The sequence below is a fragment of the Cryptomeria japonica genome, chromosome 3 (assembly GCF_030272615.1).
Source record: "Cryptomeria japonica chromosome 3, Sugi_1.0, whole genome shotgun sequence".
NCBI classification, from domain to species: Eukaryota; Viridiplantae; Streptophyta; class Pinopsida; order Cupressales; family Cupressaceae; genus Cryptomeria; species Cryptomeria japonica.
The window spans coordinates 861792911-862081268 of record NC_081407.1 but is presented as its reverse complement, the minus strand read 5'-3'; the positions used below and the strand labels follow the sequence as shown (position 1 = coordinate 862081268).

General features: G+C 37.5%; 2 protein-coding genes across 2 annotated transcripts; both read left to right on the top strand.

Moving 5' to 3' along the window:
- Positions 1 to 49070: 49070 nt before the first annotated feature.
- On the top strand, positions 49071 to 53504 carry LOC131066688 (putative pentatricopeptide repeat-containing protein At3g13770, mitochondrial). Its single transcript, XM_058001520.2, has one exon. The coding sequence runs from the start codon at positions 49323 to 49325 to the stop codon at positions 52518 to 52520; it is 3198 nt and encodes a 1065-aa protein (XP_057857503.2). The 5' UTR covers positions 49071 to 49322; the 3' UTR covers positions 52521 to 53504.
- A 78964-nt stretch (positions 53505 to 132468) lies between these two features.
- LOC131066687 (S-adenosylmethionine carrier 1, chloroplastic/mitochondrial) lies at positions 132469 to 278285 on the top strand. The gene is made up of 12 exons (XM_058001519.1): positions 132469 to 132668; positions 164579 to 164686; positions 164860 to 164942; positions 182274 to 182350; positions 190088 to 190178; positions 226704 to 226757; positions 226878 to 226973; positions 227270 to 227359; positions 249808 to 249859; positions 277302 to 277363; positions 277463 to 277543; positions 277717 to 278285. Exons 1-12 carry the CDS (start codon positions 132614 to 132616, stop codon positions 277837 to 277839), a joined length of 972 nt encoding a protein of 323 aa, XP_057857502.1. The 5' UTR covers positions 132469 to 132613; the 3' UTR covers positions 277840 to 278285.
- Positions 278286 to 288358: the final 10073 nt, after the last annotated feature.

The following is a 288358-nucleotide window of genomic DNA, read 5'->3' as shown; positions in this document are numbered from 1 at the left end:
ATGTCCTTTACATGTAAGGCTATAATGGTCTCCTTCTTTGTTGTATTAACAAATCAAAGATCCCTATTGCCCTTGAGGAAGCACATTTAGGTGCTTGTTGGGGCATTTTGGTGGTAAATCTTTGGACCAAAAGTTGCTTCAAATGGGATACTATTGGCAAACTATGGAGAAAGATTCATTTGCTTTTCTCAAAAAGTGTCATCAGTGTCAACAACATAACAAATAGATTCATGCTTTTGCCAATGAACTTAGAGCAGGTTACTCATTGCCCATTTTCCTTAGGGGTTTTGAATCTTATAGGCAAAATTTCTCTTCCTTCTTCTCAAGGACATACTTTAATCATCACAAATGCATATTACTATACAAAATGGGTTGAAGTCATTCCTCTTCTATCCACAACCATAGAAGTAATTTGTTGTTTCATTTTAGATAACATCATTTATCAATTTGGTATACCTTCCACTTTGATTTCCAACAACGGTACTTCATTTAAGAATGAAGATGTGAAGAAGTTTCTTGAGAAATGTCACATTCAATATTGTTTTTCTCCACTTTACCATCTTGAATCAAATGTTCAAACCAAAGCTTCTAATAAGATAATTGAGCAAATCCTTCATAAGTTGTTAATGAACATGGTAAGGATTGGCATACTCAATTATCTTATGCTTTGTGGGCTTATCAAACTATTATTCGTACAACTATAGGTACTAATCCTTATATCTCGTTTACGGCGTCGATGTGATTATGCCTTTAGAGTTAGAGATTCCTTCATTGTGAATTTCTCTCAAGGGCATCCTTGATGATAATACTTATAAATAACATCTTCAACAACTTGAAATTCTCGATGAATAGTGTATAAATGCTCTTGAACATATTCAAGCTTACCAAAAGGCTATGCGGAGAAGCTATAATGGCAAAGCTATTCAAAAGTATTGTTTTGTTGGTGACTTGGTGCTTTATGAGAATCAATGCAATGCAAATGCTCTACCAAAGAAAAAGGAAAGTTCAGTTTGAATTCACGGGGACCATACATCATCACTAAACTCTATGGATCGAGTGCTTATAAAATAGCAAATGTGGAAAGTACGCCTCTTAAGGATCCCATTAATGTTATGCACCTATGAAGATATTACTTGTAATTCCCTCCTCTCTTTTTCTTTTACTGAATGGTATGCTAGCATTTTCATCTTTAAAGCTTTTTATATTAGATAGTTAGATTATCTTGCTAATCAGTGATCTTTAAACCACCTGAAGCATAAGCATGGAACCAAAATGCAAAAACACAAAATAACCAACAACAAAATCGTAACACTAGGATTTTTAAGTGGAAACCCAAATGGGAAAAACCACGATGGGATTTGAACCCATAATATTATTCCACTATGGCTACAACTCATTTGCAATAGGGGCTACAATCCTAGAAGGCTCACTGCCTCACTGATTAATTACAATGATGAATTACAACAAAGAACTCCAAAATAGCATCTACAATGTCTGGATGATTCCGGTTAAGTGCCAAATATACTGACTGTATCATCTATGTTGTTCTGCTATGTTCTCTGCCTTAGTCAACTACCAGATCAAGAATGCACACGTGAAACTTTGCTACAAAGGATTCTCGATCACCATTTGCTCGCATACAATCATACCCTACTCCAAAAAGATCATCTACACTGGTCTTATATATCTGCAATCACAAAATAGATCATTCACCAGGCTAGCCTGCTAATGTAACGTGTAGTCTTATGTCGGCTTGACCGAATCACCAAATTGATGATAAAATGTTGTCTCTATGTTAGCCCAGTCATCCTATACACGATTCATGAGACCGCAATCACAGGAAAGCTTCCGATCCAAACTGCTCTGTTCAACCTGAAATACCAGTTAACTGGCTATCGGTTGACGTTCGCTTCCAGATATCAAGATTCGTGATTACCAGATAGGAATCTCATTAAGAGTTGCCATCAATGACAACCCTAAACCATTAATCAAGCATCAGAAGCCACCGAATGAGTGTCAATTGCCAACAATTTATTGTTCTTACAAATTACATTTCCTTATGGTAGCATATAGTCCAGTATTCCATGTGCCATGTTAGTTAGATCATGATGGGTTTAGTTAAAAAATATTCTAGCTAGATCACATAGACATTTAGCTTAACATGAGAACATATATTAGATTGCTTAATTAAATCCCACATGTATCAACTTAATCATTATAGCATTAAGTAAAATAATTTACATTAGTTGTTTAGTTAATCACATTTGTATTGAATTGGACATACACGTTCATTATCATATAAATGTTACTTTTGATCAAAGCAATATAACACATTGTTTTGCATTAAAGGGTCAAGTATGTGAAACATCATCATGTGCATATATAACTTTTGACATACAACAAAAATCACCACAAATACAAAATGTGGTATCCAATCATACATCTCATCTTCCTACGAATAATGGCTAGCAAAACCCTTCAATCCTGGTTATGGTGGTGGTTGTGGAATGGAAGAACATCTATGGGATGTCATCGATTATGAGTGAGACATAAATGAGCTCCTCTACTCCATACCCTCAACAACACCTCTAAGTCTCGATGTCTCTGACCTAGCCTCCACAAGCTCATATTATAGCCGCTCACTCTCATGTCGATAAATCTTTGGCTCTACTCTCTCAAAATAAAAGATATCCTCATGCCTCCCCGCATTGTGTTGTGATCTAAGAATGGTTAATGATGATCGTGGGATGTGTATGAATGTGACCATATCTCTAAGAACGTGAACCACAAAGTCAAACCACCCTGTGTACCAATTACAAGAAAGTAGAGAAATCAATATTAGATTACATCATCATGTATATCGAAATAAAACATCTAAACATCAAATATATAAGCAGCACATCTTCTTACCTGGATCTCCCTTTGGCTACTTAGAATCAACTGAAGCAATAGTACTAGATACCATAGTTTGCACTACAATTGGGAGCATAGTCCTGTTACTCTCGCTATATTCATGTTGACTCGGTATCTCAGTGCAAGGGGCTAGTGGTGAGGATATACATGTCTAGGAAGTAGGTCTCTGAAATGGTACATCATCACCATCACTATTTGTTTCTCCCTTCCCTCTACCCTTTGAAAATGGTGGGTCAAGATCCTGTCTCAAATAATCATCATGATACGAGGTGTCATCCTCTCCCTACGCTCGGTCCATATTTGTATCATGCTTCTACTCTTCGTTCGTCTCCTCATTTCTTGGTCTAACCCATGGCCTTCAGTTTCAAGTGTAGGATGATCCTAGGGAAATATTGGGGCAAGGTGGGAAACACACCAATACCTATTGTAAGCTCACTAAATGTCAACCATATCAACATTTGACTCATGTGGTGCATCTCGCTTCTCATCACCTGAATCACTAAGTGCAAAATCTAGTGATGTCAGCCTAGGCTGAGCTCAAAGCCCCACACCACTTCAAGATGATCACATGTGCATTGGTACTATGGTGTGAACACCCTATACCTGGCCAAACTATTGCATCACTCAATCATAATAAAATGGAATAATGTAGTTGTGACAACCCTAAAAAAAGTGGTCCCGTTACATCCTCGCCAACTGTCTAGTCATTCTCAGCCACCACATCATACACCTATAGGGTCTCCATGTGATGTCTATGGGCTTTAGATGATCAAATATAAAAAATATCCACTTTGTCATGGTCTCCAACATGGATATGCATGTGCTTGTGGCTCGTGAAGTGAAATCTCAATAGGAAATCCCACTAGCGTAGTGAATGCTATATGCTCAAATATACATACCTTGAGGAGAGTGAACATCATCAAGTTCTTTCCCTCATAATACACATATCTACCAAGGTCATGATAAAGGTGTGCTAGCATACTCCATTCTCATGTGTAGATGGTTCGACTCTCCTCCATCTCTCGTATATTTCAAACAAGGCCTCTGGGGAGGTGAGTGCCTCGTCCATCTAGTGCAACAACTAGAGCCATGGTCATGATGAGTATCTTTCGAATAAGAGTTATGTCTCTTATAGTATGCAACAACAATTGTATAAAGATCTGACCACTGGTGTTTTTGGGTGTGGCTCGACCTATGCAGTTGTAGCCTCGTAAATTGTACACCTTCATTAGTGTGTCCAATTTCACGCTCTCATAACACCTATTGTAGTATTTTCCTTTCCTCTATGCATTATGGGACCTTTATTGATTTAAAATGATATCATGGGTCTTATTCCACTTTATTACATCATCACTCTCTTACTTGGGCGCTTAATTCTAGGTGTGCCCTTTATTTCTTCAATATCCTGATTTGTCCTTAATTCTACCCTAATTTTAACTTCCAAGACACATTTTGCATATCTATCCATTATGGTTTGACCCACTAAGCTGGAATTGGCATTAGAACCTCGTTATCTTGCATTCCTTAAATTTCAAAAAAATGTTGTCAGGACTAGGTCGCGCTACTGGTCTCACACTTTTTTCCTCAAATTGTGTGATGATAATAAGACGGTCATATCCTATCCAAATCTAGCTCTGTGCGAAAATATATCAAATCTAAGTCAACCTAAAGGTGAATTCAATTATGAAATCCATATGTAAGGCATCCCTCTCAAGTCATTTTCATAATCATATCATATGCTAGTATTATCATCCAATTCAAGAGAAATTATTCTTCCTCAAGAGTAGATCTAATTCAAGGAGAAACAAACTACATTAAGACATCTTTCATTTTTGTTTTATCTATGATTCCGAGATGGATTTTATGTGATTTATCATGTTATTGCATCAACACATGAAGGACTTATCCTAAGAATATTGCATCATCGATTGAAGGTATAATCATCTGCATTCAAGCATTTCAATTCCTTGCCCTCTAAAGGCAAGCTTTCGAATTCAATTAAAGTTCAATTTTTATTTCAATTAGGCTTAATTTCAAACCCGAAGTTTGACCTAAGTGAAACCCCTATCCACAACACCCTTTCTTTCCTCTTGTGTGCAACTATAAGTACCTGACGAAGTTAGAATACCTTGAACAACATTAGGAACCTGCTACATACTATTCCTAGAATTTGAACCTGATTTTCTAGGACTAGGGCACTAGGACTCCCCTATCCCAAGACTAGGGCGCTAATTCATCCAGGTCCTCAAGATTCTGCATCAAATTTCATAGGTGGATTCTATATTTTTCTATTAGCAGCTCAAAAGACCAAGGTGCTAGGCACCCTAGTCCTACCATATCATTATAAGATTTTAGTCGCAGGTGCACAATCGGATTCCCTACCCATTCCGATGTCTGTTACAACATTTTTTATTATTTGTTAGTCATTTACAACTTAAGTGTTTACTTTCTTCATTCCTTATCCATAGTTTGCATCACTTCAACGTATCTCCATAGTTCATTGACTTTCCATAGCAACAACGGAATATAAACCCTAGAAGTATCATTTGACTCTCTTTTACAAGAGTTGGTCAAATACAATCACTCCTCTAGGTGATTTCATATTCCATTGTTAGTATGATGGTATTATATCCTACCCGAATCTATTTTCATATTACACACCAATATATTTGGATCTTGATTATAATGGTCATGGTTCATAGTCCCACCTATCTCATGATCCCTCCTCATACTGGAAGTCACAGAATATGATATACATCCTCCAGTGTGACATTCATCTCTCTTGTCAGAAGATGGAACTTAGAGATGTCTACATCTCACTGCTCCATCAAAGTCATGAGCATCACATCATTGTATTGCACAATAGGCATGTGATACATCCAACCAAGTCCTACATCCAAGAGCAATATATGTGCATCATAAAGAAGATCCCTAGCCTAATCTCAAAGATAGGTATAAATGTGGTTGCTCGTATGCTATCACATCCCAGGAAGAGCCTACAAACACACCAAAATCAAGACTTTCATTAACATCTTCGACATCACATTCAATCATCTTTTTCGTCAAACTCTATGTTGTATCCCCCTGTGGGTTTCATCATGCCCAGATGTGTCCATGACACCTAGTTGGGACCATGGCGTCTATATGGGACCATGGTTCCCATCTAGGTCCATCAATCCTAGTTGGGTCCTATAGCATCATAAATTGCATCCCTTTACAATTTCTTGCTCAACTAGGTCATATTTTGGTATGTATGGCCTCCTGCATTTTGTTTCGCTCATCACAACCCAATTCAGCATATCATTCAGGTATCTCCTCATTTAGGACCTCAGGTTCCAATTTGGGTTTTCTTTGGAGGAAGCATGGTACCTAGGGTTCCCCGCTCCCCTTAGTTTAGCCCCAAATTGAAATCACACAACAATTGGGTGGATTTAGCGGGAAATATTTTCCTATGTCAGCCCGCTTCATGTTTTGCACCCCAAAATGCTTGGTAGAGGTATAGAGGCAAGGTATCCTCCCTCATTTTGGGTAAAATGAACATACAAAGGATAAGGCATTCAAGTATTCAAGCATTTAGCATTCAAGTAATTTCATCCTATCATATTCTTCATTGTGGCAACTTTCATGCAAGCATGTCTTTTATAATTTCCTTTTAGGTCTTTTATGTGTTGTCATGTTATTGCATCAACATTCATGATCATCTTCAAAGAAGCATTTGCATCATCCAGGTATAAGATACTTCCATTTTTAGATCTAGCCTCTGCTACCTATTTTAAATAAATGTTTAAATAAAATAAAATAATTTGAAAAGGCAAGGAAAGGGCTTCATGCAGATTTCAAAAGGAGAGTGTTTTTTTGAGACTATTTTTGACTACTCATGCATCAGTCAAACTTATACTCACATATCCTTTAAGTCAGGAGGGCTATTTTTGTCATCATATGCTAAATTTGGCAAAGTTTTGCATGCCTTTTGCATTCTTTTTCAGGCAAATTTGACCAAGGCATTCTTCATGCAGATTTAAAAAAAATAGCTCAGCTATCTTTAGCCTTATTTTCTCTCAAGGGCTATCTTCTATATATTATTCTCTCTTCATTATTTTGGGTAGTTCTTTCTTTCCTCAGCATGATTGTAGACAAATTTTGGTCTCTTTCATGCTCAAGGACATTATTGTAGCTCACTTTTATTAGAATGTAACAACAACACTCCTTTATTTTCAATAAAATAGCAGTGTTTTCCTTTTCAATATTTCTTTCATTGTGTTATTAAGTAGATGATGCGATGAAGTTTCCTGTGATTAATCTTCAAATCCTTTGATTTTTGTCTCATTCAATTAAAATTTGATGTTAAAATATACATGCTAGGTGAAAGACCTAGATTGTGTTAACTGATTTTAATGGTTTGTAGTTGTGAAAACCAATCGGTTTTGCTTTGATTTGGTTCATGATTTCTCTTCAATGACCAGTGACATGCCATGATCTGTTAATGATCATTTGGTCCTTGTTATGAGATGCTAAACTGCTTTAGGGTTGTGGTCTTTGTATGCTTTTGACAGGAATAGTTGATTCATGTTGCTATCTTGATTTGGAATCATTTACTTAAGAGTTTGCACAGATTGTTAATATCTACCATGATTGACCCACTTAATTAGGTCATGAAGGCTACTATATAATGATTGTGAATGTGTTTCGACCCCTTGAAGTTTGCACCTTAGATTATGGCATTTATCATTGTTATGCATGCTTCTGGGTCTGTCTTTTATGTGTTGCTCATAGCATCTTATGGTATGTTGCTCGAAGTTTCTCCTTTAGGTTGAGGACTGTGAGTTGATAGATTTTAACTGCTCCTTACTGTGAAAATTTTAGATCTCCATGTGAATAACCCTCTTATCTGTGTTTTAAACAGATTTTCCTTAGCTATTTGTTGAAGCTTTTGTGAGAAAAAGCAGGTTGCAGGCCTCAGATAGATATTTGGTGCATCACCTCGTAGGATAGGTTCAGTTTCAGTATCCCTTCTATCCTTTTTCTCAACAGAAAGTTATTTGCAGGAGATTCATCATACAAGAAGTTGGCCTATAATCCAGAGATTCACCTTCACTTTGAGCAACCCACAGGCTTGAAGGTGTTTCCATGTTTCACAAGATTGTTGGGTTTCACACTTAGCTTCACAGGTACAATCCTTTGTGACAACGCTACCTAACAACACGCTTTCCTTTCAAGTTCATTTTAATTATATTTCAAAGTTAATTCCAAAATAAGGGTTTGACTTAAGTGAACCCGTTTCTCCCCAATAATTTTGTCTCTTTTATGTGTACAGGAACAAGTGGCAAAGCTATGAAAACAGGTATAGACTAATCAGGCAACGATCTACAGTTTGTAATTTGTCAAAGCCAAAACTTACGAGAGTGGGCTAAGCTAGGCGACTGAGTTCCTACACGTTTGCCTCAAATCTGGATTATAGGTCCGTTACAATCTTCCATACTGTCTCCTTTCTCAAAATCGGGTTCTTAGTTTGTCATAGTCTAGTACATGCTAAAAAGGTCATCTCCTCACTCTTCCCACAATTTACATAGTCACTTTCAACTCATAGTGAAGGATCATTGAATTCACCTTGCGCCCAAGGATCTTGAGCCAAGTGGATCATCTTCCCATGTAAAAGTGAATAGGGCTAAGATTCTTAGTTTGCATGCAAAAAGGAGTGAGTCCTATTTCACCATATTACAGATCCATGGCGCCTAGGCGGGTAAATTGTGTCGAGTCTGGGGGGCCATTGGCCAAATTATTACTACATGCAAAAATAGAAAGTCAAACTCAAACAAATAGCACAATTGGATGTCCTACCTCATCTGTCTAGTTGCCCTCCTCGACAACTTGCCTTGTTGGGGTTTAAGGTAGATTGGAGTAATAAACAATATTAAATATAATGCAAAATAAGAGACAAAAATAACAAATTACAATAACACAAAGAAAAACATGGTTCACCCAATGTGGGCTACATCTACCAAAGAAATAGTCACCCACTTCTTTTCTATTATCCAACGAAGATAAAATTATAATATGATATCCATTCATAATGCAATGCCCTCCTAAAATAGGTGCCTCTTAGGGAAAATAAAATAACAATAAATAACCCCCCTTTGCAACCCCCCACACTCATGTATTAACACTAACTGATATAGGGAGAAAACACAACTAAAAAAAGTCACCAAAATTTAGGCCTAGTAGCATGACCAATTGCCACATACCAACATGCCTCAGGACCTCCATCCTTGTTGGTTGAAGTTCTTGTCTCCTTGTTATTCTAACCATTGTGGATCCCTTTTGCACTTGAGACAAACAAATTAACAAGAGAAGTAAATAGTGGAGTTTTCATTATTTAAAGGTATGCTTCTCTAGAAACCCTAATTTTGTATAAGTCATTATTCCATCCATATCTTGAGTTAGATAACTTCGATTCACATGTTTTTTGTCATGTTGGAAACGTGATTCAGTTCTCTTTCTTTTGAAATGCTCCTTGAATAGTTTTGATTTTGTTTAGAACCTCATTAAAAGGATTTTTCATCACCTTCCTTACATAGTTTTATGCAATGAACATGATACCTTTTTTCTACCTCCTAATGAGAAAGAAAAAATAGGGGGCATATAGCTACCCTCTAATTTCATCACTCTTGGTAAGAATTCTAGGTGGTTTTGATTTGACTAACAAAGTGGTTTTGTAGAATGTGGTTCCTAATGGTGTATTGCAGGTATTTCTACACTAGGGGCTTCATTTGATACCTATAGGAATATCCTTTTTATTTTACATAAATATTCACTTTTATGTACTTTAACTTGCATATGCACGTAGTATCATATGACCGCTAAAGTGGGGGCTATCGTATATTATACACCTTTAATTAGGGTGTCCATTTTGACACTCTCCTAGCACTCATTTTAGTGTGTTTCATTATTCTATGTATTATAGGACCTTGTTTGACATTTAATTAGTGCTTAATTTAAAAGCATGAGTCCTTTCTTAATTCAAATCTCATCACACTCTTATTTGGGGCCTCAATTCTAGGTGTGCCCTTTATGTTTTATTATTTTAATTCATTATAAGTCCTACCCTATTTAAAATTTCAAATCAAAATTTTCCCCACTTAAATATCTAAACTTTTGATATAAAATATAGTTTGGAATCAAGATCCTATTATCTCGCGACCTTAAAAATTTGGGCCCATTTTGTCGGGATGGTAGCAATCAGTGAATAGTGTCTAATACTTTTTGGTCGAAATTTTGGGAGGACAATATGTTAGTCTTGCAATTTTTGAAAACTATCTTCAATGCGAAAAATAATAAATCTAAGTCAGTCTTTTATCAATTTAAAGTTAGGATTTCATATAAAAGCAAGTTTTCTTCCTCACTTGTGATATCAATTAATCAATCTAGCGTCAATTTAAGATGCAACTCTATGATATCCTTATCATAAGAACACTATGCCTTATGTGAAGTTCAAGATTTGCAAATCCAAGGACAAATCAGCAAATATCAAGTCTTCATTAACACTTGTTCACCATGATAGAAGCTTCAAGAGATGTTGGAGGATGATAGGGAATCAACGACTGATGATTGGCTTGTACCTCTCCCTAAGGGGTTGGGCATGTTTTAATGTTGTTCTCATATTTCTACAATTAATCTTCATATCCAATTTTTTTATGATTCAAGTTATGTGACTTATCCATTCTTGAGTTAGTTTGTATTCTACATTCATTCATTTTATTTAGAGTTTACTCTAATACACTTGAGTAGGACTCTAGTTTACTTTTATGCATTTTCACTCATAGAAATCTTAGACACACTTAAGATTCAGGGGCACACACATTATTCTAGTTCCAATATCAACTATTTGTGAAGGTGGAAATCACCAAAATAGGATACGAAGTTTTTTGCAGATTTAGCTGCAGGTCTTCGACAAAGATAGGATACGAAAAATTTCTCAAGACCCAGATATAAAGAATCTCTCCAAATTTTATCAGAAATTATTTGGGCAAGGGTACCTAGTTTCTTTGCCCACTAGGACAAGGGTGCCTAGCATCCTTATCCTCCCAGTTTAGACTCAAATTTGACAAGAAACAGGCACAAGATTTCAAAGTTTCAGATCTAGTTCAATACTCAGAGATTCACCAATTAGACAAGGATGCCTAGCATAATTGTCCACCCAATTTCAACTTAGTTTTTAGGCACATGTGCACTTTTGAATCTCAATTTTACTTTTGTACTTGCTCTACAACTTCAGTTTCTATATTAGACAGTCTAATTAGTATTATGTTCATTCATGCATGTTTAGATCTTAGTTATTTCACATTTTCAATCAACCAAATCACTTTCAAAGTAGTAAAGGAATAGAACCTTAAGGCATTGATTGACTCTCTTTGATAAGAGCTAGTCAAGCATGTTTCTCCCTTTAGTGGTTTGTATTCCAATGTTTAGCTGAAGGAGGGTTTGGTCCTAGTTGAGTTGATACCTAGTTCAATCCATCCCCTTTTCAACCCTAAACATTTTGGTGAATCTAACATCCTTGCATTATTTTATCATTTTTATGTTTGTTTCCTTTTCATTCAAAAACAATAAAAAAATTAAAAAATCTTCTTTTCCATGCATTGTGCATGTTTAGATTACATTTAAATTTTACATGTTTTATTACATTACATTATTTCATTTCATTACAATAGTTAGAACAAGTGTTTATTTTCATAAATTAGAAAAAAACAAAAGCAATCCCTCTCTTGGAGAAAGTGATTCAACTATGTTGAATCTCTTTTTACAAGACTTTCATGCCTTTGATGAGTTGTTCAATAGTGATGATTTTGATATGTTGGATGAAGCTCTTGATGACTTCATCTCTATTGAGTCTTCCTCTACTACTTCTAAACCATCCTTTTGCCAAAAAATGATCAACATGATGCATGTGAATGGTTATAAACATGAACTTGAGAAGCCTAAAATTGTTGTCTATCTTTATCCTGATGTTCCTCAAACTCCAAACAAACTAGTGATTGTTATTAAAGGTGGTAGTAGTTCCAAAAATCCCTTAGATTATGCAAAAAAAAATCACCCAACAAAGTTACAATGTAGTTGCCCACACATACAACACAAGAAACAATAGACAACCTAATGCTATGCCAATTATTTCTTCTACTCTTCCTATTTCTCAACCAATGCTTCCTCCTACACCTTGTCTTCCTCAACATATTCGAAAGGAATATGATCTCATTGAACAAATTCATGCTACTCCTACCAAGATATCCCTTTGGGAGCTAATTCAAACTTCATCTACATACCATTGAATGCTACAAGAAGGTTCAAAGAAGATAGTTATACAACCTTTTGCAAGACCTAATGATGTGACTTCTTTATTGGAATGTATGCATGCAACTAAAGTTGATATTGTGTTCTCTCAAAATGAATTGCCCTTGTAGAAGTTCAAAATCAATTTGATCCTCTTATGATTATTGCCCTTATTAATGGTAATACTATAAGGCATACTTTAGTGGACAATGGGTCTGGTGTTGATGCTTGTAGCTTTGACTTTTTGCATAAAATCAAGGTTGATACTTCTCTTATTCATCCTAATTCTCTCTATTTGTGTCTTTGATAACGTTGTTAGAGAATCTCTAGGTACTATAGCCTTTCCTATTAAGGTAGGTCTTGTTATTTTACCTACACCCGTAGACACCTAAAATTGTCTTGTCTAATTAAATAAATATTTTTATTTATTTAATTATTTTATCCTAAGTCTTCTATTAATTAAATAAGTTCTTATTTATTTAATTAATTCATTAATCCTATAATAAAGCCTTTCCTCATTTAAATAAATACTTTTATTTATTTAAGTTGTCATTTTCGTAAATTAAATAAATATTTTATTTATTTAATTGATCCCACTTCATCTATTAATTAAATAAATCTTTATTTATTTAATTAATTGATTAGCCTTTTCTACCCATGACACATGTCATTAATCTCTTAATTCGTCTCTTACCTACCCTTTAATCCTAGTCGACCATTTATCTTTACACCTCTTAATCTTATCCCTCCATTTCTTACAATGTCTTCTATATAAGAGGATACTCTCCTTCATTATTGACCCTAATCACCTAATTGTCTAATCGTCAAATCGATCTTATGCAATCAATCCTTCTTGCAATCAAGCTATCAACCACATTTTCGTTCTTTGTTGAGCTCTTGTGCACACATAAAACCTGAGAGCAAATATATCAAACAAGATCAATGGAGATAGGAAGAAATGGAGATTGAAACCCTACATGACATGTGACTGGTATATTTGGTTTATTTCATTTATTTTCATGGTCTTAGGTATCTTCATTTGTGTATGGTGGATTGCTTTCATTGTTAGGATAGGGTTTTGTGGTTGGATCTTTGTTAGTCTTTCAATATTGTTGTTTTCACTATCCATTTTCACCGTATACATTTTGGCACACCCGATGGGACTCTTGTCCCTTTTATTTTGACATCTTGTTTGCAAATTTTGTGTTTTTAGAGTTGCAGGTTCAACATTAAGATGATTCCACGTTTTTCTACGTCTACGACAGATCATTTCGCGTCCGTGTTCTGTTTCCGCACCTGTGTTTTGTTTCCGTGTCTGCAACTGCTAATTCTGTGTTTTGTTTTTTTTGTTGTTTTTTGTAGATCTATCATTCTAAAGTTACGTCTGTGTAGCTTCTTATCACGTTTTTGTTTTCTTTTCACGTCTACATTGCATATTGTTGTGTTTTTGTTTTTTTGCAGGGTTTTTGCTCAGTTTGCAATTTCAGGTCTCTGGAATCGCATCTGTGAGCTGTTGTGTTGCATCTGTGTCCAGATATTGCATCTATGCAGGTTTCTGTCATGTCTACGTTTTATTGTTTGTTTTGAAGGCCTCAAATCTGGGAAACTACGTTTGGGTTTCATCATTCTGTGTCTGTGATCTGTTTATGCATCTACGTCTAGTATAGTTGCGTTTGTGTTTTCAGTTTTCTATTTTTGGTTCATTTAGGGTTTTCAGATTTGGTTTTTAGGGCTAACCTTTTTTAATCCAACTAATGAAGTGGTGCAGCTATTTAAAAAGGAGAAAAAAACGTCTTGTCAAAGGCCCCTATTTCACAAAGTCTTTTGGATCTAAAATTTACCTAACTTGTGTGCTTGCAGGAGGAATATCATTTCAAAACTACTAACAAGTTTGGTGCAGGACCTTTAGCAAAGATTTGATTTTAAAATTGTTTGCTTTGTCTTCTTTAGTCTAGCAAAACACTTCATATTGGTGCTCTAAAATTAACAAGTGTCTTTTGTGTCTTGAGCAATAGGCTCTTTGTGTTTTATCTTTTAGAGGGTCTGCCTCCCGAGTAGCCCATAAGGCCAAGTGAGAGGGAACAACCCAAGTGGTAACGGGCTAAAGTCAATCTCTTCCAAGCCACTATAAATAAAAGTGTTTGTAATTAAATTTGCAACCAACGAGTGTTACATGCTGCTATAACGATGTTATGACTCCCCATAAACCCTATAGAGAACAACCTTTATAGGTTGGGAGGCCTTCCATTTAGCAGAGCGTAACACGCTGCTAATTATAGCCACCTGAATGGATTCCCTTACTAGACAACATTTTGTGTTAGAAGCCAAAAACCTTCTAGTTGTTGGCGCAAGAGGTTGGACCTCTGAAGTGGCTCACATTCTTACAGTTCTTAGTAGAGATACAAAGTTCGCCATAGGGAGTTTTCGTGGGGACTGGTGCTTGGCTGCCCTGGAGAAGTGAATGTTGAGGGTGGACCTAGTGGGGTCAAACATCTAAGTATCTGCTCTAAATTGTGTAGCCTCGAGGTAAACCCCCAAGTGAGATTCAACAACTATTGTCCCGACCAGCCCCAATATTTGTGCTTGCATGATCAAAATACTCAAACATTTTCAAGTAAAACAAAGAAACATTTTATCTACCGTGTTTTCAAGTGTATGCCAAACATTTCACACTATATTTCACATTTGAAAAAAAAACTATCCTTTAGACAAAATACTTTCATCGAGTCTTCACTGTTGTTGTGTTCTCTTGCCATGAAAAGAGTCAAAACATTGAGATTTGGTCACATTAAACAACTTCAAAATCAGACAGAATTGTACAAAATATTAAAAAATGCGTATGTGACTGATAAAACCACATCCATGTCAAGAAAACACGTCTGTGCAGTACAGAATTGCATATGTGTCCTACAACAGATCATCAACAAAAAATTGTCACATTTTCAGAAATTGCATCTCTGTCAGTTAAAACCATGTATGTGTTGAGAAATCACGTCTGTGCAGAGCAGAATTGTGTTTTTGACTTTCAGGTTAAAATTATCATTATCACCAGAAAACCACGTCTGTGTCTACTAAAACTACGTATGTGATCAGAAGTCACGTCTGGTTTGGTTAAAACTGCGTCTGCATTCATAGTTGAAAGATTACAAAAAATTCTTGAGAACAAAAAGGGCTCAAGTTTTCATATTCAAAGAGCTTCTAAGGCTGCTTCCTATAGGGCTTCGTTTTTCAGTCAATCTATCTTGGTCACACATAGTCCATATTTTTTCCTTCATTTTCATTGCCCTCATACATACTTTCTAAATTTGAGTCAAAAGGTTACTTGCTTGTCCTCATCACACTTTACAAACATACTACAACACAACACTAGGTGATTCCCGCATCAAGATCTGTCATATTAGGGTCTCATTTGGTCTTTGTGAGTCAAGGTCAACTTACCTCATCAAGAGATCCATCATCTCTTTGGAAGCCACACCTTACACTCACACATACATACTTTGGTCTTACAGTCTTGGACATTGCAAGTTTACCCTAGATTCATCTACACTTCATATACCTCTTGGTCTTCCATAGTCTTTGCATTTTCATCATATCCTTTTTAATTTTGGTCAAGACTTCAGTCTATGGTTGAAACCCCTTCCCAAAGGTCTAGAAGGGATGTTGAAGAAGTTTTAAGGTCTTTAAACATGATTACCTATGAGTTTGATGGAGACGAATTTTACAATCCATTTGACAATCATAGGAATATGCCAGACCATGACAATGACAATGACAACAACAATGGAAATGATAATAACAATGACAATGCATCTATAGATTCTGTAGAAGGTGAGGAAACTATCATGGATCCCCGTTTTAACAAATTGGTTCAAGAAATCATGAAGAAGGATGGACAATATTTTCTATAAGTCATGGCACAAAGTGGAACAAGACTACCCCGTGATTTTGACATGTCACAAATTTTGTAAGATGATACAAACCAAATAAATCAAGTTAATACGAGACAAAGGAGGTCCAATTGTGGTTGTAAGAAAGAGCGTCTCATGCTTGAGTCATCTTCATCCTTATTTCAAAAACCTGATATTCCAAACATTTACACTAATTCTCATGCTAGTTATGATAGAACCTCTCATGAACAACCCCACAGTCATCCTTTCACATGGAGAATAACTACCACCACACATGCTCATGATGATACCCAAGATCATACCAATGCATACAATTACACTCAAGTGAATATTCAAAATCATGATACAAGGAGACCCCACGTCAGATTTGGGGGCAATACTCAAGACCACTCTTATGATACCTCCTATCCTCATGGTCATGACATGTATCGACCTAGACCTAGTGCTCCTCATTACAACACCATACCAAGTGGTCCATATACAAGTTATAACTATGTCCCTCCTCCATATGAACATATCTATGACCATTACCATCCATACATGCATTAAATCCCTCCTCCTCCGTCCGGTGGCTCATGCATGGGACTAGCTCAAAGAGAAAAGACTCCACCCAAGAATGACTTGCAACAACAAATTAAGGATTTGAAAAAGCAAATGGCAGACATGAATACACCAAAACAACAGTACACAATGAAAGATGTATTTCCTTATTCATTTGATAGACTCATTCCAATGCCTTCATTCCCTCCACATTTTGTGACACCAAAATTTGATAAGTACAAAGGCAAAGGGGATCCTAAGGCACACATAAGACAATTATTCATAACTTGCATTGAGGTAGCTGGAGAAGAAACATATTTGATGAGATTGTATCCACAAATCTTAGGTGAACAAGCAATGGAATGGTTCTCCCAACTTCCACCTAGAATTAAATCATGGAGTTACCTAGCAGAGCCTTTCATACAACATTGAAACAGATGTGTTAGTAGCTACCTTGTGCAATACTAGGCAAAAAAATGGGGAATCCTTCTCTTCATTTTTACAGTGATGGAAAGGTCTTTCTAGTCGATTCTCTTGTGATGTCTCACAAAAAAAATGGTGGAAATTTTCACATAAAACATCAACAAGGATATTGGATATGAGCTAAGAAAATCTTGTTTGTCTACCTTCAAAGAGGTTATTGAGAAAGGAATGGCGATAGAAAAAGTCCTTTTTGAATAAGATGTCACTAGGACATTGAAAGAGAACAAAGAGGAATCAAATGGGAAAGACAAACCCCACTTTTGGAACAAGAATAAGAACACAATCAATGATGGGGTAGTAGATGCAAATTTTGTGAAACCTAAGATGACTTTCCCCGGTGCAAGCTCATCCAATATGAATGATCAAGTGAACAATCAAAGGCAAACAAAACCTCGAAGAAAATGCACTCAGTTGGGAGAACCGATTGAAACAACATTCAAGAATTTGGTTGCAAACAAGCTAATAATTCTACTAGTTAATCCACCATATGAGCCAAAAGTAAAACCAAATTGGGGGAATGATGATGAATATTGTGAATATCACAAGAGCAAAGGGCATCTCACAAGTAATTGTCATAAATTGAAGAATACCATACAAGATCTCATTGACAGAGGCGACATAGAGGTTGATAGTCATGCCTCCAATGAAGAGCATGCGATGTTTAAGGACCCATTTCCTAAACATGACAAGGGAAAAGCAAAAATTACAGATAATCAAGCTAATTATACCAAGACGCCCTATGATTATGACTCTATTGTTAACCACATTTCAATGGATAATCATGTGTCTACCATTATCATAAAGGAAAAAACTCCCAAAGGATCTACCCAAAGGAGTAAAGTTGTTTTAAAAGGCATTGGACCATCTTCCTCATCTTCTAAACACAAAACCTCTAAATGAAATGTCACAACACGTCGAGGTAAAGTCACCTTGCAAGGCGTTTCATCTAAGACCACAACCTCTTCATCCACCAAGAATGAGTATGACCTTGTAGAGCAATTAGGGAAAACACCCACCCTCATTTCTATCCTTGAGTTTTTACGCATATTCACTGCACATAAAGCCATCCTTGATAAGACTTTGAGAGAAACTTTTATGCCCACTGATATGAACATAGACCAGTTGCAAACCATGGTGGGATACCTTTCCATTTTGCATACCCTCACATTCATAGAAGTCGATGATGCATTTGTCACCCAACCTCATTATGCACCTCTACATATTGAATCCTTTCTCCATAAAAACCGTATCAAACGAGTCTTGATAGATGGAGGAGCAGGCCTGAACATTTGTACATTGAACATTATTAGGCAATTGGGATATTTTGAAAAGGTTGTGAATTATACACATGCAATCACTATTAAAGCATATGATGACGAAGAGCGCTCATCCAAGGGAACAATCACCTTACCTCTTAGAGTTGGGCCAGTTAAGAAGGATGTGTTATGTCAAGTCCTTGATTTAGAGCTCACACACAATATACTCTTGGGATGCCCATGGATCCATGGAATGCGAGTTGTTTCTTCTACATATCATCAATGTATCAAGTTTCCACACAATGGGGTTGAAGTGACCGTTAATGGTGATCTGAATCCGTTCATATATTGCAATAACCTGCAATTAAAAGGAAACAATAATACCAATCAATACAGTAGCAACTCCACCATTCGCATATGTTGATCCCGAGTCACTAAAACCTTCAACATCAAAACAAGGTGAGCTTAAAGGGAAATATCAGGATAAAGGCATGGGTGAGTACACTCTAAATCAAACTATATACCTAAGCCAAGTAATGGATTCTCCAAAAGAATATGGATGACCACATCCTTCTAAAAGGGTATCTATCATTACACTAAAATGGGATCCTACTATATTCCAAAAGTGGGGTGAGATGGAAGAATAAAACTTATACAAAATTCTTTATAAAGAATCTGAAGAGGATACACAAGATCATATCAATATATTATGTGGAAAGTATGGCAAAGGATTCAAGATCTTGCAAAAATTTGGATATGATGGTAAGAGCCCTCTTGGCTTAAGAAAAGAAGGTATCATTCAACCTTTGCAACCAGAATTGACTTTCAAAAATCAACGCTCTAAAGGACTTGGTTTCATACCTTTCAGGTTAAGTACATACAAATCTAAAGAAGCATTGCAAATCATAAACTCTAATGATCAACAAGAGAAATGTTACTCCATTGATTCCAATGAGTGGGAAGGGGTTCAAACAAATCATCTAGGGATTATGAGCTCACTGAAACATTCAGAGAACCAGGTGAACCCATAGAGGAAGAAGAGTTCAATAGAAAATTCAGGGTTGGTCAAAATACTCTAGAGTCTACAGCTCAAAAAGAGTATAATAAAGGAAAGATTCCTGAGGATCCCAAACAGTCTCCCTTTCTAGGTTAAAGGTTGAAATCATGAAGAGTGAGGACTCCCATTGTTGAATGCGCCTTCAGTGATGTCAATTTGGATTCATTCCCGATCAAGACAGATGAGGAGAGTTCTAGCGATGACCTCGACAATTACCTTGATATACTTGAAGACAATTACGTCTTTACCCTTACTCCCACTGACTTTGAAAACATTGATGACCTTACCCTCATTCACCCACAACTCATTGATTGGGACCACGAGGGACCTTTATAACTAGACACATTTCAAAACAATGATACTTTCATAGACTACTTGGGCATACGAGATGATCTTCTGCTTGGAGACCATAAAGCGAGGTACACTATAGAACTCAATAGCATGGCATACTTCAAAGAGGGTGTTGGGATTTCTAGTCGCAAAAATATAAAAATAAAAACAAATCATGGGTCTTATGGTGAAAACCACATTGTGGCGCTATCTGACTCTAAAAAAGTAAAAAGAAAGGACGTATCTAAGGGTGAAAACCTCTCTGAGGCACCCAAAGATGGAAGGCTCTACATCCTCTCGATGGCTTCATATGAGGAGAAATTATCCATGTTGGTGGAGGAAACTATCAAAACAAACATTGGCACAGAAGAAATTCCACACAGCATATTCTTAGCACAATCCCTTACAGAAAAAGAAAGACCGAAGTTCATAAGTTTCTTCACAAAATGATAAATCCATTTTGCATGGTCATATGCAGATATGCCTGGACTAGACCCTAATCTAGTAATGCACCATTTGACAGTTACACTAGGAGAAAAGACAATGAAACATAAATTAAGGAAAATGCATCCATAAGTGGCACTATTAGTAAAGGTAGAACTTGAGAAATTGTTGGATGTTGGATTCATAAGACCTATTGATTACCCCGAGTGGATCTCTAACTTAGTACCTATTAGCAAGCCAGATCGTAGCATCAGAATATGTACAGATTTCAGAGACATCAACAAATCTTGTACTAAAGATGACTTTCCGCTGCCAAATATTGACTTGATAGTGGATCTTACAGTTGGTCATGCAATGTTATCCTTGATGGATGGATTTTTTGGGCTACAACTTGATAAAAATCACACCTGAAGATCAACACAAAATAACATTTACTTGTCCCTGGGGAACTTTTTGTTGGAATGTCATGCCCTTTGGACTAAAGAACGCAAGTGCCACATACCAAAGAGCTATAACTACCATTTTCCATGATCTTATGCATGTTACCATGGAATATTATGTTGACGACCTCTTGGGTAAATCATTAGAAAGAGAAACACATTTGGACATCCTTTCAGTGGTCTTCGATCGGCTAGAGAAATACAAATTAAGATTAAATCCTAAGAAGTGTGTCTTTGGAGTAACCTCTAGGAAACACCTTGGATACATTGTCTCAAAGAGAAGAATTGAAGATGATCCAACAAAAGTCAGAGCTATATTAGAAATGCCACTGCCAAAGAACATCAGTCAACTTCGGTCTCTACAGGGAAGACTCCAGTCTATATGAAGATTCATAGCTCAACTTGCAGATAAATGTTATCCCTTTCAACATCTACTCCAAAAAAACATTACATTCAAGTGGGATAATAAATGTCATCAGGATTTTTAGATACTCAAAGATTATCTCCTAAATCCACTTGTCTTGATGCCGCCAATTTCAAGACAATCCCTGTTACTATACATATCAGCTACACAAACAGTACTAGGGGCACTCTTGGCACAACAGGACAATGAAGGCAAAGAAAGAGCATTATATTAAATTAGTCACACTTTTGTTGGCTATGAGCTTATCTACACACCGATTGAGCATGTATGTCTTGCTGTGGTTTTTGCCTCATAGAAATTACGACATTTCATGTTAACTCATAAAACCAAGCTCGTTGCAAGGATAGTTCCACCAAAATATCTTCTCAATAAGGCAACACTCATTGGCAGGTTAGCTAAATGGGTTATGATCCTAAGTGAATTCGACATTGAATATGTGGATAGAAAATAAATCAAAGGACAAGCTATTGCAAATCAATTGGTAGATGCACCCATGGTCGATGATACTCCTATGACTTCAGAGTTTCCAAATGAATCCATTCTGATGGTGACACACACAAAGCCTTGGCAATTATACTTTGATGGTTCATAGACACAGCACGACGCAGGAGCTAGCATTCTCTTTAGCACACCTCAAGGCAATTCCATTCCTAAATCCTATCGGTTGTCATTTCCTTGCACCAATAGCATAGCAGAATATGAGGCATTAACAAGAGGTTTACGAATTATGGTTCAGTGGAAGATCCAAGAACTTCATGTTTTTTGGGACTCTCAACTTGTAATTCGTTAAGCAAATGATGACTACCAAACAAAAGATGAAAAATTATTGCCTTATAAGAAAATGATAGATTATTTCAAACAATACTTCATAGAGATAATCTTTGAGCAGATTCCAAGGGAAAACAATCGATCTGCAGATGTCATGGCTACTATCTCATTAGTGATTGATATATCATAGAATGAAACTCGCTATGATTTCTTAGTGGACAACCTTTTGGTCCCTTCATATGACATCACTCCAGTCAAGATGATATGTGTTGTTGGTCCCGATTCCCCTTGGTACGGTGCCATTTTTACATACTTACGCAATAATACCCTTCCCCTGACCTATCCAACAATCAACGCCGCACTTTAATTTGGCAATCTTCTCACTATGTCATTTTAGCCGATAACCTTTACCGTCGAAGTCTAGATGACACTCTTCTTAGATGTTTAGAAAGTGACGAAGCTCAGATTGTGTTATGAGAGGTTCATGAAGGTATATGTGGTGCCCACTCTAGTGGTCCGATCTTAGCCAAGAAACTTATTAGGGCTGGATACTACTGGCCCACTATGGAAAAAGAGTCATATCAATTTGTCAAGAAATGTAAGCAATGTCAGATTCATGGAGACCTCATTCATGCGCAAACTCAAGAACTTCAACCGATCACGACTCCTTGGCCCTTTTGTCAGTGGGGACTCGATCTCATAGGATAGATTCACCCTCCTTCCTCTAATGGCCATAAATTCATTATCACTGCCACATAATATTTCACAAAATGGATTGAATTCGTTCCTCTCACCCAAGTCACTAGAAAACAGATTGCTACATTCATCCTTAACTATATTATTTGTTTCTTTGGTGTTCCCCTTTCCATTATCACAGATAACGAACGTCCTTTCAAGAACCAGGATGTTCGTGAACTTTGTGATCACTTCCATATTAACCATCGCTTCTCCACTCCATACTACCCCCAAGGTAATGGTTAAGCTGAGGTGTCTAATAAAACCATTCTCAGAGTCCTCAAAAAGACAGTCGATGATGTTGGCCGAAATTGGCACATTCAACTTAACCCCGCACTTTGGGCTTATTGTACAAGTATCCGCACACCTACTGGAGCTACCCCTTATTCACTTTTCTATAGTGTCGAAGCTATCTTTCCTATTGAGGTCGAGTTACCATCCTTACGAGTCTCTTTGTGTGATATAATTAGTGATGAAGACTACAGGGTCTCTCAATTACATGAACTAGAACTATTGGATGAGCAGCCGCAGACTGCTTTTAATCATCTTAAGGCTTATCAATAGAGAATGAGTCGCAACTACAATCATAAGGTAAAGCCTTGCACATTTGAGGTGGTTGAATTAGTATTGAGAGAGAATCTTAAGAACAAACAGGACTGAGAAAAGAAAGGAAAATTCGAGCCCAATTGGCTTGGTCCTTATGTCATCACAACAATTTATGGATCAGGTGCATATCAACTATCAACACTAGATGGAGAACCTTTGGAAGATCCTATCAACAACATGCACCTTCGTCGGTTTTACACATAGCTTTTCAGAATATCCTAATATCAAAAACACAAAAAAATATCAAAAATACAAAAAAATAAAATAAAAAATCAGAAATACAAAAAAAATTCATAAAAATAGAAAAAATCATTACTTGGTGAAAACCTAGCAAGAGGCGCCTTGTGACACAAAAAATTGGAAAATCAAAAAAATTAAAGAGAAATAAATTCGTCTAACGGTGAAAAGCACCTCAGTGGTGCCCTGGGCAAGTACCATGGTGAAAATCGGGTTACAGGCGCCATGTGTAGAGACATTGCTCCTCCATCCTTCAAGATTCAATCCCTTTTCCACTTCACTTTGCACACATTCACAACCTACGCCTCCATAATAAATATACCCAACCCCATCATGGCTTGTTATTGATATACCTAAGATTGGTTAGCAATTCATAATAAACTCCCTTTTCACCCTTTCCTTCCATAATAAATCAGGTTCAATCTATAATTGGGGCAAAATCCAAATCTAGTGATTGAAGTGGTACCCTGAGCATCACATGTTTTGAGGAGCATCGTCTTTTCATTCCTCATTCTTTCCGCACACAATTCACAATAAAAGATCACTTGCACCGCCAATCCGCAATAAAGTTTCGTTCTTCTTCATAATAAAGTATCATTTTCATGGATTCAGTCAGTTTCAAATGAGACACAAGCAACCGTGAGATTTCAACAAATCAAATCTTTCAGCAGACTTTGGCAGCAACATTGTTTTCAACATAATCTATCCTTTATCAACATAACAACATTGTGACCAAATCAAACATGTTAACATATGTGGCAAGAAACACAAATACCTTGAGGATTTTATTGTATGTTGGCATCAAGTCTTGGTTTTCTTTTGATTTCATCTTTTTGGTGACATGTCTTTTAGCTTTTCTGGGACGTCTTTGACTAGAGATTATATCTCCAAGATACTAGAAAGGAGGGGATGGGATATGTTCACCTATTGTTTTGTTGTTTGTGGATTGTCTCTTAGTAATGCTATGTCTTGCCCAAGGATATGAGGACACTATGAGTCTAGTGTGAACTGGGGCATTCCTTGTTTGCGACTGTCTGATCTCCATACAAATGGGTACAATGCCTTTCTGGGTCGGACCTATACCTCGATTGTCATAACCTATTTCCCATAATAAATCTCAATGATGATAATAGCACAAGAATCTCTTTTCACTTCCGTATCTTCTACCTTCCATCCCCCTTTCTTGATTGACCTCCATCATCCTTCCCGAGTCCATGTAGACCGCTATCACATGACTGAGTATAATGACACACCAAAAATATTTGCATTTTAGTCGCCTGCATCACCATATATTAGTAATTTTCATTATATGCATACATATAGATATCATAATTGCATCACATCCTGCAGACACCACTGATTAGTATATCATATACACATCATGCATTCTCATCATGTAAATGATCATATCATTGTCATATATCCATCTGCATTTAATAAATTCACATCTACATGGTATATAAAACTATAAAAGAATAAAAAATATTGCATATCATCATGTACATATTTTGTATCCATATCACAAGCATCATAGAATCATTATAAGAATGTGCATACATAGACAACATCATCATATAAAATCACAAACACATAGTGCACATGCATATAACTTCCACAAGGAATGAGTCATCTCATATATATATCAAAAAATAGTGTGTCATGCTACAATGTTGTCAAAATATCAAATGGCTACAAGATCAACCGAAGGTGTCTACATCATTGTATAAAAATTGATACAAAATGGGATCCAAGAGAGCTATGACGAAGACCCTCTCTCAGAGCCAGCTGGCCTTGAAGGAATCTGAGCTCTCAAAGTTCCTACTCCAGGATCACCCCCTTTGTCTCCTCCTCCAAGTGGTGTGGGTGGACCCATAACTCCACCACTAGCTACCTATCGTTTGTCCCCTCCCCCTATGGTATTAGTCATGTAGGCTCTCTTCAAACTCCTAGCCCTCAGCTCTAGAGGAACAACTGCATAATACAGATCTCTCTAGTAGGCTATCTCCTCTCCTGCCTGCAGGACATATGCATATCCAGCCCTTGTGTCCTCCACTTCTCTCCTATCTGCCCTCAGTGCCTCCTCAACCTCAGTGTATCACTTGATGGTCTGATCCCCCTCCCTCTGCATGCCTGCTAACTATCACCTCAATCGAGTCACATCTCTCTCGAGATCCTCGATCTCATCGGCCTATCCTGCTGCAATCTCTCGCAGTGGTAGCAACTCATCCTCCTCCTCATCTCCACCCTAAGCACCCTCCTCCTCCCTACCCTATCCCTGTACCTGTCCTGGTACATCTCTCCCTAGTACATGTCCCTGTACCTGTCCACCAATCTGTAACACTTGTCCTCCTCTACCACTCAGTGGTCTCGGTGGCCTCCCTCCCTGTGGATCATTTCTCCCCTCAGCCCTCTCTCCAACATCCCTCTATCCACCCCTACCCCTCACCACCCTCCTCACTGCTCCTCTCCTCTACCTCCTCCATCTCCCACCACCCCTGTCATCATCATCCTCATCATCACCATCCTCTGCTTCCACAAGCTCATCTGGATCTGTCAACCTGGGTACTGTATGTGCTACAAAATAAGCATCATACTTTGCATCTGTACCTCTGTCAACAACATCTCTCAATAGATCCCAAGGCATCGGAACCATCTGCTTAAACTATGTCACTGCACCATCATAAGACAAAATCGGTCCCCAGTGAGCTTGCTCCTGCACTGTCTGTGCAAACTCTCTAGAACCCTGAGGCATCCTCTGCTTCCGTCCAAACTACCTGCATACCCTATCAATGAGATGTATGTCTAGTATATAAGGCGTCCACCTGATCAAGTACCTGCTCCTGAAAACATAAGGTAGCTATGTGGCATCCTCCTCCTAGTCCTCGCAGTCTAGATAAGGTCTCCATATGACACTATCTATGTCATCTATCACCTGTCTCCAATAGTCCACCTTCCCAATCTGTGGTTGGGAAGTGATCATACTATACAAATATGCAAAGGACTGTCCATGTCCTCTCCCTCTGAAGTGCACTGGTCTCCTCACTGCAATGTGCTCATATGACCACACCTGTAGTAGAGTCACCCCGCATCCTAACCCGTAGCCACCAAGATACACAAACTGGTAAAGCTCATGATATAAATGTGCCAATGCAGACAAACCCCATGCATAACTCATGTGTTGTGTCACCAATGTCTCTAGAGTCCTCCCCCAGCCAACAACCATGTTGCAAGGTTTGCACCCTTGGTCTCCTTGTGTTGTATAGCGGCTTGGGTTTGTGACATGGATTAACTGCCTCCTGTGGATAAGTCTAGAGGTTGTATCGGGAATTAATAGGTCGATCTTTTGGTGCAATGGCAACCACACTTGTAACAAGTGGTATCAGAGATTGGTCACAAGTTCAAACCCCTCACTTGGGCTGGGGGGGATTGTTGCAAGGTGTGCGCCCTTGGTCTCCTTGTGTTGTGTAGAGCAACGCTCGAGTTTGTGAAATGACTTAACCGCCTCCTTTGGATTCTATAAGTCTAGAGGTTGTATCAGGAATTAACAGGTCAAACTTTTGGTGCAATGGAAACCACAGTTGTAACAAGTGGCGACTCTGCATAATTGTTGGCATAACTAATGAAGACAATAATGGAGATATTATTGGCATATGGAGATGATGATGAGATGAGAAGATAACCGGTAAAGTTGGTAAAGTTGATGGAGATTGTTGGCTAGATGATGTAGATATAATTGTAAGTTGTTTGATGACTTTATTTATGTTGCCATTGATGGCAACCATGTTTGTTGAGTCATCTAAGTCATCTAGGCCTACCGGTAAAGCCTAATCGGTAGTGGAACCGGTTTACAGCAAGGTAAGCAGGAACAAAGCGATGATCAAGACACCAGTATGGACGATTGGTGAGGAGTTAGATGTTGCAGTTTTACAGGACTGTTGAAAACATGAACATGCATCTATTTTCCACACCGCATCAGTAAATTCAGTATATTGAGTGAGTTATGATTGATTGTCATAAACTTTGTGAAGAAGAATGTATATCGGTAATGATTTATGGTTTGGCAGTGAATCTTATCATGTTCATAAGTTAGTGATGACGTGTCAGAAACCGTGTGTAATGATAAGATTGTGTTTAAGTGCGTACAAGGATTGGATTTCTTGGGAAATAACAAAGTGCTCAGTATAATGTGACAAGGGTTTCATTGCTTATCAAATCAATATGCGGTGATGAGCAGTGATCATTCAATGTTAGAAATTGTCTTGAAATGTGTTGTAATGATTTGTAATTTATTTTGGTAGATTGTTTTGCCGCACTTATTGTAAATTCATTGTATTTTGAATGTAGTTAGGGTTATGTAATCGACCCAGTTGAAAAGTGTATTTAGGTCAAGTTTGAGAAGAGATTTTGTGTCGGTGATTTGAAAAGAAGAGTGTGTCGAACCAGATTGAAGAGTCTGCATGTGTGTAGCAGAGATTGAGTTGAAAAGGATCTGTACTAGCAAGCAAGGAAGTGTTGTTGATCATTTGCCCTGTTGTTCCCTAATAGTTACAACAATTGAAATCCCTTAACCGGGTAGATCCTAGCATGTCTTATTTGTAAATCCCTTCACTAGGTGGCTCATTAACTTGAGTTTAAAATCCTCTAGCAAGGTTATTCCTAACATGGCTAAGGTAAAATCCCTTCACCGGGTGACTCCTAACAGGGTTTTCTCTTAACCGGGCATATTGTAAAGCTCCTAACCGGGCTCATTTTGAAAGAGTGCAAATATTTTGTGGGTGCTAATTCCCACCATGGTTTTTCCCATTTGGGTTTCCATGTGAAAAATCTTTATGTTCATGTGGTGATGCATTGTTGATGTGTGGATTTGATATCATTACTTTATTTGCATGTTGATGAACACTTAAGTGAATGGTTTGATAAATCGGTTTAAAGAATTGTTTGAGTATTTATCGGTATTGGTTTTTGAAGTGTTTTTAAAGTATTGCAGATTTGTTTAACTACTGATTCACCCCCCCTCTTAGTAGTTACCGGATCCTCATAATAACAATTGGTATCAGAGCCCTAGGTCCTCTTTTTGCAGAAGCTTAACCGCTTGAGGTAAAGATCTGAGATGATGAAGAAGGAGGGTCTTAAGTTCACAAAGGATAACTACAAAATTTGGAGCAACAGAATGAAGATCTACATCAAAGGAATGGGGCAATAGTTCTGGGAGCATGTTGTTAATCAGTACACACCTTCTACTGGTACTCTGATTGCAGATCATCTTAAGGAACAACAGGAGAATATTCAAGCATTGGAAGCCATTGTAAGTGCACTTTATGATTCTGAGTATATTGATGTCCATGGTCTTGAAACAACTTATGAAGTTTGGGAAAAGTTGAAGTTGATTTATGGTAGAGATGAGCATGTGCAAAAATCTAAAGAAGAAAACCTAAGAGGCAAGTTTGATGACATGAAGATGATCGAAGGTGAGAACATCACCCAGTATGGACAAATAATAAAAGTAGTTGGAGGAATCAAAAGTGTTAGTGGAACCATAATAGAAGGCACACTGGTAAGTAAAATGCTAAGAACCTTATTGCCTGCTTATGCTATTAGAGTATTTGCTATCCAAGAATTGAGTTCAGTCAACAAAGATAAAGTTACAGTTGATTGTTTGATAGGCAAGCTTATTTATTTTGAGTTGAATAGCTTTGAAAATAGTGTACCTAAAGTAGAATCTGCTTTAAAAGCATCAATATCTAATGCACCGGTAAGAAAAGGAAAGGATGTCTATAGGTCAAGTCATCATGGTGGTGGTAATGAAGAAGTGGATGGTGAAGATAACTTAATGGAAATTGAGGCTTTATTGACAAAGAAACTTCCTAGAGGCACTGGTAAGTACAAAGGAAAGCTTCCTCTTCAATGTTTCTCATGTAACAAGATAGGACATATTACTGCAAATTGTCCTAACAGTGATCAGAAGGAAAAGTTTAGAAGGTTTAAGGGAAAAGGTAAGAAACAATGCTATGTTGCAGTTGATGAAGGTGTTACCGATGAGGAATCTGAGGATGAAGATAATGAGGAAATTGTTTTTGTAGCAATTAAGGAAGATCTCTCTGACAAGAAAGCTTTAGTGTCTCATATTGACAATAGTGATGAGTGGGTCATTGATAGTGGTTGCTCACATCACATGACCCGTGACAAGAACAAGTTTATTTCACTTGAAGAATTTGATGGTGGAGTAGTGAGATTTGGAAACAATTCACCATGTATGGTAAAAGGTAAAGGTTCTATTTCTTTAAATGGAAAAAGTAATGTTGATGATGTATATTGAGTTGAAGGACTAAAGCATAACTTGTTGAGTGTTGGTCAGCTCAATGATAAAGGCTATCATCTTGAGTTTAAGAATGGAGAGTGTTTGGATTTTAGGAAGCAAAGGAGAACTGATTGCTACTGGTAAACAGACAAAAGGTAACTTATTCCATCTGAATACTAATGTTAATAGTTGTTTAGTTGCAAAAATTGAGGACAGATGATTATGGCATAAAAGATTTTGTCATGTGAATTTTGATAATTTGGTTAAGGTCAGCAAGTCAAGTATGGTTAGATGTATGCCACAACTAGTCAAACTAGACAATGTGATTTGTAAAGAGTGTCAGTTGGGTAAGATGACTACTTCCTCTTTCAAGAGAAAATCATTTTCTTCTGAAAGTATTTTAGATTTGGTGCACATTGATTTATGTTGTCCTATGAGGACTAGGAATTTTAATGGTGATAAATTTTTCATGATATTTACTGATGATCATTCAAGAATGTTGTGGGTTACATTTTTTAAGGAGATGTCTGATGCTTTCAACAAGTTTAAGGCATTCAAAGCCTTAGTGGAGAAAGAAACTGGTAAGAAACTAAAGTGCCTGAGATCTGACCGGGGTGGATAATTCACATTAGCTGAATTTGTGAAATATTGTGATGAGAATGGAATCAAGAGACAACTATCTGCACCAAGGATACCATAGTAGAATGGGATTGCGGAAAGGAGGAACTGGACCATAGTTGAAGCAACTAGAACAATGTTGATACAAGGAAATGTACCTAAAATATTTTAGAGAGAAGCAGTTAGCACTGCAGTATACACAATGAGCCAAGTATTAGTCAAGAAAGGCAATGACAAAACTCCCTGTGAATTATGGTATGGTTGTACTCCTAATGTTAGTTATTTCAAAGTCTTTGGCAGCATGCCTTACATAAAGAGAGATGAGTATACCGGAAAGTTTGATCCCAAGAGTGATGAAGGAACTTTCCTTGGTTATTCAACTAAGAGCAAAGCATTCAAGTGCTTTAACAAAAGAACCAAGAAGATTGTGGAAAGTGTTAATGTGAAAGTTGATGAGTATTCTGATAAATCTAATGATACCGACAAGTCTGATGCAGTTGAGGAACAAAAGATAGGAATTATTGAACCAGAAGTTCAAAATGATGTAGAGCAGAACAATGTGGAGGATACTACTCAACCGGTAGATGAAGAAGATGAAGATGAAGAACAAGAAGAGACTTCTACACTGGAACCAATTATACCTAGATATGTAAAGTTGAATCACTCAACAGATCAGATAATTGGAGACAAGAATGTTGGAGTACAAACAATAAGAAAGATCAGAGAAAGTGCTTGTCTAATTTCCACAATTGAACTGAAGAAAATGAGAGAAGCTCTCAAGGATGATGATTTGATAAAGGCTATGAATGAAGAGATTGATCAAATAGAGAAGAACAACACTTGGTCACTTGTCCCCAGACCAACTAATAAAAATGTGATTGGTACTAAGTGGGTGTTTAGAAACAAATTGAATGAAGATGGTGAAGTGATTAGGAACAAGGCTAGACTAGTTTGCAAAGGATATGCACAAGAAGAAGGTGAGGATAATGGAGAAACCTTTGCACCAGATGCTAGACTTGAAGGAGTTAGAATGCTACTTGCATTTGCTGCATTCAAGGGATTCAAGGTTTACCAAATGGATGTAAAGAATGCATTTTTGAATGGAATTATAGAATAAGTTTACATAAAACAACCAGATGGGTTTGCATTGACTGAAGACAAGGACATGGTGTGCACACTGCATAAAACTTTGTATGGATTAAAACAAGCTCTGAGGGCATGGTTTGAGAGACTCCATTCACACCTGATAAAGATTGGATTTTAAAGAACCAGTGAGGACAACAACATTTACTTGAAGACAAAAGGAGATAAGTTATTGATTGCAAAAGTACTTGTAGATGACATAATATTTGGAGGAGATGATGACATGAGTTTATCTTTTGCAAAAGAGATGAAAAAATAATTTTTAATGTCTTTGATAGGAGAAATCAAATTTTTCATTGGTTTGCAGGTCCAACAGATGAAAGGAGGCATCCTTATCAATCAGTCCAAGTATGTGAAGGAGGTATTGAAAACCTTTGGAATGGAAGATTGTAAACCAGTTGGAACCCCTATGATTACAGGTTGTAGATTATCAAAGGAGGATGATTCAGAGCTAGTGAATGAATCTGAGTATAGATCTATGATTGGGAAACTACACTATGTTGATCATAGCAGACTGTATATTGCTCATGCAGTTGGTATAGTGGCTAGATTTCAGAAAAGGCCTAAAGAGACTCATATGGTGGCAGTAAAGAGAAGTTTTAGGTATCTTAGAGGAACTATTGATTATGGATTATGGTATCCATACAAAGGCAACTTCTCTTTGACGGTATTCAAAGATGTTGATTGGGCAAGTAATGTAGATAACTGGAAGAGCACAATCGGTGGCGTATTATTTCTTGGACGAAGACTGGTATCCTGGACCAGTAAGAAACAAAGTTGTATTTCTCAGTCTACAGCAAAAGAAAAGTATGTGGTTGCATCCAGGAACTGTACTCAAGCAATATGGATGAGACATGTATTGGAAGGATTCAAGGAGACTATGATAGAACTAGTGATCATATATTGTAATAATACAAGTGCAATAAGTATTTCAAAAAACCTGGTATTGTATGCTAGAACAAAGAATATTGAACTGAGGTATCATTTTCTAAGAGAGAGAGTGCAAGAAAAGACAGTTAGGATGGAGCATGTGTCAAGTAAGGAGCAGTTAGCAGACATATTCACTAAGTCATTGCCTAAGGCTACCTTTAAATATCTCAGAAGAAAGCTATGGGTTATACCCCTACTGAAGTTCAACTAAGATGTTGTTGAGGCATCAATCCAGTGGACTAATTGAAGATCTTTCACTATGGATTGATGAGAAGTGGGCTACTTCTCAAGGGGAGCAGCTGAGATGAAGAAAACATAGTAGCAGAAGATGAATTTGACACTTTGCACCTTTGGCATTGTTGTCAAAGGGGGAGAAGAACAATGATAGGGGGAGAAGTAAAGCAAAGAAGGAGAAGAGTAGAGAAGATCAAGTGAAGCAGTCATAACTGGAACTCTAATAGTTATGTATGGTGAGCATTTAGTTTTGCATGATGAGCTTTTGATGAGATTTTGGTATTGCCATTTTGGTGTTTCCATCAATGCCAAAGGGGGAGAAGAACAATGATAGGGGAAGAAGTAAAGAAAAGAAGGAGAAGAGCAGAGAAGATCAAGGGAAGCAGTCATAACTGGAACTCTAACAGTTATGTATGGTGAGCGTTTAGTTTTGCATGATGAGATTTTGATAAGATTTTGGTATTGCCATTTTGGTGTTTCCATCAATGCTAAAGGGGGAGATTGTTGGCATAATTGATGAAGACAATAATGGAGAGATTATTGGCATATGGAGATGATGATGAGATGAGAAGATGACCAGTAAAGTTGGTAAAGCTGATGGAGATCGTTGGCTAGATGATGATGATATAGTTGTAAGTTGTTTGATGACTTTATTTGTGTTGTCATTGATAGAAACCATGTTTGTTGAGTCATTTAGGCCTACCGGTAAAGCCTAAGCGGTAGTGGAACTGATTTATAGCAAGGTAAGCAGGAACAGAGTGATGATCAAGACACCGATATGGACGATTGGTGAGGAGTTAGATTTTGCGGTTTTACAGGACTGTTGAAGACAGGAACATGCATCTATTTTCCACAACACATCAACAAATTCAGTATATTGAGTGAGTTATGATTGATTGTAATAAACTCTGTGAAGAAGAATGTATATCGGTAACATATCTTTTGACCGATAATGATTCATAATTTAGTGATGATGTGTCAGGAACCGTGTGTAATGATAAGATGGTGTTTAAGTATGTACAAGGATCAGATTTCTTGGGAAACAACAAAGTGCTTAGCAGAATGTGACAAGGGTTTGATTGCTTATCAAATCGATGTGCGGTGATGAGCGGTGATCATTCAACGATAGAAATTGTCTTGAAATTTGTTGTAATGATCTGTAATATATTTTGGCAAATTGTTTTGCCGCGCTTATTGTAAATTCATTGTATTTTGAATGTAGTTAGGGTTATGTAACCGACCTAGTTGAAAAGTGTATTTAGGTCGAGTTTGAGAAGAGATTTTGTGTCGGTGATTTGAGAAGAAGAGTGTGTCAAACCAGATTGAAGAGTCTGCATGTTTGTAGCAGAGATTGAGTTGAAAAGAATCTGTACTAGCAAGCAAGGAAGTTATGATCAGATCATTTGGCCTATTGTTCCCTAACAATTACAACAGTTGAAATCCCTTAACCGGGTCCATCCTAACAGGTCTTATTTGTAAATCCCTTCATCGGGTGGCTCATTAACTTGAGTTTAAAATCATCTAGCAAGGTTACTCCTAACAGGGTAGAGCTCCTAACAGGGCTAAGGTAAAATCCCTTCACCAGGTGACTCCTAACAGGGTTTGCTCTTAACCGGGCATATTGTAAAGCTCCTAACTGGGCTAGGCCTTTAACCAGGCGCATTCTGAAAGAGTACAAATATTTTGTGGGTGCTAATTCCCACCATGGTTTTCCCCATTTGGGTTTCCATGTGAAAAATATTTGTGTTCATGTGGTGATACATTGTTGATGTGTGGATTTGATATCATTACTTTATTTGCATGTTGGTGAACACTTAAGTGAATGGTTTGATAAATCAACTTAAAGAACTGTTTGAGTAGTTACCGGGTGAACCCACAATATTGGGTTACACTTTTTTGCCAATTTTGACACTTCAATTTTCTTTTTTAGAAAAAACCTCACATTCAGACACTTATTACTGCTAAACCATAAGGAATTTTCAGATGATGTGAATAAGTGATTTGTGACATTTTGTGTGTAGATTCTAAATATTTTTTTTTTGAATCAATTTTTTTTCATTTTTTTATCTCCCTCGAAAACTAGTTTTTTTCACAAAAAACAACATTTTTAAAGAGTGATACTCATTTGGTATGGCATAACTTTTTTTCTAAAATAGATATGAATGTGATTCTTTCGAATTTAGTTTTGTGACATCCATATCTAATGTTTCCAATTGGTTTCATAACATTATCTTCAATATTTCATATTTTATTAAGTTTTGAAGTCACGTTAACTGTAATTTTGACATATGTTCATTTGGTTGATCATAACTTGTTGTGTATGTATCCAAATTCAATTTTTTTTTTTTTATTGGAAAGAGGACTTCAATACCTAGTGCACATATATTTTCAAAAAAAAAATTCTCTTGTTTACTATTTTTACATAACCATTGAACTTGGAAGTTGATGTTTGGTATGTGTAAAGCGGAAAATCGCGATCGAACCCTAGTTGCTCTCCCCTCTTCCAACTCCAAGGAGAGAGAAGGGAGATTCACTAGGGTTGATGGTTTTCACTTAGGGGAGAGACTTTACATTCAAAAGAGGGGTTGAAACCCACAAGATCCAATCCCACACAATGCAAGATTGGATGCTAAATGTGTTTCAAGGGTTAAGAAAGCAAGGCTACCCTCTTTTGTAAAGAATGTTGATAGAAGAATTAAGCTAGGAATGCATAGAAAGTGACAAAGATTCACTTATAAACTGAGATAGGGATATAGGATGAAGCTGCGGACCTGGAATTAGCAGTAAAATGTCGATACGACGTTGTCCTGCAAATTTGAGCAAAAGTTGTCAGGACGATAGCGCCCGAGCGCCACGGTCCTCCGAAAAATCCGCGAAACGAAGGGGGATCTGTTCGTCTCTGCACAAGGATTCCAGATCTTCAATTTCAGCCGCGTACCTGCAACCTACACACAGAAAAGCGAAGACGATTGGGGGGTTAGGGATTAGGGGTTTGCCTTTAGGTCAAACCTCGGTTTTGGAATTAACCAAGAAATGAGCAATGCTGTAAATGTAAATGTCTGTAATGTAAAACAAGTACTAATACCTTGTTGTAAGGATGTTTGTATCCTTATGTGCGAAGGTATAGATGTTGTATGTTGTATGTTGTAGTAGTATGTAGTAAGTGATCTCCTCTTCAATGGTTGAATCCTTGTCTTGAATGCAACACTTAGCCTTGAATGGAGACTTGAAATGATCAATTGCTTGAAGGAATGCTTGAATGCTTGAATGCTTGAGTATAATTTCCACGCTTTTTCCATCATATCGAATGAAAGAGGAATATGTAGTTTATATACTTGTCATTTAGGGCTGATAGACTGATTTTCCCGACCTTAGGCCGACCAGGAAAGATAATTTCCAATTTGCAAACAAAAAGACCCGAAGTCCAAAAGAGACCGGGCCCAAAATAGGACCCAGGGACCAGGGTGCTGGGCGCCATGGTCCTGGGGACCAGGGCACTGGGCGCCCTAGCCGTGAAGGACCAGGGCGCTGGGCGCTCTGGTCCCACCTCCTAGGACAGCAGGGTGCAAAGGAGGTTCAGGCCAGGGTGCAAGAAAATGCAGTTTTAAGTGTCATAATCAGGTTTCGGGGTCTCCATTCAAGTTGCGCGTTGCGTCGCCATCGTGAAGACCGAAATGCAGTCGAAATTGCAAGTGTCACAATTTTAGGACGCTACAGTATGAAACCTATGTTTAGTTAATCTAAAAAAAAATCATAATAAACTCTTTATATATTAAAATAATAGTCATTAGAAAGCTTTCTTTGAGTACTACTATCTTGTATTTGGGTTTGTCAAAATTTGTCCATTTGAGCCCCCAACTTAAGCTTCGAAGGCCAAAAATCTGCACAAACCATGAGAGGCGTGGGGGGAGTCCAAAACCAAGCACGTTCAATAGAACATATGTTCTATCGAAGGGGTTTCAATCGAACCCCCTAATGCAAAATTTGTATTTTATGCTTTTTTGGGGTTCGATCGAAAGTGGGTTTTGATCAAATGTGTTTTTTGCATTCGATCGAAAGGGGGTTTCGATAGAACATGGCTAAAATCAAGTTCTGGACATAAGAGTCAAATTTTTTCATCCAAAAAAAGTGTATCCCACTATTGTGGGTTCACCCTACCGGTACTGGTTTTTGAAGTGTTTTTATAGTATTGTAGATTTGTTTAACTACTGATTCACCCCCCCCCTCTCTCAGTAGTTACCGGATCCTCATAATAACAAGTCATACCTCGTGTCGCCCTATCTGGACATAGATAACCACTAATCACCCATCTGACTACTACTGGTAGTCTGTGTCTAGTAGATAGCATGACATCCCAACTGATATGACCCGATATCATCTCCATCCCTGGGTCTCCAAAGACTCATCTCAGTGCATCCCTGTCTCCCTCTCTGTCATATGGCACCAACTCGTCATGGATCGGTATCCTTAGAATCTTGTAAACATCCTCTAATGTGACTGACATCTCGCCAATCACCAAATGAAACGAACAAGTCTCAAAGTGCCATCTCTCTACTAGAGCAGACAGTAATCCTTTGCTCACCCGACTCTCAGGCAGATACATGATGTGTCTCAATCCCATACCCTTGGAAGTTTCCCGCTCCTTAAAGGTTAACTTTGGTCACAACCTCTATGTCATAGGGAATCGCTCTCTAGACTCTATCTGGGGCAAGTACTCCTACATCCAACCAAACCAATCATCTCAATCCTAGTGGTACTCATGTCTATCACATAGTGCTACTTCTATCCTAGTGCTTATGTCTATCACATGGCATTGTATCTTGGTGTATATGTTCATCACATTGCACTTGATCCTATTTAGAGGCCCTTCTTGAATGTATCTTCTCAGCAACTTATCCAATTGACAACGTATGTTCATCACAGAATTGTCAATTCTAGCCTATCTCTCAGTTTGTCTTCTCTAGGGTACTTGCTTGAGTGTATCCTCTCAACACTTTATCCAATCGACAACATATGTTCATTACAGAACTGTCGACTTGTGCCCACTTAGACACAAACGTGTTTTTACAACACAGACGTAGTTTTTATCAACCTAAATGTGTTTTCCTGCACTAGACACGCATAAACATCACAGACGCCCCACTATCCTACACAAACGCATCTTTGTGACATAGACGTGATTACATTCATAAACGCGACTATACTTGACCTAAATGTGACCGTCTATCCTAGACGTGCCTAGCATAGACCTAGATGCATTTTTAGTGCAAGACACCGATTTTGTGTTTTTGTTAATCTACCCTAAAATGCATTAATGACAGCAATAAATGCAAAAACGTACAAAGTGGCTTCGAGGTACTTACTATCTCACCCATGTCGCCTGGTCTCTGATATCGCCAAACTCAATCAAACCTGTGAACTCTATCCATCGTCACTGACTGCTTTGACTGCTCTAAGCTCTCTCTCTCTGCACTCTAATCTCTTAGGTGTGTGGATGCAAGTGAGGATGTTTCCTTGTGGCCTTATCTTATAGGCTACTTAACCCTAGTTTTCCGTGTCAGTCTCTTCTTCCTGAGTGACCTTGTCACCCTATCTTGTCAGTCCTTTCTAGCCAGTCTTTCTTATCGAGAGATTGTCTGCGATCTTTTCAAACATTTTCATCCAATCTCTCAAGGGGGCATATCATTCCCATCTTGGGGCAACTTTGTATCGATTTATCTTATCGTCTTTGAGCCAACATGACAAGTTGCATTGTCTCAAAGAGGGGAAAAATGTAGACACTTGAAATTGTCTTGTCTAATTAAATAAATATTTTTGTTTATTTAATTATTTTATCCTAAGTCTTCTATTAATTAAATAAATTCTAATTTATTTAATTAATTCATTATTCCTTTTCTAAGCCTTTCCTCATTTAAATAAATACTTTTATTTATATAAATTGTCCTTTTCCTAAATTAAATAAATATTTTATTTATTTAATTGATCCCACTTCCTCTACTAATTAAATAAATCTTTATTTATTTAATTAATTCATTAGCCTTTTCTACCCATCAAACATGGCATTAATCTCTCAATTCTTCTCTTACCTACCCCTTTATCATTTAATTATTTCCTATACCTACCCTTTAATCCTTGCCGACCATTTATCTTTACATCTCTTAATCTTATCTCTCCATTTCTTACAATGTGTTCTATATAAGAGGATACTCTCCTTCATTATTGTGAGATTTTGCCAAGATCTAGGGTTCAATGAAAAATACAATGGAGAGACAAAATATTGATAGGAATAAATTGTATTCTATCAAGATGAAAATACTGATCAATTGGATCATCAAGCGTTACATACAATGAATATGAGCCTACTTATATAGGCAAGGCTATATGGATATGTGAGCACACAAACATGACATGTGGCTCAATAAGAAACAAGGGTAGGTAGGAAATAGGTGTGGGTAGGTAGGAGAAACAATATAATATTCCACATGAGGTGGATCACCCACTAAATGTGGAATGTAACAACAAGATCAACACCATAAAAGGTGGAAATTCTCCTACACACAGTATCCCAATGTGGCACAAACACCCAAGTGTCTCATACCCAAACTACCATGTAATGCATTTCCTAAGTAAACTTAAGTAAGGTGTAATAATATCCAACATGAATAATTATTTACACCAACACCCCCCTTAAGTGCAACTTAGGGGAATGCACTTAAATCTACAATGCAACTAAGTAATGCAAGATGGGTCCCGGCTACGAGGCCATGTTAGGTACCCATGTACAAATGCAAATGCATGCAAACCAATGCAATGAAATCTCTCACAAAGCAGGGAAAGGGAGAAAAACCCAATGGGAAAAAACCCTCCCCCAAAAGAGAGATGAAAACTAGATACAAAGAACTCTCATAGAAGTATGTGAAGGACAAAACCCCATGTGAGGAAAAAGTCCCCCCCATATGAGAGAAGAAGAAGAAGAGAGAGAGACTAGGAAGCCCCCCCTCAATGTGGAATCTGCACCAATGATAGAAGCTTGAAGATGAATGAAGAAACTGCTCCACGAATGTTGAACCACGTTCCTCCCCTTAGGAAGAAACAAAACCAAAGGTGTATCCAAAAAGTCTCCCCAACCATGAAGGGAAGATGAAGCAAAAATACTCATGATGAAAGGAATCTTTGAAAACTACTCAAGTGTCCCCATGTCGATGCTAAAAGGTACCCCCTCCAGAGGTGGTAAACTGTGCCACACTGCTGAAAAAGGCACTCCAAGATCTAGTGGAGATGAATGTAGAACAATGTCCAAAGACTCACATGTCTCCTCAAAAGCTAAAGAGACCTCCTCCAAGTGTTGTACAAAAGTATCCACAATCATGTCAACCTCTAAAGATTGATCATGTAGAGAATGCACAAGAGGGCCAGAGTGATCCCTCACAACAATCGAAGAAGAATCATCTTCATCAAAGAGAAGATGAATGTCATCAATGATGTCTCCCAAATCTGTAATGCAAGACTCCACAAACAAACCTGCAATGTCTGTCAAGTAGGCATCCCAATCAACTGAAGTTGGAAGACATAAAATATCCTGCTACACTGAATCATAAGAAGGCAAAATTGTCGCACTAGCTGCATCATCAGGTGCAATAGGTGGTGTGATACCAATAGGAGGATATGAAATGCAAGGCTCAACAATGGGGTCACATGTGAAAACCCCCAAGTTCAAATGCCCAAAGTTCTCCTCAAAATCTGAATCATCAATATAGGTAGAATCAGCCTCATCAATAGGACCAAAATCTGAAAAAGAGTACAACCAAGATGAATGATCAACCACCCCAGTCACAATGATAGCTCCACTCTCCAAGTCTCTAATGATAACTAAATCAGGTGTAAACTCCACAGTTTTCCTAGTTGCCCCATGTGTGATTTGATAGATGGAAAGAAGATTATTTGTCAAGTGGGGTACACACAACACATCATTGAAGGAGTTATCCCCAATGGCAATAGATCCTTTCCCAATCACATCCATGTATGTATGATTGCCCATCAAATTCTGTGGCATGTGGCAAGGCTCGAATGTAGAAAACATAGATTGTGAAGATGCCATATGATGAGAAGCCCCTGAATCCAGAAGCCATCTCCTTGAATTAGGACTTGTAGTAGCACAAAGAGCTTGTCCCTTTCCTTTATCTGTCCCAAAAGAGGGATCCTTTCCTTTATCCTTGGAAGAAGAAGCCGATGTAGACATTCTAGAAGGTAGGTTGATTCTATTCTTCTCAAGAAGATTCTTCAACTCATCAATATCCTTCTTATAATAATGATGTTCATCATGTCCTGACTTCTTGCAATATCCACAAAAAAGATTGTCCTTATATGATTTTCTCTTAGGTGAGAATGGTGAATCACCTTGTTGTGGAGAGGAAGATTATGCTCCATCTTTTTGTGGTTTTGACTTAGGTTGCTTTTGATTCTTGCTTTTTCCTTGAATACTTTGATTCCCTTTGTTAGCCACCAAAGCTTGTGACTTTGAAGATTTGAGAATCCCCATTGTGGTCAACTTAGATTGCTCAAGTATCAACATCTCCGTGAATGAATCAAATGAGGAACCTTGAGCTAACCTATGGGTGTGAAAGCTAAATACAAAGGTTGCATACTCTGAAGGAAGCTTGTCCAAGCAGTTATAAACCAATTGAGCATCCTTTCTGTCAATTCCACAATCCTTTAGCTTTGCTCTTAGCTCAATTGCTTTTGTGACATAATCTTGGATTGTATCAAAATCCTTGGGATCCAAAGTTGTGAGTTCACTATCAAGCTTGTAGCCCTTAATCACATCAACTTGACCATACAATTTTTGAAAAATATCCCAAGCCTCTTTAATTGTTGTACACTTATCAATGTGAAAAATGAGGTCATCTGATACATACTTTCTAAGAGTTCCAAGTGCCATAGCATTCTTAGTAATCCATTCAATTTGAGCATTAGGATTAGCCTTAGGATCAAGTGGTGTTGTTATAGTTTTATTTACATAATGAATGAGTCCTTTTTGCATTAGTTTACTCCATGCCTTAATCTTCCATGATGCATAATTATGAGGAGTTAAAAGTGGAAATTTAGGAGAACCCATAGTACCAAAATGAAAAAAACACAAGATAGAGAGAGGCACAATCACACAAGACACCCCCCCCCAAAAAAATGGTGATTTTGGCACTCTATACTTAGTGCATATACAATGGGCCACTTGCAAAACAAGCCAAAGTGGACTTCTGATTTCAATTTATAACTTCTCAAAATGAGATCTAAGAGACTTCAACAAATACTGCTAGTGATCTAAACTAAGATCCAAGCGAAATGCAAGTACCAAATACGCCAAAAATGGCCAAATACTGAAAGTACAATTTATACTCAAAATCACTACAAACAAATGGCAGATTATGAAAGTAGATGAAAAAATATGTACTTTCAAAAAAAATGACACATGAAAAGGAGGTCGTATGACCCCAAACGAAGCCTCTAAAGTTGCAAAATTGGGGATTAGACAGGTACAGTCATGAAAATCTACAAATTCTGAAAACTTCATCCATCAAAATCAAAAAATTCTTTCATCACTGCGAAGAGCACAAAATTCTAGCCCATTTCAAAACACATTGCACCAAAAAAGGAGCAAAAATGAGCAAGATATGGCCATTTGAAGTTGGACTGCAAAATCAAAAAGCTCAATGAGAGGGGCCTGCAAAAAATTTTCAAAATATTGCTGACGTGGCGCTGACATCAGCAAATGATGGGCTTAAATTTGACAGTCGTCTTCCCATCAACAAAACTTCATCTCCCCCCTGCGTGGCGCCCGTATCGTATGGACATGGTGACGTGGCAAAAAATAGGTGACGTGGTGGTCTGATGTGTTGAGCTAACGTGGCTTGTCCATGTGGCGGATGCGGACTGAGCACTTTTCGCATGGAGGGGGGTCCGGGCTTCCGACAGGTGTTGCGTGGCCGGAGGAAGACTGTCGTCGGTGGGAGCTTAAGATGTTGTCGGTGGAGATCAACGGCGAGGGCCAGCAGCGGTTGTGCGAAGGAGACGGCGCGGTGGTAGCGCTCGTGCGGAGGAGACGGCGCGAAGGCCAGGAAAAATACAGCGCTGGCAGGCTCTACGAGAAGGACAATGGCAACGACAGTGGGTAGGTCACTGTCAAGTCGTCAGCGACAGGAGTTGGCAAGGCGCAGGGGCAGTTGGTGGTGAGATCCATCGGCAAGGTGAATTGGAGCAGCACGGGTCGATAGACGACGATTGCAGCAGTGGTAAGGAAGATGAGGTACAAACGGCAGTGGCACGATCGACGAGGGTAGCCAATGGTGTACAGCCTGCAGAGACCAGAGGTCACGGGGGGGGGGGGGGGTCTGCGGACCCCCCAAAAACAAGGATTTTTTTTTTTAATTTTCCAAATTATTTTTTCGAAATTTTTTTTTTCTCAGAAAATACTTTTTTTTTTCTAAAAATACTAAAAAAAATTCGAAATCCGTACAATAATAGCCAAAATGGGCAAAAAAAATTTATCACCAAAATAGCCCAACTTTATAGGCAAAATTCATGGAAACGGTCTCCCGGATTCAACTATTATGTCCAAATCGCTGTATGATGCCCCCAAAAAATGAAGATCCCCAAATCCGAAAAATTGAAGTGGCCAAAATGTCTCCAAAAGACTAATCAATGAAGCCCTATAGGATCTGATACCATGTGATATTTTGCCAAGATCTAGGGCTCAATGAAAAATACAATGGAGAGACAAAATATTGATAGGAATAAACTGTATTCTATCAAGATGAAAATATTGATCAATTGGATCATGAAGTGTTACATATAATGAATATGAGTCTGCTTATATAGGCAAGGCTATATGGATATGTGAGCACAAAAACATGACATGTGGCTCAATAAGAAACAAGGTAGGTAGGAAATAGGTGTGGGTAGGTAGGAGAAACAATATAATATTCCACATGAGGTGGATCGCCCACTGAATGTGGAATGTAACAACAAGATCAACACCATAAAAGGTGGAAATTCTCCTACACACACTATCCCAATATGGCACAAACACCGAAGTGTCACATACCCAAATTACTATGTAATGCATTTCCTAAGTAAACTTAAGTAAGGAGTAATAATATCCAACATGAATAATTATTTACACCAACAATTATCGACCCTAATCACCTAATCATCTAATTGTCAAATTGATCTTATGCAATCAATCTATCAACCACATTTTCGTTCTTTATTGAGCTCTTGTCCACACATTAAATCTGAGAGCAAATATATCAAACAAGATCAATGGAGATAGGAAGAAATGGATATTGAAACCCTACTTGACATGTGAATGGTATATTTGGTTTATTTCATTTATTTGCATGGTCTTAGGTATCTTCATTTGTGTATGGTGGATTGCTTTCATTGTTAGGCTAGGTTTTGGTGGTTGGATCTTTGTTAGTCTTTCAATATTGTTGTTTTCACTATCCATTTTCACCATATACAACACCTATTCATGTCATGTCTGATACTCTTACTTATAACCTTCTTCTAGAAAGACCTTCAATTCATTCTATGCAAGCATTTCCTTCAACTCTTCATCATAAAATTAGGTTTATTTATGAAAATGATATGTATACTTTGGAAGTCAATAGGAACTTACAAAGTTGCCTACAAATTGAACTAGTATCTCAATCCCCTTTAAATTCTTCAATTCAAAGAAAAACACCATCTCTTCCTAAACATACCCCTTCACCTGAAGAGGTACTCTTAGAAGATGATTCATGGTCATTGGATTTTACACCTTCCTTTGTGGGAGAATATGAAATTCCTAAAATATAAACTAAGACAAAAGAGGATGACATGGTGATACCTAATACTAATTTTGTGGTTGCTTCTACTTCAACTAATACTCCTACTTCATCAAATATTTCTTCTACTTCATCTACTTATGACATTGAGACCTATAAGGCCTCACCATCTCTTTTCAAAATGGCATCTCTTTATGGTCGTGGTTTCCACATCTTAGCTAAGAGTGGATATAGAAGCAATGGTTGTGGTGCAAACAAACAAGGGATTAAGGTTCCTTTAAAAAGCTATTCACGAGAGGATTTGTTTGGACTTGGATATAATCCTTCAAAGCCTACCGAAGCATCCCATAGAGCATAGATCCCAATGTGAATGCCATCTTTTCTTCTAAATATCTTTCTCTTGTCAATCCTCACTTAATTGATGTTGATTTCACTTCTAATACACCTTAATTTGACATCTTTTCTACAAAGGATTCCTTAGTTGAGTTTCTAGGGGTTTATGATAATCTTCCTCGATATCATCACAATCATAGATTTCTCTATTATCTAAATGTTGAAGCATACATTGGGAAAGACACTAAATTACCAAATGGTATCATAGAGATGAATCAAGAATTCCATTAGCCAATGGATGTTCCTCAACAAAACAATCTCCATATAGGAGATACTATTGATGTCAAAATGGATCCTCATAATTATGAAAAGGTTATAAAATTAGAAAATTCCTAGAAGTTAATGAACAACATAATCATATTTTTCTTTCAATTTTTTTAGAGGAAGCTCTTGGGAAAATTTCATAATGGGGAGTTCACTTTGAGGACCAATACAAGGACTAGGCTCTATGTTGATAGAAAATATGTCCATAAGGATAACATATTCCTTGCTTGATTAAGAGTCATCCATTTCGATAGGATTCCCATCCATAGTATCAAACCTTCTTCATATGGGATACTCATTCTTTGAGGGGAGACATTTAACATTTTCTTTTTTATTCATATTAATATATAATCAACATCAAAGGACACAATTCAAATAGCTAAAGGTCTATTAATGTTCTTGAGAAATTCTAGCCAATGTCTTCTTTGATGTCCATTTGTTTTGCATAGAAAATAGGCGTTTGACCCTCTTATCAATTCCATATCAGAGTGAATTTCATATTTACCCATTTGAAAGAAGATAATATCTAGGATACATACATGAAGTTGAAGGGAGTTCAAAACCTACTATTAAAGTGAGGAAGACTAGACCTTGTTTCTTTAATATGTAGCACATTACTTAGTGACTTGAGGACCCAAGGAATGAAAGACCACATCTAAGGGGGATATTTTTCATTTATAGTCATTTAATGCCCAAATTAGCTAATATTTGACACATGGGGTGGAGGAGATTGTCCTAAATATTGACTTGCCCATATACCTTTCTTAATCATTCTATAGAAGGATATCTAGATGCACATTTTTTCCCCACACTTAACAATGTTGGAGAATTTCTTCAACAAAAGAGAATCATATCGAAATAGGCAAAGGAAAATAATATTTTTTAAACCTCTCTTCTTCCTCCATAGACGCTCCAATCATATCTAGGTTTGCACTAGTGCAAAGTATTTTTTGAAAATGGAGACACCTTACAATTTTTCCTCCATAAGGTTCTTTTGTTTTGAGGTGTTAGTCATTTCCTTTGCCATCTTGGTCATTAATATCAAACACAATATTCTCTAGTACCACCATTATTTCATTGACCTTAAAGGTTTCCTTCTATGAATTTCTATAACTTTGATGTCATTTCCATTTCCATTGTCTATCATTACCAATTTTTGGCCTTCATTTTATCACATCCTCCATAATTGTACCCGTGACAAAGCATGACACCTAGAGTAAAAACCATAACCAAATTACATTTGCATGGACAAAAAGGGTTAAGTAAGGGATTCTATATATGAGGCAACCACTTAACACCAATGCCTAGAGTAAAAACCATAACCAAATTACCTTTGCATGGAAAAAAGGGTTAAGTAAGGGATTCTATATATGAGACAACCACTTAACACCATTGAAAAGATAGAGAAAAGAGCAAATATATGACTATGTAATGCTTAGATACCATACACCAATAAAATTGAAAAAATATATAATTAAAGATGTGAATTCAACTAGAATTAATAACACAACACCCAAAAAGAGAAAAAAAAATCCACACCAATAAACTACAAGTTGGGTATGTTAGAGATGGTAGCAAATAGAGAAAGCATAACCAAGAATGAAAAAAAATCTAGTTAGTAGTTCAAACTCTTCGGAATCCCCCTATAGGTGTTTATATTTCCCAAATCTCTCTCATTCAACTATTGCATCTTGCAAGACAAGTTTATCTTATTCCTTCCAAAATGAGTTTGGTCGGGCTTAATAAGATTCTAAGTTCTCCATGCTAACACAATTAATCCATTTTAAAATAATAATAAATGTAACAAATATAAATAAAGTAACATACATAAAAATTACACTTGAATGGTTATACTCAGTCACAAAGAACTAAGAATATTTTCTAATCATGTACAAATTCAATAGATGTTGAAATCATCAATGTATGCTATTTCTTTTAAAATATTGTGTAAGGGAATTCATTTTAGTGTTGTCATTGTTTATAATGTTGGTATCTATTGTACACAAAAACAAGTGTAAACAAAATTGATGAAGATAATTCTGGGTTTTGTTAGGAAGTTGTTCAATCATAGAAACATCAATTTTTTTGTTTGAAGAATGTGAGAGATTGTTTATTTATCAACTAAATTTTGACACAATCTAATAATAATTTCTTAATTACTAATCATAATCTTTTTTTAACCAATCATAATCTTGATAAGTTGATAAGTTTAATCGACTGTTCTAATTTTTATTATTCTATATAGAAATTGTCAAGAATTTTTTTTATTTTTTAAAAATAAATTTAATCCATATTTTCGAAAGTTGGGAATTACATATTCACATTGCTACAAATGAGAACTAAAGGGCAAACTAATATTCCTTAACAATTAATAGATGAGGTTCCTATTAAAAATGAAAACATGAATTTGTACCCATTATATATAATAACTTAATATTAACTACTAATGGTTGGGAGAAACATGTTTTGCCCATACTTTTTTTTAAAATAAAAAGTTTTAAAAGATTTTATTTAGTGTACTATAAATTAATCTAGGTAGTTAGTGTGTGGTTTGCATTCTTCAAATAATTTTCTGCAACAAGAAATGCATGACAACCAAACAAGATTATTTTTGTTAAGGAGAAAATCTTACCCTATACAATATAGGGGAGATGGCTCAGTAGTTGTGCACCCTAATTTCGTGCTTCTCAAAATCTTATGTAGAAATTTCAAATCACTCCCAATTTCTTATAGCAACTTACTTGACAAGTCCCCTACTTATAACTACCGTTTTAGGTCAAATTATCAAATACGATGCCACATCAACATGTTTTTTGCCAAGATGTCAAAAACAACAACAAAAAAAAGGTGAGACCAATAGTCGTGCAAAAGAGGCTTCCATACTTGTACAACTGATGTGGCATCACATGATTGATTATTTTTTACAACTAAGGGTACATTTCATTCAATTATGAGTAGTCATCATAGCAATAACAACTTTAATAACTTTAAAATCACAACTATTGATATAATATTATCAATAAAATTAGACATTGTATACACATAAAATTTGAGCAATAAAATAAATATTTTATATTTATTTAATGATTATTCTTCTATTAAATAATTAATTTGAAAAGATTAATTTATTTAATTCATTAGTATTTAATACTCTTCTATTAATTAATTGAATTGAAACATTTAATTAATTAACTCATTATCCCTCTTTCTTCTAAGTCAAATAATTAAATATTTAATATTTAACTATCATTCTTTATCATATTTGTGCACTATTCACTATCCTATAATTCCATTATTAAATATTTTCATAATTATTTAATTACTATTTTTCATAAAATGTGTACCTGCACATAATCTTTGAAACCTCCCTATTTTTGGTTCAACACTCCTATATTCTTGGAGGAGGTTTTGTCCACCTCCACTTGTCCCGCCATCCCTAAATATTTTCCAACCAATCTTAGATTCTCTCAGTCTTCCCCTCAGTCAAGGTGAGATGAGTGACACTTATTTTTTCCTTCCCCCTTTTTCTCAACCTTCGACTTCTTGCTCATTGCCATCAAAAAAGCAAGATTTAATCATGACCGTTGATCTCTGTCACCTAAGCTTATGCACTCAAAAATCTATAAATAGAAGTCTTCTAAACCATTACCATTTTTGAAACTAATAGCTAATCTCATAGTTAATTAGGAGTCTAAATCTTTGCATCCGTGAGTTCATTTGTTTAACCATTTTAGAGTTTTTGAACAAATTAGCATAAATCATTTTGAGTTCTTGTAGCTTTTATATTTTCATGATGAACTAATGATGAACTAACAAGTTACAGTCAACTTCTCAAATGAAAACTTCAATTAATAGAGACATTAAATCAACAAATATAAATATTAAAACAACCATATTACTGAATCCTCTCCCCCACCACCATTCTCTTCCAAGAGGTTTCCGCGACACTGTAGTGCTTAAACCATCACTTGTATGTTATCTAGCACGATGCGTTCCCCAATGCTTCATTCAAGCTCTTAACAGCCAAGAGATTTGCACCATAGTTAGAACCCTGGTCTCACCTACAGATTAATTGTTTGTTCTCCCTATTTTCGTCTGTAATAGAATTCAGGAGATAGTCATCTAGTTCATTAAATCCCAGTTGTTAATTATGAAATGCTTAAAACTCGCACATTTGGGTATGGGTTTCAAAGCTTTTCTCAGCTACACCTATTTGTTCCGTGTCGTAGATGTTCTCGTTTCGGTGCTGCTACTCTGGCCTATGCACTTACAGAGCACTCACCAGATAATAACTTGATTGTGAAAAATGAAAATGCTAAATCTAGACCAAGTACCTCATTAGCAGACGAAGGAATGTTCAAGGATGGATTTGGCATATTGTATATCATGACCAAACGGGGAACCCCTGCAGATTTTAATACTAACGCAGGCCTTTTGGGGGGATGCATCCGCGTTAAGTCCTTGAAATATGGTAGACAGGTACATGCTCACATGGTTCAATCTGGGTTCGAAACAAATGTTTTCCTGGAACAGCATCTTTTGAACATGTATGCAAAATGTGGGAAAATTAAGGATGCGTGCCAACTGTTTGAAAGAATGTATGAACGGAATTTAGCTTCATGGCATTCAATTATTGTTACATACGTTCACAACGGGCGCAATGAAGAAGTCTGGACTCTATTTTGCCAGATGCTTCGTGATGGGTTCGTACCTAATCAGGTTATTTTGATCAATGTTATCAAGGCGGGTGCAGGATCGGTATCGCTGGAACGGTGCAGACAAATCCATACCCATGTTTTTCTTGCCGGTTACCATTCCGATCTATATTTGGCGAGTGCCCTTGTTAACATGTATGCAAAATGCGGCAGCATTGTCGATGCGCGCCAAGTGTTCGACAAAATGTCTCAACGAGATGTAGTTTCATGGATCGCTATAATAGCAGGATGTGCCCAGAATGGATGTGGAGAAGAAGCTCTGAAACTTTTTCATGAAATGCATTGCCAAGCTACCAAAATGAACCATTTTATTGTATCCAGTGTTCTGAGTGCATGTGCAAACCTATTAGCTATGGAACAAGGGGAGCAGGTCTATGCTTATGCTATAAAAGCTGGATTTGATTCAGAAACTTCTGTGGGAAATGCACTTGTTACAATGTTTGCAAAATGTGGAATCTTGGACAAGGCACAAAGATTGTTTAATAGAATGCATAAACGAGATGCCATCTCATGGAATGCAGTTATTTCGGGATATGCCCGGTATGGGAATGGCAGTGCAGCCCTCCAACATTTTGCTCAAATGCACACGTTGGGCATTAAAGCTACCTATGCTACGTTTGGCAGTGTTTTAAGTGCTGCTGGTGATGTAAATGCCCCGGAGGAAGGTAAACAGGTTCACGCAGATGCCATTAAAACTGGGCATTTTAATGATGTACTTGTTGCAGGTGCTATTGTTGACATGTATGGTAAATGTGGAAATATAAAAGATGCTCATCTGGCTTTTAAGAAAACATCTAAAAACAATGATGTCTTATGGAATATAATGCTTGTAGGATACACACGATGTGGAAATTGGGAGGAATGCTTTAGATTCTTTCGCCAAATGCAGTGGGCAGGGATGAAGCTAAATCAATTCTCCTTATCCAGTTTCTTAAGTATATGTGCTAGCTTAGAAGCTCTTGAACAGGGTGAGCAGATCCATACGCACGTCATTAAGTGCGGTTTTGACTCTAGTATATTTGTAGGTAGTGTCCTTGTTGACATGTATGGAAAATGTGGCAGTGTTGAAAATGCACGCTTAATTCTTGATACAATGCCCGAAAGAAACACGATATCATGGACTGCAATGATTGCAGGCTATGCTCAGCATGAGCATGGCCAAGAAGCCCTTGAACTTTTTCAGTATATGCAATCGACAGGCATGAAGCAGGACCATTTAACTTTTGCTAGTGTCCTCAGTGCTTGTGCCAGTCTAGTAGCATTGGAAAATGGTAGGCAGATCCATGCACACATGGTTAAAACTGGATTTGATTCTAATGTCTCTGTAGGGAACTCACTGGTGACCATGTACGCCAAATGTGCCAGTATAGGAGATGCATCCAGAATATTTAACAAAATGTCGGAACGCAATTTGATCTCATGGAATGCAATGATTGCAGGATATGCCCGGGGTGGGCTTGGCGAGGAGACATTGCAACTCTTTAATCAAATACAACGGTCTGGGTTGAAGGCTGACCTATTTACATTTCCTTCTACAGTAAGTGCATGTGCTGGTCTTGCAAATTTAGAAGAGGGAAAACAGGTACACGCCCAGATAATAAAAACTGGTTTTGATGCAGATGTCTCCATGCAAAATGCCATTGTTACCCTGTATGCTAAATGTGGGAGCATAGTAGATGCACTCAAAGAGTTCAACAACATATCAGAGAGGAATGTGATTTCATGGAATGCAATGATAGCAGGATATGCTCAGCATGGGTATGGGAAGGAAGCCCTCCAACTTTTTGATCAAATGCACCAGGAAGATATAATAGCAAACCACATCACCTTTGTCGGTGTTCTTTCTGCTTGTAGCCATGTAGGCCTAGTGGATGAAGGTCGTAATTACTTTTACTCAATGGAATGTGAATACAACATGTTGCCAAGATTTGAGCATTATGCATGTATGGTTGATCTTCTTGGTCGGGCTGGACAGTTGAATGAGGCAGAAGAATTTATCAATCAAATGCCATTTGAACCTGATGCTCTGGTGTGGAGGACATTGCTTGGTGCCTGTAAGGTACATGGCAATTTGTTATTAGGAGAACGTGCAGCTCAAGCTCTTATTGAGATAGAGCCACAAGACTCTGCAACTTACGTGCTTTTATCAAATATATACGCCAAAGCAGGACGAACAAATGATGCAGAAAAGGTACGCAAAGTTATGAAAGACAGGGGGGTTAAGAAGGAACCTGGTCGTAGCTGGATTCAGATCAAGAGCAAGGTCCATGCATTTTTCGCAGGAGACAGATCACATCTGCAGTCAGAAGAGATTTATGCTCTGTTGGAGAGATTAACCCAAGAAATGCAGGCTGCAGGGCATATACCTGAGAACATTTTTTTTTTATACGACACAGATAAAGAAGAAAAGGATCCTGCTATCAATTATCATAGTGAAAAGCTAGCTATTGCATTTGGCCTTATTAGCACAACCCCAGGGACAACAATTCGGGTGATGAAAAATCTGCGTATGTGTGGTGACTGCCACGTTGCCACTAAATTCATTTCTAAATTCGTGAGCCGTGAAATTGTTGTAAGGGATGCCAACCGTTTCCATCATTTTAGGGATGGCATGTGTTCTTGTGGAGATTATTGGTGATTGTGAAACAGAAGTATGAACCTTGGATTGTATGACTCTGCTAGCCCTTCCATTCAAGTTTGTTCATTTGGCTTCAATCGTTTAGTATATTGATTTTATGGTAAAGAGGTTAAGCTGAAACTTTATGGAAGATGACCAAGTCTATGGGTTAAGGCAGTACCAAGAATATTACTTTCCTGACTCTTTTTATTTGGTCAATTGACTCTCTCAGTGTGATATCTTAGTGAGGGTCGAGCATTTATCCGTGCAATCCCTGTGAATCTCAGATTGGATCCTTACGAATTTCCAGCTTCTTGGGTTGTTAAACCTTCCAGGTCCGTTAATTTATTTCAGTGGTCAAACTACAGAGCAGATGGTAAGATTTGGTGAGGAAGGAAGATAAGCATTTTCTTGTAACTATCCTCCATCAAAAGTAATTGTGAATTGAGACGATTGTACTTATGGATTATCTCTTGTTCAATCAGCAAAAGGATCATAAAACTGCAAAATTAATCCAGCGAGTTACTCAAAGGATTCAACTCTATCGTAGTTCATGTAGCAGTTGGTACAAAACCAAATTGTACTGTAGAGGTCACATTGCTTTAGCAGCACAGTCCGTTTCTTTGCAATACTATATTTGTTAAATATTGAATCAAATAAACAGACTGATCATTTACGACACCAAATGAGGAGCATATAGTCGGGTGATAATCCAGATACCCCACCCCCAACAAGTTTAAAATCATAGCACAATTACTGTAAAAGAAACTACAAGGAATATGTGGCCTCCTGATTTCAGATGGAAACAAGGGTTGCAAAAGAATTTAGACGTGTCACCCTGCTAGAGCAAACTGGATAAGCGTTGAAGATAAAAGTCCAATTTAAAAATCTGGATTGCCTATCTATCTTGAAATTTTTTCGAGTGGAAACATTGTTAAACCAAAAATGCAGCGGATTACAACCGCAACTTGGAATATGGATTGTTACCGTTTGTGTCAATATTTTGTTGGGTGTCTCTGGCATGGTTAAAAATTTCAACTTTATGGATGAATGAATTTTTAATGATGTTCACAAGATTAAACAGTCTATGGATCATGATAAAAGTCTTTAATTTATCTTCAGAGTCTTTTTGATATCAGATCTACTACTATTAATTTTGACTAGGAGGCTGGTTGTCTTAATTAATCATATCTTCCTCAAATAACTGGTGCATGTTGTCAAACTTCAAACCTTTTTCGTGCTAAGTAAAGACATCTTCATAAGTTGTACATTCCATGATAAAGTGTCATTCTATTTCCACTGCCTCCTTATTGCAAAATATGCAAGCCCTTTTCCCCCAAGTTTCTTTGGGTATCTTCCACCTAACGGTCTTACACCTAAGATGATGTAACCCTGTTCTCAATTGTGCAACTAACAACCTTACTTTCCTTTAACAACTATCCCTAAATATATTTTGTAACCATGTTTGTTTGCTAGGTTAAACTCTTTGATGTAGTTTGCTTTTTTCCGTCAATCTGTTTTGTCCACATGGCAGTTTGAAATTTTTCAATCACATAACTTTTTATTTTACCATTGGTGATAGGACATTCATGCAAATTGATGCCCCACTTGTTCATCCAGTTATTATTTTGCTTCATCCAAGTTTTCTTCCTACGGTCTAGCATCTCCTCCACAACCATCTTAGGCCAACGATGGTTGTCCATATTTTCAACCTTCTTTAAATAACTTATCAATCGAGGTAACACCAATACTTCCAATGGAAAAGTTCTTGCTTCAGCTAAAATAATTTCATATGGGAATGTGGTTTTAACTTTGAATATTTATGGATTCATTCTAGTTGATTTATGGATTCATTCTAGTTGTCTTCAACTGCAGTTTGACATGTTGCCCCCCACACTTTACAGCCATAGAGGACAACCGATGTGACCATAAAACCAAAAAAGGTTTTCTTGGTTTTCCAATCCTAAAATTAAGCATTTTTGCACCTATTTTGAAGTAAGTATGAGACTTTTCAACCTTTTAGTTCTACAAGTCTCCCAACTGAGCTTATAGTGAAAGTCAATCCTAAGATACTTGTATTCTTTTACTATTTCTAGCGGGTTGCTTTCAAAAAGAAAGGTAATCTGCTTATCATTCTATTTAATGAAAAAGTCATGATTTTGGTCTTGGTAATGTTCACTTGCATCCCAACCTTCTAACAAAAGTGTTCTAAGGTCTTCCGATGTTCTCTTAACCATGGAGGGGGGCTTCCTAAAACAATTCAGACAGTGTTGTTGAGATTTTTAAGGATTATTTTAATGCAAGGGGTCCCATGAATTTTGTAATGTAGTTCACGTTTAAAAGTGTAAGCTCAAGAAGTTGGTGGTCTCATTCCTTCTTGTTATTTAGCATATTGAATTCACATGAGTAAATAAATATTAAAAAAAAAAAAAAAATTGATTAAAATTGAAAAATTGCAAAAGCTTGACAAGTGGTAGGAAAAAAAGTCTAAGCTAGTGAGGCAATTTCTAGCACCCCCGCCTTTCCCACCCGCTCGAATCTACAACCCTAAAAAGTAAGGGTTGCTAGCTTTTAGTGATAGATTCCAATTAATCTCTTAGCAACAAAAAAAATGACTTCATGGGACCTCCCACCCCTTAAAAATAGATCTTGAAGCCCCCCTCATGGGACCCCACCCTAAATCTCCACAAATCCCATTGGCCTTTTAGTCCATGTCTTGAAATGAGGTAAGCTTTAGATAGTTTTTTTGTTTGTTATGTAGAAGATCTGAACTCAACACCATCTAGGTGCCTACAACAAGGACTTTGTCATTAAACCAAATGCCTTTTGGCTAGTTTTGGATAGTTGCATTTCAATGAAACTGTTTTCTTAGTTGAAAGCCCGACAAACTACTTCGAGGAAGCTGATTTGGTATGATCAGTCCTTTAGTCATGGTCTCAACTTTGCTACTTCATCCATTTGGTGTAATCGGTTAATTCAACAAGGGGAAATACCATTAGGCCTTATTAGGAGCTTTAAAGGTAAATATCTTTTTAAAAAGGGAATTCAACTTTTTTGAGACTTGTGGGATCTTACCACCTTTAATTGGAAGTCTTGAAAACAACTTAGATCCTAGTTTAATCTAACATCCTTTGCCAAAAAACCTTTGAGCCTAATCCAACAGCTGGTTCCTCTTGAGCTCTCTTGTCTCTTATCCTCCCATTGCGATATTGAATTTTTGAAAAATTGGAGATGGCCCAATTACCGTAGCATCCACTTCTTTCCACTAAAAACTATTTATAAGTAGATTCCCCATACTATCTTGATCTCACCACACCTAAATGCTAAATGGAATTGTAGTTTTAGTAGGTCAAAATGGAACAAGCTTAGCCTTCAAATCTGAAAGTCCAAAGCAAATGCCCAGTCTCAACTTTTAGCCTGGAAAATCCTTCATGTCAATCTGTCCATTGGAAATTGCCTCAAATTCCTTCATCCTTCATTGTCTTGTCCTTATTATGCTAAATCAAAATCCATAAAACATACCTTTTGGTTCTACTCTCATGCCCCTTATATTTGGATTCCCTTTTCTCCTCTCTTCTTGCACTTTCCCAACATGTTTGGGCATGGAGAACTATGCTACTTGGTATATCCTTTACACAATATTCTCACACAATCTAGCACACAAGTTATCCTCAAGCTTATTTGGAAGTTTCATTGTTTTGTTGTCTTTAATGGCACCTTTTTGCTGCTTCAAATTGAAGTTCAAACAATCTGTTGGAATCTTTCCCTTCAAACGTCATGTATATTAACAAATCTTCATGATTGAACTTAAAGATACTATTTGCTAGCTTCAAGAACAAGTCTAGGTGGTTGAAAGGAAGATTGTTTCTTACAGTTGTTTGTGCACTATCTAAGGCCAATTGTTAACCAAGCTAATCATTGTTGTGTTCTTTATTAACTATTAAAAAGGTGTCATTCATGATTGTTGGATAATTGATATTGATGATTGCATTGTTACTTTTAAGTGATGAGTGCTACTTTTTGTGACATCAATTGTTGTTATTGGAGGAGTGATGAAGTTGTTATTATTGATGGCCATCTTGCTGGAAATTTCTTATGGGTTTGTTACTAGTGCAAACATGTGTCAAAAAACTACACAAATATATTATTTATTTCCATGTTTGTAACAAGTTACGTCTGTTGTACAATGAATTTACTCTCCACTTTTTGACATTATTGTTGTTGATTTAGTTCATTGCAGCAATATTGTTTTTGCTACTAGTGTGTTGTTGTAATATGTTGTAAGTCATATCAGTTACTGAACTATGTAATATTATTTTTCTTTTTCCAATAATTTATTTTATTTTATTTTGGTCTCGCATGAACTAAACGAAGCTACAAATGAGGACTTCATCTTTAGCATTAATATTGTGCTTTAATGTAATGGTTCAAACCTGCGAGTTCAATGGTTCAATAGGGATTAAAAGCTAGCAAGTACAATGGTCCAATGAGAGCCTGAATCTAGAATGATGAACAATTTAAACCCATAAGGGCAATGGTCCATCAAGGATTTAAAACCCATGAACTTAATTGTCAAACAAAGGCTTGAACCTTAGTGACAAGGATAGTAATGCCACAACATAATCATCATATGGTGCCATAAATGACTATTCCAATGGAATTGTTGACCAAATGATTCTAGCTACTTTTTTTTGTACATTTTGACAGTTGTCTCATCAATATCTATCCTAGGTTGTATTAATTTTCCATTAGTGCTATAAGTTTACATGGAACTAGAGATGGCTATAAATCTATGCTCCCCCAGTTTCTAACACGAGGGTGGCAAGGACGAAATAATGTGTTTTTAGTTCATGGCTTTTTGGCCCTTTTTTAAGGGATGATAGGAAACTTTTTTTTTTTAAAGGGAAATTTTTTTTAAAAATATAAAGAAATTTCAATTATTTGTATAATAACATTGATAAAGCTTCATCATAGACATTATAGAACCTTAATACATAACAATATATATGAATTGATATTTCGCATGAGAATTAATAAACAAATTAACAAAATATAAATGTTTTCATTGTCAATGTGCATATTATACAAGAATACAACAAACTACTCAAAGGTTGCAAGTTTGAATTACAAATGACAAAAACATAAAAAATATAATCAATATCTGCATTTGGTAAGTCTATATTAAAATCAGAGTTCAAGTATGGGTGACTGCCACTATAAGGGGTCGCTTGAAATAATGGAATCCTAACCAATCCCTCATGTGTATCCACCCCATCAATTTGTATAACAACTTTGGTATCAACATCACAATGTGACACTAGAGTTTGGCAATACGTAAGAGGTTTGTCAATCTTGTAGTTGAAAGGTGCTATCTACATTTTTAATCTGCATTCCTCCTTTACTCTACTCTCTTCCTTCACATTTATATGGATCTTACTGAAAGTGGATTTTGCTCACCCCCTACTTGTCAAGTTCAAAAGAAAAGCCAGATCCAAGTTTTGGAACTAAATGATTGACTATAAAGGACTTGCCTTTAAGTGTAGGCATTATGCTAAATGGTGTAAAACAAAGGAATGTTCAAAATTTTATCCTTCAACAAATATTGTTGAATCATGGAAGAGGGCTACTTCGTGGATTGATCTTAATCTAAGTCATGAAAACATTTATTCTCTCACATAGAAGTGTGTTGATGTCAAATCTCTAGTAAATTTTGATTTATCTAACAAGTTGGTGTCATGAGAAAAGCTAGCAAAAAAATCACCATGGTGGTAAATAATGAAGCCTCGACATCATACAAAGCATGGTGTCTTGTCCAAGCAATAAATTCAAAATTGAGGAGTCTATAGAAGAAATAACTCAATCTACCATTGACGAAGCGTTTCAAGATCATAGATTTACTAAACTTCTTAAAGAGGTGGTTAAACGTGATCCACAAGCATACTTCAAAGCCCTTGTTGATTGAGGGAATTAAGCTGCCACTTGATTTTGACATATCATTGCTCACAGTTAAGGACAAACCGAGAGCTAGTGAATCTAAACCTAGAAGGAAAAACAATTAGGAGAGGATAAAAGATCACAGACCTTTCTACTTGCAACCAGGATACAAGAGATCTACAAAAATGTCGAAACCTATACTACCAATGATCTCATTTTGAATGAATTAAGAGCATTGAGACAAGAACTAAATACTCTCAAGAATAAAAAGGCATCATCACACAAGTTTTCCATTGAGGACATATGTCCCTATCCTTTTGATCCGAGCATTCCAATGCCACCTTTTTGTATTCATTGGGAGATTCCAAAACTAGATAAGTATAGAGGAAAAGGGGAGCCTAAAGATCACTTGCGAGAATTTTGCGCTACTGCCTTAGAATTTGTAGTGGATGAAACATACCTTATGAGATTATTTTCTCACAATCTTGGAGGAAGTGCTATGGAATGGTTCTCCCGATTATCTCCGACTATCAAATCTTTCCAGGAATTGGCTGATAAGTTTGTCTCACACTATGCTTACAACTACGAACATGAGGTGACCATGATGGAACTCTTCAATACAAAACAAAACCAAGGAGAATCCTTCGTATCATTTTTGCAAAGATGGAGACATTTGACAAAAAGAGCATTTTGTTGCAATTTAAACAAGGAAATTGGAAGATAACTTCACCTCAAGTGTTTGGAGACATTTATGCCTACTTAAATGATAATACCTTACCACCTAACATATCTAATAAAGCCCAAAAAATCTTTATTCATCAAACCTACTGTCATGCCATTTTAGTCGATACCCTATATCGGTAGGGTCTTGATGGTACCTTACTTAGATGTCTTGAGCATGAGGAAGCCAACACTACTTGCGAGAGGTGCACGGAGGTATATGTGGGGCACATTCAAGCATCCAACCCTAGCTAAGAAACTCTTGCATACTAGTTACTACTGGCCAACCATGGAGAAAGCCACTTATCAGTTTTTTAATAAATGCAAGCAATGTCAAATACATGGAGACTTGATACATGCATCCGCACAGGAATTGCAACCAATTATCACATCTTGGCCCTTATGTCAATGGAAACTCGACCTCACGGGAAAAATCCATCCACCCTCATCCAATGGCCACAAATTTATCATCACTGCTACTGAGCATTTCACAAAATGGATTGAAGTCATTCCCCTTACCCATTTCACTAGAAAACAAATTGCCACATTTATCCTAACTACATCATATGCCGGTATGGTGTCCCCCTTTCCATCATTACTAATAACAGTCATCCCTTCAAAAAACTAGATGTCTATGAGCTTTGCGATAAATTCCATATCAAACATCGTTTCTCTACACCATACTATCCTCAAGGTAATGGCCAAGCGAAGGCCCCTAATAAAAATATCCTCAGAATCCTAAAAAAGATGGTCAATGAAGTTGGTTGTGATTGGCATATCCAATTGAACCCCGCCTTATAGGCTTACCACACGAGTGTCCGCACTCCCACAGGCATTACTCCATACTCCCTTGTTTATGGTGGTGAAGCTATATTGCACATTGAGGTCGAGATACCTTCCCTATGGGTCTCTTTGCACAACCTAATCAGTGATGAAGAGTATAGTCTCTCGCTTGCATGACTTAGAATTGTTGGATGAAAGAAGACAAACTACTTTTGATCACCTCAGAGCATATCAGCAACACATGTGCATAAGTTACAACTATAGAGTCAAATCTCGCACATTTGAAGTTGGTGATCTTGTCCTCAGAGAAAACCCAAAGAATCAACAAGACCAAGAGAAAAGGGCAAGTTTGAACCTAACTGGCTAGGTCCATATATTATCATTGCTACCTATGGATTAGGAGCATACCAGTTGGCCACTCCTAAGGGTGAACCATTTGAAGATCCAATCAATAGCATTCACCTTCACAAGTTCTATGTCTGAGTATTTCAAAGAATTTCTTTAAAAGATCTTGAAAAAATACAAAAAAATGAGAAAAAGAGCTGAAAAAAATCATCACTTTGGTGAAAACCTAGCAAACAGGTGCCTTGTGACACACACAAAAAAAAAAAGGAGAAAAAGACCTAAAAAGAAAACGTCACTTTGGTGAAAACCTAGCAAACAAGCGCCTTGTGACACAAAAAAGTAAAAAAAAAATCGTCCAATGGAGAAAACCACTTCTTGTGGCACCTTGGGCAAGTACCATGGTGAAAATCGAGCAACTAGTGCCATGCGTAGAGATTTCTCTTCTCTTTCCTTTAATACTCTACTTGATCATGCCCTATCCATATCTATCCTCCCATTCCATAATAGCCTTCCCACTCCCATCATAGCTTGTGGATTGTTTTGCATACCCCATGCACAATGTTGCTCTTGCATACTAAGCTAGTCTTATCCCTCACTAGGGCATCTCCTTAACTTTATAAGTGGGTCGGAATATTTGGGCATCTCCTTAACTTTATAAAATTTCGTGAAAAAATCATAAAAATCATAAAAAATCCTTAAAAAACCTTGAAAATTAAAACATTTATAAAACCCTAAAAATCATAAAAAAAAAACCAAAGACATGTAATAAATGTTGCAAAGACACAAACACTTCAGATGAGCATGCAACTTTGCACTTCAACAAAATCATGACGTGACGAGATTACGATTGAGCAGACATAACAACACACTATCGATATATCCAATTAACATGATAACTGAACGAGAATCATTGTGGCATAAAACATATTGTTTGTTTGTTTGATTATGTCTTCTGATTGTTTTGATTTTATCTTTGGTGACATGTCTTTTAGCTTTTTCGGGATGTTTCTAACTAGAGATTTTATCACCAAGATGTCTTTGACTAGAAAGGTGAGGATGGGGCAGGTTCACATGTTTGTTGCTTGTGGACTGTTCCTTAGTAATACGATGACTCGTTTTAGGACATTATCATCTAAGATCATCGAGGACATAATGATATGATGCAAACTGAGGCAATCCTTTCTTGTCTGATGTGTTTTCTTTCACACACTTGGTATGATGATTCATTTCGGTCTTATTCATCTCGATGAGTTTTATCCCTTTTCTATAATAAGCTCGATGATGATATAAGCACCTAAAACAACACAAGAATTCTTATCATTTTTCATATCCTCTTTCTCATCATTCTTCTTATCATCACTTTTCTCTTTGCATCACCCCTTTCATCTCTCTTTGATCATCTTCTTCATTCTTCTCATTGCAGCGTGCTCAATCAAATGCTTTATCCAACTTATGCATGTCTCTGACTCTTTAATCGCTTTATCAAATCAACCAACTTGCTTCTTGTAGTCTCAATACCCCCTGGATCAATTAATCAATCAATCATTGGATCACCTTATCTTGTGCTAGCATCAATCCCAATCAGCTTAATCAACTTATCAACTTGGCTATACTGATCATTTCCATCAATTGCTCGGTTACGCCTCATCAACTATGCATTCCCATCAAATGTACATCTCCACTTAATCACTTGTGCAATATCAATTATCCAATCTTCTCTCTCGTAATCTATCAAGAGATCATTCTACATCAATCTGTTTGATCAATCTCTCAAGGGGGCATAACCAATCAATCATCACACTTACCAGGATATCTCTGGGGCATGTATCAGTTGATCACCTTCTTTGAAACAACGTGACGGGCTGTATTGTCTCAAAGAGGGACAAAATGGAGACACCTAAAATTGTCCAGCTTAATTATTTTATCCTAAGTGTTCTATTAATTAAATAAATAAATAATTACTTAATTCATTCATTTATCCTTTTTCTAGATTTTCCCTATTTAATCAAATTTTTTTTTATTTAAATTATTCTTTCCCTAAATTAAATAAATATTTTATTTATTTAATGAGTCCCACTTCCTCTATTAATTAAATAATTATTTATTTATTTTATTAATTCATTAGCTTTTTCACTCTATGACACGTGTCATTTATCTCTTAATTTTCCTCTACCTACCCTTTCATTATTTTATTATTTTTCCTAACTAGCCTCTTATTATTTTATCATTTTCTATACCTACCATTTAATCCTAGCCAACCATTTATTTTGTCACCTCTTAATCTTATCACTCCATTTTCTAAGGTATTCTTTATATAAGAGGACTCTTTCATCTTTATGAATCCTAATAGGCAGTCTCGCAATCTGGCAATCTAGCATTGAAGTGTACTTTTTGCATTCTACCATTCTAATTTTGCATCTATCATATTTCAAATCTTCATTCACCATAGCTTCTTGTGTGTGTGCTTCTAAGAGCATCATTTTTTAACACAAGATCTTGGCTGATAAAGGTGCAATGGAGTAGTTTATAGCATGCATGTGTGTTTTAATTAGTTTATTTAGCCTTGCATTTGTGTGTGTTTTGCAGGTATTTCATTGTTGGATATTGGAAATGCCTGGATCTTAATCCATAAGATTAAAGGCAGATTTTTATTTCATCTATCTACACAAACAACTTTACTTAGGCCAAACAAAGAAAGAAGACCACCAACAAAAAAGGTTGGTAAGCATCTCTTCATTCTTACAATAAGATGGGTGCAAGCAATCTTCAAGCAAAAGAATCCTAGTAATAGGTAGATCTCAATATGATTCTTTATTTTTGGGATTTTTTAATGTATTTTACTCTTGTTTATGGGTTTGATGCATCTTTTATTTTTGGTTTACTACTTAACAAGAGTAACTCTCATGGTCATTGTTTACCTATAATAACAAAAAGAAGAGAGGATCTGATATTATTAAATCATGTTCGTAAATATTGATTGAAATTAATGGAAGAGATCATAGTACTTAGCTCAAAGTTTAATGTAGAATATTTTGTAACAAATGATATTTTTTTATTTATCTTGATTTTAAGTGTATGTATCTAGTTTTGGTTCAAATTTGTGCACACGAAAATGAGCTTAGTTCATGGATTTGTCCAAACTCAATCCCATGCTGTCAAATTTTGCTTGAGTTCAGGATCTTTCATTTTTGTGTGTCATAAACGTATCTGACTTATAATTAATAATTGATCTAAGAAAGTGTTTTCGTGTCTAAAATCATTAGGGAAATCAAGCCAAATAGGGTATAAGGAAATCACGAATCCTTAACTATTAAAGCAATCCTAAACATAAATCAATGAAAGTATTAGCCTAATAAGAGATTTTAATAGGATGAATCTAATTAAAACTCCCTATTATCCATGTTGCTTCCATTGTCCTTCTCTTCCTTGAGTAATGGTGGCTCTCATATATCGCATTGGTTACCCACATATGGCACAAAGATTCAAAGTTTGTGATTGTTGAAAATGGAGAATTGGTGTTGTTTTTATAGGTTTTTGGGGAAGATTGGGTGAGAAATGGGACCCAAGTGTTGATTGATAGTTAAACTGATTCGATTGATCAGTTAACTCCTTTGATTGATATGTTATGTGGATAGATTGAATAGTTGACTAGATAGATTGAATCGTTGACTAATAAGATTGGCTAGTTAACTAAGTTAACTAGTTAGATGATTGATTTGATTGATTTGTTAGAATAAGGTGATTGGGAGTTAGAAATGGAGATTGGAGAGTTAACTAAGTTAACTGATTTGATTCATCAGTCGTGATTTTCAACATTTGTTGTAGGACTTTTGAATTGAAATTTATTTTCATTTTTATTTGAATTTGAATTTTGATTTTCGAATGACTAAATTGAAATGCACACTTACTTGAAATTTGATGAAAGTGGAATTTGGTGAAATTCGAATTTAGGAGAAATTGGGATTGGTTGAAATTAGAATTTGGGGATTTGGATAATTTAATTAATTAATTTTAACTAAATAAAATTATTTAATCATTAGAATTGGAATTAATTAAATAATAAAGATTATTTAATTAAAGAATTAAATCATAATTAATTAAATAATTAATATTTGAGGAAGGGTATTAAAATACTGCGTAACAAATAAAATAAATGTGCAATTCTATAAAAAGGAAAAAAACTTTGCTCTGAAATTAGCGAAAAAATGCAAAATTATAAAAACATTATCTCGGCAGGCCCACCGAATAAGGATATTTGAAGGGTGCTTGCTAGGACACGGATCGATGTGTCAAAGGGGTTTTGTAAATCAATTTCTCCCCCTCAACATGTTCCAACACCTTATTGGCAAGAAAAACATTCATAGGATGATACCGAGCACAAAAATAATCCAAAATCACAAGCAGAACATAGACCCCATTGGGTCTTCGAGAATGGAACCTGGGTATAAATATAGAAAGGAACTAGCACAAAGGACCTTTCCTGATATAACTAATGCCACTCCTTGGCCTTTATCTAATGAATGGCATATATTTAAGTCTAAAAGAACCAAAAAGATAGAAAGGCAGAAGAATTATATTCAAAAACAAGCATTTAATCACTCACAGACGAAAGGTTTCTCTCAACTAGGTCCATGATTCGTTGGCCATAGGTTTAACCCAGCAGCAAATAAAGGTGTTGGCCCTAAAATATTTCACACATCCTTTCAAAAGTGAGAGTAATTTAAAGCAAATAGCAACTCTTTTCCGTCGGCTCAACAAATTGATGGTAAATCAAGCAACAATAACCCCCGAGATGGAATGAAGGTTCACCTAAACCCTAATCCTAATATTCCAAAATAGGAAAATACCGTTAGGATCAAAAAGGAAATTACACGACATTCATAATTCATGACAAAATTATGGAGGCTTGATGGGAACAATGTCGTAAACTCGGATTATTTGCAAAATGGAGGGGTTTGGGTCAATGAAGTCGAAATATTGTGAATTGGTGGAATAGCGCATTCCCCAACCATGTAAGTATCTCTACCCTACCAAAAGATTTTCTTTATATCACTTACAAAAATGAGGAATTAAAAGCAAATATTTTGTCTAGGTATCCAATCATCTTTAATGGCTACAACTTTCAGTTTTTTGATTGGGAAAAAAAACGATCTCAAATCTATCAAATTTAAAAACATTCCTAGATGGATTAAAATCTCTTAATCTTCTGGTAGAATTCTTATATTTTGGCACTCTTGTAGAAATTGTTAATGCTCTAGGTTAGTTTATAGGCATAGAAGGGAACTATCTTAACTCTACAGAAGTTAAGATCTTGGTGGATTTTGATAGCAATATGAAATCTCTAGAACCCCTAGAGCTAATAACTTCTCATGAGATTTATCTGAATAGGGTTGAATTGCATAATGGAATAGTATCAGATAATGTAATTACACATTTATAATTAGGTAGCAATGCCACTAACCCTAGTAGTAAACAGGTTGAAGGTATAGATATTATTCTTAATCAGGAAATAGGGGGTTTCCAAATTTAAAATGTTAACCCTGGAATTAACCATGACCACAATGATTAGGATATAGAGAAGGAGAACATGGATATGAATAAGTAGATTGAGGTTTGAGGATAAAATAATGATGAGGCTAAGTTGAATGCTAATCCCCAACCTAATTCAAAAGGCACTAACATAAATGGCTCAGTAGAAGTAACTCACATCCCCAACCTAGAGACGGGTGGAATTGGGAATGGGTAGGAAGAGTTAATTCCCATGGAGTTGGAGGTAGCATACAATCTGATGGGATTGGATCATTATACAAATATAGGGTCAGACTCAGAAGATGAGGATAGCATTGAAGTTTCTCAGGAAAAACAAAGGTTGATTACAGCAATTTTGAGGTTAGAGGATGTAGAAAAGGAGGAGTCAGGTGATGTTGAACCTCTTGATCAAGAGGAGGAGATTTCTAATGGAACTAAGTTGGGCCTTGATTTAGATTTCCCAAATAAAGAAACCCCGGATTGTGGAAATTCAGCCAATTGAAGGGGAAGGAAATCTCTTAATGATCTCAGGAAAATGGTTGGGGTTGTAGAAGATCAGACTAAGATCACTGCTATGTTCCAAGCTGGGAAGAGGAAGTGCCTTACCAAGGGGAAATGAGGGTCGCATCATGGAATGTTAGGGGCCTAAATGCCCCTAACAAACAATGTTTGATTAAACGTTGTATGACCACTTTTGAATCGGAAATAATACTGCTGCAGGAAATTAAGTTAAGGACAAAAGATTGGAATATGTTAGGAAAAAGTTTGGAACTTGGCAAAGTTCCTTTACAAAAACTTTCGAAGGAGCGGGTGGTTTAGCCATCTTATGAGATCCTAGAAAGGTTAGTTTTGAATAAATTATACTAAAAGATAATTGGCAAAGGGGCTGGGTTAGGAGTATTAGAAATTCTTTAAGATTTTTTGTTATTAACATCTATGGCCCTATTAGCACGTTAGGGAAAAAAGTTGTGTGGGCAGAAGTGGAAGCATTCATGGCTCGGGATGCTACAAATAATTACATTTTAGGAGGAGACTTTAATATTATTATGAATCAATCAAAAAAGGAAGGGGTTAATCAGTCTGAAACCACAGCCCAAAAGGAATTCAAAATGTGGGTTCAGAATAATAGTCTATTGGACATCAGTATGACTAATGGGAAATTTACATGGAATAACAGAAGGATTGGAATCAATTTCATAGCAGAAAAATTATACAAGTTCTTTTTTAAAGGGGACCTTACTGAATTAAATAGATCTCTAAGCTCGAGAATTCTCACTATAGTAGGCTCTGATCATTTTCCAATATCATTAATCATAGAGGAAGAAAGTCATCCTAGGAATTGCCCCTTCAAATTTGAAAGGGTGTGGTTTCGGGACCAAAAGTTTGTGGGGTTAGTAGAGAAATGGTGGAAGGAAGAACAAATTATAGGTTCCAAAATGTACTTCTTTATTATCAAACTGAAGAAACTAAAATAGAAAATACTAAAATGGAACAAGGAACATTTTAAGAATATATTTACAGAAAAGGAAGTAATTGAGGCTGAGTTGGACAAGCTTAATGAAGTAGTCATTAAAGATGGGATGGATAATGAAGAATATTTAAAAGAAAAAGAGCTATTCAAAAGTATGAAGATATATTAACGAAAGAAGAGATTTTTTGGATGCAAAAATCTAGAGAAAACTGGTTAACTGATGGAGACAAAAAAACTATTTTTTTCACAACGGCATTAAGAAAAGAAGGATCACAAACAAAATACTTAGAATTAAAGGTAATAATGGAAATTTGGCTGAGGATCCAAGAGAAATATCCCTAGAGTTATTCTCTTTCTTTAAAACCATCTTAAATAATTGGGATAGTTCAGACTTGAGCTCTCAGCAACAATTGCTAGCCAATATACCTAAGGTTATTTCAGAAGAGGATAATAAAATGTTGAATGAGAGATTCTCATTAGAGGAGGTTAAAGAAGCAGTTTTTCAGCTTCATCGTGATAAGACCCCAGGACCAGATGGGTATCCTGCAGGCTTCTTTCAGAAATGTTGGTCTGTTATTGGGGTGGAATTATGGGAAGCAGTAGAAAATATGAGGAATTCAGGTAGGCTTCTCAAGGAAATAAACAACACCTTCATCACATTGATCCCCAAGAAAGAAAAATTAGAAGAGATGGATGATTTTAGACCTATCTCTCTATGTAATACAATTTATAAAGTTTTTTCTAAAGCTTTAGCAAATAGGATTAAAACAATCTTGCCTTCAATCATCTCAGAAGAACAGATAGGCTTTGTGCCCGATAGATCTATCTTAGAAGGGGTTATAATAGAACAAGAAGCTATTCATTATGTTCAGAAGAAAATGGAACCCAGTATGCTGATAAAATTAGATATTAAAAAAGATTATGGTAAGGTGGATCGGAGGTTTTCTTTTTAAATGCATGGTAGCATTTGGCTTTGCTAGCCAGTATATAAATCTAATATTCAGCTGTATATCCAGCCCTAAAATTTCTTTGTTAATAAATGGATCCCCGGAAGGCTACTTTGACATTTCTAGGGGTCTAAGATAAGGGGATCCCCTATCCCCGTTCTTGTTTAAATTTATGGTACAAGCCTTTGGTATGGCAGTTAGTAGGGCTCATCTTCAAGGCAAAGTTAAAGGAATCAAAATAACTGAAAGGATTGAAAACGTTACTCATCAACAGTTCGTAGATGACACGATGCTTTTTGGAGTGGTTAATAAATCGAAAGAAAAGGAATTCAGACTACTAGTTAACAGATACACTAAAGCTTCAGGACAAGTTGTCAATGCAACCAGGTCAGAAATATTCTTTTTGAATACCAATGAATGGATAGAACTTGATATTTGTAATATTTTAGGATATAAAAAATAAAATTTCCCTTATAAATATCTAGGACTTCCATTGGATAAAGGAAACAGAGGTAAAAAAGTATGGGATTTTATTCTGAAAAAAATAGATAATAGGATAGACTCGTGGAAAGGAAAATGGTTGTCTAAGGTTGGGCGAGCCTTGATGCTTAAATCAGTCCTAACATCTATCCCTACGTATCAAATGTCATGTGTACCATTATCTCAAGTTGCAAAGGCAAAATTTGAGAAAAGATTGAGAAGGTTTTTCTGGTGAGGGGCTTCTGAGGAGAAGAAATTAGCTTTAATAAAATGGGATAAGATCTGCAGACCTCAGGATGTAGGAGGCATTGGAATTAAGACCCTTAGCTAGAAGAGTGGGGATCTAGGGGCAAAATTAGTATGGAAAATGTACAAGGAGCCAGATAGAAAGTGGGTTAAGATTCTAAGAAAGAAATATTTGACAGGCTCGGATCCTTGCAATATTTTTAGAACAGCAAATCCACCTAGAGGTTCTAGGGTTAGGAACTTCATTTTAGATTGTAAGAAACTAATTTCAGATAATATTACTTGGGATATTGCAAATGGCAATAAAGTCAAATTTTGGGGTGACTCGTGAGGGGGTCATGCAACCTTAGATAGCATCATTACTAGACCTAATATAAAAGAAACTTTATGTCATCTATGGGAGGGTTACCTGAAAGATTACATCGAGATCCCTAATGGAGACCCAAATTTAGGTTGGAAATGGAATTCATTAGACCATACCTCCCTTTCCGATGCAGAAAAGTCTGAGTTCAGAAATATCTTAGCAGGTAGGAATATTACTATTAAGGATGGAGTAGATAGGATAGTGTGGACAGGATCAAAATCAAGTGATTATAGGGTAAAAGAAGGCTATGAGGAGTTGATTAAAGAATAGTTGTTGGTATTTTCAGACATCCCTTATCATCTTTGTTGGGATAGAGTATGTCTACCGAAAGCTGGTATGTTCCTATGGGTAGCATTGCAAAAGCAAATTCTAATGGCAGAATGGTTCAAGGAAATAGGATTTGTTGGACCCTCTAGATGTGTTCTATGCGAATCAGAAGAGGAAACTGTGAATCATCTCCTTCTGGGGTGTCCTTATACATCAAAATGTTGGGAATGGCTACATAGGAAGCTATAATGGAAATCAACCATGTCAAATGATTTAATGACCTGTATGAATAGTTGGTCAGTTATTCAGAAGAACAACTTATACAAAGACATCTGGAAGATTGTGCCCTCTATCTTAGTATGGGAAATTTGGAAGGAAAGGAACAAGAGGAATTTTCAAAGCAAGGAAAAGGAAATACATAATCTTTGCAATAAGATAGAAGATTCAATAGTAGAAACCACAAATAATAGAATTAGGAATAGTAATCTAAAAGACTGTAAGTTCTCTATTTGGGACAGCAAGATCAGGAAGGATTGGTTTAGACTAATTGTGCCTCCACACTATGGGAAAGGAGGCAATGAAAGCAAACAACTAAGAGAAAAATGTCAGTGGACGAAACCAGAGTTTGGATGGTTCAAATTAAATTTTGATGGAGCATCTAGAGGGAACCTAGGCTTAGCAGGTATTGGTTGCATCATTCATCTTTGGGACAGATTGGTCTATTCAAAAATTGTCAAATCAATAGGAAGGGAAACCAATAACATAAATTAATAAACTAGCCATAAAAGGGGACTCCCAAGTTATTATTAATGTATTAACGACTAAATCCACTCCTAATTGGAAACTAAATTCCAGACTAGGTAGAGTTATTCATCTATTAAATTATTTTGAAGAATACACTATCAACCATATATACAAAGAAGGTAACATAGAGGCCGATAGATTAGCTAATCTTGGTGCAAATGGGATCTTTATTGAAAAAATAGGAGGCTAGGATATAACACTTTGAAGGAGGTTTATTTATTAAATATTATTTCGATACCAGTTGTGTAATAATATTAGAGCAGCCTTATACTACTTCAATTCTTAAAAATAAATAATAAAGTTATAAGATGGTCTTATCATTAGGAATCATGTCATCTGCCACGTTATACACCTCTTAAAATGTGAGCTAAGGAGTGTGAGGTAAGCTATCAAATTGGTGGCTATCTAATAATGATAGTTTCATTAAGAGTTATTGTTTGTGTGCGCTATAGCATGTGAAACAACGTGGCTTTATCGATCCCAACTATCAATAATTGCAGATGGAATTTTCTAGATCACCGAGTTTCATATCTAAGGGTTGGAGTGGTATGAACAGAAAATTGTGAGGAAATGGAGTCAAATTTGAGATTGATCTCGGCAAGTGACAATATATTGATGGCTTTTAGGGGAGAGATTAAGGTTGAACGATGGGGAATCGTCTTGAAATATTTGGATGATTTCTCTCGTAGACCCGTTCAAGAAATACTGGGGGATGAAATGTTGAATAATAAATTTAGGTATAGGATTAACTGCTATATTTCAGACACATTCATTGCTATTCTCATCACAATTGGGGTGGGAAAAGGGAATGTAATTCAATTGTTTAAGACCATCTTTAGAGAGGAATTTCTTGGAAATTTAGAGATAGAAGTTGGCAGTGTGGATGACAAATTGAGGATTCCTTTCCCAGAAGATTATGGTATTAATGCTGGTATGGGTCGATTCAGTTTGAGGGTGGGATTATCATCAAACGATCATTGTTAGTCATTAGGGATATAGAGGACTTTAATCAACATCGAGAATGCATTGAAAGGAATGCATATTTCCTCTTTAAATAGCTAAATTTGAAGGAGGCTACCAATGGTAATTGGTAGGTTGAGTACTTCAAAATGGAAGGCTTTAAGGCCCCGGAGGACATGCCAGAAATTCTGATGAAAAGGATTCAAGTCCTTCCACCTATAATCCTCAAGGCCAAAAAAATTAAAAGAAAATTTAAGGAGGGAAAGGCATATAGAAATACCCGGTCTCCGAATGCAGGGGATGTAGGACCGTCCAATACTGGGCTACAAGATATGAACTATGGCTTCATCTATCGTAGTCTCTTGGAGGAGTAAGCCTGTTATTTTTTTTACTATAGATGGTATTTTTCTATAATAGTAGCCATATAAAATGACATCTTAGTTTAGTTTCAGACATATATACGCTCTCTCATATTACAGGTGGATTCTGGTTCTTATAGATATTATAGGGTTTTAAAGAAGACGGCTATTTTGAACAAATAAACAATATATAATTATTGGTATATAAAAAGTCATAGTAATGCTTTGGGTTAGGCTAACATTTAATTTTTAATCTTGATAATGTTTCTATCTGAAGTGGTATTATACAAAATATAATATAGGGGAATTTATATATACAAATACTTTAATATACTAATGCATATTTTCAAGGCATAAGTTTCTTTGATTCTGGTGAATCATTTTTTGTCATATGCATTCAATGACCAAAGAGATTGTGGTGTAATGAGTATATTTAGTTGTATGCATAAATGTGGGAATTTGAGTAGGTTTTCAGATGGCTAGCTTTAAATCTCAGAGGTGGGCTTTGGCCCAAATTTACGATTTCTTTTTTGCAGTCATATTAGCTATCATACTGTAATACTAATTATGGGTAGCATTTTATCGGATTATAGCTTTATGGTGTTTTTAGTCAGCATTTTGATAAAAGTTAAGCTTATAGGTTTTGATTAAGCATAAGATAGTAGAGTTAAAGTCTAGTAGGTACAAAGAACAAGTAAGGATTCTTTCACAAACTTGTTTATGGTTTTATTGACTAACAATCTAACAAATCATTGAGTTATAGTGATTCAAAGAATTTCAGGATAGGAGTTATTTCTTAGAAAATGGTGGTGTGTAGATTTTTTAGTAAGGTTCAGACACTATCTCAGGCAGTTTTCGCATTGAAGCAGCAGGTATAATATAAAGATGCTAGTGTAGAGGTTATGGATGATTAGTATCCATGGGAGCATTGAAACAAGTTGGGATTTCAAATGTATTGTAATCAATGGCAGTTAGCCAATGATGAAATTAATGGCAGATAACCAAGAATGTAATTTTGTAATGTTTCCAGGAATGGATTCTTTGGGCTAGACCGGAGGTTTTCTTACTCGATTCTTTCATACTGGTGCCCACACTAAATCAGGTTTGTAAAAATTGTTTGAAAATCAATAAAATTATTCGGCCACGGCCCTTTACCTATCAAAAAATAATAATATCGAGGAAGGGTTAAATGGTGAATTGATTAAGGGTGGAAATTGAATAATTAATGATGTGAAGGGTGATGATTAAATTAGTTTAGAAGAATAAGATCAATTAGATTAGTTAAAGAATTAAAGAATTATCTAACTAATTGTTGGGTGAAAATTTTGTAAACTTGTAAAGGGTTACAAAAAGAGTATTTCGTGGTAGCACTCAGGATAATATCTCTTAGAAGGCAAGATACGCTCTCCCTTCTACTGCAATTATTCTACTTTCTTCTACCTGCTAACTTTACACTAATCAAAGGTACAACAACAACTTAGTTCTCTTTTTTCAGAACCAATTTCATCTAATTCTCTTATAAGAATAGGGTTTTCCCTTAATTTAAATAACTTGAAAACTTGCAATAATGCTTAAACTAACAATTTTGGAAAGTAAAGTGTCCATGAAAGAACAAAGTCTCTCATTACTTTCCTCTTCTGAAAATGACTTAGGGACGAGAACTCACATTTAAGAACTCAAAGATTCTTTTTATGTATTATAACTCCTATCGACCACTGTAGCCCAAATATATTGTTAGCTCAAAGACTGACATATATATTGAAAGATATTCTACTCTAACTATATAGTCTACGCAGCACAAAGACTTCACTTTCTATATTTTTAAATTCAACTCGACGGATAATTTGCAAAAGCACAAAGACTTGAAACAATATTATCTTAACCAGATCCCAATTATTGAATCTTCAAAGTAACTCAAAGATTACTTGTAAAAATCCAAAGTTCTTCAATATCTATCACCATTAACTTCCACCAACTTTAATCAATTGAGAGCATATGATCTACTAAATGACAAAAGAAAATCAATATCACACAAAGATTGAATTCAAAACAAAGTTTAAATACCAAGCTTCAATCCTTCTTGAGTAAATTGTAAATTCACAAAAAGAACACAAAGTCTCAATTCGTTCTCCACTTGGGGGCAGGGTTTTGTTGCATAAAATAAAGATGAAAAAAGATCCTTATTACAATAATAACCCTCATATATATAGAAGAGGGGTGCAACATGAAAATAGGAAAATATAACTTAATTATGACTAAGTCAAAAAAGAGTTTTATTTGATTAGGACTTATGCACTCAGTAGGTGCACAAGAGCAATTACAAAAAGACACTTGAAGTGTCACTGGATAAAACATAAAGCCACAAGAGAACCACTAAAATGACTAAGTGTCACTTTCCTTAGATAGAATTCTTCTTCTAAAATTCCTCAAACTTCTGGAAAGCATACTTCATCTAAACTCCATCAAGTCCCTGGGTATTACTGGTGATGATCTTGACCCTAGTAATGGAATCCTCCAAATCAGTACAACATTTCTCATGCTTCCTCAGAATAGTATCCAATAAATCCAGGACAAACTAAAGGTCAACCAACTTATCTATCGAAGATAAAGAGAAATCATCTTTGTCAACTTCAGCAATTACAAGCAAACTGAATTCTTTAATAACCTCATTTACTGGTAGCACTTTCCCATCCTGATCAAGGAACACACATTAAATTTATGAAACCTTTGCAACAGTCTCTTCCTTCTTGTCAGCACATTCCTTTAAAGCCTTCCTCATATCCTTGACTAGATGCTCAAGAATGTTCATTCTATGTTCTAGGGTGTCTTTTTGTTCCACATACATGCATCGTGAAGGAATAACATTATTCTATATGAGTTCATCAGGATCAAAATCTTCAAATTTCAGCCAAGCCTCATGAGAATCTCTTTCTTTCATTTTGAGCTCTCGGGAGAAGACTTCTATGGTTTTACCTATCTTTGTCCTGACGGTATCAAGTTTGTTGATAATGGTACAAGTTGAACCTATGAGTTGTGTGCCTTGACTCAACATACGATCCATCCATTCTTCCACATCTCTACTATGAGATGTTGCTTGCTTAGCTCTCTTAACAACCTGCTTATCCAAGGAAGTTATTGGCTCAACAGTCTTAGAAGACTTATTTACCTTGATTAATATTGAAGTGAGTTGCTTGATCCTTGCTTTGAGTTGATCTTTCTCTACCTTGTCCTCATCATATCTAGAAACAAGAGCTTCCAAAGCCGATATTGCGTCACCCGAACCAGAATCGTGAGTTTGTTTTCCCAACATAACCCTTTATATAGTATAATTTGTATCTTGCACTTAACCAATAATTGCATCTTGGGAAGGAATAGCAACCTCAGCATACTTGTTCTTATCCTTATCAACCTTAACTCTTGACAGAGTCTTAGCCTTCTTGGTAGTTTTGGGTTTGATAGGGACAAGTTGATTGAAATTAAAATCTTCAGGGGAAACAACTTGCTTCTTCCTTTTCAGGGCATTAGAAAACAACCAAGGTGGCAAGGTAGAATCATCTTCCCCACCAACCACCACATCCTGGGAGGGATTGATAGAGTCTTGAACAGTTGTAGTCACAAAAGGAGAGGTTATGGTGATCACATTGGTGGGATTTTATAATGAAGATTCATTTGACCTAGGAGTCGGCTCATTTATGAACTTATCAAAATCATCTAACATAGATGTAGACACTCGAGACAACATGGGAAAATCTGAGAAAACATTCTCGATATTATCACGAGGTGTGCCTAGGGTTGACTCACTAGAACTTGTGGAAGATACATGAATAACACTTCATGAAACAACACTTGCAAATACCGAAGGCTCGGGATCAGAAGTAAAGATAGGAACTTGAAAAGTATATGTAGGAGAAGATACTTAGGGTAAACATTCATCTGTTTGTGGCAACTCTTCTACATTCAATTCATCTTGTTCCTGATCACCCTCTTGTTCATGAACTAGCTCTTCATTGGAAGTTAACCCTCCTCCTGTTCATTTGGTATATCCAATTCTGATATCTCTTCAACATTATAACTTGAAGGCTCTTTCTGAGATTTACCTTTCTTGGATCCAACTATAAATTTCAATTTAGGAGCCTTTGTCGAAGTAGCAAAATCTTGTATTTCATTTGTTCTAATCTTTGATCTCTTTCCCATTGGGCCAAAAGTGTCATCATCAGAAGAGAATAAAAAGGTTTAAAAGGAACACCATGCAATGATAACCAAACATTAGTATCTATAAGAATACTCTGAAAATGTGCCCTGATAGAAGTGCACTCCTTTTGCGACCACTGAATGAGAGGCAAAGGAGTAGAAGAAACCTTGTTCTTCTCATACATTGGGTCCAAGATATCACCGTCTTCCTCCAAATCTTCAAGAACACTAGAAAGACCAAAGTTCTCAATTTGTTCAACTGTCAAGTGGCAATAATCAAGTTTACTTATATCATGCTCGGACCTACAATCAGCCCAAACATATTCGATCCGATGAACATGCACATATGTCTTCTTTAGTTTGTTTCTCATCCCTCTATAGTCAAAGTCCTTCCCGGATATAAAGAATCTCATAGTGACTCTTCTCATCTCATCCTCCATGGCTCTGGCATTGACAATAGAATTGATAAAATATCTTCCAATGGAGATAGATAATTTCAAACCTATCTTATGAGAACTAAATTGAGACTTGTGTACTGCATTCATCTGACAACCAAGCTCCATTAGCACAATCTCATCAGAAGGATATCTAGGGAACATGAAGGGCTCACCATTGAAACATACAACCCTAATATAGGTGAAGGTTGGAAACTGAATAAACATGCATTCATATTGATTGACAAATTCCCATTCATGATCAGATGCCCTCTTATTATATAGGCTTTTATTCATCATAACCGTATAATAACCAAAGAAGGCATCATTGACTCTTCGAAAATGACTATGACTTTCTTTCAAGACCAACTTGATATAGTATTCATGTACCTCAACTTGCCTTTTGTCACCAGTAGTAGTCAAGCCAATAAAGTGTCTCATTGAAGTCACAACGTACACCAAGTAAGAAGTCATATAGAACTTAAGAGTAGTAGGAACCTTAGCGAGCTGCTCACGGACGACATCACTGATTTTCTTTCCCTAAAATATCTTCTCCTTGTTATGTCTGATCACATGGATATACTGATACATCCACTTATGGAAAGTATTAGAAGTGGGGAGTCCCTTATCTCTACTTTAAAAAGTTATCAAGTCATTGACTTCTTCAATGAAGTCACATCTGGGAATATTTTTTGGCCATCTTGCAATAATCGACCTTGGAGTTTTAAGCCAATTGTCATTTATATTACGCCTCCACTTGTTAGGATTCCTGTCAAATTAGGCTACAACTAACTGCATAGTGATGTCTGAATATCTCTCAATACTTGAATATTTCAAAACCGAATCAAAGAAATCCTCATCAAGCCTGATTAACTTCTTTCTAGATTCATCCTTCACGCTTCTTCTTTCAGGATAAAAATGCTTCGCCACTACCATCACAAATTCAGGATCATGTGCTGACATGGGAAAAGTTACAACTAAGTGTATACCACTATTGATAACAGCTTCCATATCCCAATATGAAGGTGGTTTCTTGATTCTTTTGAGAAATTCTTCTAGGTCAACATGACCTATCTTCGTGTCTCTAATATGATCAATATTAGAAGTAACTGAAGAAGAAGGAAAAACAAGATGTAGATCTTTCTTCTTGAATTTCATCCATCTTTTGTTTGGAGATACCTTTGTCATTGATATGATAACAATACTGAGAGAAAGAGAAATTCATTAGTATCAACATGATACACTTGATCAATCCATTTTTGTTCAAATGATTTGAAAAACTTATGATAATAGTTCTTTTGAAAAAATTAGGTTTTCTAAAAAACCTATTTTTAAATAACTTAATATTTCCAAAGTAAATGGAATGTAAAACACCATTTACGTGTGTGCAAATAAACGAATTTCAATTAAAAACATTTGAAAAAATCCATTTATATAAGTGTAGAACGAAAATCGTGATTAGAATTCATTCAAAAATAATCTAATTACACTTTTAAAAAATCCCCAAAAAAGAGTGTAATTTGGGCCCATAAACCCGAAATACACTTATTAAAAAAAATAATCAAAGCGTTGGTCAAGTCTATAGACCCGCCATACACCTTAAACACGGCATGAAAAAAATATAATGCAGGGTGGGTTTATAGGCTCACGCTACATTAAAAGCATTTTGAAATGGTGTCAGGAGGGGTCGTAGACCCAACATACACCATTTCATGGTGTATGGTGGGCCTATGGGCCTGCGAAACACCACGGGAGTTCCAAAGAGAATAGGGCACAACGTTGTGTTGGTCGGGGTCTTTGACCCAGCATACACCATGCTATGGTCTATGGTGCGTCAAAGGCCCCACCAACACTAGTATGAAAACAACAAAGTAAATATGATGTGGTGGGTCGGCGACCCGCCACACACCACACGGTGGTGTATTATGAGTCGTCGGCCCCCCCACAACTCCACAGTGTTATGAACATAGCATAAGGAAAAAATCAAGGCCATGGAGAGGTCGCAGACCCGCCACGAACCAATCAATGGTGTGTGGCAGCTCTACGGCCTCGTCACGACATCACACTGCAAAAGATAAATCGATGAAACAAACTAAAATCCGATTCGGATCAAGGATCTGATCGTGCTAAGAGCTATGAAAAATCGAATAAAAATCACACGATTTTATCAAAAATCAAAATCGAAAAGGGTTATAAAAACCCTAAATAAAAGGGAAGAAAATCATACCTAGAAATGAAAGTTGAGAATCCTTCTCCTTCCAGAGACAAAATCAATCTTTGAGAGATTAAATTGAAAATTAAGGAGATAAATAAGTCTCCAAAAGAAGAAAATAGACTCCTAATCCAACACTTCCAAAATCCCATAAAAGACTGAAAGTGCATTAAATAAGTGCAATTCGAGTTTATAAACCCCATTTGCACATGTGAAGTGTAATTTGGGTTTGTGGACCCGAATTGCAGCTAAAAGGGGAACTTAGCCAAAAGAGGTGTAAATCTGGTTTATAAACCCGAATTGCACCTAAACTATAAAACTTGGTGTAAATCAAGTCTATGGACCCGAATTGCATCTAAAATTTACAAAAAATGCGAAAAGGGGTAAAACAAGGAAAAACGTGCTTTCAACAATAAAAATGTCTCGAAATGCAAAACATAGAGCAGGAAAAATCACAAACAAGCAAAAATTTGTGGGGTACCCTCATTTTTTGCTAACGCTAAAAACGAGGATAACACTTATAAAAATGATTAATTAGTGTACAAGTGATAAGACATTTTTAGGTGTCTACATTTGCCCCTCTTTGATACAATGTCAAAATGACGTTGTTTCAAAGAAAATGAAAAAAAATTATGCCTCGACGATGCTTTAGGGTGCAAATATGCCCCCTCAAAAAAGTGGTCGAAAAATTATGGAACTGATACCATTTAACGATACAATACTGTTGAGTAATAGTTTCTAGTTGAAGTTCAAGGGGACCACAGCTGTCGAAGAGAGAAAAACCCTAATTTTGAGCTATAAATAGAATTTTGACCCCTTCATTTGCTCATTTGCTTTCTTTTGAGTTCATTGAGTTTTGTGTGATTTTCGAGCTTTCTTGTGTCCTTTTGAGCATTATGGATGGCTACAAAGCACGATTTCACCTGTCGGAGAGAGAGTGTGTTCATACCAGAGACCACTTGGGACCGGAGGCATGGTATGTGTTTGAAAATTTTGCCCATTTTTACTTGATTTTTTCAAATTTTCCAAAAACATTTCAAAGCTCAAAATTTTAATTGTCTCGCATTCATTGTTCGATCTTATCATATTCATTATAAATTTTGCACAATAGTGTTTAATGTATAGCAAGCGTATTAATGTTTCGCATCCATGTTTTTTGTGTTGCAATAGACTATTTAATTCGCAATAGTGAATATGATGTCACATAGGCTTTAAATGTGTCGCATCCATGTTAATTGTTGCGCATAAGCTTTAATTATCTCGCATTCATTGAAAATTTTAGTTTTTTAATATGCATGATATCAGATTTTGTCATGAGAGTATAATATCTGACATTTTGATCACTTTTCTCTGCAAGAGAAACTTGGCATGCTTGGATGTAGACAGACTAGACCCAATGGTCTTGATCTTCAAGGTGAGTTACCTGCTGAGAACATTTATTTTATTAGACATCTTGGTTTATATCATGCTCTCATCTGCCTAAGGTTATGACCAATAGGGCCTTGATCACTACGTTGGTCGAGCAGTAGCATTCAGAGACATGTTCATTTCACCTTCCCACTGGTGAGGACTCAATCACTTTAGAGGATGTCTTGCATATATTTCACATTTTAATTCATTGGGAGTGAGTGGTGTACGATCATAGGGTCGGTATTAGAGGACTATGTGATCTATTCGAGTGTGAGGAGAAGGACATTCCCTGGAGTAGGCGGTATGAGATTTCATGGACTGAACTGGAGGATGCATATGATGACCTAACAGTTGTACTATGCAGTCTCATAGGAGGGTTGTTGATGCCAGATAGGAGATGTCACAGATTCTTGGTTGGATGGGACCAGGAGTAGCTGATTTGGGCACTACACCATAGTATGATGCATGGTGGGCTAGAACTAGGCCTATTCCTCTTATTGATTTGATTGTTCCTATCTCACCACAGCAGATCCAACACTGGAGACAATAGGGAGGGGATGATGGGGGGATGGTGGGGATAAAGGAGAGGATGGTGGGGGTGTCATTATGGCCATTGTTGTTGCAGGGGGGGATGGAGGATATGAGGAGGAGGGAGAGAAGGAGGTATACATCGGTGGTGACATAAATTTCAGCAATACTGAGGGCGATGATTCTTCCTCAGGATCATTAAGCGATGATGGGGATGAGAGCTCACGAGACTAAAATATGTCAAAGCTCGAGGATGCACTTGTTGCATAGGTAGGTGGATAGGGAGGAGGAGAACGGGATGGTGGAGGTTAAGAGGGTAATGATGATGACCCATAGATTTTGAGGGCTGGGATATAGAGCCTAGAGGATGTATTAGCCAGAGAGCAACAACAGAGGCAGGATGATTGGGCCTTGTTCCACAAGGAGTATGCAGTTGTGGTCATTAAGAGAGATCAACTATAGAGGGAGCGGGATGTTGCGGTTTGGAGAGAAGAGTTGGCACATGGTGTGTATGAGTAGTATATTGATCTTGGTATTGGATTGCACAAGGATCGGCTCATCCATCTGGCCCAAGAGTGTGTTTATTGGCGACAACAGTTACGAGTAGGTTGTCTCTTAGGGAGTGCGGTGTCCGAGTTACAATGCTTTCATATCTGGGAGGAGATCTAGTAGATCGACCAGTCAAGGGACTAGTAGTGTAGGTGTCATGGGACCACCTCAGGCACCATCAAGACATCCTGGGGCAAGATCGAGCAGGCAAGATCCACCTGGCGATAGAGGTAGTGTCAGTTGAGACACATTATGTTACATGAGCCTACGGGCATTTGATGTATTCTGACACATTATCATATTTGAGATCTATATGATATGCAGTTTTGGCGATGGTTTTATATGATGCATGTGTTCTATTTATGTGATGTGTTCTACATGCTTTTATATGATGTTTCCTATATGGTCTATGATGCAATGATGTTATGTTCTTTTACTTATGCTTTTAAAATGTATAGAAAATGAATGTAGCATGTTTTTAATGAATACAATCTAATATGTAATAATGGATGAACCATAATATCAATGCACCGAAATGATTGATGATGATAATGCAACTTAATAAATGCAGCTAAAGTATATTAATGCAACTAATGAATGCAGCTAAATGATAAATGCAACGATGTGATTTTAAAATGAATTAAATGAAAAATTCAGTTCTATGTGATTTGAAAATGAACGAAATGATAAATGTAACTATGTGATTTATGAATCTTTTTTAATGCAACCTAAATGATTAAATTACTTTTGTTTTGAAGATATGCCAAAATATTATTTGATCACTTGGCTCAGTTAACCCAGAAGAAATGTTAATAAAATGAAAGAGAGAATTTGATGAAAGAGTATGTTAGATGAAATGATCAAATTGATAAGAGATGTTTGATGAGAGAATGATCTTGAGACAGAATCAACATGATGAGATAATGAAAAGAAATGATTGATTCATGAACTTTGTGTGCCTTTATTCAGAGTGCAATATATATTAATCACTGAGCCTTATTATGTAACAATGGAGCTTTGAACACCAAGGTATAAGGAACCAAGGTCTAAATATGTCTCATTGTAGAGAAAAACACGTTGTAGACAAGGAGTGAACCCTCCATTCAGGGTATAATGTCAGGAGTCAAGGTATGTGGGGTATTCACAAGCATAGTTATCCTTCATGGGATACTTGTCAAATGAACGTACCAATCACAGACACCCATGGAACTATTTCCCCAGAACTTCATTGGTCCACACCACAAATAGAAAACAAATAAAATGATCATGCTCATTGTGTCTTCTCTAGTCACTTGTAGACATCCTTGAGTACCATAGAAACATGACATGTTGCTAACTGATAAAAGATAAAGACTAACTAGGAAAAAATTCAGTAGCCATACTGATCTGTGCCTTTTCTTTGATTGTTTGATGTGATGGTTGATAATGACTAATCTCAGAAAATGCGGACCATGTTTAAGACTGACTTGTATGGTTTCGAGTGTATCCTCTTCTATTTAAGACAAGATAATGATCACTTGATATGGATAGTTGATACGATTGATTAGACAGCTTGATCGACTTGATTGCGAATGTTGATTATCTAGTTGTATCCTTTGTTAACTCTGTGTGAAGAATTTACTGGATATCTGCTAGGTTGTTTGATTCTTGTGAGACATTTTTTGCAAGTTCTTTTGATGTTTTGATTGCTTTTCGATTTTTAGTTCTTTTTCAAGAGCTTTTCGATGTTTTTGTGCTTTTTTCAAGATCATATTCAAATTTTTTTGGTATTGATTTTCTCGTGATCGTATTTGAATGTTTTTGGTCATTTTGTTGTTTTCTCGATGTTTTTGAATTTTGTGGTTTTCAAATGTTTTGGGGTTTTTGTCATTTTCTCTATGTTTTTGGATTTTGTGGTTTTTGAATGTTTTTTGGGGGGGGTTTGTCATTTAGGAATTTTTATGCTTTTTAGAATTTTTCCAGGACTTTTTCCCATTTTTAGGGTTTTTTCAGGACTTTTTAAAATTTTTAGGGTTTTTTCAAGACTTTTAATATTTTTAGGGTTTTTTAAATACGCGCCCCAATATGCAGACATGTTATGATATGATGATCAACATAATGCATGTGGAAACATTGATATACCGGACATGACATGATGCTTATGTAGTATGAAAGATGAAGATGCACTTTATTTTTGAACAAGGGTGATCACGTTCGTTTATCGCTTTGTATAAATTGATTGACTCGTAGGTACAAGACATTTCAGAGATAAGGGTTCTTTATATTCTCAATAACCTTTGGAACATCCACCTTAACACACTAAGTGACTTGGATTTGTAAATGGAGATGCATAAGACTTCCCTACTTATTTTTGAAACTTTTGGTCTTCTTTTGCCCATGTGTGTGCAATTGAATTTATTCCAATCCTTATAAACATTAGAGACCCTTAGAATCCTCTTTAACTAGCTACGTAAGTTATTCTGACTTTGAAAGCATCTTGGATAGAGATTCGCTGCCAGTCATGCGTCTATAGCCCTAACGAGGTTATCACAATAATCGATCTCGAATATTGCTCCATTGCCAATAGGCATTCATAGCCGTGATGGAGTTACTCGCATGTTCCTATAGCCAAGCTTTTATTTGCACTTATATGCATGATATTTCAGTTATATGTCATTTCTATTTGGCCTTTGATATTTTGATTTGTAAATAGGCATATCTCTTTTCTTTTTTCTTTAATCTTGCCTTGGCTTGTAAGGAATGAAACCTACATGGGTGTGACAATTACAACGGTGCAGAAGTAGAATTTTGGATTTTTCACTAGTCGTATGATCAACTAGGTATCTACAATGATTTGGAGCAAATGATTAATGTGCAAGATATAGCAATTGATAAACTTCGAGTAACAAGGGTCAATAGTGAAACTTCTACCCAACCATAGACAAAGCTTCACCACAAGGTGATGTGAAAGTGAGTGACCTTAGGTTTTCAAAAAACTTCATGAACGAGTATCTAAGAAATGAGATAACCTTTGTTTCATTTGTGTGCATAGAGGCGATTAACTTAGGAAAATTGCCTTGTTCTTTTGATACATCTATATGCTAGTGTGATGCAATGCATAAGCTATTTTATGAGAATGCAACTATGATACAACTTTTAAAGGAAATATGCAATGCAGTGCTGAGAAAATGATATGCAGATGCAGTACAAATGAAACATAAATTAACCAGCCCTTAGATGTAATATTGTTTAAGGTGCATGATGTTCATGGGATTAGGGATTGGATCTCCCTCCATTGTGGTCAAATTATAAGCCCCATTTTCCAACTACCCTTGTTATCACAAAAGGACCCAACCAATTAGGTTTGAATTTACCTTGTCATTCATGTTCTACTAAGTTCCTTTGGTTCTCTTTAAGAACTAGATTGCCTACCTCAAATTATTGTGGTCTAACTCTTTTGTTATAGCTTTGTTTTAATCTGTTTTGGTAGCCTTGCAAGTGATTTAGAGCACTTTGTCGCTTTTCATCTAATAGTTCTAACCGTTGCAGTCTAGCGACTCTATAGTCTTCCTCTGATATGATATGTTTCAAGAAGACTCTTAGCGATAGAAATTCTACCCCAATGGTCAAAATAACTTCTGAATCATAAACTAAAGAGTATGGTGTAGCACCTATATTTGTACGCACACCTATTCTATAAGCATAGAGTGTGAGATTTAGTTGAATGTGTCAATCTCGCCCTGCTTCATTCACAACTTTCTTTAAGATTTTCAAGATCGTTTTATTAGTTGCATCTTCTTGATCATTTCTCTGAGGATAATAAGGAGTTGCAAAATATTGTTGGATGTGGAATTGGTTGCAAAGTTCACTCACCTCTTTGTTTTTGAATGGGCACCCATTATCTATAACGATGCACATTGGGACTCCATATCTGTAGATGATATAATTCAAAATGAACTTAGGTATCTGGTTGCCAGTGGTGTAAGTTAGAGGGATTTCCTCGACCCATTTAGTAAAATATTTAGTAGCTATGAGAATGAACTTGTGTCCATTAGAGGAGGTAGGATTTATTTATCCTACAAGATCCAGTCCCCACTATGAGAACAACCATGGTGATGTGATTGGTTGAAGGTCCTGAGCATGTGCATGAATCAGATCTCCATGTATCTAACAATGTCTTCATTTTTGTACATATTATTTTTTTGCTATTGTAGGACCACAAGAGTGAGCACCACAAATTCCATCATGAACCTCTTTTAAGGCTAGTTGTGCTTCTTCGGAATTTAGACAACGAAGAAGGGTACCATCTAAGGTTTTCTTGTACAAAGTATCAATAATGATTGTATGCTTGGATGACTGATGTATAAGAGTATTTCTTTGATCTCTTAAGAGGTCAGGAGACATGTATTGGTTGTGTAGGTATGCATATACTTCATTGTACCATGGGGATTCAGGTCCCACTATCACATAGACATACTCAGAATATGGGATTCCATATATTGGCACCATTAATTGTTCTACTATGAACTCAAATTGAGTTCCATTATTAGGCATATCTAGAAGAGATCCCACAGTGACCATTGCATTAACTACTCTGTTTTGTACTCTGGGAATTTGCTCAAAAGTTACCTTGGTGAAATGTTGCTTAAATTCCTCTACCAATTGTTTGTAAAGTGTCATCTTGCCATCTTTAATATTATAATCAGCTTTCACTTGATTGACGATGAGTTGGGAATCTCTGTAGACTTGTAATTCCATTATATTCCATTGTATGGCAGTGTGAAGTCCTATGACTAGGGCTTCATATTTAACTATATTGTTGGTTTAGGGGATGCTAATTCTAAATGATTTATGAATTGAGTCACCTTGAGGGGTAATGAATAGAATTCTCACTCCTACTCCATGATTGGTGTATGACCCATCAAGGTATAGTTTCCAACTTATTGGTGCCAAAAGTGTAAACACAGACTCATCAAGAAAGTCTATCAACAACATATAGCTATCTTGTATAGGCGCCTTTGCTAATTGATCTGCTATTACTGACCTTTGATAGATTTTCTATCCACATATTCTATGTCAAACTCACTCAAGATCATGACCCATTTAGCTAATCTTTTGTTTAGTGTTGCTTTACTCAAAAGGTACTTGAGAGGATCAAAGCATGCAATAAGTGATGGTATGATGAAAGAATAAGTATTTGGTAGAATACTGAGAGGGGGGGTGAATCAGTATACTGAAAAACTGATACAAAGTTCCCAAACTCAAATTCAATCACACAAAGTAAATATATCATAATCAAGATCAATATTCATAAGAATACTTGACATCAAATGGTTTGACTATTATGACAACTTAATAGTAAACAACTCCAATCTTGTAAACATCAACAATGCTTAATCATATCTCAACATATTCATCTCTCAATGCTTCTAGTTATCATGCCTTATCAGAAGTTAATCAAATTGACAAATAAGATCATAACCACAAAAACATTCACCACTTGACACAAATGTTTATACGTGGAAAACCCAAATAGGTAAAAACCATGGTGAGATGAGACTCACAAGGATAGCTATCTAAACTCTTTTGAAGTTCGCCCTTTTAGGAGCCAAGCCTATTAAATATTTACAATAAGTCATGTTAAGAACTAATTTCGGTTAGGAATCACCCGATTAAAGGATTTACAAATATGCTTTGATGAAAAGCACAATACCCTGTTAGGAGTAACCTCACTGGAGGATTTAAGAATCCAAGCTAATGGACCACCTTGTTACAGGATTTAATAAGTAACCAAGCTTGTTAGAGCTTACCCGGTTAAGGGATTTCACTTTTGTTGTAATTGTTAGAAAACAACAGGTTTTCTTGATCTGTTTGAATAACACTACATTTGCTTAATCAAATCCTTTTAAGCTTCAATCTTCCTTTACTCAAAGTGCAGATCCATTCACCAGTTAGGCAACTACACACTCAACAGGTTTTTGCCAATCTTGCCAACAACTTTTACAAACAACTTCATCGACCTTAAATACAAATCAATTAGGTCAGTAACACAACAAAAACCTAATTCTCATCATCAAGATTACAAACAAGTCGGTACAATCTTGACCGTTAGAAATCATAACAATGTCTTCACATTCTTTAAGAAAATTCCAACCGCTCCATGATCACCGCTTCATCAAACTTTGTAACTCATCACACGTTATGCATTAGATGCAATCCACTTTTCTCCTTCCCTAGACAACAAACAAACATGCCAAAACAATCTGAACTTATCCTCATACAATGATCACACATGTCTCCATCATTACCGCTCATCAGATAATAAACCAACAAACTTGATCGGTTAGGGTTTAACAACTGATAGGGTTTACCGGTTACATTGCATAGAAAGGTATAACCCTTTACACCGATTTACTGATTCAACTCACAAACTTACCATAACGGGTTACAACATCTTCCACAAAGCTCTTCCTACCAGTTACTAGCCAATATCAAAAACAACAATATCAGCAATAACATGGATACCATTACTGGTTCAATTGACATCAATGACAACATATCATTAATGCTATCTATATGCAAAATGCCAACAAATAAGTTGAACTTTATGACTTAGCATATAGTGTCTTTGCTTTTGGGATGGTAAGATCACTACTAAACATGCTCATTCTATGAGAGTATAGTTGAGTACATACCCTATGAGTGTTCTATTGATATAGTAGATAGCTCTCTCCTTCCCTTATTCATCGTGTTGTGCCAAGAGAGCTCCCAAAGAAGAGTTTGTTGCTGATATGTACAATAGCAGAGGTTTTCCATGTATTGGTGGGACCAATACTAGTATTGATAAGAGATGTTTTTTTAATGTTTGAAATGCCTCCTAAGGTGTCGAAATGGTTGGCACTTGTCTGCCAATTGTGTAATGAAGTGCCTTATGGATTGTAACCTCCCTTGAAAACTTTTCAATTGTTTGAGTATGGATGGTGTTGGCATTTCCAAGATGGATTTCACTTTTGTAGGATCTATCTCAATGCCTTTGTTAGAAATAATAAAGCCTAAGATTTTATCGATTGTTATACCAAAAACACACTTTTTTCAATTGAGCCTTACTTTATTTTGTTCCAGTCTGTCAAAGATCTTGGCAAGAACATCAAGGTGATCTTCTCTAGTTCTTGATTTTTCTAAGATGTCATCAACATAGTCCTCCATGATATCATGTCATGGAACAACGTTGTCATAGCTCTTTGATAGGTAGCACCTGCATTCTTCAGACCAAATGACATTACATTCCAACAGTATGTCCCCCAAGGATAAGTGAATGTTATTTTAGGTTGATCCTCTTATGCAATCTCAATTTGGTTATAGCCAGAGAAGCCATCCATTAGTAATAGCATTTCATTACCCGTCGCTAGATCTACAATCATATCTATATCGGGAAGTGGAAAGTCATCCTTGGGACAAGCTTTGTTTAAATCCTTGAAGTCTGTACAGATTATTATGCCCCCAATGGGTTTAGTCACTGGTAATAAGTTTTAAATCCATTCTGCATAGTCAATGGGTCTTATGAAGCCCACATCTAATAATTTTTGTAGCTCAACTTTGACTAACAAGGCTATTTGAGGATGCATTTTCCTGAGCTTCTATTTGTAAGGTTTTATACTCTTGGGCGCAATGCTAAATGATGTAGGACCAATTCAGTGTCCCATCCTGGTATGTCAGCATATGACCATGAAAAGTTTATTGGTCTTTGCTTGAAGAATTTGATAAACCTTTCTTTTTCAATAGGGTTTAAGGACTCTGCCAGGTGTATTTTATGTACAATATCAGCATCTCCAATGTTGATTTCTTCAGTTTTCTCTATGAGAAATGTTGATTGTTCTTGATCTATAGGAAGATCATCTAGTCTGCTATTGGTTGTGTTTTCCATTTCATCCAAATCCTCTGGATTATAGGAGGAGATTTCTTCTCCAGAGTATGTTGTCATGTCTAGATCTATAGAAAAACCAACTTTGTGATCATCATAGAGAAATCCATCTCTAGCACCTAAGAACTCAGTTATAGCCTCGTCATTTTCAAACCAATCCAGATATGGTTGCTCTTATTTCCCCTAGTCTATCAGGTGTGGGTATATAAGACAAAGGTCTTTGTCTTCATTAGAAGGAGGTGTTGTTGATATCATGCAAGCCCTAGTGTCATAATTACTTTTCCAAGAATTTGGATCTACTTTCTTGTCTTCATAAGTGATGCCATCATCCACAGGTGGTTGATGACATAGAAATTGTCTATGGTATAAGTGTTACTGCTATGAAGAGAGGAATTCATAATCATGAGAATCAATTATACTTTCAATGTACGTTCCCATGTCTGATCCTTCTTCATCAATGTCTTCAATGGGTGACAATGAAGTTTCAGTTGTATTGATAAATAACGAGACATTCCCATGGCTTTTAGATCCTCGTTCTGTGATAGAGAATTATCTCATTATTGGAATAAGGTGGTCTAGTTCTTTGACAAGTGTTGGTGCTAATCCTGTTTCCATTAACTACATTAGCTTGTGATGATGGTGCCAGCTCCATTGTTGAATCATTGGCAGGCACTACACTGACTTCTTAAATATGTAGTTGGAGATCTTCACTACTTGGGTTATTAGCAGGGTATATTCTAGTCAATTCGCTTGTATGAGATGATGGCATAAACACTATCATAGAGAGATTGCTTCGAGATGTTGATTCAGAATTTTCTGTTGTCGGAGTAGGCCTATTTAATATATGCAGTGTATGTTGTCTAGCTTTTGATATTTGTTTTGTAGCCTTGTATCCTAGACCTTAATTCCTTAGGTTCTCTTGAGTTAATACAGGTTCTATCCTGCCTTATTTTTGTGGTCTCAATCCTACGGTACCATCATAGTCGTGTTTTTGTAACATTCTGAAACCATTTCCCTATTTATCTAAGGGAAGCCTAATCACAATCACATCATCCTCTTCTTTGTATATCCATTGGTTTACATATTCATCTAGAGATTCCTCCTGTAAATCTCCCCATCGGATGAAAGAGAAAGAGTCGGAATTATTTCCTTTCCTTTTTCTTTTCTAGTCGGATCAAATAAATGCCTCCCAAAAGATCTTGGGGAGAGAGATAATTGCCTAACAGTCGGTATATCTGAAATGGAATACTCCCCACATCCTACTTCTTTGATTTGTAAACAAGGTGCAGTAGGTGTACGGAGTGTTGATGCTTGTGTATTTTGGATTATTAATGACTCCAACTGTGATGTGAGTGGAGCTACTTGATTGATAGGCACTTGATTGTTGACACCTGCTCTCAAATAATTTTAGTGTTGGGAAGGGTCTAGGTCTCCATGTATGGTGATCTCAATGCTATTATATGGGAATTTGACACATTGAATAAATATCTATGGCACCCTACATTATATAAATTCATGGGTGACCAAGCAGCACGTTGTATCCTATCTCTCTATCCAAGACTTGGAATATAATATCAATTATGACAGGACCTACCTATAATGGTAAAGTAACCACACCTGTTGATGAGTGTTCATCATTATCATATGCTTTAAAGTTCATCCTTTTTGTCATATCAATATGTAGATGTGAGTACCCCAAAGCTTTGGTCAAATTGAGTGTGCATATGTTTAAACTAGCTCCACCATCTATCAACACTCTTCTAACCTTTTTCTTATGGATGAAAACCTCCAAGTGTTCTGGATCATTATGCAGAGGTTTATTTGTAGGAATATCCCGATCCGTAAAAGCAATGCAGGTAGAAGTAGCCAAATTTCCAACCATAGATTGAAAAGTGTTTTCATCTATATCTTGGGCCACAACTAAGTCTTGAAGAGCCTTATTTACAATAGCTCTATGGTTTGGTGATATTTGAAGTAACTCAAAGAGTGAAATTTGTGTCGAGGTCTTTTTTAATTGATCAACCACATTGTAATTTCATGTCATCGGAGGAGGATTATGAGGTACTCCTTATAATAGGACTTTTGATCGGCGTGTATGTACTGCAAAATCTCTATTCCTTGGATTTATAGTGATGGTAGCAACCACCTCATTTCTTGCACTAAGAGTATTTATGGTATAATCCTATACAACCTTTGTATAATTTGTTGTATTATCTTGTGTCCCTGAACTGGAAGCTTGACCTTTCTCGTGCTTGACAAATGGATCCTTGAAGATGGTGTGATTTAGATTCGTAGATCCTTTGTTGAAGCAGTCACCAACGAGGAGGGACCTCGAAGAGATCAGTCCAAACTGGTCAGCAAGAGTTGACACAACAAAAACACATAGATATGATGGAGGCAAATGCAGAACGGGTTGTTTTATTGCATGAAAGTCAAATACATCCAACTGGCAACAACTGGGTTACAACATACTGACACACAAGCCTGGTAAAATAGGTCTCATAGGGACTTTGAATCGAAATATCTATCTTCTAAGCATTACCTATCTGATACTCCTTTTCTCCCAATTGATTCCTACATTGCAAAGCATGATTATAAATATATATATTGATCCAAAGGATTAGGTCAGCCCAAAAGGATCAAAACCCTAACGTGCAGAAATGAATGAGGTCGGCCTCCGAAAAATCCCAAAGGATGAAATGTTGAAGGTTGGCCACACATCAATAAACATCAAGATCAACGTCCAAGGCTCCGCAAGCATCAGAATGGGTTCCGCTAGGTCAACAGAATAGGTCTCAGGCAACCAGAAACAACGAAACAATCTGGTAACAAGAAACTGTCAAGGAAAACCGGTAGCAATATCTTGTCGAAAAGTGATCCAAATGAGATGTGGTCAGAAAGAAAGCAAGGTGATCAAGTCTTCAAGAAGAATCCAACTCCATAGGAAACAGGTGTGCTAGAACCGAGATACACAAAAAGAAAAATTGAAATTGCAAACATAAAAGAAAATGTTTTTGGTTGATGCAAGATTGCTATGAACTGGGGATGCTCCTGCATCAGACATCCGGGGTTAATATAAAGTGAGCCTCTCACTTTGCTAGGGTCAAAGGAAAACTAAGGAGGTCTACCTCTACTTGAGAAATCCAAGATGAGTATTCCACTGGTTTGTTCTTCCACTTCACAAGGTATTCTTGTACTGACTACTTCGAGTACTATGCTCGATCCTACTGTCCAAAATATCTTCAATCTGATCTGGTTCCTTCCAGGGAAATTGTTTCTCCAAGTCTGCAATATTGTCCTCGCTAAATTCTGGTTCATGGTACTCATGAAGATCTACAATGTTGAATATAGGTGAAATACTTAGACTATCTGGTAGCTCCACTTCATATGCATTTCCAGAACTGAACTTTGTCAAGATCTTACAAGGTCCAAACTTCCTCATCTGCAACTTATTATAAGTTCCAACCGGGAATCTCTCTTTCCTCAAATAGACCATTACTTCATTGCCAACTTTAAATTCCTTATGTCTCCTCTTCTCATTTGCCCTCTCCTTGTATTTTCTATTCATGTCTTCCAAATGTTGTTTAACTTGAATGTGCAATGTTTCCATGTGCTCTGCAAATTCTTCTGCTTCTAAACTCTTCTGGTCTTCATTGCTAATGTCTCTCAATTCTGCTATTCCTTTAGGATGCACTCCAGTAACAATCTCAAAAGGTATTTTTCTAGTACTTTGATTCACTGAATTGTTATAGGCAAACTCTACTTGTGCAAGGATCAAATCCCAACTTTCGGTTTTATCTCCTACTAAACATCTCAACAAGTTTCCCAAACTCCGGTTAACTACTTTTGTCTATCCATCAGTCTGTGGGTGAAAAGTAAAACTGAACTTCAAATCGGTCTTCATCTTCTTCCAAAGTGTTCTCCAAAATTAGCCAACAAACTTAGTGTCTATGTCAAAAACTATGCTCTTAGGTAATCCATGCAATCTTACCACTTCCTTGAAAAATAGGTTTTCTATATGCAATGCATCTGATGTCTTCCTACAAGGTATGAAATGAGCCATCTTTGAAAATCTATCCACTACCACAAATATTGAATCATTCCCTCATTGTGTCTTAGGCAATCCTAGTATGAAATCCATGCTTACATCCTCCCAAGGTCTAATCGGTACTGTCAAAGGTTTATACAATCCTGCATTCTGACTACTACCTTTTGCAACTTGACAAACTCTACAACTCTGTACATATCTCTTAACATCTTTATGAATCTGGGGCCAAAAGTACTGCTCACTTACCAATACAACTGTCTTATCAATGCCAAAGTGTTTAGCTAAACCTCCACTATGCTTCTCTTTTATCAGGTTCTCTCTCATGGAACTTTTAGGTATGCACAACTGAACTCCCTTAAATAACATTCCATCTTGAATGAAGTAATCCAACCATTTGCTCCTATCAACCATAACCGATTCTCTACAAGCTTTCCAAATTTCTCCAAAATCTGGGTCTTCATCATACAAGATCTTCAAATCTTCAAAACCTAATACTGTTACTCTCATCTCTGTCAGCAAATTCTTTCTCCTACTCAATGCATCAGTAACTTTGTTAGATTTTCCACTTCAATGTTTCAACACAAAGGTGTAACTCTGCAAGAACTCTACCCACCTCATATGTATCTGATTCAACTTACTCTGACTGCTCAAATATTGCAAAGCTTGATGATATGTATACAACACAAACTCCTTAGGCAACAAGTAATGTCCCCATTTCTTCAAGGCTTGAATTATGGCATAAATTTCTTGATCATATAATGAATATCTCTTTCAGGCATCATTCAATTTCTCATTGAAATATGCTATTGCTCTCCCTTCTTGACTCAAAACTGCTCCTATTTTTATTCCACTTGCATCACAATCCACTTGAAATATCTTATTGAAATTCGATAAAGCCAACACAGGCTACTCAGTCACTTTCTGCTTCAACAATTCGAAACTTTTGTTTGCTCTGGTGGTCCACTTGAATTCCTTCCTATCTCCCCTCATGTTCTCAATCATAGGATTACAAACTGAACTGAAATTTTTGATAAACTTCCGGCAAAAACTAGTCATTCCATGAAATGATCTTACCTCTCCAATTCTTTCCGGTTTAGGCCACTCAACAATGGCTTTCACTTTCTTAGGGTCAATCTTTAAACCATCCTCAGATATCACAAAGCCCAAATAGACTAACTCATCCTTCACGAAAGTGCACTTCTTGATATTGATCAGTTACTTTTCTTCTGTCAACCTCTATAAAACTTGTCTTAACTACAACAAATGTTCCTCTTTTCTTTTACTGAAAATCAGAATGTCATCCAAGTATACAATCACAAACTTACCCAAGAATTTCTTCAAAACCTCATTCATCAGCCTCATGAAAGTAATCAATGCATTAGTCGGTCCAAAAGGCATCCCCAACCATTCATATAATCTTTCATTGGTCTTAAATGTAGTCTTCCATTCATCACCTTCTCTGATCCTGATTTGATGATATCCACTCTTCAAATCTATCTTTGTAAAGTACTTTTATCCACTCAAACAGTCCATTATGTCATCCATCCTAGGCAAGGGAAACCAGTATTTCACTGTGATCTTGTTTATTTCTCTTGAATCGATACGCATCCTCCATTCTCCATTCTTCTTAGGTGTTAATACTGTTGGTACCACATAAGGGCTCAGACTTTCCCTGACCAAACCTTTTTTCAATAGCTCCTGCACTTGTCTATTCAGTTCTTCATTCTCTGTCGGTGTTAACCGATGTGCAACTTTGTTAGGCAAACTGGCTCCAGGAACTAAGTCCATGCAATGACTAATACTTCTAATAGGTGGCAATCCATCAGGTACATTATCTGAAATGGTGTCCTCATATTCTGTCAGCAAATCTCTTATCTCTGTCAGGTGTTCTCCTTTCGGTTCTGGTTTCTCAGTCCTCTTCTGAATAAAGGCAGAACATACATTCTCATGTCTTAGTCCATTTATGAACTTCCTTCCATCTACAAGACAGATTATGGTATTTGTACAAACTTCATTCTTCAAAGGTTCCTCCAAAGGCAACAAGGTTTGCTTCATCCCATTGGCCACAATAGTGTATGTATTCTTCCTTCCATCATGTATTGCCTGTCTATCAAACTACCAAGGTCTTCCCAACAAAAGATAACAAATGTCCATAGGCATAATATCACATAAAATTTCAACATGATAATTCCCAATTTTCAATTTTACTAAGCATTGTTCACTTACTAACAACTTATGTTCATCCTGAATCCATGCTATCTGGTAAGGCTTAGGGTGTTTCAATCTCTCTAATTCTAATTTATTCATCATCTCTTCTAAAACAAGATTATCTGAAATACCACTATCAATAACAACTTTACAACACTTACCGGATACCTTACATCTAGTCTTGAACAGGTTCTTCCTCTGTAAGGGTTCTTTATCTTCTCCAGTATGACACAAAGCTCTCCTCATCATCAATAGTTCTACATCTTCCAGTTTATTGTTTGATTCGGTGGGGTTCTCTTCCACCACTTTCGCTCTTCTAGTAGTCTCTGACTTCTTACATTCAAATGCACAGTGTCCTTCTCCTCCACATTTAAAGCAGGTTCCTCTAAATGTCCTTTTGTCTTGTCTTCCAAAGTTCTCATTCTGGTAACCATCTGGTTCTCTCCTCCGGTAGAAATTTCTATCATCCTTCTGGTATGAACTACCTTCTTTGCTTACTTCCTTGTCCTTGTTCTGATCCGTACTGGTTCCTCTTCCTCCAGTGTATCCTCTTCCTCCTTGAAATCTTCCTTTGGTAAACCTTCTATTGGATCTCAAATCAACAGATTGGATAAGTTCTAAGGAAATGCCAACTCCTATGATCAAACCCTCCAATTGACTTGGCCAACTTACAGAGTGAACCTATTTTGTTACTATCTCTCTCACTTTAGGCTCTGCAAGACCTAGGTGGGTATACCTATTCACTAGTGACTTTCGATGACTAGTGTTTTTTATAGCAGATTGAGTGTCTTGATCTAAGTTCTTCCCTGTCTCAGAATGGCATAGGTTCCTAGGATAGGTAGTTTTAGATAAGTTCAAGATGGTTATTTGTGAAAGATATTCAATATTTGCAATTGAAATTTATATATTTACACTATTGCTAGTTTATTCTATATTTCCTACTCAACTATTCCTATTGCTTTAAAATAAAGGTAATTGATATGGTAAAAAGTTATGATTTGTGAATGACGAGTGCCTTTCCTATTATTTGGGCTACAGAGTCTTATATTTCTCGAGGACTTAATGTATGATTTGTAAGACAGTTTTTAAACTTACCCCCTTTGGTAAATCTACCAGTTACTATTTCTTATGGGATCTGCTAAATGTTAATATCATAAACCGCCTGAATGAATTTAACCCTAACCTTAAGGGACCATTCAAGGAAGAACTATAAGGAACAATTACAATCCATGAGTAGATCTTTTTAATCCAAATTTATAACATAGGAACATAGACTTCATTGTAAGAATACGAATAACCTTATCTCCTTAAATAATATCACAAACAATTGCCTAGAGAAAATGAGATAATCGACAACACATATGCGAAGGTAAACAACTAATTAAATTGATGGTTCAAAAATAATACATTATTATCCAGAGTTTATATTATATTTCTCTTCTATTTCCTCTTCAAACATATAATGTGGCCATTTCAAATATTATTATTGGAGTTCGAATAACAAGCTATAATGGGTTTGCACAGATGAAAGTCGATCCCATTTTAAAACCATATGTTGGGCTCTACCCTTATGGGAGCCACATTTATCCCCACATATAGTAAACATTTGGTTTCAATAATATTAAATATATTGAATTATCAACTTTCATAAAGAATATGTCTTTCATTAATGAACTGGTAACAATACTAACCTTATCTGATGATCAAATAAGCCATTCTTCTTGAGTTAACACTCCATACCTTGCTCTGACCTATTTTTCCAAATAATTCATTTGAACAGGTGATAGGAACAATTCAGAGTAAATTTGTGGTCATGAACTGATTAAACATTATCAAATTGTGCGCTCTGATATTTTGTTAAAAGTGTCCAATCATGATTTTTGCATCCAGAATCAATGTTGAAAACTATCCAAATCATACCATGAGGTCACGAAAGTTGGCAATCATGTAGACATTTAACCAAAGATTGCAATGCAAGTGACAACTTTGATAAATTCCTTTTGAGGTGAAAGATATTAATTTCCAAAGTAGGCTCCACAATCGATTTTACCCTTATGCAAGTTCCAGATATGCATAAATTGTATTTGGTTTAAGCTCAAGAAAATTATCAAATGGATTAGTAGGGTTCTAGAACCTTGCACTGTGGTCTATTGTGATACAAACAATTATGTGGATCAATTGGTTCAGTCTGATTGTAATCCAAGTGTGAAACAATAATTTCAATGGAAAGCAACTTTGGTAGATTTTGCAATGTGTAAGTAATAAAATGAATAAATCACAAATGGAATCGACCTGGGAAAAATAGCAAATGAGGTCATAGGTCTCTAAAAATTGACACGAGAGTTCATTTTCATACAAAAAATTGAGTGGAACAATTGGATTAGAATGAGTACTTATAGGGACCAAGTTATTAACTCTCAAAAGTGGCTACTTGGAATAGTTTTGTGACTTGGACTAATATGCACCTAAATTTCGCTATTTGACAGAGGTATCAAATTTGATTCTGGGAAGCTCAATATGGATGATCATACTTATTTATGGGTGGTAAAAATAATTGCAAGTTCAAATTGCTCATCGGGATTAGGATTCATGGGTGCATTTTTGGGGGTGTTCACTAAATTATCTCATTTAGGAGACCCTAAATTTTGCCAAAATTTAGGGTTCCAACAATGGCTCTGTTTGGGGATGTATGCCCCATGTGGGCATAGCAAGAATCCAGTTTTCTCTGGTAGAGTAGATCATTGCCAATCACCTCCCTTCTGTAGATTATGTTAAAACTGCATCTGGTGGCCCCGCAAAATTTAGGGTTCCAACAATGGCTCTGTTTGGGGATGTATGCCCCATGTGGGCATAGCAAGAATCCAGTTTTCTCTGGTAGAGTAGATCATTGCCAATCACCTCCCTTCTGTAGATTATGTTAAAACTGCATCTGGTGGCCCCTAGGTCCCAAAATCATGAACACTCATTTTTCCTGGATCAAACACCTGGTTCTCATTTTGCAACAACATTCCAATTTCATCATAAAGCTTATCAGTTGTCATTTTTCCATGTTTTCCATATATGTTGTAATGTCTTTTATTTTTGTCTTGATGTTCTATAAAAGAATCAAAACAATCTCCTTTTGTTTTCACATGAATCAAACTTTTATAAACCATTATACTATTTGATTTATAAAGTTTCAACTTTTGATATTTTCTAATTTTTTCAAGTATCATATTATCTCTCATTTCTCTATGGACACATTCCAAATCATATGGGATACATTATTTTTTACCCCTCCCTGTATTCACCACATAAGCTATAAAATCTTCATAAATTATTAAGTTTTCATATTCACCAAGGTTTCCTTTCTGAAACATCCTCTTATTCACGAATACATCAATATTCATCCCTATTTTATAGGGGTGTTCCATTTTACTTGAGAGACTTTGTTTTTTACCTCTAATGCCATCTTTAGGTAAAACCTTCTTAGTAATGTCAACATTAGAATTTAAAAAAAAATTCTCCTTTATCATTCACTTATGTGATTCATGTAAGCCAAAAGTTAAAAATTTATGTCTCGGTTTATTTTTAAGATGTACTTCATACTGAGGAGAAGGATTATTCAGAAACCCTAAATTTTTCTCATGACACTTTTCTCTCATTTTTGAAAAAATTATATCACCAATTTTATTTGTTTGAGTTTTCTTTGGAGAATGCAACTTTTCCGATCCACAACAATGCTCCCAATTATCCTCATTATTATTTATGTCATTTCTCAATAAGATTTCCTGATCATCTGGAGGTATTTTTTCTTCTTCATATAGTGGATTCAGAAAGACATAGAGATCTCTGTCAGACATACTCTGGTAGTATATCATTTCATCATTTCTATCTGCATCATTATAAAGAGGATTTGTAAAAAATTTAAAATCATCTTCATACTCATGTGACTCTTCAGTTTGTCGGTCACCATATGTGCCCTCACTATCGTTAATGTATTTATCAGAGAAATAGCAGGACTCATCACATGAAGTTTTTTCCATTGTATCCTTCACATTACAATCTTCTTCTATCACCTTGTCCCACAATGGGTTTGAAAAATTCTGGAAATTATTTTCAGGTGTGTGTGTGCATTTTGTATGTTGTTCATAATACACCCCTTTTGCCTTTTCTTCATTTCTCTGATACTCTTTATCCAAAAAGTCTGAAATTTGTTCCATATTGAGAAAACATTCTTCTTCCTCTTTGTTACTGACACAAGTTTTTGTTCCTATCAAAATATCCTCATGGTTTTCAAGTATGGATGAATCAACCATTTATTCCCTGTCAAACAAGTATATTTCTTCACATGGAGATAATTTTGTATCATCGCCATCAACAATAATCTCCTTAAGTTTTGAATCATAGTCAAAAATACCATCCATTGCTTCTTCATTAGATGGGCCTTCAAAAGGGACACGTAGTTCTTGTGCAGTCATCTTCATGTTCATCTCTTGTTTTGATGTTACTCTTCTCATACATAACATGTAGTTTTTTATTCAGTTCTTTAAAAATTGAACATGTTGATTCCAAACTGTCAGGCCCACACTCTCTTACGATCAATCCCTCCAGTATAGTTGAATTAAGTTGTATATTTTTAGGCATTTGAAAATAAGTCACCATTATTCTGCCAATTAGTTTTTCTATAGATTCACCTTCCTTTCTTCTTATGTTGTAGAGTACATCGCCCCAATCATAATCCGATTGAATCTGATTTTGGTATGGAGAACCAATTGAAGGGCTAGTGGTTGAAGTGTTGTCCTCGATTACACCGTAGAATTCTTCCATGAACCACCACTCAATTTTTTCCCATGATGAGATACTTTGTGGGGGTAACAAGCTGAATGACTGCTCCACAACATCCTCCAATGTTAGCACAAACCATTTCATGAATGTTTCTTCTGAGTAGATTCTGAAGGTCTCAATAAACCAATAAAATGGTTTTAGATGCCCAATTGGTGATTCCCTTTCATTTCCATGGAACCTCGGCATACAGATCTTCAACTCACAGGGAAATGCATATGGATACTTAGGGATGTTACCAAAATCCAATGGCTTAAAACTTCTTGGAATATTCCTACCTCTTTGTGGCTATGGTTGCCACTGTGCATATTTTTCTGAAGATGCTTCTCCATAAAAATATGGATATTGAAACATACTGAATGCTACTGATCTTTTTCATTTAATTTTCCTTTTTACAGAGTCGCCACCTCTTTCATAGAGGACATAAGTTGTTTCTTTCTTTTGAGTTCTCTCCCACAACAGAGTCTTAATAATTCTTCCCCAGCAGAGTCGCCAATCTGTTGGATCTCAAATCAACAGATTGGATATGTTCTAAGGAAATGCCAACTCCTATGATCAAACCCTCCAATTGACTTGGCCAACTTACAGAGTGAACCTATTTGGTTACTAACTCTCTCACTTTAGGCTTTGTAAGACCTAGGTGGGTATACCTATTCACTAGTGGCTTTCGATGACTAGAGTTTTTTATAGCAGATTGAGTGTCTTGATCTAAGTTCTTCCTTGTCTCAGAATGGAATAGGTTCCTATGATAGGTAGCTTTTAGATAAGTTCAAGATGGTTATTTGTGAAAGCTATTCGATATTTGCACTTAAAATTTATATATTTACACTATTGCTAGTTTATTCTATATTTCCTACTCAACTATTCCTATTGCTTTAAAATAAAGGTAATTGATATGGTAAAAAGTTATGATTTGTGAATGACTAGTGCCTTTCCTGTTATTTGGGCTACAAAGTCTTATATTTCTCTAGGACTTAATGTATGATTTGTGAGACAGTTTTTAAACTTGCCCCCTTTGGCAAATCTATCAGTTAATGTTTCTTATGAGATCTGCTAAATATTTATATCATAAACCACCTAAACGAATTTAACCCTAACCTTAAGGGACCATTCAAGGAAGAACTACAAGGAACAATTACAATCCACGAGTAAATCTTTTTAATCCAAATTTATAACATAGGAACATAGACTTCACTGTAAGAATACGAATAACCTTATCTCCTTTAGATAATATCACAAACAACTACCTACAGAAAATGAGATAATCCACAACACATATGTGAAGGAAAACAACTGATTGAATTGATGGTTCAAAAATAATACAATATTATCCAGAGTTTATATTATATTTCTCTTCTATTTCCTCTTCAAATATATAATGTGGCTATTTCAAATATTATTATTGGAGTTCGAATAACAAGCTATTATGGGTTGTACAGATGAAAGTCGATCCCATTTTAAAACCATATGTTGGGCTCTACCCTTATGGGAGCCACATTTATCCCCACATACAGTAAACATTTGGTTTCAATAATATCAAATATATTGAATTATCAACTTTCATAAAGAAGATGTCTTTCATTAATGAACTTGTAACAGTACTAACCTTATCTGATGATCAAATAAGCCATTCTTCTTGAATTAACACTCCATACCTTGCTCTGACTTATTTTTCCAAATAATTCATTTGAACAGGTGATAGGAACAATTTAGAGTAAATTTGTGGTCATGAACTAATTAAACATTATCAAATTGTGCACTCTAATATTTTGTAAAAAGTGTCCAATCATGATTTTTGCATCCAGAATCAATGTTGAAAACTATCCAAATCATACCATGAGGTCACGAAAGTTGGCAATCATGTAATTTCCATAGTAGGCTCCACAATCTATTTTACCCTTATGCAAGTTCCAGATATGCATAAATTGTATTTGGTTTAAGCTTAAGAAAATTATCAAATGAATTGGTAGGGTTCCAGAACCTTGCACTGTGGTCTATTGTGATACAAACAATTATGTGGATCAATTGGTTTAGTCTAATTGTAATCCAAGTGTGAAATAATAATTTCAATAGAAAGCCACTTTGGTATATTTTGCAATGTGTACGTAATAAAATGAATAAATCACAAATGGAATTGACCTGGGAAAAATAGCAAATGAGGTCCTAGGTCTCTAAAAATTGACACGGGAGTTCATTTTCATATAGAAAATTGAGTGGAACAATTGGATTAGAATGAGTACTTATAGGGACCAAGTTATTAACTCTCAAAAGTGGCTACTTGGAATAGTTTTGTGACTCGGACTAGTATGCACCTAAATTTCGCTATTTGACAGAGGTATCGAATTTGATTCTGGGAAGCTCAATATGGATGATCATACTTATTTATGGGTGGTAAAAATAATTGCAAGGTCAAATTGCCCATTGGGATCAGGAATCATGGGTGCATTTTTGAGGGTGTTCACTAAATTATCTCATTTAGGAGACCCTAAATTTTGCCAAAATTTAGGGTTCCAACACCTTCCATCTCTACCTCTTTGTCTCTGCTCCTGCCTTTTATTCAATTTCTCTTCAGCCTTTATTGCATACTGATAAGACTCTTCAACACTCTCTAATTTGATCATACTGAGTTCATCTTGTATAGACATCCGCAATCCATTCAAATATCTTACAATTTGTTCAATTTCATCATCAACATGTTAGGATCTGATGTTCAACTTGTAAAATGTTTTGGTGTACTCCTTCACACTAGATTCCTTCTGTCTCGGGTTCTGCAACTTTCAGAACAGATCTACTTGATAATTTGTCGAGACAAACTTTGATTTTAACTTAGCAATCATCCTATCCCATGTCTTAATCTTTTCTTTACCTCTTCTTTGCTTATCAACTTGCAAGTGCTCCCACCAAAGAGATGCATGACCCTTCAACTGTAATGTCCCCACTTTAGCAGTTGACCAAGTGTGTGTGCATTAGCCTTGTTCTACATGGTCCCGAGGGCTAACGAAGGGTTTAAGGGGATCCTGGAGTGTTTTGGCCTTGTCATTTCCAGTTTGGGCCAAAATGAAGTTGATTTACTCAGTTTCAGGCATACTTACTATTTTTAGTAAGTCAGCAGGACATAGTGGAGGCCAGTTTTGGTGTTTGGATTTGATACTCCTCGGTGAGAGCTTTCCGATGAGCTATCACTCGCATTATTCGGAGTCCGATTGCTACTACATTTTAATGCCTGAACTTTTATTAAAGTAACATTTAATTTAATTGTAAAATATTAAAGTGTTACTCTAATATTTATTTTATGGGGATCTGTACCCAAGGGAGACATAAGTGAATATTTTAATATATGTTTTATATTGCTCATCTTTTATCCCACATTGCCCATGAGAGTTGAGTGGACCCTTGGAAAAAGAATAAAAGAAAGCGTTTGTGGCTTCATTAGACATGTTGAATATGAGAAGAATTGTTATGTGTGAGTTGCAGATTCATTCTCGGCATTAGAGGACGTCTATCCTCTCTCGTGACATTCTAGACGTCATTCCCCTAGGGTTTGGCCTTTGGAATCCATTGCTATCAGCTTCATTATCAGGCAGATTGGGTGCATTTCCAGCTACAGGCAGATTTAATGTTTGTTCATATCTTCTTCCCTACTTGTCCGATGCTTATGCCATTTTGAGGAGATGATTTTATGAAGATATTGGACCTGTTGAAGATAAATTAATATTGCTGCAACACTATTCATGTGGGTACTATTCACGTGGTTACTATTCACGTGGGTACTATTCACGTGGTTACTATTCACGTGGGTACTATTCATGTCACTGTAGCAACAAGATTGAAAATGATTGCTGGAGTATTATGTCAATAATGCTGGAATAATTAGTGAGTTGATAATCTGCCATGTATTTGATTTTATTAAAATCTGAAAATAACATCTTATCAGCAGTAGTTCAATTTTCAGTTTGCATATTATTGTAGTTTCATTCTTGTCCATATTCTGTGATTTCAATTCCATGTAAAACAAACCAACATTTCATTTCCAGAGCCATGAGGGAATTTAAAACATTAAACGGAGAAATAAGGAGTTGGATGCAAACTGTTTGATAAAATTCCTAGCAACAATTGGTATGGTTTTTGGGCATTCCGAGGTGTCCATTACATCAACCAAGTACAGACATACTTCACCTTCCTCTCTTCTGCAATGTTTTGAAAGTCAAAATATTTCTCCATCTCCGAGATCCAATCCAACAATTTATTTGAATCTAACTTCCCATCATATTTTGGTGGGGTAAAATGAGGTTTAGTGTTTGCCCTACTCAAAACCCTTAAAAATATTTCCTCCTCTGGATCAACTGTCGGTAGGTTTCCTTGCTCTATCGGGGCTTCTGCTCCTTCATCTTCGCTCACATCCTCAACATATCGCCCTCTTATTTGGGTTGTCTCCACGGCTTCTAATCGGGCTGCTATTCCTCGCAACATCTCCATTATAGCAGGGTCTGCATTCCCACGCACTCCACCATTCCTAGTTCCTCTTCGTGCCATCAATTCATGCTAGTCCTCTGCAATTGAAGGTAGGATCCGCAATCCGCCACCCTACAACAAAATTTAGTACACGCAACCTCCGGAACAAACTTCACTCTGATACCACTTGAAGTAGTCATCAGCGAGGAGGGACCTTGAAGAGATTAGTCCAAACCGGTCAGCAAGAGTTAACACAACAGAAACACACAGATATGACGGAGGCAAATGTAGAACAGGTTGTTTTATTGCATGAAAGTCAAATACATCCAATTGGGTTACAACATATCGGCACACAGGCCTGGTAGAATAGGTCTCATAGGGACCTTGAATCAAAAGATCTATCTTCTAAGCATTACCTATCTAATACTCATTTTCTCCTAATTGATTCCTACATTAAAAATCATGATTAAAAATATATATATTGATCCAAAGGATCAAAACCCTAATGTGCAGAAATGAATGAGGTCGGCCTTTGGAAAATCCCAAAGGATGAAACGTTGAAGGTCGGCCATACATCAAGAAACATCGAGATCAACGTCCAAGGCTCCGCAAGCATCGGAATGGGTTCTGGTAGGTCACCAGAATAGGTCTCAGGCAACCGGAAACAACGGAACAATCTGGTAACAAGAAAATGTCACTTGTTCACACATACATCATTCTCTAATAATGCAGACACTGCACTATCCCATAAATTACATGAATATGACACCTATATATACAATTCATCAACCTTGATAACAAGGTCGGCTATACCCTCAACACCTAACTACAAAATTACATCACACAATACAAAGATCGACCATCGGATCAATATAATGATATACATGACATAACATGGACCTAAATCAAACCAACAAATATGCAACATCACCGGAAATCATGCCAAGATCAACTGCAACACGCAACATCACCAGGAATACTACATAACATGGAGAACATCATTGGATCATGAAAACCACCAAGAACTCGCACAACAATCAATATGGATCATCAAGACAAATAGGACACAATTAGGAAACACCAACAAGCACGTTAGAATCATCAGTAACAGTTGTAACAACACCACTTATCAAATCATCATTGATCAACATTTGAACCTCAAGAACACTCAAATAGCAACAGTTATTACGAAGAAAGATAACTTGTGGAGCACCAAATCACAAACCATTTGCAATTAAGATACACATGAACATCCCAAACAATATCCCAAAGTCTGAGCTCAAGATCTGATCATATCGGAATATATCGAAGGAAATATAGAACTCTGCAAAGCATTGATCAGCAAAACCAAACTGCAACCCGGATCATATGATATGATCAATTAAGCTTCCCAAATCATTGAAAACAATACAGAAAGATGTACTAATACTAGAAATAATCCAAACACCGAACTATGATCCCAATAAACCAATTTGCAATCACCGGGGCAATAAATAACAGGAATATGTTGACATCAATGACAACAACATATCCTAGCAGCAGTAATGTCCAACAATCTCCCCCTTTGGCATTGATGGCAACATAAGAATGTGAAAAATAGTCAATGCAAAGAAATAAAACATCTCCAACAAACTCCCCTTAAGATCAAGCAAATAAAAAAAATTTCACATGCTTCTCTCCCCCTTTGACATCAATGACAAAAAGGTTCTCAAAACAGACAAATCGTGATTCTCTCCTCCTTAAACTGACTACTCCAGTAGAGTAGCAACACCAACTCATCAATCCAGACAAAAGGATAAGACTGCACTAAAGTCCACCAAATTAATGCTACTCAATGCATCTAGTTCTCATCAGGAGGGGTAGATACCCCTAACTTGTCTCTCAAATAGACAAATATATCTGCAGGCAAAGGCTTTAGTAAACATATCAGCAATTTGTTCTTTTGTAGACACATACTCTAGCTTCACTTCCTCTTCACTGAATTTTTCTCTCAAGAAATGATACTTGATTGATACATGTTTAGTCTTTGAACATTGCACCGGGTTCTTTGACATCATAATAGCATTGGAATTATCACAATATATGATAGTAGGCTCATCATAGATAACTTTGATATCCTTCAATATTTGCTTCATCCAAACTACCTGAGTGAAGTTACTATCAGCAACAATATACTCAGCTTCAACAGTAGATAGAGACACTGAATCTTGTTTCTTGCTTGCCCATGAAACCAATTTCTTACCAAAAAATAAAGCACCACCGGAGGTACTATTCTAGTCATCAAAACCACCAGCCCAATCAGCATCAGTGTAAGCACATAACATGAAATCATCATTCCTTGGATACCACAAACCATAATCCGCAGTTCCTTTTAGGTATTTGAATATCCTCTTTACAACAATGACATGACTCTCTTTAGGATCAACTTGATATCTAGTGGCCATGCACACATCATGTATAATGTCAAGTCTAGTCCGAGTAAGATATATAATTTCACCAACCATAGATATGTATAAGGTTTGATTAGCTTTCGAAGATTCATCATTTTTAGACAATTTACGGTCAGTCACCATAGGAGTTTCAACCGGTTTAGAATCTTCTAACCCAAATGTCTTTAGTAATTCCTTCACATATTTAGATTAAGATATAAAAATACCTTTTCTAGTCTGTGAAATATGCAATCCTAAGAAAAAATTCATCTCTCCTATCATAGACATCTCAAATTCTTTCTACATATCACCAGAAAATTTCATGCTCAAGTTATCATCTCCTCCAAAGATAATATCATCAACAAAAACTTCAATAATCAAAATCATTATCAATCTTGAAATATAGATTACTATCAGTAGTACCTTTATTAAATCCCAATTTCAGCAAATACTTATCCAATCTAGCATACCAGGCTCTAGGGGCTTGCTTCAATCCATAAAGATATTTCTTTAGTCGACATACCATGTCACCATCATCTGATAATGAAAATCCATCAGGTTTCTCAATGTAGACTTCTTCCTCAAGATCACCATTTAGAAAGGCTAACTTGACATCCATCTGATATACCTTGAAATCCTTATAGGCAGCATATGCAACCAATAGTCTAACAGCTTCAAGTCTGGCCACCGAAGCAAAAGTCTCCTCATAATTAATTCCTTCTTTCTATGAATATCCTTTGCATACCAATCTTGCTTTATATTTGACAACTTCACCGACTTCATTCAATTTGTTCCTGAATACCCATTTAGTACCAATCACATTGTTGTCTTTAGGTCTAGGCAAAATCTCCCATGTGTCATTCTTTTCAATCTTATCTAATTCTTTTTCCATAGCCTTTATTCAATTTTCATCTTTGCAAGCTTCAACAACATCTTTAGGTTCAATTTTTGAAATCAAACATACCTCTTAAGCAGATAACCTTCTTCTAGTCATCACGCCTTTGTTTTATCTCCAATGATCTGATTTTTAGAGATTCAATCTTACATATCTCGGGGTCTTCTGATTATTCTGATTTTCAGGTTCTTGCACCTCTTCACTGGCAGCACCAACATCTGGATTAACAATCTCTATCGGATCATTATGCTTCAATTCTTTAGTCCGATTTTGTGTTAGAACAACATCTTGATCATCATACCCACATGCTCTAATTTCCTTTCCACAATTCTCATCAACCTTCACATTTGCACTTTCTACTATCTTTCTCAATCTCTTATTGTAGCACCGGTAAGCTTTTCTCTTTGTTGAATATCCCAAGAAAATTCCTTCATCACTTCTTGCATCAAACTTTCCTATATCGTCATCTCTCTTGATAAAACACTTCCAAAAATTTTGAAATATCTCACAGTAGGAACATGACCAAACCATAGCTCATAAGGAGTCTTATTGGTATCACCTTTTATATGAACTCGTTTGAATGTGTAAACAACAGTGCTAATAGATTATCTCCAATAGATCTTCAGGACATTCCCTTCAATCAGCATAGTCCTTGCAACATCCAAAATAGTTTCGTTCTCCCTTTCAACAACTCCATTCTGTTGTGGGGTTCTAGGAGCAGATAATTGTCTTCTAATCCCATGCTTCTCACATACTGAATCAAACTCATTGAAATTAAATTATCCTCCTCTATCAAATCTCAAATATTTTAGCTTCAATCTTGTCTCACTCTCAACCTTTGCTTTAAATATCTTGAATTTGTCCAATGCTTCTGATTTCTCCTTCAAAAAGACAACCCACATCATCTTGGAATAATCATCAATCAGTAGCATAAAATATCTATCACCCTGCACACTTTTGATATTTTTAGGGCCACATAGGTCAGTATGCACAAGATCTAGCTATCCATCTAACATATATTGCTTACTCTTGAAATAAATTCTTGTTTTCTTAGCCATTTGACATTCCTTACACACCAGATTAGCAGGCTTAACAATTTTAGGCAAATCTCTAATAACTTGTGTAGAACTGATCTTAATCATTGAATCAAAATTAACATGACACGTTCTTCTATGCCACAACCAACTTTCATCAATCTGAGCAATCAAACAACTTTTCACACCAGCATTCAAATTAAAAATATTACCTTCAGTCTTAGTACCTGATGCAATCTTTATATCGGAGGCATTTAGGATTCTACATTTTCCATTCTTTAATTTCAAATCATAGCCTTTGTCCACCATCTATCCAACACTTAAAATATTATGCTTCAAACCTTCAACATACAAGACATCATCAGTGTTATGCTTACCATCAAAGGAAATAGAACCTCTATCATGGATTACACAGGCTTTGTCATCTCCAAATATTACTATTCCACCATCATACCTTTCCATATTCATAAATTTGCTTTTATCACAAGTCATATGATGTGAATAGTCGTTGTCAATCACCCATTCAACTTTCTCTTCAACTTTGGCAGCTAAAGCTTTCTCCTCAATAATGCAACTTGTGGAATCAACAGGTATTGATCCATCTTCTTTAATAGCAATAAACACAACTTCATCTCCTTCTGATTCTTCATCTATAATACCTTCATCAGTAGCATAATAACAGTTCTTCTTATGCTTATACTTTCGGTTAGGCTTGTAAGGCTTATCATATTTCTCATAATTCTCATAGCTATCATTCCTATCGTGCTTATCAAATTTATCATGCCTATCATATTTAGACATTCTCTTCGGGCATCTAGAAGCAAAATGTCCTATCTTATTGCAAGAGAAACATTTCAAAGGCAATTTTCCATCATACTTATCGACTCCCTTAGGCAGTCTTTGGGCAATCAATGTTTCAAGATCCTCCAATTCTCTTTCTTGCTCTTCCATCTCTCTTCTCTCTCTTTCATATCTAGATATTTTGCATTCTTTTGGATCATACTTCAGCTTTCTGGATACAAATGCTCTAAATGTTGTCTCAAAATTTTCATGTGATTCACCAAACTCGCTCAGTTCAAATGCAGTAATCTTTCCAACCAACTTATCTCTTGTCACGGTAGTCACACTCTGGATCTCATCAATAGCAGCTACCTTATGTTTGTAAGCAGGAGGCAATGATCTCATCACCTTAGCAACAATTTCATCTTCTTCAAGGGTTCCACTGACACATCTGATACCTAGGACAAGTTCATTCACCTTAGCCATAAAGGAGTTTATGTTCTCATCTTCTCCCATTCTCAACATCTCATACTTCCCTTTCAAATTCTGCAACTTAGCAACTTTGACTTGTTTATCTCCTTCATACAAGGTCTCAAGTTTTTCCCAGATCTCATGTGCAGTCTGAAGTCCCATTACATTAGTCATCTTAGAATCAGTCAGAGCGCTCAACAATGCTTCCTTAGCTCTAATGTTATTTTCAGCTTCCTTGATCTCATCAGTAGTAACTGGTCCATTCAAAGGGAAAAAAATAGGCATTCTTAGTAATCTTCCTGTAATCCTCTCCAAGACATCTTAAGTGCATCTTCATCCGATTCTTCCATATAGCATAGTTACTTCCATCAAATCTTAGACTCTCCTTCTTAAAGATAACACTTCCACTTCCAATTGCCATCCCAGATCTCCCCAAGCGGTTAAGCTTATAGAGTATCTAGCTCTGATACTAATTGTTGGCAACAACAATGAAGGAAAATTGAGAAGGGGGGTTGAATCAGTTTTCACCAGATTAACAAACTTAACCACAAATGCAAATCTGATAAACTGCATCAAGAACAAAGATAAGCAAATAGATAGCACAACGCACAACACCAACATTTTGACGTGGAAAAACCACAGTGGGAACCTACCCACAATAATATGATACTCTGCAGTAGTATGTGTAAATATTACAATGGGGAATGCACCTGCATTCAGGCTCACTGCCTCGATCTTACTGCTCAAAATATAACAACCTGGAAGGCTACAACCCTCAGAGAAGGTTCACTACCTTACAAGGAAGTCTCACTAACTTACAAAATATTCGGACAACAATCCAGAATCAAATGAACTGCAATAATAGCATCTGTTAATGCCTGATGATAGTTCCAGTTAAGCACATATGTTTGCTTTGCAACCCACCAAAACTTTGCTTAATTATACTAAAGGATGAATTCCTTTGTTTGCACATACATAATTCTCTGATAATGCAGACACTACACTATCCCATAAATTACATGAATATGACACCTATATATAATTCATCAACCTTGAGAACAAGATCGACTAAACCCTCAACACCTAACTAATCACACGATACAAAGATCGACCACCAAACCAATATAATGATATACATGACATAACATGGACCTAAATCGAACCGCCAAATACGCAACAGCACCAAAAATCACACCAAGATCAACCACAACATGCACCAACACCAAGAATACCGTATAACATGAAGAACATCACCGGATCATGAAAACCACCAAGAAAACACACAACAAGCAATGCAGATCATCAAGACAAATATGACACAATTAGGAAACACTAGCAAGCATGTTAGAATAATCAGTAACAGTTGTACCAACACCATTTATCAAATCTTCATCGATCAACATCTTAACCTCAAGAACACTCAAACAATAGCAACTGTTACGAAGAAAGATAACCTACATAGCACCAAATCACGAACCATCTACAATGAAGATACACATGAACATCCCAAACAATATCCCAAAGTCTCAGCTCAAGATTTGATCATACCAGAATATACCGGACGAAATACCGAACTCTGTAAAGCACTGATAAGCAAAACCAAACTACAAAACGGATCATATGATATGATCAATTAAGTTTCCCGAAACATTGAAACCAATGCAAAAAGATGTACTAATACTAGAAATACTCCAAACATTGAACTATGATCCCAATAAACCAATCTGCAATCGTCGGAGCAATAAATCATAGGAATATGTTGACTTCAATGACAACAACATATCCTAGCAGCAACAATGTCCAACACATATATCCTGACCTTTGGTAAAGTGATAACATTAGTTTGCACCAATTTCTTTAATGCTGAATTAATTGGTTCTCCCAATAGTGTGTAATTTCTCCTTGGTGTTATATTCCTGGGAGGTCTGAAGTTATTGGATTTTACTGCGTTTGTGTTTGTCGATGATGTATTGTTTCCTTGGGACTAATTTTTACTTGGCACTGAAGAATTGATCGGTCCTTGCAATGATACCACGGGTTGGGCTCTGTTGACCACACGAACATCTACAACCCCATCATTGGTTACAACCCCATCATCATAATATTGCCTTTCTTGAACTTCTTGTTGCCAAATTATCTAACCCACAAAATATTTATTTAATTTAAGAAAAAAGATAATTTAAATAAATAAAGAAAAATTATTTAAATGAGAAAAGGGCTAGAAGAGGATTAATGAATTAATTAAATAAATAAAATTATCTATTTAATTAATAGAAAGCTTAGGATACAATAATTAAATAAATAAAATACTAGGACAATTTTAGATGTCTACAATTGTCATTGTTGTTCTCATTGTCATTGTCTGGTATATTACTGTGATTTTCAAATGGGTTATTAAATTAATCTCCTTCAAACTCATAGGTACTCATGTTGAGAGATCTTAAAGCTTCCTCGACTTCTCTTTTAGACCTTTGTGAACCAGTTTCAACCATGAACAAAACCTTGGCTATAATGAAAGATGGAAGAAAATGTGAAGACTAGGAGGACCAAAAAGGAATATGAGATGGAAAACAAGAATCTAGGGTTGTCTTGCAATGTCCAAAAGTGCAAGTCTAAGAAAAGTGTGTTCTAAAGTAAGGTATGACTTCCAAAGAGATGATATATCTCTTGATGATTAAGTTTACCTTGACTAAAGAGAACCAAATGGGACCCTAAGATGATAGATCTAATGTGGGAACCACTTAGTGATATGTTGTAGTATGTTTGCAATATATGATTAGGACCACAAAGCAATCTTTTGACTTAAGTTTGAAAAGTATGTATGAAGAGTTGCAAATGATGACTGAAAATGACTGAAAAAAAGTATGACAAAGTTGTGATAAAGACTAGTTGACTACAATGAGGCCCTAAAGGAAATTGTCTTAGAAGCTCATTTGATCTCAAAACATAGATACGTCATGATTTCACAGACGCAGTTTTAACCCACTCAAACACAATTTCTTAGAACATAGACAAGATTTCACTGGTAATGATACAATTCTTAGTTGTAAACGCAAACGCGATTCTTCCCTGCATAGACACGTTTTCTCACTGTTGATAATTGTTGAATTAACAGACACGGTTTTAAACAACTCAGACTTGGTAATATGTCGTGCAGACGATGTTTTAGAAAACAGATGTGTTTTAACTAGTTTATGCAATATTCTTTGAGTTTTTGAAGAATCAAATATGCGATTCTACCCAACACATATGCAACTTTGGAACATAGATGTAGTTTCATTTGACGTAGACACATTTTCTGATGTTTTGATAATTTCTCAGTTTATGAAACACAGATGCAATTCTGTCCTGCACAGATGTGTTTTCTCAACACAGACACGATTTAAACTAACACATGCATTTTTGGTAAAATCTTGAAATCTATCCCAAATCTTAATGTTGAGTGTGCAGATCTTAATGTGAAATGTCTAGTGCCAAAAAAACATGACAAACAATGAAGTCACAATGTTTGAAGGTGTTTTGTCCAGTTTTGATCATAATGTGTATGTTCAAAATATTTCCATTGGTATAGCACAAATTGAAGACACTTGAAAACATGCACAACCAAGGCTGGAAAGAGAAACCATTCAATGGGGGCCCCGCAAGATAGAAATACCTCAAACAAGCAGACAACTAGAGATTCTAGTAGCAATGGATCCCCCACCAAGACACTCACTTATCGGGAATACCAAATTCTCTTACCTTGAAGATCTAAAGATAATCGAGGAATTCCTATCTCATCCTGAGTGGGTGCATGAGGGGTATCTAAAATAAAAGGTGTCTAGTTGGGGAACTTCAACGGTCCCTGGCATCTACCCATGCGGTGATGGCTCATTTAAGAACCCATTCCCAGTCCTCAAAAAGGATTTTTACGCACTCACACAATTGTGGATACTGAGGGAAAACTGTCGGTGTAGATACACGTCACCAAGTCGTCGCAACTTTCACCTAACGTATTAATTTATATAGTAGGCTGAAGAAGTACCTCTTGGTTCATTCCCTCTCACTTGGCCTTATAGGCTACTTAGGAGGTAGACCCTTCTACCTAAACAAATAAAGTAATAACAATTTCTCTTACACCCAAGGTCCAATGGAAGGCGAGGGGAGAGGATACTTTTGTTATCACTTTAGGGTTAAACATAAAGTGTGCCAATTGCACCAAACACTTCAAACAAGTTCTTTAACCCCCAAATGAAAATGATGTGAGCCCTAATTAGACTAAGAATTGAAATGAAAAGACATACACTAAGATTACCCCTGCAACAAATGATTAGTAGTTTTTGAACAATTACCCCCACTTGCAAGCACACTTGTTAGGTTAATTTTAGAAAATCCAAATCGAAATGTGAAAAAGGGGCCTTTGACAATACGTTTTTGCTCTTGAATAGCTGCACCACTTTGTTAGTCCGAGCAAGGGGTTAGGGCAAAACCAAATTTGAAAACCCTAAATGAAAAAGACCAAAATTGAAAAATTGAAAATGCAGAAAACGTAAACATGCTTATACCTTCCCCAAACGCGGAAAGAACAGACGCAAACACGGAAATAAGAAAATTTGTAAACTTCAAAATTTTGAAAACACAGAGGTGAAAATCAAATAGAAACATGACAATAACAGTCACACACGTGGCGATCCAACACAAATGTGGCAAGGAGGTCACAAATGCGATATGAAGGTGCCAAAATTATGAAAAATGATGATGACAAACTATTGTAAAACCACAAAAGTTCCAACCACAACAAAACCCTAGTTCTACAATAAAGCATTCACCATACACCAATGAAGAAACCTAATAAAATGAAAATCAATAAATGAAACAATAATACCATTCACATGTCAAATAGGGTTTAATCTCCATTGTCTCCTATCTCCATTGATCTTGTTTGATATATTTGCTCTCAAATTTTGTATGTGCACAAGAGCTCAACAAAGAACAGATTGTGGTTGTAAAGTCACTTGATTGCTTGAAGGCTTGATAGAAGCATTAGGATTAGGATTGAAAGGATAAAAGAATCCTCTTATATAGAACACAATTTAGAAAAATGGAGGGTTAAGATTAAGAGGTGAAAGAATAAATGGTCGGCTAGGATTAAAGGCTAGGTAGGAAGAATGATAAAATATGAAGGGAAATGACATGTGTCATGGAGGGATAAATCTAATGAATTAATTAAATAAATAAAGATCTATTTAATTAATAGAAGAAGTGGGACCAATTAAACAAATAAAATATTTATTTAATTTAGAGAAAAGGTAGTTTAAATAAATAAAAATATTTATTTAAATAGGGAAAGTCTAGAAAAGGTTAAGTGAATTAAATAAATAAATAAAATCTATTTAATTAATAGAAGGTTTAAGACAAAATAATTAAATAAATAAAATATTTATTTAATTAAGACAAGGCAATTTTAGGTGTCTAATAGATCCTTATGGAAATCAATTAACCAAATGGGTTGAGTTAATCTCAACCCACAATGATACATCAAAGGTGGTTATTAATTTTTTTCAAAATAATGTTATAATGAGATTTGATGTACCTATTAGAATCATAGGGGATGATGCCATGTGCTTTAGATCACAAAAGCTTTCAAAATTATGAAAAGAGTGTTGTTGGTGTAATTATTTATTCATCTTGGATTTAATTACACTTTACTTAAGTTTACTTAGGTACATGCACCACATTGTAGTTTGCATATGAGACACTTAGGGAGATGTGCTACATTGGGAGTGTGTATGTAGGAGAATTTTCACCTTTTATGGTGTGATCTTGTTGTTACTTTATCATACCCACTTATTGTGGAGTGATAATTCCACCTTCGGTGGGTGATCCACCTCATGTGGAATATTTTACTATTTCTCCTACCTACCCTTGCATCTCATTGAGCCACATGTCATCATTGTGTGCTCCCTTGTCTCTTAGCCTTTCCTTTATAAGTAGGCTTATCTGCATTGCATGTAACAACAACAATCTTGATGATCCAGTTGATCTCATTTTGCATTATTGATAGGAATACAGTTTATTCTTGTCACATTTTGTTCTTTCTTATTTGTGCTTTCCATTGCCTCTAGATCTTGGCAAATTCTCACAAGTGTTAACCTCATTTTCCAAATCTTCTTATCATCCCTTGGGCAATGGATAATTTGAGTCTAAGAATATAATTCTTATGAAGATAACCAAAAGAACATTAGCCTTTAACAAGAAAATATGGGATGATAAAGTGAAGTACACATTGCAGGAACATAAAGTAACTTGTGAAGTTAATGTTAGAATGAGTCAATTTGAGCTTGTTTATGGGATAAATATATATATGACAACTGATTTAGGACAGCTTGAGTACTAGTTGTTGCATGATATTGTCACATATAGGATGATATATTTGATCATAGGGTGATGGAATTGGTTGAGTTAGATAAAAATAGAAAGGTTTCACATAGAGACATTTGTCAAATAAGTACATGTAAAAGTATTTATTTGATAAGATGACACTTCAAAGGACTTTTTGAATTAGATATTCAATTTTCATGTGGAAAGCAAGGAAAAATATTGAAAGTTTGATCCTTTATGGCTAGAACATTATGAAGTGACAAATTTGTTTAGAGGTAATGCATAGCATTTGAAAAAAGAGTAGAGAGCTTGATGGAGCTCCCCTTCTAGAGCCAACAATTCAAGCATTATGTCATGTGAATTATTCTAAGCCTACATTGTACATACTAGTTATTGTTTTTGTTTGCTTTTTAGTTTGTAAGTACCCTATTGTGTTTGTCCAATCATGACCCTTGTTTGTCATCATGAAGTGTAAGTCAGTCTCATTCACTCTTCTAGTCCACCATTTTCAATATTTATAGATAGATCTGGATTCTCACTATGCATGTAATAAATACATGCACCTAATCAAAGACTATTAAAACTGAATGTTGCAGTGTCAAATTTTTCTTGAGTATTTCTTAAGCAATTGAGTAAAAGACAAAGTTTGATTTGCAAGTTGTGAGACAAACCTACGAATTGCTTGAATTTTTCCTTGTAAAATTCACAATTGAGAGATATTTCAAGGAGGTGGCATGTTCACAATGTGCCCATCTATTTTTTTTATATCCACATCAATACCATGATGTGACACTATAAATCCTAATTGTTTTCTACTATCCACACCAAAAACACATTTTTGGGGATTCAAGCACATGTTGTATTTATAAATTTATTCAAAAATTTGGTGAAGGATCCTAACATGTTCCTGACGAGAGATATACTTAGCTAGGATATCATTAACATAATCCTCCAAAATTTAATGTATATAATCATGAAATATGAGGTTCATAGCATGTTAATAGGTGATGTCGGCATTTTTCAACACAAAAGGCATCACAACCCAACAAAACGTACCCCAAGGTGTGGTAAAAGTAGTTTTAAATTGGTCTTGAGGATTAATAAATATTGATTGTATCCAAAGAAACCATCCATAAAGGATAATAAATCATGACCAACAGTAGAATCTACTAGCATATCAATGTTTGGAAGAAAAAAATCATCCTTCATAGAAGCCTTATTGAGATCTCGAAAATTAGTGCACATTTTGATTTTATTATCAAGTTTAGCAAGAATGACGATATTCGAAATCCAAGGAGAGTAATCAATAGAGTGAATAAAGCCAACTTCTAGAAGTTTTTCTATTTCAGCCTTAACAAGCAAGGCTATTTTAGGGTTCATTTTCTAATCTTCTTCTTCACGACTTTGGCATCAAGAATTAACACAATGTTATGAGTGATAATCTTAGGATCAATGCCAAGCATATCAAAATAAATCCAAACGAAGATCTCAGGGAATTCACGTAATAGAGAGGAATATTCATGTTGTTCATCATCACTTAGACACTTCCCAATCTTTATGAGTTTTTCCTCATTATAAGGATCCATTTTGACATCAATGGTATCGCTCACAAGAAGGCTACTTTGTTGGGGAGCATCCACTGGTTGAAGAAATTCATGAATCATCTCTTCGTTATCATTGCCTAATTTAGTGTCTTTCCCAGAGTATGTCTCAACATTTAAACAAAGAGGGAATCCAAGATTATGGTGATATTGTCATAAACTACTAAAAACTCAGCCAAGGAATCATCAATAGAAAAGATATCAAGGGAAGATGATGAGTTAGGCTCAATTAATTTAGGATGTATTATAGAAAGTGAGTTTGAAGAAAAGATGACATTGGTATTAAGAGATGGTCTCTTAGATTCTTTGGTGGGCTTAAAGAGATTATATCCAAGTCCAAAAGATGTTTTATGAACATGATTCTCTAAAGGAAATTTTATCCCTTGTTCATGTGCACCGCAACCATTTGCATTATATCCACTCTTAGGTAAGATGTGAAAACCAAGACCATAAAGAGAAGTCATTTTCGTAAGGGATGGTAGGGCCTCATATGTCTCAATGTCATAAGTAGTTGAAGTAGAAGAAGTTTTTGATTTTGAAGCAGCCACAAAATTGTTACTAAGGTGTCTAGACAAAGTGGGTTGCTTTTTAGGTTCAACCATATCATCCTCCTTTTTAGTCTCAAGTTCTTTTGGGGGGATTTTATATTCTCGTATGAAAAAAGTTATAAAATCTAAGGACCCCCAAACATCACCTAAGAGTACCTCCTTAGATGAAGAAGTGTCTTTTGGGGAAGATGGTGATTCATTTTGAATAGAATAAGAAGTAGGAGTACTTGGAGAAGATTTGGAAGATGAGTTTTGCGAACAAGCTTGTAAATTGGCATCGGTGTGTAAAGCATACATCTTGTTGTTATAAATGAATTTAACTTGTCGATGAAGAGTAGAAGGAATATCTTGCATACTATGAATCCAAGGTCATCCCAACAAAATATTGTAAGTAAGGCTATTGGGCATGACTTGAATAGGTGTAGATAAAATAACAGGTCCTACCTTAATAGGCAAGGTTATAGTACCTAAAGAAGTTCTAGCAACATTGTCAAAACCATGAATAGAAAGAGATTCAGGTTTAATAAGAGAAGTATACACATTTATCTTACGCAACAGATCAATGCTACAAACATAAGGCTAGATCCATTGTCCACGAGGGTTCAACTTATATCATTACCTTTAATAAGGACAAAAATAATAAGAGGATCATATTGATTTTGAATCTCTTGAGAGGGTAAATCATCTTGTGTGTACACAATTTGAGCCTTAGATGATTTCATAGAGTCGATCAAAGAAGCCATGTTATTAGGTGTCATTGCGGGTGGGGCATCTAAGTTATTTAAAGGATCTTGTAACATTCGATGATGTATGGATTAAGTTTCTATTAAATCCCAAAGTGATATCTTGATGGGAGTAGCTTTAAGTTGTTTAATAAGATCATACTCTTTACCAACATGTTTTGATATATGAGGTGTTGGTGGAAGAATAGGTTGAGAAGAATAAAGAGAAGAAGGAAACATCAGAGGAGGGTTAGGTTGCCTATTGTTCCTTGTATTATAGGTATGGGCAATTTAATTATAACTTTCTCTGGCAATTTGTTTAGCATACTCATAAGGAGGCTTGGTGGGATAACCTCCTTGCACAACAATAATTGATTTGTTAGGAGTGCAAAATGCATCATTAGCATAACCACCTTGAGCCATAAAGAGAGGCTTGTTAAGAGGTTGAGAAGTTTGAGGAGAACTAGCACCTTGAACCATAAAAAATAGGTTTATTAGGTGTTTGAAGATTATTGTCATAACCAGTCACATTCATCATCGTATTCAATCTCTTGGATGTTTTAAGATTGTTTGAAGAAGTTTTAGTAGAGATGAAATCATCAAGAACCTCATCTAGCATAGCATAGTCATGACTTCTAAATGGTTGATTGTGGAATTGAATGGGAGGTAAATCATCATAAAGAGGATTGTCATACACCACCATGTTATTATATTTAGAGGATGGTTTGATAGGGATGAATTCATGAGGATAGTCATCTGAATTACGCACATCATCACTATGAAATGTCATAGTAACTATGTTGATGAATTTTTGGCAAAATGTTTGTTTAGAAGACTTAGGATAAACAAACTCATCAAGAGCCTCATCAAGTTATTCCTTACTAAAAGTGTAACCATCATAAAAAAATGCATTATCGTATGAATGGAAATCTTGCAAATAAAGATCTGACATGATTGAAAAACTAACTTTGGAAATGAAAAGTGCACATAAAACTTAAAGTCACGCAATACATACAACAATATTTTTGAGATTTTTTATGTTTTTGATATAAAAGAAACACTCAATAACAATATTTAATCAAATAATGCAATGTACAAAGGTTAAGTTCACCAAAATGTATAGGGTAAAAATAGAATTGGGTAGTTTTAGGACCTAATCCCACTTCCATCCAAATATTGGAATACAAGAGCACCTAAAGGAGTGATCCCCTTTGACTAACTCTTGTGTAAGAGATTCAAGGGACACTTTTAGGGGTTTTATTCCTTCACTGCTATGAAAGGGAATGTACTAAATGTGAGAGAATGCAAGGCTATGCTAATAGGGTGAATAAAAGTGACTAGAACAACAATTATAACAGATTGATAAAGTAACAGAATTGAAACAACAAGTACAGATTTGAGAATAAGGATTTGATGTGCGCTTGTAATAAAAAACTAAACTTGATTTGACAAGAACATGGTGTTGTACACCCTAGTCTCAGAGACTATGTTGATCTAGAATCTAGGATTCTGAATTCAGAGTCTTCTTGAGAGATGTCTGTGAAATCAAAATCCAAACAAGGGGGACCAAGGCATGGAGTGCCCTGGTCCTAGAGGATGAGGGCATGGGGCACCCTAGTCTCTAAAATCTTGGACCAATTTTTTACAAAGAGCCTGCACCTGTTAGTTGAGATCTCTTGAAAATTAATTGCTTCAATGAAAACCTATAACTGCACTTGCAAGCTTAAAATGGTGTGTTTGTGGCTACATAGGGTTTTTTCCTTAATCAAACCCCTTGTTTTGGTGATTTACACCTCCACAAATAACCAATGTTGTAATTAAAAAAGTGTGTGTTCTCTTGAGTCTTATGTGTCTGTAAGGTTGTTGTGAGCTAAATGCAAACTAGAGTTCTACCCTATGTTTTGAGAAAACCCTAAAATAAATGCAATGAGAATGATTTAAATCACAAATGCAATGCAAATATAAAGCAATAGTGAAAATCTGAAAATCAATACTATGTAGATCTGAAGCTCAATATGGAGACATGGAAACAAAATGAAATCGTACCAAATCCTAAGGAAGAGGTACAAGCCAATCAATATTCAGTGATTTTCTTATCATTCTCTGATGTCTCCTAAAGCTTCCATAATTGACGAAAATTTTGATGAAGACTTGATTTATGGATGAATTTTAGATCTAAGACTTCACGAAACAACAACACTTTCACTTCACAAGGATCTCCTTTCAATTTTCTAGATTGAAATACTCAAATGAGGGAAAGAATTGCCATATATATGAAGCCTTGATTTTAAATTTGATAAAATGCCAACTTAGAGTTGATGAAATTTGACACTAAGCGAGATTTGAATATGATAAGACTGCCCAAATAAGCTCTCGAAATTCAAGAATAAATTATGGGACCAAGTAGTATACTACCTAGTTCGACCAACTTTTTTTAGATTTTCTAGGGATGCCAGCTATCGTGGTTCTTATGCTAAATACAACATAGTGACACAAATTAAGATTTTTAGATGTGCAAAATATATCTTGAAAATTGAAATTAGGACAAGATTAGGATTAAATAAAAAGGGGCACACTTAGGGTTAGGGGCCAAATTTTATAATATTTAAATTAATTAGAAATGACTTGGGTTTAATTAAATTAATAATTAAATGCCTAAATAAGTCCTTTAATGTAAAATGCAATGGGACACACTATGGCGGGTACTAACCTAAGTGTGGAATTAGACAACCTAATTAAGGGTGTACAATTTCCGATGCTACACTATAATGTTTTCTTCATGAAATTCCAACATTCACTTCTCCAATTCTCTATTTCATCTTCAACTAGAATGTAAAATATTTGGCTTGCATTTTATCTTCAAGATATAATCAAGTGTTTGAGCAACATATGATCTTCAAACATTTTAGACATCAAGCCTTGCACCAAAGCATCATGACATCAATGAAAAAGCTCTACCTACTCAATTGAGTGCCTTTCACATCACTAACAATATTTTCAACACGAAGTTTCTATAAGAAGGAAATTCATGAGTTGAAATAATTACTCAAGGACCATCATATTTCCATTCCTTCTTTATCTAGTTCACCTTCTTCTCCTTTTATTAAACATGAGGACACTCAACCAAGTTTCAAATGAAAGGGTCATGCATTGATTACCACTCATAGACATAGGGATGTTGGATGGATTATTGATTCAATAACTTCAATTCACATTGCTTGTTCACCTAATTTCATGGTACCTGATACTATTAGAGAGTCATATTGTGATCGACTCTTGACTGCGAACAATCATTTTATTCATGTTATAAGGGTAGGTGATATTGATTTGGTGATGGTTTAGTGGTTAATTTCATTTCATTCTTGATATTTCTCATAATCTAGTTACAGTATATCAGATTACATAGGTAGGCAACACAATTGAGTTCACTTCAAATTTAGTGTTCATTCATCATCACATAGAAGATGTTTTTGTAGTGGGTATGGTTGATGTAATATCCCTTGGACGTAATTTATATCAGGTCTGAAAATGGTTTTAAAATCTTAAAATTTATCTTTTCCCAAAATTTGAAAAAAAAAGCATCAAACACTGCCAAAGGGATTTGATTGAACAATATCAGCCGGTATGCAAATAAATTTATACAAAATGATACGTAAATTTTGTACAAGTTGTCACCAATTAATAACACTTTATTTATGCACTACCGAACAACACTGTTTAGAGATAACTTCACCAAACTTATCAATAATGTATTTATTATCAACATGGATGAGAAAATATATCCAAAACATAAAATACATGTCCTCAATGATTCCAATAGACTGCTGCAACTCATATGAAAAAGAAACCTAAATTACTCCCAAACAGGGTGCGAACAGGCACTACAAAAACCACACTATCTACAATGAATCTTAACCAAACTCACAATATATGATCTCAGTGATAATATATTAGTTTTGGTAATATAAATACGAAAAAACAACACCTCTAATATTTCATAAAAGATACAACAATTTGATATTGAAAACCCAAAACTATACTCACAAACTAGTAGCAAACCCTCACTAAAATGCATAGAGAGAAACTATGAAATCAGAACCTTCAACACAATAGAAATATTTGAGTGAGATTAAACCATATTGAACCTCTAAATCCCATCCTTAGTCCACTTGGAAACCCTCAAACATCCCATTCTCGATCCCCCTTCTCCACAGGTTTGACAACCATTGAAGAACAAGCAAAAGCTTAGCTGAAATATGCAACAAGAATCGCCCAAAATGAAGCCAAAAGCCCTCTTTAATTGAAAAAAAATCCAAAAAAAATTTGGGTACCAAAACTCACGACCAAGGAGAGAGATTCCCTTATGTGAGTTGTATGTAACTCCCTCTTCCAAGTGTCCTGCAACTTTTTTTCTTTTCCAATGCAATTTTCCACTAGTCTAGGCTTGTCATAATCGCTAAATGCCAAAAAATAGTCTACATGAAGATCCCACACCAATATTGGGAAAATAATTACATTAAAATAAATTTAGTGAAAATAATATTCTCTTCATAACCAAGTCACCAAAATTAATTTTATTTCCCATAGGTCAATTGCTCCTGATGTGCTATTTTATGACTGCTAACTTACTATTTTTAGAAATTTTGAAATAGGGACATGGAAACTGATTATCAATCTAAGGTGTATACCTTTGACCACTTCATTTATCCAGATGAGTCATATGTTCCTTAGACTCCTACATCTAATGTTGGGGGTAGTTTAGATCATCGTAATGGGTTTGTGGATCGAATCATGATTCCCCCATTACTTGCTACATCAAAGTTGATTGTTGACATGGATTCCAGGACTTTGAAATGATAGGGCATCTTTGGTTTTTCAAATTTGTGGTTCCAGGATGGTTTCCTTTAAGGTCTATCCGACTTGGCTTCTCATTCTTCCACTACAAACTTGGAGGACATGCTCGAGGAGGTAACTCTCCTCTTTGCAAATTTCACATTGGAGGATGTTCTTGAGTCTCCTTCATCCATTATTTCCTCTTTGATTAGGGATCTACCTATTTTTGATGAGACACTTTTGGAGGCACTTGACTCTTCTTCAAAGCTTTCATGAGTGAGACTTATTCCTTCTCATTTCTACATGGTGATGGAGTTTCTTCTACATGCACCATTGGATTTCTTTCTTCCCGAGGGTAGATATGTGTACTTATAGTAATTCCCCTTATGATCACAAGTTAACATCATTTTCACTTTTAGATAACATGGAGAAATAAGGATGTACTTATTGATGATCATCATGCACATATTAAAGTGAACAAGTTTGGAGAAAATTCAATATACTGAAGGACCCTCAACATACTATAATAGAACAACTTTAGAATCCTATTAGTTTACCTTTGGTTAGACCAATAGGTATGTTTGAGCTTGAACCACATGTGAATAAATTTATTTTTTCTTACCATCATATATGTGTGAATATTCTAAAGTTAGATGCATCAAATTCAGACATCAAGTTTAAAATCTTGAAGATAAATACATAACAAAAGTTGAGGATAATCATACGAAAGTTTGCATGATGAGGATCCTTTTAAAGTTCGCAAGTCTATTGATTTTGTTGATCGTAGAACACCAAATATTGAGGTCACACATGAGACACAAGAGATCGACATAAAATCTAGTTTAGTTCTTTCTAAATGCGCATCACACTTGGCATTTGTATATCACACTTTTATTTGCAATGACAAACATCGTGATCACATGGTTAGTCCCATGGAGAAATTTATTTCAAAAATACATTTTTAGAGTATATTATAAGGATAACCAATGGGGATGAATCCATTTGTTTGATGTCATCACTTATCTCTCACTATTTTTCATACTTCTTTTTTTATTATGTTGTACTTTTTATGTGTTCCTAGTTAGCATGTAGATAGTGCAAATACACTTAAATAGTGGTGCAATTTGACATAAGTGTTGTGTTATTCGTATAATTTATTACTCTATTTTTTTTATCATTATATGCTAGACTTTTTCATATGCCATATGTGTTGTGACCCTCTTTGTTTATTCTTTCATTTACCTTGTGTGTCCTTACACTCTAGCCTTTAATTTATGTCATGTTTCTTGTGCATCTCTACTCTCATTTCACCTCTTACATTCTGCCTTGTATTTTATTCACCCACTTGGTAGTACCTTTCTTTTTTTATTCTTTTTGCCTTTTGATAGATCATACTGTTATATGTTTCTTGATTACCTTACATGTTTTTCTATGTTCCTAGTTTAAATTGAGTGTTCCATGTTTACCTCTTATGTCTTCAAATATTCCTTGTTACCTTGTTATGTTCCTATACTACATTATTTATGACTATTCCTATTATTCCCATCTTCCATATTTACACTATGTAGCACTTATGTTATCTGCATTGCTTATTATATTCATTTCCATTGAAATCTTAATGCTTACGCATACTTATGATATTTTTATCACATGTCTGTCTTGATAGATGCTCATGCTTATCCTATTCATATCTTATGATATGTACATGTTATGTGTTTATGACATTTACATGTTTCCATATGATTTCCACATTCTTGTCTTCTACTATTATGCCTATCATTACATGTGTATATCATGTTTGCATGACTACATGTTTATACGCCTCATTGTGCTTATCCCATGATTACATATTATGATCCTTGTCATGGTTACATATTTTAGATCTTCATATATGTACATGATTTTAGTATAGTGTTTATGGTCATTTACCTTCATTGGTAGTAGCATTAGGGATACCTTGCCCTTCCCTTGTTATATGTACTTTCATGATCACATCGTGCCTATGTTCTTACATGTTTATCACATGTGATAATATATTTAATCATGTTTATATGTTTTTATAATGACTACATCTCTTTCTTGTTTCCTCCAAAAACTTGCATAATCCAATTCCTTCCATCCTTTGTATGCAACCAATTAGAGGCTAACCATTATGTCACTAATACTCATTTTTGTGAATAATCTTTTGTAGTGACATTCTTAGTCAGTCTTGTATTAAAAGTATCTTTTCCAATCTTTTGTCTTTGCCAAATCTTTCCCCCAAGATTTACCACTTTTATTTATATGAAATTTAAAATTTATTTAAAAAATGTTATAGTTCAAACCTATTTTTTATGTGTGACAAATTATACTCATTCCATTCATTTTTTTATTGTGTTGGTTCCAAAAGGAGCACTCATTGCAAGGAGGATTCAAGAATTAACAATCATATTCACATACCTTTTTAGCATAAATATGCATTCTTTGAGTGTGAAAAATATTTAATTTCCACCTAGATTGGATGTTTTACTTTGACTTGTATCCTCGTAGTAGTTTGCATGCACATCAAAGTGTGGGAAAAATCTAACGGTAAAAATAGCACACTCATGCCCTTTTCCCTTATATTTCATACCCACTTTGATTAAAGTGTCTTTTATGTTATAAATAGTTTATACATGACACATTATTGCATAAATTTAGCTCATAACATAATCATATCTCGATCTCATCATTACTTGTCCCTAAAAACTGACCTCAATCCCTAGGTTTCCCATTCACCAACATGGATTAGATTTGTGGGTGAAAATTTGACCTACCATTTTTGTAGTCATAGATGTGAAAGTTTAAATTTAAATTTTGAATTCAAACTTGGACCTTACCAACTCCCTCCTACTAGTTGTTGTTAGTTAACCTAGCACATAATTGTGCATTATGCTTTTGTATTTGAAAATATTCATTAATTTTGAAATCATGTCAGGACATGCTAGGAGATATAATAATAGCTAGAAAGCATTCATAAGATACTTATATGAGCATACATCATCTTATAGAGAACCTTTTGCGCTTACCTTCATGCCTTTAATCTTGTTTCATAGCCATTGAGTTAATCGTGTTATGGACTTGATTGAGGATAACATGATCATTTATTAGCAAGTTCTTTTTATAATAGTTGACATTTTATAATAGACAATACTATAAGAACTAGTAATAGCACATCAAAAAATTCAAAACATAGAGGATCAACAAAGTCTTCAACCTAAACTATTAATCATATAATATCAAATAATATTCAACTCCCAACAACACTTTGGTTGTTTTCATTCTCATAATTTAGTCGATATTATATGTACCAATAACAAGATCAACTTCATCTTCGTCATTGAAATATTTGATAATTGGTTTATACATGACTGGTTCCTTGGTTCTTCTACCAGAATATAAGTTTTTCATCTCTTTTTCCAGTGTCAATACCTTGTTTTTGCTCATATACTCTTTGAACAATTGCAACTCTTCATCATAGATATTATTTTTGCTTTAAGGAAAGAAATGTGCACTATCAAACTCCTTTTTGTGCACTAGTGAAATAAATTCTTTTAATAGTAACCAAAAGAAAATATTCAAAACTTCCATGATAAGTGAGACTTACAACAAAATATTAAAGACAATGAGATCATAAACAAATTTAGCAAGGCTCCTTCTTCTACTGGAATAAATCATTGATCCTTGCTTTCTAAATATGCCACAAAACTTTACAAATACGAAAGGACCAAAATTTATTAAGCTCGATCGAGAAACATGCCCTAACAAGACATCAACCTAGCTAAAGCCATTCTTAGTACCCAAAATTACAAACCATGAATTGAAAAAAAATGGATAGTCACAAAATAAATGCTCAAAGGTCTCAACTTCATGTTATAAATTACACCCATTAACGAGAAATTCATGATTCTAAACAACATTGAAAATAACAATATTTTTCAAGCATGACTAAACATCTAAAACAAGTCTTTTTGGGTTCACAAGTAAAGGACCATATGCAACTCTAAACATGGGATAAATCATTGTTAGACATATTAAGGTTCTAAGTATCATGGAAATGAGTTAGAGTCTCTTTCATGTCTACCAAAAAAATAAATCTTGGAGGTAATTTTTTCTAGAATTGAGCAATCAAACCAATTGATATTGTCTAGAATTTTAATATTAAATTTAAGCACTATAAAAAACTTGAAGTTGAAGAATGCTTTCTTAAGATTAGAAAATATTATTTTCTAATTATTTGAAATGTTACTCTTTATGGAAAGAATCCCATTATTTTAACTTTGTCATTTTCCACAATGTTGTAAAGCACACATATATACTAAGAGGGGGTGGGGGATTAAATAAATATATGTCATTTTCTAATTGATTAAACGTTAATTATCATTAATAAATTCTCCAGGCATCAAACTCAATTGATCAAAGTAGCATTTACTAATTTCTCCTTAATGAAAAAACAACTTATCAGCACAAACACACACATCAACACAAATGAATAAAAGATTTAAATGGAAACATAGAAGGGAAAAACTCGGTGAGAAAAGTTGCTTGGGTCTACTCTCCAAATCCAATCTCACTAGAATATAATAATAAATTTATAATGTGAAGTAGGTAGCGACCTACCAGAGACACCAATTCCCAAATTCATTTATAGGCACAACCTACAAGAGACACAATTCCCTTGATCCAATATTTGAGCACCAATTCAACATGCGAGACACCATTCTCACCAAAAAAATTGAGAAATGCAATGCAGACCTTGAAGGCTAAATACTCAACTTTTACCTGATATGATCAACTTCAAGATTTCCTCAAACTATGCATAGAATATTCAAAAGTAACTGCACATAATGGTTAAGATGCTACTCACAAACAACAACACCCACGTACTCACACATCAATCATGCCTATTGAATATTCACATCGATGGTCACAAAAGGAATTAACCTTAATCAATAATACGTATGTATTGATGTTAATTACATTCACAAGTCCACCTAAAATACGATTACGATATTTGCATGTTAGGCTTCACAAGAATAAAACTTAAACCAAACGTGTAAATAGGCTTGACCAAAAGCCCACACGTTACTCTAGGAGTAGGGACACACTATGAATTACCCAACACACACTCTACTGGCCCCAAATTACATCAACATGGTACCTTTGGTTGACACACATTACAATCCTTTGGCACATCAAACTAAAACGTCAATATAGTCAACCAACTAGCAGATTGAACATTGTCATTTCTATGTTTCTGTCTGCCAAAGCTCAACCTTTGAAACTTTAGAATATGACAATTCATATGTAATATTACTTAACTTCCAAATTGTAAGCCATTATATGCAATTGCAGTTGAATGTAGAACCAAATGTACCATGACAGTGCAACTGAGTGCACATTCTGTTCCTGAGCAACCAAACTTAGAAACATATTGTAGATACTTCCCAAAAAATCATATTTAATAGAATTTCAGGAATTGCTAACATCAAAGCATAATATTAAGAGAGTTATTCAACATAGCTAGTCATTTCAGAACTTAAATGCTCAACAATTTAATGTCAAAAGCAATTAAAATTGTTGTAGCTTTTTGGACACATGAGATCACGTACAATTACATTTAATTCTCATTGATCTACTAACCCCTTAGATGTCACTCCTTTAACATCAATGACAACACAAATGTTACTAAAGTTTTCAATTCCTTTTAGGACCCATTTGCATGTAAATCGCCCTTGTGTTTAAGTAAGAGGTTTATTACTCCAATAGGAGTTCCACTAAAACAAATTGAAAGCAACAACACCATTTTTTTGTTGAGAAAGCATCCTTATTTTTTAGTAGATGCTTAACTCTTTCTCAAGCCTTCCATATGTTGCCAAAAATAATTGGAGCTTAAAAGAGAGACAACAATATTACCAAACAATGTCATTAGAATGCAAACCATTCCAAAAACTTGCCCTTTTTTGGCTTACACAATGCAATATTATTCCTTACGAGAATCTATCTTGACTCATTCCCATCAAAGGATATTAAAATCCATTTCACAACTAGAGTAATATCATGCCACTTCAAATCTTTAAGCCTGAGACCCCCAAGTGCTTTAAAGACAACATCATTTCCAACTAATAACATGCCTTTTCTTTTCAACTTTACCATTGGACTAGAGGAAGTCTCTTACCATATTTTGAACTTTATCAATTTGGTAGGTGTAGAATAGCTACAAATGCATTAAATATGTTGTATGTAGAATGAACCTTTTGACTATTGGCAAGAGACATTGCATTATTGTTTAGATGTTGTCATTGATGGCAACTAATGTTATATATTCAATCCACAATTCATAATTCATTCATATCAGAAGATTGATTGAGTTCTAGTGAGGTCCAGTGAGATAGAACAAAATATCTAGTAGTTTACAGTATTTTGGTTGACAGATCATTTGTGTTGAATATTTTATGTTGCGGATCTCAGAGATGCATTGTGGACATGTGATATGCCTTATTCCAGGTTTGTGGCCTCCGGTGACGAGTCTTGTGTAAATTGGAAGATCCTATAGACAAGTTTTTGGTTAGAATAGTGTTCATCAACAATAATGTGTGGATATTCATTATGCGGATCTTGCAGATCAATTGGTGGTTTGTGTGTTTGAGGATAGTGAGCTGACATGTGGGAAGTGTGTGGACAATTTATTTTGGTCTGCATGATTGTTTTTGGATCGGATTGAGTCGACTTGAGTAACACGTTTCATTTGCATGTTATGCTTTTTTGGGCCGACATGTAATAGATCTAATTTGATGTTGCAGATATATATATGAGCGATTGATATGATCAATTTTGATATCGATAGTTATGTGTGAAGTGTGTATGAGAAATTGTGCGCAGTTTCAAGTGTGCGATTGAAAGATTTAAGCTCCGGAATATAGAAGAATATCAGAACAGAGCAGTGTTGCAGAGTAGAGTATTTTGTGCTTAATCAGAACTGTTTTTGGCATTTGTAGATGTTGTTTATCAGTTCAGACATTCCAATTATTATTTGTAATCTTTTGTAAGGCAGTGAGCCTTTTGGGGTTGTAGCCCTTATTGTATTTGAGCAATGAGCTCTTTGGCAGTGTGCTTGAATGCATGTCCATTCCCCTCATGTAATATTATTATACTTCTAACAAGGTATATTAATATTGTGGGTTTCAATCCCATTGTGGTTTTCCCCTTAGCCGGGTTTCCACATAAAAATCCTGGTGTTATGGTGTTATTGTTATTTTCTTTGTGTTTCTGCACTCTACTTTTATTCATTTGTATTAAGTGGTTGAAAGGACATATTAAGAATGTTAAAAATTGCATAACACTGATTCACCCCCCCTCTTAGTGTTCCTTGATTCCAACATTGACAAACTTGAAGTCTACCAACCAAGGAGAGTAGGTGGATTTGCCACTTAATGTTCTTATTTTCAATTTTCCCAAACAACCAATTTCACATATCTCTTAGGGAAGGGTCAACTAGAAAAATAATACTCAAGTATTTAACAATTGTACTTAGATTGTGCCCCAAGTCCAATTTGAACTGTATAATCAATTAAGGGGGTTGACACTCCAACCAAGGATAATGGACTTATGTTCAATAACCCTAGCACTCGAGACAAGACTGAAGACTTGAAGTCTGTTCAATAGATTCCTAACATTCTCATGGACTAAATCAATAAAAGAGTAGTGTCATTCATAAACTGAGAACTCAAAAGGTTAGAATCATTAGAGAGAATAATGCGCTTCATAGGAGGGGACAACTCATAAGTTCTCAAAATGTAATGTAGAGCATCAACAACAATTACAAATAATGCAGCTGCTAGGGGACAATCCTCACATACATGAACGCAAACAAATTTTTGTAATATATTTCAATCATACCATTTTTGTGGGCACATGATCACTTTTGTAGGTGCATAGATTAATTATATATATACAAATCTAACCCAAAATAAAACACAATTCATTTTTAATTTTTTAAATATTTGTTAATCCAAATCTTAAGATCTTAACATAATTAAGAATTGTTTCTCCACATTTTCAACATGAATTTACTTCCTCTAAAATCTAACTAAATATTATATTTAATTTATACAATTCCGTACATTTATTTCCAATCCCATTTATTATATATAAATTGATTATCTATCTGACGAGACTTTTAATAGGTATATTTTCCCTTACCGGCTTTACATTTAACATTTATATTTAGTAATTATATCATGATTATTACACCACACGCAAATTACTTCAGTTTTTTAGTAATATAAATTAAATATAAACATTTCTTTTGAAGATTTTTTATTTTGAATTATCCCCTGAACTACTGATGGTAGCTCCGCTCTCGAGTTATTTTTACCCTCTGGCCTGAAAGCTAACGGATAGCAGCAAATATCTATAAAAGCACACCTTCCAAAATTGTTTCAAGTATATTCGTGAAATGGCTCCTCCACTTATCGCCATGGAAAGCAACGAACCTCTGCACAATCGTGCTGGTATGTTTAAGCTTAGTTTCTCATTGAACGATTCTAGGTTGTGAGTTGAATCATTTCCTCTGTTTAAGTTGTGTTTAAAGCTCATTGTCCTATTAAACTATTTTAGGTTGTGGGTTGAATTATTTGCTCTGTTTAAGCTGTGTTTAAAGCTTAGTTTCCTATTAAACGATTTTACGTTATCGTTTGAATTATTTTCATTTAAATAAAATGTTAATGGAGAAACGGGTTGCATCAAGAAAATTATATTCAAATGCTGAAAGAATCGTTTATGGGTGAAAAGCACACGATAGCTCTCAATCCGGAGCTCTTCACTTTGATTATCGAGCTTTCATGACGACTTCAATTATTCGTTGAATATTTGTCTTCACAGTTTGTTTAGGGTCAGGTTCTTTATTCTCTTACAGAATGTTTTTTCCTGAAAATTTTCTTTGTAAGGATTAGGGTCAATATGGAAGTTCTGGAGGCGTCTATGGCACTATACCATTAAATATTTAACTCATAATTGTTGGGGACTGAACCAAAGTCATCATTAACGTATATAATACTGTTTTCATTGTTCTTGTTCTTTTTAAATAAATTTATGGCAAGGATACAGGGTTAGTTCACTCTTGCTTCAAATTGGATGCTGATGATTATATTGTTATTGTGTTTAAAACCTAGGACCTCCCTATTAGCATGCTAGGGCGCTTGCATGGTAAAGTGACCTGTCTTTTATAGTTCAGATTGTCGATTGTTATGTTAACATAAGTAAGAAATCGAGTTCTGCTTTGGTGTTCTATGTCCATCCCTAATTATAACCCTCTTATGAGAATATTTAGATTTTCCAAGATATCATTCAATAATCTTCGTTCATGAGGTACTTTCCATCATTTTTGTTTTCTTTAACTAACTCACAAGTCATAATTTACTATTTAGTTACGCTTTGCATCCAAATTGGCTCAGGTATTGGTTGGGCACGTTTTCAAGGTTCTGTAGATGATGTAAATCGGTAGTGTCAATTTCTGCTAAATGGCCATATATTGGCCATAATTTAATACCCAACATTTTTTATGTGAAGTAGTGATAGATAACCATATGTAAAATTTTACTGTCTTGCTTAGCAACATTGGTAACATTCCACAAAAGGTCTATACTATTACTTCTTCAGACATGCTATTGCTAGAAGTACGACCCCAAAAAACTAACACAACTCTGGGATTGTGAAAATAAAGAGATAATGTTATGTGCACGTGTTATTCTACTCTGTCGTTGCAACAGAATTTCTTTTTCTGGTGAGGCATATGATATAGCAGTTCAGCAAGCACAGAGAGTGACATATGATTCTTATGTCTATTGAGTGGATTGCCACAGAGGATTTTGAGTCTCTCTGACCTGCAACAATCTTCTTAGGTAGCACAACTTAGTCTACATTTCCCAAGCCCTGCTAGCCAGACTATTTGTGATATAATCTATTTGTAAGAGTGTCCCTATTAAAAGAAAAAGTGAGTATTCCCACAAATTGAGTTATTATAAGTTTATGACTTTGGTAGCTTTCTATTATTTTCAGTCATTAATAGAAAATGTTACTGATTCAACATGCTATGTATGTAATGTCCTACCCTCTCTAGGACACTAAAAGCTTGAACAGTAGAAGAAGAACACCTGCTTGTTCTTTAATTAGATTAATAATACTATGTCTTTTTGAATGTGATCTTTCAGAACTAGACAAAAGTTGCAGAAGGCGTGTTTTTTTGTTTTGAAGAGTCCCACTTAGTTAAGGTTTTGCAACATATATAGAATAAATAACCAACTGAAATCAAATTGTAAACAAGTCATTGAACTGCTGATTTTTCTGATTCTTGAAAGATTTACAACATATAGACACCATTGAAAAGGATGGCCAGCTTGTAGTTTGAGCCTTACAAGAATTCAGTTAAGCATACCCGATTTTTTAGAAGCACTATAGGTTGTGGGTGAAGGTGTCCAAGAGCTTGCTGATGACCAACTCGGAACTGAGTTAGCAGCCAGCCGATTCACTCAGAAAATGGGTTGTGGGTGAAGGTGTCCAAGAGCTTGCTGATAACCAACTCAGAACTGAGTTAGCAGCCAACCAAGTCACTCAGAAAATGATTTGCAGCAGCTCCTTTGGTGATGACTTCCCACTCTTTTGATGTTCCCTTGTTTTGCCACAAGTAGTTCACTAGTTCACACTAAATAAAATATGTATTTCCCCTCAAAATTGCTCTTGAATGGTATGGCCATCCATGCAAGCTGGTTACTCAGAAAATTGATGATGAATCATTTGAAACTCCAAAAATCCAGCACTGAAACCTCTTAAAACTTTCTTCTTGGACACTTGATTCTTTTCCAACTTGAGCATAGCAGTTTTGACCTCTTAAAACCCTTCAAAATGCCTAGGTAGGGGTCAGCTAAGCAAGCATGGAGGTCACTCAAAAATTCGTCCAAACACCTTCAAAAACTTTTTTTTTCTGTTGCATATTACAAACCCCCTCTTCTTTCCTGCTCTAACACACCATGTGCAGATTGGAACTCCTTGGATTCTTAGTTTGTCGAGAAAGGGGGCTGTTGGTAGCAAGCACCTCACTCAATTTTTTTGTAACAACAACAAAAACTATCAACAACTGATATAAACTTACTCAAATTTGCTGGTCATGATGTGACTTGATAACTCAATGCTGAAAATGCAAGGAAAGTACTCTCCTACACTCCAAACAAGCTGAAGTATGGGTCAACCTCTCATGCAAGCAATTCCTTCAGATTTCAACTAGCAAAAAGTCTTCTAGAACTGATTTCGTTGTAGCCCAACTGAGATCCCTGAAGTAGAATCTCTTTGCACACTCTTGGCTAGTCTTTCACAAGTGCAAGTGTGTAAGAACAATGGAGGTTTCCGTCTCCAAGGTCTTCAAAACCCTAAGGTTGATAAGCTTCACAAGGAGGAAGAAACAATTTCAGCAAAAACATGAATAGAAATGAGTCTCCAATGACCTTTAAAAACCTTTCCTCAAGTTGCCCTAATTAGGGTTGAAACCCTAACACCTCAATCAAATTTGATGAATTAAATAAAAGTTACTTTATCCTCATAACAATTCTCCTACTTAGGACATACACATTATGTTATATGTTTTGTCCACTTATACTAACCTTTTATCTCTCTCTTCCCCATTCACTCTCTCACTAGGAATAGGTACATAGGAAAGGTGAAACGCAATAGTATAAATATGTTTTAAGTTACCCAAGGAGTGATTATAAAGTAATATGCATCAAATTTAAGATCTCTTTTAATTTGCTTTTTTTCTCTCCTCATGGATACCTGGCAAGGAAGCACCTCACTCTCTCTCTAGACTCATATATGCCTTTGAAGGAGATATTCTAGGGTTTAATGCAGTTTTAGACTGGCGACTTGGAGATAACAATACTGTCGACTAATTCCACCCATGTTTACCCTAAATTTCTCTCTGAAATAGGAGAAAATCACTAGTCTAGTGTCCTCTGCTCGTCCTTATCAGTCTACAAGGACTTTTTTAATAGATTGATCCTGATTTGTTGATTCTGGCTAAGAAGGGGACATTACAGTCCGCCCTTCCCAAGATTGCTTGTCCACAAGCAATGCTAATGCAATCTTGGAATCAATTGCTTGAAACTAACTAAAAACATGAATGATCTCAGTGTCCCAGATCATCCATAGGAAGAATCCACCATGCTGACGCTGCACCACTCTGATATAAATATCAATATGCCCTGAATTGAGAGGCAACTCTTTCTGATCCCAAAGAAATAGTGCACTGAATATGCCAATGCTAGGATCCCAAATCAATATGCTGTCATATCCATCAATTATAGGAAGATAGAAATGTCTTGAAGAGCTATTAACATACAACTCTTCAACTCCGGTTGATCTCTTATGGATATGAAAAATCTCCATCATAGGTGCAATAAAGGACATAGTGGTCCATCCTATGCTGCTGTTGTAGACTAGGATAGCTCCCATAAATCTGAAAATCAGACCTATGATGATATAAGGGGTACCTCTAATGAACAATGATGATAGTATTTCATCGTTAAGTCATCATCCAATGGTCAAGAAATGACCCATGTTCTTCCCAAGCACCCAAACAGATTCTGTCCTCCAAGTTTCTTCTAGATAATCAATGTATAAAAGTATAGGACAGTCATTTCTTTTTAATATATGAAGTCATGAACCATGGATTTGGACTGAATCTTTAAGCTGCTCATGCTCATACTCATTCCAAGCACCGAAGTCCAACTGAAGCACAAACATTTGCAATTCAAAACCAGGTTTCATCATAGTATCCTTATGCTTAAGTTTTTACATCAACTGAAGCTTAATTTCCCAAAATCCATGTCAATCAAAAATCAAAGTCTCCACAATATTCGCCTCAAGTCCTAATATTAGGACAGCTGCATGTTCCGTCTGATAGTGATCAACATGAAGGGATTGTGTCAAGGAATAAGAAGACTTATAAATGAGTCCAAAATTGTTTGGACTCCCTGTTAGATCTGATTTGTGCTTAACCTCTTCTTTTCGTGAAGGCAAGCTATTACTAGCTGGCTCATAACATGTAGACACAATCTTTTCTTGCCCCATCATGGTTGTGTTTTCATGCAATTTTCCAAATGGCATGTCATAATAACGTCATGTCTAGAATCATGAGCACAATATTAATCTTTTGATTCACTCCTTATTTCTTGTTTGCAAAATTCTGATTGCCTTCTACGCTTTGTTGTCATAGGAAGTTTATTCAACCTTTGCTCATCATCTATAATATCTCTCCTTTGTTGTTTTGCATGATTTAGGTGGTTGACTGATCTTTTGCCTTTTTGAAGGTGCTGTCTTGCATGGACAGCCAACAACTTAGACTCCTTAAGTCTCTCCATCCACCCACTATATAAACTTGGAGTATTTTTTACATTGTCCATGCTATGATGAATAAAATCAGACCTTTTGTAGAGTGGACCTGAATCAGAAGCATCATGTTTGTCTCTTGAATCATAAGAGACATCATTAGGGGGTTCAACATCACTTACATCTTCATGCTGGAATCCATAATGCATGTCATATCCCAAGTCATTTCCCGGATCCCATACCTTGCTATCTCCAACCAGCTTGTGCACATCTGATTGGGCTTCATTCTTAATTATCATAAGAGGCTCATCCAATGTAGTCACTTCAGTTCTTCACATCCAATCATTAAATAAACTTTGGTCCCCTTTTTATCTTCCAAGCTGTGATAGATAAAATCGGACTTTTTGTAGATTGGATATATTTTAAGAACATAATGTCCAATCCTTGAATCTTGAGAATCCTCAATAAGAGACTCAATAACCCTAACATCTTTGTGTTTTAAGATTGTCATCTCATGATTGCCAGGAGATATGTGACTGCTGTTGTAACTCAGAAAATCATAGTTTGTCCTATTTCTTGGTGTAGAGTTATCAACGCTGTCAAATATCCTTTCTTCCATGTGAGGTGTCAAATATCCTTTCTTCCATGTGAGGTGTCAAATATCCTTTCTTCCATGTGAAGAGGATGACCATTGGTGAGTGCTGTCTCATGAGACATTTCCATGTGAAATTCAAGCATATTATCCATCATAATTGTTGTCACATGGCTGTAGGTGTAATCTTCATTAGTTTCTGATAGTTTTTCCATAAAATGCTGATCCAACTCATCTTCCTTAATGACATCTCTTTCAGATTTTAAAGCCTTATCATTAGATGTTGATCCATAAGGAATATTTTCTGTTATATCGTTTTCCTCATGGCTGCAAACTCCATTTCTGCTTTCATCTTGTTGTGACGTATTCACACATCGCCCCATTGCAAATGGGGACCCCTACTTTTTTTTGCTTTCTGGGGTTTGTTTTCTAGGTGTTTAAGGTTTGTCTGTTAGCCTTTGCATTTTGAGTGTCGCCAGGGAATCGATAGGATGGTAGGCTTTGCTTGAGCCAGGGGAGTCAGCCGGTGCCCCAGAATTAGGGTTTCTTTGAGAGTCTTCCTTAGGGCCTGGTTTTGCCCTTGTTGCTAATTGTGTCTTGCTTGGTGAGTGAGTATCATCCTTGAAGGTCTGAGTTAGGTCGAGTTGGTGAGTAATGAAGTTTGGAATGTCATCCTGATCTTCAAATGCCCTGAAATTTGGCTAAGTCTGGAATGCCCTGATCCTGAAATTTGGCTAAGTCTGGAATGTCCTGATCCTGAAATTTGACTAAGTCTGGAAAACTGAAGAATCCTCCAAAAACTAGATTTTGCAATATAACTCTTGGAGGTCCGAAACCACTCTCAAACATCTTGAAAGTATATATGGAATATAACTTAAAGTATAAGAAATTTCTTATGCTTAAATGTTATTTTCCATAAAATGATCCTGATGGAGAGTTCAAAATGTCAAATTTCGCTCCTGACCCTTCCAAAGGGTCCAGAGCGAAATTCTCCATAGGACATTCTACTTTGACCAAAACCTAGAACTAATGCATTCCTAGGCTTGAATGAAGGCAAAAATGCTTGTTTGAATGAAGAAATGTGAAAATGAAGTTAGGATCTTGGCCAAAATCATGATTTTCGCTCCTGACCCTTCCAAAGGGTCCAGAGCGAAAATCTTTGTGCACCTCAATTTATCACTTGTCAAGACCAATTTCATAGTTCCTTAGGCATGTTTGGGGGTGTCTTGACATGTTCTAACTTTAGGAGGTGAGTGAAGGTGGATGAGGTGAAGATTTTAGCCAAGAGTGAGAATTTCGCTCCTGACTCTTCCAAAGGGTCCAGAGCGAAATTCTTGAAAACACTCATTTTCCCCTTTGCTAAAGTCAAGACCGAGATGGAGATGAAAGGAGAGTAGTCTATGTTTGCCTCCCAAAGAAAATTAGAGTTGAAAAAAGCAAGAATCAAGGTCAAATCATGATTTTCGCTCCTGACCCTTCCAAAGGGTCCAGAGCGAAAATCCTTGTAGCTCTTATTTCCTTCTTTGTTTTGGCTAGGTGTTGGCGTGATGTAGGATAAATTGGTATGTTCTTGCCTTGGGAGGGAGTTGGACACTTTGAAAGATGGACGATTTTAGCCAAAAAGTGAATTTCGCTCCTGACCCTTCCAAAGGGTCCAGAGCGAAATTCATCATAAACCTTTTTTGCTCCCTTGTTTGAGCTTGAAACCTTGTCCCTTAGGTGGAAAATGATCTAAGTTTGCCTCTTGAGGTGATTTTGAGTTGGAGAAGTGAAGAATCAAGCCCAAATCATGATTTTCGCTCCTGACCCTTCCAAAGGGTCCAGAGCGAAAATCCTCCTAGACCTCATTTCCTTCCCTATTTGACCAAATTGTGATGTCCAAAGCATGTTGAAAGGGGAAATGGACATGATCTTGCCTTTGAGAGTGTTTGGAAGTTGTGAGGAATGAGGGTTTTAGCCAAGAAAGGAATTTTCGCTCCTGACCCTTCCAAAGGGTCTAGGGCAAAATTCCTTACAAGCCTACTTTTTGACCTTTCTTAGGCCTAAAACCTTGTTCCTAGGGCGAAGAGAGATGAGATTTTACCTTGCAATGAAGTTTCAAGTTGAAAGAATGATGATTTTTGGTCAAGAATGAGATTTTCGCTCCTGACCCTTCCAAAGGGTCCAGAGCGAATTTTCTCTAAATCACCTTTTTTTCCAATTTTGTGCCAAGCCAAGTGCTGACTAGGGCGAGTTTTGATGGGAGAGGTCCTCAGGAATGACTTTGACTTAGCAATGATTATCAAACTTGAAGGAATTGAGCCAAAAAGTGATTTTCGCTCCTGACCCTTCCAAAGGGTCCAGAGCGAAAATCTTAAAACCACCTATTTTCCTTGCAAGTCTAGTCAAACGTTAGGTTTTCATGGCTTGGATGGGTGCGAGGAGACATGTTCTTGCCTTTTGAAGTTAATTGGTGTTGAAAAATGATGGAAATTAGCCCAAACCAAGGATTTCGCTCCTGACCCTTCCAAAGGGTCCAGAGCGAAAATCCTAGGATCACCTACTTTCTTTGCAAGACAAGTTAAAATTTTGATTTTTATGGCCTAGATAGGAGTGAGGCAATGTGTCCTTAGTCTTGGAGGTGAATTGAAGTTGAAAGGATGGAGGAACATGCTCAAAACTTGAAAATCGCTCCTAACCCTTCCAAAGGGTCCAGAGCGAAATTCTGGATAGGTCCTGTCCCTGGCTAGTTTTTTTGAGCGAATTCTCCTTTTTGGGCCTTGTGAAGATCGAACCAATGTTGCCAAGTTAAGTGGGTTCAATATGGGGGATTCCAGATGAAGTGAAGTGAAGAAAGTGAAATATAGTGTGAATAGGCAAGCAAAAAGTGAATTTCGCTCCTGACCCTTCCAAAGGGTCTAGAGCGAAATTCATCAAAGTCACTATTTCCTCTTTGTGTCAAGACAAGATTTTGATTCCTAAGGCATGAAAAGACTGGAGAGAGGTTGTTTAAGCCTTGCAAGATGAGTTGAAGTGAAGGAAAACAACCAAAGAGAGAAATTCGCTCCCGACCCTTCCAAAGGGTCCAAGGCGAAATTCTCTAAATTAACCATTTTTCCCTTGAGTGAAGCTAAAATGTTGATACCTATGGCATGGTTGAGGCTGGAGTGAGATATTCTTGCCTTGTAGGGTGAATTGAAGTAAAGGAGGTGTAAAATAAAGCCTAAAGAAGGAATTTCGCTCCTGACCCTTCCAGAGGGTCCAGAGCGAAATTCTCATTATCAACCTAATTTGCCCATGTGAGAAGCTAAAAGGATGGATCCCTAGACTTTGTTGGACTAAAACAAGCATATGCTCACCTTCCGGAGGATTTTGGAGTGAAAAAATGGGGTAATTGAGGCCTAATCAAGAAAATCGCTCCTGACCCTTCCAAAGGGTCTAGAGCGAAATTCCCAATTTCACTCAGATTGCTCATGATAAAGATCAAGGCGAAGAGTTGGTTGTGAGGTAATGTTGAAAAGAGGTCTAAATGAGCCAAGAATGCAAATTTCGCTCCCGACCCTTCCAGAGGGTCCAGGGCGAAATTCTTATGAAGCCTGTCCCTAGAAATAATCTTGAGCAAACTTCATTTTGATGTCTTCTTGTTGATGATTTAAGGTATAAAATGCTATGTCGAAATGAATTTATTATGTGTCCTTAATCATCTTTTGGGTTTGTTTTGCAGAGGAAAGAAGACCATCAACAAGGACGACCTTCTCCAGCCCAGCATCATCAAGGACGGCCTTCTCCGGTCTAGCATCATCAGGGACGACCCTCTCCGGTCTAGCATCATCAGGGACGACCTCTTCCAGACCAGCATTTGAAGGAAAGGTACACCACCCATCCTGCACATCAAAGGCAAAGGAGGTTAAAGCAAGGGTTCGTTGAAGAAGCAGACGGTGTCAGAAAAGTTAATTAAAGTCATCTTCTCAACATCATCAAATTGAATATCTACCAAGTTGCAAGTGTCAGACAAGGTGGCGTCCCAGTCATCATCCCTCCATTTGGATTGGTCCACCTCAACATGTCCAGGTTCAATGTACCTTACTCATCAAAAAAGACACAAACTTGGATGTACCTACCTCGGCTTTCCATTGGTCGAATATTCCAGAGAAGACATGTGTCCAAATAATGCAATTATTTCATTGGTCAGAATTAAGTTTGTTGTAACAAACCCTAATTAGGGTTTTCATTGTAAAATCTCGGCCATTGATCTCAAATTGATCTAAGCCATTGAATTGTATTGTGGGCACTATATAAGCCTGGCTCTTCATTTTGTAAAGGCTAATAGTTAGTCATTAATAGCTAGAAGGTTAATAGTTAGTTCATAGAGGTTAGAATAGCTAATGATTAATAGCAAATAGAATAACAGCTAGAGTAGAATAGAAAGAGAAGGCAAAGATTGTTGCCAAGATGTTGTTTGAAAAGACTTGTAAACTTCATTGAAGAAATGGTGAAATCTATGGGTCAATTCAACAATTTGCATAATCTCTATACTTCTCAGATTTGATTTCATGTTATTAGATGAGTGGAAGAAATGTGTTTGATTGATGGTGAAATTTGTATATCCATACTACTAGCAATTTGTTGATTGCAGACTTGCCTTGTGTAGTCAACTGGAATCATTAAGCTTAAGCTTAACTTCAATTGTCGCTTCTTCATTGATATGCATCAGCCTGATGGTGTCTATGCCTGTAGCGATGATCTGAACATCATAAAGCTTTCCTCCGAAGATCGCCTTAACCTTGTGGAGATGGTCCTGGGATGTCAAGACAAGACTTAGTTAGAATTTCATCAAAGGTCATTCATTGCTCCTACATTCTTAGTGTCAGAATTAGATCCTTCCCTCCCCCTCATCCTTTTTTCCTTTTTTCAAAAATCTAGGCTAGTGAAATCCTGTGTTCCAGTAATATTCAAAGCGAATTAGATGTTCAGTCATCAAGTGTAAGTCCCCTTGTGATTCCAGCAAAATCACATCATACCACAGAGAGCTTATCCACACGTAGAGATCCTACATAACAGAACCTTGGAGTTACTCCGACTGATCCTTCAGCGAGATCTTCAGCAGTCGGGAACTTTGTTCAAGAGAGGATAAGATACTTCAGTATTTTATTCTGTTTTCACATGTGCATAAAAAACACATCAACACATCTCTAGAGTGTTCTTCCATCCCTTGGACTATTTGTGTGATTTCTAACAATCTAGCATTATTTCCTTCTTCCATAGAAGTGGCTGTTGTAGATGATTGAGTGTTTATCTTGGATGACAAAGCACATGCCAAACTTACTTGTAAACAAAGATCATCAATTTCTTTGTCTTTTTCTTCAACCATATTGGTAGCTTGATTTCTATCTTTGAGCAAGTGAAGGTAATCAATCTTTATTACTTCCACGTCCTCTTTGATAAATTTCAATTGTAACCGAGAGATCCTACTTTGCAGCCCCTTTTGTCTTTCCTCAATTTTTATCTTACCAATAAGGTCTTCAATGGCTTTGTGAGTGTTATCCATCCTTGTAAGTGCTTGTGTTATCTTGTCTTCTGAAACCATACATTGATTTTCAATACTTTGCAATGCCATGAGTTCATGATCAAACTCATTTAAGTGATTTGAGTTGCCACTTAAGAAATTTTCTGGTTCTTCGTTTTATTGAATGTTGTCTTTGTCAATGATAAGTGATTTACATAAAGACATCATGTAATCTTCGGAAGGTAAGATGGCATTGTGAATGCAATCCATTCCTTCATCATACTTGTTAGTGTTGATCTCCACATTTCCCACATAAAAACTTGAGTAATCTTTGCCTGTAGCAACATCTTCTTCACTAGGAACATCATTGAACCCAACATAAGGAACATCACCTAATAAATCTGAAGTTGTTTCCCAGGCTGCTGCCTTATCCTCTTCATCTTTCACAACCTTAACCACTGATTTTTCTTCTTCTTCTTGGAGGACAAGATCACCTATGATAGGAGCATGCGTGTCATATGGATCATCATCAAAATCAGCATTGTCATTTGTAGACACTGCATATGCTGAATCATCATTTTCCTCGAACTCTTCAAGAAGACTTTCACGGACCTCAATGGAAGTTTTTCTTTCCCCTTCCTGACCGAATAGACTCAAAGCTATCATATGATACTGATTCTTTGCAAATTTAGTTTTGTAACATTGCCTTGGATGTACGTTCATGAAACTGATGAAAGATAATTCATTCTTAACGGGTTGAGGAAGTGTATCATATTCCTCAAACATACTGAGAATTTCTGCCCTCATTTACTGCTCATATGAACCCATTATTTACTCTGAATGTCTGTTGAAAACACAGGATGGTAGGAATATCTGTGCTCGTATACCACTGTAATGTGTTAATTTTAGGATCAGACTGTAGCAAATTAGATAGCAATAGCAGAAAACAAATCAATGTGCACAAAGAACACCAATATACCCTGGGAAAACCTCCCTCTTGGAGGTGAAAAACCCAGCTATAATTCTCAGATATTGTTATTCAATAATCAGTAGGTATCTTTACAATTTAGCTTCAGCACATGGAGCATTTAACATCAGCACAGTAGAATTAGGTCTGCAAATTAGGGCAAACATAGAACTTATCTGCAATGTACAATGTGATTGCTGCTGCAAGGAAGAATGGTGTTCACTGTTCATTGTCACTGCTAAGTGAATTGCAGACCAGATAATGTGTTCGCTGACCCTACAATAAGGTTTGCTGCCACTGGAAACCAGTTCACTGTCCTAGGGATATGATTTGCTGTCTCTGCAACAGTTTGCTGACCTTGGGATATGGTTCGCTCACCTTGAAGGGTGATTCGCTGTTACTAAGGAGTGATTCGCTGATGCTAAGGAGTGATTCGTTGACACTATTAGTTTGCTGAATTTGCTGAGTGGATGATTGATCTTGCTGAATGGATGATTGATGCTCACACTCCAACTTGTATATGTAGGTGATCATGCATCCTAATTTGTCTTAGGTCGGCCTTGTCGATTTTGGCGCCAAGAGGGATAGGTCATGATTAAATACAAATTACATATGAGAGATTTACAAGTTACATATACCACCCACTTAGGGCCTGGCTAACACAAAAATCATTTATGCTTTCTAAGGCCGACAGAGCCACATACACTCTAGGTGTGCTAGGTCGGCCTTAGAAGGGCTCCAACCTAGCTACATACATCAACATAATGTCCCACCCCCTCCAGGACACTGAAAGCTTGAACATTAGAAGAAAACCTGCTCGTTCTTTAATTAGATTAATAATACTATATGTCTTTTTGAATGTGATCTTTCAGAACTGGACAAAAGTTGCAAAAGGTGTGCTTTTTTGTTTTGAACAATCTCACTTAGTTATGGTTTTGCAACATATATAGAATAAAATAATAAATAACCAACTAAAATCAAATTGTAAACAAGTCATTGAACTACTGATTTTTCTGATTCTTGAAAGATTTACAACATATTGGCACCATTGAAAAGGATGGCCAGCTTGTAGTTTGAGCCTTACAAGAATTCAGTCAAGCATACCCGACTTTTAAGAATCACTATGGGTTGTGGGTGAAGGTATCCAAGAGCTTGCTAATGACCAACTTGGAACTGAGTTAGCGGCCAATCAAGTCACTCAGAAAATGTGTTGTGGGTGAAGGTGTCCAAGAGCTTGCTGATGACCAACTTGGAACTGAGCTAGCAGCTAACCAAGTCACTTAGAAAATGATTTGGCAGCTCCTTCGTTGATGACTTCCCACTCTTTTGATGTTCCCTTGTTTCGCCACAAGTAGTTCACTAGTTCACTCTAAATAAAATATGTATTTCCCCTCGTACTATTTCAAAAGTGCTCTTGAATGGTACGGCCAGCCAAGCACGCTGGTTACTCAGAAAATTGATGATGAATTATTTGGAACTCCAAAACTCTAGCACTGAAACCTCTTAAAACTTTCGTCTTGGACACTCGATTCTTTTCCAACTTGAGCATAGCAGATTTGACCTCTTAAAATGTCACGAACCCATAATTAATGTATGAACTAATATATTAATACATATATACTTGTAATTATTGTGAATATTGGCATCAATTAATTAATAATCTATTTCAATTAATAAGATAAACTAGTATTAATTAATGTTAATATAATACTAGCATTAATTAATAAATATTTATATTATAATAATCAAATGATCAATAATCTATTAATCAATTAATAATCTATTTCAATTAATGAAAATAATCTATTTCAATTAATAAGATAAACTAGTATTAATTAATGTTAAATTAATACTAGCATTAATTAATAAATATTTATATTATAATAATCAAATGATCAATAATCTATTAATCAATTAATAATCTATTTCAATTAATGAAAAAAAACTAGTATTAATATAATCTTAGTATTAATCGATAAATATTGCTATTATAATCAATAAGCTATTAATCAATTAATAATCTATATTAGTATTAATCAATAAATATTAACATTATAATCAATAATCTATTAATCGATTAATTAATAATCTATTAATAATCAATGTCAAACTTGTATTAATGTTAATATAAATCAATTAAATATAAGTATAATCAATTAATCAAATAAATAAAATATCTTATTCTAAAGCGATCGTTATAATACATCTAACATTAATTAGTGACTAATGAAATATTTTTTTTTTTGATCAATAAAAGGCCGAAGCCAAATTTTATTTCTTTTATAAATTTTTTACATCTCCATTCAGTGTGGGCACCGGTAGGAAAGAATGGAGATAAGAAAACCTCCGGTCTAGCCCAGATCCCTTAAGGGATCAGATAACAAAAACAACTGAAAATTTTTACAAATCCTCTTCTGAGGATGGTGACTGTCTTCTTAAGACATTTTAGTTTCTTTTTGTACATAAAATCTTGCAACATTTCTTGATGGACCCATCTTCACAAAAATGGAGAATCCACTAATACTCCGAGCTTTAACTTTATGACCTGTATCCCACATCTGCAAAACCTTATTGCAACTTACTTTGCCAAACTGTTAGTAGCCTAGTAAACATGATAATTTGTAAAAATCATTCAATGAATAATAACATCTTTTCTATTTTATGTAAGAGGATTGTAGCCTGGATATCCCTTAGCTTGAAACCATTTTAATCTTTTAGGATTCAATTTAAGAGATTATCCAGGCTACAATTCTGCCTACACTAATGGAAAGGATCAATTTCTAACAGTTCCTTGATTACTTTTAACACAACAGACTTCTGATACTCCATAACATAAATAAATTCATATGCCTATGTATGCACATTTAAATGTCAATATGCGAGATTATCTTAGAGTCTGCCAGGATCATGATTATAAACAAATGCCCACAGTAAAATATATGTCTGGATATAGGAGTAAAACAACAAAAGAGCAAAGGACCTGTACAGAGGCTAATTCAATAGGACCTACTACAGATCTGAAACAATGATTAAGTCTGGGCTGATCTCAACTTCCCTCCACAAAACCACTGAAAAAAACATTCCATTATTTCGCAGAAGATTGTAATTAACCCGAATGAACCCCACCCGATAGAAAAGTCCAATACCACTGCTTGCACCACTATAACTGCAACAGAAACCAGTGCAATCTGTCCCCTATATAACACAGGGCAAATATCCGATGCACTGAATCAAGAATATCAGAAAACAAAGCCAGAAACCTTAGCATAAATACACATAGCCTGGCAGACTCTAAATGTCATAAGAAGACATCACATCTGCCATATTGAAGACTATACCTATGCTGCCCAGGGCATTCTAAACACAGATAGCATGCATTGGAGTGGAGACCTGCATGTGCCAAAACATGAATAACCGGCATCAACCAATCTCCTTGCAACACTCCTGAAACACCCCTATTACCCACAAACAGGGTCAGGTGAGGAGAGGATGATACAAGCATATGTGGAGGTTTGAATAAGGATATCTATGAGTTAATTTTTGAACATATATACACATACTCATATATATATAGTATCTGTATTTATATATATGTATATATGTGTGTGTGTAATTGTATGAATATCAATTTACACCCACACACATACACACACACACACACACATATATATATATATATATATATATTTGTAAGATTGTATATATATTCATATATACGCAACACCACTGCAAACTAAAACCAAGAAAGTCCAAAACCACCGCTTTACCACTATATATGCAACAGAAACCAGTTCTAACAGTCCCCTATATAACACAGGGCTAATAACAATCGATGCAATGAATCAAGAATATCAGAAAACAAAATCCAGAAACCTTAGCTTGAATACACATAGCATGGCAGACCCTAATTTGTCATAAGAAGACATCATATCTTCCATTGAAGACTATACCCACGCTGCCTAGGGCATTCTAAACACAGATAACATGCATTGGAGGGGAGACCAGCATGTGCCAGAACATGAAATAACCGACAACAACCCAACTCCTTGCAACACTCCCGAAACACCCCTTTTACCCACAAACAGGGTCAGGTGAGGGGAGAATGATACAAGCATATATGAAGGTTTGAATAAGGATATCTATGAGTTAGTTTTTGTACATGTATACACAAACTCATATATATATAATATCTGTATTTATATATATGTATATATGTGTGTGTGTAAGTGTATGAGTATCTATTTACACCCACCCACATACACATATATATATATATATATATATATATATATATATATATATATATATATATATATATATATATATATATATATATATATATGAGTATATATATATATGTCTATTTATAAGATTGTATATATATACATATATCTATATATATGAATATATATATATGTATATATTTGTATTTATATGAGTATACCATATAACATATCCATATGGGGTAATCTACAAATATATACATATATATATATGTGAGCATATATATATATAACTGTATATATATCAATATATATTTATCTGAAACTTAGACTACCAAAATGCTGAAATAAGGAAACCATGACCGCATATCCTAGAATATATACACGAGGGCCAAGGAGAGGACTTGGAGAGGAGTGAAGTGAGTGTTGACATGGCCAACGCCAAAGTTTTAATCCGAGGGAGTATCCTTCCTAAAGACAGACGAATTACCATCTGCCCCTAGATTTGCTAACTTGTCAGCTATAGAATTACCTTCCCGATAGATATGTTTTACCGAAGTTTCCTCAAAGTATTTGATCAAATCCAGAATTCTTTTTAATTCCGTTTTCAATCTCCAGTTAGACACTTCCCTAGTCCTGACTGCATTTATAGTTAATGACGAATCACCTTCAATTTCCAGATATTTAATCTTGAGTGATTTAGCTATAATCAGACCTTCCCGCAACGCTAAAAACTCAGCCATGTTATTTGAAGCCACACCTATGGGCTTATTTATGCTAGCTATTAGATCTCCGTTGTCTTGATGGATAGCACACCCAATACCCGCTACACCAGGGTTCCCACGGGACGCGCCATCAAAGTTTAGCTTAGCCCAGCCCTTTCGGGGAGGAGCCCATTTTGTTAGCTTCCTATCCATCTCAGCCTGTTTCCCACCTTTCCCAATAAACGGGGGAATTATCAAACCCAACCATTTAGATCGAAGAACCTCATCCCATCTGGATAAGTTAATAGACTTTTCCTGTGTATGTCTAAGTTTATTATTAATTTTTTCCACAATTGTTGCTTCGATCTTATTTAGAAGGGATTCTACCCTCAATTTTGATTCTTTGAAGATCCGCCTGTTTCTCTCCTTCCATATTTCCCATATGAGGATTGTCGGGGAAATTAACCACACTAAGTGATATATATCCTTTGTGTGAGGAGGTTGCCAGCTAAGCAGCCATTCTGAAATGTCCCTAGGTCTCGGCGTCAGCCATCCAAGGCTTGAGCAAAGCCAATCCCAACATCTCTGACTGAAACTGCAATTGAGAAGCAGATGATCCGCATTTTCTTCCTCAGATTCGCATAGAGGACATCTCGATGGACCCAGGAAACCTAATTTTGAGAACCAGTCTGAGGTAAGAATTCTTTTTTGGAAAGCTGCCCATGAGAAGATACCAGCTTTGGGAAGACCAATGTTATTCCAGCATAGGCTAATCGGTATATTAGGATTGGTTGCAGCTCGACTGAGTTTTAAAAGTGAGTATCCTTCTTTGGCTTTGTAAATGCCTGAAGAGCTACCCGCCCATATTATCCTGTCTTTCCCAGTATGTAATGATAATTGCCTATGCCTCAAATTATTCCAGAGGATCTCCTTGTCAGAATTTGACAAGTTCATCTCATCAAGGGGTTTCCACTCCCAACCCAAAGCGGGATCATTGGAGATAAGCTTGATATAATCCTTAACAAACCTACCCCTGATAGATTTGCAATGTTCTATACCTTCTAGGCTTATACCAATTTTGTCTAAGGTTGGATAGCCCCCCCAAGAGTCTTCCCAGAACAGAGCCTCAGATCCTTCCGCAATATCCCAAGTAAGATAATCCCTGATCACCTTTCTACATTCTATCATAAAATTCCAAACTTTGGATCCTTTGGGTAATATTTCCGTCCTCAAAATGCTATCAGGGTTGGAATTAGTAAGATATTTAGCTTTGAGGATCCTTACCCATTTAAGATTTGGATCCGAGTACATTTTCCAGACTAATTTCGCCCCCAGAGCCATGTTTTGTACCCCCAAATCTTTGATGCCAACTCCCCCTAAACTGATAGGTTGGCTAATTTTGTCCCAAGAAATTAATGCGAATTTCTTTTTGTCTGAATCCATATTCCAAAAGAACTTCCTCATCTTTTTTATCATTTCGAGCCGAGCTCCTTTAGGTAGTTGCTGGCAGGACATTTGATATATCGGAATAGCCGCCAAAACAACTTTAAGTAAAGTAATCCTCCCAGCCGAAGAAAGGCATTTATTCTTCCAAGAATTCAACCTGAGATCCATCTTGTCAAGGATACCTTTCCATAATGAAATTAAATTGTTTCCCTTATCCATCGGTATCCCTAAATATTTACAAGGCAGTTTCCCTCGATCAAACCCAAAAATATTACATATATCTGTTTCTAAGTTCTGCGAAGTATTGAAGAAGAAGATTTCCGATTTATTCTTGTTTACTTCCTGACTCGAGGCTAAAGCATAAATGTCAAGAATCCTTTTGAAAGCCATGGCTTCCGTCCTATTCGCACATCCCACAAGCATTGTGTCATCAGCAAACTGCTGGTGAGTAATGGCCTCCATTCCATCAGTGATTTTAATACCTTTAATAATCTGATTCATGCGAGCACATGAAATGATTCTCCCAAGGCCCTCTGCCATTATGATGAATAAGAAAGGGGATAAAGGATCCCCTTGTCTAATCCCTCTAGATATCTGGAAGAAGCCTGCAGGGGAACCATTAATAAGTAATGATACCCTGGGAGATGAGATGCATTCGAAAATTAAATTGATCCATTGTTTAGAAAACCCAAAGGATTCTAAACATTTACACAAAAATCTCCAATCGACTTTATCATATGCCTTTTTGATGTCTAATTTGATCATCATAGCCGCTGAACGATTTAGTTGTAACGAGTGCATGACTTCTTGAGCCACAATAATACCATCAAAGATGGATCTGCCTGGAACGAATCCTGTCTGTTCCTCTGAAATTATGCAAGGGAGAATGCCCTTCAATCTGTTCGCTAAATTTTTTGTAAAAAGCTTGTAGATTGTGTTGCATAAGGAAATAGGTCGGAATTCATCAAAGTTTCTTGATTCCTCCTTCTTAGGAATCAAAGTTATGAAAGTATTGTTGATCTCCCTTAAAATACTTCCAGAGTTTCTTACAGCTTCCAAAGCATCCACCACCTCCTTACCAATGATGTGCCAGCATTTTTGGAAAAAGCAAGCTGGAAAACCATCGGGGCCGGGTGCTTTATCCGGGTTAAGTTGCCCCAATGCTAATTTTACCAGTGACTAATGAAATATTATAACACCTTTCAAATATAGAATAAATATTATATACGATAAACATCATAATCGAGGGCATAAAAACATAAAACAAATAAACTTAGGAATAAGTTATAAATCGTTTTTTTTGCAAACGTTTTCTGAAGCGGCAGACATCTGAGCGAACAGCCACGGCTCGCACCCCAGAATCAACATACAAAAACGGAAAGAGGAGGCAGTATGAGGGGCGTCATAGGAGGAAGGGAGTTCGGCAGACAGAAGAAAATACAGGTACGCACCACAGGGATCCTGAACTAACCTTCCGGCAAAGTATTTCATGTTTTGTGATGCACACTTACGACTCACTGAATTTCCTATCCTCCCTTAGTTAGCGGAATATATAAATTAGAAATATTTCAGTATGCATTTTATTTACACTGAAAGATGTTTTCCATTCACTATGCATTCACAGTTTTGTGCAACAATAATAAAATATTAAACAGTGAATGTCTCTGGATATGATGGCTATACCCAGAGACATTGCGAAATGAAATTTAGCAATGTATGTTGAATTACTTAGTATCAGGTAAATATGCTGCTAAGTACCTCGGTGGGATGATATCTCCATAATATACTGTTGCCTATAATAGACTGGGAGTTTGCTAGGGGACAGGGCAACCTTCTAGGGGCTAGACCAACCATGGGAGCCTGTGGGTTGTCGCCATCCTAAGGGCAGTAATTCTACCGTCCACTATAGGGATGGGATAAGACTTGGAAACATGATCCCAGCAAAGGGTTTTAGTCTATATATTACCGAAAGCCTGTATTACAATTCAAAAGTAGGGAAACTAGTCTATAGTCAGTGATCTATAGTCTCCTCTCTTATAGAATACAATGCTAAACTATATTATTGTAATTTCGTGACTTAGGGTCATTACATAAAACCCTTCAAAATGTCCAGGTAGGGGTCAACTAAGCAAGCATGGAGGTCACTCAAAAATTCGTCCAAGCACCTTCAAAAACTTTGAGTCTTTTGCTGTTGCATACTACAAACCCTCTTCTCTGCAGCTCTAACACATCTTGTGCAGATTGGAACTCCTTGGATTATTAGTTTGTTGGGAAAGGGGGCTGTTGGTAGCAAGCACCTCACTCAGATTTTCTGTAACAGCAACAAAAACTATTCACTGCTGATTCCAAACTGATATAAATATTACTCAAATCTGTTGGTCATGATGTGACTTGATAACTCAATGCTGAAGATGTAAGGAAAGTACTCTCCTACACTCCAAACAAGCTGAAGTATGGGTCAGCCTCTCAAGCAAGCAGCTCCTTCAGATTTCAACCAGCAAAAGTCTTCTAGAATTGATTTCTTTGTAGCCCAACTAAGATCCCTGAAGTAGAATCTCCTTGTACATTCTTGGCTAGTCTCTCACAGCTGCAAGTGTGTAAGAACAATGGAGGTTTCCATCTCTAAGGTCTTCAAAACTTTTAAGGTTGATTAGCTCCACAAGGAGACAAAAATAATTATCAACAAAAAGATGAATAGAAATGAGTCTCCAATGACTCTTAAAAACCTTTCCTCAAGTTGCTCTAATTAGGGTTGAAACCCTAACACCTCAATCAAATTTTAATGAATTAAATAATTGTTACTTTATCCTCATAACAATTCTCTCACTTAGGACATACACTTTATGTTATATGTTTTGTCCACTTATACTAACCTTTTATCTCTCTCTTCCCCATTCGCTCTCTCATTAGGAATAGGTACATAGAAAAGGTGAAACTTAATATTATAAATATGTTTTAAGTGACCTAAGGAGAGATTATAAAGTAATATGCATCAACTTTAAGATCTCTATTAATTTGCTTTTTTTCTCTCTCCTCATGGATACATGGCATGGCAGCAACTCACTCTCTCTGTAGACTCATGTATGCCTTTGAAGAAGATATTCTAGGGTTTAATGCAGTTTTAGACTGACAACTTGGAGATAACAATACTGTCGACTAATTCCACCCATGTTTATTCTAAAGTTCCCTCTGAAATAGGAGAAAATTAGTAGTCTAGTGTCCTCTGCCCATCCTTATCAGTCTATGAGGACTTCGTTAATAGACTGATCCTGATCTGTTGATTCTAGCTGAGAAGGGGACATTACAATGTACCTCTCTACAAAGTAATTTGGGCAATTTTTTTTATGTGGATTCCTTTGAAATGACATTGCCGTTGACAAATTAAACTGAAATTCATGCCTTACAAAAGAAGGAAGTAGAAAATTAGTCAATGATTGAGATATTAGTAAAATTTTGTTTCAAGTTGAGAATTCACTTCATTAGCATCCAAGGTGTAATGTCCCCTTTTGGGATATTCTTTAAAACAATAATATTCACTCAAAATATGACAATATTCAATTTTTTTTTTCTTGTTGAGAATTCGCCTCATTAGCATCCAAGGTGTAATGTCCCCTTTTGGGTAAGGTCACATAAGTTCTTCCTGTTGAAAATGAAGTCATACTTTGTCACTAACCTTGAAGGTGTGGAGTGCCGGATGTTGACCATGGATTTGTTTGTATTTAGCATTGAAATTTTGTAGAATGGTTTGCACCTATGTTTTTTTTTTAGCGTGGTCATGAACTTGTTAGCTTTGTCACCTTCTCTTTGAGCCGAAGGAACTAATTTGTACATATAAGGATGGCATGGCTAGATGAATGGTTGTCTATGGTTGAAAAGCCAACAAAGTTTAAAAGAGTTGTGGTTAGTAGACTTGTGGAAAGCTTTGTTATGCTTTGCTAAATGAATGGAAAACTTTCATCCCTGCTGCATTGCCTCTTGGAATTGTACATTTTGAGAGGATGCATGATCATTTTAAATGCCACCCCCATTTGCCCATCACTTTGAGGGTGGAATGCGAATACTTAGCTTTTTGTTCATCAATTACCAATATGTTTTCTAGAAATGACTCAATGATGCAGTTGAGGCAAGGGGCTCTGGTGTAGGAGCACCCAAAGACACAAATGAAGACACAAATGAAGTCTAAAAGAGCCTAATATCACCCATGAGGTGAAAATGATCATCTGTAATAGATTGATAGTTTTGTGAGTCAATAAGACCCAATTGATGTAAGGCATTGTCATGGTTGCATTTTATAAGCCACCATGGATAAATGACCATGTGGTTCATTAGGAGTCTAGGCATGAGTCAGGCAAATAAATATTGGTCCTAGAAACATTAGACCAATCCTTGGAATAGGTCGAATACACCTTGGAGTCGCCAAATTTGAAAAGTGCAAGTTGACAACTTTTGTTGTTGTTAGTGAACAGATTTGTCTTCTTAAAACACCTGCACAAAATGACTCTTAAACACCCAAGGCTGAAAGACAAACTTGCAACACAATAGTTGAGTCACTTGCCACAATTATATACAAGTGCTCTCTGCTTATTTTCCAAGGTGCAGCTACCTTCGAATGATTTGCAAAGAATCAAATAACTTGCTATGCCTTTAACCCGAAGACAAAGAAGGTAAACTAACATTCATCCATTAACATGAGATGAATGTGATTACAGATTTAATGGTTTTAAAGAAAACTAAATGAAAGGCACAAAGGCCATTTGTCTAATCTTCCAACTTCAAGGAAACAAAAGAAAGATTGACATTTCATTTCGAGTATATGAGTAATTAAAATTCAAAGATTTTGACAAACACATACGCATTTCAAATGAACAGGACAGCATCTGAAATGATTGGGACAACTCAAAGATCATCTCCAATCCCAGAAAACATACTTAAACTCAAAGATTTAACATAAGTTCTCTTCTTTTTACAAATGCCAAAAACATGGCTCAAAGACCATTCCCTCCTGCAGACAATATCCCCTCCTTTCCTTTGGCTACTATCCCTCTTTTCCCCTCGGTGAGACACTTTTAGTTACCAAAAACTGAATCCTGGCATATCATATGTTGACAGCTGGATATAAATAACTGTCTTCATTCCTTCCACACTTTCTTGGCTTCAATCTAATATTTAATCATAATGTTTTAATCTGAAAACATTATAACTCAAAATACATAATATTTATGAATTAACTATGGGCTCCACCGTTACAAATATAAGTCGTGCTTAGTTAATATTTGAAAACAGTAAACTTGGTTGCTGTTGGTCACTTTGGACAGACCTGCGCTCAGTCCACCATATCTTTTGAAGGAGACATAGTTAAGTTAATCGCTCCGATGAAAACGTGCACAACTTGTCTGTGCACAACATATCAAAAAATGAGAAAAATCCAACGGTGGAATCAAAAGATATGCCCCCCGCAACATGACGGTTTTTCTGTCACAAAAATCAGAACATGTTCTTTGTTCTACACTTGTATTCTGTTAAGTGTATCTTGCAGATCAGATTGAATTTCCATAATTCCTTTGGTGAGAACTTGTAAAAATAGGTTTCATAAAACATATCCGAAATCTAGCTTGATCCAATGATTGAAGTGAGAGATATACCCCTTGCACAGAGACTGATTTTGCTATCTCAGAAAATTTGTATTTACATGCTGCATTGAAATTTATAAACATTCTTCGTGCTAATTCTTTCACAATCCTCTAGGAAAAATAATTAATTGCTGCCTAAGTAAATGGTGAATCAAATTCCTCTTCCAAACTTTTGTTGGTTGACCAAATTTGTCCACTGATTGCTTTGTCTCTCCATTTTGGTTGTGCATTGAACCTTTGAACTTCATTGAACATGTTGAACATTCCTGAACTGCTTGAACTTTTGGAACCTGCTGAACTACTTTGAACCATTTTGAACCCGACTGAACTTTTGAACCCGATTGAACTGAGTGAACCCGATTGAACTGAATGAACTGTTTGAACTTCCCTGAATTGTTTGAACAGTATATGACATATCACTTGCACAACACTTAAGTGAATGTTAGCCCGAAAATGTCTTAGACACAACTTAGAACCTACGGTACCTAAATGAACACTACGAACTCTGTTCAAGATGGTTCAAGGGGTTCAAGAGGTTCAACAGACCATTGAACCTTAATGTTAAGGATCTAAAAAAAAATGATTTACAAGTGGATAAGGGATTGAACCAACGAATTTTTAACAAGACAAAGACTCAACTAAAATTTTTGCAAGGCGACTCACTCTTGTTATGAGGGACGAATGACAAGGTAACAGTTGTTATTGCAAAATGTTTTAAAAAGGGATAACTAATCCTCCAACAGTTCCAAAGTTTGAAAAGTGGTTGGAAACCGGTAGGGAGGCTATATTATGCCCACTTGGATCGATTCCAAGTTGTTGTTGGCGTAGTTGTTGAAGTTGATGAAATTTGATGATGTTTTGGAGTTTGGAACAATACAAATATACTTGGAGTTTTCTGAAATTTTGTGTTTTTGCTGTTCATTTATGATCAGTACGAATTGGTGGATGTCTGAAACCAATTGGATGAGTTAGGGAAGTTTCTTAGCTTTCATTTGAATCAAGTTTGAGGTTTTGTAACATCCGGGTTGAAGGGATCCATCCAAATCCAACCAGACTGGTCACAAACCCTGTCAGCACCTAGGGTTTCACTATAAAGATGCCCTTAATCTGACATTTTCACCAGAGGACCAAACAACCTGTGGGAAAATGTTAGAAGGGCCATTGTATCATAAGATTTTGGTGTTGGTTTGCAGGGAGGCTCCAAGCACGAAGAGATTGAATTGACCCTAGGCGGGAATTTCTATGTGACTGCCTGAACTGTAGAAGTGGAAATCACTTGCAGAAGATAAAGAAGATGGGATCAAGCCTTGAAACCTTGGATTTGGTGGTTTGACACCTACCCCACCTTGCAAAAGTGTTGGTTTAGTCGGGGGACTAATACAAGGGGTACTTGCTTTGTAAATTAGGCCTAATTGGCTTAATTAGGTCTGGAAGGACAGTAAGGGTACAAACCTTTCAACTTGTGGTTAGAGTCTAAGCCTTTGGGGACTTGTGTAACTAGATAAAGGGTATCTGAATCTACTTTTAGTTTGTCTTGTCCGTTGAAATTTTGTTAAGTTGTTTTTGGAGAACTCAACCGGTAGGGCTACTAGGCTACCGGTAGGGCTACTAGGCTACCGGTAGGGCTACTAGGCTACCGGATAGTTGTGAGACAAGTATTCCCTAACACATCTGATAGCCAGATCTTATGGGTGTTTTGTGTTGGTTGGACCACCAATAGATAAAATCCAATAGGTTTCCATCCCACCGGTACGGAAGATTGTATGCCATTCACACAAGGGTAGAGTGCTTTCATCATACCGGTACCGGTGCCTCCAATGACAGGAAAGACAAAAGACATGACTCCTTTAAGAAGAAAATTGGTTACCAGGTGGAAGAATGAACACCTACAATTCACAAGAAGTTGATGCATATCCATTTAGGCATCGTCTGTATTGTTGAAAGCAATGATAATAGACACCTGTAGCCATTCTATCAAGTTGCCTGCAGCAGTCTAAATGACACCTATATCAACATCCAACATATCTGCAGTAGCCTCCTATATGCCCGTAGCACACTATAACACCTGCAGGAGCTTGGACACTACCTTGTAGCACAATATATCACACCTGCAGCAGCTTGCACAATAGCTGTAGTAGACTATTTAACGCTTGCAGCAATCTAAATAACGCATCTAGCAACTTGTAGATGACCAACCCATTTCGCATTTATAGCAGTTTACTGCATTCCTGCAGCACCCTGTATCAGCCCTTTGAGAATGCATGTTTAACAAAAACCTTCCCAACAAAACAATCACAACTGAAGAAAGCTAAATAATTTACTTAAACATAAACCACTATTGTTTTTGGGTGATGCAAGATTGTTTGTGGACCTAGATACCCTTGAATTACCCAAGAATATTATGTTTTATTAAGATAATGGTAGGTAGTAATCCAAAAATAAAGCCATTTATTTTGAAAGTATTATTGACTTGTTGCTAGAGCTGAGATAGTTTTTCTTGATGGCACACAATTGTCATCTTTGAGGACATATCAACTGCTACATAAACATTATTATTAATTTATTACAATCCATTGGAAATCAATGAAAATTAATTTGCAAGGATTTCTCCTACTGGCAAAGGAGTATACATTCCTTTTTGTTAGTTGTCTTGGACAATAGGAATGAGGCCTGATTTATTTTACAAGATTTGTCCTTAGATTTGGCCAAGAGAAATACTTTTTGAAAACCACAAGTCTTTTCAATTCCAAAATGACTTGTGACTTTTCTGAAGCGAGCCTCCTATATCACTTCCAACACTTTCCGTTATTTGATACACAAAAGTGACCTTGGTGATACAAGAGTTCAGTCTGCAAGTAGTTGTATGAAATTGTCTTACCACCATGCAACTCATGATACAGATGTACAAAGTTTGAAACAAATTTGTATGGTTCTTGCTAAGATGTTGGTTTCATATTTAGATGCATCAACCATAGAAAGAAGAGGTTGGACGTGGGGTTTGCTCATAAATCTGCCATTGAATTGAAACTTCCCTTTTATGCTAGATGTTCATTTGAAATTGTTGAAGATATGAAGACCATTTTATGTTGCTCTTGCTGCCAACTTGTTTTTCAACCGCAAGAACTGTATCTGTTTGTGATCTGTGTGGAAGATGGTCTCTTTTCCCTGTATGAAGTGGCTCCAATGCCTACATACTTGTAAATAGCATGAAGCTCTAGGTTATATGTGGGATATTTTTTCAGTACAAACACCCAATGACTGCTGGAAAACTCTCCCGCTGACCCTTTTCCTTTGGGAAATTAGAATGGTTTCCTTATATTAGATAAATTAAATAAAGTATTAAAAGGTGGTTTGTTAAAAGCTAAACTAGTGGGTTGTTTCAGTTATGTTCATCTTATTATATCTTGTTGTGTGTGTGTATAACCTATATATATATTATAGCGTCCCGTTAACAAGTTAAGAGACAAATAGAATATTCAAAGGATATCTAGATTGACCCCCCTCTACTTGATGTCCTAAAGCTCAACTTTGATGAAACTTCAAGGGGCAATCTAGGCAAAGTGAACTTTGGGGTTACTGTCAAAGAGGAACTTTTTAACTTTGTAACATGTGGTTCTTTCTTTTTAGGGCCAAAACAAATAATGAAGCAAAATGGATGACAGTTGTAGAAGATTTGAACAGATGGAAGGCAAATCAACAATTGTCATTGAGGGATTAAATCAGGGGTCTTGTAATCGTTGTGATGCAGTCAAGGTAGGGAGATCCAATGAAGGACAGCCCATCCTTGCAGCCTAACGCAAACACCATGCGAAATATTCCGGTAATTGGTAACACAATGCCAGAAATAGCAGAAAGAACAACCAGTAACAACACATAATACATAACTGGTAAACAATATGAACAATTCTTATTACAGTTTGGAGAATTACATATGCCACATGCTGGATCGCAATCCAGGATACAAACAATGCTTACAACACAATTATAAGATCCGCAGATCATCCACATATCAAATCAGCCTCCGGAAACAATCTGTCGGTTCAGCCCTAATCCGGACCTCAACCCTTCCGGCTTCAGTCCACCGAACTAGAATCTCGCCAGTTCTACATCTTCGCTCGAATTCTAAACTCCGTCTCCTATCTTTTGACTTCTGTCCTCTCAAATGATTCGCAAATAATAACAACTTAATCATGTCGGCCCAAAGACCAACCGGTTCATGAAACGTGCTAATGGTAACATGTCGGCTCAAATCACTAAGAACATCTCCAAAAAGCATAAAACAATGCGCGGTCCTCCGGGAACATCGGAAAAGACATAAGAAACATAAATCAACGATCCGCAAGTCACGGAGATCAACCGCAACCCGATCCAACTTCGCTCAACACACTGCTAGACTAACCAGCAAGAATATATCAATCGGGCCAATATCGGAATCAATAACTCACTGGAAACAAATCCAAATGCCATGAAACTCGAACACGACAGAGACAACGAACATGATGGATTAAACCCAAAACCACAACGCTAAACTCTCAAACAAGAAGAAATGCCACGATCTCAAGTGATTCCACTGCTAACTACCTCAACCGGTAAGAACTAGATTGGTGCTCTTGCATCAAGTTGGCAAGCTAAGGTTCTATTGGTAGAATCTCTCTTGATTAGTCAAGATTTATAAAAAAAATTCCTTACATTAGGAGGGGAATTGGTTGATCTTGACCGCATGACAACCCCCATGACTTGTTTATTGTTGTGACAATTCAATTGCATGGGGAGAATCGGACAATATTATTCTTTTTGACAAGCTACTATAAATGTGAGTTGATTGGTTGATAGGACATTTTTGTTCATACATCTTGATGCCTTCTGAGTTTATTTTGTATGTAAATGAGAATCTTGCTACTCTTTGGAATGGAGTTGTGTTTATTTCACCTAATGATTTTCTGTAGTTATTGAAGGGTGGTTATAGGCAGATTTATCAAGGAGTTTAGTTGGTGGCTCATGGGAATGATTATATCTTCATGCCTAGCTTTATTTTGACTTAGATGCTATGAGTTTGTTTTTCGTTATTATGGGGGTATATGGTTTCCATTGCATTGTGGTCTACTCTTGTTGGCTCATGGTAGGAAAATGGCTCCTCGTGATCCTCTCTTTCATTTGACTATTCCAGATAGGTGCCTAAAATCTACCTTTGATTGTACCTACCTAGGTTTGATAGAGCTAGTGAAGGGTGTGTTGGGTGATGATGGCATCAATCACTTAGGGAAGTTGCAAAGCAAGGCTTCCGAATAGGCAAATATTTATGTCTTATCTTGAAGCCAAAGCGGTAGATGTTACAATTAGGGATTGGTTGAGCAAGTTCCTTTTGAATGAATCTCCCCTAGTGGCCACTCCATTGCCATCATGACATGGTCCATTGTGACATGGCAGGGATTGCCTTGGCAAAAGTTGTCTTGTGGTGAATTTAGGGTTTTCAACGTGGAGCTAATGGTGGTGAACCACTAACTTGTGGATGTGAAGAACTTCTAGCTAGATAAGTAGATAGTTGTTGAGAATTTGCTTGTTACAACACTAGAATGGAACTTTTGGAGTCATGACTGTCTACACTTTCCTACAACTTGGTGATGGCATTCTCCTCTGCACAACCTAGAAGCATGATGTCGTCCATGGAGTCAACTTCCTTCAATTGGTGAATCAGTGTCGTAGTAAGGGAAAGAATGTATGGATTGCTTCGGTTTGTAGGATCAATGCTTCTCTTGGGTGTTATAATGGTGTTGGTAAATGGTGAGGTACCCCATTGCCATGATTCTCTAGCTAGGATATCAATTGTTTGTGTTTGTTCCTCGATGTTGGCTGGTTGGTGTTTTAGTGTGTTATATTTTGTAGGCTTGTTGTTTATTGTTCAACCCCCTTTTTTGGATGGCTAGTTAATTTTAGTGCTTGGTGTTAAGTCCATTTTTGTTTTCACTTTTAGATGAGGGCTCTCTCCATTTGGAGTCTTTATCTTTGTATGTTTGGTTTTCTTTCAGCTTATGTATATGTCAGGGTATGAATGTAAACCTTTGTAAATTATAAAAAAAATTATATACTATAAATTTGTGCTGCTAGCCATTGTTTCCTTGCCATTGCCAAATCTAGGTGTATGATGCCATCTCTGAAATGCATCCCCCATCCCCTTACCCCTTGTTTTCATAAGTTCATGTAACAATGATTTTTTCACCTCGACCCTCCCCAACAATTAGAGTTATCATGTTGATTTTTAATGATGTACAATATCACCTTTTAATTTTTTTTATAGTGCACTCAAAACCGTAGAACTATTTTCTTACAAGGTGTTTTTTTTAGAGCAACTTTATGTTTGTGAAAAAACCATTACCACTCTTTAAGTTTTTTTTCAAGCATGTTGAGTTTGTGAAATTAAGGGAAAAAACAAAGTTATCTATAGTCTTTCACAATGGCAAGCATACAAGATTTTCTTTTGCTTGAGTCTCAAAAATTGACCAAGAAAGTTATAGTAAACTAGTCACTATTTGTGAGTATTGAGATCTTGACCAAATAGTGTTGAAGAAAGAAACAATACTAGTTGAAGACTAAAGGACTTTGAAAAAAGTAGTAAAGAAACTTTAATGCTTTTAAAGTTACATTATATCAAAATAATCTCATTTTTTGATAAGTTGTAGGGAGGAGGACTTGTCTTTAAATACTTGTTGTGGTTGAAGGATCTTATTGATCAACTGTTATCTTTTCATAAACTAGTGGACAATCATGATATGGCAGCTTTGAATGTACATGGCATACCATCACCCTGTGAGTCACTTGTTAAATCCTTGCATCATGATATGGTAGCTTTGAATGGATATGCAAGTACTTGTCTTTAAGAAGTTATCAACTCTACTCTTGCAAAAGGAATGTGTTACTGCCCAAAGTTGTAGGTTCCCAAATCCCTATAGCTAGGTTCTCAAAGTTGTAGGTGTCAAACTTAGGGCAAAGATCTCAAACAGTCCCCTGCAGCAATATTACTAGTCCTTGATGTTTGGAATAAACAATCCCCTGCAGCAATATTACTATTCCTTGATGTTGTTTATAAGCTTGCTACATGTGTAACTCCGAGTTCAGTGGATGTGTGTAGCACTGGAAAGTATTAGCTGAAGTTTTTCACTATATTCAATCAGGACCGTGGATCCCTTGGCTGCTGTAAGTTTCAGACCTGTATATGTAATTTCTGCTGTTCATCTCAAACTGATGTTGATATTCAGGTCAGAATTTGTATGTTGTATTTTTGGGCAATAAAGTATGGGTTGAATATCAGAGTTATCTCTGCTATGATACTCAAATTTGTATCTAAACAGAATATAAAATGTAAGTAAGTTCAATTGCCTAAATCATATCTTTCAAGCAGTTGAATGTTCATTTGTAAAAATCAGAAGTCACTGCAAATACCTGCATGTGACTCTTTGTTAAAATGTAAATGATGAAAGTGCTGAACATGATGAGAATTCAGAGAATGTGCAAACTGTTTGACATATTTCCTGAGTAGTAAATCTATTGGAAAGTGAAAGGGAATTGCAAAAATTTAATCTGGTAACAGGGTAGCATCTTACAACATAATAGATTACATTGAATGATATGTTGATAGACTCCTTTTAATTTATTCGGATTCCCTATAAACTTTTGCATATGTCTTTTTGGTATTCTTGATATGGGCATTCACCATTCCTTTCATTGATGTATAATCTATTAGGAATGGGGTCCTCAACCATCCTTGAAACATTTACTTCCTTTCTCCCTGTCCTATGCTCCAAGTTTCTTTGTTTATAACCTTGGTTAAATTGTCTTCATTTGTCACATATGAATTTTAGATATCTAAAACAAGTTTGTGGTGTGTATTTCATCTCTAGTCAGTTTTTATTTGTTTTTGTGCATGATGGATGAAAAAATAAACAATATGATTAGGTTTTATATTCTTATCACCAACTATGAGCAAAGCGACTATGTTTTGCAGATATTCTGAAGAAACAGAATGTAAGCATTCCTGATGGACTAAAGATGAAACTTGCATCAGCAACTATGGGAGCACAGAATCAATTTGACTTTTTGCGCACTTTATATGGTGAGTCAACCAATGAAAATATTGATGAATATGCTATTTTAAGTATGATTCATTCTGTTCAGTTACGAGTACTGATTTAATGGGAGTACCTGATGGCACTTTTATCATGCCAATTTTATCTGTAAGCCTCTACATTATTGACTCCTTATTTGTAACTTGTCATATCTCTTTAGAGGGAGCTATAGCTGGAGCTACAGCAGGAGTAGTTGTTGAATCTGTACTTTATCCAATTGATACAATAAAGACTCGCTTACAGGTTGGTTTTGATAGTCAATTGCAAAATCTCTGATTTCTTCAGCACCTTATCTTATCTAGATATCATATGAAAGTAATGTATGTGGTAATAGTGTCTAACCTATATAAATTGCATATGCCATAATCTTTAACCTTGAATCCAAGTTTAGAAGCATACAGGCAGACGTTATTAAAGCAGCTTTAATTTGATGTCATAATATTCTGTGATTTTGTGCAATTATGTGATCCTGCTATGGGAGTTTTGTTCACTGCTAAGGTCCCATGCTATCTTGGCATCACATGTGTATCATCATGTATTACAACTTTGCATAACTTTTATTTGTAGTTTTAACTTTTTATCTTCCATGAACAACTACTGAAGGAGACTGTCTTAGTGCCTCGAGTTTTATTTTATTTCTCTAGTGGCACTGAAAGATACCAAATGGTGATTGGAACAATCTGATATGTTTTTCTGAGTCTGATGTCTTTGTCCAGCGGTTGGGATTTTGGTTTCTTAATGCAGTTTGAGGTTTTTAAGATAACTTGCGTGTTATTGAGTTCTGGAATTTGACAATGCAAATGAATAACAAATGCAATACATAAAATAATTGACTGAAAATGAATTTCAGACTTCTGATTTTATTTATCAGCAAAGAACAATGGAAAGAAATGATTATTTTTAACAACCCAAGCCAATAATGGCCTACTAGGAGTCCAGTGCTGGGAATTGAAGGTGATTTATTGGCCTGAACTGGTGGAAAGATTGAATGAAGCACCTCCAGCTGCAACTAATGGCTCCAATGAGCATTATTCACCTACTGAATAATTATCTAAAACAAATTTGTGAAGAAATCCTGATTTCAATGCAATTTCTGAACTTTCCCCAGGAGAGACTTCAATTTGGTGTGCTTTCTAACCACTGATTTTCTCCTGTAGCTCCAGTATGAACCAATTTCACCAAATAATTATTGAAATTCTTCTTATTTGGTGTTAACAATTAATTTTATACCTAAGAACCAAGTTAAAACCTTTGTATTTATTTTCTTGAAGCTCCAGGCTGCTCCAAGTGGTACGATTCAGCTAGGGTATGAATGGCTGACCCCAAATTGCTACCAAATTTTGAAATAATCTCCAAATTCCTGCTCAGATCTGAAAATCAGATTGTAACCCTGCTGTAGCTGCTGACAAACTCTGATTTTTTGTCCTTATTGGCAAGATATGAACATTCCAAGCAAAATCAATGGCTTAAATATGAGGGGGATTTCGTCCTCTCACCCAAATCTGAAGGTTTCTGTCTCCAAATTCAGTTCAGACTCCTGCAAGAAACGTTGCAAACCTGCACATGCAAAATGGCTCTCAAAAACAATAATCTCCAATATGCCAAATTGCATGTTCAAAGCTCTTTTAACCTCCTCAACCCTAAATCGAACTTCTCTTGGCATCTTTTCTAAGATTCCAATGGAATCTTCTCCCCACATAAAAGTATGCCCACCTTGAGGGTTGCTTTCTCATGATTAACTTGACCACCTTTTAAGTTATAACACTTGCCTAGGAAATCGAGCCAAGGGGTAAATAAAATAACTATATGAAGTTACTTTTATTAAAATTTTCTATTAATAGAAATAAGTAACTTATAAACTCTTATAAGCTTTAATAAGCTTTTATTATAAACTTTATTGAATAATTCTTCACCAGGCTCCAAAATTGACTAAGTTTAGCTCCTCCTGGTGAGCCAAACATCTCCTAAACCCATCATTTGTCTGCGGAGATGACTAACAGGCAAATCTAGGATTCTTGAGTCATCACTGGAAAAATGGGGACATTACAAGCACATGGCTATCTAAATTAATGAGTCTTAGAGTTTTCTTATGTGTTGAAATATTTGTTCTTATAATATTTTTGTATGTATCATATTTACAATTATCTTCCACAGAATTAAGACTAATTATTTGCCTTCCATCTTCAGATGCACTTTGCAACAACATATACTAAATATGGCCCTTGCTATAAACTATAATATTTTAGAGAACCTATCTGGTCTAGAAATCTGGGTACATAGTAGAAAAGATAAATCCATTGATTCAAAAGGAAATATCTTAGAAGACTCAAAAATGGTACCTGCAAGTTGTAGGATTTTGGAACAAATAAGCGAATACATGAGCCATGGTCCAATAGAGTCAAGCTGTTACAAACCGAGGATTGACTTATAGCATTAAGTTACAATTATATGATTTTCATAGATGAGAAGGCTTGAGCCTAGAATACCAATTGAAGATATGCAGTTATAGAATTAGTCAGACATTTCATATATAGAGATTATATGTTGTATTTAAGACACATAATTGAACTTGGGGCATCATATTTGGTTTGAGCACATCATTTGATTTTTATTGTCATGACCCTATTTTGTAAATTACAAAATAATTTATACTTGTTTATTTATTGATTTTTCCTTAAATTTAAAAAATAATAAAATAGCAATCATATTAATAAATAAATATATTGTTATTATATGCATATATTTTATGTATCATTTAGCTCTTTATTTTAGTTGTCTCCTTTTCTTTCTTTCATTGTTTATTTGTTTGTCTTTGCTATTTTTGTCTTGTGCTTTTGTTTTTATTTTATTTTTCTATTATCTTCTTTATCTTATTTCATTCATTTGCCTTCCATCTCTTGAGTTGACACTTGTCCTAATCTTGTACCCTCTGTCTCCTTCCTCTCTCTCTCTCTCTCTCTCTCTCTCTCTCTCTCTCTCTTTAGTTTGTCTTGGTCTGCAATCTTATCCATTTCTCCTTATGCTCTCTATCATCTTGATGATGGATCACAAAGTGTGATCTGAAACGTTGATGCAAAAATTCTCACACAATTGAATCCAGAAGCATACACTCAATTATAAATTTTTTTATTAATATATCAAATATTTTAGAAAGTCAAATAAAATATCTATTATATATTTCAAAATTTAAATGGAAAAGTTTATTTAAAATTTTTTTATTATATTTATAAACTAAAATATTATATAAATTTCGTTTAGTATGAAATTATTAAATTTCTTTAAACTATCGATTCTCTTATAAGGAAAAGTAAAATTATAAAGGAAAAAGCTTAGAAAATGATTTCACTTTAAAACGATATCAATAGCATTAGGTAAAGATAAAAAAATGTAGATATTAAATTAATCTATGAAAAGCTTTCCTTAATGGAAGCCATCGATTTTTTTATTGGAGAGCTAGAAAATTTAATAAATGGAAACTTAACTAAGAAGGAAGTTTGAACTAATAGATTTGGCATTTTTAAAACAAAATAAATAAATACTAAAAGCTCCTTTTCCCCACGTAGGTAAGATAGAAGGTTCTAGCAAAGTAAGAATAAGGAAAGTATGCCAAGAAGAAAAACAAAGACTTAGCTTCCACATAAGAATAGAGGATAAGATTTCAGAAAGAAACAATGAGAAGATAAACATGTATCGAATCATTAGAAGAGAAAAAAACTAGCAAGTTTGAGGCATAAATAGAAGGCAGAAATAAAGCTTTAGAGGCAATACTCACATGTGAGAAAGAAGAATTTTAGCAGATGGAAACATGATCACAGAAGACAGATCAAGCCATTATGGGAAGGGATTTTATTAACATGTTTTAGGCATAAAAATACAGAGAGAGATAGCTAGAGCAAGAACCACACACAGCTAGTATAGAATTCCAGTTTGGGAGAAAATAGAACCAGTTCGAATTAAAATAGGGGAGATGATAGAGACACAAGGGAACCAATCGATAAACCTATGTGAATGCAAGGTATGTAAATTGATTGTCAGTTTGATCTTATCTGTGTTGTGTTGTTTAAATAATTGAGCTGTCATTTCCAAATATTGTATTCACAGTTCATACATGTATGTTTACAATGATGCAATGTATGTAACGGCAGTATTCTGCAAGAGCATAAACAGATATCTTATCTTAGATAAACTATGGAAAAATCTAGGTGTTACAAGTACTTTATTTCATACTAGAACTAAATATTTATGCAGAGATAGAGTTACCTGAACTAAAACTCCCATCGTGGCATGAATAAGTATGCACAGTATAAAGTCTTTCTCTATTTGGCTGAAGTGATAAATTATTTGTATATACGAATAGTTAATATTTATATGATTATCTTAATTTAATGAATTATGTGATAGGATATAAGGATATTTCAAATAAATGAAAATTATCATGCATACTATGAATGGCATTATAGGGAATTGTCTCTTGTAGGGGTTAAGAGATAATCTATTATATGCTTTTGAGTAGGTTGGCATGATAGCATGTGATATTTAATTTACAGCCAGGGCTTCAGTAGCTTAAACAAGTAATTATTGTATTCAACTACTTCTATTCCTTTGAAATTCAGAGTAGTTGGATCCTTGTGTCGGTAATGATTATAAGTCCCATTGCTTGATTCAAATATAAAATAGTATGTTTAGGGTCAAATGAAGAAAAGACTCTTCGTTAATAGTTGGTTTCCTTAAAGGGATAGGAATGATAATTATACCTTTGAGATCTTGAAATGATTTTAGATAGGTAAGAAAAGATTGTTGCTTTTGTCTTCTTGTGTGTTATATGCATCTTGTATGCCCATGCTATGTTGCTTTTGTCTTCTTGTGTGTGTTATATGCATCTTGTATGCCCATGCTATCATTACACTAGGGTTATAATGAAGATATACCATTTTGCACAATTCAGTTACTCTTGCCAGATTTGCATTGTTAGTCTTCTTCATGCTTGGTCGGGAATCTTTCATGTCATGGAAGATACCAGGGAAGTCAAACTACTTCGTGGTAGGGCATGTATGTGCTCCGACAATGTTCTCGCCCGTGATGTGCTCGAGGGAGACAACCATCAGAGTTTCTGTCACAGTGGTCTTCATGGTTTGTCCTTCTATGTATTTGTTGTAATTGACCTTGTGGTCCAGTGTAAAGGAATATGTTCCTTATGCTCTAGCTTGTTAATAGCTTATGTATTAAATCTTTATGTTAAAATGTAATTTTTGTTTCTAATCTTTGTATATTTGGACACATGGTATTGATATATGCTTGTTTATGTGTAATTTTGTGAATTGTGTTTTATGTTAGTTTGAAATTATGGAGGTCCTTACATTTATTGATTGAATTCAATACATATTGAAAGAGTAATTCTCCCATCTTTGTACTGCCAATTGATTCAGACTTGTATTCAAGAATAAAGGCTGGCTTGCATTTTATATGTTCAGCTACTCAAATGAATGAAGGGGTCTACCTATGGATTGACATAACATTTTATATCTTGCACATAATCACTTTTAATATAGCTTTAAACTAATACACATTAGTTACATCTGTGCTACACTTTCCTACATCCCGAGTGATAGAATTTTAAGCAAATCTAATATAGAATAGTGACTACTTGATTTGCTCAATTTGATTTTGGGAATGGACATGTGAGACAAGACTATCTGCTTGAGATTGTGTATATTTGTATGTATGGAAAGCAAGATGTGCTTCTGTGGGTTTGGTTCAGATTTCCTTGTTTCCAATAGAAATGAGAACATGAGATGCACAAGAAAACTTCCTGTTGTAACATTTGCACACATCACTCCATTGCAAATGGGGACCCCTTTGTTTTTGCTTTCCTTGGTTTGTTTTGCCTTAAGTGCTGGTTTAGGTTTGTAGGCTTGGCAATAGTCCCGTAGTTTCCCAGTTGTGGTAAGGCAAGTAAGAGTTGATTAGGAATAGGGCCAGGGTTGTGTTAAGCATGTTCAAACCTAGTGCTTGAAATCATTTGGAGTTGAAAGGTCATTGAATGAGGTACCATGAAATCTTGAAATGCATTTAGCGTTGATCTAGTCATAGGGGATTGCATCAAGTTCATAAGAAAAAGAAGTAAAAAATAGAAACTTAGGCTTTGAATGTCAAGTGATGAAAGTTGTGCGTGAGCATTGCACAAACCCATTATCCTTACATGAGCACTACGAAATCCCAAAATCTTACATGAGTAAGGAGAATTCCCAAAATATTACATGGGATGGTGCAACTCCAAAATTGCAAGGATGAAGGAAGGTGAGAGAGAGACGACGTCAAGATCGACCTTTCTATGGTGAGCAGGTGTTAACCTTGAAGCATGTTTTGATGGATAAGTGAGGCAAATTGCAAAGTGATTCATTGGCTAACCTTGAAGCATGTTTTGTGCAATTGAATCAATGACTTTATGAAGAAATGAACTTCCAACTTTGAGTTTGTGCGTAAGAGTCTCCAAATTTGATTTCATACGTGAGAGCTTGCAAACTTTGAATTCTTACATGGAGAAGCCAAAAGTCCGATTTCTTACATGAGCCTCCCACATCTCCGATTTCTTACATGTGCATGGTGAAATCCCAAAATCATGCATGGGAGCTTGAAAATCTGAATCCTTACATAAGATGGCTAAAAGTTTGTTTTTGTGCAAAGTGAGCTTTTATTTGTGATTTTAGTGGATGAATGACTTAAACCTCTCAAAACCCTTGTGTGAATGCCTTGTTCTTTTCAAGAAATCATCAACTAAAGGGTTAAAATTTTCAAAAACAGATCAAAGGAATGACTAAGTTCAAAATTCAACAATCAATACATTAAGTGGTGCAACCTCCGTTTTCCTACATGAATAGGTCAAAAATCTGATTTGTAAATGTTAGGGTGATGTTTTCGAAAAATTACATGATAAGGTAAAATATCTGTCATCTTTTATGTCACCTTAGAAGCTCCAAAATCATACATGAGGGCTAGAAAAACCCAAAATCGTGCATGAAGGCATGTAAAGTCCGATTTCTTGCATAACAAGGTAAAACCCCAAATTCATACATAAGCATGTTAAAAGCCCGAAATCATACATGGAGATAGAAGAATTCCCAAAATGAAGGGGCATTTATTTATTGACCATGTTGGCTACCTATAGTGTAAGATGTGTAAGGAATGGTTGAGACAAAACGTAGTAATAGCTGACTCGGAGGTAGATATTAAGCTCTTTGAAACGTTTTAAATTAATTAGAACTTGTAAACTTTGCAAGAGGCCAACATCCTCTCAATCCCTACCCCAGCGTATATAAAACAAGGAGAGGATCAACCATTTCAATCAATTCAAACAAACACATTTAATTCTAAAACAAGGAGCAGACCTACAATTAGGAGAAGACCGAATTTTATCAGCAAAAGTGAAGGTGATTGTGAAGTGATTTCAGCCAAAAGGCATAAATCTAATTGAACATCCATGAGAGGTAGGGTTTTGATGATTAACAACACAAGGAAATAAGGATCGCAAGCACTGATCATCAGCATATCAGACATTTTCAGGTATGAAAAGAGTATCATTTTCAGAAATTCTGAGTTAAAAACCATTTTTTCAGATTTTCAAGCCATTTCAGTTGAGAAGGGTAAAAGTCTGAGATTATTTGAAGAGAAGAATAAGAGTTTTAATGGCTAAAATCCTATTTTTTCATGAAATATTAGTTAAATTTTGATTTGTGCATCTATTTGAATATTATTCTAAATCTGAATTGTGAATGCATAAGTTCAAGCTTCACCCCTTACAATTTGAAATTTGACCAATCTATGCTTCATTATAATTCAAGTTTTGTGTAGAGTGTAGATGTCAGCCCTAAGGATTGGAGGGATGTTGAGGCAAACACAAATCAAGGAAGATTTTAGAGGTATACTTCTGGAGTCAAAGATCCTCTCTTAATGGAGCAGAGTTGGAGATATTAACATTGGATGCTTCAACATGGACAAATTCAAGAGATCGTTTTATAGACCTGATTCTTCGAAGGTGGCCAAGAAGATATTACGGGACGGGATCGTGCAAGCTGTTGGCTTTCCCCCAACAATGTAATGTAGTGAGCTGATAATAGAGTGTGCTAAGCATTACAATTCCGAGAAAAGGCAAATAATAGCTCTGGATGGAAAGGTGTTAGCCTACCTCATAGTGGATGCTATTTCAGTAACATTTGATATCCTAGTATATAATGCTATGGTCTACCAAATCAAGGAGGGGGCGTCAAAGATGTATGATGATAGACTTGAGGAATGTCTTAAAATCATGAACAAAACTTGTTTAGAGAAGTCAAGAACTCATCATCAAAGAATGCCTAAGAAACTTCATAGGTCACTTCAAAGAGGAGTATGGGGATCTTGTCACATTGTTGAGTAGAGTTATGGGATGCCTGTAGGGAGCTGGTTTTGAGCCATGGATGTTTTATTTTCTTCAAGAGATTACAACTGGAGCGAAGATGATTAACTGGGCCAAGATAATGAGTGACAGTATAGATGAGCAATTGAAGAAGTTGGAGCGTTCTCGCCATTTTTACATGAGCTCATATGTGCTCTACATGCTAGCAAGGACTTGTGAGTACAAGGGATTGAAATGCATTGGGCAAATTGGGTATTAGAGGGCAAGCAAGGGTGTTCGATTGTTATCCTGAGTTGCATTTTCACAACATCTCTTAATATAGAAGGGCGAATGATGCTTTCTTCATGCATATTGTAAGAACCTTGTAGGGATACACTCACCAAAGACTTTCACGGGAAGCAAAGGACTTAGTAAAGAAATATGGGGCATGGTCCATTCAGTTTTTGACATTCACCTACATTCGAGTGCAAGGATTTTCATTTAAACCCTACATGCTTCCAAGATTCCCAACAGATAAGATGGTATTGCTAGAGGTTGCAGGGCAACTATCCACTTATGATAAGGTTCAAAAGAACGGACACAAGCCTGGGGTTATTTTTCCATTGGATATTGGAAACTCAATTGAAACATGTCCTTCAATCCAAGCAATAGAGAGATTAGATGTAGAATTGCATTTCTACTCTCTCACCGCTTTTTCATCAAGAGTGAATTTTGATCCATACGATGCCATTAGGACAATTAGCGAAAGGAAATATAGGCACAAGGTGTTAATTTTTATACTTTCAGATTAATGTAAAACTCAGAAATCAGAATTTAGTTTCTAATTAGTTGTTTGTTGTAGAATTTAGAGATTTCTAGATTTAGGCATAACATAGAAATGAACAAATAAGAACAAAACACAATTACCCTGGGAAAACCTCCTAGGAGGAAAAACCCAGCCAGAAAAGATCCTCAGATCTGATTATGGATTAGATTCAATCTTCTGATTACAATACTTATCTCAAGTACTTGTAGAGGTTTGAGATGTTCACTCTTAGGGCTGATGAAATCGTCAACAAGTCTGCACTTTCACAAGCATTAGATCTGCCCCTTTAGCGCACCAATCAGCAATCAGGTTCATACACTGGATCTGCACTTTTAGTGCATCTTAGATCTGCACTTATGCTTGAAACTGATCAGTAACCCTAGCGCCTTAATTCTGGAACAGTTTGCACTCCTTTATGACAACATGTACTTGATATTGGCTCCTTCAATGGCAGGTGTGATTCGCATAAGTTCCTTCTTCAGCCTTCGCATTAGGCAGATGTATGTTTCGCATCATTAGGCAGATGCATATTTCACATGAAAGGATATATTGATTGTGTATTGAATGAGGTGAAGATGTCTTTATTTATATGTGATGCAAGATCCATTTATGCCGGCCTATAATAATTGATTTATTTATATCTCTTTTACCGAAATGCTTTATTAGATAGGGTCGGCCCTATTCATGGGAGCACATTATCTTGAATGTAGCGTGGGGTTTTAGGAAGTGCCGTGAGAGAGGGCCCAACCCTTTACGTTGAAGGAGGGGTCAACCCTTTGGGCGGATTCCAATGTTGCCCAAGGCAATTGGAATCCGCCATTCCTACCTAATTACAATCAACACTCCCTCTTAATTAGGGAGGAGAAAACATAATCATAATCTTCCATCTTGCACACAAGCAAGGAATGGATTACATAATCAGAATATTGTAGTCTTCCATCTTGCACACAAGCATATAATGGAACTACATAATATAATCTTCCAGCTCGCACACAAGCATAGACTGGATCCATAATCAAAGGTCTTCCATCTTGCACACAAGCAAAGATTGGAATTACATAACAAAAGATCTTTTCATCTTGCACACAAGCAAAGACTGAAGCCACCTTACATTGCCTGTAGAGGGTGGTGACGATCTTTTCTACCATCTTACATTGCCCGCAGAGGATGGTAACAATGATCTTCTCCCTGAGAAGAGTACAATACCACCTTGCATTGCCCGCAGAAGGTGGTTGATACAACACAATGTATGACTGAGGTTGAGACTCCCTCTCAACCAAGGCGGTGTTTTCCACAGCTCCAAGTCTATCTTTTGAAGTACTCAAGCTTCAAGAGACTTGGTGAGGACATCTGCAACACAGGATTGTCTTGCCATAAAACACTGAATTGTCAGGTATCTCTATACAACCCTGATAATAAATCAAAACAACATAACAAGAATTTTGAGAAACCACACTGCTTCTCCTGATGCAACACTTGCAACAATGTATTTAGCTTCAACAATACTCAATGCAACTGAGGACTGTTCCTGTAGGTCTAAGAGATCGCAACAGGTGAATGCTTGAAGTGTTTTCCTTGCCCGCAACACTTCTTGACCAATTTGAACCTAAGTAGTCTTCTAATGTGATGGTAACTTCAGCCCATGATCAATATCAAGATATGCTTGGCTGCAACAATATGCTTAGCTTTGATTAGCTGAAATACTCACCAATCAACCTGCCTCTATTCAGATGAATCTGCAAAATCATAGTTGGTTGCAGACATACTCAACTTCTTCAAGTTAGTTTCCATATAGGTTTACAATCCATAATTCTAACATAACAAAAGAAAACTTGACTTAGAATAATTTCATTAGATCCTTGCCACACTTCTAACCTAGAAGTAATGCATTCTAGATTTAGATCTTCCATCTCAATTCTGAGCTAATTCTTTCTTATATCAAATTATGAGACTATCTTTATTAGTCAGAGTTAGATCGTCCACATAAGAAATCAGAATTAGCATTTCAAATACTTTAAGGAACAAGTTAGAATCTTCACAAAACCTTAGGCTTATCAAGTAATTGACATTTCTTTCATACCAAGAGTTTTATTGAAGATCATAGGGCTCCCTCTTAATCCTCAATATTAGACTGATAGCCAAGCATCATAGTATTATAAGTATTCATAAACGAGGATGAGAAATGCCAGCTTCACCTTTTATGAATTGGACCCATGGCGCAATTATGATCAAGACACATCTTCAAACTTCTTCTATTTGAGTGTGAAGATCCTTATGCCTTATTTCAAAGCTCCCTCTGAAGCCACATCAATCCAAGCTTATGGATTTCTGATGTCAGTATGGCCCTGGCCCTCGCCACATCCACTATATGAGGTTATATAAAAATGACATTGGGTGAGGATTACAACACTCATGATAAGTTAGATGCATGCCTTTAACAATATAACCAATGATACATAGAATGCTGAGACAATACTTATGTGACACAAATTAAAAGAGCCAGCCTATAGCACACAACCTGAAACTTGTACATCACCATACATGTTATAACAAAAATCTAATTTTCATGAAGGATGTACAAAGAAACTCACAAGGGTTAAGTCATGATCATTTTCTGCCTCACTAGGGTTTCCACAGATTTGAGAGTATATGCATTCAACCATTAGTATGACCTAATAGAGTCTACAATTAGCTCACAAAAGTACGATAGTTATCAACTAGAATAATTCTAAGTCAGCAATTGAGGATATAGTGTATATTATTAATTTCCATAATACTTCACACTTCATGATAGCAAATACTCAACTGAAAAGTCAGTTTTATGTAACTATTATAGAATCATTCAATTGATAGTCAAAACTCAATCAGATCATAGGTGAGGAAGTACTAATACCTTTTAATAATGAAGTAACACATGATGGTGACATAGAATGTTTCCAAGGAGAGTGAAGTATACTTACCAATGAAGATACTAACCAAGCAATGATAGTGAGAGCCTATACTTCCATGAATCAATATCAATTAGTAAGCTGCAGTATATATAATCAAATAATTGTGATAAAGGATTTCAGATCAAACCTCTAGACATCCAACAACAAATACATCAAAGGAATTAATCTTCGGATCAAGCATAAAACAACAGTCTAATATTATTTTCAGATTTGTCCTTTTCAGCACTCCACATTCCAACAACTGCTGGTGGTATATATATATGTGTGTGTGTGTGTGTGTGTGTGTAATGTCCCCTAATGAGACCCTCTTATATTAAGATCTGTGCATAGTGATTACAATATGGAGACACTAAGTTCAACTAAGCTTGGTCTGGAACGTGCACAACAGATTAGTCAACATTTCCATTATGCCTTGATAGACTATATGTTCAACATTCTTATGTATTGCATAGTTATATGAAGGATTAAAAAAAACAAAAAAAAAAATATTTCTCTCCCTACATCAGTTCCCATTATGGAGCTCAAGGAGAATCACCCAAGGTGCTTCGAGACTATCCCTCTCCAACAAGCCCAAGAGCACCAAGGACCCATCAACTTGGCCTCTTGGCCCACACTAGGGGTAGGGGTACTTGCTGGAACCTTGTGATTGAAAGGTATTACAGACCCCATCACATAATTTACTTAATCGTCATATGAACAGTTAGTGATAGAAAGCATTATTAAACTGTCATACATATTGCAGTCTTTATTAAATTCTGCATAAGAACATTATCAGGCTTCATATATTAAGCATACATATTCAACTCATCCCCATGCATACCACAAAGAACAAAGATGTTACTGCCTGTAACTTAATAACAGTTGTGATCTGATCCGATCCATGGTGATGTCATTGGATGCTTTTGATTCCTTTCCTTTATATCTCTCAATGAGGGAGAGGTCACATCTCTTCATCATGTATGCCCTTTCCACAATTAGCACCCTTTGAGAGATTGCAACTCTTCATTATATCTGCCTTTTGAAAGGGACATGACCTTTCATGATCAGATCTGCAACTCTTATTTAAATTAGATCTTTAAACACTACATAAGTATGCAGCCCAAACGAAATAATATGCCCTTAACAACAACCTTAATTAACCAAGAATCCTCTTATAATATTCGGTTTAACAAGGACTAAATAAAGATTCTTTAACAAGTAGTAAATATAAGGATCTCTCAATAAGATGACTTTGATGACAATGAAAACATTAAATGTTAAATGAACAAATCTTTTATTTTAAGTTATTGAAAGAATACACTTGAATGTGTCAGATTCACTATCATCCTGACGAAGACTTCCACACGAATTGCAAATACTACCATGCAGGCTTCTCCAATGGTCGAAGGTGAATCATATCCTAATTGTTGCAACTGCGTCCTCATTTTCATTAAGTTTGCTGATCAATGAAACTTGTTTCCAGCCTAAGGAAGATGTTCACAATTTGAAGACCTAATTCATTGATCAACATGCCATAACCTAATTCTTTCTTTTGGTTTCAGTGTTGCTTCAGATCTGCTTTCTATTTGGACCTGTCACCAAAGAAGGAAGGAACAAGAGACTGAAATTACATGATTAAATCTGGTGAACCTAGCTCTGATACCATGTTAATTTTTATACTGTCAGATTAATGTAAAACTCAGAAATCAGAATTTAGTTTCTAATTAGTTGTTTGTTGTAGAATTTAGAGATTTCTAGATTTAGGCATAACATAGAAATGAACAAATAAGAACAAAACACAATTACCTTGGGAAAACCTCTTAGGAGGAAAAACCCAGCCAGAAAAGATCCTCAGATTTGATTATGGATGAGATTTAATCTTTTGATTACAATACTAATCTCAAGTACTTGTAGAGGTCTGAGATGTTCACTCTTAGGGCTGATGAAATCTTCAACAAGTGCACTTTCACAAGCATTAGATCTGCCCCTTTAGCGCACCAATCAGCAATTAGGTTCATACACTGGATCTGCACTTATGCGTGAAACTGATCAGTAACCCTAGCGCCTTAATTCTGGAACAATTTGCACTCCTTTATGACAGCATGTACTTGATATTGGCTCCTTCAATGGCAGGTGTGATTCACATAAGTTCCTTCTTCAGCCTTCGCATTAGGCAGATGTATGTTTCGCATCATTAGGCAAGATGTATATTTCGCATCATTAGGCTGATGCATATTTCACATGAAAGGATATATTGATTGTGTATTGAATGAGGTGAAGATTGCTTTATTTATATGTGATGCAAGATCCATTTATGTCGGCCTATAATAAATTAATAACCTTTAATTTATTTATATCTCTTTTACCAAAATGCTTTATTAGATAGGGTCGGCCCTATTCATGGGAGCACGTTATCTTGAATGTAGCGTGGGGTTTTAGGAAGTGCCATGAGAGAGAGCCCAACGCTATACGTTGAAGGAGGAATCAACCCTTTGGGCAGATTCCAATGTTGCCCAAGGCAATTGATATCCGCCATTCCTACCTAATTACAATCAACACAAGGTACAACTTGAAGACTATTGGGCAAATGCTAGGGATGATTTTGACATAAGAAAGAAAATGTATTCAAGTTGTCGGTTCAAGTAATCAAGGGTTGTCAAGTATTTCAAGTGCTGGATCAGGTGGAGGATGATGGAAAGTGTGTTCAATTCCCCTTCAAACAAGAAAAGGGGAAAACTCTCCCTGAAACTGATTGGAATGCACTTGAGGTAACAAACTTGAATGATTTGATGAGACCAGTCTTGTCTGTCACAAGGAAGTGGGTAGATCAACATGTTGCAGCATTGAAAGAAAATAATATTTCTTTCACTTCCAAATTAATGGCAGACTTAGACTCGCAGTCTTCTGAGGATGAAGAAACAGAGAGTCAGCATGATACTAGTATTGTGGAAGAAAGAAGCAAACAAGAAAGCAAAAGCTGCAATAAAGGAAAGGGCATTGCTGAAAGTTTAAGAGCAAATAAAACAAAGAGAAAGGAGGAGCCTATTCTCAAGTCTAAGGAAAAGAGGCAAAAGACAAGCATAACTCACTTGTTTGCAAGCATTTCTTTAGTATAGGAGTTAAACACTTCCTCAGATAAGAATATAAACATCTATTGTAGACGATGAGCCTCAAGGAGAGGAGTTGATTCCAACACTATGAGGAGGACATAGTTTGAATGAATCATTAGAGCCCACTCGATAGAGGAGCCAACTAGCAATTGGGATGATTTACTTGAGCACATCGATAGAGATGTAGAGAAGAAGAAAGCATATTAGTATTCAAAGATAACAGTGGATGGTTCGGGATCCTGCACAATGCATGTTGGCATTCCGAAAGTTGATTAAGCTAAGGAAGGCATTACTCCAGAAGATTATGCAATTACAACTCTTGATTTGGGACCTACAACAAAGGAACAAGAGGTTGAAGAATTGGATGACTCTGTCAAGGCCATTAAGGAAAGACTAAGAAAAGAGTAAGAAAAGAAAATTCAGTTGAAAGAAGAGAACCAACAATTGAAAGAATGCATAAAACACTTGACGAAACTTGTTCAAGAAGAGGATGAGACATTCATTCCACTTGTGGTGCTTTCAAGAGAATTAGCTGAGAATTTAGAGGAAATGAAGTTGACAACTCAAGCAACAAGGCAATGGACTAAAAGCATCATAAGGAAAGCAAATGAATTAACAGATTAATTTGTGCAAATATATGGAAAAGCTACATCCCTCTTGAATGGAATTCAAGACTCCACTGCAACATGCGAAGAGTTTTATGAAGTACAAGAGAAGACTATCCCATGTTTGCATGTGTTGGTGAACACCCCAAGGCAAGTGTTGATTAGGGGAGGTGTCATAGAGGAGAATCGGGCATTCGATTTCCACTTATGGTATTGTTTATTGAAAATAAGGAAAGAAGTCTTTGAGAAAACAAGAGAAGATTGTGAAAGACTAAGGGAAGCAGTTTAGGATATACATGATAGAGCCCTCATATCAACTGAATCAATGTATGGACACCAAGTAAACAATGATAGTGATATGAATGTAGACAATTTGAAAGACAAGATGAAGAACCTTTATTTCAAGACTATAGGTGCTATTATAGGAAATCACTTGGATGATGCTACTATGCTTGTGGTCTTCATGATTGGCTTCCAAGAACAAGGACAAGATTGGGAAAGGACTCTTTTGACATGTATGGATGACTTGGTGGTTGTTGAGCACAGAATGGATAATGCGCCAAGTGTACCAATGAATTTGCTTGAAGAAGTAATGTTTTGATTTGTGGTGAAACCTTTCATGTTCATACCATTTGTAATTTGTTGATTGCAAATTGCAATGCATGGTTAGTTTGAACTTATTACAAAGCTCAACTTTGATTGCTTTATGTTCATTGTTCATGTTGTTGATGTGGGAAAGTGATTTGAAAATCATTGACATTCCTTAGAAGATTGCATCATCTTTGTGTAGTTGTTATCCTCTGGTGAAACAAAGTATGGTTTGGTTTCACTAAGTCAATGGTAATCTTTTGTATTGTTAGGAATAGCTTAGATCTCTTAACACTCGTTCTTTTGCCTTTTATTTCAAATCCTTTGTTAGGATTAGTTTCAAGAGCGTTGTTAAAAATCATAAGTCATTTCAGTCTTAGACTTTGCAATTGTTAGGAATTTCCTTGTGAAAGAATTGATCAAGCATAGAACAATTGCGTAAATCCCTTTGTGATACCAGCATATCACATCATATTCACTAAGACTATCCATTTGTAAAGTCAAGACCTGACTAAAGAAACCTTGGAGTCACCTTGTTTGATCACACAGTCTAGCATTTGAGGAGTCTTTGTTCAAGAGAGGATAGGATACTTAGTATTTTATTCTATGTTGGCAAGTGTCATAAAAACCACATCAACTCTAACTAAGTTTTCAAAAAATTGAAATGCATATAAAAATAAATATGCGTTGTCTAAAGGGTTGTGGTTTGAAATTTATTCAGGCTGTTCTTAGGTCTGTTTAGTTAAGATTGGGATGAGAGACAACTATCCAATTTTTGTGAAAGTATTTAGTAGCTTGAACAAAGGGCAATGCTTGTGACAATGCTTGTGAATGATATCTTTAAACTGATATGTTTAGGTTCTGAGAAAAATATCCACACAAACTTCTAGATTATTTTGGTTTTCAAACATGACTATTCTGTTTAGATTAATTTGGTTTTCAAACATTACTATTCTGTTTAGTTTAATTTGGTTTTCAAGCAGTCTGGTGTAATTGTAGCCGGAACTTTTTATTTTTGTCTCCTCTTTTTAATATAGGTTATCCATTCTGATAACCATGCTTTTTAAAGGTATACAGTTCTTATTCAATTTTAATTATTTTGGAAATGCAAGGTACCTAATTGTGTACACATGCTGTGTTTCAGGCAGCTCGAGTTGGGGGTAAAATAGTTCTCAAGGGTCTATATTCAGGGCTTGGAGGAAACCTTGCAGGTGTTTTACCGTAAGAATTTTCTTGTATATCCTACTATCTGCTAGTGGTTTTGTAGGCAGTTAGAAGAGTACTTGGCTGCATTTCACATATAGATTAATACAAAGTAACTTAAGGAATTATGCTGTTGTATGATTATATTTAATTCACTTTTATTTTGGAAAGGTATAACTTTTGGTGACAAGGTTTTACCTGTATTTATTTGGAATCTTTGAAATAAAGAAATCATCAGTCTGTTTAATGTGTAGCTGTTTCTTGTCACCATATGCTTTAGCTATCACTAATATTTACTGCTGTAATTCTGTTACTGCCAAATTTGTCACATGCTGTTATAGAACACAACACTATGCTGAATGCATTTTTCAACTTTTATTTGTTTGGTTTAAAAAATCCAAGAAATAATAAAATCTATGCGTAATTTTAGTAGTAGTTTTCCTTGTTTATATAATTTTAAATGAAAAAGCCATTAATTGTTATATTGTGATGAATTTTGGTAAAAGGTTTTCGTTGTTATGGACCAAGTAACCTGGGAAAAAAGAAAGAAAATTTAGAGTAGGTTGCGAAATTGGGTGATAGCAATGAACTTAAAAATTGGAAGAAGTGGCTCTCTTCATTTATTATCCCTAGAAGATTATTTTGTGTTACATTCCTTTTCTGGTGAAAAAACAAACACAAATCTATGTATTGCTTGACATGGGAAGATATTTAACCCCAATAAAAGGGTAGCTAAAAAAGTGAGGTTGGGTTAAGATGAACTTTGATGGGGCCTTGAGAGGTTACCTAGGATAAACAAGAGATTTGAGGGTAGCGTCTATAGTTTGATACCTAAGGAGGCTTGGAGTTTAGACGAATAATATCGTTGTGGCTGTAGGTGTAATTAGGGTTCTCGTGTGTCAAGAGATACTAGTCTCAACCTTTGTGGGTAAAAAATGTTGATGTTGTGTAGCTAGGTTGGATTCCTTCTAGGGCCGACCTAGCATATGGGTGACTAATTGGCCTATCGGCCTTAGTCACATTAATGTGAAAAATTAAATGTAACTTGTAATTGAATAGGGCCGACCCTATAATAGTCAATGTAATTTGGTCTGGCCCTATAATGGGCTATGTAACTTGTGAATAGGGCTAACCTTATATTGAACATTGTAACTTGCAAATGTAATGGGACTGACCCTATATTGGGCACCAAGTTTAGAGTATTATATTATTATTAATTGTTATCCTTGTGAGCTGACCTAGGATGAATTAGGTGGCTAAAGTAACATATATAAGCAAGGTTCATTCATGTTTCAAGCATATAATTCATTCACTCATTTTCAGTTAGTTCTGCGATCATCTACCTTCAGCAGAATAGTGAGTTGTATCATCTCATCAGCGAATCACTTGCTGGGTCTGCAAATGACTTCTTTTGATCAGCGAGTCCATCTCTAAGGCCAGCGAAGCTACCGTCTGATCAGCGAATACATTTCCTAAGGCAGCGAATTCTGTTCCAGGGACAGCAAACTTATTCTGGGAGCAGCAAATCATCTTCATGGTCAGCAACTTGGCTCCTTGACCAGCGAATTGTCTTCTCTGATTAGCGCATCATTCTCAGTCAAGGATATTTGCAGATAAGTTTGTCATAGTTCAGATTTTCATGCTGCTGTTCATACTACTGTGTGTGCCCTAGTTTGAAGTTATATTTTGTTCATATTGCTTCAAGTGTTGAAGCAAAGTTGTAAAGACACATACTGATATTGTCTAAATATAAGCTGAGATTTAGTTGCTGGGTTTTTCACCTCCAAGAGGGAGGTTTTCCCAGGGTACTCTTGTGTTCTGAGTGTTTATTGTTTTAATTCTGCTTATTGCTTTTAGTCTGATCCTAACTTTAACCCCAATAAAGGGGTAGCTAAAAAAGTGAGGTTGGGTTAAGATTAACTTTGATGGGGCCTTGAGAGGTTACCTAGGATAAACAAAAGATTTTAGGATAGTCTATAGTTTGATGCCTAAGGAGGCTTGGAGTTTAGATGAATGATATCATTGTGACTGTAGGTGTAATTAGGGTTCTTGTGTGTCAAGAGTTACTAGTCCCAACCTTTGTGGGTAAAAAGTACTCTAGTGATATTGAGTAATCATCTATAAGCTGAGTTGCTGGTTTTGGTATGGGGTTTTGGTACAAGATTAGGTATAAGTATGTGGTTTTGGTACTTCGAAATGATGATTTTTTTCTTGAAGTATTGTACGTTTGGGTACGATTGGATTGATAGTATGATACTTCATCGTTGATCAATGGTAGTGATAAAAATAAATGTCGATTGATAGTTCAAAATTTCAATTTTATGTCATATATCATATATGTATAGGAGAATTCAAACAAAATTCATTACATTTACAAAATTGAAATAAATACAATCTAAAATTTGTATAATTGTCTCAATATTCATCAAAAGGATCTAGATCAAGGTCATTGTTTGCTTCAACATCCTTTGAACCACAAGCAAATGGAACTTGACTCCCACTAGGTACATCATATGTAAGAGCCTCACCATCATCTATATTTACTCTAGCAATCTCCTTAGTAGATGTACCCATGTTGGGACGCTCATGGGCTATATCCCAATTCTTCATTGCCCCCTTATTGTAGTCATCTTGCTTATGTGATAGGAGTTTCAAGTTGGAATGGATATGAACCAAGTCTTTTGTTTTTTTTTGTAGGCAACTGGTTATGCTTCACTAAGTGGATAAAGGAGCATGTACTCCGATTCTGTTCAGCCAAAGAAGAACTTGCAACCTGTTGAAATTGGTGAGAAAACTAATGCAACCCAAATAAAAAAATGGAAATGCTTATGTGATAGAATCTTGATTTCAAGAGGTTAAGTGAACAAATAGTCTTGCTCGTGGAGGTACCACCATGTATGAGCATTGTGTTGATGTGTTTTTTAGGACACCTCAAACATAAAATAAAATACTAAGTATTCTATCCACTCTTGAACAAAGAAACCTCATATGCTAAACAATATGATCAACTAAGGCAACTCCAAGGTTTACAATGCGAACAATTGACTTTATATTCTAGATAGACTTAGTGATTTGATGTGATAATGCTGGTAATCACAAAGGGACTTATGTTTTGCACTGAAACGTGGAATCTAACTTAACCCACCTGGATGATAAAAGACAAAAGGAATAAGGGTCGAGAAATCTAATCTAAACCTAGGAATGTAAGAAAGGATTGTTGACTTGATGAAACCAAACCAAGCTTTGCTTCACCATGCGGAAATAACTACACAAAGATGGTGCAATCTCCTAAGGATAAGCGAATGATTTTCATATTACTTATGTGCATCAACACCATGAACAACAAGCATAAAGCAATTGAAGTTAAGCTTTGAATTGAGTTCAGTTTACTTGAGTTGAATTGACATGGTAAGCAATTTCTTGCTTTGTAACTTGAGAACTTGAAGGAGAGTTATACTTTTTGTATGCATTAATGAAAGAGCAATGGTCACCTAATAGGCAAACAAAAACATAAACCCTTATTTGATAAGTAAATTGAATTCTTAAAATGGCTTATTACTAAGCCTATCACAAAGGCTAGTATGACTATTATAACTTTATGAGAATCCTTATTTGATATGTAAAATGAATTCTTAAAATGACTTTATTACTAAGCCTATCACAAAGGCTAGTATTGTTGACGTGTTTTTTATGACAGCGTCTAACACAGAATAAAGTTGCCTAACGATCACTTCACTCTCTCTTGATGAAAGTACGATTGCATGCTAAGATTGCAAGAAGTTCAAACAATCGACTCCAAGGTTCCTTCGATGCGTGGACGTGACTCAGTTGGCTGATGTGATTGCTGGTAATCCAAGGGGCCTTACGTTTGCATCATTCTTTCACTTCTTTGCTATGGCTGGAACTCCATCATCGGATATAGCGAATTTGTGATACTTCTGCTTCAAACGGACTAAAATGAACTGAAAGTAAAGGGGAAAGGGTTCAAAAGGATCTAAATCTACTCCTAAGGGCAGTGATAACAATGAATAGTGCTCTGGTGGACAAATTTCAAATAAACCGAGCTCTGCTTCGCCAAGTTCAACTACAACTCCGCAAGAACCGGTGCAATCTTTTGAGGATATTGAAGGATTTTCAAATCGGGAAAGTGCATTTGAATACCCAAAACAGCGCAATCCAAACGACTGTCCACAACCGAACTTAGCACAAGTTTAGTGGCTCAGGATAACTTTACACTGCAACTTATAATCAGCAAGATAAAAAAGTATGAACCATGGAAATTCATCAGACACCATTACATTCTCCATTGAAATCAAAGCACTTTACTACTTCTAATCTAAGTGAGGAAGGTGAAACCATGCTAGTTTTGAAAAAATAACTCAAGTGGACACCATCCGAGAACAATGTTTCACTATTATTTTCTCAAAAACTTATCGCAACAATTTCATACAAAGCTCCCTCCCTTTTCAAATGAGGGGGTCACCCCTTTATATAGGCCTTGGGCCATGATTACATGCAAACCCTAATTAGGGTTTTCCCTAAAAGATTCTCCACACATGATGCAACAAGGTGGGAATCTCCAATTAATAACCCATCATGCCCATATACGATTAATTCAAAAGTACCCAAAATAGCATCCACTGCGCATTAAATGCACCACCTCCTTCAAATTCGTCCAACATGCGTTGAATATTCATCCATGCAAAAATCACCCCACTATGTCATAAATGATCCATCATTTCCACATACGGCGACTGCATGCAAAAGGAATCTGCCATAAATTCAACATGCAATGACCGGGTCGCCATTTGGTCAAATATTCCGGTAATGAATGCGCCACTCTACTGCCATGTGTTCAATAGATCCTCGCCATGCAAGTGGACTTTGCCGTCGTATATCCACTCCTGCACATCTGGAATTGTTGGAGAGGGAAAATTCGATTCAAGAAGAATTTTCTTGAAGTCTCTTCAACTTTCCTTGCTCAGAGAAGGTTTTTCATCAATTCTGCACATTTCCTATTTTTTAGGAAAATTTCCAAATTAGGGATCCGCGGTCCAGGAGAGAGAAAATTCTCCTAAGAATCCAAATCTGTAAAACTTTTGAAATTTGGATGTGATTTGATGCCCGAGAATGGATTTTTCAAATTTTTTCCTGGAGGGGAAATTTCTTGTTTAGTTCATCCCTGATTCCTTCCTTGCCTTAGAAATTTTATGTTCAATTCATCCTTGGGTGTATTTCTTCCTTGCTTGGAATTTTGTCCCAAAGGAAGGAATTTCCAATACTTAGCCAAATTTTCATCTTTCCTGGAATTCTGTCCTGAAGGAAGGAATTTCCAACACTTAGCCAAATTTTCACATTTCCAAGAATTCCGTCGTGAAGGAAGGAATTTCCAACACTTAGCCAAATTTTCACGTTTTTCAGGAACTCTGTCATGAAGGAAGGAACTTCCAACACTTAGTCAATTTTTCACCTTTCTTGGAATTATGTCCTGAAGGAAGGAATTTCCATTACTTTGTGAATTGTCCATGTCTCTTTTTCAACATCCCTATTTTTTTAGGGATCCTCCTAAAATTTAGGAGCCAGGTTCATTGGATGAAGAATTTCACCCCGATTCTGAATCTATAATTTTCCACATTTGGTTGGGATTTGGTGTCAAAAAATAGGATAATCAAAAATTCGTCCGAGGGGAATTTTGCTTTTTATTCCTCCTTGACTCCTTGGATTCCGTGCCTTAGGCAAAATTTCAATTTTAGCTTGGGTGAAATTTTCACCATGCCAAGGATTCATGGATTTTCCTCCTGTGAATGCCTTCTTGAATTTAGCGCCCCAACCTAGTCTTGGGCGCATTTTAGCCCTGTCCATGGATACATGGAATTTTCCTCCTGTGAATGTATTCTTGAAATTAGTGCCCCAACCCAGTCTTGGGCGCATTTTGGCCCTGTCCATGGACTAGTGGATTTTTCCACTTGTGAATGCATTTTTGAAATTAGCGCCCCAGCCCAGCCTTGGGCGCATTTTCACCATGTTCATGGATTTTTTCCATCATTTCAGGCTCTTCGTCAGGATATATATATGAAATATAACATTTAAGTATAAGTGGCTTATACTTTAAGTTATATTTCATATATATTGTCAGCATGTTTGAGAGTGGTTTCAGGTCCATAGGAATCATAATGCAAATTTTGGATTTTGGAAGATCTTCCAAATTTCCAGACTTAGTCAAATTTCATGCCATTTTCGTATCAGGATGACATTGGTGGATTGATGTGAATTTCTGGACTTGGATGATTTTGCATGCTTTCCTCTTATGGAATAGTAGTTCCAAACTTAACCATTTTTGATCTAACTTGTCTACCGTTTGACTTTTCCGGATTTAGAAATGGTCTTCAGGAATGTTCAGTCTTCAGCGTCTTCGGAGATATTCAGCTTTCAGTGTTTTCCTATGAAGATCCTGCCAAAAATAGATTTTCCCAAATAGTAAGTGTTTCAAAATGTCAAGGTTTGGGCAAAATAGGTTAGAAAAGCACTTACTAAAAATAGAAACTTACTAAAAATAGAACTTACTAAAAATATTAAGTTTGATTTTTGGCAAAATTAGACCAATCCGAGACTCAGTAAAATCCCTAAAAAATAGGAACTTTCTAAAAATAGAAAGTTGCTCCGTTTTGGCTCAAATTTTATTGGGAGGTTCCTTGAAGGGTCCTAATTCCAGTCGTATGTTCAGTTTTTTCAAAACCTTAACAGAAACCCCTAAAATCTAGGACAGAAGGCAAAAACCCTAAAATTCACAAAACGAGTCCTAGACTTAGCCGAATCGCTCAAACAAAAAACAGATTTAATCAATATGACCCCCAAACACTTGCAAAGTAGAGAGACTGACAAGACTGCTGCGAAAAGACCCCAAAAACGCAAGCCAAAAGACCGGGAGGGCCTAAACAGAAGGGGGTCCCCATTTGCAATGGGGCGATGTGTGAAAACGTCACAACAAGTATGAGTACTATAACTTTATAAAGTTACTATGCCCATTATAATTTTATATTGCAATCACTAACACTTCCTGTTGCCCTTGGGACATTTGGAATGTCTAAGATGCTAGTCTTGGGGTTGGAGACATATCCCTTTGAACCTCTGCTTTAAATCCAACATAGGCTACATGCAGAGAGATAACAAAGCACCACTTGAAAAATTCTTTGGACGTACCATGCATCTTGGAATGTTTGAACTCACGACCCATAATTTCTTGCTTTTAGACCTAAGGTTGCAAAATTTTGTTTCTTTTATGAGTTCAACATACAGTTGAAGCATGTTTTCCAGGTGTTGAAGGGCCATTAGCCGATCAATCACATTTTCAGATATGCAGTGATGTAATAATCCTCCCTCACTTGGTCACTTAACTCCCAAGATATCTAATTTATTTATTTATATAATATGAATGATATGCATCAAATAGCTTGGCTCAATATCCTTGTGCACATGAAATCCAGTAATGATTTAAATAAAACAGTGTTAACTATCCTAATATTTTGTACTGGTTAAATATTAAATGCACATGAAATTGATTTATAGTATATTTCTTTTAAGTGGAAGTGTAACTCACTATTTTGAGCATCTAAAGTGAAGACATTCTGCTTGTTTGATTTCATGTAACTTTGCCTTTGTGCACAGGGCTTTGTAATCTTCCCTTATTTAGGTGCTTATATTCTGTGCAAACTGTATTTCTTATTCTGTTGCTTGGTGTGTTTATATTTGTAACAGGGCATCAGCAATTTTTGTTGGAGTTTATGAACCTTTGAAGCGAAAATTGTTGGAGATTTTTCCAGACAATTTCAGTGCTGTGGCTCATTTGGTATGTTGGAGAGAATTTTTTGTTTGTTCTTCTGAAACATCATGCATCATCCTCTGCAAACTGAAGATATGTCAGTAATCTAGGAGCTTAGCTATTATATAATACTAAATTTGAAGGATTTGGCTAATAAGTGAGGCCGTTCATTTAAACATGCATCTGTAAATGCCACGATAGTATGTTTACGTTTATTCTCCTCTTGGATTTAATTTCAAGAGTCTTCATTTATGTTTTTTATTTGGACTTCTTTTTTGAACATAAAGTCTCTCAAAACTTGATATACACTTTTATGAATAGATTGTTAGAAAATGGACTTGAAAAATAATCTTGTTTCAATAATAATCTGGTATCCGTAGCTAATTGAAATTTTTTTCCATCGAAGTATTACAGGTAAATAAGTCTTTTTATGTGCACCTAACTACAGACTCAAGCAAGAAGAAAATTTTAGGCATATTGCCCATCTGAAACTAAAATGGCTCCAATTTTTCCTTTTGCTACTTGATGACAATCTTAGATTTTATTAGGGATATTTATGGTAGCAATGCAGATTTCATTACATACAGTTTTCCTTTCTTTAGCTTGTGCTCTTCATCCTTTCTTCAATATGCACTTAATGAGCTTGTGATTTCTTAAAACTTAGTGATTTTTCCTTCTTATGTAAGATACTCAGACTAGTAATGGCCTGGTTATGGTCCAAATAGAGTACACAGTTGATTTTTGTGGCTAGTATGAATATGCCAAAAAACTTATAGATTTTCAACTTGGTACTGGTAAGTTGTAACATATTTTTATGGTCTCCTATTGGTCCTCTTTATGTGACATGATGTCCTCCCTTTAAAGGTTTACTTTTCCATTGACATGTGATGAAATTATAATTTATGATGCTCTTGTTTTATATTTCCTGAAAAACATCCATATTCTTATAGGTAATAGGAAAATCTTAAGAGAAAACACCAATTGGAAAAGTGTTATCCATATAAGCTTTATCTCCAACATAATTGATGGAGGCTAACATGTTTTTCCTAGCATCAGAGCAAAAGATTCCATATCTTACTTTACAATGTCCATTCTAGCTGAAATTCAAGTCAGCTATGTTAGCTTTGAAATCTCTTCACTCTTGCAGGAAAAAAAGTTGGAAGTATTATCATTAACATTTCCCAATCAGCCAGATCTTAATTCATATTTCTACTGTCATTGTGTTTGATTATCCAAGTCTCTCAAATGTTTACCTTCCAATGAATTGGCACAGCAAAGAGAAGTGTGCATTCTGTTGTCCTAGCTCCAAAATTACACCTCTACTTTACAATTTCAAAAGATAAGTTACAGCTAACATATTTTTCTTCTAGGACACTGCAATTGTGTAGTCAGTTTTAAAATTTGATTAATTGTGATACAAGTCAAGATGTATGCCTATAAGCAGTACTTTCCATATGGGTTGACATCGTTTATTCCAATTTGTATTTTTGCAGATCTATTCGTAAATTCTCTATATTTTTCTTCAATAATTGTCATTAGCAGTACATCCTATAATATGCTGTTAATTTATATCCTAATTTATCTTAAATATTTTGTGTAACACGGAGACATGTTCCCACTCCTTCACTAGGTGTCCCTATTCCCCCAGTTTCCTTATCGATAGTGGGGTGGTAGGGGATCCCCTAGCCATTCCTTGTCCATAGGAAAATTGGGGACATGTTCATAATCATGTTGATAGGGGTTGATATCTTGGGGACGGATTTAATGGCCCTATTTTTGATCTAGGTTTTCAAAGAATAAATAATTAAATTAAGTTATCTAAATTAATTTTTTCAGGCAACTTGTATTTAATTAATTATTTGTTTAAGTTGAATATATTATTTTTATAAAGTGACTTTACCTAGGGCTGAAAATAAAGTAAAGTATTATAAAGTCACTTTTATGGAGCAAAAAGAATAATCATTCTAAAAGTGATTTTATAATTAAAATTTCTAAAAGTTCCACAGGTGGTTTTAATTGGAGGATGTGGAAACTCATTTGATCAATTCTTGGATATTCATTTTGATGAAACACTCTTTGGGAGTTTGAGCTATTGTTTAGCTGTTCAACCGAGGACAAAAAACCTAAGGCAGATATTGGTTCCGTGGATGAAAACCCACCCAACCAGTTGTTGGTGGATTCATCCAGAATTCATAGGGGTGCAAATTGATTCAGGTTTTGCATGTTTTGGAGCAAATCGATTTATCTACACGAATTTCAGAGTTTGGTCAATTTTACATGTACAAATTTGTTGGTTGAAAATTTTGTACACTTGGGGAAATATACAAAATTGTGGTTTCAACCACAGCGTGTGAGTAAAACTCTCCTAATTAAGGGAAGGCTCCACCTATCTAACTACAACTTTGAAAATAAAATAGGATGGGACAACAATCTTTCTTCTTCTTTCAAGAAAGACAATATCCTTTTCTCTTCACAGACAAGGATAGCAATTTGATATAAACAACAGTAACCACTTTCAAAATGAAATGAGAGAAAGGAAATGAAGTTTCCTGAAAGCGCAAAGACTTCCGTCACTTCCTTTGAGACGGGACAACAATATCAAGCTCAAAGACTTGATCATGTGAAGTCCTATCTACCCTTTTCTATACTAATGTTATAAAGAACAAATTATAACAGCTCAAAGACTGAAATATCTTATTCTTTTCTACTTAAAACAATGGGAAGTAGTATAAGCTCAAAGACTCATAGCTATTTCTCACAAAATCTACTCCTAAATTCTCCTAAGAACAAGTGAAAGCACAAAGACTTACAACTTCTCTCAACAAAATATTTATTTTAATCTATATTAACCTCAACTACTTGTAGCACAAAGACTGCAAATCAGATGTGATTAAACTCTTTAAGAAACACTTGCAAGAAAGATAATATTGAACACAAACTCAAGAATGTAGCACAAAGACTCAAAGCTTGAGCAATTTCCTTCTATTCTTTTCAATTATTGAATTCACACATGAAAGCTCAAAGACTTCTTTGCTGTAAATTTGGTAGAGTTTTTGCTTGCTTTCCAAAAGATAAAAATTACAATAGACCCCTCAAGTATTTGTAGAAGAGGAGCCTTGAGAAAAAGGTGGGAGGATCCTAATTAACTTGAGAGATTCTCTCAACCACCAAGATTTATTCAATAACTAACTAAGACTTCTATAACTAAGACTTATTACAAAAGTGCAAGTAATGAGTTAACTTGCATTTTACAAAAAGGCTTTTACATGTAACTTGTCAAAAGGAAAAACTACAACTAAGTGTTGAAAAACACTTAAGTTGCAGCATGTGGAGACATGAATCCTTCAAACTTCTGGATGATCATTTGTAGTTCATCGGGATCCGGTTCATGGGTGTTCTTGGCAACAACCATGGTCTTCACAATAGTATCATGACATCGGAGGAGCGCAAAGCTGTTTTTATCCAGGATGGACTGAATTTCATGCAAAAAGATTTGGTGTTCATCAGCATTTGAATTGAAGCGGCCGAGAATTGTTCGCTCCTCCATTCATTATGTATCCTCATTTGTAAATCAGCAAGAACTTCTTCTTTTGGAATCAGCTCTCCATCTTGACTTGGTATGTTGCAAGAGGCCTTTTCACAATGAGAGACGATATCTCGGAAAACTTCACCTCGTAATCTTATTGTATCGCCAATCTCCTCAATGAGGGATTTAAGAACAAGGGCCTTATTTTTCAGAAGCTCTTCAAATTCCAAGTACATGACCCTGGAAGAGATGATGGCATGCTCCTGTAGAACGCTTAACTGTTGTTGGGGCATGGTACGCCAGATTGTCAAACTATCTTCAACACTTTCCAGATTCTTTTTGAAAGTATCGGAGGTCTGATCCAGTTTCTCTTCAACGGTTTCCAACTTAAACATCATCTGAAAAATGTCTTTCATCACTTGTGCACATAGATCATGAAGCTGATCAACCCAGGAATCCAATGCTTGTACCTTTTGAGCAGCCCTTTCCACTCCACGAATTGATTCTTGGGAACCGGAAGAACCTATGGAGTTACTCCCTTTAGCAGCAGGTTTTGTGATTTTATGAACAATTGCCATAAGTTGTCGGTTTTTCCTCTTCTAGCTTATCTTTCTTTGCTAGAAGTTCATCACACCACTGTACCAGTGAAGCTACAGAAAACTGAGCATCATGTTTAATCACCTCATGCATTTGCTTACCCAATTCTATCCTTGTAACTTTGTAATCAGCAGCTGACATTTCTTCAAGTGGCTTATCTGCAATGGGTTCAACAATTTCAGCTACCTTCATCTTGTTGCTGTCAACAGTTACTCTGGAGATAGTCTTGGCCTTTTTAGCAACCTTGGATCTGGACTGTTTTAGTTGCTGATAATCAAAGGCATCATGTGAGATTTCTTGCTTCTTCCTCTTTGGAGTAAAAGAACTAAGCCATGGAGGTAAAACCATCAACTCTCCTTCTGTAGTAGCTGTAGGCAAAGGAGAAGCAATTTCTGTTTGAATAACCGTGGTCATCCTAGGAGGAATATTTGTTTGGATGGCGACCACGGTTTGGTCGGTAACCAATGGGCATGAATATTGCCTCGTGAATTCTTCAAAACCAGAAGTGGAGGTATCAATTTCTGACAGTTGGACACAAGCAGAAGTATCTTCAGGAACTTCCTGCACATTCTCTTGTTGATGATCAGGAGGTGGCTTGTATGTGGAAATAGGAATGGAATTCTGAGGAGATTCATCAACAAGCAAGTCAAGAAGAGAAAGGGGCGTCTCAATGGAAACTAGAGGAATAATCTCATGAGGCGAGTCGAATGTTGGAGACTTGGGAGTATCATCAGATTGCTGCCCTTCTTTTGGATTATCTAGATTGATCACCTTAACATGAAATCGTGACTTTTCCTTTCCACGCACTGTCGCCTCCTCAGGAGGAAGCACTACTGCCCGACTATTTGATCCTTGTGCCCGAAGATGATGCGCCTTCCTTGTTGTCAATCTGAATCTCAGACTTACGTCCAAGAGGCCCCGTAGAATCATCTTCTTTTCCAATCTTGATTTTTATGAGTCTAACAACATTACTTTTCAGCCAAGCGTTGGTGTTAGCCAAGATAGGCTGAAATCTCTCAAGAATGGATATGCACTCCTTGTGTGACCATTGGATTAAAGGAAGTGGAGCTTTCTCAACCCTTTGTGAAATATATTTAGGATCAAGTACGCGCCCATCATCAATCATTCCTTGTGGAATGTCCACCAGGTTCAAATCAACAACCTGCTTAACAGTGAGCCTGCAGTAATCCATCTTTAAAACCTCGACCTCTGTGCGGAGATCTACTCAGATATCCTCAATGCGATGCACGTGCACAAAGGATTTTTTGATCTTCTCCTTCATACCCTGGTAATCAAAATCAGCTCTGGACTTAAACCTTTTGAGCTTAATTTCCTGCATTTCGGTCTCCATGGCCTTGGCTTTAACGGATGTGACAAGAGAATACCGGCCAATTTTTAGTGGGTTTGTTGTAGAAATCCCCATTCCAACCTTGTGTCTAGCAGACTGATGAGTGTGGACAGCCATGATTTGTCTTCCCAACTCCATAAGAATGATCTTATCAGTTGTGTATCTAGGGAGCATGTATGGCTGCCCACTATAACATCCGATTCTCATATAGGTGAAGGTCGGGAACTGTAAAAACAAGCATCCATACTCACTCACCCTTTCCCATGCCTCATTTGATACCCTTTTGTTCTTCAGAGTTCTATCAAACTGACACATGAAGTAACCGAAGAATGCATCTTGGACTCTTCTGAAATGCAATCTGCTGGGTCTCAAAGGCAATTGATCATAATCAGTGTTCCACGGGCGTTGGGGACGCGTTTCCGGGACGGGGGGACCAAGGGCCTAAGTTTGGGGACGGCGGGGGGACGACGGCGGGGGGGTGGCGGGGTGGTGGTGCTAATATAGTTATACATATACATATAGTACTTGAAAAACTAGTTTTGAAAAGATGTATGACAGTATTACAGTGTAAGAATTATATTTCAAATGAGACTATAAGAAATTTGAAATACTAAATCTATACCAAGATTTCTAAGTTGTGTTGTTATATGGAGCCTAATCAGACTCGGAGGTTAGATTTTCCCTACTTCTATCGGCGCGGTTTCCCCCTATATTTTTCAACGGGGGTTTGGGGGCACTGCCCCCAAGTTGGGGTCAAGGGGCAGCGCCCCTTGCGCGTTCCCTGTCGCGATACAGGGCGGGGTCGAGGGGCAGCGCCCCGCGAGGCCAAAAATACTTTTATTATTTTCTAAATGCGTCGGGTGTTATTTTTCTTTTGGCCCACGTCCAATTAGAGTTACCCCTTAACCCTCAAAAAACTTAAAAAGTCACTTTTTTTTAAATTTTAATATTAAATATTGCATATACGTGAGGGCGACAGGAGACGTCTGGGCGTCTCCCCGTCCTTGGAGAGACGTTTGCACGTCTCTCGAAGGACGGGGAGACGCCCAAACGTCTCCCAAGGAGATGTGGAGGCGTCTCCATGTCTCTCTGGGAGACGCCCAGACGTCTCCCAAGGAGACGTCTCCATGTCTCCCCGTCTCCCTGGGAGACGCGGGGACGTCTCCGCGTCTCGGCGGCGCTTGGGTGGCGGTAGCGGGACGGTGGGGGACGTCGCGTCCCCGTCCCCCCGTCCTCGAGACGTTTCTGACGGGGGGACGCACCCAAAGAGGGGGGGGATGCGTCCCCGTGGAATGCTAATCATAATATTCCCAAACTGGTATAAGCGAGCGATCACCCTTGGTAGAAAGACCTGGAAAATGTTTAAGCGATGCTGCCAAGTACACCAAATATGAGTTCATGTCGAAAGTCATGGTGGAAGGAATTGCTGCAAGTTGTTCACACAAGGCATCGCTAATGACTTCTCCCCATGATATATGATGGGACTGCCTTATGAACATGATGAACTGGTACATCCAGGGCCCAAAAACATTAGAATGTTCAAGGCCCATTATCTTGCTGAGGAGGGTTATGACGTCTCCTATTTCCCATTTGAAGTCATAGCGGTAAAACTTAGCCCACCTTGAGAAGGTGGCTCGAGGCTCATGGATCGACGTGTTGATATGTGTTTTACAATCTTTTTCCCTTTTCACATAATACTCAACTGTACTCTCTTTGGAGATTTCCATGTAAATAAGCGCGGGAGGTATTCTGAAGACCTCAATTGTGTCTGCATCAAGGCGGATTATTGCTTCGCCATCATCATTGTTAATTATTCTTGTCTCCTTGTCAAAGTGATGAGCGCAAGCGAGAACAAATTCAGGTTCTAGGGCAGCCATCGGGAAAGAAGATGCTTGATGGATATGGCTGTCCAACAACCGCTGCATATCGCTATCTTGTGGATCCTCAACCCTCTTGACAAATTCTGTCATATCTACATGCCCTATCTCTGTATCTCTGATACGATCCAAAGGAGAGGAAACTTGGGAAGGCGCAACTTCGTTTTGGTACTTGTCATATTTGTACTTCATCTTTTTTGGAATTGGAGATGACGGCAAATCTAACATTGATGGACAATCTGGAATACTGTGATGAAGACTTAAAAGTGTTAAGGCAACATTATTTTCGGCTGCAACTAACATTTTTCCTTTTTCAAATGGGAAGAACTTTGACTCTTGCACTTCACGATTTTTGTGAGAGAAAGAGGGGAAATAAATGGGAATGGGGAAATTTTGACTTTGACCAATTTCAGATCTTGGGGAAATTTTTGCAAGTATACAAGTTGGAAAGGGCATACATGCAATCGGATTTTTAAAACCCGAATGCAAATACACTTGTAAATTTGCAAATGGAGAAATGGATGGAAAATGAGAATTAGACTTGCGGAAAATGACGAAAATGGAAAGTACGGATATGGGTGATATGAATAGATAAAATGGGAAGATCCGGGAATGTCATTTTCATGAGAATGGGAAGAACTTCGAACATGTAATCTGGTTCTTAAAACCCGATTTTGAAAGGATGGGTATTTGACATCTTTTCAACTTGGAATTTTAACCAGAAATGGTTAAATTCTTTAACTGTAAGGGAAGAACCAAGATTTCCAGCCAACTTGTAATCGGGATTTAAAATCCCGAATACAAGTAAAGAGGGAAAATGGGGAAGATCAATGCAATTCAAAAATTGCATATCAAGGGGAAAAACACTCTCACAAAACAAATTTTAGAGACAAGAACAACATATTTACAAATTTACAACTAGAAAGGAAAACTAATAAAACAAGAAAATAAGAAAATGAGACAAGGAAAGAAAAGAAAGCATACCTTGTTTCAAATTGAAAATGCCTCTCCAAAAGATGCAACAATCTTGGAATGAAGAAGACAATCCAATAAATAGAGACAATCCACAACCCAAACCCTTACCACGTTTTTACAAAAATGCCATTTGTATAAAAACTGTTAGGGTTTCAAGCAGATCCGAAGCAAATATGAACTAACAATTATATGCAGATTTAAATACAAAAGATAAAGAAATAAAACAGGACACAGATAACACAGAGATTTAACGTGCTTCACCCAGAATGGGTTACGTCCACCATACACAGCCGTCCAATCTTTCTTATTATCCAGCAAAAACAGTACATCAACCTTACAATGCCTTAAGCATCCCAGCCACTTATAACATGCGTTTTTAGGGCAACAAACAAAGTCGGCCTTTTTAGGGTTTTATTACAATGTTGGTTTTCATCAACGAAAAACGGCAAATTTTTTTTTCTCAGGGGCTGCCGCCCCCGAACCCCTGCTCGGGGCCCGGCCCGGCCCCAAACCCCGGCAAGGATACGTGCTGAGTGTACAGTACTTTGTTGATCAATTGCCACATTTCAACAATCTCCCACTTGGAGACTGATCGGGCTCCACACCGAACAATCTCCCACTTGGAGACTGATACTACATGACACCACTGTACATGCAACATCCGCTGGATAAAACACTAGGACTTGACTGGTATGAATTCCACAATTATCAATCAAGAAGACCAACAGAAACTGATGAAGAAATCAGCTTCTCTTGTGGAACTGCCTTTGTGAACATATCGACAGGATTCTCACTTGTGTGAATCTTCTCAAGCCGTAACTGACCCTCCTCCAAAACAGTCCGGATGAAGTGGTACTTGAGCTGAATGTGTTTTGTCCTTGAATGAAAAGCAGAGTTCTTTGCAAGATGAATGACACTCCGGCTATCAGTATACAATGGGCTATCCTCTTGTGTCTGACCCAATTCCTTCATAAAACATTGCAACCAAATCATCTCCTTGTTGGCTTCTGTAGCAACAACATACTCAGCTTCAGTGGTTGAAAGTGCAACAACCTTTTGCAGCCTAGAAATCCAACTGACTGCAGTTCCCCCTACAGTAAAAACATACCCTGTAGTACTCCTCCGTGAATCAATATCACCCGCCAGATCAGAGTCAACAAATCCACTTAGAGCAGCATTAGATCCTTTGAAACATAATGCCTTCGTAGTAGTTCCTTTCAAATACCGAAGAATCCATTTCACAGCATTCCAATGTTCCATACCCGGATTACTCATAAACCTGCTCACAACTCCCACTGCATGTGCAATAACTGGCCTTGTGCATACCATTGCATACATCAGACTGCCAACAACTGATGAATACAGGATGTTAGACATTTTATTAACCTCTTCCTGTGCCTTTGGGCACATCTCCTTAGTCAATTTGAAATGACTAGCCAAAGGTGTACTAACTGCTTTTGCATCCTGCATGTTAAATCTTTTCAACACCTTCTTTATATACTCACTTTGGAACAAATTCAAGGTTCTATTTTTCCTGTCCCGTGTAATCCTCATACCGAGAATTTGCTTAGCTGCACCCAAATCCTTCATAGCAAATGACCTGGCTAATTTCTGTTTAAGATCATTTATATGTTGCATGTTAGACCCAGCAACAAGCATGTCATCAACATAAAGCAATAGGATAATATAACTGCCATTATCAAATCTCTTAAAATATAGACAATGATCAGAATGACATCTATGATAACCGTGTTCAGCCATGAAACTATCAAATTTTAAATACCATTGTCGGGGTGCTTGCTTTAGGCCATACAGACTTTTCTTCAACCTGCACACCAAGTTCTCCTTACCTTTGACCTCATATCCCTGTGGTTGCAACATGTAAATTTCCTCCTCCAGATCTCCATGGAGAAAAGTTGTTTTGACATCTAATTGTTCAAGATGTAAATCATCTGCAGCCACAAGACTAAGTACAGTTCTAATTGAAATCATTTTTACAACTGGAGAAAATATTTCATCATAATCTATACCCTTTTTCTGTGCAAAACTTTTTACCACAAGTCTGACCTTATATCTTTTCTGACCTCCTTCCTCCTCCTTCAGCCGATAAACCCATTTGTTAGGCAAGACTCTTTTTTCTGCAGGTAAAGGGACTAAGTCCCAAGTCTTATTTTTCATCAAGGAGTCCATCTCCTCTTTCATGCCTAGTTCCCACTGTTGTTTGGCATCTACCTGCATTGCTTCTTCATATTCTTTTGGTTCACCGGAATCCGTTAATAAAATATAATACAAAGAAGGAGAAAATCTTTCAGGGGGTCTAGTTGTCCTCATAGAACGTCTAACACTTGCAGGAGTTTGTGGGACAATCTGTTGTTGCTGAGCATCAGGTACCTGTGGCATTTCATTTTCAGGAATCTCATCCAACACCACATATTCTTGTTTGTCCTGTTCATGCTTCTTTTCCTGCATCTGTTCTTTATACATAACCTTCTCATTGAATATAACATCTCTACTTCTAATTATTTTCTTATTTTCAAAATCCCATAACCGATAGCCATATTCATCTATCCCATATCCAATGAAGGTACATTTATGAGATTTAGCTTCAAGCTTGGTTCTGTTTTCTTTATCAACATGGACAAAAGCTTCGCAACCAAAAGTTTTTAGAAAAGAATAATTTACCTTTTTACCAGTCCATGCCTCCTCTGGAATACCACCATCCAAAGGGGTTGAAGGTCCTCTATTTATCAAATAGACAGCAGTATGTACAACATTTGCCCAAAAATGTAAGGGCAATCCAGCATGCAATCTCATGCTCCTCGTGCGTTCCATGATAGTCCTATTCATTCTCTCTGACACACCATTTTCCTGTGGAGTTCCTGGAATTGTCTTCTGCTTTCAAATCCCATTTAAGGAGCAGTAATCTTCAAATGCTTTGCTGCAATACTCACCTCCATTATCTGATCTGAGACACTTCAACCTTTTTCCTGGCTCATTCTCAACCAAAGCTTTCCATTTCTTAAAAGTTTCAAAAACATCTTATTTTTGCTTTAGGAAATATACCCATGTTTTTTTGGTTGAGTCATCAATAAAAATAACATAATAACAAGAGTCACCAAGAGATGATACCTGAGCCGGTCCCCATACATCTGAATGTACAAGCTCTAACTTCTCACTCTTCTTCTTTTTCCCAACCTTGAGAAATCTGACTCTTTTCTGTTTACCATAAACACAGTTTTCACAGAACTCTAAATCAATCTTCTTTAGTCCTGGCAATAGATTTTTGGAGTGAAGGATTTTCATCCCTTTCTCACTCATGTGCCCAAGCCTATGGTGCCACATTATTGAATCTTTTCTTGCAACATTTATTGTTGTTGTCCCTGCAGTAACTTTATCTATAGCAGCTAAGGTAGAGTAAGTGTTACCAGTACACAGATATAATGTACCTACCTTCGCACCTTTAGCTACTACTAATGATCCTTTAGTGACCTTCCACATACTGTCTGAGAAGATAACTATGCAACCTTCACTACCTAGTTGCCCTGCAGAAATTAAATATCTTCTTAAATTAGGAACATGTCTTACCTCCTGCAGAAACCAGTCATTACCATTCTGCAACTTGATCTTTATCTTTCTTTTTCCAACAATTTGACAGGGCTCATCATCACCCAAATATACCTGTCCAAAATCACCTTGAACATAATCTAGAAAATATTTTCTATGGGGTGTAGCATGAAATGAAGCCCCAGAATCTATTACCCAGGAATCATTAACATTATCCAAACATAAGATTAAAGCATCTTGTAAAGTATTACTTGCAATATTAGCTTCGTTACTGTCATTTTCATTTTTGTCTCCTTCTTTGTTTTTTCGAGACCAACAGTTTTTCTTTAGATGACCAGGCTTTCCGCAGTACCAACAATCTTTCTTTCCTCTAGATTGAGAGCATCCTTTCTTTGACTTCCCTCGTGACTTCTCATTCCCAGGGCCTTTTCCTCTTTCCTTTGATCTTCCTCTGTTGTCCACATTCAAAACACTACCCGATGATGTTGAAGTCTCACCTGTGCTTTTCCTTCGCATTTCCTCGCTTAGGATAACACCAACAATATCATCAAATACCAAAGTATTTTTACCAGAGACAAAGTTACTTACAGCCATAACCAAGCTATTCCAGCTTTCTAGCAAAGAACATAAAATCAAGAGAGCCCTAACCTCTTCTGCAAAGGTAATTTTTACCGAAGACAATTGACTGGTAATTGTATTAAATTCATTTATGTGCTCTGTTACAGATCCTCCCTCACTCATTTTCAAATTAAACAAACGCTTCATAAGAAATATCTTATTCGAAGCCGAGGGTTTTTCATACAACTTAGCCAATGTTGCCATCAAATCTACAGTTGTTTTTGCTTCTGTTATATTGAATGCTACAGACGACGGAAGGCACAATCGAATGGATCCCAGTGCCTTTCTATCTAAAATGTCCCACTCTTCATCTGATATTGTGCTCGTTTTCTTTGCCTTTCCTTCCAATGGCCGCCACAAATCCTTTTGATACAGGTAATCCTCCATCTGCATTTTCCATAACTGATAATTCTGGCCGTTAAACCTTCTGACCTTGAATTTGGAATCCTCCATTGCTCCCACTCAAATCTGAAAGTCCTGCCAATTTACAGAAAACCTCGCTCTGATACCAATTGTTAGGGTTTCAAGTAGATCCGAAGCAAATATGAACTAACAATTATATGCAGATTTAAATACAAAAGATAAAGAAATAAAACAGGACACAGATAACATAGAGATTTAACGTGGTTCACTCAGAATGGGTTACGTCCACCATACACAGCCGTCCAATCTTTCTTATTATCCAGCAAAAACAGTACATCAACCTTACAATGCCTTAAGCATCCCAGCCGCTTATAACATGTGTTTTTAGGGCAACAAACAAAGTCGGCCTTTTTAGGGTTTTATTACAATGTCAGTTTTCATCAATGAAAAACGGCAAAATTTTTTTTCTTCGGGGCTGCCGCCCCCAAACCCCTGCCCCGGGCCCAGCCCAGCCCCGGACCCCCGACGAGGATACGTGCTGAGTGTACAGTACTTTGCTGATCAATCGCTACATTTCAACAAAAACGTGGCAGCAAATCCAAAGGAAATGGTGTAGAAAGTGGATAAATCTCCCTCTAACGTTAACGCCTTAGCATGAGATGCAAAAACGACTTGGGAGATTGCTGATTCGTGGCATCTTTGAAGGAGAAAAACGTGTTTGCATTTTTGACACCAAGAAACTAGCAATAAATCAAACTCCCAAAACCCTAGAATGGTGTGAAAGATGTTTGAAAATGCACAAGAATAGGTAAGAATCCCAAACGCCTTCTACCTCCACAAATTTCTCCACAAAATCTTGCTTAAAATTCTCAAAAACCGTTTTTTCTTGCTAATCAGGTTTTTGGAAAAGAATAACAAGTTCGAATTAGCATGAATTGGAGAAAATCGGGTTTTTTGGATCAAATGGCAAGTTTAAAATGCACTTTTTCATCAACAAGGCAGAAATCGGGTTTAAAATGCAATTACATGTTAAAAATCCTCAAAAATGCACTTCATAGGCAAAATCGGGTTTTTGGGAAAGAATAGCAAGTTTTAAATGTCACTTTTCTCATTCCAAGGCAAAATCGGGTTTTGGAGAGAGATGTGCAAGTTTAAAATCACTTGTAAAGGGAAAATAAAATCCCTACAACAAGTTATAATTCACTTGCACGCATGTAATAGGGGTTTAAAATCCCTATTACAAGCAAAAACCATTAAAGTAGGGGTTTTAGAAAAGAATTACAAGTTTACTTGTAACTTAACCAAAAAAATCTCTATTTTAACTGAAAAAGCCAAAAAGCATCAAGGGGGAAATAAAAAGCAAATTATAAGTTTTTATTTTTCAATAAAGTGCACTTGTAACTAGCTAAAAATTTCCCTACAAAGACCAAAACAATGGAAATCATTAAAACTTGCAGTTCAAGGAAAATTCTCCACCTGTAGTCAGGGAGAAGAAACCCGAAATTGAAGGAAAGACATAGCAAACGAATTCAGAATGCGATGAAATTCGAAACGTAGTTCAAGGATGGACTGAGGATTAAGCCAGTCTAAGGATTAGTTTAAATTCTGCCTCGAGAAGCATGCCATAGAGTAAAATTTTCATTTTTCACAAATTTTTTATGTAATGGTCCTTCATTTCTGAAAACAAAAATAAGGACAATAACTGGCTCTGACTAGGGAATTCTTTCATTTATCCTTCAAGATAGTGAAAGAAAAGAATCCTGAACTCTAAGTGCCTTCCTGTTATCCATTGGGTCACAGAGTCAAAAAATGCAAAAACAAACAAACAAAAGACAAAAATCAAACAAGAAAAAGACATTATCTACAAGAAGTTGCCTCGAACCTTCATTCAAAGTAATGCTTCAAATGCTGACCATTATAAGGCAGCGCAAATGGTGTACCATCATGATAAGCCAAGATAAAACTATCTTCTCCAGCAATACGGTGAACAGTGAAGGGTCCTCGCCAAAGAGAATCAAATTTGCCATGTAAACCTTTCGGTTCCCTTCGCTTATCCCAAAGAAAAACACAATCACCAACTTGGAATCCTCTTTGCTTTGCTTTTTTATCAAAAAGAACTTTGACTTTTTGCTGATGCTGAGCAATCTAATCCACTACTTGTGTTCTTTGTTCTTCCAGCTGAGAAAGATACATAATCCTCTTGTCTAAAGCATTCTCAAAAGTTTGATCTTCAATTGCCTTAGCCAACTTAAGAGTAGGAAGTTCCAAGGTGATGGGTATTTCTGCATTGATCCCATAAAGAAGCTGAAATGGTGACATACCAATAGCCCTTTTGGGTGTAATTCTGTCTGCCCACAAGGCATCAAAAAGAGCCTTATGCCAAGACCTTTGATTTTCTTCCACAAGCTTGCGAATAATAGCAATTAAATTTTTGTTATTTGATTCCGCTTGACCATTACCTTGGGGATAATAATCGGATGAATGAGTTAACAAAATACTATATTCAAAGCAAAATTGTGAAATTTCAGAGGAAGAAAAGGTGGCTGCATTATCAGTCACGATTTTGAATGGAACACCAAATCTGGAAATAATATTCTGCTTGAGGAATCTACACACTATCGCAGAAGTAGCGTTCTTTACTGGTATTGCTTCCACCCACTTGGTGAAATAATCCGTAGCAGTAAGGACATACAAATGACTTGCACTTGAAGAAGGATTGATCACACCAATGAAATCAGTGCCCCATTGGCGGAAAGGTTCTTCGACAATAACCGGCTTCAATGGTAATGCTGCAAGCTTTTGTTTACGCACAAACTGTTGACAATGTATACATTTACGCACCCATCTAAAAGCATCTTGAAAGAGCGTAGGCTAATAATACTTAGCTCTCAAAATTTTGTGAGCAGTCACTGGTGCAGAAAAATGTCCACCACAAGCCTTGTTATGGAAAGATTCCAGCAATTTGGTTTGTTGTGCTTTGTCAACACAACGGAGGAAAGTACCATCAATTGCTCTTTTGTACAAACCAGTATCCCATAATACAAAGTTCGCAGCTTTCAACTTGATACTTCTTTTTTCTTTGAATGACAAATGTTGTGGACATTCACCATAAGTCAAGAAAAATGCTATATTAGAGTACCATTCATCAGTAGTACTGACAAACAACACCTTGGGAAGATCTTCAGAATCATCCAATTCTCGCTCCTCTGGAATACCTTCTGCCATCAGGTGACAGAGTCCTCTTCCTTGAACAAGCTTTGTAGGCTTCATCTCCAAATCATACTCTTGGATTTTAGCAATCCAATTCCCTCTTTTTGTGCCAAACTCTTGTTGTGTTAAGATAGACTTGACTGATGTATAAAGAACTAACACAACGGTATGGGAATTCAAGATGTAAAAACGGAAATTCTTGACTGCTTTAACAACTGCATAGGCATTCTTCTCAATAGAGGAATACTTGAGTTCATGAGACTTTAAAGGACAACTCATGAAAGCAATAGGAGATTCAATCTCTCCTGAGTTCTTCTGCATCATAATAGCCGACATAGTATGCTCGGAAGCATAACTATACATGATGAACTCCTTGGTGTAGTTGGAACATACCAACACGGGTGCATGATCAATTGCATCTTTGATATCATTGAATGCAGCTTTTCCTTCTGAATTCCAATGGAAAGCAGTCTTTCCTTTCATCATATCCACAATATGAGGAGTCTTTTCTGCAAAGTTAGGAATGAATCTCCGCAGAAAATTTACCTTACCAAAGAAGGAATGAACAACAGTCTTATTGGACGACAGAGGAAGAGTTTGAATAGATTTTACTCTTTCAAGATCAACTTTTATCCCTTCCTTGGAAACAATATGGCCAAGGAGTTTTCCCTTTGTCACCCCAAAAATTGACTTCTTGGGATTAAGGGAGATGCCATGCTTGCGACATCTTTCAAGTACATCTTTTAAGTGAAAAAGGTGATTTTCACGGTCTTTACAAAAAACAGTGAGATCATCAAGATATACTACAATATATCTTTCCACAGTACCACGGAAGGCCAAGTGCATAGCTCGTTGGAAAGTAGCTCCTGCATTGATCAACCCAAAAGGCATTCTACGGTAGGCAAATGTACCCCATGGAGTAGTAAATGCAGTCTTATGTTGGTCAAATTCACTAACCTCAATCTGATTGTATCTCGAAAATCCAACAAACATAGATAGCATTTCAGAACCTATCACTGTTTGTAAAACTTGATCCATGATTGGCAATGGATAATTGTCCTTGAGTGATAGTTGATTAAGATTTCTGAAATCAACATAGATACGTATTTCTCCATTCTTCTTACGCACCGGCACTATATTTGTTAAGTTTTATTTACTACTGATTCACCCCCCACTCTTAGTAGTAAACCTGTATTCTACAGTGTATTGGTGCTAGCTGGGTTTTACCCCAGTCGTACTATTCTCTTATTCTAAATCTACTAAAGAAAGGTACAAGCATATTGTGGAGGCTTAAAAGCTTTGCGTAGCTTTCAAAAGGTTTTCATAGACTAGTCGCTACATTCTAAGGTGGCCGTACTGCTCCTTTCTCTTAGTCTTCTGTACCATTTTATTATTCAAAGGTGTCATACTTATTGGGGAACATATTTATGGTGAGCGATGCATTTTATGAGTCACTATGACTTCCCATACTTCTTCGTAGCTTTTTATTGGTCCATCAAAGACTTGCACAGTCCTTTTAAGGCATTCACAAATCAATCGCTGACCATTAGAAGAAGTTGTAGCTTAATAGAGCTCTTATACCTTCTTAAGGCAACCATACAATTTTTTTGGGTGAGGCATATAGCAGAAGGGGTAGCAAAAAGGAGTCACTGATTGGAGGTTTGACTATTCTTTGTTCTGGGTCAGCACTTAGGATGATATTGATAAGTAATAATTTAAGCTGCTGTGTGTAATTTCTAGGAACTCCATTCTGTAAAAACAACATTCAAATATAGTTAAAATTATATTATTGTGATTTCAATATGGCAATAATCTGTATGAGTAAAGTTGTTAATAATATGTAGTGATGAGTTATAATTTAAGCTACTGTATGACAGTGTTGAGATTGAAGGATATATCTTTTGGAGTTGCTAAATTATCAACTATTGATAAGTCATATGAAGGTATGGATGTTTTTGATGATTCATTGCTTGAACATAGTCCTATCCTACCGTCTATTCAGGGAATTTGCAATGCAACATTTAGTGTTATAGCTGAATTTGGAAATGATATTGTTCCTACAAATGAAGAAAAATCAGTAAATTTGTTTTGTGAAGCTGATTTTGATCAAAGGCCTAGAGAACTACAAGTTTTTAAGAACCAATTGATGGTCACTGAGGAAAGGTTTGCACCAACTTTAACACGTTTTGATAACACACACCAATTCATTTTAGACCTCCTTTGAAAGGCTCAATTTGAAGAGTGACGGAAAGGTTTAAAGGCTAGAGCCACTCAATCAAATCTGCAAACTATCAAAAGTGCTTTAGAAATAATGGAATTAGATTACCCATGTTTGCTTTCAGACAGAGATCATGTCATCAAGTTTGTAGAAGAGACTTTCAGTTCTTTCAAGAAAAGGAGAAGAAGTTGATGAACTCCACCTTGAGTTAAGTTTAGCTCACTATTCATTGTACAAAGCAGAAAATTAATCATTGTTGTTGCCACATCGAAGGAACAAAAATGTGATACAAGGATTGTGGAGGTCAAATAAATAATTGAAGGAATTAATGAGCTCCAAAAGTACTGTGATTTGGAGCCAAGCTACCTTTGAGACATGAAGTAGGGGATATGGGAGTGATGAAGAATTGCTTAGTGATTGCAGCAGTGCCAATATCATGGAGATTCGACATCAAGAGTGCAATTTCATTGGTCTTGATAAGCAAATTGCATAATAAAACATCTTCTATTTTGATGCAAAATTATCTTTTGATAATTTGATTTGTCAGACACCTCCTGATTCAAGAAACACATATGTTGAGAATAGCAACATATGGGATCCAAGTGATTGTTTGGGGTACCTGTTGATGTGTATTTTGTACACGACCAAACATAGAATAAAATACCTAGAGGTATGTTATCCTCTCTTGAATAAAGTTTCTCGACTGTTGAAGATCTCGCCGAACGATCAGTCGAGGCGACTCCAAGGTTCTTGTATGTAGGTTCTCTACTCGCGGATAAGCTCTCTGTGGTATGATGTGATTTTGCTGGAATCACAAGGGGACTTACACTTGATGACTGAACGTCTGATTTGCTTTGAATATTGCTGGAACACAGGATTTCACTAGTCTGGATTTTGAAAAAAAAAGGAAAAGGACGAGGGCGAGGAAAGGATCTAATTCTGACACTAAGAATGTAGGAACAATGAATGACCTTTGATGAAATTCTAACTAAGTCTTGTTTTGACATCGCAGGACCATCTCCACAAGGTTAGTGCGATCTTCGGAGGAAAGCTTTATGATGTTCAGATCATCGCTATAGGGATAGACACCATCAAGCTGATGCATATCAGTGAAGAAGCGACAATTGAAGTTAAGCTTAAACTGAATGATTCCAGTTGACTACACAAGGCAAGTCTGCAATCAACAAACTGCTAGTAGTATGGATATACGAATTTCACCATCAATCAAGCACATTTCTTCCACTCATCTAATAACATGAAATCAAATTTGAGAAGTATAAAGACCATGCAAATTGTTGAATTGACGCATAGATTTCACCATTTCTTCAATGAAGTTTTACAAGTCTTTTACAACAACATCTTGGCAACAATCTTTGCCTTCTCTTTCTATTCTACTCTAAGTGCTATTCTATCAACTGACTATCCACTATTAGCTAGCTATTCACCTTCTAACTACTGACTAACTATTAATGACTAACTATTAGCCTTTACAAATGAGGAGCCAGGGCTTATATTGCCCTCAATACAATTCAATGGCTAAGATCAATTTGAGATCAATGGCCAAGATTTTACAATGAAAACCCTAATTAGGGTTTGTTACAACAAACTTAATTCTGACCAATGAAATAATTGCATTATTTGGACACATGTCTTCTCTGGAATATTCGACCAATGGATAGCTGGGGTAGGTACATCGAAGTTTGTGCCATCTCCCATGAGTCAGGTACATTGAATCTGGACACGCTGAGGTGGACCAATCCGACTGGAGGAGTGATGACTGGGATGCCACCTTGTCTAACACTTGGTTGATGCTCAATTTGGTGATGCTTTCCTTCAAATGCTGGACTGGAAGATAGATCAAGAAGGTCGTCCTTAATGATGCTGGACTGGAGGAGATCGTCCTTAATGATGTTGGACTGGAGGAGATCGTCCTTGTCCTAGCTTGATCTTCTTTGATGAGAGTTTGCCAAGTAGTTGATCCTCCGGCTTTGGGGGGCGTCATTTGATGCCTACACAAAAGATTAAAGTTAGTCTTTGAGTATAATATCTTAAAGCATAGGATCTAAGACCTTTCAAGGGAATAATTTAGACGTTAATTTGAAAATGACAAATTTTCAAATTAATTATGAATGGGAAATAGATTTTTCAAGACTTAGACTTTAAAGATTGCTATGAAATCAAAATAAGTCTTGAATAGAAACTTCAAAATTTTTGATTCTTCGTACCTCCTTCTTTGAAAGCTTAACTATGAACCTTGGAAAAATGAAGAAAGAAGATCAGATTTTTGCTGGATAAAGATTGAATTGTGGTCTTCCTTTAGATGAATTATGCCTCGATTAGCCTTCAAAAGAACTTCGCCTTCCACTCTGCTCCTCAAAATCGCACTTAGAACAATGAATGAATGATTTGCATTTTGAAACAATACTCCTTTCTTATATAGGGCACTGTTTACGTGTATTTTGTACACAATCATACACAGAATAAAATACCATTAGGCATCTTATCCTCTCTTGAGAAAATAGTCTCTAACTGCTGAAGATCTGCAAAAAGGATCAGTTAGGTAGACTCCAAGGTTCTTTTAGTGGGGTCTCCACGTGTGGACAAGCTTTTTTAGTGGTATGATGTGATTTGCTGTTTCCTTCAAGGCGTCTTACGGATTCAATAGCTCGAAGATTTCACTAATCTAAAAAGAACTTTCAAAAAATGGAAAAGATAGGGCTTAAGAGGTCTAATCTAGCCTAACCCTATGAACGACTTAGCATGAATGAGATTTGGCAAGACTCAACCAATTTCAATTTTGCCATGAGACAACAACTCAACTGAAATTAGTGCGATCTTCTAAGGTAATAATGATGTTCAATGCATCAAAGATCAAGGACACTACTACGAAGGTACATATCCTAGATACGAAAATGCTTGAAGGTTAAGGACTCAAGGTGTTTTCCAGTCGACCACGCAAGGCGTTCTTACAATCAGCAAGAAGCTAGTGGTTTGGATTGCGAATCCTACCAAATATCAAATCTCACACTTAGTCTTTCTAATTAACAAACTACTTTGATTGAGCGTGATTCAAGTACATCCAACAACCATGAAGATAACTCAAGGAACTTGCAACAAAACACCATAACTTCAATATTTTATTGATTTCCAAGTCATCATATACAACAATTGCTTGAACTTCTCTCTTCAAGACTCAATCTTGCTACAAAATAAAAATTGCTTACAATTCTAATCTCTCTATTTCGCTCTTAACTCTATTCTCTATTAACTGACTATTACAAATGAAATGAAAATGGGGGTATAAATAGCATCCCCAATTACAATGAAAGGTCCAGATCGAAAGCAAACCAACGGACAAGATCATGACACCTAAACCCTAATTAGGGTTTATTACAAATGACCTCCTTTTTACTGAACAATATTAAATACATAGCCAAATATTAAATTTGGCACGAAAATCTAGGAGGTATCAACCAATGAGAAATAAGATGTCATGTCATCTGTAACAACCTTTCATCTAGAATCTTATTCCCTTTCCAATTTTCCTTCTTAGCATATGCAATGAATTTTGTCACAATTCCTTCGATTTCTGTGATTGGAATCTCGGGAAGATTCTTGATACTCTCTTCTAAGTGGATAACTTGATCAAATGCATCTAGAAGAGCCGTGTCCCAAGTAGGTTCAAGTTCCTTTGCTCTATCAATCAGGAGCATGGTGGCATACATCTGATCATACTGCTCATCTGTAACATCTGCGTCCTTGCGAAAGATGATTTTGATTCTATCCTCAAATTCTTGTATATCTACATCTGTCTCGACCTCGATCCTCCTGCCAAGAATGGTACGAAGTACCTCAAATACTCTGTCCTGGATCGGATTGATCACCTCCTCAACTTGACCACATCTAACGCTGATGTCCTCAAAGAGAACACTCTTTATATGGAGTAAGGTTGACCACTGAAACAAACTGTGAGAATCACCTTCTAAGATCCTCTCTTGTGCTAAAATTTTTCTAGATGTATGTCTTATAACTCTCAAGACAGGGATGACAACGTCCTTGGTATGGGCAAATGCAGCTACTGTTGCCATCAATCTGTGGATTATCTCAAGAACTTGGATAGCCTGATGGGTGATCTTCGACATCCTTGTAATAAACTCAATGGCCACCGTGTGAGATCTATCCATCCAATTACATGTACGCTGAACCATATTCCTGAATCTTTCTGCTTCATTGATTGATTGAAGGGGCAATGCCTGCAATGGTGATCTAACTGGATCCTGACGTCCCAAAGGTTCATTGATGTGACTGAAATATGTTCTCCATGCACCGACCTCTCTCTCAAGCTTTCTATTCTTTTCTACTTCTTCTCTAAACTTATCCTTCAATGCCTCAAATGTGTCGGTGGCATCATCTAAAGTCTGCTCTGCTGTGGATGGTCCTAACTCAATAGTCTGTATATGATAGTCCTCTGCTAGGATCTCACCCTCATATTTGTCTGCTGCCGGTGTAGCTATCTGCAGTTTTCTAGATCCAGTCTCATCTCGAATCATCTTGGACATCTTTGTAGCCTTCTTCTTCTCTGTTGTCATATGTGAGCGTCCAACAAGGCTCTCTAGATCGATTGCACTGTCCTCGTCCTCTATTACGATCACCTTAGTCAATCTCTCCTTCAACCAGTCTGGGATATTTGATCTTGTCTCTTGAACTTGAATTTCTTTGTGTACTACTTCTTCTTGTCTGGGAGGAGATGTTACTTCATTATCATTATCTAAATCATAGTCTTGGAGAGATCCATCGGATGAAACATGCTGTGCCTGTTCTTCCTCCTGTCTATCATTCTGTACCATCGATTCCATGGATTCTTCCACTCGAACTGTTCTATCTTCTGGCCTGGAAGAAGTACCTGGTGTTTGATCTTTGTTAGCACCTTGCTTTTTCTTGGAAGGCTCTTTCTTTTCTGATCTTTCCTTTCTCTTTGAACCTCTCGGATGGAGATTGCCCTCACTGGCACATCGAAGGTTACCTTCACCTGAATTCCTAGGATTAGGATTGCCTTCACTAACACTGGCTCCACCTTCGGCTGGCTTTTCTTCCAAAGTAAAAGACATGGCTATGCCTTGTTCTCTCAACTTCTGATGTTGAATGTCTACCCATCTGCGAGTACAAGACAAGACTGGTGCCATCAAATCATCTAAATCCACGGCCTCGGGCTCATTCCAATTCAAACTAATTGTTTTACTTTCTCTATCATATGAAGATTGGATGTGCCTGCCGTTGTCCTGAGCTTGGTCGGCTACTCTGTAAATCTTACATTTCCTGATGAAATCCAAAGGCAATCTAGAATGTATCTTGCGTTTCACTTCAAGATCATCTAGGAGATTCATCATAAAATCTTCAATTTGGTATTCATGTCTAAATCTTCTACCGACTGTCTCTTCTAAATGTCCATGAGGATCAAAACTATTCCTCCAAGCAAAAGATGAAAAAGGATACAAGGCTAACTCCCTCTCTGCGTCATCCATGGCTGAGACATTGGGACATACCTCAACTGAATTACCCAAAATAATAGGTACCTGAACTCCATTCTGATGTCTGTGTCTGAATGCCTTCACATATGCTGCCAACTGCCTTGTTACTTCAAGTAACACAATTCTATCTGTCGGGTACCTCGGCAACATATATGGAGGTAAAGGACATCCATACACCCTAATGTAAGTGAACTTGGGAAACTGAATGAACCAAGCACCGTACCTCTTGATTAACTCCTGGGCATCCTGAGATAATCTGTTGTGAATCCCTCCTTGCAACGTCCTGGTGATGTTCATCGTGAAAGTATCATTGATTAACTTGTAGTTCTTCCCTGGTGGATGATGTAAGTAGGTATAGGATTCACAAACTCTGACCTCGCCGGGTCCTCTTCCAATCACTCCTCTGTGAGGTAGTCCTGCGTACTCAACGCTCCTGATTAAGGCATAAATGACGTATGAACTCATGTGGAAGGACTTAGTAGCCCTGAGTCTTCTCAACTGTACGTCTAAGCAATGGCTAATTATCCTAGCCCAATGTATTGTACCCTTCCCTTGAACAATCACCTGGATGAAATAAAACATCCATTTCTCAAAATAGAAGGCATGAGGTGCTCCTGTAACTCTGTTGAGCATGGTGATCAAATCTCTGTACTCCTCTTGGAAATCGATCCGGTGTGGTGTGTTCGGTACTTTGCTCAGACGGGGACGACTCTTGAGTAGCCAGTTCTTGTTGATGATGCTTAGACAAGCATCTGGATCGTCATCGTACACTGATCTAGCTCCTTCAATGCTCTTGTATATCATGTCCCTGTGCTCTGGAAGATGGAAGGCTTCACTTATGGCCTCCTCTGAAAGGTACGCCAAAGTGTTTCCCTCATTGGACACAATTGTCCTGGACTGTGGATTGTAATGACGGGCACACTCGATCATCAACTCGTGGCACTGAATAGCTGGAGGAAAACCGGCCGCCTTAATGATGCCACTCTCTATTATTCTCCGGGCGACAGGTGATGGCTTGCCGATGTAAGGGACCTCTCGGAACTTCTTCGTGCTAAAGTTTCCCAAGTTTGTATCTCCAATGTTGCTCCACTTGGACACGATCTTGGTCTCCACCTCCTCAGTCTTCTGATCTTCTTTCATGAGAGCCGAGCGACTGGTGGATGCTCCCGCCTTTGGGGTCGCCATACCTACACAACATTTCATTATAAGAAATAGATTTTGCAATAAATAACGTAGATAAGAGAGATAGGTTTTAGGAAACCTCATGATAAGTCCCTAGAGTTATCATTTCCTAAAAAAAAACAACGATTGAGCTAAGAGGTTCAAAATTTCAAAATTCAAAAATGAAATATGACGATGAATGAATAAAGCAATAACAATTAAATCGCCATACCTTGATAGAGAGTTAACTCTAGAATGCAAAAACAAAATTCGCCTAGGCAAAATTTGAGGTATAAGATAATCTTCAATATGATTCCCTCAAAATATACTTCGCCACCTCTGGAGAGAACGTGATCTTCAAATAACGCCTTAGACGTGGTCTTAAATGATCTCCAAATTCGCCCTTGGTGTGGTCTTAGATGGATCTCCAAGTTCGCCCTTGGTGTGGTCTTCAAATTCGCACCACCTTTTGATAACTACGCGCCACCCTTGGATGAATGAAATTCGCACCACCTTTGGTCTTCAACGCAATTCGCACTCCACACAAGATGATACTAGCGCCACCTTTGGTTTGAAATCGCACCACCTTTGAACACACTTCGCACTATATTCGCCTCTTCTTGATTCGCATGAAGAAAGGTAAAAATGATTATGTAAAAATGAACGTTTCACTCCCCTTATAAATAGCGCTCATACCCTTTCACCTCTTAGGCCGACTTGACAAATAAAACCATTTTTTAAATGATTTGCAATAAAATAACAAGGCCGACTTGCCTAATTGGGCGCTTCAAATCGATTTTTATATTAATTAAATAATTAATTATTAATGCCTTGCGCTTTTTTAAATGAAAATTTCGATTTTTAATAAAGGCAAAAAATAATTAATAAAAGATAACGCCATATTAAATGCTAAATAAAAATGGATTTTCAATTTTTTAATCGATTTAGCATTTAAGGAAATTTAAATTTGTTTGTTTGGCGCCAAAATTGGAAAACAAAGGGACGTACCTCATCGCTCTGGTCCCTTGGAGAGGGACAGGAGCGATTCACCATTTTGTCTTGACTTTTGCATTTCTTACGTCCAACTCCTTCATCTCCACGTTAAAAATCGATCACCTTGATGGTCCTTCGAATTTGATCGCCTTGTGTGCGCATATGGGTGTCCTTTAAGTGCACATCGCCCTGGTCCTTGTCCAAAGGACAGGAGCGATCCTCTTGTTTTCATGTCTATCTTGCATCTTTTGACTTCGATTTTTTTATTGTGGGCGAATAGCATCCTTTGTTCGTGTCTTTTGCGCTTATTCCATTTGCTCGCATGAAGTTTTGAGTGTATTAAAGGGATCATCGCCCTTGTCCCTTGGAGAGGGACAGGAGCGATCCATGTCCTTTCCTTGACCTTGTCAACTTTGCACTTCGATCTTCATTGTAATGCCCTTCAAACGTCGTCCTTCACCTTACCTAACCTTGCTTCGCTTTGATCTTTGAAGGAACGTGCGTGCTTTTGATGATATCGCCCTGGTCCTTGTCCAAAGGACAGGAGCGATGTGAGGCTTTTACATTATTTGGCAATGTTTGGACGTTCAACACTTTTGCAAATTATCTTCAAACGATGCCTTGGACCATATGCTATCTTAAGACGTCTTGACTTAGCTTGATCTTGAAGCAAAACAAGGAATCCAAAGCAAATCGCCCTGGTCCCTTGGAGAGGGACAGGAGCGATATAGTCTCCATGCTCAAAATAATGATCATTTCACGTTCAAAACTCTTGTTTATCATCCTTTTACCATACCATGGACCCTCTAAAACATTGCAATGTCTTGTCCTTACGTAAATTTTGCATGAAATGGCCAATGCATCTAACATCGCCTTGGTCCCTTCCTAAGGGACAGGAGCGATCTATGTTATAGGGTGTCAATTTCTTCATTTTAACGTCCTTTGAGTGTTTGCGCATGATGAAGACGCCTTGAAATGTCCCTCGCCACCTTGTCTTGACTTGTGTCGACCTTGAACTTCGGAGGAACGACCTTGAACTTGCGTAGGGAGTATTATCATCAATGTATCGCCCTGGTCCCTTGGAGAGGGACAGGAGCGATCCTTCCCTTGTGGCCACTACCTCACTTTGCCAGGTTCCAAGTTTATATTCAACGGATTCGTCCCTCTTCACCCCATTCGTCCATGCCTTGACATTGTTTGGAATTTTGCAAAAAGAGGTAATTATATCAAAAATCGCTCTGGTCCCTTCCTGAGGGACAGGAGCGAACTAGGCATTTAGCACTGTTATGGGCGTCCCAAAAATCTTCAATTTATATTCAATGCGTTCATCTCATGTTTTCCCTTGTTTTTGAACGTAAACTTGCCTTGACCCTTGTCTGGATTTTGCAAAATGGAGGAAATCGCTCTGGTCCCTGGGAGAGGGACGAGAGCTACAAGGTACCTCGCCCTGGTCCCTTGGAGAGGGACAGGAGCGATTTAGTCAATATAGGTCATTTTCCTTCATTTTTTGCATCTCAAATTATATTCATTTGGCAAAGTATCTTCCTTCGGACGTCCTCCAATTGCTGAGTCATCAAAATCTTGCATGGACATGGCGAAATTTGAATTGTAGCTCCGGTCCTTCACTGAGGGACAGGAGCGATTTTCTTCCTGGAGGCCTTTCTGTGCTCATGAAAATCTTCAATTTATATTCAATGGAAAGATCTTGTCGTTCTCCATCACTTCAAACGTAAACTTCGTCTGGACTCTGCAAGGACAATGAGATATTTGAAATTGAGCTCCCGTCCTTCACTGAGGGACAGGAGCGATTTTGCTCCTACAGGCCAAAATAACAAGATTTTTCACATTTTAACACTTCACGAGGCGAAAACAAATCAATTCCAATGCCCAGGATCAAACTTCAAAAAAGTCAAAATTTGGTCAAAATATTCAATCAGACAAAAATTCACATTGACGGTCATCATTTAGACAAGTTTAAGCTTTGCATGAACATTCCAATTGAAAATTAGACCATTTTGGCGAATTTATTGCATTCAAAATTTGCATTCTAGAAAAGAAAGCTCAAAAGCTCTCAAAAAATGACTGGATTTTGGCTTGAAAAGGCAAGATTTAAAACCCTAAGGCTTAGCCCTAAATCCAGACAACTAACGGACTAACAAAACCCTAAAAACGAAAGCGAAAACAAGCGAAAAAGAGGGGGTCCCCATTTGTGATGGGGCGATGTGTGAAATGGTCACAACAGGCACTCACCTTAATTAACCTTGAGGCCGACCCAATAAATTAGCAATAAAACAATATAAAATCCCTTTTTAAAGGGGGCCGACTTGCTTGTAAAAGCAAATAAATGAATTTGAGCACTCACCTTTATATATTTTTTTTTAAATTTTAAAATTAATTTTAAGACTTGAAAGGTGTTCTTTTCATTTGTTTTAAGGCTTGAAAATTAATTAATTCAATTATAAAGGCCTTAAATCATGCAAATTTCTTGAATTTGGCAAATTTAGAGAAAATTTGGGAATATTATGTTTTGATTGGGGCTTAATGAAGTTTCCTTTCTCCCTTAGGCATTGAAATGTCCAAAGTGATGGAGGTCTAGATTATTTCAAGACTTGTTTGAACCTCTCATGTAGACTTACTCACTTCATGAGTTAAAAACTTCACAACTTATTTTTGCAAATTTCCATGACTTTGTCTTCACAATCTTGCAATTTGCCTTAGACTTAATCAAACGAGGTTGAATGATAGGTTTTTTGATGATTTCGCCTTGGACCCTTTGGAAGGGTTAGGAGCGATTTTTACATTTTAGGCCAAAATTCACCTTAGTTTGATCATTAAACTCCTCCAAGGCAATCTCCAAGGTTCATTTGTCTCCATCACTGGGTTAGCTCATCAAAACTTTGAAGGAAATATTGCATTTTTGGGAATTTCGCTCTGGACCCTTTGGAAGGGTCAGGAGCGAAATTCTCTCCTGAGCTCAAAATTCCCATTTTTTGAAGGTCTAAATTTCTTCAAGGCATTCCAAATAGGTTCTTTCATTGTAGTCCAGGCCTGGTCTCACTCAAATCTGGAAGAAAAAGGTGACTTTAGGTTTTTCGCCCTAGACCCTTTGGAAAGGTCAGGAGCGATTTTTCTTGTTTGGGCTTACTCCTCCATCATCTTGTCTTCAATCCACCCCTCAAGGCTAGGCAATGGTCTTCTTCATTCACTCCACCCAAGCTTGGTTCGTTCTTGCAAGGCAAAATAGGGGATTTTGAGATTTTTGCCCTGGACCCTTTGGAAGGGTCAGGAGCGATTTTTAGGTTTTAGGGCAATTCCTTCATCCTTTTAACTTCAAATCATTTCTAAGGCATAGAACATCATGCCTTACTCCTCTTTGAGTCCTGAAAACCAAAATCTTATCTTGAACTGCAAGGAAAATAGGAGGATTTGGAAATTTCGCCCTAGACCCTCTGGAAGGGTCAGGAGCGAAATCTCCATCCCAGGCCAAATTGCTCAGTTTTCAAGTTTCAAACTACCTCACAAGGCAAAGTTAGGTCATTTTCCAAGCTGGGAACAAGGTTGCAAGTCTATCCAAGGCAAGAAACAAGGTTTATGATGAATTTCGCTCTGGACCCTTTGGAAGGGTTAGGAGCGAAATTCTCCTTTAGGCTAAAATCTTGTTCCTCAAAATCAATCAAACTCCCTCTCAAGGCAAAAACATACCCATTCATCTCACATCAAGCCAACGCCTAGCCAAAATAAGGACGAAAACAAGAGTTATAAAGATTTTCGCTCTGGACCCTTTGGAAGGTTCAGGAGCGAAATTCCTAATCTTGGCCAAGATCCTGACTTCTTTTCACATTTCTTCATTCAAACAAGCGTTTTTACCTTCATTCAAGCCTAGGAATGCATTAGTTCTAAGTTTTGGTCAAAGTAGAATGTCTTATGGAGAATTTCGCTCTGGACCCTTTGGAAGGGTCAGGAACGAAATTCGCTTTGGACCCTTTGGAAGGGTCAGGAGCGAAATTTGACATTTTGGACTCTCCGTCAGGATCATTTTATGGAATATAACATTTAAGTATAAGAAAGAAGAAAGATATTATACTTCAAGTTATATTCCATATATACTTTCAGGATGTTTGATAGTGGTTTCAGACCTCCAGGAGTTATTTTGCAAAATCTAGTTTTTGGAGGATTCTTCAATTTTCTAGTTTTTGGAGGATAAGGACATTCCAGACACAGCCAAATTTCAGGATAAGGACATTCCAGACACAGCCAAATTTCAGGATCAGGACATTCCAGACTTAGCCAAATTTCAGGGCATTTGAAGATTAGGATGACATTTCAGACTTCATCACTCACCAATTTGACCTAGCTCGGACCTTGAAGAATGATACCCACTCACAAAGCAAGACACAATTAGCAACGAGAGCAAAACCATGCCCTAAGGAAGACTCTCAAAGAAACCCTAATTCTGGGGCCCTGTGGACTCCCCTTGGCTCAAGCAAACCCTGTAATCCAACGATCCCCTCGACAACACTCATCCTACAAAGGCTAACAGACAAAACCCTAAAAGACCTAGAAAACAAACCCTAGAAAGCAAAAAACAGGGGTCCCCATTTGCAATGGGGCGATGTGTGAAAGTGTCACAACAGTACCCAAGACTAAAAATCAAAGTGGAGCAAGCAATGCCCCCTTCTTAACTAGTTCAGTATGGTGGATAGTTAGTGTATTCAGTGGGTTTGCAATTGCATAGACTAATGTGTTAGGATTGGGGAACTTTGGAGACAATTTATCTACCAGAATGGCAATATTAGAGGTTTAGTTGGGATCCAATAGTTGTTATGAGCATAATGCCCTTTTTTCGAGTGAATTTGGGTGAGTTATCCGATACTTACTATTATTTAGTAAGTTAATTTTAGGCACCAATTGAGCCAACTGACAGTGTCACTATTTTTAGATATGTTGGTGGGAGCTTTGGATATCAATTTTTTGATATTTAATATAGTTTGGCGATTTTAAATAAAATAACGATAAATAGGCCTTTTGGAGACATGGACACTACTTTATAAAGATTGTGATTTAATTTCCTTTGCCATTGGTAGAGTTTTCTGTAGTGTGTCGTTCACTTTGGGAGTGCCATTTGTATATTTTTTGAATAGCTCAAGGTATTTCTTTGTTGCATTTTGTTGGTATGTTGGAAATACATATGTAATGCTATTTTATGAGTTGGGTTGCTCCTACTCTGAAGAAATATTGTATATTCAGATCAGAAATTAAATATGGAATTTTCAGCCTTATTTATTTCTGAATATTGTCAATTTTCTGAGTTGATATTTGCTGCAAGTATCTTGTTTTCTGCACTTTATTTATTACTCAAAACCATTTCAAAAAAAAAACTCAAGGCAAACAGGGTAACATATTACAAGCAAGCAAGTGAATTTCACTTTAGTGGCATGGTAAGGTATGCCCATCATTTTTCTTTTAGCCCACATGGAAATCATTTGGCTAAGTTTAATTTGGCCATGTTTCTAGTGATGCATAAGAGTGGAGACGAGGGTACTTGAAGACGGTGGAGATGGGTGTACTTGGAGACGTTGGTGATTGGTATTGGTACTGGTATGGCTAATTTTAAAAAATAGGAGACGAGGGTACTTGGAGACGCAAATTTCTTTTTTAATATAATTTAATAATTTCCAAATTACATCATGACATACAACTTTGAAAACAAGAATAGTGGTAAAGTTTAACATTAACTTTAAAATTGAGCAAAAATTGAAATTAAAGTTGCTTATATTGCTGGTGCCATAGGTAGTCTAAATGGTTCAGTGAAAGTAAGGTAATATAGGTGTTGAGCACACTCAATGTTGTTAGCTAAATAGTTAAGGCATATTTTCTTCACATTATTACAATGACAGGATATTATTCATACAACTATTTTTGCCCCTCTCAAAAAGTCTACACTATTAGTAGTTCCAATCACTATAACTTTGCATGGATTTTTGTCCTCCTCCGGTGTGGTTTGCTTATTTCCCTTCAACTTTGCTTTGCTGCAATCTTTTTTTTTTAATATGCCTTTTTTGTCTTTTACCGCATTTTGCCCCAAGGTTTCTGGCGGGAGATGTCAATTTTTGGTTAGGAGACTTCGGAGATGGCAGCCAAAAGCACCTTGTGTGTCAAGAAGTTTCTAGGGGTGTCTTCTTCTCCAAGACGCATCTCAGGGGGTAGGAGACATGTCTCCTAGTAAACATGGTTATCCTCATGATTTAATTTATTTGGACAACTTTATAAACAATTAATTTAATTTATCTTCTTACAATTCCCCACCTTTGCCTACGGGATTAAAAACAGACTAGGAAACTCCGCTGAATGATGATGTGGAAAATGGGGACATTACAAGATCCTTAATTTTTAGTTTCCGGAGTGCATACGTGGAGCCATCAAACTTCTCCATCTCCAAAAAAAGTTGTTCTTACAATGGCTTCTCCTAACCATAGTTAAATCTGTAAAACTACTAAACAAAATAATCTCACTACAACCACAAAAATCCCACAACACAACAAGGCCTCCTTGTTTAAAAAAGTTGTAACTTTTTAAATTAAGAATAGAGTACAAAGATAAAATGAAAAATAAACAAATAACGCTGAAATTTGAATAATTGATTGTTACATGTGATCAGACCATCTAATAGAATATAGAGAAACATAAATGAAAACAACAAGAACACATAACATGAGATTCACATGGAGAAACCCTTTCAAGAAAACACTCGAACAAAGAGATATTGAGCTTTTATTAATCTTACAAACAAGATTACATCACTACAATGCACTTAATCTTCTCTAGTCTAACAACATTTTGGGTAATTAGCAGTACTTCAACATCATAACACTATGAATCCTCTATTTCATACACTCAAAATATAGAGCAAAGGAAATGAAAAACCATGAAATTGATTTTTGTAAACTAGTGGTCACAAAAACCATGATCTAGAAGCAAAAACCCATGTATCACTATGGATTACAATAATATCCCAAGTATCTCTACATCTTTACATGTAGCCCAAGGATCTAGCCGCCTTAAGGTGTCAACCTCTTACCCTTTCTATTTCGAAAGTATTGCACTACAAAACTTTGAAGCTCATTTTTTCACTTTGTAAGGGGTTTTTGAGGGTTCTAAGTTTCTAACTATCTCCAAACCAATCTTCAGTCTTCAATTTCAAAATTATTCACCAAGCTTGGAGCTTTGGATCAAAAGTTACACCCTCCAGAAGGTATTTGGATAAAACAATATAAGTTATAGGATTCCGAGTGAATAGCATGCTAATCAAAACACAAAAATGGCACCAAATTCAAGGAGGCATTATTAAGGCAATGGAGAATCCATCACGACTTATGATTAGAAACCACCCTCCTAAGAAAATGGTCTTGTGGCTTCTTGGAAGGGTGTTAACATGCCATCATATTTTTTTGCCAAGCAACCCTAAATTCAACCAACGATCATTGTTTGGATTACCCACATACACCTAGAAAAACAAAAGGAAATGGATAATAGAGAGTGGCATAAAATGCCAATCAACCTTCATTCAAGAGCAATAAATAGAATCGTTGACCCCTCAAAAGTCGAGCATGCCAATTTTGCCAAGGGATCACATGGGGAAATGCATAATAGCAAGGACCTCACAACCATAAATAAGCAAGCTACTGAGAGGAAGGCCAATAAAAAAATAGAAAGAAGCATGCAAATGCTGGGCTGATATAAACCATGCTCTAACACATCCTCCACAAGGCCAAGCATAAATAAATCCAGTGTACAACTTGGGAGGATAATTATTGAAAAGCAATTTGTCAAGACTTAACCAAGTCTACACCTGATTGCTATGTAGAGATGAAAATGACTCTTGATCAATTCCCGTACTAGCAAGTAAATCCACAACTGTGTTCAACTCACTATAATAATGAGTGAACAGAATATCATCAAATGTTTTGGTCAAATCCACCACCTCTTCTATGAAGTGAGTGAGCTTCCAGTTAGGACAAGAAAACTTACTAAGCCCTTGAATCACTTTCAATGAATCACCTTCAACCACAAGATGCTTACGCTCTAACAAAAGAGTCATCCCGATGCTTGTCATTGTGGCTTCCCATTCAGCTTCATTGTTACTTGTTAGTGCAGGATGTAATGTCCCCCCTTTGAAATAGAATTTAATAATAAATAATAATAAAAAAAATTAAAATATTAAAAATTAAATTATAATATAAAGAATATAATTAATTAAAATTTAATTAAGTTAATGAATGGTTAAAAGACATGGAAGGAAAAGTTGTGACTCCCTCAACAATAAGATATAAAAGGGAGAAGAGAACCTCATTTGGGAGGGGGATAACTTGGAAATCAAAAGTGCAGATCTGATTTAAATAAGAAGTGCAGGTCTGATTGTGAAAGGTTGTGTCCCTTTCAAAGGGCAGAAATAATGAAGAGTTGCACACTTTCAAAGGGTGTTAATGGTGAAAGGGTGTGTCCCTTGCCAAAGGGCATACATGATGAAGAGGTATGACCTCTCCCTCACATTGAGAGATATAAAGAAAAAAGGGGGATAGTGCTAACAGGGATAGCCACGTTGGAAGCAAAAACCGTGGAAGGAGTAGAGCGTACCCAGCATATCCAGGATACACCACCGGCAAGTGAACGGTAAGTGGTTTGCCCTACACCGTAGGAAATACTTCATGAATAATGCCGTGGAATTCGAATCATACCGCAAGATAGATTAAAGCAGAATAGCCGGTAAATAACAGAGATGCATTCTATATTAATATATCAGAGATGCATTTAGAATCAATGTTGCAGAGATACATTCAGAATTAGCATAATAGAGATGCACTCAGAATTGTAATGACACTTCTAGAGACAGAGATACACTCAGGATTATAATATAATAGTGATATATTAGTGATGTTAAATAACAATTACCATAAGGTTGTAGAGATGCACTCAGAATTAAAACAGAGGAAATAGAGATTGCTTCAGAGGCAATTTACAGAGCTAGGGATCATTGAGGCATTTCAGAGCAGAATTATATTTAAGTCCCTGATAATGTCTACGATGATTGCTCCTTTTAAAGGAGCCATAGAGACCAGAGGGCATAATTGAATGCCAAGATTCCAAGAGGAGATTCATAGGGAATCTCTTAGAGACAATATATATTATATTGTAGAGGTTAACCATATACATATGTTAGAGGTAGAGAAGTTTGAGCAGGGGTGGGATCTCTGCCAAGCTTTGAGAACATTAATGATTTCACTCATTAATAGAGATCTCAAATAGAGATCTTAGGAGGACGACATCCTGGGTTGCTCCTAACTGAGAAATATTTCTCAATAGAGGGTTGGGTCAATCTAGGTAAGGTCCAACTGAGTATTGTATCTTTTTTTATAGATACAATAAATCAGTTAACATTATTTGTTAAATATGTAGATAACGTATAGCATTCTTTCTTGTATAATTGCACAAATAAATATATATGTTTAATTATCTTTCATATTGTTTGTATACTAATGTTTGTTTGTAGGACTTGAACGCCAAATAATCCAATCCCCAACTGGGAACATTACACAGGAGCCAAGGAAAAGTGACCCACCCTTAACAAAGTGGCCCAAATCATCTCCTAAGATGATAATAGTTATAGAAAGCCCTTCCACATGAAGCTCTTGCAAAGTTAAGCTCGGGAAAACCTTTTGGGGGTTTAGTCCAAGAGTTATGAATACATATTAAATAACCTGCATGCCTCTTACCCCATTAATAGGATTGAGTCAGAAAATTTCATGTGAAGGCAGTTTATGAGTTAAATGCACAGTTGTATGACATACATAAAATAATATTTATGGGATTATATCATTACAGACAAGCAAGAACAATGACATCTACTTGTAACGTTTAAAACTTATACTTTCTTCAATCAGTACATTAATTAATAGTCTCAACTGTCATCTTTTGATGCATGAGGAGGAACACTAGAAAATATAGCATAAATGTTTTTCTTTGGAACAATATCTGTGTGGTAGATGTTATGTTAACATTTATCTGGAATATAAACTGAGGTTAGCCCATTCTTAACTCATATTATTACTAACGGCTTTAAGAAGGGCATGCCTTACGAATTTTTACCCAACCCATTAGCATGGCAGTTTATATGTTTAAGCATGTACTATTGGGTAATCAAGTAATATATTACAGATAGACATATAATTATTGGTTTCTTAATTGCAATGGTAGAACTCTTTAAGCATTTTTCAATAATCAATTAGCTCATTCTTTTGGTTTACATGGTTAAATAGTCAAACACAAATCATAGCTCTTATATATGCATTTGTGAAGCTATTAAGTGTATTATTGCTGATATGAATGCAAATGAATGTTTCAAAAAACGAGAAAAGGATCCTTTTTCTTCTTTATTGTTTTGGTCTTTTAAAAGCAAAGGCAGTTGTGATGAAATTTGACAATATGTCTGCAGACTTGGTTTATAAATATTACCTGGTATCCCTTTGACTAAATGTCCTTGGGATTGAATAATTGATACTTCTTTATGCATTTTGCAGGCAGCAGGTACCGCAGGAGGTGCAGCAGCTTCCATTGTTCGTGTGCCTACAGAGGTCTGGAAGATTGATTTATGCAGAGTCTTGGCTTGTGTTAGAGATTCTACGTAATGCAGGAAGATTTCTGGTTGTTTAACATTAATTGTTAGATCATGTTGATGAAATGATGGATATCAGGTTGTCAAGCAAAGGATGCAAACGGGACAGTTTGCATATGCTCCTGAAGCTTTGCGCCTAATTGTTGCAAAGGAAGGTGTTAGAGGTCTATATGCGGTATTGCATGCTTCTCTTTGTAGTTACCTTTCAGGTTTTTTCTGAACATTCATGTTGTTTCTTTATTGGTTTCAAGCTTGAATAGTCCTTTGGTCTTAAATATATTGTGTAGTTTTCCCCGGTTGCTTGCTACTGTATGTGAAATTACCCTAGATTAGTAGTAAGAAAGGTATTGCTAATGCAATTTGAATAAAGATTTGAATTTAAGGAGTTAATATTTCTTGCTGAAATTGTTAAGGGGTTTGTTACTGTGAAACAAATTATTTCATTCTTATCCTCTTGCTGTATTGTTACAGGGATATGGATCATTTCTATTACGAGATTTACCTTTTGATGCATTACAATTCTGTTTGTACGAACAACTGAGGATAGGGTACAAAAAAGTGGTAAGCATTCTTGATGTCTGTTTTGAAGTTTTACGTTGTTTCTTTCTTATTGTTGTCTGTAACCTAATTAAGGAAGATATGTCAAACATCACTTGTTTTGCTTTCCAATTACTCTCATTTTGTCCTTACACTAGCCTTCTTATTATAAGTTTGGGCATCAGTGTTAAGAATGATCTTCCTCACTTATATCAATCATTCTTGGTTTCTCCATGCATTAGTAAAATTATCATGACAACTTGTCAATTACTTGTGGGCATTCGTATTACAAGTTTGGCTATCAGTGTCAAGAATGATTTTCCTCATGTATGTCAATCATTTCTGGATTCTCCATGCATTAGTAAAAATATCATGATAACTTGTCAAGCACTTGTTACTTTGAGGTTGCTTCCATCCAGAAATGCTGTAAATTTGAAGCATAAAAAATGTGACTTACTTCCATGGTTTGAATCTTTGATCTATGATGGATATAGGTGCTTAATCCTTCTGCTTTTCACAAAAATACTATCTTCATATGAATGAAATGCTTTGTTGTTTATTGATCAACTACAACTTTTTCTTACCTGAAAATATACTTGGTATATATTGTGCCTTATTTAGTTAAGTATAGAATGTAAGATAAAAACAAAGAAGGAATGAAGGAATGAAAGAATGAAAGAAACCATACTAATGTCAATAGACAACCAAAGATTGTCAATAAAAATTGTTGTGGATAAATCGGGGATCATAAAAAGAACTCCAGCAACCAAAATAAAATAAAATAAACCAAAATTATAGGGCGATCAAAATAAATAAGAAGTTGGCAGTAAGTGATGAACAAAAAGCTATGCTGAGAGTTGTTGGGGGGAAAGAGGCAGCGGTGCACGAATCAGTATAAGTCTAAGACAAACTTTTACTTTTTAAAAATTTAACAACCACAATATAGCAAACACACAAGATCCACACAATTATAAACACAAAATTTACATGGAAACTATTTGGGGAAAAACTACAGGAAGGATTGGTTGGATCTACTCGCCAAGTCCAGCCACAACAAAAATAAAATGATCTTACATTATTTGCAGGCACCAACCCACTGGAGACACCAATCCTCATTTACAGAATTTGCAGGCACCAACCTACTGAAGACACCAGTCCTCAATAGGATTTGTAGGCACCAACCTATTAGAGATACTAATCCCCACAATTAAGCACCAACTCAGCAAGAGACACCAATCTCTTCTTTTAGGAGGCACCAACCGCTTTTGTAAAATTCACCATTTGGATTTTGCTTCTTTTATAGATGGACATTTTTCTGCATTTTTCGCACTTTACAAAAATATTTTTTGTATTAATTCTGCTCTGCATTGTATTCAAATGACAAAAGGTTTTCTCCTACATTGGGCGACTACACCAAGAGGTTCGGTCCATTTTAATTTAAATTTTCACGAGGAGGTTGTCCATCATATTCTTTTTAGATTAATTCTCAGTAGTTTCTATGAGGGTCAGCCATTATTTTATTAAGTCTAGCACTGCCTTGTGTTTGCCCTCTCGGGTGAATAACTCAAGGCATAAAGAACATAATGCAGAATAATGCCGTAAATATCAAACAATGTATATCAGATGTTCTATTCATAATAAGTGTATTTTACAAGTTACATTCCGAAGTATAAAAGGGTACTGAGGGGGTGCGAGTGCCAACCGTCGCACCGCAACTTCCACCCCTCGGTTGCCAACTAACCAAAACAATTACACATAATTAACTAATGTTATTCCCGTGTACAATAATGTCGCCAACATCATCCCCCCCAAAAAGAAAAGTTGTCTCCAGGCGACTTACAAAATGGAGATAATGCAACCTATACAACATACATATCTGAAAGACTAGAGAGGGGGCTGAGAAAGCGTCCCTGAAGTAGAAGGGTGAGATGTCGGTGTTTGGGCCGCCAAGCGGGCGCAGAGCTCATACACCTGCTGAGTGCGTGCAGCCACATCCCGTTCCGCCACCAATACTTTCTCTAAAGCTGTCTTCACCATGTGTGCGGCTTCCAGCAACTCCTCTTTTGTATCCACTGCCTCCATCGCACAAACCAACCGAGTCTGCTCGGCTGCCAGACGAGTCTCTACCTCGGCCTTCGCTGCCCGGGTCTCAGCCGTCTCTGTGCGGGCCATCTCTAGCTGTGCCAACAACTGTGCCCTCTCGGCTGCCCATGAGGCCTGCTGACTGGCCACCTCCTTCTCCAACGCTACTCGGGCAACCTCCCTGACTGCAAACTCCTGCTGTGTACGCCTCAATGTATAATAGGCATCCCGGTAGACCTGCTCGATCTCGTGGACAACTGTCGTCACTCGACTCTCCACAACGGGCTGACGCAACCTCCAAGCCTGGAGCATCTCCTCTGTCTCCGTAGTCGGCCACCCCTGAGACTCAAAGCAGGTAGCAAAGGCTGTCGGGCAACCCACCCGCATAAACTGTAAGACCTGCTCGAGCTCCACCACCAACTGCTGCAATGCTTGCATCTGGGCAACGGCCACCACTCGCCTACCCCTCGTCACCATATCAGCCATGTCAGCTAGATAGGTCTCAACATCCTCCCCCGTCTGTGCCGAAGGCTGTGAAGTCCTTGGTGGAACGGCCACTACTGTATCCTGCTGTGAAGGTACCGCCGGAGCCACCGAAGGTGCACCCTCTCTTGGTGCCTACCCAACAAAGGCGACCTCCCCCGCCTCGTTCCCAACTGTGAGTCCATGTGCCTCCCCTGACGAGTCATCCAGGTCGACTACCTCCGCTCTAGTGTCTCGAAACGGTGAGAATACAGCCGCTCCCTCCGGCTGTGCCAGCGTCATTTGAAACCGCTGTGTGAGCCAACTCTGCATAGCCTCGAGGTCAGCACGCATCTCCGTGACCGGGGGATGGTTCGCTGTTGTCGGCTCCTCCAACAAGGAAGCAGAAACAGTCACCACGACATCACTACCCATGACATCCAACCGTACGTGAGGCTCGGTATCCTCCACCTCCGTCTGCCCCTGCTCCTCAGCAACCACTACCCGATGTGGTGACTCCTCCGTCCCTGACTCTGCCATGTCCTCGGTAAGTGCCGCCATGGTTGGGCCGGTGATGCTCCCTGTTGCTCGTGCTGGAGGGGACCAAGTGTAACAGGCGTATGGCTCTACCCGAAGGCCGGAATACAGGTGCCGCCCACTCCAGATGATGGCACAGGCGTGCCCATCGGTAACAGGGGTGGGGCAAACAGGACTCGTATAGGCTCCTCCGTCGCTTGGCTGCTATCGTCCTCCTCATCTACCGCCTCTGAATCCTCCGCGCTGCTGGAATCCCTCCCGCTGTCAGGCTCCCCTGAGGCCGAGGCCCTATCTACCGCCCGTTTCCGCTTCACGGAAGAGTGCCCAATGTCCAAGTGCCTCCAATAATGTATTGGAGGCTCTCCTGCTGTCAACGGTCCCTGCGGCCGTACCTCCAACTCGTCCTCTGACACTGCTTCCTGCGTGGCCTCCAGGAATAACCCTATAGTGTAGTGAGGCGTATAGAATGTGCGATGCTGGAGCGTCAAAAACTCATACATACGCTCTGCCAGTAACGCGGCCCAGTCATATACGATGCCATTCATCAGCCCATTCATTAGCATAATCTGAGGGAGGGCAATGTCCGACGCCCTACTCGACCCTGTCAATCTGCTCTTGATGACATCCATAATGCATCTCCAGTGGCCCTCCGCAACAAAAGTCTACGGATTCCGCGACCCTTGGTGGCTCTAGCCACGCTGTCCAACTCTGCTGTCGTCAAGTTCCGGGAGACTAATTTAATCCACCGCTCCTTCTCCTCCCGTGTCATCTTTTTGGCCTTCAAGTCTATTTTCTTGCCCTGGCTGCCCAGAATGCCGAATACCCTCGTGAAATCCCCTGCTTTGAAGGATATAGTAACATCCCTCTGGAGGTATTCAAACGTGCTGGTGCATGTATGCCTGTCGAAGGTGTCCACCATGAAGCGTAGGGCACCCTCGTACTCCCGGATAGGGAACACGGGCATCCGAACAACCCACTCTACTTGTGCCTTACGGAGGTTCTGCTTTACCAGGTCATTATCGGGGGTGTCCTGCCACCATTTCCGGCATTCCATTCCATTCAGGCCTTCAAAAGTAACATTCTGTGGCGTCACTGTGTTTTTCGCACTTATGGCAGCCTGTGGTGCCTTTTGTTTTTGCTTTTGTCGGGCGCTGGCATCCATGGTGCCGCCTGCAACATGTACTCCTGACGCTAAAATTCTGATATTGCTATCCCTATCCCTCTGGCTGCTACTGGAAGAAGCGTGCAACTGTTTCTTCCAACTTCTTTTCCTTGCTGAATCCATCAATCTCTGTATAATTGATTGCCTGTTAAAATAAAAATCGTACACCTTCGTAACGGCCCTCTTTTTGTGTATGGCTACCGCTATGCGGGCTGTTGCTTCTTTTTCTCCCCTGCTGTGCGGCCTGCGTGGTGTTTCTCTTCCCTTACTGTGCGGCGCGCTTCCTTTTCCTTGCTGTGCGGCGCGCGTAAACCTTGCTGTGCGGCGTCTTCCTCTTCCCTCGCGTCACGTGGTGGTCGGGCTGTGCGGCGTGTGCGTTTTAGTGTTGCGCGACAGTTTTTTTTGGTCCTCGGCGGTGTGCGGTGTTGTGCGGCTATGCGGGCGTGTGGCATTGCGCGGCTTCTTCCTCTGCGTTTTAGTGTTGCGCGGGGGTGTTAAGTGTGGTGCGGTCTCCTTTTTTTTTTCTTTTGGCGTTTTATTGTTTGCGCGAAGGGGTTTGTTTGGTGCGGTGTGTGGTGGGTTCATGTTGCGGCAACCACCTTCGGTGGCTCCCACCGTCGGTGTGACCACCGCACGGTGGTGTCCCCTTCGGTGGTCCCACCGTACGGTGGCCACTTTTTTTCTTTTTTTTTTAATTTATTATTATATCAATTTTTAGTGGACTGACTGACTAGAGGGTCCTGGTTCCCTTTGTTCGTGATAGACCTTTAATTTCGACCCGTTGACTGCGTCTAGTATCTCCTTCCCGTCCAGCGTCCACAACTTAATCGCCCCGTTCGTATTGACCTCGCGTATCCGGAAGGGCCCTAACCATCGTTCTTTGAATTTCCCCGGTTTAATTTCGTTCCTCCCGTTGAATTTCAAATCCAGCTGTCCGGGAGTAAACTTCATTCGCTGGAGATGCTTGTCATGCCACACCTTCCGTCTTTGCTGGGCTGTCTCTGTCACCCACTGAGCCATCATCCTTCGTTTGTCCAATTTGTTCAAAGCGTACAGTCTCTCCCTCAAGCTTTCCATGTCGCCAAGTTGATTATCGATGGCAATCCGTAGACTCGGCACCATGAATTCAACTGGCACCACGACTTCTTGTCCATACATTAGCTGGAAGGGAGTCTGTCCAGTAGTTACCTTGTAAGTTGTTCGGTATGCCCAGAGTACTGACGGTAGGCGTTCCTCCCAGTCATCCTTCTCCACTCCGCAAGACTTATATATCACCGACATTATTATTTTATTGGTCGCCTCAGCTTGCCCGTTCGCCCGTGGATAGTAGGGGCTTGATAAGGAGTGGAAGATTTTAAACTCCGTTGTCAGCAATTGGATTATGTGATTTACAAAATGGCCTCCTCTATTACTCGTCAGTTGGATTGGAATCCCATACTGCGTAATGATGTGTTCATACATGAATTTCGCTGTATTGACCGCCGAATTGTCGGGTAAGGCCCGTGCCTCTACCCACTTGGTCAAGTATTCTGTTGCCACTACAATGTATCTGCATCGTCGAGCTCTACTTGGTTTTAATGGTCCGACGAAATCCAATCCCCATCTCTCAAACAATTCTTGGGCATTCGATGGGTTGAGGGGCATAAAATCCCTTTTTAATGGCCGCCCGGCCCATTGGCATGTATCACAGCTTGTTACCCACTCCCTGGTGTTATTATGTAGTGTCGGCCACCACAGTCCTGCCAACAGAACTTTCCTCGCCGTGGTGTCGGGCCCCATGTGTCCACCTGCAGGCCCTTCATGTGCTTCTTTCAAGACGCCCGAAATTTCCTCTTCTAGGGCACATCGCCGTAGGATTTGATCGGGCCCCATTTTATACAATAGGCCATTAATGAGTTGGAATGTCCTGCTCCTCAATACTAGTTTCCTTCTTTCTCCTGGTGGCATCTCCCTCGGGAACTATGATGTCGACAAATATTCCCCCACGCTTGCGTACCAAGCGGGGAGAACCGCGATGTGAAACAAGTGAGCGTCTGGAAAATCTTCATTCACTCCTTTGGCTGGTTCTCCTGACTGAATTCTCGACAGCTAGTCGGCTATCACGTGGCTCTTCCCAGGTCTTACTATAATGTTGAATGTAAATTCCTGCAGCAGTAGCAGCCATCGGCTGATTCGTCCTTGGATAATTGGCTTGTTTACCAGATACATTAAAGCCTGGTGGTCCACATAAAATGTGAACGGGGTGGCGAGCAAGTAATTTCGAAATTTTTGGACGGAGTACACCATCCTGAGGGCTTCCCTTTCTGTGGTGCTATAATTTTTCTCTCCCTTCGACAGGAGTCTGCTTGCAAAGTAGACCGGGTGATCTAGCCCGTGGTCGCCAACCTGTGCCAGTGTGGCCCCTATGGCAAAGTTGGATGCGTCAACGTGTACGTGGAACTCTTTGTCCCAATCAGGATATGTTAGGATTGGCGCACCCACCAACCGTGACTTCAGTTCTTGGAAGGCCTCCTCCTGAGCCGTCCCCCATATATACCGTTCACCTTTCCTTGTCAGCTTGTCCAAAGGGCAGGATACTCGAGCAAAATTTTTGATAAATCGCCTGTAATACCCTATATGTCCTAGGAAGGATTTGACTCCTGTGACATCTGTGGGTGCCTCCATTTCTACTATCACCCGAATCTTGTCTGGGTCAGTCTTGAGTCCAGCCTTACACACTATGTGTCCTAACAGCTTCCCTTGAGGCACCATGAATCTGCATTTTTTGGGGTCGAGTGCTGGGCGAGCTCGCCTGCATCTCTCCATGCATTCGCCCAGTGCGGCCAAATGTGTATCTTGGATACTGTAGATGGACCAGTCGTCCAGGAATGCTCGGAAGTTCCCTACTGACATCTTTTCAAATATGTGAAGGATTATCCATTGAAAGGTCGCTGGTGCGTTGCATAATCCGAACGACATTCGATTATACGCGTACACGCCATCCTCCACTATGAAGGTGGTTTTTAATTTGTCTTCTTCGGCGATGGATATCTGGTTATACCTAGAAAATCCATCCATGAATGAATAAATTTCATGACCGGCCACTTCCTCCAAGATGCTATCCGTAAATGGTATTGGAAACGGGTCTTTTATGGTGACCGCGTTAAGGCATTTGAAATCCATGCAGATTCGTATCTGGTTTGCCTCCTTTTTAAGGGATATCACTATGGGCGATGCCCACTCGCTGGTCTGCACTTTAAAAATAATCCCGGCTTCGAGCATACGCTCAATTTCATCATTCACTCTTGCCGCATAGTTTTTATTCATTCTGTATGGCCTCTTCCGTACAGGTACGACCCCAGGTACAAGTGAAATTTTGTGTACGCACAGTTCTGGCGGTACCCCTTTGAGGTCCTTATACGTCCAAGCGAATACATCCTTGTATTCCATGAATATTTTAAACGCGGTGGCTTTCAGGACTGGGTTCCAGTCGTCGCCAACCAGGATGTTTCTTGGCTCTGCTTTCGTACCGAGGTTTGTCGGTTTTACGGACTTCGTACCGGATTGGTTTTGTCATGTCAAACCTGTGTGCTAGTACTTCGTTGATCGGGGCATCCCCTTCGGTGTATTCCCCGTACGTTGGTGGAAATTCGTTCTCGTCCCAATCCTCATCAATCTTCAACATGTTACATCCATACAGCAGCTCGTAGTCCTCCATTTGCCAGTGGAAGAGCCCATTAAGGGAATCGGTCTCGTCCTCAGAACATCCTTGGATTCCGAGAACGCCTTCCTCGTTCGGTTCCCTCCCGTACTTTCCTCCGTCAACTCCGCCTTCGCCATCTGATTCCGACTCCGACGCGAGTTCTTCACTCACATGTTGTGTCTTCAGGTCGATAATAAATTTTCTCCCAACTTTTTCCATTGACAACGTGTTCCGCTTCCAGTTGTGATTCACTCTGGCTGCCACCAACCACCCTCTGCCCAGAATGGCGTCGTATCCTTTCTTGGCTAGCGGAATCACCACGAAGTCGAGGACAAATGGTTGTGTCCCAATGGTCACTTGTTGCGCCATGAGCATTCCAAGGGGTTTGATACCATGTTGATCCGCTCCCAGTAAGTTAAAGGTTGACGGCCATAGTGTTGGTTTGCCAAGCTACTTCCAGGTTTCCTCCGGAAGCACATTCACCCCAGACCTGCCGTCGACGATAGTGTCAGTCAGAATGGTTCCCAGTATTCCCATTTCTACCAGCGCTGGGTGTCGGCCACTGTATAGTGTTAGGACCAATGGGTCTGTAGGTATTCTGCCGGTACCATCCGTATTCCGGGTTGCCTGACTGTGCGGGGTTACTTGGACCGTACGTAGGAGTGTCGTACGTAATTGCGGCATCGTTTCCAGGAGGTCTTTCATTTTCACCGACACTTCAATCTGTAGCATTTGCTTCAGGATATTCTCCTCCGCCTCAGATCGGGAGGTACTTACCACTTCCTGGGTGCTCCTTTGTGCCAACATTTCCTTCGCTACTTCCGCCTTGGCCTCCAGCACCCGCTGCTTCTTCGTGCAAGGGTTTGGGTATGTGGCCTTCTTTGCCTGCGACTGTGTGATTGCCAATACCCGTTCCTCCGTCCTGTCGATGTTGAGCAGGTTTACTCTAGACTTTGGGCACGTTCCATCATCGTGGTCTCCAGGCCCACACCATTTGCATAACTTTTGTGGAGTTTCTTCTGAGGTGCATTCTCTAGCAAAGTGGCCCCATTGATTGCAGGCTCGGCACTGGATCATTGGTCGTCCCTTTGCATCATATTGGATTCGGCTCCTATTATTATTATTGGTCCTCCCCCCTCTCTGGTTGTTCCGATATCCGCCAGATGATGCATTATTGTTGGCGGTTTGCGACGTTCCGACGGCCGGTTGCTCTTGCGTGAAGAGAACTTGTTGGTTCCTGGTTTTCATATTGTAGGGACATTCCTTTGTCAAATGTCCCGCAATCTGGCAAATGTCGCAGAAAGCCTTCTTGGGACAGGACCCCTTGGTGTGTCCGTCACTCCTACAGTTGGTACACCACACTTCATTTTCTTCCGTCTTACTTGTACTCCCTTTCATGGCTTTGAATTCTTTCAGCATTCGTTCCATGTCCTTTTGGAGCGTGTGTACCTTTTTACTCGATTCGCCACCGCTACTGCTCTCCCCGTCAGAATCTTCATCATCGTCAGATGAATATTTATTACTTTTCTTCTTCCTTGATGTTTTGTATTCGCTTTCTAGATCCATCGCCTTGTTATAGGCGTCGTCATATGACGTCGGGGGTACAATCTTCATTTTTTTCCGTAGGGAGGATTTCAATCCTTCCACGAACCATCGTTTCTTCAATCCATCTGTGGGTTGGCTTTCCATTTTACCCAAGAGTTCTTTCAGCCTCCGATTGTATGCCCGTACTGTCTCCCTGGTACCTTGTTTGGTACTGTATATCTCCGTTACAATTTCATTGTCATCACAGAGCAACCGAAACTCCCCCGTGAATTCCTTCTATAGATTGGCCCACGTGGCCACTTTTTGCTTGTCCACATCGGAGTACCAATCTATGGCAACTCCTCGTAACGTGGCTGGGAACTGCTGTACCCGGTCATCTTGGTCTGTTACTCTGTTGGCGGACCAAATGGTTTCACATGTACGGCAGTGCCGTAAGGGGTCTTCCTTGCCCTCCCCTGTGAACCTTGGCAATTTTTGTTTACTCGCCATCCCACCGCTGGGTCTCGCTCCTCTAATTCCTTGTGTGCTTGTACCTGGCGATCCTCCGCCTCCTGCAACTGAACCTCCACTTGTGGGTCCTCCGGAAAAAGTTGCTGACACCGAACCGAACAAATTGCCTCTCGTACGGTACCCTTGTGCTCCCTCGGCACCTTCGGTCGTACCGTCACCTTCCACTGTCTCCCTCCGGTTGTCCTCCGAAATGGACAAATTCTTTAGCAAGTCTCTGGTAGCGTCGATCAGGTTTAGACTTCGCCTTGTTTGTTCCACCAACTCTTCGTGACTTCTTACCCTACGGTGGTATTCTGGCGAACTATAGAGTTCTCCTTCGGCACCCTCCGTGACTCCTTCTCCGTTCCCTTCGGGCAACCCTACGACAGTGTAATTCTCTCTGTCTATCTCTGCCTCTGCAACCCTCGTGACACCTCTTGGGTTCCCTTCGGGCAACCCCTCGGCCGGTCGTCCCTCGGCAAGCTGCCTTAGCCTACGCCTTTGTTCTATCTGCTGTCTGAGATTCAACGCGGTTTGTGCCACTTCCCATTCGTCACTCTGTATCTTTTTATTTTTGTCCTTATTTAGTCTATTGGGTATAAGTCACTTCCATACATAGCAAACACATGCCATGTACACAAAAAAAACTTTTATTATTTTTATTTTTATTTTGCCTTTTGGCCACAATTTATATCAGCAGTGTGTCGGGATTATTACAAGGTTCAATTTCCCCTTCGCCTCTTGCCATCACGCTTTGCGTCCCACGACGATTGTTCCCTTTGCGCGTCGTCGGCCTCTGGGTAAATCTCACCGACGGGTAGGCCCGTTGTGTCTGTGCGCCATCCGTGTCTTCCGTTCCCGAGTTTGTCTAGGCAGCGGTGCCAAATGTTTGCCCTCTCGGGTGAATAACTCAAGGCATAAAGAACATAATGCAGAATAATGCCGTAAATATCAGACAATGTATATCAGATGTTCTATTCATAATAAGTGTATTTTACAAGTTACATTCCGAAGTATAAAAGGGTACCGAGGGGGTGCGAGCGCCAACCGTCGCACCGCAACTTCCACCCTTCGGTTGCCAACTAACCAAAACAATTACACATAATTAACTAATGTTATTCCCGTGTACAATAATGCCGCCAACACCTTGATTAAGATCGAGTCTTCTTTTAAGAACATTAATGATCTCATTGGAAAGATTCGATTAGTGGCTTTTGGCCTTTGGCATGCAATTTCCTTCTATGACAACTATTGTGATCTACTCTCCTTCAACATCAGTGATAGCAATATTTCCAACAATATACCCTCTTGTCATTGATGGCACCCTTTGCAAAGAAATAATCTTGTGAATACAAAAAGGAATATGATTCTCCCCTTGTTGTAATGCCCCCCCTTTCTGCAACTCTCCCCTTTTGACATCAATGGCAAAGTCTTCATGGAGCTGAAAGATAACGCAATGAATCTCCCACTAAATTCATGCTTCTCCTTAGGAATTTATTGACTAGATGAGAGTGATATCACCCCCAATTTCTACTCAAGATACTGAAAAGTTTCTTTAGGAAGGGGCTTTGTGAAGATATCTGCAATCTGTTCATTTGTGGCTACATACTCCAATTTGACATGTTGATATGCTACCCGTTCTCTTAGGAAATGATACTTGATAGAAATATGCCTTGTCCGGGAGTGCAAAACTGTTTTCTTCGAAATATTGATTGCACTCATTGTCATAAAGTATTGAAATCAAATGATCATATTCTACCTTCATGTCCTCAAATATCTGCTTATCCAAAGTACTTGTGTGCAACATGATGTTGTTGCTATGTATTTGACCTTTGTTGTGGATAAAGAAAGTGAAGGTTATTTCTTGCTTAACTAAGACATTTGACAATTGCCAAGAAAGAATGATCCTCGACTTGTACTTTTTCTATCATCAACACTGCCTGCCCAATTTGCATCTGTGTATGCTGCTAGGGTTGAAATCTTCACCTCTAGAATACCACAAACCAAAATCCAAAGTGCCTTTTAGATATTTAAATATTCTTTTGACTGCTTGCACATTAGTTTCTTTTGGTGCGACTTGAAAATGTGCCACGATGCCTAAAGCTTGCATAATATCTGGCCTTGATGTTGTCACATATAGTAGGCTGCAATCATTGACTTATACACTGTTTGATTTGCCTCAGGAGACTCATCATTTTTATTCGATTTACAACCTGTGACCATGGTTGTGTTGATTGGTTTGCAATCTTCCATTCTAAATTTCTTAAACATTTCTTTGATGTATTTGGTTTGCTAGATGAATATACCTCTGACGGATTGAGAAATTTGTAAACCAAGAAAGAATGATAACTCATCAAGCATAGACATCTCAAAACTCTTTTTGCATTTCCTTTGCAAACTCTTGTCACTTTTTGTTACTACTGCCCCCCCAAAATGATGTCATTTACATAAACCACCACAATCAATTGGTTCTCACTGTAGTCTTGATCTAAAATTACTATCCGCAATTCCTCTTCTGAAACCTTATTGATATATCATATAAGTATTTGACAATTTTTGAATACTAGGCTCTGGGGGCTTGCTTTAGCTCATAGAGTGCTTTCTTCATTCTGCATACATAATCCTTATATTTTGTATCTTGACATTCTATTTCTTCTTTTTCATATTCTTCTTCTTCCTTGCAGTTTGACTTCTCTACGTGATCATTTGCTTGTGTTTTCTCCTTTTGATGCCTTGCTTCATCCACTTTTACATTGGCACTCTCTACAATCTTGTGCAATCTTCTATTGTAACATCCATAAGCCTTGGTTGTTGATCAATAACCAAAGAAGATATCTTTGTCCAATTTGGAGTCAAATTTGCCCCAATTTTCATCATCTCTTCTTATGTAGCACTTGCTCCCGACAACTTTGAAGTACTTACCTATTGTTGGTCTACCCTTCCAAAATTCTTAAGGTGCCTTGCTATTGTTGATCTTGATTTGCCCTCAGCGTAGAATGTAGACTACGCTATTAATTGCTTCTCTCCAAAATATGTTAGATAGTTTAGATTCATTCAACATAGTTCTAGCCATGTCTTGCAAAGTTCGATTCTTCCTTTCTATAACTCCATTCTACTGTGGAGTCCTTGCAACTGAGGAATGTCTCTTTATCCCATGACACTCACCGAAGTCTCCAAAATCATTTGAGGTAAATTCACCTATTCGATTTGAACATAAACACTTGATTTTCAACCAAGGCTTTAAAAGCCTTAAAACTTCTCAAATGTTGTAGATTGTTTTTTAGAAAAGTAACTCATGTCATTCTAGAGTAATCATCAATAAGCAGCATAAAATATCTCACACATTGCAAGATTTGTGTTTTTGTAGGCCCACAGGGGTCCGTATGGACAAGTTCCAATGGCTTTGTTGTTGAGTAATGAGTAATCCTTTGATTTGAAACTTGCTCTTGTTTTTTTCCCATGCTGACATTTCTTGCAAAGAGTGTTTGGAGGTTTAGCAGTCTTTGACATCTTATACGGCTTGTTTGTTGTTGATTTTCACCCCATTTGTCTATGCCATAACCAACTTTCATTTGTTTCTCCCATATAGGATTTTTGTCCCTTGATTTCACTGAGGGTGTATAAGTTGTTTGTTGTTCTATTTGCATCAGCAATTGCTTTTTCTGTACTTGCCCTCCTTATCTCACAAACTTAAGCATGAAATGTAAGGGCGTTTCCTTGATCACAAATTTGAATAACACTGAGAAGATTATGCTTCAAACCTTCAACATACAAGATATTTTCTATTTTTGTCTTCCCATTATCAAGACTAAGATTACTTTTTCCAGTAATCCTTAATGTAGCATTACCTATGAATTTTATCATACCTTTGTGAGAAACTTGGTCTTATCCCTTGTCATATGGCTTGAGCATCTACTGTCAATGTACCATTATTTCCTTCATTTTGGGCATGAAAAGCTGTTTGCACAAGCATAGATTTCTCCTTTTTTTTCTTGCTCTTGCTTCCTTTTCCAAACTTTGTAGATTCTTCCTTTTCCTTGCCAAGGGTATCCATCTTGTTTTGTCTAGGAGGTTCCACAAAACCACTTCTACAAAAGTGTGTTGTATGACCATAGTTATTGCACTTATAACACATAATGTTGTAATCCATTAAAGGAGCAAATGGGCTTCTTTTGCTTAGGAGGTTCAATTGGACAAGGCCAAAGGTGATCATGTGAAATGTCTCCCTAGTGAGATGTGGGTTTAAATCCACTATGGTGAATAGTAAGCACGCCACCTTTAACTGGAAGCTTTAAACACTTATGGATTACCGAGGGGACCACCCTCATGGAAGCAAACCAAGGATGCCCCAACTTCACACAAAATTGATCGGAGGTAGGAATTATGGCAAAGGAATACATCTAGGTGTTTGTGTCCAATCTAGGCATGAAGGGTTATGGAACCAAGGGTAGGACTGCTGGAACCATCATGCATCCTAACCAAGACTTGTGATTGTTCATGTGTCTTGGTGCAATTCATGCACTTAAAGGAACTCTTCTGTAATAACATTCACAATGTAAATAGGATTACTGAGTACTCTGTGTGTATCATTAATTCTGGTGGTAATGTACAAAGGTCCATTAGGTGCATGAATAGGAGCATTGATGCTGATAAAGATGATGCCATGCTTTGTTTAGGTTGGGAAGGGCAAGCATCACATTAACCATATATTTCAATATCTAAAAATCTTTTTTACATGGTACAACTGTTAATAGTTTGGTGCTTGCGTTCAAGGCAAAAAATGTAGGAAAATATTATTTCTTTTATGCAAGGCCCCCTCAAAGGATACTATAAAGTATGCAAAGGAAAATAGTCTAGGGTCAGTTTAGCTTAGTTTAGCTTAGTTTATATCTTAGGAAGCATCCCCTCAAATTTTAAGAGATGTTGTATTTGACCCACTATTCCATTTTGTGTTGTCTTGCAAAGGAGAAATTAAAACACTAACAAGTTTTTTGTGACCAAGGAAGGGCAACAAGTTATATATCTTCTACTATAAGACTTAATTGGGACATTTGAAGTGACATATTTGCTGTGAGAAGGCATTGCAGGTACTTAGAATGGATATTTTAACAAGGCTTTTGTTCCCACAAAAGTCTTTATTTGCAAGGGATGTGTGTCTTGCAATTATTGGAGGAGAGAATGGGGAAAATTCTAAGTCCACCATCCAATGGGGACATAGACTGTTTATTTGGAGTTCATTTTTAGGAGCATTCTTGTAGGCGATAGAGAAAAACATCACTTGAACTCTCATTTTTTAGGCCGTTCAAGGAGACGTGGGAGAAATTGAGTGAATCCTTTACATTTTAAGACATGTATTTTTCTGATTGTATAGGTATATTGCAATTGTATAAGTCAAGTTTGAGGCACCACATATCACAACATTCATATTTTCAAAACTCAAGACCTCATAACTCAATTGTAGGCACAATTAGGTCACCGGAGGCATCACAAGTCACTGCAGTCAGTTATCATTGGTTGTGGTTGGAACCATGGGTTGTATCGTGTATCTTAGAACCTTGCATTTGATTTCTATGGAGTGTTGACAACAGCAAATATATTGTTTGCACAAGGAAGTTAGTTCAGACCAGTGCTGGGTATTTACTGTGTAACACTAACTTTTTTTTTTCAATGTGACAAGTATTTGAAATGTGCCAATTCTTAATGTTACCTACTTCATTATAGATCTTGGTAGGGGTCATTAAAATTAAAGCCTCCTAGAAAGTAAAATGTGTTACTCGTGAACCTACATGCCATTTCAGGGTGATTTGCCAACTCGCAAGGTGAGTTGTTGAGAAAAACATTTAATTTTGGGACCAATGATCTTTATCACATTGCTCTTTGAGGATGGAACATGATATCAACCACTGTGCTATATTTTACATATCCTATATATATAGAAGTCCGATACAGTTTGAGAAAGAGGAAAATGAAAATATAAGTCAGAAAGGAAGATTAGGTAAAGGAGGAGGAGCTTGATAAGAGAAGCTAACTAAAAGCTTTAAAAGAAAGAATGGCATTGAGCAAGATCATAGGATCAAATTGTAATTCATGGCTGCTGCCTAGAATTTGTAATACATATATTATATGAAATAGTCTAGCTGTTTTTCTGAAGTGATTTATTATTTCCGGTGAAATTAAATAATGCTTGGGTAAAGAAAGGGTAAAGAAATATTATTGGCTGCACAGCTGGATAATGCTTAAATGGACCCTCTGATCTTAAGTGCATTACAAAAGTGTTGATTTAAATGCTACATTGAGTTTTAGAAAAACTGATTGCTCCTGAAGATATTGATTCTAAGTTAAATTGAAATATAATATTTGAGACAAACTTTAACAATATTAAACGCTAACTCATTTAGAGAGACAACCATAAAAATGCAATATTTGTAATAATTCCTCAATTGATTGTCTAGCTGTCTGAGTTGATAAATTTAAGTGTCCTAATTGTGTCGGACACACCCCAAATACTCTTAAACCTTATACGGCATATTTAGTTAGTTTAAATGAATTTCTAATGTTTGGTTAGTTTGCAGAGCCAACTATGTTGTTGGTTAATTTGTTGGCTTCAGGTAAGTTGTTCATGTTAAATTGTATTGGTTTCTAACAACTTTGTTCTAATTGCAACCATTGGCATCCCTTTACATTGAATAATCATAGATAGGGAAAGTGTTGGTCTTGGCTTGGGCTTCCTTGATTTACATGTATGAAAGCAAACTCTACTGAATAAAGCTTATACTGTGTTATAATATGTTACTTTATCTGGCACATGCTATTAGTTTATATTATTGTATATGCAATTGATAACCTAGCCAGATAATAATAAACATGTTCATACATACTCATTATTAGCCTCATGATAAATTATATCTACTTCATCCTGGGGCTTACCTTTTATTTCCATAAACACTGAACTATGCTAACTTATTTTTTAAAATTTATGAGAGTGAATAATATTTTCTTGTTTTCTAATCCACATTGTTGAAATAGTTGCTAGTTCGGATACCTATCTATTGTATTTTAATGTTGTCAATGGCAATTAAAATACACATGTATTATCTATTATGTAAATCGAACACTGGGCCCAAATACATGTAACTTGTAATTATGTCTTGCTTGGGCAAGACCTATATATAATGTAACTTGTGGATAGGACAGGCCCTATAAATGTAACTTGTAAATTGGTTTGACCCTAATTGGGCAATGTAACTTGTGGTCCTATATTGAATGTAACTTGTAGATAGGGTAGGCCCAATATGTATTTTGAGCGATTATGTAATTGGGCTGGGCCCAAACTCATGTAGCGTGTGGTAAAGACCTATTTGGACGATATACATAACATTATTATTAAATTAACAAGGGAGGCTGACTTGAGACTTGACACCACAAGTCAAGTATATAAGCAAGTCATTTGCACAACATAATGAATCAATTTTATATACAAGGCGAATCATTCTTAAGGCTGTCAACACATGTAATCTGCTCTCCAACACTAGGCGATCTCTCTCTCTCTCTCTCTTGTGCGAACGTGCTCCTCATCCATTGTGTGAAGACTGGCTGTTAGGTGATGCTATCAAGATCTTGCAAAGCTAATGAAGACTTGCCTTGAGCAAATTTGATGCTGATGATAAGGGCTGCAATCTCCATTATCATATAAAGAGGAATTCAGATCTGCTATCTTGCTGGTTGAACAACAATCTGAGATAAACACACTTGCCTTTAATTGCCTACATTTGAGATAATACACATTGTACTTTGTGGCTGGGTTTTTCATCTCCAAGAGGGAGGTTTTCCCAGGGTATTGGTGTGTCTTGTTTTGTGTTTTTATTGCTGTTACTGTTCTGTTATAACCTGATTATTTAAGATTAACATCTGATTGCTTAAAATTCACATGGTATCAAAGCTTTAGGTTCATTCTAAATAATCAGATTATTAGTTGTCCTTCACTTTCAGTTTGTTGTTAGTTTTGCAAGATGGTTACAGGTCTAAAAGTCGAGTACAGACTTGAAGGTGCCCTAAATCCTACACCATGGAAGGTCCGTTATAGTTTGTGAAAGATAAGGATCTGACTGAGCCTTCAGATCTGGATGAGCTAAAGCAATTCAAGAAGTCTACCGTGAATTAGAAAGTTCAACAACAATCTTTGCTTGACAAATTAAAGGCATCGATGGGATGATAGCAAGAATAAGATTTTAGGTGCTCTCATTCCTCTATTCTCAATTATAGGGTCCACCTGGTTGGAGATTTGCATTTGATTACCTTATTGTTATTAGTGTCTTATCTAGTGCACAAGGTTCTCTTGCTTGTTAACTACTTCATCTGAGGGTGCTTTCATATGTCGGTTTGTGCACTTGTTTTCAAATCTTAGGATTGCCTAACTTTCTTCCTAAGGTTTGGAACAATCACCCTAGTTCGAGCCTTGTTCTTGTGTTAAGAATTTGTTCTAATCCAGTTTGAACTATTGAAGATAGTTATGCCCTACTCTCTATTTTTTTAAGTATGTTTAGGTCTCAACCTATTTGATGTGGTGATCCGAATTGATGCATTGATCTAAATACATCCTTGGCACTTAAGACTTCAGCATGTGTATTCGGATATAAATCTAGGAGTATTATGATGGCAAGCACAAATAGAAAGATGAATAAATTTATGAGATATTCAGAAACATGGAACCTCAGTCATTGGTGTGATAGACATCTTACTTAGTATCTATGCCCAATGTTGACCTTACTATCTTCATATTATGATCTGATCCCTTATGATACTTGTTGCATAGTTCTGATGCACTGTATTCTATCTAACTCTTGAAATGCTCAATAGTCTTGCTGCTCTGGAATTATATACACTTATGGTGTGTCTCTTGATTTGCATCAAATCTCTTAACATCGTATGGACTACATTTTCTGTTCTGTTTTATGTTTGGATAAGGTTGTCATGTAGGGTTGTGATTGTGTAACACTTGGTTCTCTTCAGCTCTTCATAATAGGCCCTCATGTTCTTTGTTATGTTGTTATTATAACCTTGCTCTGCTCCTCTTGTGTAGAGGATTGCCTTTAGCCCTAATGCATTTTCTGTCATGGCTTTCATCATCCTTACATAATATTCATTGCAACACTATCTCCTCTTCAATTTAAGCATATTGCCTATTACATTCTTTGAAGTAAGTATTCTCTTGATGATGAAACCTAAGATGAATGAGGTATCTAACTTATTGAAGTTGGCTTTCGATCATACGCTTGTGCTCAACTACAATGTGTATCCTTTTGAGTGGTCGATACTCATATATGATTTTACGCATTGGCTGGAAAGACAATTATGCTTATCTACCTTGCTCATGGATTTTGTAAAATGTTTTCTAAAGTCATACACTTGCCTTAGTTTTCTAATATAAGCTAATTCTATGTTATTCAACTATGGAAAACAATTTTAGAATGTTGTGTAGCTTTACTCTGGTTGAAGTTGATCATAGACTGGCAATATCCTTTTGAGCAATCTTGGCATATGTTATCAATGGTGGAAGTCTAGATAAGTTACTTTACATGTTAATTCATTCCATTGGGATATTTTATCTTCAAGAGTTTCTTGAATTACCATGCTTTCAAGCTTAAGAGGGAGCTTGGTTTCTTCACTTGAAGATATGCCTTGATCATAATGATTGTACTATAAGTCGATTTCGTAAAAGTGAAGTAGGGAAAAGGTTGGCATTTCTCATCTTTGATTTATGACTGCCTTCCTTGATTGATTCTTAGTTTATGCAATCTTCATGAGACTTGATTACCACAATTTTATATTAAGAATCAAAAGAGAGTTCCATATGGAAGTTTTTGAAAATATGAAGCTAGATGTAGTTAGAAGGAAACATTTGCTCTTGTTGCTAGAAATACTAATATTATAACCACTATAGCTAATGTGCAAGCTGGAAGTTAGATATAAAGACTGTTTTCTCAATGTTGTCTATATTGAACAACCTGAAGGTTATGAGATTCATAATAAAGAAACTCGTGTGCAGACTGAAGAAAGCTCTCTACGGTCTCAAGCAAGCTCCTAGGGCTTGGTAATCTTCACTAGGTGTAAGAAAGAATTAGCTACTGAATTTGAAATGAAGAATCTAGGTCTAATGCATTACTTTCTAGGGTTAGAAGTGTGGCAAAGACCTAATGAGATTATTCTAAGTCAAGGAAAATATACTATTGATATATTGAAAATATTTGGTATGATGGAAACTAACTTGAAGAAGTTGAGTATTTTTTCAGCTAACTCTGATTTTGCAGATCCTTCAGAGTACAGGCAGTTGATTGAATCCTGGATGTATCTAGTCAACACTAATTTGCTATGCAGTGAGTGCACTTAGCCAATTCATGAACCAACCAAAGCATGTTCACTTGGTGGCAGCCAAGCACATCCTGAGATACTTGCGTGGAACAGTTGGCGATGGACTGAAGTATCCAATCAACACAGTAATCAATTTGGAAGGCTACTCTGATTCTGATTGGGCCGGAAGTGTTGCTGACAGGAAAAGCACTTCAGGAATCTGTTTCAGCTTGGGTTCTGCTATGATCTCTTGGCCCAGTAGGAAACAGTTTTCAGTTGCATTGAGTACTGCAGAAGCTGAATACATTGCTTCAAGTGTGGCAACTAGAGAAGCAGTTTGGCTTTGCAAGCTTCTTGCTGGGTTGTTTGGAGAACCTTGAGAATCCATTGTTATTTATTATGATAATCAGAGTTGTTTTAAATGTCTAATAATCCCGTGTTTCATGACAGGTCAAAACACGTGGAAACTCATTATCACTATATTCATGATATGGCACAAAGAAGTGCAATCCAGCTGAAATATATCAGCACTGATGAACAGGTTTATGATGTTCTCACCAAGCCTCTAGCTCGAGTGAAGTTTGAGTACTTCAGAGAGAAGCTTGGAATTGTGGAGAACACAATATTGATTGAGAGGTAGTCTCAATCCTAGTGATGCAATTTAGACTGCATCTTCCACCCTTTGCTGGCAATGCAAGATGACAATGTATCCTTCTCTCGGAGAAGGCTGAGGTGTAAGACCTCTTCCACCCTCTGCGGGCAATGCAAGGTGGATCCATCCTCTGTGGGCAATGCAAGATGGACATCATGAAATGAGTTCATGATATTTATGTGTTTTATTGCAGGTATACTCTATGGAGCTTATGCATTCATCCTTGCGGGCAACGCAAGATGAAGGTCATGAATGGATCATGACAAGTGGGAGCTATCCTCCCTAGCTAAGAGGGAGTGTTGAAATAGTAGCTAGTTTGGATACCTATCTATTGTATTTTAATGTTGTCAATGACAATTAAAATACACATGTATTATCTATTATGTAAATCGAACTTAGGGTTGGGCCCAAATACATGTAACTTGTAATTATGTCTTGCTTGGGCAAGACCTATATATAATGTAACTTGTGGATAGGACAGGCCCTATAAATGTAACTTGTAATTTGGTCTGACCCTAATTGGGCGATGTAACTTGTGGTCCTATATTGAATGTAACTTGTAGATAGGGTAGGCCCAATATGTATTTTGAGCGATTATGTAATTGGGCTGGACCCAAACTCATGTAGCGTGTGGTAAAGGCAATCAAGCAATAACGTCTTAATAGGTCAAGACCTTGGACGATATACATAACATTATTATTAAATTAACAAGGGAGGCCGACTTGAGACTTGACACCACGAGTCAAGTATATAAGCAAGTCATTTGCACAGCATAATGAATCAATTTTATATACAAGGCAAATCATTCTTAAGGCTGTCAACACATGTAATCTGCTCTCCAACACTTGGCGATCTCTCTCTCTCTCTTGTGCGAACTTGCTCCTCATCCATTGTGTGAAGACTGGCTGTTAGGTGATGCTATCAAGATCTTGCGAAGCTAATGAAGACTTGCCTTGAGCGAATTTGATGCTGATGATAAGGGCTGCAATCTCCATTATCATATAAAGAGGAATTCAGATCTGCTATCTTGCTGGTTGAACAGCAATCTGAGATAAGCACACTTGCCTTGTAATTGCCTACATTTGAGATAATACACATTGTACTTTGTGGTTGGGTTTTTCACCTCCAAGAGGGAGGTTTTCCCAGGGTATTGGTGTGTCTTGTTTTGTGTTTTTATTGCTGTTACTGTTCTGTTATAACCTGATTATTTAAGATTAACATCTGATTGCTTAAAATTCACACACATTAGTGTTGGATATTTTGTGAGCATATCTCTCTTAAGACTTAATGGAGTATAAAATGCATAAACACCAATGGCTGTTATTTTCACTAATGTATGTTACAATTCAACTGTAGACATGCTCAAATTTTGTTAGCTAAAGTTGGAGAAAAATGCATCATCCATATTAAATTTCTTGTATTTTACTAGGGTGCTTATAACATAGAATGTAATATCAATGTTAGTATCTCGTCAAATATATACCATTTCTGATGGATCAGTTTTAGTATTGCAGGCAAAGCGGGATCTTTATGATCCAGAAAATGCCCTTATTGGTGCCTTTGCTGGTATTACCTTTTTGCTGAAAGCTACATATGTTAATACTACACACCTTTATCTTTGCTAGTTTATGTAATTTATTTACCTAGTGTCAATTATAATTTCTAATGTTTTGTTTTGTACATGACTTTTTGGATGTTAAAACTTTAATTTTAACCCAACAGCTGAACCTTGAGATTTAATAGGTTTCAGTTATTGGAGATACGAGGAGGATTTTAAGATAATGAGATCTTAAGAGAGTCCATTAGAGTAAAGAATATTAAAGATTCTACCATCAGACTTGTATAGGTTCAAAGTTAAAGCACCCTAGCATTAGGTATTGTGAAAAATTATACTAGTTCATAAATTAATGCAGCTCATAATTTTCTTGGGTGAGGCCAAGCATATACCAAGAAGCCTTTTGGGAAAGGGTGTGCTTGTGTTAATATTTCAAAATGTCATCTCTTTCTATTTGAATTAAATATGACTCGCTCAATTGAGAATTAGAATTTCTGTTGGTAGTATGTGGGAGGATCATTAGAAATGACGTGATTTCTCTTTGCAATAAGCAGCTCCGTTTTGCAAGACACAAATTATATTATGTGCAACACTTACAGCATTCATAAGCTTTGATCTAGGTGTTTGGAATAATAAGAAAACAAGCAAGCAATGCAACATTTTTTGGGCATTTGCATAAAATTTAAGCTGAAACAAATAATATACACATGTAAAGATTTTTTCAGTATTTTTGGAAACACAAACACATATGCACACACAAGTGGGTAAATTGTAGAGGATACAAATCCTTACTCAAATAGAACAAAGAATAAAAAACAAGACAAGGCTTCAGTTGTCCCCAATCTGAACTTTGATTGTGTTATTAGATTAGTTGTTTGCCATCAATTTACTGATCAATTTTTTGTAGCAATGTTTTTCGGTCAAATTGTATATCATACCAAAATCTAGTATTGTGGATTGTCTATTTCTTTTAATTATTAATTGATTAATAGTCAATATTAAAAAAAGAAGCTAATAATCGGTATTTTGAAACATTTAAAAAAATGTGGCTACTTTTTAATAAATTTGTGATCAAGTGAAGAGGCACAACACAACAGGTATACAAATTTGTAAGGGAAAATTAAGAAAAAGGTACGCTTTTATTAAGGTTTTGTTATTTTCTAAAAAAACTATGGTGGAGTTTAGGAAAGCTTACTAGTAGAGAAGAATCTTTAGGCCAACTTAAATGTCCAAGTTAGCAAAAGCGCGGCCAAACAATTAACATTAAGCCATAAAAAAAACTAAAAATAGTTGTATGGAAATTTGTAGCCAACCAAAGGGAAATATGCTTGGATTAGGGGAAAGTCCATAAAGTTTTGTTTTCTTTTTCTAGGGCTATCTTGGTGAAGCTACATATAGCAAAGAGGATGTTTGCCCTCTCGGGTAAACGGTTAAATGCAGAAAGTAAATGCACAGAACATAACGGAAATATATTAAATAACCAGCCTCCGTATTAATTCCACAGTCCATGTACAATAAGTGCTTATAACATTACATCTGACATGACTAATATGATCATACTTCGAAGAAAAGGTACACAATATATAATACCCGAAGGGGTATGACACAACCGTCGCGACTCCAACTACCTACCCGTCGGCTAGCTAACTGACCGCCGTAACCCATTATTACCGACGACAACATAAACATAATATAACAACATAACATAATGATTATTCCCGTCAACATCATCCCCCCCAAGAAAAGAAGTCGACTCCGACGACTTAATACAAAATAGAGATGAACGGCAGGAACTACTGACGCCAGTCGGGCCCGGATCTTATACACTTGCTGCGTCCTCGCCTGAAAACCCTTTTCTGCTACCATCCGATGCTCAAGTGCGGATTTCACCAATATTGCTTCCTTTGCCATCACAGTCCTCCTGTGCCTAACCCAAACTTGTTTGCAAAACACGTTTTTCAGTCTCAGCTTCCACCAACTGCTACTCAATTGATACTATCTCCCTAGCCAATTTGTCCTCGATGGCCACCCGTGCTGCTCTCTCGGCATCCAACTCCTGGGTACGCTGAACTAAGTCTCACGCGACTATTGCCTCCAACTTGGTGGTTAGCTCCTCCCGAGCCCTCTGTGCATCCACCAAGGCAACCTCACGTCCAACCGAGACATACTCCGAGTTTCTCAAAGCGTACCAGTCATGCCTGGAGGTGGCCACAATCCGCTGGCACAAATGCTAGGAGACACCTCAAATCCTCCATCACACTCCCCAAAGGCTAAAAACTGAACTGAATAACTCCTTGGTGTCATACAACTACGCAGACCTGCAATGCCTTCCCTCGAACTCTGTTTGTTCCCAACCTCCAAATCCGTCTCCCTCTACGACTTATGGCTTCCCCGCTAATGCTTAGCTGCAGGCTTCTTTCTCACAGTACGAACAACCACAACACTTCTCGTGGTACTCTGTAGCTCAAAATAAACTGGGGGTCTGGGGGTAGTGCCCCCAGCGGGGTCTCGGGCAGCGCCCCAACGGGGTCGAGGGGCAGCGCCCCCGCGGGGTCGAGGGGCAGCACCCCTCGCGGGGTCCTGGGGCAGCGCATCATTTCTGTGATATTTTATGATGTCAAAAACCCTTCTTTTCCACTCTGAATTTCTAGTGTCCTGGCTTCAAACTCCAGCGAATCATTTTAAATCTGGCCGTCGTCGTTTTTTTTTTTTTTTGGCACTGTAATGTCCCCGATGGCACCCCGGCCATACAACCTCCCTGTACGGTCAACAACAGCATTGGCACCTCCGATCATGCGGCTGCTTGGTCTACCTGTGGCGGTCGGCCCGTGCTTTACCCTTCACGTCGCGTGGTGGCGTGGTGGTGCGGTGTTCGGCGTCTTCTTCCCTTTACCCCTTGCTGTGCGGTGATGGCGGTGTGCGGGGTTGTTTTGTTCTTCATCGCGGTGGTGTTGTGCGGCGTCTTTGATGTTTGGCAGCGTTTTATTCTTCCGCGGGCTGCTTGGTGACTGCCTTCGGTGGCTCCCACCGCACGATGGTGCCACCGTCGGTGGTTCCACCGCACGGTGGTGTCACTGTTGGTGGTTCCACCGCACGGTGGTGTCACCGTCGGTGATGCCACCGCACGGTGGTTCCACTGTACGGTGGCCATTTTCCCTTTTTTTTTTGACCGTGCGGTCGCTGTCATATGACCGTGCGATTTTTTTCAAATTTGTTTTTAATAAATTTTTGATCGTACGGTCGCCTGTCATACGATCGTACGTTTCTTTCTTTCTTCCAACCGTACGGTCATCTGCCGTACGGCCCCGTACGGTTTTTTTTTTTTTTTTGAAATTGTCTAGAGAGTCTTCGGCTCGGGTCCCCTGTCTCTGGGATCTCCCTTCATCCTTCTCGGTTTTCCTCGCCCGAGAGTCGCCTGCTGTGGTCCTGTGCCTCTTGAGTCGCTTGCCTGGCCTCTCGAGTCCCCCTCCATCCTCTCGGGTCCCCTTCCGGGCTCTCGGGTGTCTGTCTGGCCTCTCGGGTCCCCTGTGTGCTTCGCGTGGTAGGGTTTCAATTTGTACCTGTTGGTGGCCAATCTATTTTCAATGGCCATCGGAAGACCTGGAACCACAAATTTTACGGGGACCACGATCTCCTTCCCGTACATAAGAAGATGAAGGATAATAAAGATTTTGAAGGCTGCGGCCTTCCACACAGGGTTCCAATCATTGCCGACACTCTTCGGATTATTTACGTCGCCAAGGTTTGGGGCGTCTCCCTTCCAATATTCTCTGTATTCCGGCAGGTACACCTCTGTTGGTTGCTTTGGTTCTTCTACTTCGAGCCTATAGCTTTGGAACATTTTGTAATCCGCCATTTGCCAGTGGAAGAGCCCGTTAAGTGAGCATACCTCATCTTCAGAACATCCCTCCAATTCGAGCACCCCTTCACTGTTCGGCTCCATCGCGTTCTTGCCCTTGCTTTCATCGGGACCCCCTTCCCTTTTATTAGAGTCCTCTGAGTCCGAGTCTGAAGAGGCGAGCTCTTCGCCAACATCTTGGGTGTGTAGGTCAATGGTATATTTCCGCCCTCCCTTCTCCATGGAAAGTGTATTTTTCTTCCAGTTGTGGTTTACCCTCGCGTTGATCAACCACGCTCTCCCCATGATGGCGTCATAGCCTTTCTTCTTCGAGGGAATAACCACGAAATCTAACAAGAATGGTTGCGTACCAATTGTCACTTGCTGGGCCATCAATAGGCCGAGTGGCTTAATGCCGTGTTGGTCCGCTCCCACCAGGTTGAATGTGGGTGGCCATAGGGTGGGCTTCCCCAGCCGCTTCCATGTTTCTTCTGGTAGTACATTCACCCCAGATCCACCGTCCACAATGGTGTCCTTCAGAATGGTCCCACGGATACCCATTTCTACCACAGCTGGGTGTCTACCACTGCTCAAGGCTAGTAACATCGGGTCAGTCGAAGGGCTGACGGAAACCTCCACCTGTGGTGTACTCTTTGAAGCGGTGGCGGGAACCCCTACCTGTGGTGCACTCGACGATGCGGTGGCGGGAACCCCTACTTGTGGTGCACTCGACGATGCGGTGGCGGGAACCCATACCTGTGGTGCACTCGACGATGCGGTGGCGGGAACCCATACCTGTGGTGCACTCGACGCTGTGGTGCTTTGCACATTGGTGAGGATGGCAGTCCTCAATTGTGGCATAGAGTCTAGAAGGTCTTTTACCTTTTTCGGCACCTCCATCTGTAAGATTTGCCCAATGATGTTATTTTCCGCTTCCGTACGGGATGATGTACTCGCCACCTCATTGTCCTGTCGTTCGGTCGTCATCTCACGTTCAATATTGGCCTTTGCCTCCCGTAATCTCTCCTTCTTCGTACGGGGGTCGGGATAAGTGGCTTTTTTCGTCTGGGCGCGGGTGATCGCTAGTACTTCTTTCTCACCAGTCTTCTCAGCCTTCTCAATGTTGAGGAGATTAACCCCTGCCTGCGGGCAATTTGCGTCCTCATGGTCGCCTGGCCCACACCAACGGCAGAGGTGCTGAGGGGTGGCTTCCTTCGTGCAATCACGAGCGAAGTGCCCCCACTGATTACAGGCCCTACATTGGATAATTGGTCGGCCCTTGGCGTCATATTGGATACGGCTTCCATTATTGTTATTGTTGCTACTCCTTCCGCCGCCGCGTCTATTGTCTCGGTATCCTCCAGATGATGCAGTTGTGTTAGTATGTTGGCCGGTACCCGCTGGTGCGGATGTTGTGGCCTGCTCCGTGAACAGCACCTGGTTCATTTGCGTTCCTCGGGTTTTCATGTTGTATGGGCACTCCTTGGTGGAGTGTCCCATCACTTGGCAAATTTCACAGAATGCCTTCTTTTGGCAAGTACCCTTTGTGTGCCCTTCCTCTTTGCACTCAGTGCACCATATGTCCCCTTCGTTCCGACCAGTGCTTCTCATTATTTTGAATTCCTTTCTCATTCGCTCCATGTCTTTCTGGAGCGCTTGCACCCGTTTGCCAGCCTCGTCGTCGCTGCTGCTTTCCCGTGAAGAGTCATCGTCCTCGGATGAGGATTTATTACTTTTCTTCTTCTTTGATGTTTTGTGTTCGCTCTCCAGGTCCATCGCCCTATTATAAGCGTCGTCGTATGACGTCGGGGGTACAATTTTCATCTTCCTCTGTAGGGAGGATTTCAACCCTTCAACGAACCATCGTTTCTTCAATCCATCTGCGGGTTGGCTTTCCATTTTACCCAAGAGTTCTTTCAGCCTCCGACTGTATGCCCGTACTGTCTCCTTAGTACCTTGTTTGGTACTGTATATCTCCGTTACAATTTCATTGTCATCATGGAGCAACCGAAACTCCCCCGTGATTTCCTTCTGTAGATTGGCCCACGTGGCCACTTTTTGCTTGTCCACATCGGAGTACCAATCTATGGCAACTCCTCGTAACGTGGCTGGAAACTGCTGTACCCAGTCATCCTGGTCTGTAACTCCGTTGGCGGACCAAATGGTTTCACATGTACGGCAGTGCCGTAAGGGGTCTTCCTTGCCCTCCCCTGTGAACTTTGGCAATTTTTGTTTACTCGCCATCCCACCGTTGGGTCTCGCTCCTCTAATTCCTTGTGTGCTTGTACCTGGCGATCCTCCGCCTCCTGCAACTGAACCTCCACTCGTGGGTCCTCCGGAAAAAGTTGCTGACACCGAACCAACCAAATTGCCTCCCGTACGGTACCCTTGTGCTCCCTCGGCACCTTCGGTCGTACCGTCACCTTCCGGTGTCTCCCTCCGGTTGGTTGTCTCCCTCCGGTTGTCCTCTGAAATGGACAAATTCTTTAGCAAGTCTCTGGTAGCGTCAATTAGGTTTAGACTTCGCCTTGTTTGTTCCACCAACTCTTCGCGGCTTCTTACCCTACGGTGGTATTCTGGCGAACTGTAGAGTTCTCCTTCGGCACCCTTCGTGACTCCTTCTGGCAGCCCTACAACAGTGTAGACAGTGTAGTTCTCTCCGTCTATCTCTGCCTCCGCAACCTCCGCGACACCTCCTGGGTTCCCTGCGGGCAACCCCTCGGCCGGTCATCCCTCGGCAAGCTACCTTAGCCTACACCTTCGTTCTATTTGCTGTCTGAGATTCAACGCGGTTTGTGCCACTTCCCATTCGTCACTCTGTATCTTTTTATTTTTGTCCTTATTTAATCTATTGGGCATAAGTCACTTCCATACATAGCTAACACACGCCATGTACGCAAAAAAACTTTTATTTTTTAATTTTTCCCTTTCAACCATAATTTATATCAACATTGTGTCGAGATTCTTACAGGGTTCAATTTCCCCTTCGCCTCTTGTTCCATGTGCGCGTCGTCGGTCTCTGGGTTCATCTCACCGACGGGTAGGCCCCTCGCGTCCGTGCGCCATCCGCGTCTTCCGTTCCCGAGTACATCTAGGCAACGGCGCCAAATGTTTGCCCTCTCGGGTAAACGGTTAAATGCAGAAAGTAAATGCACAGAACATAACGGAAATATATTAAATAACCAGCCTCCGTATTAATTCCACAGTCCATGTACAATAAGTGCTTATAACATTACATCTGACATGACTAACATGATCATACTTCGAAGAAAAGGTACACAATATATAATACCCGAAGGGGTATGACACAACCGTCGTGACTCCAACTACCTACCCGTCGGCTAACTAACTGACCGCCGTAACCCATTATTACCGAGGACAACATAAACATAATATAACAACATAACATAATGATTATTCCCGTCAACAGAGGAGACTTTTAGAAAGACAAGGATCCACCCTATCGAAGCTTAAGCCTCTCGAATGTGTGAATAGGTCCCTTGTCTTGGAATTTAGAGATGATGTTAGAGATGAAGTAATTGAAAGTGAAAAAAATTATGCTTTGAATAGTTTAGTCGGTAGATACAATTGTTTAAGGGATGACTTAAAAAGTGGTATTCCTTTATGGAGGCAATCCTTGAAATCTATCCTTTGCTTGTGAATCTTTTATTATGGTTTTTGACAATGTGTAGGACCAAATTGCTATTTTCTATAATTATTTTTGGATCGTGGGCCATCATGTGGTCATGCTAAAACCATGGCATCCACCTTTTTATTATTCTACTAAATCATTCACACTTATGCCAGTTTAGGTTTGTCTCCAAATCTCCCATTGAATTCTGGTTTGATTTGTGCCTTCAGACCATAAGCAATTCATTGGGTAGCTTCTTGACAATGGATACACACTTTTGAATCTTTGATCATGCTCACACAACTTTTGCTTGCATTTTGGTTGGTTTGAACATTTCAAAGAATCATTTTGCAAATACTTTAAAATTTGTTGATTGAAGTTTGTGTGAAATGTCCTTGACAATTTTTGAAGATTTTTAACACCATAAATTCACCCATTAGCGTTAGCATGATAAAATATGGAGAGCAATACATATTGGCGGTTGGACCAGCCACTTCCACTTTTTAGTGGGATAAAGAAATACTAGAATTTAACAACTATTTGGCGGTATAACCAGCCAATTACAAATCCAAGAAAACTGAAGTAAACAAGACAATCACTCAACCACTTATTTAGCGGGAGGATTGGAAATAACAAACTATCTACTCAACCACTTATTCAGCGGGAGGACAGGAGTACAATGAAATAAAGATAGGTGGCGAAGCCAGCCTCTTCCACTTATTCAGTGGGTGTTGATTCAGTGGGTGTTGTGAAACAATACAGAATTAAGGTTGCTGTTAGTACTACTAATCTGCATTACAATACATAAAAGGAATGGCCAATCGAGAGATATCGCTGTCCAACAGCTGCAAATAATGCTCAATATACTCCACAAGTTTCAAGAGACTCACTACCCAAGAAACAACCCCCAAACTCCAAAACTCTAAGTCTGATTTACTTCACCACCAGACTGAAAAACACAAACCAACAACAGAAAAACCTACTAAAATGCTCATAACTTCACCAAAACTCAACGGAAAGACTTGAAACTGAATGCAATGGAATTCTAGAGAGGAGGTGTCCAAGCCAAGAACAACAACCAGCTGCAAATTTGATCAAAACATTAATGCATGCCTCTCAAGACAACTTCAGACATGGTATGGCCTAGGTAGAAGGGCGATTTGCAACATAAAATCCAAAACTTCGAATTAACCTCTGAAAACTAGCATAAGGGATCGCCTAGGTCTAAGGAAAATAAAGAGTGAAATACCCAAATGCAACAAAAATTTCCCCTTAGACTTATGATGGAAAAACTACTTAAGCTCTACAATCAACTTGCAACCTGAAAACTCACAAACACCCCAAAACACATTAGAAAACATCAAATGACACTACAACAATGAACACTCCATCTGCTCTTCAGTGTAAAGAACAGTCTCACAATCTCAACTAGTTGCTATCTTTCAAGCAAGAAGCCAAGAACCAGCTAGGAGGTATGCATTCCTCGAAGCAAACAGTCTAAATTTCGGCAGTACTTCGTTGCAAATATTTATCGATGTCCAAATGAGGAGTAGAGCCGTGCATTTATAGAGAAGTCTCTTCAAATTCAAATTCAGCTCCCTCCAAATTGACATGAAATGAAATGAAGTCAAATTTAGGTAGATCACCTTCATTTCCATAATTTGAGGCAATCACAATGGAATCAAGGGGGAAATGGAAAGCTACAAGTTCATCATCATTGAATCCAATCACATTCAGTCAATGTGCAACAAGGGAGTTTGGAGATGAGGCCATTGCCAATTTCTACATTGGTAATGGCATTCTTTCAAATTGTTCCTCTATCTCCTTTGTACAAGGACATGCTCAACAAGTAAGCAATGCTACTCTTGGTTATGTGGGTCCTAGCAAGACTAGAGTTAGAACCACTCTCCTGGAAAAACAATATTCGAAGGTTGATGGATGGGAGGAAAGCCAAATGGATAACACATGGTCGTAGTATAATCCTAGATGGGTGGATGGATATTAGACATTGTCTACTCATCAACATTATACTTTCATGCATTGATGGACCTTATTTCTTGAGGACAATTAACTGCCCAAGAAACACAAAGCTGTTTGGTTTTAGTTTTATATCTTGAGAGAAGCCATTGAGGAGATCATCCTCAAAATGTAATGGAGGTGATTAATGATGCAACATATGTTTGTAGGGAAATATGTAGATAGGAACATTTATTGAACCCCTTGTCCTTGCATGCTATCAACAATGCACTCATTATAAATATAGAGTGGGTGAAATGGGTGGTGATGGATGCAAAGGAGGTTCAAAGATTCATTTGCAATCACCACACGTCATTGGCATTGTTTTAGACCTTTTGCAAAGAAAGAGTTCCTAAAACCAGTTGAGACTTGATTTGCTTCCTGTTTCATTCTTCTAGTGTGGATGCTTGAGTTGGAAGAGCCATTGGAACTTATGATAATAACACAAGATTGAAATAAGAGGGTAAAGGAGATTTTGATCGTTGCCACTTTTTTATACAATTTGTTTTGACCATCATCAGATTTAGGAATTCTGATAGTTCTAGACATGGGGAGATTTATGAGTGGATTGATAGCATGGTTGGCCAAATGAAGGCCACCATTCATGAAAGAAGCCCCATACAGATGTATAATGAACGTGTTCACCCCATCGTTTGGAAAAGGTGGGAGAGGTTGAACACCTTCCTACACATGGTTGCATATGCTTTGAATCTAGAATGGTGTGTGGAAAGACTTGGCAGAATTCTTCCCATTAACAACTGCAAGGTGAGATATGGTTTCATTGAAGCCTTAAAAAAATGTTTACTCTAAGGGAGGCTTCACTTATCATGGTAGGGTGTAATAAGTTGACAAAATTGGATGGCTACAAGACTTTGGCAAGGATTGACAAGCACACTTTGGCACAGGTCAAGCCAATTAGTCGATGGACAATTAATGGACCTCTAGAACCATTGTGTACACTTGCCATTTGTCTTGTCTCACAGTTCTCTAATTCCTCTGGTTTTGAGAAGAATCGATCCACAGATAAATCCATTGTCTAAAGGGATAGACTTACGCAAGAGTAGAAAAGCTTGTTGCAATGCATGGTGGTTTGCACTTGTTTGGTCACAGAAACCTAAGAATAGGTATAGGCTAGCACAATAGTGGGATGTAGAGCCCAAGCAGCCATGATAACTTGATGATGACCACAATGTGCAGATGATATTGGACAATATAGTTCCAGTCTTTCCAACAATTCCAGTAACTAGGAGGAGTTTCTTATATATGCAGTTGAAGATGAGGATGACTCTGATTTGCGAGCTTATTCCTCAAACAAAAACAGCTATGGATATCCTTTTTGGTAATTCAATTTTCTTATTTTGATGCTTGTCACTTGTAACTAAGACTCAAGTTAATACTTTGAACTCTTAGCTTATTAGTTATTTGAATATTTCAATTTGTAATGGATTCCCATTTTGAGCTATGATGGTCTATAATATTGAAGTTATTACACTTTATCATTTTGATGTATGTTTTGAAAAGTGGGCCTTGGCATTGTTTCCTTAGCAATTTGAATTATCATTGATTAATTGTTGTATTGTGTTCTCAGTTGGTTTGTATATTGTGTAAATTATGTTGTGTATATAATAATAATAATTTTAGATTTATATATATTAATATATAGCCATTACCCAGCTGTCTCCAAAATTTATAAATTTTTTTGCTGCTCCCTTGCTATCTCTAAAATTTTGGAAATTTTTTGCCATCCTCAGAAACTTGGAGAAACACTTTTATTTTAAGAAGAAATTGCAAATTTAAGGGAAAATATTAATTATATTGCATTCCATGTCAAATCAACTTCAAATATACACAAAACTACTCTATAAGGCCTGCCATTTATAATATACATATCATTGGCTTGCAATTTTCCATGAAGAGTGGTCTTGAAGGAGACTTGATGTGTCCAATTAAAAACATTTAACATTGGTATCTACGTACATGATATTATATCTGACTCTGAATATCTAATGACTTTAAATACACATGTATTCACCAAGAAGCACAAGGGTGGTACCATATGGAGAAAATGCAAGACAGATAATAGGAATGTAATGGCCAGTTTCACTGTAGAGTTTTGGGACTATCAGCTAAAACCAACTATATAATGTTGCTTGTAGCACTGCCTGAAATAATGCATCTGGATTGATTGTGGCAACACAAACTGTAGAAGCAGTTGATTCCAGGAGCAAGAAGGATAAAGTTTGAGGATAATGATGATTTTTAAAGGGAATGAGAGTACTGCAACTGGCATTTATAGACGCTTTTCCATTCTGACATTGGAAAGACAGACCATGCAATCTTGTGTGACTGGTTGCAAACTTTGCAACACCAAAAAATGTGGACTGTTTGAATTTGCAGAAGCATTAGTTGTAGGAGTTGGAGTATCACAATGTATTGAGTTCTGAAATTCATAACATTTGATTTTCATGGAATTCCACAATAAAGTTATAAACTAAATTCAGTAGCTTTTATAATAATGCATCTGGATTGATTGCCGCAACACAAACTGTATCAGCAGTTGATTCCAGGAGCAAGAAGGGATAAAGTTTGAGGATAATGACGATTTTCAAAGGGAATGACAGAACCGCAACTGGCATTTATAGACTCTTTTCCATTCTGACATTGGAAAGACAGACCATACAATCTTGTGTGACTGGTTGCAAACTTTGCAACACCAAAAAAGATGTGGACTATTTGAATTTGCAGAAGCATTATTTGTAGGAGTTGGAGTATCACAATGCATTGGGTTCTGAAATTCATAACATTTGATTTTCATGGAATTCCACAATAAAGTTATAAACTAAATTTAGTAGCTTTTATACTATAGCCCAACATGGATGTGCCAAGTACACCACATGAACAATATCACACTATTCTTTGGGATGATTAACAAAAGCAACAAATGTCAAAGAGGACATACTAGCTTAAGGACAGGCTAGGGGGTTAACTGGAAAGAAAAGGACTGATGTTGTCAATGCATGTTTAGATTCTGTATTGAGAGTCATTTAAGGCTGTTTTCCAGCTTGAATGGCTGTTCTTTAAAAAAAATGACAGCTTTTTAGAAACAAAATGTTGGAGTGAGGACTTCTCGAGTCTCTAGATTGAGGCTACAAATTAAACAGATGTGTTTTATATTTGGACTCACAAATCCAGGCAAGGATTTATTGCTTTCCTACATATTGGTTACAACCTGAGTAGGCCTTTGCTCCATATAGAAACAATTAAATGGGAATTCTAGCTGCTGGAGGACATTCTGAGACAGCTAAGATGATAAGGACTACAAAATTTGTCTAAGGAGGATAGCATCAGGATATACAATTAATGTCATCACTGTCATCTTATCGATTTCCATGGTTTTATCAAATTTTTTACTATTAACAGCTATTCTATCTTCAGAGTGACATGGCATTAATGTTAGCATTGAGGAGGTCAAAAGTTGATTGGGCTAACTGGTTCCACTTAAGGATTTAATAAATTACATAAATGATCTCATGAATACACCTGTCCAATTTCTCTCTTTTGACATATGCTGAGTTTGACTGAAGATAGTGGATTTAGGAGCAGACCATATGGCCATGTGAATGCTGATATCAGCAAGGACAAAATGTTTATGAAGACAGATCTGATGGAATTTAAAATTGACTGATTTTTCCATACCAAAAGATTCTTGTTTAACTAGTTTTTCTGTATTAACCAAGGAGCACTGCTTCATTGGCTACTTCGACTGCTACACCTGATGTACTAACCGTTTGACTGTTATACCTACTGCATTGCCCAAAATATTCTTCTCTTGATTGGGCTATTCTATCTTCAGAGTGACACGGCATTTAATGTTAGCATTAACAAGGTCAAAAGTTGATTGGGTTAACTGCTTCCACTTAAGGATTAAATAAATTACATAAATGGTCTCATGAATACACCTGTCCAATTTCTTTCTTTTGACATATGCTGAGTTTGACTGAAGATAGTGAATTTAGGAGCAGACCATATGGCCATGTGAATGTTGTTATCAGCAAGGACAAAATGCTTACGAAGACAGATCTGATGGAATTTAAAAACTGACTGATTTTTCTACACTAAAAGATTCTTGTTTAACTAGAGGAGCACTGCTTCACTGGCTACTTCGACTGCTATACCCAATGCACTAACCATTTGACTTTTATAAACTTATACCTACTGCGTTGCCCAGAATACTCTTTTCTCGATTGTTCAGGTCTGTTTTTGACCAAGGAAAATACATTTCTAGGGTTTTTATTTATTTACTTAAAAACTGAGATGATGTTGAATTGGACTTCTACAAGTTCTCATCCCATAAATGGTGTTGTCCAGGTCAATGAATGAATTGCTATGATTCCTTGTTCAGAGAGGGTGCTTGGACCTAATAATTTTTTTTGCCCAAAGATGTGTTGTGACCTTTTTCACACATCACCCCATTGCAAATGGGGACCTTCTCTTTTCCTGCTTTCTAGGGTTTTGTTAGTGTCCTATGACCTTTTGCTGCAGTTTCACCAAGCCTTGTCCAGTTCAAAGCATTTCAGGCCCTGACGATTGAAAGTTAGTTTTTGCAAATTATGTGATTCCGGAATGCAAACACCACCAAAGTGCTTAGAGAGGCCAAAGGACGAAGATCGCAATTGATTTGGACGAATTTGGACAACTTTCTATTTTTAGAAAGCTTGCTTTTTTTTGCTTTTTCCTATTTTTTAGGAAGTTTTGTTTTTGGCATTTTTAGCCCAATCCCCGGTATGGCTATTTTTAGAAAGTTTTCCCTACTTTTTAGGGATGTCTGCTTTTTGCTTTTCCGGGATGCAAACCTAGGGTTTACACTTGCACCACCGACCAACTTCGACCAGAACTCGAAAACTCCAAGTTCTGACCTAAAAAGCTAAATCCCTAGATTTTAGGCTTTTTGCTGCTTCAGATGATCCACCTAGGCATGGATTTCAAATTTCAAGTTAATCTGGTTAAATTTGATTAAGTTGTGAAAATTTGAAATTTCTTCTAAGTTTGGCTAACAAGGGTTTTGAAGTATTGTTGTAGGATCAAACTCCACCACGATGCGGGAGACCATGTGGGAGCACTCTCCAAAGTCCGCCATGCATTTGGAGGTCATGTGGGAGCACTCTCCAGAGTCCGCCATGCATTGGGAGGTCATGTGGGAGCACTCTCCAAAGTCCGCCATGCATTGGGAGGTCAGGTAGGAAGTGCCAGCAAAGTCCGCCAAGGTAAGGGAGCTATGGAGGAGCCAAGTCTAAAGTCTGCCAAAGGTTAGAGAGCCATGAGGAGAGGTGCTAGAAGTCCGCCCAAGATGGGAGCAACCTCCAAAGTCCGCCCAAGAGCACCAAGTCTAAATTCCGCCATAGGTTGGGAGTTCATGAAGGAGGAGTCTTCAAAGTTCGCCTAAGCTAGAGGGCCCTCAAAAGTTTGCCATGTGTGTGGGGTGCCTAGGGGTAAGGTCTAAAGTCCGCCCTAGGGGGATGTGTTCTAAACTCCGCCCTAGGCCATGTGAGATAGTTGGTCTAAACTCCGCCATGTGTGTGATGCCCGCCATACATGTTGGGAAGGCTATGAGGGGCCTTGCTAGAAGTCCGCCCATGAAGGAGGTGTCTCTAAACTCCGCCCATGGAGATGTTGCTTGAAGTCCGCCATGATTTGGAAGAGGCCATGATAGCCAACACACTAAAGTTTGCCTAGGCCATGAAGGAACCTTGCCTGAAGTCGGCCCTATGCCTTAGCCTTCAAAGTTCGCCTTGATGGAGTCCTTCCTAAAGTCCGCCAAGATGAAGACAACCCATTAAAAGTCTGCCTACACATGAAAAGTCAAGCAAAATCAACATGATGTCACAAAAATCCACAGAGATTTCAAAATTAAATCCAAAATGAAAAAAATATCTAAAGATTATTAAATATCTTCAAAGTTAGAACCAAGATGGAAAGCTTTTTTGGAGGAAAAAAATATTGAAAGATTATTGAGATATTAAATCTAAATGGAAAGTTTTTTTTTTGAAAGGGAATATTGGAAAATTGATAAATATCTTCAAACTTAAATCAAAATGGAAAGTTTTTTTTGAGATATTATCTTAAAACTGGGAAACATGAAGTTAAAATTAGAAGTATGAGTTGGATGACTTTAAGGGTTTCTACTTGAAGATTTAACCTTGTCTACAAATACTTCATTATCAACTTCATTATTATACCAAGAAGTTCAAAGTTACTAAGGAGAGCTTAGTAAAGTATTTCAGTTTGAAGATCATCTGGAGAAAATTCTGGATATTGTTGGAAGTTGTATAACTTTTTGGGCAAAAGTTTCACGGATTTTTGGAGAAAGGCAACTACTGCGAGGGAGATTATTTAACCTTTTCTGAATTTGCTGAGTGTTTTGGAGGAAATTCTAGCCTTACTTCTATCCAATTCGAAGGTGAAATTAAATTTATGATGCAGATTTATGAATTTTCTGAATATTTTCCAGAATTTAATAAATGATTTTTTCGAAAATTTGGAGAAAGAAAATCATTTTTGGCTAACTATGAATTTTTTTTGAAAAGTTTTGACACTTGGTGGTAACCGCAACCAACCTTAAGACTGAGGGTTCTTGAGGTGAAAATTCGATTTTTATGGCTAAGTATGAGAATAAAAATGGAAAATTTTCCAACACTTAGCCATTTCGCAGCCCCGTTATTTTCAAAACTTTGCAAATTATTTTCTAACTTTAAAATTTCATTGTTTGCCTGCAGGCCCTAGACATTATGAAATTCCAGGTAGAAAAAGATGCTCCTCCAGAGTCGAGGATGACTTCAAAGTGGAAGAACATCAGCGACACCAACCTCGGACACATCAATCTGAGGGAATTTAAGAAGCGAATGTTTGGTCTGGACAACCTTGTGCCTACCACCATTGCGCGATAGATGATGAAGAGTGGTATCGTGCATGCTGCTGGCTTCCTCCCCACCATGCAGTGTAATGAACTAGTAGTCGAATGTGCCAAACACTACAACCCCATCAGTAAAGACATTGTTGCACCTGATGGAAGAGTGTTGGCAAATGTCAGCGATGAGGCCATCAGAGAGGCCTTCAGGATCCCAGAGTACCACAACATAGTGGATATGGCTAAGGACGAAGCTGACAGTCTGTACCAGGACCACCTAGAGGAATATGATGCCATAGTTAACCATTCCTAGCTAGACAAGCCGAGGAAGGGTGCCTCCAAACTCCAGAGAAAGAGCCTAGTGCGAGCATACTTCAAGGAGGACATTGGGGACATGATTGTCCTACTCAATAGAATAATAGGAAATCCTCAAGGAGCTCCATTCGAACCCTGGATGTATTATTTCATTAATGAAATAATCAATGGAGTAAAAATTATAGAACTAGGCCTGGATGATCAACGACAACCTAGACAGCCAGCTAAGGAACCTGGAGACGAATAGGACTTTCTTCATGAGTTCTTACTTGTTTTATTCTTTGGCCAGGACCTACAGGTACAGAGGTCTCACTTGTAGAGGAGAAGTTGGGAACAAGGAGAACCAGTTTCCAGTATACGATTGCTATCCCCAGCTCCACATGGAGGAGAAATTCCATTTCAAAAGGGTGACTGATACCTTCTTGATGCACATTACCCGGACACTTCAAGGTGGCCTGCACCAGAGGCTCTCTCAAGAGTCTATGGACTTCATCGGTCGGTTCGGGTGTTGGTACATCCAATTCCAGCTTACCCTACCAACCGAGTGGTGTTGCTCGAGGTTGTGAGACAATTGGAGGAGTATATAGTGATTCAAAGGGATAAGTAGAAGAAGGCAAGAACGTCCTCACTTACAATTGGTAATGGGTTGGAAACATGTCCATCATCACAAGTTGCCGCAACCGCTGAGAAGGAGCTGGCCTGGTATCCCTTCTATCAATACAAGGCAAGAAAAGATTTCGATCCATTCCATAGGATAAAGAAGATCGAAGGAACAACGTTTGAGCACAGACTGGATCTAGAAGACTACTGGGCTAATGCAGCCGATAGCCTTCGAGATCAGGAAGAGATTCTGGTCAAGAATCCCTTTGAGTATGGTGAGAGCAACGGAAGTATTCAGAGTTGCCGATCAGGTAGAAGAAAACCTAGAACTTCAGCAGCCGGGCTTTGAGAAGATGAAAAATGAACCCTTAGTCTTAATAGATTAGACAGAGGGAGAGAAATCAGATCTAGCAGACCTCATGAGGTCTATGGTTGAGTATTCAAGGTGGTGGGCATCTGAAAAGACAAAACAGTTGAAGGCCAAAGGTGTGACCTTGACTTATGAATTAATGGGAGTGGATGATACTTTGTCCGTCAATCCTTGTACCTCCGCCGGTGATGCTCGAAATCCAGAAAGTGTTGGGTCTCGAAAGAGGAAGGAATTGGTTGGAAGCTCCACAAAGGTCATAGGGAAAAGGGTTGTAGGTGAGAGAAGAGAATCCAACGAGAGTCACTCCATCCTAAGTGCTGCTTCCATTGCACCCGATCAGAGTGCAACTGGGGAGCAAGAGATGAACATCTGTGTGATTGATGATGAAGTAAGAGTGCTTTCCCAGCCAATTGAGGAAGTAGTGGAAGAGGTCTTCCAAAGTCCAGACAGAGAGCAAATTGAAGCACCTACAATCTTCTTGGATGGCATACCAACAAACCCAGGAGAGGCAGATGATGAGTTTGATTGGAACACTATAGAGCAATCAACCATTCCGGATTGGCGGAGAGCAAGGATAAAGGCCAAGGTTCCCAAGGAGGCCCACTCAACCGAGGAGGTCACCGCAGCATTCCTGGAGAAGGTGAATGAACCTGCTGTAGCGAAACCACCCAAACCCGCTAGGAAGTTTTCCCTAATTCAGAGAGACAGTGCCGGATTCAGGATAGTCCAGATAGCGGTGCCCAAAGAAGGGAAGACTAGAGACGATGTCACCGCGGATGATTACAAGGTTACCACCATAGAGCTAGGTAAGCCCACCCAGGACCAAGAGGTCCAATATTTTGATGACTCGTGCAACGTTCTAAAGATGAGGCTAGCTCATGAAAAGGAAAAGAGGAAGAAGGTTGAAGAAGAGAACCAACAGTGGAAGAAGTATGTTCTCCATCTTACTAGCCCACTCAACCGTGAAGTCCCGGCTACTCCGCCACAGCCTCTTCAGCAGGGATCAATGAAGGACTATGATGATATGAAGGGCTCGTACACTCAAGAAAAGGAATGGATTTCAGACGCTTCGGTGCATGCTGATGCACTGGTAGAAAACTTAGTATCGACACATGAGGCAACTTCTTTATTGATTGATCGTATCCAGGATCTAGCCTCCAATTGGGAAGAGGTGGATGAAATTCAAAATGAAATACTCCCTCGCTTGAAGGTTATCCGAGGCATGTCGAAGAGAAGCTTAGTGGATTCAGGCATCATACAGACAGGAGACAGGTACGACTTCGGCACATGGTACTATACTCTGGTCACTCGGATTGAGGTTCTGAAGAAATCCGAGACCAAGTGCTTTGAGACAGAGGCAAGTGTTAGAGAGATCCTGGGCAAGGTATTCCATGTGGCGTCAGAGATCTGGAAGAAGGAAAGCCTAAGGGAGAAGCATTTACAAGCAGAGAACCTGAGAGCCAGGATTCAGGCAAGCTTCTTCAAGGATTTAGGGATGATTGACAAAGGCGATCTTTCAAAGATTGCAAACTTCCTCTCCATCGATGATAACTTCCTCACCCAAGCAGTTGAATGGGAAGGCATCCTTGCCACATGTACCGATGATGTGGACCTCATCGACTTCCAGATTGGCAGTTTGCCAAGTGTCACCATGGAGGAGGTCAAGCTCATTGTGTCCAGATACGTTGAATCTCTGAAAGAAGAAAGTGGCCACTCACCTCAGTGAAATTAGCAGCTGCACCACGTGTCATTCTTTCATTTGTTTGAGCTGATAGTATTTCGGGAAACCTTAATGAGGGTTTAAGACTTTCAATCTTGGCCCTTGATTGCTGTTTGATCTCGGCCATTCATTTATTTTTGAGAACTATATAAGGTTGCCTCCTCTCATTTGGAGAGTGAGAGGTTTATGATGTATTGTTGCTTAAGGTCATTTCCAGATAATATAGTGCATGTGCGCTGCTTTGTAATCTCTATTATTTGAATGATTTGCATGGTTTCAATTGCCTCAACACTTAGTTAGAATTAATTTAGATTTGCTTTCATTGTTGTTAATTTGAATGAAGGATTTGATAAGTGTCAATTGATGGTGCATTTCCGCTCATACTTTTGGTAAATGGATGATTTCCATTCTACCATGCAAAGTTAGTCTGAGCCCATCCCCTATGCATCCCAACATCTCGATCATAAGCACAACCCATTGAAGATTGCACCGGCCTTGTGTAGTTGTCCCTAGTGTGGTGAAGCAAGGTTTGGTTTCTCGAGAGCACCTAGTTGATACCGTCTCTAGAGTTCGTAGGATTAGATTAGCCTTCTTAACCCTATCCCTTTTTCCATTTCTTTTGAAAGCCTAAATCCCAGAAAATTCCCCCAAAAAAAAAAGAAGAGCCTAAAATTGCCAAATCCATCTCTAAGTTCAGCAGTTCGAGATACTTGTCAACGTGAGTCCCCCTTGAAATTTCAGCATACACTACCCAAGAAGCTATTCCACTAAAGTCGCTTGTTCGCACATATAGACCTATAGACCTTGGAATCAGTAGTGATTTTTCAGGAGAGGATAGAATGCCTTCGGGTATCCTATCCTAATGTTTGGTAGAAAAACAGGCACCAACAAGATGGTAGTCAGTTCTAGTACATTCCTTTCCCCAAAATCAGGCTTCAATCTATTGGTTTTCCTTGTCTATATATGTTTAGTTCTATTATTTTGCCTTGTGAACATTGTTTGCCCTCTCGGGTAAACGGTTAAATGCAGAAAGTAAATGCATAGAACATAATGGAAATATATTAAATAACCAGCCTCTGTATTAATTCCACAGTCCATGTACAATAAGTGCTTATAACATTACATCTGACACGACTATCATGATCCCACTTCGAAGAAAAGGTACACAATATATAATACCCGAAGGGGTGCGACACAACCGTCGCGACTCCAACTATCTACCCGTCAACTAACTAACTGACCGCCGTAACTCATTATTACCGACGACAACATAAACATAATATAACAACATAACATAATGATTATTCTCGGCAACATCATCCCCCCCAAGAAAAGAAGTCAACTCCGACGACTTAATACAAAATAGAGATGAACGACAGAAATTACTGACGCTAGTCGGGCCCGGATCTTATACACTTGCTGCGTCCTCGCCTGAAAACCCTTTTCTGCTACCATCCGATGCTCAAGTGCCGAATTCACCAATATTGCTTCCTTTGCCATCACAGTCCTCCTGTGCCTAACCCAAACTTGTCTGCAAAACACGTTTTTCAATCTCAGCTTCCACCAACTACTACTCAATTGATACTGTCTCCCTAGCCAATTTGTCCTTGCCACCCGTGCTGCTCTCCCGGCATCCAACTCCTGGGTACGCTGAACTAAGTCTCACGCGACTATTGCCTCCAACCTGGTGGTCAGCTCCTCCCGAGCCCTCTGTGCATCCACCAAGGCAACCTCACGTCCAGCTGAGACATACTCCGAGTTCCTCAAAGCGTACCAGTCATGCCTGGAGGTGGCCACAATCCGCTGGCACAAATGCTAGGAGACACCTCAAATCTTCCATCACACTCCCCAAAGGCTAAAAACTGAACTGAATAACTCCCTGGTGTCGTACGACTACGCGGACCTGCAAAGCCTTCCCTCAAACTCTGTTTGTTCCCAACCTCCAAATTTGTCTCCCTCTACGGCTTATGGCTTCCCTGCCAATGCTTAGCTGCGGGCTTCTTTCTCACAATACGGACAACCACAACACTTCTCGTGGTCTTCTGTAGCTCAAAATAAACTGGGGGTCTGGGGGCAACGCCCCCAGCGGGGTCGAGGGGCAGCGCCCCTCGCGGGGTCTAGGGCAGCGCCCCCGCGGGGTCGAGGGGCAGCATTTCTGTGATATTTTATGATGTCAAAACCCTTCTTCTACACTCCAATATTTTTAGTGTCTAGGGTCCAGATGTCATCGAATCATTTTTCAATCCGTCGTCGTCGTTTTTTTTTTTTTTTTTTTTTAGGCACTGTAATGTCCCTGATGGCACCCCGGCCATACAACCTCCCTGTACGGTCAACAACAGCATTGGCACCTCCGATCGTGCGGCCACCTTCCCAATCGTGCGGCCTACACCCCTCCACCGTACAGCGGACCATGACGACGGAGCCGCTGTGCTTTGTGTGCGGGGGTTTATGCTGGGTGTGCGGTTGATTCATGTCGCGGCAACAACCTTCGGTGGCTCCCACCGCACGGTGTGACCGTCGCACGATGGTGTCACCGTCGATGGTTCCATCGCACGGTGGTGTCACCGTCCACCGCACGGTGGTGTCACCTTGGTGGTTTCACCGCACGGTGGTGTCACCTTGGTCCCACCATACGGTGGCCATTTTCCCCTTTTTTTTCTTTTTTTCTTTTTTTACCATACGGTTGCTGTCGTACGACCGTGCGATTTTTTTCAAATTTTTTCTTCCAACCGTACGGTCATCTGCCGTACGGCCCCGTACGGTGGTGTTTTTTTTTCACAATATTTTTATTTTTAAAGTTGTCTAGAGAGTCTTCGGCTCGAGTCCCCTGTCTCTGGGATCGCTCTTCATCCTTCTCGGTTTTCCTCGCCCAAAAGTCTCCTGCTGTGGTCCAGTGCCTCTTGAGTCGCCTGCCTGGCCTCTCGAGTCCCCCTCCATCCTCTCGGGTCCCCCTCCGGCCTCTCGAGTGTCTGTCCGGCCTCTCGGGTCCACTGCGCGCTTCGCGTGGTAGGGTTTCAATTTGTACCCATTGGTGGCCAATCTATTTTCAATGGCCATCGCAAGACCTGGAACCACAAATTCTACAGGGACCACGACCTCCTTCCCGTACATAAAAAGAAGAAGAATAATAAAGATTTTGAAGACTGCGGTCTTCCATACAGGGTTCCAATTGTGGCCAACACTCTTCGGATTATCTACGTCGCCAGGGTTTGGGGCGTCTCCCTTCCAATATTCTTTGTATTCCGGCAGGTACACCTCTGTTGGTTGCTCTGGTTCCTCTACTTCAAGCCTGTAGCTTTGGAACATTTCATAATCCTCCATTTGCCAGTGGAAGAGCCCGTTAAGTGAGCATACCTCCTCTTCAGAACATCCCTCCAATTCGAGCACCCCTTCACTATTCGGCTCCATCGCGTTCTTGCCCTTGCTTTCATCGGGACCCCCTTCCCCTTTATTAAAGTCCTCTGAGTCTGAGTCGGAAGAGGCGAGCTCTTCGCCAACATCTTGGGTGTGTAGGTCAATGGTATATTTCCGCCCTCCCTTCTCCATGGAAAGTGTATTTTTCTTCCAGTTGTGGTTTACCCTCGCGTTGATCAACCACGCTCTCCCCAGGATGGCGTCATAGCCTTTCTTCTTCGAGGGAATAACCACGAAATCTAACAAGAATGGTTGCGTACCAATTGTCACTTGCTGGGCCATCAACAGGCCGAGTGGCTTAATGCCGTGTTGGTCCGCTCCCACCAGGTTGAATGTGGGTGGCCATAGGGTGGGCTTCCCCAGCCGCTTCCATGTTTCTTCTGGTAGTACATTCACCCCAGATCCCCCGTCCACAATGGTGTCCTTCAGAATGGTCCCACGGATACCCATTTCTACCACAGCTGGGTGTCTACCACTGCTCAAGGCTAGTAACATCAGGTCAGTCGAAGGGCTAACGGAAACCTCCACCTGTGGTGCACTCTTCGAAGCGGTGGCGGGAACCCGTACCTGTGGTGCACTCGACGATGCGGTGGCGGGAACCCGTACCTGTGGTGCACTCGACGATGCGGTGGCGGGAACCCGTACCTGTGGTGCACTTGACGCTGCGGTGCTTTGCACATTGGTGAGGATGGCAGTCCTCAATTGTGGCATAGAGTCTAGAAGGTCTTTTACCTTTATCGGCACCTCCATCTGCAAGATTTGCCCAATGATGTTATTTTCCGCTTCCGTACGGGATGATGTACTCGCCACCTCGTTGTCCTGTCGTTCGGTCGTCATCTCACGTTCAATATTGGCCTTTGCCTCCCGTAATCTCTCCTTCTCCGTATGGGGGTCGGGATAAGTGGCTTTTTTCGTCTGGGCGCGGGTGATCACCAGTACTTCTTTCTCACCAGTCTTCTCAGCCTTCTCGATGTTGAGGAGATTAACCCCTGCCTGCGGGCAATTTGCGTCCTCATGGTCGCCTGGCCCACACCAACGGCAGAGGTGCTGAGGGGTGGCTTCCTTCGTGCAATCACGGGCGAAGTGCCCCCACTGATTACAAGCCCTACATTGGATAATTGGTCGGCCCTTGGCGTCATACTGGATACGGCTTCTGTTATTGTTATTGTTGCTATTCCTTCCGCCGCTGCGTCTGTTGTCCCGGTATCCTCCAGATGATGCCGTTGTGTTAGTATGTTGACCGGTACCCGCTGGTGCGGATGTTGTGGCCTGCTCCGTGAACAACACTTGGTTCGTGCTTCGGGTTTTCATATTGTATGGGCACTCCTTGGTGGAGTGTCCCATCATTTGGCAAATCTCACAGAATGCCTTCTTCGGGCAAGTACCCTTTGTGTGTTCGTCACTCGTGCAGTCTGTACACCACACTTCAGTTTCTTCCGTCTTACTTGTACTCCCTTTCATGGCCTTGAATTCTCTCAGCATTCGTTCCATGTCCTTCTGGAGCGCGTGTACCTTTTTATCCGATTCGCTACTGCTACTGCTCTCTCCGTCAGAATCTTCATCATCGTCAGATGAATATCTATTACTTTTCTTCTTCCTTGATGTTTTGTATTCGCTTTCTAGATCCATTGCCCTGTTATAGGCGTCGTCATATGACGTCGGGGGTACAATCTTCATTTTTTTCCGTAGTGAGGATTTCAATCCTTCCACAAACCATCGTTTTTTTAAGCCCTCAGCCGGCTGGCTCTCCATTTTACCCAAGAGTTCTTTCAGCCTCCGACTGTATGCCCGTACTGCCTCCTTAGTACCTTGCTTGGTACTGTATATCTCCGTTAAAATTTCATTGTCATCATGGAGCAACCGAAACTCCCCCGTGAATTCCTTTTGTAGATTGGCCCACGTGGCCACTTTTTGCTTGTCCACATCGGAGTACCAATCTATGGCAACTCCTCGTAACATGGCTGGGAACTGTTGTACCCAGTCATCCTGGTCTGTTACTCCGTTGGCGGACCAAATGGTTTCACATGTACGGCAGTGCCGTAAGGGGTCTTCCTTGCCCTCCCCTGTGAACTTTGGCAATTTTTGTTTACTCGCCATCCCACTGCTGGATCTCGCTCCTCTAATTCCTTGTGTGCTTGTACCTAGCGATCCTCCGCCTCCTGCAACTGAACCTCCACTTGTGGGTTCTTCGGAAAAAGTTGCTGACACCGCACCAAACAAATTGCCTCCCGTACAATACCCTTGTGCTCCCTCGGCACCTTCGGTCGTACCGTCACCTTTCGTTGTCTCCCTCCAGTTGTCCTCTGAAATGGACAAATTCTTTAGCAAGTCTCTGGTAGCGTCGATCAGGTTTAGACTTCGCCTTGTTTGTTCCACCAACTCTTCACGGCTTCTTACCCTACGATGGTATTCTGGCGAACTGTAGAGTTCTCCTTCAGCACCCTCCGTGACTCCTTCTGGCAGCCCTACAACAGTGTAGACAGTGTAGTTCTCTCTGTCTATCTCTGCCTCCGCAACCTCCGTGACACCTCCTGGGTTCCCTTCGGGCAACCCCTCGGCCGGTCGTCCCTCGGCAAGCTGCCTTAGCCTACGCCTTCGTTATATCTGTTGTTTGAGATTCAATGCGGTTTGTGCCACTTCCCATTCGTCACTCTGTATCTTTTTATTTTTGTCCTTATTTAGTCTATTGGGCATAAGTCACTTCCATACACAGCAAACACACGCCATGTACACAAAAAAACTTTTATTATTTTTATTTTTATTTTGCCTTTCGGCCACAATTTATATCAGCAGTGTGTCGGGATTATTACAAGGTTCAATTTCCTCCTGGCCTGGCGCATCTCGTTCCGTTTCCCGTCGGCTGTTCTCTTCGTAGCGTTGCAGGATTTGTTGTCGTCGCTCTTCCTGGGCAATCTCCTCCAGGTGGGCCTGCTGTGCCAGCGATGCCTGTGCAAGCAGCTAGGTGGTTCATTAACCGGTTTACTGCCGGGCTAACCTCCAGCGCTGTCCACACGGCACTTGGTGGGATTTTTGCCTCCGCCGCTTCTCGTCGAACGTATGTCTGAATGGCTACCTGGAGCAAAATCGAAAATTCTCGCGTTGCCGTGTCTTCTCCTGTGTAAAGTTTTGTCCGTGCGTCGTCGGCCTCCGGGTTTACTTCACCAACGGGTAGGCCCATTGTGTCTATGCGCCATCCGTGTCTTCCGTTCCCGAGTTCGTCTAGGCAACGGCGCCAAATGTTTGCCCTCTAGGGTAAACGGTTAAATGCAGAAAGTAAATGCACAGAACATAATGGAAATATATTAAATAACCAGCCTCTGTATGAATTCCACAGTCCATGTACAATAAGTGCTTATAACATTACATCTGACACGACTATCATGATCCCACTTCGAAGAAAAGGTACACAATATATAATACCCGAAGGGGTGCGACACAACCGTCGCGACTCCAACTACCTACCCGTCAGCTAACTAACTGACCGCCGTAACTCATTATTACCGACGACAACATAAACATAATATAACAACATAACATAATGATTATTCCCGGCAACAAACATCTTGAACATTTGACTCCAAATCCATGGGCTCATTCATAATTCTTCCTTTGAATTGGATCATTCACAATGCTTGCTTTTCAATAAATTAGGGCATAGTAGGTAGCATACCATTGTATGTTCAAGGTTTCTTAAGATATCTGTGGTTATCAATGAAAGTTTATGATTTAGAATTATGAATGTATGGACAGGCAATCAAAGCTTCCGTAATCACTTGTTTGAATTCTGGAAATTCTACCCTCGCATCACTGAATGATTTAAATAACTTGGACACTTCTATTTAACAGTAAATTAGGCACCTTCATTTGAGCTACAAGTCTCTAAATAGCCAACAGGTGTGCCATCTCTCTACTGGAGGAATGCCCAGGTGAATTTTTAGCCAGATCCTAGTTTCTCATTTTTTTTGTTGTTGGAAAATTTAATCTCGAAGGGTGTGTCAAAATCTGCTTCGGAGGATTGTGTGTAGCATTGAGGCTTTAATCTTTGCACTGACCAGTTTATAAATATAGTATGTATTCTTTTTCCTTGAAATCAAATATCATGATAAATTGTATAGAGGGATTTTGTCTGCTTTCAAGTGTATTTGCAGAAATACAAGATTTTTACTCTCGCTTTCCTAAAGACAGTTATTTTGCTTTACAAGTAAATGAACCAGTAATTAACTTATCCAGTGTGTTGTTCAGTTTTTGTTCTTGATCCTTACGTGATCATCTCAAGTAGAATTGAGTGAATGCCAAGTTGAATAGAAAGAACCAATTTGAAGTCCCTTTGTCGTGTTGTAAACTAGGCAGCGTACATATCCCATTAGCAGTGGAATGTTGATTGTGCCAAATTAATTTGCAGGTCAAAATAGAATTTCATTAGTTGTCAATTTTACATATTATTTCAGCAAACTAATTATTTTATATTTGACTGCATCTTGGTTTCTATTTACATATAAGATTCAGGGTTATTATGCTATAATAAAACTTGTAGAAAAGCTCTAGATAGAGTTTGCTTTAATATTTCTTACTTGAGATCCTATGTGTTTGTTTACTTAATGCATTGATTAATAGATCATGGTATGTGCTGTTGCATTTCATGCAGGTGCCCTTACTGGTGCAATAACTACTCCTCTTGATGTGATTAAGACAAGATTGATGGTTCAGGTACTCTGCTTTGAAATTTGAAGTTGCAGTCTCATCATATCTAATTACCAAGATAACATAAGCAAGAGTGGAATGCTAATCCCATCAGTTTTGAAATAGGGATCATCAAGGCAATACAAGGGTGTATTTGACTGTGTTCAGAAGATTGTGCAAGAAGAAGGGCCCTATGCTTTGGCAAAGGTTTATTTTGTTTATAGTAGCATTATCTTCATATTTTACTTTTTACCCTTGGAGGGGGTGTACATTGTAGTTTAGTGTTTTGTACTCATGTTATACTTACTCTATGTAGTGCATATTATTGTTGAACTGATTTCACTTGCATCAGACTGACATATATTGTCACACTGTGGTAGGGTATTGGTCCAAGGGTGCTATGGATTGGAATAGGAGGTTCAATTTTCTTTGGTGTGTTGGAAAGGACGAAGATGCTTCTAGCTGCCAGAAAACCAAAGACAAAGTCTTCAAAAGTTGAATGATATTCTTTGTATTGAACACAGGAAAAAGCATGTATGCTTTTGTATTCTTTTGCTAACACATTTGATTTTACAAATTCTGATTCTTTTATTAGAAGAGTCTGTATGGTTTTGCAAATGAGCAAGGATTCATACAGGCCCTTTGTTCCATGTCATTTATCCTAGCCACCTGAAATGGCAAGTCGTATTGGTGCAGTTTTTGTTGTAATAGCATTTTCCAAATTAGAATTAAAAGAACCATCAGAATGTGCCAGCACAAGCTTGGTTTGCAGGAATGACTTTAGATAATACTTGGTATTCTACATGACCTACCCAGAATTGGAAAGACTAAAGAGGTATACCTTCTAAATTTAGCTATTGTAGAAGGACTTCTTAAGAACAGATCAATTTTTAAATTGGTTCTCAGAGTAGCATATGAAAGATGTCCCTTGCAGACTCTTTTTAAAACATTTGATGGGTCTGTGTATGTCTGGTTTCTTCAGATTCCTGCATTTTTATGTTTCTTTGTAGTTTAATTTGGAGATGCTACAGACTCCAATATTTTGATCCAACAATTAAGTATGACACAAAATAAAGGCTCAAATTAACAAGAAACTTCAATTTAAAGTTCTAAAGCTTATTTAACTGAATTCATGTCACCAAAAGACACTTCCAAACAAGCCCTTAAAGATTTGAACACATTATTCATTGTATCTATAAAAAATGGAAGAGTAATTGACAACCTCACATTAAACACATGCTTAAACCAACTCCCTGCAGGCATCGCCACCTAAGTATAACTTGATAAACAACATCATTACTCCTTTGCAAACGAGCAATACAAATTTTCTTTTTGAAGGCAACCTGTTGAAGGTTGTGAACAAGTACAAATACTTTGAGCTTGATTTTCACAAGAAGTTTAAACGGGAAACGTGCAGAGCAAAAAGAATTTGAGGATGGAAAGCATTATATACTCTACAAAATAGATGCAGGAATGCAGAACTATGGGATTGGAGAACTGAGAAAATGCTTTTTGATTTGTTGGTCACTCAGATGATCCTCTACGGGTGTGGAATCTAAGGCAGTAACATGTCAAATCAGAAATGTAGGCAAGTAGAAAGAATTCAAAAACATCTGATTATAACCAGCCTCAAAATTAAAACAATTGTTCCATATTAGATTTAACTGGCAAAAAAAAGCACCTTTTCTTTGGAAGCATCGACAATGATCCAATTAGTAAGTTAAGAAGACCCAAAATAAGGAAAAACACCATTGGCCTAAGATGATTATGGAGGAAGAGCTAACTAAAGGAAGAGAACATTGATGAAATAAAACAAAAAATGGATGAAGAAATGGGACATTAATATGAAGGAATGCCTAAATACTAATTAGGAAATAAAAAAGTTTGGAAAAAATTCAGAAATGGCATCTGGACAAAACATAATGTGCAGAAAAAGCTTATTATCATATTAAAGAATTTAATCTCACAGGAGATCATAAGGACAAAGCTTACATAGGAGCGAATATTAAATGAAAGACAAAAATATTGATCATCCAACTAAAGACTAGTTTTCATCACTTGAGATTTAGAACAAGTAGATGGATGATACCTAAAGAGGAGTTGGAAAAGAGATTATGCCTATTTTGGAACACAAGAATGGTAGAGAAAATTGTATTTCATCATGGAATGCTCAGCATATGATTATGAGGTCATCTTGAAAACTAACAATTTAAGCACATTGTTTGAAGAACAAAGGTTGAAAAAAATAACAAACTTATTTGTCAAAATTCATTGTCGAAGAATAGTTGTAAAAAGGAGTTTACAAATTGTTTAAAACTTCACTGCCCTATTGTTGGAGGGTTGTGTTGTTCTTGGGTCCATAGGTTGCTTTGGCCTTGTGGCCATTATTATTTTTCATTCATTTATTTGAACACTAATCACAATTGACTAAATTGATTAAAATCAATTTTCCATGAAATTAAATCAAGACTAAGAAAATCTTAGAAATTTGAGCAAGACTAAGAAAATCTTAGAAATTTGAGTTGGAAAATATTTGAAGAGTTGTGCAAAAGTTGAACTATTTATGTATTTGTTGAAAGGATGGGGGAAGAACATGATAATCAAACTCTTATCAGAAATAGGAATCTCACATTCCAAAGGAATAATTAAATCAACAATCAGGTTGGTAGAAACAATATGTGGAAGATACCAATGTTTACTAGCATAATTGAAAGACCATCGATGTGGCAAATTTTCTAAGATATTAAATTTTTTAATGTGTGATGGCATATATGGGAAATAAGTATCTCCCATAACTTAATGCCTTCTTAATGAGAAAAGAGGATGGTATGTTTAAACTTCAAGTTCATATGAAGAAAACATATTGATGTTTATTTACACATGATCTTGAATCATAATGCTACAAAAAGGGGTACTATTATCTTTGACTATAGAGGTCGAAGAATAGAGGTCGAAGAGTAGTAGAGGTATATCACTTGTAAATGAGAGGGTGGAATGAACATTATCCATAACAATTGTTGCCACATGATCCCAACAAGTGTAGAAATATGTGTTGTGGATGGGAGAATGAATGAAAGATTTAATGACGTCCACGAGACTAAACAGTCTATGAGATCAAAGATAGCATCCTTAATTTAACTTCAAATTCTTTTCGATGTTAGATCTCCTACTATTTATTTTGACCAAGAGGTTGGCAGTTTGGTTAATTTTATCTTCCTCAAATAATTGGTGCATGTTGTCAACCTTCAATCCATTTTCCTACTAATTGTGAATATCCTCGTAAGTTGTGCACTCCATGATGAAGCGTCATTCTGTTTCGATTGCCCCCTTATTGCAGAATATGCAAGTTCTTTCTTCCCATGTTTCCTTGGGTATCTTCTACCTACCAGTTTCACACCTAAGGTGATGCGATATCATTCTCAACTGTGCAACTAGCATCCTTGCTTTCCCTTTAATAGCCCCTAAATATGTTTTTTCCATCATGGTCATTTGCTAAGTTAAACTCTTTAATGCAGTAAACATTTTTCCGCACAATCTAATTTGTCCACATGGCATTTCAAAATTTCAATAACATAACTTTTTATTTCACCATTGATGCTAGGACACTCATGCAAATTGATGTCCCACTTGTTCATCCAATTGTTGTTTTGCTTTATCCATGTTATCAACTTTCTTTAAATAGCATATCAATCGGATTAATGTCGATGCTTCCAATGGAAAAGTTCATGCTTCAACTAGCAAATTTTCATATGAAACTATGGTTTTAACTTTGAGATTGCTTGTTATTAGATGTTTCTGGATTCTTTCTAATTGTCTCCAACTGCAATTTGATGCGCTGCTTGCCCACACTTCACATCCATGTGTGACCAATAAACCAAAAAGGGTTTTCCTAGTTTTCCAATCCCAAAGTTCCGCTTTTCTACACCTATTTTGAAGTAAGTATGAGGCTTTCCAACCTCCTTGTATCCTTTTTGTTAATAAGTCCCCCAGCTAAGCTTATAGTGAAAATCAATCTCGAGATATTTGTATTCTTTCACTATTTCCAACGAGTTGCCTTCAAAAAGAAAGGTGATTTGCTTATCTTTTTTTTTAAATGAGAAAATCATGATTTTGGTCTTGGTGATGTTCACTTGCATCCCAACCTCCTGACAAAAAAATTCCAAGGCTTCGAGATGTTCCCTTAACCCATGAGCTGATTACAAAATTAAGATAAGATCATCCGCATATAAAAGTAGTTTCACCACATAACCAACCAACTAAACACCATCCCCCTTTGTCTTGCTTAACCATGTTTACCAATGTATAGACCAAAAAGTGTGGGAGATAGAGGGCAGCCCCGCTTAACTCCAATATCGCTACCAAAACATTCAGACATACCTTCACTTATTCTAATTTTAGCTCTAACCTTCTCATATAGTCTATGTACAACAACTCTACACATTTGGGATGCCTAGTTCTTCCATTTTGTGCCATAGTTTGTCTTTAGGAACCGTGTCAAAAGCCTTCTTAAAGTCCACAAAACAACAATAAGCCTCCTCACCTTGAGTATTCCAAATTTTTTTTAATCAAGTGTCTAAGAGTGATGCAGTGATCAATGGTAGAGTGTTTCGACCTAAAGCTTGCCTGCCCTTTTACCCTCCTTTTTGCCCAAGTGCTAATCCTTTGTTCTACCATGCTCCCAAAGTACTTCCCAAAGGGAAGGTTGACCATAATTGTGTGATAGTTAGATGGATTATTGATATCACCATTTCTAAAGAAAAGGATGACCACACTAGTTGTCCACTCCACCGAAAATCCTTTCTAATTGACGTTATTGAAAATTCTCTTTATGTGAGGGGCAAGAGTATTGATCCCGCATTTTAAATTCCAGCTTGTAACCCATCTATGTCCAATGCTTTATCACTTGCTAAATTCTTTATTCCTTGTTTAATATTATCTATTATGAAGAGTTCTATTGATGTGTTATCAACGGTTGGGTAGTCCTTCTCATGAATCTACTCATAAAGAAGCCTAGCATATTCCAAGCACTAGGCATCTGTAACACTATTTTCAACCTTAGTTTTATTTTGTTGTAGTTCCTTCCAAAAACCTTTGGGATTATGCTTTCCAAGTGAGGTTAATTCATTCCTTCTTTCAATTACATATTTTTCTTTTTTGATTGCACCAATTTTTCATATATTAAATTCTATTATTTGTCTATTCCTCTCTCTTTTAGTGATCTCTTGGTTGCTTTATATTCTTTGTCATACCATGGGTCTACCGGAAAAGTGTTTGCAGGCCCCAACTTGGGGTGAGACCTTTTGCATGCACTCAAAGCCTTGTGAATGATTGGAATCAACAAACCGCTATGATTGTGGGCACCTATTTTACTAGTTGCATTATCCTCTATGTTATTTTTTAGAGCATGAAAGTGTTTCTTAAGATTAGCACTAAAGAATTTATTTGGTTGAATAAAAGTGCGTGAGTGGCACATAATCTTGTGTGGCACATTTTGCGATGTAGAAGTTTCTTGGGAGGTAAGTGGTGTGGTACGAATGATGCCTAAGAGGGGTAAGATACACATGATGTCTACCTTGCAAGGATTTCTATATGGTAAGATGATGGAATGCTTCCTAGGGCATACTCCCATAACCTAATATGTCCATCTACACAATTAGTCAAGCAAACTATAAACCAAATTTCCTTAGATAAGCTAAATAATTTCTTTAGTCTAGTGTATTTGGATCTTATTCTTTTCATTAATGAAAATAACCACTTAAAATATACAAGGTCTATGTTATTATTTCAATTCATGAAGATATAAAGGTAAACATTGATATTCTAATCAGAACATTTAAACTTTTAACTCTTTTTTTCAAATATGTTAAGAACATATAAAATTAATTATTTAATAAATAATTTTGTTAGCATAAGCAAAAGAATGAGATGAGAAAAGAAGACTTGTGTTAAATGGAGACCACAACTATTTATAGATTTGTAAATTTATTATTATAGCCACCACATCAATGTTATCACTACTATAATACAAGAAGATCATGAATGAGCTACAATAATTGCAAGCATGATTTGCATCTAACCACCTAATTTATAAGATGCAAATTGAAGCATACATTTTATTACATCACAATTCTAATACATCCTAATACCTCCTGCAATGACTAAATTGAAAGGATTTGGAAGGCTTACTCATCAAATTACAATATGGTTCCTAAGAGGTGTAGAAATGGGGAAGATATTTGCATAAGCAACTTTCATGACAATAAACCTAAAAAAGAATGCAAAAAGAACAAAGGCAACATGCTTGGTAGCTAAACCAATTATTTGTTTTCCTTTTCTTTGAGGTTGTTCATATGAATGAGGTTATCTTCATTTACACCTTCCAAAGTGGAATATCACTTCAACCACTAATTTGGCTTGAGCGATGTTGTGAGGGCAAGATTTCAATTAGAGCATCAATTAGAGTGGAGACACGTTTAGTCTTGCTTCTTCAATAGACAAGTGGTCAACTAGCAAAGGTTGATGCACATGGTAACATGATGAATTGTAGGGAAAATTACCATAATACTAGCTTCATAAACTTCATTGATCTCTTGCTAGAGGCAAAAAATGTTACCATTTTACATCAACATCTTGACTAATAACGACTTGTTAGTAGAATATCAATAACCTTGTATGGCCTAGAGTATTTATTATAACCAACAAAGAAATATTAGATACTTATGATTCTAGCTTGTATTTTTTCTTCAAGAAAAATAAAGTTAAAATGATTGAAAGAAAATATAGAATGATACTTTAGGTTTGTTATTCCTTTGGTATGATAGTCTACAAGGCTCTATAAAGATTGATTATTAAGAGATAAATTATTGTGTTCACAACTTATCCCTAATAGTGATAAGATGTGTTAATGTTGTGTATTATGCATTAGGACATCTTCGTGATAGTCCGATTATATCTTTCTACCATTCCATTATGTTTTCAAGTACATAATGTGATTAACTGGTGCTAAATATCTTTTTTTTTATATACTTTGAATTGATTTGAGGTGAATTCCTCACATTATTAGTCTACAAAGACTTGATTCAATGCCCTATGAATGTTTCGACCAATGCCTTGAATTTTTGGAAGGCACTATATCATTAGTCTTTTTTAAGAAGTAAACCCACATCTTTTTGTATCATTTATCCATCAATAATAAATAATATCTTGAACCAACAATAGTAAGAGATTTTAGGAAGACTCACAATTATTTTTACACCCTTTAGCATGCGATGCAACACTTTAAGGGATTAACTTCCTTTTCTTCTTTCCAATGAAACACTCAACTCGAAAATTTTGATTTTCCTATATAGGGAGAAACTAGTGCACCATATGGGCTATGTTGACTTTGCCAAATATTATAGATTTAAATGACTAAATGACTACCTTTCATTCCAAGGAACACTAGCAATATTGTTGACAATTAATGCATGCAAGTAAGCTGTAGCAAGACCAAGAAGTTTATTTGGGCCTCTTTACCTAATTTCCAAAGAAATATCTTTGTTTTGTTTCACATTAGACATATGATGCTTCTTTCCAAAAAAACTTGATTTGAATACAAAGGTATTTAGTACACTGGGTGACAGATAGTACATAACGAGATGAACATATGTAATATTGCATACTAAGAATTTGAGAGAATCATTTAGTATAATTGTTAGAACATAATGTTATTAGGGTTCACGTCCTTATAACATTTACATATAATGATCTAATATAAGGCTAAAAAACCTTATCCCATTTGAAATAACTATAATCTAATAACTAATAAATTATTAATTATTTGTGAATGGGGTTGTTGAAAAGGTATGACTACTGAAGTCACCCTTCCTCCTATATTTAAGGAGGTTCTCTCTCATTTGAGAGGTGTGGGAATTTGGAGATTTATAGTGAGTCACATCACTATGCATGAGGTATTATTGGCCATGTGGAAGTATTGGAGGAGTATCCCCAAGTTCAAGTCTATCATGTTTTTGATTAAAGAAGCAACAAAAACAAGGGCATTGACCCTTAATACGATAGCCCATTATGCGGTAAAGACAACTTACAAGGGTTCAAACCCCTAAAAAAATAAGGCCAAACAAGAAAACAAGACCCTGTTAAACGAAAACAACTGAAAACCCAACTCAAGAATGGGGGAAACACCTGAGCCATGAACAAGAGGGTTTTGGGGGGTAGGAGAAGATTTCCCGTTTTATTTGTGACAAACCACAATCTAAGAAATGCTATCATTAGGCACAATAAAAGGAGAATCAGGTAGGGAGGGACCCACAAAAGGCTAATCAACAACAACAGGGGATGAAACAACAACAAGGTGTTGCAGAACATCATGAGCAGAAACGACCGAAGGAGAGCAACGTTGCAAATCAGAACAAGGAGTCGTAGGGATGGAGGATGCAATTGCCGACAAAGTGAGAGGGTCCAAAGCATCAACAACAAAATCATCCCAAGAGGGGGCGTCATCCTCTTGAGAGGAGCCCACAGAGTTTTTGAAGCATTAATTGTCAGGTGTTCAATAGTAGCATCTTTCCACTAGGTAGCAACACCTTTGTGACGACGCAACAGACAATCTGAAGCAAGATGACCCATAGCAAAGCATCTTCAACAATGAAAGGGGTGGCCCTCAAAGTCCAGCGGTTGGGTCCAAGGCCTATCCCCAACCATTAAAACCACATCCGCAGGGAGAGGTGTAGAAATGTCAATATCCACTAAGATGCGAGCAAAAGTGGAGTGGTCCATAGAAGAGGTAGCATCGTCAAGTCTATCATGTTATAGACTATATTTTATAATTGTTGTAATAAAATGACTCTTTATGGGGATTTTTACATGAAAGGGCTTTTCCCACGTATATCATTTGTAATGTTTGCATTTCTGCATGTATGATTCTCATCTTATTTATTTATATCTTGTTTATAATCACTAGTTTTTAGATTCTGCAAGAAGCGAGAACCAAGCCAGGATTTGATGTCGGTCGTAGATCACATGTTACTCCAAACAACAGATGATCAAAGATCAAAATAGCCGAATGAAGATAAATATGATATGAGAGAAAAAATAGAGACATAAGAGAATTTTGGAGAAGACTCTCATTGAGCAATCACTGAACTAGTGAAGGTGAGAATATAATGCTTATTATATAGAAAAATAAAAGTATATACATCTGAGGGGTGCATTAACTCCTATTCCCCGTAAAAAGTGGGAGGTTTTACCTTCTTGGTAAATGCCAAAACATATGGCATAACCTCCTTACATGAAGACAAGAAAGGAGTTGAGAAAGTTGGCACATAAGGCCAAAAAAGGGTGAGAAACCCAACTACCCCATAACTCGCTTAGGAAATGACAAAATAGTGGTTATGAGATGTGGCACAACAAGCCAAAAGAGGGTGTGTAACTCAACTACCCATGTAAGGTGGAGAGTTACACATGTAGCTGAAGTATTTTGCCACGTGTCCTCATATAAACCACTCCTAATAACCTAAGCAAGATTAAATAATGTGTAGGAAAAATAAAAACTCCCTAACATGAGGAAAATAAAAAACCTACACTAACAGCCCCCCTTAAGCGTAGCTTAGGTGGGCGAAAATACTGGTCCTGACAAATGACGCCATGTTAGGTACCCATGTACATAAATATTCCCCCCAAAAGAAGAAGACCCCCCATAAGAGAAATAGCCCCCCCCTTTAATAGAGAGAGAAAAAATGAAGGACTAAGAAGCCCTTCCTGAATTAGACACCTGTCGCATCCCAAGCAAAGCTCGCAATGAAGGAACTTGCTTTCAGTGAAGGGTTTGGGGAAGATGTCTACAGTCTGCTCCGATGTAGAACAATACTTAAGATCAATGATGCCTTCCTGAATCAACTCCCGGATGTAGTGCATATGTATCTCAATGTGTTTTGTCCTCTAGTGATGAACTAGATTTCTTGAGATCTGTATAGCACTCTGCTTATCACAAAAGATGATGGTAGGCTTTCTAACCAGAATACCAAACTCAGTGAGAATATTTTGAAGCCAAATAGCCTTAGTGGTGGCATTAACTGCTCCTCGATACTCAACCTTTGTCGATGAAAGGGCAATTGCAAACTGCTTCTTGCTCGGCCAACAAACTGGACTAGAACCAAGTGAGAAGCAATACCCCAAAGTAGACTTGCAATCCTGAGAATCACCTGCCTAATCTGAATCTGTATATCCCACCAAGTCAATATCCACGCCTGCTGCATACTGAATTCCATAATTGTGAGTACCCTGAATGTAGTGGAGGATTTGCTTAGTTGCTTTCCAATGTAACTCATGTGGCTCCTCCATGAATCTAGAGACCATGCCCACATCATATGAAATGTTAGGTTTCACATGAATCAAGTAGATGAGACTTCCAACAAGTTATCGGTATAAGGTGTCATCAACCAAGGGTGAAGAGCACTTAGCCTCAAGTTTGACCCCTGACAAAAATGGAGTAGGTGCAGGCTTACAATCAACCATGCAAAATATGGAGAGCATATCAAGTGCATACTTGGGTTGTCCAAGGAAGATACCTGAATAATATTGAGTGATCTCAATCCCCAAGAAGTAATGTAGAAGACCCAAGCCTGACATCATAAATATATCATGAAGATCATTTTTCACTGCCTTGATGGTGGATGAGTGACTCCTTGTGATCAACAAGTCATCAACATAGAGAACTAGAAATGTGAGAGTATCATCCTGTTGCAGAATGTATACGTTAGGATCATAATGGCACCGAGTGAAACCAATTGTCAGAAGGAAGGAGTCCATCTTGGCATACCAAGCTTGAGGAGCATGTTTAAGGCCATAGAGAGACTTTCGAAGTCGACACACAAGTGAAGGATCCTGAACAAACCCCTGTGGTTGCTCCATGTAGATTTGCCCCTGAAGGTCACCATGAAGAAACACACTCTTCACATCCATTTGATGAACTTCCAAATGATGAGCTGCAACTATAGAAAGGACAAGTCAGACGGAATTCATCTT

Coding starts and splice junctions, on each gene's coding strand:
- LOC131066688 (XM_058001520.2), top strand. CDS start 49,323: ATGCTTAAAACTCGCACATTTGGGTATGGGTTTCAAAGCTTTTCTCAG.
- LOC131066687 (XM_058001519.1), top strand. CDS start 132,614: ATGGCTCCTCCACTTATCGCCATGGAAAGCAACGAACCTCTGCACAAT. Junction 132,669..164,578: donor ACCTCTGCACAATCGTGCTG/GTATGTTTAAGC, acceptor TATGTTTTGCAG/ATATTCTGAAGAAACAGAAT. Junction 227,360..249,807: donor GGATAGGGTACAAAAAAGTG/GTAAGCATTCTT, acceptor TTAGTATTGCAG/GCAAAGCGGGATCTTTATGA.